This window comes from Schistocerca cancellata, chromosome 2 (genome assembly GCF_023864275.1).
Source record: "Schistocerca cancellata isolate TAMUIC-IGC-003103 chromosome 2, iqSchCanc2.1, whole genome shotgun sequence".
In the NCBI taxonomy this organism is placed as follows: Eukaryota; Metazoa; Arthropoda; class Insecta; order Orthoptera; family Acrididae; genus Schistocerca; species Schistocerca cancellata.
In genome coordinates, this window is record NC_064627.1 from 691945994 (window position 1) to 692234351 (window position 288358).

The window sequence follows — 288358 nt, forward strand, 5'->3', positions numbered from 1 at the left end:
TCGTTGGGAAAAAGTGGAATTAATTTATGACAATGGTCTCCTTCATAGAATGACAAAGCATGGTAACATCTTTTTTTTTATCACAAGATACATAGTGTACATAATTCTAAAAGTAATTTTTCTTTTGGAGGGTGTTTTAAGATAAAGTAATGTGTATATGTATAAATAAATCTTTAAATTGGTATACATAGGCATAAAAATTAACAACAATGCGAACTAAGAGACCGCTTCATGCGAAGAGAAAATATACACGGAATTAGCTTATGGCTCAGCTGTTGTGCGCTCAACAATAGGCGCTGACGTCAGTAGCAGGAGAGGAGGCATTGACCTGTGTGCGTACATGACAGACTGCAGAAGGCGCAACCAAATAGGAATGCGCTATATACAAGTACTCAGTAAACGGAAACAATACGCAAATTCATCTACTACCTAAGAACTAAGGAACCTATTGATATATGTACACAGAGATTTAATTAAACTTTAAGGTATACACAATGTATTCACCGACAGAAGGAACCATCGTGAAATACTATACAAGAAATGAAAGCTAAGGACTAAAACAACATGCCGTGAGAGATGTCAAATAATTTTCTTTGCAGAGTAACAGAATAAACGAATGTCTATGAATTTAAACAAGGTATGGAAATATTTGTGGACTTGTACAATGACCAAATGTATGGTCATTAATGAGCTATCTAATGCAAATAGTTTTAAGTTTTTTCTTTCGGTGACCAGTGCATCATCACGGCGCAGAAGAAGAGAATTACGTCGAGAGTAGCAGGTACCAAATGAAGAAGCATGCTGCACCTCGAGTAAACAATTTAGTTATAAGGATATTTATACAAATGTCATAAGGCAAATGAAAAATGAAATATGCATAGTCGCATTGTCTCTCTGTGACAATTATCGATACCTATTGTCTGCAGAGTACACATAAACATTTAAGCATGGGATTTTACAGAAACCAATTAATTTTTATCATGTCACAAGACAGCTTGAATAATCACACTACCAGGTATTTGAAAAAGATAAGTCTACAGTGGTTAAAACGTCAGATTTCACACAAAGCTACATGTTACAGGGTTTAGGTTAGCATCTCACTTTTGTAGTTCAGCAATGGAGAAAGGAGGGGTTGCCACATTCATCAGGAACTGTCACAAATTTAAGAACATAGATATTCATAAATTTTGCCTAGAACAGCATATGAAAGCATGTGCAAAAGAAGTAGAATTTCACATAAAATCCTTCATAATATTAAAAGTATACTGAGCACCTGTAGGTAACTTTAATCTGTTCATAAGCCACCTTGAAGTTGTACTGGCCCATTTAACAACCAAAAACAAAGAAATAGTTGTTGCTGGTGGTTTCAATGTAGATTTCCTTAAAGACTCACCCAATAAGAACTTATTTGAGTTAGTGACACTATCATTCCACTTAATTCCCACTGTAAAGTTCCCCACTAGGGTAGCCAATTGCTCACAAACAGCCATTGATAATATCTTTATGGAAAAGTCCAATCAACAAAATTATATTACAAAACCAATAGTCAATGGCCTCTCAGATCATGACTTGCAGTTCCATCTGTTAAATGTTAACACTGAACAGGATATAAAATCTATTAAATCTGAGCTCAAGAAGGTAATCAATAAGCCAAAAATTGATTATTTTAGGATACTCCTCAGAGACATCACTGGACTAATGTTTGCAGTGCTCATGGCATGTATGAAAAATATAACACTTTTGCTAATAGTGATTACCTTATTCGAACACTGTTTTCCACAAAAACTTACCAAGTTTAGAACAAAGTCTACAGAGAAGCCATGGATTACTCAAGGAATAGGGGTATCTTGTAAAACAAAAAAAAAACAAAAAAAACTGAATCTGTCAATCCGAAACAGCTCCAATGTTGATGTTATAGCACATTACAAGAAATACTGCAAAATATTAAAGACTATAATACGGACATCAAAGCAAATATATTACAAGGAAAAGATAGTTATATCAGATAACAAAATAAAGACAATGTGGGATATAGTGAAGGAGGAGACTGGTACATCAAGATATGAAGAGGGACAAATAGCATTAAGAGTAAATGATACATTGGTGACAGATGTGTATAGTGTTGCAGAACTTTTTAACAAATGTTTCATAACTGTTACTGAAAAGTTGTGGTTGTCAGGTTCTGTAGCTGCTGCTATGGAATACCTCAGGCCAGACATTTCAAGTAACCTCAACAATATGAATTTGACTCTCACTACCCCAGAATAAATAATGTCCATCATAAAATCTTTAAAATCAAAAACATCTAGTGGGTATGATGAAATATCAACAAAGATAATTACAGAATGTGATTCTGAGTTAAGTAACATATTAAGCTATCTGTGTAACCAGTCATTTGCCAGTGGAATATTTCCTGAATGGTTAAAATATGCTGAAGTTAAGCCACTGTTTAAGAAGGGAGATGAAGAAATAGCATCAAATTCCATCCACTTTCACTTTTGCCAGCATTCTCAAGAATTTTAGAAAAAGTAATGTATAATCGGCTTTACTAACATACTGTCAAAGTCACAGTTCGGATTTCTAAGGGGTTCTGATATTGAGAACGCCATCAACACTTACAGTGAAAATGTGCTTAATTCATTAGATAAAAAATTGCAGGCAACTGGTATATTTTGTGATCTGTCAAAGCCATTTCACTGTGTAAATCACAATATACTTTTAAGTAAATTAGAATATTATAGTGTAACAGGAAATGCTGCAAAATGGTTCAAATCTTATATCTCTTGCAAGAAACAAAGGGTGTTATTAGGAAAGAGACATGTATCAAGCTATCAGGCATCATCTAACTGGGAACTAATTACATGTGGGGTCCCATAAGGTTCCATTTTAGGGCCCTTACTTTTTCGTGTGTATATCAGTGACCTTTCATCACTAACATTAGCAGATGCCAAATTCGTTTTGTTTGCCGATGATACAAACATTGCAATAAATAGCAAATCTAGTGTAGTCTTAGAAAGATCAGCTAATAAAATATTTGTGGACATTAATCACTGGTTCCTAGCCAATCCCTTGTCACTAAACTTTGAAAAAACACACTACATGCAGTTCAGAACTTCTAAGGGGTATCCCACGAGTATATGCCTAACATATGATGACAAGCAGATAGAGGAAGTGGACAGTGTTAAATTCTTGGGATTACAAAAAAATGGCTCTGAGCACTATGGGACTTAACATCTCAGGTCATCAGTCCCCTAGAACTTAGAACTACTTGAACCTAACTAACCTAAGGACATCACACACATCCATGCCCAAGGCAGGATTCGAACCTGTGACAGTAGCGGTCGCATGGTACCAGACTGAAGCGCCTAGAACCGCTCGGTCACCAGAGCCCAGCAATCTTGGGATTACAGCTTGATAATAAATTCAACTGGGAAAAGCATACCACAGAACTGCTGAAGCGTCTTAACAAATCTCTATTTGCAATTAGAATTGTGTCAGACGTAGATGATATGAAAATGATAAAGCTGCATACTATGCTTACTTTCATTCCGTAATGTCATATGGGATTATTTTTTGGGGTAATTCATCAAGCCAAGCTAAAGTTTTCTGGGCACAAAAACGTGCAGTAAGAGTTACATGTGGTGTGAACTCAAGAACATCCTGCAGAATCCTGTTTTAGGGAACTAGGGATACTAACTACTGCTTCGCAATATATTTATTATTTAATGAAATTTGTCCTTAAAAATATATCACTTTTTCAAACCAACAGCTTAATTCATGGAATCAATACTAGAAATAAAAGTAATCTTCACAAGGATCTAAAGTCACTTAGTCTTGTACAAAAAGGTGTGCGTTATTCACGAACACACAATTTCAATAACTTGCCAGCAGCAATAAAAAGCTTAACAACCAATGAAATTCAGTGAGAAGCCTAAAGGATTTATTGGTGGCCAACTCCTTCTACTCCATTGATGAATTTCTCAGTAGAACCAACTGATTTGTGTGTGTATATATGTAAGTACAATATAGTTTCTACACAATTTCAGTGCAGTAATGTGTTCATTGTAAATAAGTGTGTATGTTTGTGTATGTGTGTAAGTACAATCTAACTTCTGCACCATTTCAGAACAGTAATGTGTTCATTGTAAATAAGTATTATAGTTGTATTACACGTCTATTACCTTATAAATAAATTTAAAAAAACTTTTTTATTTTAAATTCAGGGCATTAGTATTTGTAAAATGATTCTTTCATATAGCGTTCATTACAAAATGACGAGCATTCCACTTGGGACCTGTGGAATGGTACATTAGCTTGTTTCAGTTGTTTGAGTTGTAAATATTTATCTTGTATTGTTTTTATGACATGTTCTACATCCTGGAGGAACTCCTCACTATGGATCAATTGGAATGAAAGTAAATCTAATCTGATCTAATGTAATCTAAGTCAACAGAACTTACACATGAAGAAACAACATGATACTACAATAGTGATTAGTCGTTACACATTAATTCAATGAAGCAGAAGTTCCTTAGCAACTAGTCAATGATTGTACGACTAAGATTTTCCTCATAAATCCATGAACCAGTAGATGAGTATTTCCCTTCTTCCTTCCCAAACAAAGGAGATGGTGCCAAGTGTATTAGGCCAGCAACGAGCAATGTTTTAGACCTATTTCCAATTTTTTCTTCCTCTTCTACCTAAGGAAGAAATGAGGTCCCATAAGTGATAAAAGCCTATATATAAAATGAAGTATAAGTGTATCATATGCTTGTATTGTGTCATGAGAATGTGATACATAATTCATTTGTATATGTTATGTGAGTGAAGATAAGTTGAAGCTAACAGAACCCAGTTGATTAAAATTTTATGATGTTTTAGAACTTAAGAAATATAAATGGAAGACGGAGTGTCAGCCATAGGTATAAGCTATCATGTTATGTATATTATTGTAACTCAATACTCATACGTACTTTCATTGGAAACCAAACTCTATATCAAGAAATCAACTTTAAAGACAAGCAATTTATACAATGTTTTGGATGGCTATATGTGTCTTTCAACAAGTGGATGGTCGAGTGTGGTGTCATAGAATCAATCAATCAATGCACAAGTAGCACTGTGTAGAAGTCATCTGCTCAACCTCACCGTCTCCCACATTTACAAAGTTACAAGTGTGAGAAACTCACTTGGTACTATTCAAGAAGTAGTATCGTTCTTTACAGCGTCTAGCAAGAGGTTCGTAACATTGAAGAGTCACCTGAAACACTCGCTGCAGTCACATTGTCGACCGAGATGGGTTGAGTGGCATGATGCCATTATTCAGTTTGCAGCTGATCTCGGAACAGTTTGCAAAGTTCTTAAAGAAATATGTTGTTGAAGGGATAGAACAGCTGCCAAAGCCAATATTCTCCTTCGAGCTCTCTCTAATTGCGAGTTTATTATCACTCTGTTTACACTGAGTGACATTATGAGCATAACTTACCGAGTCAGCAAAATCTTACAAGACCATAGCTTCGACGTCACGATGGCAAAAACCAAATTAGATTTTATGCTCAAGGTGTACGACGGCGTGAGAGCTAATGCTGATAGCCACTGTGTTCATATTGTTAAAGAAGCGATGGCAGGTATGGTAGAGTTACACGTGGAGATGAGTGTTCATCATCTTACAGGCAGACAAAGACACAGGGAAAACTGCGGCCATAATGATGATGCTATGATATATTGGAAAAGACCTGTTTTGCTGAAGTAAATATTTATAATTTAAAATTCAACATACTTTTGCCCTCACAACTACTGAAACATGATGGTAATGATCTGACATCTAAGTTGAATCAGTGCTTAACTAAACTACCGTTCTTTGAAGAAGAATCACTCTTTCTGATTAAAAAGAGACTAATGGGAAAGATACTTCAACCAAGCAAACGATCATTAACGCCCGTAATGATTGTGATTCTGTTATGCAAGGTTTGTCTGTTTGTCCTGTATCTGACTGTCCTACTTTGCACATGCTATGCAAAATATTTGCTTGTCTACCTGCATCTATTGCTACAGTAGAAATAAATTTCCCAACATTGCGGCATAGAAAGACATGGCTCATATCGTCAATGAAGGAGGATTGACTTAATGGCTTAGCTCTGTTGAACACTCACTCTGACATTGATTGTCCTATTGTCGATGTAATTAACCAATTGGCCAGGAAGAATGGGCAAATGGAATTCATCATTTAAGAAAGAGAACCGCAACTGTAACTTTTTTATTTCATAAAATGGCATTGTCTCGTATATATGTATAATCGGTTCAAATAAATCTTCCTTAAATTGCATTGTCTTGATTATTTTTTATCACAGTAAAAGTAAAGGTAGCTCAAGATATCTTCAGCACAGCCTCCTTGAGGTTTTTCTGTATCTGCCATTGCACTCATCTATTAATTCATAATCAGTTGGCTACAATCAATTGTATAAGAAGCTAAAGACATAAAGAAAACTAATGCCATGAATTTTAGTTTGAAGAGGAAAAATGACAATGTTAAATTAAATGTAGATGGAACATCTATAGGCTGTGTAACAAATGCAAAATTTCTTGGAATGAATATTGATTCTCAGTTGAAGTGCTGTGATTACACAAAGGTACTTGCAAACAGAATGTCATCAGCATGTTATGTCCTTAGAATCCTATCATCAGTGTGTAACATGCAGTGTGTTTTAGTTACATATTATTCATATGTACACTCAATTCTTAGTTATGGCATTCTTTTTTGGGGAACAAAAGCACAAAATATGAACACAGTTTTCAAAGTCCAGAAATGAGCCATAAGAATAATAACCAAAAATACTAGTCATTGTAAAGATCTGTTCAAAACACTGGGGATTTTATTTGCTCCATGTGAATACATTTACCAGTCAGTTATACACATCAAAAATAACATTGGTAATTACTGCAAAAACAGCTCAGTCCCTGACCATGCAACAAGAGATAGACTCAACTTACATTTACTGACAAAAAATAAACATAAAACTTAAAACAGCATTTTCTACCAAGGAATAAAACTGTACAATAAATTACCAAAAAAGATTAAAGAAATTGCAATACATTTTATTTATTGAAGGGTTACATAGATAAAAGCAGTGTAGGGGTTTGATACAAAATTTTGTACAAATAAATAATAATAATAATAATAATAATGATTATAAAACATCCAACATTCCACATAACACCTTCACTTCATGTTTTTTCCCTTCTTTTTTCATTTCTAGAAATACTTACCCCCAAGCTATGCATAGCACAATACTAACACCTCTTCCTCTTTCTGAACTCAACATCTCACTCATTATGGAAGGATGCTGATTTAGTTTTTCAGGATATAAAAATTCGAAGCTGCGGTACAGAAAATGACCCAGAGATCACCAGTGTGTGTGTGTGTGTGTGTGTAGTGACTGAAGTGTATATGAAACAATGTGTGTTTAGTGTGTACAGGGACTAATAGTGAGATATGAGTGAACAGTGTGGCATTACATTATTTAATATGTTATTTTTTTAAAGTATTGTATACCAGGAGTAAATCTAATGATTATGTCTAACTATAAGTCTGTAAATACATCTGTATATGAATCAGTTTATTTTAAATTGGTCTAAACTTGTAAATACTTTGACATGTTCTATATCTTTGCAAAAAGAGATCTACAGATGAATAAAGCAACTACTACTACTACTATTCTGTATCTCTGACTGCACTACTGATAGTGTCACCATAATCGAGATTATTCGCATTCGAACCTTGTTTCTGCATTAAATTCAGATAACAGAAGTTTGTTTCAAACAATCTGTATTGACTTGACGAATTCGAAACTTTGATAGCTGAGAGCAGGTTTGTATAAAGGCTGTAGCCAGCAGATGACTAACGTCACTTATGTCAATAGAGCTGCTTACATGTCTAGTCACCAGATAGCCCTGTCACGCTTTTGGCCTTTCTGATGATGTCATGAAGCAATTTCTCAGAGGCTGTGAGAAGCACGTATGTATGTCTGTGATACAATGTATGTCTGTGGTAAGGAGGTTAGAAACCACCTTGGTCAGTGATGTGTGTGTTGCATGGACCGTAATGCATGTCTGTGGCTCTTTGTGAGACATCATTTTATACCTAGGATAGTTATTCCTGTAACATCGTTCCCATCCAGTTAAGTTTGCAACAACTGATGAGCGCACTGGGTATTTTCACATTCGTCATTTCATATGTATTTAGTCATCATATGCAAAAATAGCATTTTTAACATAAGCGATAAGCACTCCAGATCCCAAAACTACTAGCTTTAGGTTACTTTGAGGTGGGTCGATGATGAAAATGAGTTCAAGAGCATAGTAGAAAATACGAAAACCGGTGAATTCCGTTGTAACGAAAATGTTAGTACAAAATGAAACTTCCTGGCATATTAAAACTGTGTGCCCGACCGTGACTCGAACTCGGGACCTAGGCCTTTCATGGGCAAGTGCTCTACCAACTGAGCTACCCAAGCACGACTCACGCCCGGTACTCACAGCTTTACTTCTGCCTGTATCTCGTCTCCTACCTTCCAAACTTTACAGAAGCTCTCCTGCGAACCTTGCAGAACTAGCACTCCTGAAAGAAAGGATACTGCAGGGACATGGCTTAGCCACAGCCTGGGGGATGTTTCCAGAATGAGATTTTCACTCCGCAGCTGTGAGTACCGGGTGTGAGTCGTGCTTCGGTAACTCAGTTGGTAGAGCACTTGCCTGCGAAAGTCAAAGGTCCCGAGTTCGAGTCTCGGTCAGGCATAGCGTTTTAATCTGCCAGGATGTTTCATATCAGCGCACACTCCGCTGCAGAGTGAAAATCTCATTCTGTTAGTACAAAATGTTTAACTAAGCTTGTGTGGTAGTTATGGGTATAACATTACAACCTGTTTTGAAATTAGTTAAGGGATCAGGTGTCTAATTTTTGACCAGTAAAAGATCTATCTAATTTTCTGAACAAGAAAGGAGAAAAAATATGTGCGTTTCAGTTCACAAACAACTTAACACAGATCGACAAACCGCTACAGCACATCAAACTTACATTCTTTTTGTTTAAGAAAGAAACATCTAACATAATGCCCAGAAAAGGTACCAGAGGCCTGAGATTGATGGTGGCTCATACAAGCGTTGTTAGTTGCAAGTTATGCCCAATAAAATACAAGATTTGATAAAGTTGCCAACAGAAGGATGACGCATTTCTAGACAAGATAATTTTTTGTCAAATGTATGGTAGATGATGAACTGTAAGTAGTCACCTAATACAGTAACAACTGTAAAATATGGTTTGCTTTGTGAAATGGTTTGTCTTTTCAAAGTTTCAAACAGTGAAAACTCAGACATTGTGGAGACTGAAAATGACTGACAGGTATTATAGGTGTTACTGGCTATCTTGCTGTTGTATTTACATTTTAGAATGATTAAATCATTACAGCAGCAGTAGATGTTCTGAACTATTGAACACAATTTGCACATCCACTTTTGCTGTTCTAGGGCATGTACATATCCTATAATGTGATGATTATTAATAATTATTTTGGGGGAGGTGGGTGAAAAATAAGATGCCAATATTTATTATGAACTACCATAACCTGTTTTATAGTGGTGGGGTAGTGTGTAGATGCGTGATGAAAGGCTCCCAGGATACTGTAAAATTAAAATTTATTAAAAAACATAAAAAGAAACACTTAGCGACCAGAGAGTTGGCAAAGACATTAGTTATGAATGCTCTTCAAGGCGCAGACAAATTAAAGAAATAGCATTCAATTTTTGTACATTTTTTTGTTTTTTATTCTTACACTCTCTCTTATGTAGAAGGACTATGAAGATCTGCGATTTTAGATATGTGGTATTGTAAGCTATATTTATCAGATGTGTGCGTGAGTAATATTATGTTGAACAACAGTATCAGGTTTTTTTTTATTTGTTGAAGTGAAGAGAAAAACATACAAAGAGGATTTCCTTGATTACGACAAGCGCTGGTGTTCTTGGAGTCCAGTGCCTGCAGCTACAGTTAAAATGTGAGCGAAGTAAGATGGCCAAAAGGTACAAATAAGCACAGAACATTTTAATAACGCAATTGCATTATATTCTATAAAAATGTGTCTTCAAATGCATAGTCAATTTAATTTATTTATTCCGTTTTATTACAACTGTCGACCTGTGTACCAGGACATCAGGGCACCTGTAGTGAGTAGTGTTTGTTTACTACTGTAATAGTAAGAAATTTCTATGACATTGTTATGAATCACAAAAACTAATTGCCTGTATTTTCTTTTTGTGTAATCACGACAGGGAACAAGTATTACATAAAGGCAAAAATCGAGGAGAAAAATATTGAAAGGAATAAGAATTGGGCCTAGGTCACATAAAATTTTCTGTAATAAGCTGTTTGGTTCGGCTCAGCAAAGGTAGGATGGCTATACAAGTTGCTTGCGTGCTTACACTTGGTAGCACCTCTTTTGATGTAGATAGAAATCTTTTCCTCATTATTCCCGTCCTTAATCTTTATTTGCTAAAAACCTACAAAATTTTTCAGTGTGATACATATTGTCAGTGAAACATAAAGAATTGTGACACAATAGTTTGTGCATCATAATAAACGTAAAACAGGCTTTGACATCACGTGAATTGCATTTGTCAAGTGTAATGGTTAGCATATGATGTTTTAACATTTTTGTGAGAATTTTGTTTTTTGCATATTCATACACCATGGCAGAAAAATATATGCCCTTTGTTGATAAAAACAGAGAAAACGCAATCAGACAAGATGGCGTAAAATTTAAAGATCAAAGCCTACTGCAGGAAGTTTAAGTAGATCACAGATGAGTGTCGCAGGTGTGACAAATGATAGTGACGCTCCACAGCAGAACAGCCTTGACGACACAACTAAGTGCTTTCTGAAGTTAACATAACATGACGGAGTTAAAAAAGAAGGTAGGTTCTTTTAACAACCATAATGATCTAGTAGAACAACAGATAAATAAAATCACACATGCAAACACAAACATTGAAGCCACACAAAACAAGTTGTCGACATAAAAGTTTTCTGGGTTTGGTACCGCGTCATAATGTAAAAAACTACTGCTGCTATAGAAAAGCCAACGTTTCGGCCACGATTGCAGCGGCCTTCTTCTGGGTCTAATGGTGCGTTCTAGTTATGCAGTGTCCTTTATATTTTGTTGTTAGTGTTCACTGCGCATGCCATGCCATTACGTCATAATTTTAAAAAGGTAGTTGGTTTATTGGTCACTTAAGGAAGAAGGAGAGGGAACTTTATTTTAATAGGTTATTGCGGTGGAAGGAGAACGTGACCTCTGTTGTCCATTGGCTCTTGTGTTATGTGCCATGATTGGTGGCCACCGTCGAATGAAAAGTTTGCTGCTGTTTACCAACTGCTGGACGTCGGCCGCGCGGCGGCAGTTACTTGCCGGTAGTGCCTCGTGTTGACAGTCCGTTCTTTTCGGCTCTGATTGCTGGCAGCCAAGATGGGGCAAGCCTGAGTCGATCCTCCCTGTTCCCCTGTTCATGTTGTTAGGGTGTTTGAGTATTTCGATGGCCTCTCTGACTTTGCGTTTCGTCATAATTGGCTGCTTGGCTAACACACAGGCTTCGCTGAAATTTATTTCTTTTCCGCAGTCATGGTGATGTTCTGCCACTGCGGATTTGTTGTGTTGCTCTAGACGAATGTAACGCTCGTGCTCCCGAATGCGCGTTGCTATTGGCCTATCAGTCTCGCCGATGTATGCCTCTCCACATTCGCATTCCACCTTGTAAACGCCTGCAGTGTGTAATGTATCCACCTTGTCCTTGGTGGAGCCTAGCACGTCCTGGATCCTACGACCACTATAGAAGACAGGCTGCACTCCAACGCGGCGATGGTGTTTGCCTGTTCGGTCAGTGACGTTTTTCACATACGGTAAGCGTACTGTTGGCTGCAGTTTGTCTATTTCCTGCTTATCTTTCTTGCTTGTGTTGGTCGACAAGGCTGTGTTTATCGACTTACGGCTGTAGCCATTGGCTAAAAACGTTGTGCGTATCTTTTAAGCTCCGGTGTGATGTTTTGAGCATCACTTAAGTGCTGAGCACGGATTGCCGAAGAGCGGATGACAGAGTTCTTCTGCGCTGGATGGTGGTAGGATTGGGCGTGCAGATACCTGTCAGTATGTGTAGGCTTACGATATACTCTGTGCCCCAGTGTGGCCTCCATTCTCTTGTACACTTCGACGTCTAGAAACGGAATAGTACCATTCTTTTCTACTTCCAGCGTGAACTGTATCTTCCAGTGCATACTGTTCAGATATTCGTGGAACTTGTATAGCTCCGTTTCACCATGAGGCCGTATAGCGAACGTGTCGTACACGTATCTAAACCAGCATCGTGGTCGTAAAGGAGCTGAACCGAGGGCCGTTGCTTCAAAGGCTTCCATGAATATGTCGGCTGCCAGCGGAGATAGGGGAGACCCCATTGCTACGCCGTCTGTCTGCTCGCAGTATTTTCTGAAAATACCATTGCAGAGAAGTTATTAACAGACTGTAAGTTGTACATAGATTTAGTAGAAAAGGCTATTCAGAAAAAGAAAATGAAATAGTGAACAAGGTAAGCAATAATCTACAAGCTGCGGAAAACAGAATCTGCAATCTTTTAGAAGAAATTATTACCGAATCTCGAAATATACAGGCTACACTGAACAAACCACAACCTGTCAGTATTTATTCAAAAATTGTCGCGAGTCCCACAGCAGATATCAGTGACAGTGTAGAGTACAAAATGTAAACATACCTATGATTCCAATACTTGAACAATTAGCAGCCGGAATTACAGGTAACTACAATAACCACCTAAATATGACCGAAAATGCACTCTATCAACTATTTTTGCAGACGAAGGTTTGCTGAGACGTCGACAGTGCACGCTGTCTATCAATTATTTTTGCAGACAGTTTCCTACATTCATTACTGAAGATAAAAGAATGACTCCTGTAGTATTTATCAGTGCTTTTCCTCGTGTATTTCCACGAAACTGGACTGAAGCACAATAAATAAGATTTGTCATAGGATATACGGAAGGTGATGTGCTTTTATGGGCAGCTTAAGTGGCCTAACGTTGCAACACTTACATCCAGGCGTCCGAGGTGGCCGTGCCTTTCTAGGCACTTCAGTCCGGAACCGCGTGACTGCTATGGTCGCAAGTTCGAATCCTGCCTCGGGCATGGATGTGTGTGATGTCCTTAGGTTAGTTAGGTTTAAGTAGTTATAGGTTCTAGGGGACTGATGACCTCAGATGTTGAGTCCCATAGTGCTCAGAGCCATTTGAACCATTTGAACCAACTTATATCCAATTAGAACGAGCTTTCCTCGACAAATACTGGTCTGAGGTAGTGCAAGAAAGACTCAGACGCGAGATTTTCAACCCTGCACCATTCAGTGGCAAATACGGTAGTCTACGTCGATACTTTGAAAAATACCTGAACAAGACATGCTGCTGGACGAACGAAATATCACAGGTAGACGTGTTAACAGTTTACCATCGCACATTAGAGAAAAATTAGTCACAACACCAGAGTACGACACTGAATATTTTCTGTCAGTGCTTGATTCTACCGACTTAATTAATCTATGAGGAAAGACCTGTACCTAATAGGGCAACATTAAATCAGGCACACCAACAACATAGTTATGTAACTCACAGTAAAACGTGGTCTAAACACACAACAAGGATGATACATACGACAGTAAAATTACATACCCAGAGCTAATGAGTATGGTAACGGGAACAGAAAAAACAAACGATTTAAAAAAATTACAATACAACATAGGTAATTTCAACGCACGAGCGAATTACAGTTCACTATCACAAGGCCCTATTCTGTACGAGAATAGAAACAGTCAGCTGCAGCAGTGGCCGACACGCGCCAGTTATGCCATGCCTTACACGGTACCGAAGCCTACCTTTGGGCAGCAAAATAACTACACAGCAGCTAACGACACAAGTTGATGAAGTACCCACACAGTGCAACTAATTGAAATTTCTCCAGGTGAAGAATTAAGTCACACTATGCCATTGGGAAACACCAACTGGGCGTAGTTAAGCCAAACATGTTTTATACGGTTTGACAAAAAGGTGGCACAAGGACGATTTGTATCAGCATGAGTTAGATATAGTCAACAAAGTCAAGGAAGAACAAATACAAGCAATCATTAAGGTGAAATTTTTAACATCGACACGCAGCTAATTTAAGGTACAGGTTCAACCACTAACCTAATCTAAAATTCATTTCTTTGTGAATTGAAAAAGAGAGGCAAATTCCTAACATTTCCTGTACAGTATTGCAAGGTGCAAACTGCTACAGGCAGTAACACTAAATTGTTAAGCATCAAGCACTTATTACATTACAAATTGAACATTTTACAGTGAAGTGCAACGTTCTTATAATTGACAAACTTATAGTTAATTGTCTTATTGGCATGGACCATTTTAGAACGTACAAAACACAGATTGACATAGGCAAGGGTATGTTGTTGTTGTTGTGGTCTTCACTCCTGAGACAGGTTTGATGCAGCTCTCCATGCTACTCTATCCTGTGCAAGCTTCTTCATCTTTCAGTACCTACTGCAGCCTACATCCTTCTGAATCTGCTTAGTGTATTCATCTCTTGGTCACCCTCTACGATTTTTACCCTCCACGCTGCCCTCCAATACTAAATTCGTGATCCCTCGATGTCTCAGAACATGGCCTACCAACCGATCCCTTCTTCTACTCAAGTTGTGCCACAAACACCTCTTCTTCTCAATCCTATTCAATACCTCCTCATTAGTTACATGGTCTACCCATCTAATCTTCAGCATTCTTCTGTAGCACCACATTTCGAAAGCTTCTATTCTCTTCTTGTCCAAACTATTTATCATCCATGTTTCACTACCATACATGGCTACGCTCCATACAAATACTTCCAGAAACGACTTCCTGACACTTAAATCTATACTCGATGTTAACAAATTTCTCTTCTTCAGAAACGCTTTCCTTGCCATTGCCAGTCTACATTTTATATTCTCTCTACTTCGACCACCATCAGTTGTTTTGCTCCCCAAATAGCAAAACTCCTTTACTACTTTAAGTGTCTCATTTCCTAATCTAATTCCCTCAGCATCACCCGACTTAATTCGACTACATTCCATTATCCTCGTTTTGCTTTTGTTGATGTTCATCTTATATCCTCCTTTCAAGACACTGTCCATTCCGTTCAACCGCACTTCCAAGTCCTTTGCTGTCTCAGACAGAATAACAATGTCATCGGCGAACCTCAAAGTATTTATTTCTTCTCCATGGATTTTAATACCTACTCCGAACTCTTCCTTTGTTTCCTTTATTGCTTGCTCAATATACAGAATGAATAACATCGGGGAGAGGCTACAACCCTGTCTCACACCCTTCCCAACCACTGCTTCCCTTTCATACCCCTCGACTCTTATAACTACCATCTGGTTTCTGTACAAATTGTAAATAGCCTTTCGCTCCCTGTATTTTACCCCTGCCGCCATCAGAATTTGAAAGAGAGTATTCCAGTCAACATTGTCAAAAGCTTTCTCTAAGTCTACAAATGCTAGAAACGTAGGTTTGACTTTCCTTAATCTAGCTTCTAAGATAAGTCATATGGTCAGTATTGCCTCATGTGTTCCAACATTTCTACGGAATCCAAACTGATCTTCCCCGAGGTCAGCTTCTACCAGTTTTTCCATTCGTCTGTAAAGAATTCGCGTTAGTATTTTGCAGCTGTGACTTATTAAACTGATGGTTCGGTAATTTTCACATCTGTCAACACCTGCTTTCTTTGGGATTAGAATTATTATATTGTTCTTGAAGTCTGAGGGATTTTCGCCTGTCTCATACATCTTGCTCACCAGATGGTAGAGTTTTGTCAGGACTGGCTCTCCCAAGGCATCCAGTAGTTCTAAGGGAATGTTGTCTACTCCTGGGGCCTTGTTTCGACTTAGGTCTTTCAGTGCTCTGTCAAACTCTGCACGCAGTATCGTATCTCTCATTTCGTCTTCATCTACATCCTCTTCCATTTCCATAATATTGTCCTCAAGTACAACGCTCTATATACTCCTTCCACCTTTCTGCTTTCCCTTCTTTGCTTAGAACTGGGTTTCCATCTGAGCTCTTGATATTCATACGAGTGGTTCTCTTTTCTCCAAAGGTCTCTTTAATTTTCCTGTAGGCAGTATCTATCTTACCCCTAGTGAGATAAGCCTCTACATCCTTACATTTGTCCTCTAGCCATCCTTGCTTAGCCATTTTGCACTTCCTGTCGATATCATTTTTGAGATGTTTGTATTCCTTTTTGCCTGCTTCATTTACTTCATTTTTATATTTTCTCCCTTCATCAACTAAATTCAATATTTCTTCTATTACCCAAGGGTTTCTACTAGCCCTCGTCGTTTTACCTACTTGATCCTCTGCTGCCACTTTTTTTGTAAGGAATAAGATCTTTTCTATTGATTCAGTAAAAACATCTGATGAAAGTGTCAAAAAAAACAGAGTCAAATGTTCTAGTACAATAATTCTTTCCAGCTGTATATTTCACAAACAAATTTGATACTGAACAAGAAGCAAACACTGAGGTTAGTTACGAAATGGTAGAGCTGAAACAAAGGTAATCACAGGTACTAAATGAGATACAATGACAGAACTTTCTGACGTTTTATTTAAGATTGCCAATGTTTCAGTAAGGAGCCAGGCGTAGTCAAAGACTATGAATATCAATTTTGAAGTCTATCCGCATGAAACATTTTGTGTAATATCATATCCTATTCCATGTGCAAAACGAGAGGTAGTAAAAGAAGAGATCAATCATATGATTAAGTGGGGAATTATTCAACCTTCATTTTTACCCTATTGCAGTGCAATATTACCAGTAAGCAAACGAGATGTTTCGTAATATCAGTTCTCGATGCTAGAGATATCAATAAGATTTTAATACCAGTACGTTGAAAGATCAGACAAATGGACAAACAGATTTTAAAATTTTACAATATAAAGTAATTCAGTATACTCGATCTCAAGATGTCCTATTAGCAAAAAAAGGTGCATGTAGAAAGTCGAAAATGTACAGCATTTCTTTGTGGTGGCAGAATTTACGATTTCCATGTTTTACCTTTTGGACTGAACCTTAGCACAGGAGTCTTTATATCTCCATTGGACAAGGTTTTAGGACCAGAATAGCTTAGCAAAGTCACTCTTTATGTAGACGACATGCTAATAGCCACACCCACTTGGTTAGAACAAATCAGGCTCATTGAACAGGTGCTTCAATGATTTGCAATTACAGAGTAATGGCCAATTTAAAAAAGTCTAGTTTTGGTAAGGAGCAAGTGGAGCTTCTAGGACATGTGTCAGAACAAGGTATATTAGCTGATCTGAAGAAATGTGATGCCATAAGCAGTTGTTCAGCTCTAAGGAATAAAAAACAACTAAAGGCTTTTTAGAACTAGTTTCGTTTTTTCGTAGGTTCATACCACAATAACTGATGAACAGTGATGCATTGTTCAACTTGTTACGAAAAAATAGGCTTTGGTTATGGGCTGATAAATGTCAAGAGGACCTTAATAACATTAAGCAGGCGTTAGTCAATGCAAACATTCTTAGCCACCCTGACATGTCCAAGGATTTTTGTCTATGCACAGATGACTCATCTCAAGGGCTGGGGGCATGCTTGTTCCAGATGCGAGACGAAGAAAGTAAGGAAGTACACAAGGTCATCAGTTCTGCTAGTCGCACCTTATCAGAATCAGAAAGATCTTACTCTGTGTCAGAATTGGAAAGTTTACCTGTAATATGCGCATTTAAAAAGTTCGAATATTTTTTGTGCAGCAATAATACTTAAGTTTACTGTCACCATCAGTCACTGACATTTCTTTTAACATGTAAACTATTACACCGTCGATTAACGAGGTGGTGTCTATATTCACAAGAATTCAGTTTCGAGATCATTTGTATTAAAGGAAGTTAGAATATTATTACGGATGCCTTATCTAGATTACCACAAGGTTTAGAAGAATTTCGAGAATTAACAGAGGAGGATGCAGAAATCAGAATGTTATATATGCAAGGTACACCGCAACAGTCTGATTAACATAGGTTTGTAAGCAAATGAAAATTATACAACAGCAAGATCTCACGTGGAGAAAAGTTATGCAAAACCTTAAACAAGAAGAAGATGGACAGGTAAGTAAATGGTATCAAGAGTACAAGGGTGTTTTGTTTCATTGGAAACATGAAAAATCTGATCAATGGTGAGTGTGTATTCCTGAAGATTATACTGACGACTTTTTAAGACACACACATGAAGTATGAGGACACTATGGAGTAGGCAAATGAACTGAAAAAACTTCAACACTTTCTTATCTTCCTAATCTGAGAAGGTGAGTCGTACAGGTATTAAGAAAGTGTGAAATATGTCAAAAATCAAAGCAGTCCAATGTGTCAAAATATACTGCACCACACCCAATACTCACAAAACACACTCTAGATATAGTATCTGGACATAGCTGGTCCATATCTAAGAAGTAAAGGAGGAGTGACATACATAGTAGCACTACATGATATTTTCTCGAAACATATCAAAATGTATGCCATTAAAAATGCAACAGCCACAAATATGAGAAAAAGAATTGAGGGAGACTATTTGAGAAGAGTAGGTGAACCAAAGGTACTACTAACTGACAATTCTTCATATTTCGTGGGAAAAAAGTGGAAACAATTTATGACCTCACAGGGCATAAAGCACCCGAAGCAAGCCCAGTAGAACAAGTCTTTATAGAATTTAACCAGGCAAGTTGCCAATGAACTTCCACATTCTTCAACATTTTTCGCACCTCACGAATTGATGTTCTGGACAAAGCAAATCAATGAGTGGTAGTTGCCCATATGAAAGGTAACCACTACAGAAAAGAGCATACAACAACATCAAACAAGGCATAATTACACTAGAAAACCGTGCCATATATAGAAGGAAAATTTATAACAAGAAATTGAAACATGGTACACAATTTCTTGAAGGGCAATGTGTCCTCTTACAGACGCACCATAGATCGACAAAATTTGGCAAACTGAATAATAAATGGCAATTACTCTACTCAGGATCATATGTAATTTCCAAAATACCATATCCTGGGACGTACAGGTTTGTTTTTCAGAAGACAGAAGAGACAAGGGTCTCCACACTCACAAAGACATAAAAGCCTTTGTAGAATGACGAAGCGTGGTAACATTTTTTTAAATCACAAGACCATTGTAAATAATGTAATTTTTCTTCTGGAGTGTGTTTTGAGATAAAGTAATGTGTATATGCATAAATAAATCTTTAATTTGGTATACATAGGCTCAAAAATTAAAAACAATGAGGAGCAACACACCGATTCATGCGAAGACAAAATATATACGAAATCAGCTTATAGCTCAGCTGTCATATGCTCAACAATACACACTGATGTCAGTAGCAGAAGAGGAGGCCTTGACCTGTGTGCACGCACGACACACTGTAGAAGGCGCAACCAAACAGGAATGTGCTATATACAAGTACTTAGTAAACGGAAACAATACGCAAATACATCTACTACCTAAGAACTAAGGAACCTATTAATATATGTACACAGAGATTTAATTAAATACTAAGCTATATGTATCACAGGCAGAAAAAATGCCATGAGAGGTGTCAAATAATTTTCTTTGCATAGTAAATGATCATAATGTGAAACAGAATAAACGAATGTCTATGAATTTAAACAAAGTATGGGAATACTGCAGGTGTATGTAATGACAAAAGTATCAGTGGCCACCAAGCTACATAATACAACTAGTTTTAAGTTAGTTTTAAGTTTTTTCTTTCAGTGAGCAGTGCATCGCCATGGCACACAAGAAGAGAATTACGTTGAGAGTAGCAGGTACCAAATGAAGACGCGTACCACACCTTGAGTAAACAATTTAGTTGTAAGGATATTTATACAAATGTCATAAGGCAAATGAAAAATGAAATGTGCATAGTTGTATTGTGTATCCATGACAATTATCAGGTCCTATTCGCTGAGGAGTACACATAAACATAAGAGTACACATAAGTATGAGATTTTACAAAAACCAATTGATTTTTATCATGTCACATGAAAGTTTGAATAATGACATTCCCAGGTATTTGAGAAAAATAAGTCCACAATGGTTAAAAAGTCATGTTTAACACTAAGCTACAGGTGAATTGAAGTATACAGCACTAATACATGAAGAAACAACATGATACTACATGGGTGATTAGTCAGTACACTTTCTTTCAATGAAACAAAAGTTCCTTAGCAACTAGTCCATGATTGTACGACTAACATTTTCCTTATAAATCCTTGAACCAATATTTGAGTATTTCCCTTCTTCCCTCCCAAACAAAGGAGGCAGCGCCAAGTGTAGTAAGGCCAGCAATGCGTAATGTTTTAGTCCTATTTCCACTATTTTTCTCCTCTTCTGCCTAAGGAAGAAATGACCTCCCATAAGTGATAAAAGCCTATATATAAAATGAAGTATAAATGTGTCATATGCTTGTATTCTGTCATAATAATATGATATTAACTAATTTGTAGGTGTGATCTGAATGAAGAGAAGTTGAAACTAACAAACAAACTGTAGTAGCAGAACCCAGTTAATGAAAATTGTATGAAGTTTTAAAACTTAAGAAATTTATGTTCATAATATAAGCAATGGATGGAATGTCAGCCATAGGCATAAGCTATCATGTTATGTATATAGTTGTAACTCAAAACTTGTTTGAATTTTCAATGGAAACCAAACTTTATATGAAGAAATAAACCTTAAAGACAAGCAATTTATACAATGTTGTGGATGGCTATATGTGTATTATAATAAGTGGACAGTCAAGTGTGGTGACATGAACATGTGTGTACAATGAAGTATCGTGGCTCACAATGCTTGATACATTGACAAGTGATCTATAATTGTTTGAGCCCTTACTTAACTCATCAATGGATGCTGTTGGTCAGGGATCTCCCCACTGCAAATATGAGTATGGCTGGTAATCATGACGCCCAGACCGTAAAAATGGAGATCTTCAGCGACAGCGTCGGATCTCAACAATAACGTCACACCCACTGCACCCAGAATGAATACAAGGCAGTTCTTCAATATGTGGCACTCAGGTGAAAGTGTGACACTCAATGTGAAATGAACACTAAGAAAATGAATGCACGCATGTGCGACGGTAACATCTAGCATGTTGTCCGTTAGCATCTAGCTTAGCTAGTCGCCAAAATCGGCCAGTGCGCCAGTACAAAACCCAGCAGCGAGAATGAAGCAAACGGAACATTATTGTTAGCATGCTAAACTCAAATATGTAATAGACAATCATATTATATATATATATATATATATATATATATATATATATATATATATATATATATATAATCTCTTAATTTCTTGTAGAATAGTAACATACATGAGATAAACTGATGTAACCATTACATTAAATAAAAAAGAAGCTGACAATAAAGGGCATTGACCCCATCAGCAAATGTAAATATAAACAAACAAAAAGAAAACACTGTATGTCTCCATACCATGTCAACGTACAGAGTGGGGGCAATTGTGTAGGTACATGATGAAAGACCCCCAGGATATCATAAAGTTAATATTTATTAAAAAACAAAAAATGAAACTCCGATCGACCCAAAGAGTTGGCAAGGACGTTAATTATGAATGCGCGGTAAGGTGCAGACAAATAAAAGAAAAAAACACTCAAATTTTTGCACAGTTTTTTTGTTTTTCACTCTTACACTCACTTGTATGTAAAAGGATGATGAATATGTGTGACTTTAGATATGAAGTACTGCGAGCTCTATGTGTCATGTGTGCATGAATAACATTATATTGAACAACAGTATCAAGTATTTTTTTATATATTGAGGTGAAGATAAGAACATACAAGGAGGATATTCTAGATTACGACAAGTACTGGTGTTCTTGGAGTCTGCTGGCTGCAGCTACAATTAAAATGTAAGGAAAGTCCGATGCCAAAAGACACAAAGTAACTCAGAACATTTTAATAATGCAATTGTATTATATTCTACAAAAATGTGTCTTCATACACATAGTCAATATTATTTATTAATATTTATTAATTTATTTATTTTTTATTACAGTAGCAATGTACCTATGTCACATATCCAAACTGCAGGCTGTTGTTATCGTATTTCACCCTAAATGTTTGAGGGACAGTAACTGTTTCATACATCATTTTGGCTTGTGCAATCATCTCTAGCAGTTGTATGTGATCTGTGGGGATGTAGTAGTAATTAGAGACATGACACTCTCGCTGTGTTCTTCCTTATTATAAAATCTCAGCTTAAAACTGCCTATTCTCAAATGTGAGAGAATTAGCAGAATTGCAGACAGTGCTGCTTCAAAACTAGCATGACAAAAACCAATGAAGGGAGGAAGAACTGTATCAGTTAAAAAAAAGTGTAGAGCTTAAAATTAGGATTAGAAAATAGAACTGAAAAGAAGTGAATTCAGAATAAAAAAATATATGAATCCATATACATTTGTTTATTTTATATTCATTTAATTACAATAGAGAACTGAAATAATTAACTAAACTGCCTTTTGTGCAAGCTGTTCATTGTCATAACATCCTTTTAATACTCCTACTGGCTGTTATCTTGTCAATACCAATGAAGCCTTCAATTGACAGAAGGAAACCACGACAGACAAAGTATCTGAGGGTTTGCTGGAGGAGCAGAATCATTTCTGAAAGAAAGAAGCGAGTTACACGAGACAATTTCTGTTTCAATTCAAGACAAATTCGAAATCATAACTTGCCAGCCCTTCCTTCAAACGTTATTATTATGTGGATTTAATAAATAAAGACTACTTTAGCTGGCTGACAAGTACATATTCTCGTATAACATACAGAGAATTATTATTTTATAATAAATCTGGATGTGCATATGTGGGTAATACTTCTAACTGAGAAACACAAAAGTTATATTCTATAGGTGCACTGAGTTTCCTGCTAATAATACTGGTGTTAAATTTAGCTTGAGTAAACACATATAGTTAACGTTTTGTGTGAATAATGCTAGGCGAGAGACAATTTTGTTGTTCTGATACGTTAATGGCCCTGTGGTACTAATACTTAAACTAAGAGATGGTATGTTGTTATTCCAGTGAGATAGTGAACAGTATTTTCTGCTATAGACGTAATTCGGCTGAGTGACGTCGGAATATTAGTTTATTATCAAACTTTTTGTCACGTTAAAGATCAGAATGTTGCTGGCTAACATTGAAAAAAGTGTTAATACAAATAGCAGTCGACTGGCGGTACACAAGATCGAACTCACAACGACAACGGATCGTGCTGTACCAACGTCGCTATGCCGCTGATGTATGGCTTCCTGCCGCGCAAAATTGCATGAGCAAACCAATTGACTACTACAGTATGAATTTGGTTAAGTTTTAATTTTACAGTCGATGTTATGACTGTGGATCGCTATTAGTTTTCAGAAGATTCAAGTCGTAGTTCATACTGTAGTTGCACTCTTAAAACACAAATTGAAGACAGACCAACCCTTGGATAATTAATACTGGAGCAATCATAAGCGTTAACGAGCCGGCAGGCTCAAATGACGAATAATAATAAACAGCACCTTTACTAAGGTTTGTATGAGCAGTTGCCAGCGGGCTCATGCGCAGGCGCAGAGCTGAATTCACGTACGAGCAGTGCCTTCCTCCCACTTCTGGCTACTTGAAGCGTGGCTGTTTGCTGTATGAGCAGTAGCAGCAAGTAGCCAGATGCTACCCGGAAAAATTTTTCTGGCGCGCCCAAGCTGCCAGATTCGCGCATGCGCAGAGCAAGCTGAGTTATATAGTAGGAGAGTCCTTCTCCACGTGACCCGTGTATATGTTTCGTGATGTTGCTGGTCTCTTCGTTTACAGCTCCCATGTCAAATCAAAACAAAACAGATTTCTGTGGCCGGGAGCCATCAAGTGAATTAATATACATTCTCATAACCATGAAAGACCAAAATAACTTAGTAGTTACAATTATCTGATTTTATATTATCTCCACGTTATTAGCAATCAACCATTAATGTCTTAATGAAGCTATTTTTGTCAGTTTTGTAGAGAAATTTGCTTCTATTAATTTTTTCTGCTGAGATGGTTAGTTTATTTGAAACAAATTGTTCTATTCCGCACTGTTGTCTACTTTCAATTTCGTTCAATTTCAAGCGCAAATTTTAATTTTCTGGGACGAATGACTTTATACCATAATAAAGAACCAAACATGAGAATACAGTACCGTACCTCCAAGAAAATTGGTATCACGAAAACCAAATAGAAAAGCTGAATATCAGGTACTTCCGATTGCATTTGGACATAGAAATGTGTAATTAGAGCGGAATGAAGCATTTAAATATGGTTTACGAAATTCCGATGCTGCTGGAGTAGTCTCTGATGACCTGTTCCTTTTATGACACTGTAAGATCTCTTAATGCTATATACGTACGAACGTACTTAAACATTTACTTGAAGCTGACTAAGTAGGCAAATTTGGTCAGTAGTTTTGAACTATTTTGTTTCAAATATAATGACAGATGTAGCAGAATTTTACAAATCTGCCTTCTGTAAAAGTGTTTTTCGATCACAAAGCACTTGTCTAGTACTTCCTCTAGACCGGAAGTTATTTTTTAATTTGTGTTTACGTCTTAAATTTATAGAATGCCATTCTATGCTAAAATGTAGGCAGGCAGCATACTGTGTTTTACCGTTTTAACTCCCCACATGGCTTCATATTTATTCCTTGAGTAGAATGTAAACCGCCAGTTGTATAGTTTCCTTGCCTCACAGACAACCTTATTAATTTTTTACACATTTTGAAATAGCCATGAAATTTATCGTCCTTTATTCTGGTGTAAGCTACACAAGAAAGTGTTTCTTTTTCTTTTTTTTTTTTTGCAAGAAATTTGTATTCCATCCTACTAGCTTTTTGCAGTGCTGCATCGATGTAAACCTGTTGTAAATGCTACATAACAATATTGCAGAGTACGAATTAAAAAATCTGTCAAAGTCACCCCATAGCAAAATGTTATGGTACTTCGAGCTGTAGAGTCTAATTTTGAAATGATATTTTGCTAAGAACTGCTTCCTTATTTGCATCCTTTATCTGGGTGGGATATGATAAAACAATTGCTCTAAGTACATCTCTGTATGTCCTCTCAACAACATGCTGTAGGGCTGCACATGGTCACGTGATGCCCCACCACGCACGAAATTCCACCACAAATGCGACGAAAAGTGTATGAGTAGAGCAAGCGACTCGCACGTGCTGCCTACGTCATCGTAGCTGCGCATGCGCAGTACAACCTGTTGTCTGGCGCTGCTTGGTAACTGCTCAAACGAACCTTATACACAACGTCGTAATCGAACAGTGATACTATTACACAACGAATAGACACGCAAAAACATTCCTATGAAGCTGAAAAACAATATCGAACAGCAATTACGACACAGGCAGATTTCGATAACGACTCCCGTTATAGTACTATCACACAAAACAAAACACCAAACCACTTTAAATACAATATCTGTTTATATTATGCCAAGCTAAATGTTACCTTTAGCTTGCAATTGTTCTCCCATACCACAAAATTCTCACAACACAGCACACTATCTCTGGAAAAGTCTCGGAATCTTTTAATTACTTACAATATTTATATCCAAATTCACATTAAGTTTCTTTCACCGATATCTGTAAGGATTAGGATAATTGATGCTACCCTTAAATTTCTTACTGTTTAGTCCAGCGTTAATATGTAAATAATACGACGTATGTATTCCACAGATTTACTAATCTTTGTTATTGAGTATAATCGCTGACTTTTCCGTGATAACTTCCTACAACTTCAATTCTAATTGAAGTTACTTAGGACACTCTTTCCATAAATGAAATCGATTTAACTGCTTAGCATATCTACCCTCTGTATATTAAGTGTGTATCAGTTCAATTAATGAACTTTCTGATGAGCAAAACTTACAAATACCATCGTTAACTTGTGTCATGCCAAGCGTTATTAATATCTCTGAAACTAAACCTTTTCTTTTCTCACAAAATACAGCTACACATAACAGCTAATAATTGAACACACGTACAGGTTTCTTTTAACCCAAGAAAACTGGTATTTATTAGGTCTAGGTATCTCAATACAATTTAGTTCAGGTAAGTGAGCGAGTGCCAGCAAAGACAAACGCACCCAATAAAAACGGAAATTCAATAATAATAATAAAAAAATCCTATTCACCATCGCCTCTTTAACCATAACCTTAAATAACAATTTAACACAATTCTGACCCTCTTCAGGCTTTAGCAAAACGCGACCTGCTAAGTTCTCTAAATTGAAATATACCACCTGTCACTTTGACTAACAAAGTCTTCGTTTGGTTGTGTGTTGCTTGTATATGGTTTCTTTTATTCTCGTCGCTTATCAACTCAACGACTGGTGCGATATATCATGTTACAGTGAAACAGTTCGCACTATACATGCTAATTCTAGGTCTGCTGTATGATCGTGGTATTTGAACAACAAAAAAATGTGTCCAAGGCTTTCCCTTCTCGACACACACGAATCACTACCAAACCACTCCAACAAAGCAGCTAACAACCCAATTACCTCTGGGCGAGCCGTGACCACTAATTGTTCACCACAAACAGGATATTGGTTCCAACGATTCCTAAAAACTCATCAACTGCAAATCTTCTCTCTAAGCCGGCCGTGGTGGTCTCGCGGTTCTAGGCGCTCAGTCCGGAACCGCGTGACTGCTACGGTCGCAGGTTCGAATCCTGCCTCGGGCATGGATGTGTGTGATGTCCTTAGGTTAGTTAGGTTTAAGTAGTTCTAAGTTCTAGGGGACTGATGACCACAGATGTTAAGTCCCATAGTGCTCAGAGCCATTTGAACCATTTCTTCTCTCTAACATGGCTCACACTGTATCTATTACAGCAAACTATTCCTTACTTCCGAACTGTCCACAGGACGACAGTAAATCGATCGCCCTAGCACATAAATTCTCCAAAACCAGTGTCTCATTATAAAATCACACGGAGCCTATGTATATTCCATAGCTCAGCTTTGGGAGGAATCTACCATCACAGCCATGTATATGAATAGGGGCCTAAAAGACAAAGTATCCACGCTGCCTCCTTGAACTGCACCAATATAAGATATTGGTTCTACCAGCAAAACTTCTTTCCCTCTCCCAAGCCTTAAACACCAACTGCGGTGCGTCAATACACCACACAATGGGTCAGTATCCTTCCCAATATAGACATACCCTGATATATCGGTAAGAGGTCTACTCGGGAACTAACTACCTTCTTACGTCATACATTAGGAACCATTTACACGAACAAACAACCAGCGCCACGCCAACTTTTGACAATTAATTAATTATTCGTTGATGCTGTCGGTTCTCTACGACAGCGGCCGGCTGCTGAGCGTCGCTCAGGCAGCATCTCTGGACCCAGCGATGGCGAGTTGCTGCCATGGAGGTAGAATTTTTACCTCCATGTTTGCTGCATCGCTGAAGTTGCGCGCGCTCACCACCTATTTTTTTCGTCGACACTCTTGGATCTTCTATAACATGTTTTGTCGCCCTTAATACATCGTACACTTATATTTATAGTAACCCCAGGTGTTATTACTCATTTATTGTTTCAGATGCTCATCAATTGTAATGGCAAACGAAACGTATGCGTTTTGACACAGCACAAATTCGGCTGAGTGAAGCCGGAATATTAGTATATTATCAAACATTTTGTCATATTCAAGATCATAATGTTGCTGGTTAACACTGAAAAAAGTGTTAATACAAATAGCACCCAAGACTGGTGCAGTTTTTCGATTTGATAACATCTATTTTGGCACTGTTTGCTAAATAAAACGAATTAGTTCTTCATAATTATCATCCTTTATACTGCAAGACCGACACACGTGTTGCACAAATTCTGTTGCTTTGGTATAAATTAACTTGCCGCATGCAATATACGCCGTAAGATGTTGCCTGTTGTAGCATTCTACAAGAAGACGCACGCCACATTTCCATAGCATGCCACAATGTTGCAAGACGTCGCCCCAGCGTATACGAGGCTTTAGAGCCAGGTCTGTATTGTATGGTGGATGTGATGTGTTGCGTACGGAACTAAGACCTGCAATCAGACCCAAACGTCGTGAAAGACTGTGAAGAGGTGTCATCCTGCAGCAAGATAACGCTCGCCCAAATTCTGCCAAACGGACAGCCGACGCAATAAAGGAGTTGAGATTCGAGGTACTGGAACATCCGGCATACAGTACAGACCTGGCTCCAAGTGATATTCGCATGTTTGGAGCCTTGACGGAAGCACTACAGGGAAGAAGATTTGAAAGTGATGAAGACGTCATTGCTGCGGTGAAAAGTGGTCACAGATGCAACCGAAAAACGTATTTTCTGATGAAATAGAAAAAAAAACTCGTAAAACGTCGGGATAACTGCGTTGAAGTCCAGGGAGGTTGCGTAGAAAAATAACGCATGTTTCAGTTTTCTATCATCAGAATAAGTACAGCTTTTCACAAATGTGCCTTTACCTTTTGAATTCCCGTCGTATACCTGTATGTAGAAGATTTTGTAAATAAGCTTTACCCATAATGTACTTTTAAAGATATAACAAGGGATGGCTTTTCTGATAGTGCATACGCGTGAATAGCGAGTTTCGGCATTAATATATATTTATAAATAACTGTTTAACCATGGGTAACGCTACGGTCCGAGCTAGTAACATATGTAATTATACTAACCCCCTAAGACATCCCCCCCACTCGTAAAAGCACAAATCGCACACTGGCCTGGCCTCTCAGTCGGCTTTGTTCAGTCCTTTCTGATAGCACCCGAAACAGCGCGATATTTCATTTCGCATTGCGGTGCGCCATTTTTCGGTCGGCACAACTCTCTCGTCTTGTCAGTGCTGTTTGACCTTTGCTGTTTGTTCATGGTATGAAGGATGTTCACAGGTCCAGTGACTGTTTGCACAAAAAGAGGAAGTATAGCGATCTACCGTCGCAGTCCTTTAAAATGAATGGAAATGACAGAAGCGAGGGATGAGAATTCTCAATTCGTATAAGCGATGGGTACTGCATATTTGCTATGTAACGACATTACAATACGACGCAGAAGAATCTAAAGATTTACTTGATAATGAAAGAGCGAAATATTATAACGATCGACAGATGGGATTTATTGTTCTGCATGTCAAAAAGCACTTTGTGCTAAATTTACAGTCCTGGAACACGTGAATAAATTGGTGGTATGAATAGCAAAATCTCTGAAGTCGTACGCATTATTCCATTGTCAGTTGCAACAGTTTTCATTGGACCTGAATGAAGAATTTGGAGACTTCACATATTACTACAGGGTATGTTGATTAAGTCACCAGTCATACTTGTAACGATCTTTCGATTTAAAACTCTCTGTTGTTGATTTTATGAAAGAAAAAGGAGTGCAAGTACGAAAATTAGAACATTCAGAATGGATTACAGACTTCGTATTTTAAGAACACTTACCTGCACATTGTCCACATTGAGATATTGCAAGGTAACTTCTCTCTGATTTGATGGGGTTGCAGTTAAAAAGAAAATCGAGTTGTAGAAGGGACACATTTTGACGAAGACTATCTAGTTCCCTATGTTCACTGGCGTTAAAGAAAACTCGAGGGCTGAAGAATTCGTTGAGGCATTGAAACAATTAGAAGAATAGTTTTATAAATATTTTGATGGCATTGTCAATGTTACGTTTGTTTCTGTGCTGTTTTCGAGACCATTTACCGTTTCAGGTGAAAGTGCCTCAGTGCATGCACACATGTAACCGACTGACCTGCAACGAGGGGACTGATGACCGTAGATGTTAAGTCCCGTAGTGCTCAGAGCCATTTTTTGACCTGCAACTAATTGCAGTTTTAACGACAAACTTTTTCGGGTTAAAACTGTCTAGGGTGTCTAAATTGATTTACTCAGGTGGAGTTTACATGTCTCCAAATGAGATTTAAAAAGCGCTACACCATTCAGATCGGCATATTTGTGTGAAAGACCAAACTAAATAAGTCGCGATTACGTAGCAACTTGAGTGCGAAACATTGTGAAATTGTCTGTATCTGTCACTGCCGTCAGTTTGTACCAGATAAAAATTGTATACTGTCTTCAGAGCACCAAAAATAATTAAATAATACTGAAAATTTGTTCTCTTTGTGACCTATGTTGTTAGGAAATGTGAAACTCTAAAGCCAATTAGTATGCAGTGGGACTTCACTGCAATTTAAATGCGGTGCGTTCAAGTTTTGCCATCTTCTCTCTCCTCACACCCATATAGAGCGGCGTGGCAGTGTAGGAAATGTAAAGTGAGGTGGAGTGCTTTGGCACTTCTGCCTGAGCATGGCCTGTGAGCAGAAATCTTGGTTACCCCTGGGTCAAATTAAGTGAAAGTATGAAATTTTTGAGCGTATGTGAGCGAGTTATTCAGCTGCCTAAAATTGGTAGGACGCTAGGAAAACTTGTTTTGTATGGCTGAGCGCTAACTATAAGGTCAAGGGCGCCTTATAGCCTGTCCAGCAAAGCAACCAATGTGACACTGTGCGTCGAGTTACAAAGGTAAACAGCACTTAGTAGGAAAAGGGTTAAACACACTGTGGGCAATTTGGACGATGTTCGCTCATTTAGCAGGAGAGGTGACGCATCAGCAATGGCAAAATTCTATAATAAAGAAAAACCTGTGAGCTCAGAAAAATGAGGTTCATTCAATGAAACAATAATCTTTTCAATATCTAAACAACAACCGAATTAATATTTTACAGTGACTAAACATTTTCACCATGAACCTTACTGGTAACAACATTCAAACACTTAATGCGATTTCAACAAACGATATTTCAGATGATAGCAATGAACTACAGTTATCATCACTATAAGGCACAAATTTGTAACTATATTATTTATTCATTTATTACGTGTTTAGCTCTTTTACGTTATGTAGATGTATGTGAAGAAACAGCTTCATCTATGAAAGTGTGTATTACTTCAAGAACTGTGTTTAATTTTATGCTTTACTATATGAACTTACAATGTAGCATTTTTTAACATAACACTTTATACATAAATTACAGTCGCTCCACACTTGTTCTCTACAGAAAGACTGCAATGCCAGGCAATATCACCATCAATTAGTGGAATTCTCTCACTAGGTGGAATGTCAACAGTACATCAGTTCGCTTAGCCCAGTACAGAATGGTGAGAGTGACGTTAGTGTATACCATCTATGGCAAAAAAGGTCGCAGTATTGTGTAAAAATAAATTAAGAAGCTGTAATAAAGTTAATTTATGACCAAAGAAAGCTTCATAATGTATCAATTGAAACAGCAATTCAAAATGTCAATATTCATTTGCTAGTGAAAATTTATACATACATGCAAATTGAATAATATTAATGAGTAAATACATAGAACCCGTTTACCTCATCCATTTTTGTATATGTCCTATGGAACAAATAATGTAAGAAACAACTATATTTTTCTCCGTCAATTGAGCTGAATTTCACACTTAATAAAAGATAATATACTGAAAACTGCTTCATTAGTTTATGTTCTAATTTATAGACAATGTAACTATCAACTCTGTGCAGGTAAGGTAAAACATAAAAAATTATTCGCTGTTAGATACGTGGCATCTCTTGTGGAAGAATATACACTGCAAAAAATACCTAAGTCTTCATGGAAATTTAAAATGTGTCATAGAATCAAAACATGATAATAAAGACCAAGATGATGCAAATGCAGATCATCTGCTCCTACAACATGAGTGAGTGTGGAGAAAATAAATTAAATTCCGATGTGACAGCAATCAGGAAAAAAGCAGCTCAAGAGAGAAAAGTAAAAATATTTCCAAAATGTTCATGATAATGTGTCAGACTTTCTGTGCTTTAAGGACCATATGTTAAATTTAAAGTAGCTTTAAATAATTTTTGTTAGATCTCTTGTGTTTCTTTTACCAGAACACAGACGCAAGGATAGTGAATTAAGACTTATATGTACATGGCATGTCAATATTTGAAAGTTGCTTTCCTAGAAATTTATCCAGAAGATCCATTTAAGAGAAAGTGTGCTGTGTATAACTAAGGGAATAAAAAACTCAAGTAAGAGGAACTGGAAAATTTATGCAAGGGCCTGAGAAAGTCAATATCCATTACTTTCTCACTGAAAGTAATACAACTATAAAAAATTCTAAAAAACAGAAGTTCTTGATGGGTTGATGGAATTTTACACAGAAGCTTGGAAACTTAATAACTAATTTCCTTAGTGATATACGCAATGCATTACTGCCACAAGGAATTTTTCCAGACAGATTAAAATATAAAAATATTAAACCATTTCATAAGAAAGGTGACAAGACAGAGTTGAACAATTCTTGTCCAATTTCCTTGTTGGCATCTTTTTCCAAAATATTCTATTTCCAAAGTATTCTACTCAAAAGTAGTCGATACTTAAAGTGGAAACAATTTACTTAGCATATATCGTATTTTACAAACTATAAGACATACTTTTTTCTTCAAAAAAGTGCCTCTAAAATCAGGTGCATCTTATGCTCGGAATTAATATAAAAATGTTCAGTGTTTCATTTAAAATCTCCACCAGTCTTAAAAATAGCCACATATTCGATGCCACAGCTGAGCAGTATTTCAGCCATCCACCAACAGAGAAAAACCATTCCTGATTGATGGGCTGGTAAAGAAGAGCTGAAAAAAATGAGGAAGACTAAATGTGTGAAAAGAGGACTGAATGCAAAATGGCCAAAACTAGAAGATTATGTATTGAAATATATTCAAGGACAATGTCAGAATGGCACTGAAATTAATACAAAAACGATTCAAATACATGTCATAAGCTAGTGCTACAGTGGAACTTAACAGACTTTAAGGGTGGAGTTGGTTGGTGCTACAGATTTTTTAAGCGTCATGCACTTAGCATGTGAATCAATACCAGAACATCTCAGAAAATGCCACAGTAGTATGAAGAGAAAATATTATTTTTCCATCGTTTTATTGTTCAACACTGAAAGAAAACCAGTGTGGGACTATGCCAAATAGTGAATATGAACAAAACTCCTCTGACATTTGATGTTATCAGAAACAGAACTATTCCCATGTAAAGTGCTAATCATGTGAAACAGAAACTGACACAGGATGATACAGAACTTGCTGCTTTTCCAGGAGGACTGATTTCACAGCTCAGACCTTTTGATGAGTCGATAAATAAAGTATTTAAAGTGAATGTGAGAGAGAGCTGGAACAAATGGATCTCGGATGAACTCCAACATGAATTTAGGCCGAAAGGAGTTTTAAAAAGATCTATATTCAAACAAGTTTGTCAGTGGATACGAAAATCGTGGTCTAGAGAACGAGAAGACATTATTGTTAAATATTTCAAGAAGTGTGGCAGTGAAGACCATTTTATATATGAAGAGGACAAAGATGATGACGAGGAGGAAGAAGAAGTAGAAAGTTCACATGACGATTTTGAGGGAATTTAAAGGTCACTTCGATTTTATAAACTAAGATTTTTTTTTACTCTGGCTTTGCAATCTAATAATAAAAACGGTAAAAATGTTATTCTGTTTAAAAAAATTGCTTGAAAATTAAGATGTATCTTATCGTCTGTAGCATCTTTTACTCCATAAAACATGGTACAGTTTGGTTTCCAGAAGGATTGCTTGACTGAGAACGCTATTTGTTCATTCACTCGTCAAATATTACAGGCCTCAAATACTAATATCTCGCCAGTAGGTACTTTTTGTGATCTTTCCAAGTTGTTTGACTGTGCAGATCGTGTTACTCTCTTTCAAGTTTAATGGAACTGTTGGCATCACACACAGCTGATTTCAATCATACTAAGAAACAGAATACAAAAGATTGTCCTGAGTAATTCAGACAGTCTTGGAAAGGTATAAACTTCTAGCGACTAGGAAAAAATCACAAAGAGTGTTCGACAGGGTTCAATTTTGGATCCACTTTTATTCCTTATGCAGGGCAGGGCAAGTAAAAGTGGTCTGTATGAGTGGATATGATTGGAGAAGGGAAAGATCCACAGTTACTACCAACAGGATGGAGCAACTGCCCATGCAGCCAGCTGAACCTTGGAGCCCATTTACACAATCTTCACACCTTATGGAGTCGTTAGCAGAGTTCAGGTTGGTTGCAATCCTAGCTGGCTACCCAGTCACCTGATCTGTCAGTGTGCAATTAATTTTTGTGAGGAGTCCTTAACTCTAAGGTGCATCGCAACAACGCTCATAGTCTTCAAGAACTGCAGCTGAAAGTTTCGAAATTGCAGCAAGAACAGCAATCCAGCTTCAATCCGCTTTCAGCAACTTGCTGACCAGGACCCAGAAGTGCCAAGAGATGAATGGTGGTCACTTTCAACATCTGCTATTGTCGAGTTAGTCCTGTATTGCCTTCCCTCTGCTGTGTTTCTTTGTACCCTGGAACTCTGTTCTCCAGGTCACCTTTATTTGCCCCACCCAGAATATGTCAGTGACCTCCCACTTAACATTCAACAAGCCTAATTAATGCTGTTTCTGGCGATTTTAGTGTTATAGTATATCTCATTTGGTAGAAAGCAATAGAAGAATTGATATATGATATTTTCCACAGAATTGTTAATTGGTTCTCTGAAAATGAACTCCCCCTAAATTTTGAAAAAAAAGAAGAAACAAACCACAGTTAAGTTCAACTACTCTTGTTCTTCACATAATTGCTAGGCTAGGAAACAAACATACACACCTCAACAAAAGTTTGAAATATCATAGAGTTTACTACATGACTCCTTATAGTACCATCACTGAGGTCTGTACAATGCCTTATTAACAAAATAAACGTAATTCCTTCTGAAAACAAGAATAATTTTGTACAGTTACAAAAATCGTTACAAAACAAAGTAGGCTCTCTCCTAAGTGTACATCTTGGAAAAACAGTGAAAATCTTCATCTCATGATGATCATTATCAGTCTTTAGTAGTGAGTATGTATTTCCTGCACATGGATGGGTTTATTCACTCTGCAAGGCATACTTAGAAGAGATCATCAAGTTTGCCTTGAGGTATGAGATCCAATGGCAGCTCCAGTAAGGTCCTGAAGACTGTCGGGTGGATTTAGTCACTGTGCAACAGCAACCTTCAACAGGTCCCATATGTGCTCAATTGTGTTCATGTCTGGGCACTGTGCTGGCCAACGCATTCAGTTGATGTTGCATCTTTGAAGATGCTGAGACACTGCTAGAGTACCATATGGTCTTTGTTGTGGTTGGCAAGAGAGCCAACACCATTTTACTAAAGGAGGCCGAAATGCACGCGTTTTAGCTCACGCAGGCTGGCGTGGGGTCTGGAACATGACAAGGAAATTAGAATTTAGAAAAACGGACGTAGTTGGTGGAATACTTAACTTTAATCCATTAATGATGAACGTAAGTCTTGACGGTGCATGATTCACAATATCAATAGTAACTGATAATGGTGCCTTGCTAGGTCGTAGCAAATGACGTAGCTGAAGGCTATGCTAAACTATTGTCTCGGCAAATGAGAACGTAAGTAGGCAGTGAACCATCGCTAGCCAAGTCGGTTGTACAACTGGGGCGAGTGCTAGGAAGTCTCTCTAGACCTGCCGTGTGGCGGCTTTCGGTCTGCAATCCACTGATAGTGGCGACACGTGGGTCCGACGTATACTACCAGACCGCGGCCAATTTAAAGGCTACCACCTACCAACTGTGGTGTCTGGCGGTGACACCACATTCCTCCCCCACAAATCGGCATATGATTGTGGTATAAGGCTTCCGCCCGGCGTGGGGAGGACTCCATGTTGACGTATGCGACGAGGTGGGGAGCCTAACAACAGGCGAGGCTGTGCCACCCGCACCCTGCCATTCGGACCGCGGGGAGCTAGGAAACGCCTGAAAACCTGCTCCAGGGTGCACGCCAACATGCGGTGTATGCGCCCGTAGAGAGACAGGAGGGGCCGAAGGGTCGACCTCCATCGGGCCAGGACACCCGACGGGAGAAGTCGACAGACACATGGTCCGGAGCGGGCAAGAGTTCCATGTCGGAGGACAACTGGTCCCGGAAAGCGATCGGTGGCGCGTGACCTAGGGAGGCGCCCGGCGGCTGCAGCGAAGCGTCCACTGCGGGCGTCGCCGGCGGGAGAACAGACGGCGGCGCGTCGCCATGGGGCAAAATGGAAGGCAACGTCGGTAACACCTGGGGCTGAGGCAGGCCAGTAGATGGGCCCCAGGGCGCCAACTGGACGGCACCATCGCTGAAAGCAGACGGGGAGCGGCAGATCCCGTGCAACGACACAGGTGCAGCTGATTGAGATGCCGACGCACCTCACCAGAGGCCCCCAAAACCAGATACATAGCGCGGCCGAGGCAGCGAAGAATGTGCCCTCAAAGCCAACGCCATGAACCTCGATACTGGCGATAGTAGAAACGTCGCCTGGAGCAAAAGCAGGTGTCTGCCGCTGCACAGGAACCTGGTGCGGCGGATGTAGCAAAGACATCAAGGTTCGATGATGACGACCGTGGAGCAACTCAGCCGGCGAGCGACCATCTCGGGCCTGAGAGCGATACGAGGACAAAAAGAGCAATAACGCGTCCTCCCGAGAATGCGACTCTTTCAACTTCAACATCTGTGACTTGAAAGTCCTGACCAATCGTTCAGCGGCATCGGTTGACTGTGGCAAAAACGGCGCGGATGTCAGATGTTGAATACCATTGGCCTTGCAGAATGACTGAAATTCTGCGGACATGAATTGTGGGCCATTGTCGGAAACAATAGTCTGTGGAAGACCTTCAATGCAAAAGATAGCAGATAACGCTTGGATGGTGGCAGATGACGTCGTGGAAGACATCCGGACAACAAAAGGAAAATTACTGAATGAATCTACTACAACCAACCATCGAGCATTCCAGAATGGACCAGCAAAATCGATGTGTAAGCGTTGCCAAGGGGAAGTGCTTTTGGCCATGCAAAGAATTTCCGCGGTGGTGCTGATTGTTGTTCGGCACACACCATGCAAGAAGAGCACATATTCGTAATCGCGGCATCGATTCCGAACCAAGTACAGTGCTGACGAGCAAGTTGTTTCGTTCTCACTATACCCCAATGTCCTTGGTGGAGAAGCTGTAAGACAGAGGACCGTAACGAACGTGGGACCACGACCCTGGACTGGTCATTATCAGAACGCGACAGCAAAACACCACGTCGAACAAAAAGTCTCTCCGTGTGAACAAAAAATCGGCGAACCAACGGGTCCCCGATCCATGACTTTGACAACTGCCATTGCGTAGCAACAAAACGCAGAACGGTAGCAAGGACAGGGTCGGCAGCTGTGGCTGTAGCTACACGACCAAAATCAATCGGAAACGATTCGACCATGTCATCGGTTTCTGAATCAATGAACATGCAAGCAAGTTCGGAGGAATCGAATGCTCTATCCTCAGCAACAGGCAAACAGGACAACGCATCGGCGTTTCCGTGCTTAGCAGTGGACCGATACAAGATATCGTAGCCGTACTGCGAGAGGAAAATAGACCAGCGAATGAATTTCTGCGCTGTACATGGAGGTACAGGCTTGTTCGGATGAAAAAGCGATGTCAAAGGTCTGTGGTCTGTGATGATGGTAAAGTGATGACCATACAAGAAATCAAGAAACTTTGTAGCACCAAATACGAGAGCCAATGCTTCTTTCTCGATCTGTGAATAATTTCTTTGCACAGACGAGAGCAATTTGGATGCAAAGGCAATAGGGCGATCGTGCGATCCATCTTTGTGCGCAAGCACAGCACCGATCCCGAAATCCGATGCATCTACCATCAACAGAAGGGGCTTCTGGGGATCGAATGGCGTAAGGCAATTATTGGAAAGCAACGCCGATTTCAACTGGCGAAAGGCGCGTTCGCATTCCGTCGTCCAGACGAACGGAACACCTTTACAGTGTAAGCGATGAAGCGGAGCTGAAATGGAAGAGGCATGTGGCACATATCTGTTATAGTAATTTATTTTTCCCAGCACACTCTGTAGCGGCTTCAAATTCTGCGGCGAAGGCAAGTCTTGTATGGCATGAAGGTGTGTGGGACTGGGCATTGAGTACATGTCCCAGGTATGGCAAATCACGAGCAAAAAACACACATTTGTCCTTCCGCAAGTGAAGACCATTTTGTCGCAAGACCTGAAATAATGTTCTGAGATTAGCCAAATGTACTTCTTCCGTCTTTCCGGAGATCACAATATTGTCCAGATAATCTGCCGCAGTAGGGACCGACGCACAAACAGTTTGTAGATATTGCTGAAACAATGCAGGGGCGGATGCACACCCGAATGGCAGTTGTTTGAATTGATACAACCCAAGACGCGTGTTAACCACCAAAACGCGCTGGGATACTTCATCCACTGGTATTTGAAAGTACGCACCTTCTAGGTCCAACTTTGAAAAATATTTACCTGGGCACAGTTTGTCAAAAAGATCTTCCGGGCGGGGTAAAGGAAAAGTTGCAATCACTAGTTGTGTATTCACTGTTGCCTTGAAGTCCACACAAAGTCTCAATTTTCCAGAAGGTTGTGGCAAAATTAGTAAGGGTGACGCCCAGACAGAAGCCTGCACACGTTCAATTACACCTTGTGATTCCAAATCGTGTAATGTTTTTGCGACATCATCACACAATGCGTGGGGAACATTGCGCGCTCTGAAAAATTTCGGTTGCGCGTTTACTTTCAGTTCCAAATGTGCTTTACAGTACTTAGTGCAACCACGGCCCGATGCAAAAATGTCTGCAAACTCTTCACATAGACGAGAAACACTGTCGGAAGGCACAGTCTGGTTCACTGATAGAACCTGATTTATTAAAGACAAGTTAAACAACTGAAATAAATCGAAACGAAACAAGTTCACTGCAGAAGAAGAACGAAGGACGTAAAATGACACAAGTTTTGTTTGTCCTGAATAGCTAGTTAACTTAACATTTGCGGCATGCATCGGAGGTGTACCCAGCAGTTTGTAAGTGTCTTGACTGATCAGTGAAACTGCAGCGCCGGTATCAAGCTGGAATGGTATCACTTTGCCGTTAATGTCCAAGTCCACAAAAAGTTTATTGTCCTGCTGACGACAAGAGTGACTGTCTCGTGCAACATGAACTGACTCTGGTGCAAAATCACTTGCGACTTGACGGGAGTTCCAGTGATGTCGACGCACACTATTTGTGGGACGAACACAGTCACTGTTAGAGAGAGTGGCACTGAGCGGAGTGGAATCAACTACATGAATTTCCATGGGCGAAGTTTCACGAGCCTGAGTATCCTTGGTTCGAATCCGGCGTGAAGCAAAGGGCCTGGAATAGCTTTGAGCTTCCGATCTGAGCTTTTTCTGGCGAACACTCTGAACATGTCCTGTATTATTACAATAAAAGCAAATAGCTTGGCGTGACGGGCAATTCTCACGTGAATGTCTAGTAGCGCACCGCGGGCAGGATTTGAGCACTGCATTTGCTTGCCAGCGCAGCACACGTGGCTGATAGCCTGGCGGCAGCAGTGCGGGCGTGCAGCTCGCCCGGGGGCCAATTAACCTGACACACGGCTGGTGAAGTTTCAAATGATTCCTGAGCAAAGTCAAGTGTGTCCTGCCGATCCAATATGTCCATCACTTGTTGAAGGGAGGGATTGACTAGTTTCAAAATCTGTTCCCTTAAAAGAACATCAGAAACGTTCTGTGCAATTGCATCACGTACCATAGTATCTGAATAAGGGAGTCCACATTGACACTCAAAAGCACAATCCCTAGTAAGGCCTTGCAAGGTTGCAACCCACTCCCAATTAGTCTGATCTGACGTACGTTTTGTACGAAAGAAGGTATACCATTCCGCAACTACATTGACTGATTCTTTCAAATATGCATCTAATGCAGACAGCATTTCTTCATAGGACAGAATTGCTACGTCGCGTCGGGGAAATAATTTGACTATCACATGGTACGTGTTCACCTCGACTGATGATAACAAAAACTGCTGCCGCTCGTGACCTTGAATTCTGTAGGAAGCGAGATGGAATCCAAATTGGCGTGACCACTCCGTCCAGCTTTCCAATGCAGCATCAAAAGGTCGAAAAGTCGGTGCAACAGCGTGTTGTGGCTGCGTTAGCGGTGGAGCGGCGGCTGCCGCATCATTTTGCGTTGCACGTTGACCCTGGACGAGCTGTCCAAGAGCATCCAGTAATGCCTGCGTCTGCTGATTCTGTAAGCGATAAAATTCGAACAGTATATCTGGAGATTGTGGCGAAGCCATTACACAAGTAAATCAGGGCAGTTTGGAGAAGAACGCGGTTTTGCCTCGTCGCCAATGTTGTGGTTGGCAAGAGAGCCAACACCGTTTTACTAAAGGAGGCCGAAATGCACGCGTTTTAGCTCACGCAGGCTGGCGTGAGGTCTGGAACATGACAAGGAAATTAGAATTTAGAAAAATGGACGTAGTTGGTGGAATACTTAACTTTAATCCATTAATGATGAACGTTGGTCTTGACGGTACATGATTCACAATATCAATAGTAACTGATAAAGGCGCCTTGCTAGGTCGTAGCAAATGACGTAGCTGAAGGCAATGCTAAACTATCGTCTCGGCAAATGAGAACGTAAGTAGACAGTGAACCATCGCTAGCCAAGTCGGTTGTACAACTGGGGCGAGTGCTAGGAAGTCTATCTAGACCTGCCGTGTGGCGGCGCTCGGTCTGCAATCCACTGATAGTGGTGACACGCAGGTCCAAAGTATACCACCGGACCGCGGCCGATTTAAAGGCTACCACCTAGCAAGTGTGGTATCTGGCGGTGACACCACAGTCTGCTACTGTCATCGACTAGGATGAAGTTGTCATCCTTCCCGAGTTCATGTGTCTCCCCCGTCCTCCCCCCACCTACCCATGCAGTCTGAGAGAGAGAGAGAAAGAGAGAGCAACAAAGAGCTAAAGAAAGAGAAAAAAGAGAGAAAGATACAGAAAGAGAAGAGAAGAGAGAGAGAGAGAGAGGCAAGAGACAGGCAGTGAATCTTTGCATAGTTTCTATTTACAGGGAACATGTGATTATGAGTTTTAAAAATTCAGAAATTCGGGAATTAATGGAACAGAAGTGTGACTTGTAGTGTTATGCCTTTTTGTTTCCTTTTTTGTCACAATTTACAATAAAAGTACGATACAACATGACATCGTGCATCGTTTCGTCATTCTGTAACAGATAAATGAGCTATTGTGTAGGTTTTGCTCACTATGCAACTTAAGTTAAATCTTCTACTTTGTGCAAAAATTTTAAATTTCTGAGGCTGCATTCAGGCTCAGATATTTTCGGTAAATATTTGATCTCTCTTTATTCTTTTCCTAGCTAGTAAGATATAGTAGTGCCACAAGTTACTACTACAAACATCTTTATTAGAAACTATAGGTTTCGTTTTACCATCATTGTCATTCTTCTTACAATCAGTACATTTGTTGTTCTATGCTCCTTGACATTTCACCAAAGTCCGTTTTTTGTGAATAGTACCTTCTGTGCAGTTTGGAGTTTTTATTATGAACAAGCGTATTTCAGTCGTGATATAGACCTTCACTTCTTGTTGAAAAACTCAGTGAGTAATCCACAAGGTGCCTTTATTATAAACATGAAAATAACTCTGTCTGTCTGCACTTTTTCATTGCAGAACCATTGATTCGTATTTTATGAAGTTTGGTATAGGGATAGCTTGATTCCAAAGAAAGAAAATAGGCTACTTAAACAAATTAAATTGGTAGGCAGAGGTGATAATAGTTGATGATAGTGAATCAAGACAGAAAAAATCTTTTTTCGCAATAAGAGCTATGTCAGACTGGAAAGTACAAAACTATAGATCTCAAACAGATCTGCACAAAAGTCTATGAGAGGATATGCTTAGCTTTTACGGTTCAGCCATAATAATTTTCGACTTTTAATTAGAGCTGATGCAGTGTGTAGAGATTTTTGAGACCTATGTTACAATATGACATCAAATTATGTATTACATACTGATTAGGCAGTTTGTTGCTGTAGGCAAACTCATTACTTTATATAACAGATTACCTTCAAAAGACTCAACCTTTCATCAAACCCATGTCATGACAACTCTGATTAAAGTAGACTTGAAATAAATAAAACAATCTGCATTGAAATCTATGCATTCGTGTTGGTACTATGATTCCATAGACACACAAAGATGTATAACACCTGATTTCAGGCAATGGGGCATGCTGTATTTCACCATTATTTACCATCATAACAATACTTGTGATATACAAACGAAGCTTTGAGTATAAACTAAACGAATATATAAACAGACACTATTAATAATTGACAGACATAGCTAGTTGAATACATAAATAAATAGACACTATTAATAAACGATAGAGGAATTTCATAAATGTTTACAGGAGACATAAGATTTATGTAACTGTGTACAGTTGTGCTTTGAGCAGACCAATAGATACAATTTTCAGACGCAGTCTGTAGAAGAGTATTACTGTCTGTCAATGTTCATACCTCCTGTAAATTATGAAGTCTGTTTGGTTGGTACTTAGGCGTACCCTCCAATGCTATAAGGTACAAAATCCATCGGCATCACGAACTGTACCTGGCGATTAAGTGAAGCGGAGGGCATTTGCGGTGTGGGCGTTTCAAAAGATGGCGGAAGATGACGACTGGTTGAGTAACGTGTTGTGGACTGACGAAGCTCATTTCATGCTCCGAGGGTCTGTCAACGCCCACAACTGCAGAATTTGGGCTAGCGAAAATCCCAGAACTGTCGTGGAAACTTCATTGCACGACGAGAAAGTCATGCTATGGGTTGGATTTAGCACATCTACCGGTATCGGGCCTTTTTTCTTCGAGGAAATGCGTGATTCTAGTTTTGTAACTGCTACCGTGACGTTTGAGAGGTATGCCGATATGTTACAGAATCGCATCATCCCCAGCCTGGCTGAAAAACACCTGCTGGAACATACGGTGTTTATGCAAGATGGCGGTCCACCCCATATTGCTAGATGCATGAAAGATCTCTTACACACGTCGTTTGCTGATGATCGTGTGCTCAGCTGCCACTTTCGTCATGCTTGGCCTCCCAGGTCCCCAGACCTCAGTCCATGCGATTATTGGCTTTGGGGTTACCTGAAGTCGCAAGAGTATCGTGATCGACCGCCATCTCTAGGGATGCTGAAAGACAACATCCGACATCAGTGCCTCACCATAACTCTGGACAAGCTTTACAGTGCTGTTCACAACATTATTCCTCGACTACAGCTATTGTTGAGGAATGATGCTGGACATATTGAGCATATCCTGTAAAGAACATCATCTTTGTTTTGTCTTTCTTTGTTATGCTAAATATTGCTATTCTGATCAGATGAAGCGCCATCCGTTGGGCATCTTTTGCACTTTAGTATATTTTTTTGTTCTAATAAAACCCCATGTCATTCCAAGCATGTGTGTCAATTTGTACCTCTCTATCTACATTATTCCGTGATTTATTTAGTTTTCAAATTTATACTAACTTTCTGATCACCCAATATATTACACACGCAATTTATCATTGACTTACATAATGCAGAAGAACCTGCTTCAATCAAAAGAAATAGATCACAACACTCCTCTAATACTTGTATGGGTAAATTGCAATCTAGAATGTCCACTTTATAATTGATTAACCTGAATATTTATTTATGCCAATTTTATGCTGCATGAATTCTCTAATCGAGTAAAAACTATTTTTTAGTAAATATTCTTTAAGGAATGCTTTAAATTTACGGAGTTCCTTAAGGTTTTTGATTTCTTTTGGCAATTTACTGTATATCTTGACAGCTTGGTAAAACATAGTGGTTTGGGTTTTAATTTTATTCATTCTGTCTAGGTACAAGCAATTACTGTTTCTGGTTTGGTGATCATGTATGCAGCTGTTTGCTAGATATTGCTCAATATTTTTGTGAACAAAAACTGTAGTTTGCAAGATATACACTCCTGGAAATTGAAATAAGAACACCGTGAATTCATTGTCCCAGGAATGGGAAACTTTATTGACACATTCCTGGGGTCAGATACATCACATGATCACACTGACAAAACCACAGGCACATAGACACAGGCAACAGAGCATGCACAATGTCGGCACTAGTACAGTGTATATCCACCTTTCGCAGCAATGCAGGCTGCTATTCTCCCATGGAGACGATCGTAGACATGCTGGATGTAGTCCTGTGGAACGGCTTGCCATGCCATTTCCACCTGGCGCCTCAGTTGGACCAGCGTTCGTGCTGGACGTGCAGACCGCGTGAGACGACGCTTCATCCACTCCCAAACATGCTCAATGGGGGACAGATCCGGAGATCTTGCTGGCCAGGGTAGTTGACTTACACCTTCTAGAGCACGTTGGGTGGCACGGGATACATGCGGACGTGCATTGTCCTGTTGGAAAAGCAAGTTCCCTTGCCGGTCTACGAATGGTAGAACAATGGGTTCGATGACGGTTTGGATGTACCGTGCACTATTCAGTGTCCCCTCGACGATCACCAGTGGTGTACGGCCAGTGTAGGAGATCGCTCCCCACACCATGATGCCGGGTGTTGGCCCTGTGTGCCTCGGTCGTATGCAGTCCTGATTGTAGCGCTCACCTGCACGGCGCCAAACACGCATACGACCATCATTGGCACCAAGGCAGAAGCGACTCTCATCGCTGAAGACGACACGTCTCCATTCGTCCCTCCATTCACGCCTGTCGCGACACCACTGGAGGCAGGCTGCACGATGTTGGGGCGTGAGCGGAAGACGGCACAACGGTGTGCGGGACCGTAGCCCAGCTTCATGGAGACGGTTGAAAATGGTCCTCGCCGATACCCCAGGAGTAACAGTGTCCCTAATTTGCTGGGAAGTGGCGGTGCGGTCCCCTACAGCACTGCGTAGGATCCTACGGTCTTGGCGTGCATCCGTGCGTCGCTGCGGTCCGGTCCCAGGTCGACGGGCACGTGCACCTTCCGCCGACCACTGGCGACAACATCAGTGTACTGTGGAGACCTCACGCCCCACGTGTTGAGCAATTCGGCGGTACGTCCACCCGGCCTCCCGCATGCCCACTATACGCCCTCGCTCAAAGTCCGTCAACTGCACATACGGTTCATGTCCACGCTGTCACGGCATGCTACCAGTGTTAAAGACTGCGATGGAGCTCCGTATGCCACGGCAAACTGGCTGACACTGACGGCGGCGGTGCACAAATGCTGCGCAGCTAGCGCCATTCGACAGCCAACACCGCGGTTCCTGGTGTGTCCGCTGTGCCGTGCGTGTGATCATTGCTTGTACAGCCCTCTTGCAGTGTCCGGAGCAAGTAAGGTGGGTCTGACACACCGGTGTCAATGTGTTCTTTTTTCCATTTCCAGGAGTGTATTCACTTGGGATTGTCAGAATACACCATTTTTGAAATAGCTCACGGCAGTGTGCTCTTTCGTGAATCTTGCTCATTATTCTGATAGCTCGTTTTTGCAGTCTCAACACATATTTCACATTTTGGGCATTTGCACCCCAGAATGTTATGCTGTAACTTATTATAGAATGTATGTGTGCAAAGTATGTCATTCTCTGGCATGAACTATTGCACACAGTGACTAATATTCGTAAGGCATAGCATGCTGTGTTAATTTTTTTCCCAAGCACCCTAATATGTTCATTCCATTTTAATTGTTGATCAACATACATTCCCAAAAATTTTGTGCTGGCTACACACTCTGTGGTTTCATTTTGAAACTCAACCTGTTTAAATTTGGCTCCCGAGACCGGATTTCGTAAACCGATTTCTCAGTACCGCTGCTTGGTGGGAACGTTAATACTACAAAATCGATTCTGGAAATTCGCTTCTAGTTGCTTGTTTTCTAGTTCCTCAATCGATTTTCGCTCCCGTATCAACGCAACCGGTTTTGAAGCCTATTTGTATTGCGAAGTTTCGCCTTGTTTTCAGAATATTCGGTTAATATAGACTTATCGTGCAGTGAAGGAGATGCGGAAATATTAAACTGAGCGTCAAGCCGACTACCTATAACATTTAAGGGATGACGATTCTGTTAACTAAACTGGATCAACTGTTTTCTAGACGCCATATTTAACGGGACTAGAATATCAGCTTCAGACCTTAACATGTAAGCTCTGCAGCAAAAAGCTGTTTACGAAATTCGGTTTTTCTCCTTTGGAAGACATGTCGCATGTAGGCGTAGTGTCTGAAATTGAATAGAGCACAGCACCAACTACTCCACAGTAACTGCAACAGAATGTTCATGCTTCGAAGTATAGCCACCAGGGAGCAGTGATGGAAAGAAAGTAACAAACTACAACCAAGTTGAACATTTTGTGGCATGACAAAAGTTGCGCCACTGAATCTGAGAGTTCATATATGCGACTGCATTATACCATAACGTGTGGTGACACATTTGTTGCGTGTATGAACCCAACTTAAAGGTCTATCCGTACGCAGCAGTCTTTCTGTGCAAATTTTAGTGTATACAGTACACCGCTTCAAATGTGCTATGTTCACATGACACAAGTTCCAATCTACTGCTCATTCACCATCGGTCGATACAGAAAAAAAGTTTCAATGGAAAATGACTACCCGCGTACAATAACCTCAATGTTTATTTCATTATTCAGAATTGGGGGAAATTCTATTACGGCCTGTTTTCGCAACTTGTGGCGCAAAAAACAAAAACCAAACAAAACGCCCAAAACAGGGAGACAGATCATAATGGTCTACATAATGGCTGCTTAAGCATAGGTAATTTTCGAACATAAATTTACGTCATGAGCTGTTTGGTGAACTCGACGACTGGCGTAATTATTTGAGGATGGATTTAGAAACATAGAATTATATTTTGACTCTCATAGCTCCTAGTATAATACGGAAAAAAACTTGTACTCGGAGAGCAATTTCTCCGCATGAGCTGCTAAGAGTGACGTTAAGATTCCTGGCGGTAAGAACTACAATGATTTGGTATTTTCTTTTGCAGTTTCGAAATTAGCATGGAATGAAATCGTACCAATCACACGTGAGTTGTTTATGTTGTCCTAAGGGTTGATTTCAAGAAGGCGAGTAAAATAGTGTACCTAAATTCATTTAAGGTACATATCATATTTTTACAATTTTAGACGAGTTTGAGAATGAATAATGTTAAAGTTATATACGTAGCCAATGAGCTACAATTCAGTTTGTTTCTAAGTCAAGGTTCCCAATTTCCTGCCTGACATTTACCAGAACTCTCGATGGGGATTCATAACATATCTGGAATGTTTTACTCGTAGTATTGTGGTAATGAATTCTACAGTTCATCTCAAAATCACTCTTAGACTCTATTCTCACGGTGGGCTACGTCATGTCAACGTCAGTGACGTCACACACCCTCAAAAATCCACTTGCATTCAAAATGGACGGAACGTCAAGTGATGGCAAAAACTTCAACCACGTTTTGGCGCGTTATTGGAAACTCGCAGAAGTGTTCATGAGGGAGGATGGCGGACATTATATTTAGTCTTGATGAACTTGCTACGATTGCAATTGCTTTAGATGATGAGGAAAGAGAGCGGAAACTGGCAAGGCAATCAAAACGAACGTGAGTGAAGAAAATGATTTTGAAGAGAATGTGTGAAGGCGAATATCACACATTATATAGAGAGCTGAAAGAAGAGGAGACGTCATTTTATAAATATTTACGAATGTCGGGACAGCAATTTTTTAATTTGCTGTCTTTGATAAGCAGCAGCATCAAGAAAGCAGACACAAACATACGCCATGCAATTTCTCCACGAGAAAAGCCAATGCTTTGTTTGAGATGAGTCTGATGCTTCAACTTTACCAATTCCTTTGAGGGTTCCTATTCTGTACCTTTACGTATTTTATAGAACAGAATATTTATTGTAATACTGCACACTATCAACAAATTGATCTATAGGCTAAACATTCCCAATTTATTGCCCCTTGTTATGTAGATCTAAATCTGCTACAGTTCGTCCTGCATAAACTTTGGCACTTCAGAGAACCAACTGCACACTGTATATGAATGTGGAACATCGAACTTTTACTGTAGTTGTACTTAAATAAGCTGTATCCATCGAAATGTTGAGTGAGACTCAGTACCAAAAAGTATGTAAATAAATATTATACATAAGTAAACTACTAGCCAAAATGAATATGTGGTGTAGAATACTCATATTTGCTTCGGAATAATACGTATTATATATAAACATGGTCGAAATAAACTTTCACGACTCGCGAATAATTGTGAAATTGGAAAGCAGGAAGGCTCTAATCTCTGCTAAGTGTTTTCACCTCCTAATTGTGAGTACACACATAGATAAATAGATGCAGGTGCGATGTTATACATCTAAATACATTACATACAAAATAAATATAATCTGCAGTAGGCCTACAATATTCATAAAGTTATTTACCTGGGCGACCGATAACCAAGCCAATTTTCTTCCATATTTCTTCTTTAAACAAAGTGTCGCTGTATTTTTTGCAGCTCATCTCATACAATTTCACATTTTGGCGAACAACTTCGATTAACTTCTCGTCGTTCATGTTTCTATAAAAACACTTTATAACTAAAATGTCAGTAGATATTTTCGATGTGGAGAAAGCAGAATCAAACTCGTGCCATGCGAGCAGCCACAGAACAGACAGAAAAGTAACAGCCAATCGTAAGCAGTTCGCCAACCACGTGACCCCCACCGTCAACGTCAAACTATTCTTTCGAAGTATACCGGCTGACAGGCAAACTGACGTGGACGTGACGTTGCCCACTGTGTAAACCTCGCCATTTGAAAGCATTGGACGAATATTTTGACTTCACGTGACCCGCGTTGACGTTGACGTGACGTTGCCCACAGTGTGAATCGAGCCTTAATATCATGCTTAATATGGACTACTCGTTATAGTAGGAATTAAAAGAAATGTAGAAATAACTATGTTTCTGAAGGCACTGTTCCAAAATCTTCCATTATCAGCTCAACACAATATTCTGACTGCACTTTCTTTAGAACAAATAGGGCCTACCTTTTTTGCCTACGATATCACAACTCACATTAGATTACGGCACAGGACAGTACTGAGTGAAAGTGTGCCAAGTGTTCTCTGGCACCAAATCGATTAGATTTCATTGCTTTGCTTTTTTTGTCCACAATGACTTTTTTTAATGTACCATTTGCCACTTTGTCAGCCGATCCTAATTTCTCTGTTAAAGACTTACAAGCAGCAGCATTCTTATCCCTAATGCTGTAATCCCTGCTTTTAATTTTCCTCAAACATGTATGAGTCCTATATATTTCGATAAACCCGGCGGTGAACTATCTTGAACGCTGACTTGTATCTGCCACTGTAAAATTCACTCTTCACACAGACGATGAACACCTGACAACAAACAACTGACTCAAACATATTGTAACGTCAGATCCGCGATGATCTCCTGTCCATACGTTCCAACATGTCTGCGCGTATGTGATTTGAACTCACATCTCTCATCTGCGCAAATCTCCTGTTCACCCACAAATGCTGACGTGTGCAGACAGAGCTTTGCATCTCTCGGGCTTCCGCCTTAGCTCAAACAAAACGCCCGAAACAGCTCAATTTGATTACTTCGTTAATATTTTCTTAAAATACGTATGACAAATGACATTTCAGTGGCGTATTCACACTATTTTGCCATGCTAAGAATACATGTACATTTCGTGAGTAATTTCAGAACGAGTCCTCAAATATTGATAGTTATCTTCTTGGTATGGCAGTTACCAGTATATCCCGATAAACGGTCTGCACAATTTTGCAGTGATTGCCGCTGACTTGGCTAACTGCCCAGTAAGAATGGGGAGTCAGTTACGTATTGCTTAGAAACTCACAGTCCTGTCAATTGGAGGTGTATTACGGCGTAAGATACGTGGGTACACATTACTCAGCAGCCTTCCAGAGTACATTCAAAGACAAGTAGATAATGTAGTGGAGTTTAAGACTGGATTAAAGAACTTTCTTCTGAGTAACTTCTTCCACTCCAATGAGGAGTACCCTCACAGAAACTTAAATGTAATGTTGCTGGTTAACGTGTACCATTGAAATTCAGTAATATAATGTAATATCACCGGATTGCACAATTAAATTAAATGTTCATCCCTGAATTGTTTCCATATCCCAGAGAGCACTCTCCGTTGGTTTCAAAAATTACGAGTAATGTAATATAATTTAATCATTTTTTGTGAGAAGCATCTCTCGGGCTTCCGCGTTAGCTCAAACAAAACGCCCGAAACAGCTCAATTTGATTACTTCGTTAATATTTTCTTAAAATACGTATGACAAATTACATTTCAGTGGCGTATTCACACTATTTTGCCATGCTAAGAATACATGTACATTTCGTGAGTAATTTCAGAACGAGATTTCTGACAATGTATTTGCAGTGCAAGTCTGATTCGATTGCAGACGATTTGCATCTGAGGGATGGTTGAGGTATTGTGTCAAATATAGTTCTGCAATGTATGATTTCAGCCGTATAAGCACTGGCTACGGTCAGTCAGTCTTTCTTTGTTTAGAATTTAAATCTTTTATGTATTTCACAAGATAGCTTGAAATTAACGAGCTCGATTAATCATACTGCTGAGTATCCAGGCGTCCATAATTAAATAACCGTCCGCAAACTACGCAGACATGCACTGCCTGCTGTGTTGTCTGTTTTGACAGGTGACAGGCGAATGGTTGCTGGGAAGTTCATATGATATAATCGACGAGGAAGCGAGTGAGTGGTATTTGTTTGCGGAAATTATGGTTTTTATTAGGCTATGTGACTAGAACTACTACTGTATGTCAACCAAAGAGAGTCTTGATTTCGTTATCCGAGGTAGCTACGGAATTGAAATGTACGATTTGTTAAAAACGTCAAGTGATAAATGCCAATAAAGGTTTTCGGATACTTATTAAATGATATTCGTAAATAAATTGTGCTTCTGTGTCGCCAATATTGCTTTCGGTCTTTTATCGTGTTTGAAACAGCTTTAACCTTTAGGCATTTTGTTAACTTTAGGAAGCTGCGGTAATTGTTTTGTAAAATACGATGTGCAATAATGTTGCAGTTTCTTCGTGTAGGTGACGAACGAATTAAAAAAAAAAGTCTCCTACAAGGAATGTACCGTTTACCTTTACCTACACTTTTCATTTAAACTTTACTGTGGGAACGGTCATCAGACTTCTTCCGTACCGTAATAAGGTACTGTAGCGATAATGAAAGTGTTATTTTGCAGCAAGGCAGCCTTGTACGGAAAGTCTATACATACCGTGGTACAGATAACAATTTAAAGATAATCTACACGTAAATGAATAAACTAATTACTGTTACTATTGCTATTATCTAAGGCACTGTTAGAATTTTACTTTGCCAGGAAAATAATACGTTACAGAGTCGCAGGAATGGATAGTCGAAATGTATGGCTACACTATGATTCACTTTTAACACTTTCGGGAAGTATTTGTTTTCTTGAGTTTGGTCAAGTAACTTGTTAGCATTAAGTAAGAAGAAATTACCGATACGGCCAAGGTGGATAAATCACAGTGATCTGCAATGCCCCTGGACGAACTGGTTCAGAATTTACAGCCAGAAGAAATTTCAATAAATGAACTATCTATTAAGGGCGATTAGAGCAGTGCACACATTATGCTCTATGTATTTGGCTAAGTTTGTTTCGGTACCCTATAGCGTTCTCTGAAGAAATAGCATTCCATTTTTGTGATGTGGATCTTGAATTTTGATAGTCCATGTTGAGAGGATAGGCGTAATGGTAATAGGTTTATCATTCCATTTTGACTGATTTTCATATTCATCTGTAGCAGTATGAAATATTGTTCAAAAACGTGCATTACTTTCATTCAAATTGTATGTTGTTGTTACCAAGAAAGGTGGCAGTGATTAATTCTGCTAGACTCGCATACAAGGAGAGCCAGGTTCAACTCCCCATCTGGTCATCCAAATTTAGGTTTTGTGTGGTTTTCCTAAAGCAGCTGTGGTTCCTTTGAAATGTACGGGACTGATTCCTATCCCCAAATTCGTGCAATGTGACCTTGTACTCCATCAAGTGACCCTGTTGTTGACAGAAAAATAACTCAAGTCATCCTTCCTTTCTTTAAAAGTTCTCTTCAATGTACAATTCATACCTTGGAAAACAGTCACAGATAATTTCCATTGACATAGCCCCGTGGAAAGATGGTATATTATCTCAATATTGTGTCTTTAGGGTTATGCATGTGTGTCTTGTGTAATACAGTATTAGTAGCATCGTTATTAGCAGTATTTTTCCTCTTTGTCAGCCTCTGAGTTTTCATAAATCAAGCCAAAAATATCTTTTAGTGCATACCATTGCAGATCATAAGTCAGCTGCCTAAATTTTTTGCTGACATGTTGAAACTCAACTGGCATCTACAACGTTTATTACATTTTTCAGAAGGCCTTGAAACATTTTGTGACTTATTAATTCAGTGAAGGTGAACTTCAAGTAGAACTCATTCAAAATGACTACATGAATTCTCTCTGAGCCATATTTGTAACTTCGAAATAATTTTAATATGTGCTTATCTGTTGTGGTGTGTATTTGGTACACATTTATCAACTGTCATTGCATAAGGCAAAATATTATACAACACATGGAAGCTGTTGACTATAGAATAAAAAGAAGTAACAGATAGTCCAGGATACTGAAAAATGAAATGAGGCAATGGCATTTCCTGCCTTCACAGGCAGTGTTGTGACAACAATAGCTATAAGATTCCGTATTGAATACACGCTCACTGAATATACTCCAACATTACCATTTAATGTATATTAACATGTTTGCTTTACTCGACTGTAATAGCTTTAGCACTTTTCCATGTTGTTTTTGCTCTTTAGTCATTGTTGAGTAAAATAAACATATGACATAGGTTCCAAGGTAACCTGACAGTTAAAGTAATTACTCTGTATTTGATTGCAGCCGATTGTGCTAACTAACAGCTGAGGTAGCAGGGTAATATGAGAAAATGAAGCAGAAGGTGTGAGGAAACTACTTTTTTGATAAGTTGTTGCCATGATATATACCCTATGAATAGGCGGTGATCACATTAATATGACTGGACTGTGTGCAATCATGAAAAATAGTAAACCAAGAATGGAATTACGTGCTGCCTTTCACTTTACACTATCACCATGCAGTTGAAGTTAGTCTTGTGCTTCTTAACACTGAAGAACACCTTCTTGCTTTCTATTTTGTTTGTTACAGAAGAGATTTTCCTGCTATTTCAAATTAACCAGGCTTGTGAAAGACTGTGGAATAATACCCCAATTAACAGGGAACTGCAGTGTTCAGTTACAAAAATGTTGGAAGCAAACACAGGACTTACTAAAAGTTGACAAGTGAACACCATAATCTTCAGCCATTGTCACACCAAACATGGTTACCTCTCAAAATTGAACTTTCATTATCAATGGATTTGATATTATTCATTATCTAGTAATGAAACTTTCCTTACCTGGATTTGAAAAACCACAACCCCTTTCTGAAAATGGACACTGCATTCTGGAGGCTTTGCCTGCTGTGAATCATTCTCATTGCAGTGGGAGATTGGAGAGGGTGTGCTCTTTTAAAAAATTCTCATTTTCTGCACTTTACAATGGAGCTTATCACTTGTGGACTTTCTCTTGTAGCTTAGTGTAACGGTCTGTCTCTCTTCTTTTTGATTTAGTGCTCTCTTATCTTCATCAGTTTTAGCATTCAAATTAGTAATAGTAGTGTTGGTGTACTGAATTTGTAGAAATGTGGAAACTTTGGGCCTCAAGCAATTTGACTTTGATCCCTTCCAATCTCAGTGAATGAATAATTCTGTGCACAGCATCAGCGAGATTGCCTTTGTATTGGTGTGTTGTGCTGTACAATCTTTCCTTCTTTGCAGTGAAGTCATAAAGCTACTTTCAGTATTATTATTTTCTTCATATTACTATCATTATTGTCATCAACACTGATATCATGTTCCTCATTGGCAAGTTGTGCCCTTGTCATTATCTTCTTGCATGAGTCCTTACTTGCTTTTTATTTTGCATCACATGCAGTTGACTATATTATCCATTATATCCAAGCACCATCCCCCATCATTCTGAGAACTTTGCAAGTAATGGGGAAGTCTCTGATGCATTTCTATTGTGCATACTGCACATCTCACCACTCCAAACTTATGTAGGTTATCCTTAAAATACCCAAATTAAGGTGAATGCCAGATATATTTTTTAAAGCAAAGTATGTGACTGGTTTATTTCCCCATCCTTGGCTAATCAAAACTTTTGCTCCACCACTGTTGACCATGAAGTTGACAGGACCAGAGTGCGAAATCCTACTCAGTTAGTTACTTGTACTGTAAATCAGTAGCACAATTTCTATCAAAATGTTGTGAAAAGGGTCAGTTTACAGGCTATGTATGCATGATTTGTTTGTGTGTAAGGCTGTATACCAGGCATTTGCATATTCTAAAATATCATAATGGCGCAAACTTTAAAAATTAACCCATTTCTATTTTTACCCAGATCACAAACAAAACCCAAATTTAACAACAAACTAAACTTCTTTCTCTATTGTGCTAGTGTTTAATTATTATTTACGTATGGAGTAGATGATGTCCAGAAGATATGATTTCAGATTAGAATATTTGCCTTGTTAGTCATTTTTTGTTATCAGATGTATCTGTGGCTACATTCTGAGACCCTGACAGCTTTAATACCAACTATCAGAGACAATTTTTTCTCCAAACTGGTGATACTACTATTTCTGTAAAATTGCCTACTTCCTTTCTTCACTGCTCCAATTCATGAAAACTGTGGCAACAAATTTTCTTTCTGTCACACACTAATTTATGGCCCCTACTTCATTAAAGGCCATTAACTTAGTGTTGTGTGAGTGAACCAGTTATGAATGGTGAAATTATAGACGCACAGGTCTCAACAGTCATTACCATGAATTGTGTTCATTATCAATTATTACAGCTTCCAATCCTTCCTTCTTTCACATTGAAATCTTACTGAATGCTGTTATCGATTTTAAGAACACTATCATTACAAAATTGAAATGGTTGCAGGTCAATAATGAAAAATACAGCCAAATTTAAAACAACAGAGACTAATTATTTTAATGTTCTGTATTAGCTATAACACAATTTAAAACCCGTGGCTTTAACTACTATTACTCCACCTGTAAATGTGAGACAGCCCTGCATTTTTCCAAAAGACAAACTTGAGAGAGAAGTGTCATATATATTCAGTGATATTTTGTGCAGATTAGACACTTGTGGGACAGGCATTGACCCAGCTTCTCCTGAATGACAGTCCAATACCTGGACCAATATGCTGCCTCATTCTTTATTTTGTTCGCATATAGTAATAACAATATATACCACACATATATCTAAAAGACTATGAATAACTTACATCGTAAACAAATTACATACACCTGCTTTAAAGAGTTGCTGCTTATAGAATTTAATACGAAAAAGGAAAAGAAACAAAAGCAACAGAAACTTTCTTGTATAAAAACACAAGTAAAAGCAGTATATTCACTGTCTTGATATAAATAAACTCAACAAATTCCATAAGATGATAGAATTGCTGTAAGCCAACATACTCTATTAAAGTAAAAATACAATTTTTTTTGTAAAAAGTTTAGTTTCATTTCTAAATTACTTTTCCTGTAGTAAATCATATCTGAAATGTATGCGTTGTAGTGGATCTTCCTCGTGGTGTAAAACAGCAGCCTACAATACAGTGTGGAGAGAATACATGATGTACAAGCATCTGTGTGTATGTCCTTGCAAACCAACCACTTGACTAATATATTATATGAGTGAGTGTTCTGAGTAGTAATGGGATCAGACATCAGCTCACTAAGGAACAGTCTACCACAGGGATCAGCTATTTCTCTTCAGCTTGTACATAGCAGGCATGTTAAAAACATCAGGAAAGTTGGGTGATGCCAATGACTGCATCAACATGCAGCGCGGTGTAGTTCAATCGAACAGTCAGAAGAAATTCTAGTGACAGGTGTAGACATAGTGAAAAAGTACTTTCACAAATGGAGACACCAAACAAATGCAACTGAATTGGGGGTGTCCTGTTTCTGCTTGAAAAATAAACTTGCAGAAGAAAAACAACAATCAGTATACTTATTCATAATAAAACACCAAAGTCTCTTGATAGAACTCTTTATCTTTCAGAGAGCAACTAATAGGAAGAGCCAGAGAATGGAAAATAAGAAACAGCAGCAAAAAGCCATGAGAGAACATGTGAAGTATAGGCTTCCATCCTGTGCTTTTCTATGCTGGGTCTTGTCTCCTCAAACACTGAACATTGTGCCCCAGTTTGGATAATCCGCCTACATCCATGGAAATAGGTGTCCAGCTAAATAACGCCACAAGAATGATTGCTGGATTCATCAAATTGTCCTTCATACAATGGCTACATTTTACCTTCTCAACAACAACATGTATTTTCTCTTGTGAACAAGCACAAAAACATCATGGATAATAGAAATCTACCAATCCATTGAGATATCAATCCTGCCATTCTCAACCTACAATGCTCTAGACAACCTTCAGCAAATCAGCAAGAGTTGCTGTAGATGATGTGTTCAACCATACCACCTCATGGACTGTATTGTAAAATAACAAATGCCATGTATAACCCAAGAACCACCAGGTTTTGACCTGCACTTGATGTGTTAGAAACCAACATGGCATCTGTGCATGTGTTTTTGTTATACAAATGAGATCAGCAACGATTCCAACTATGTGTGGAGAACCACAAATCCCAGAACAATGCCCCACAAGATTGTATGATGGTAGATCAGGAGAGTTCCTGTTGGCGAACCCGAAGTTGGTAGATTACATATATGAATACCTTAGATGTTAGTTTATAATATTTTATTGTGTGCTAACTGTACCTGACCATGCATTGCTGTGGCTCAGTCTGCTTCAGTGGAAAAGAAAGAAAGAAAGAGAAAGCACACATTTATAATATGTATAGGAATTGGATATAAGTCCTTATATATATATATAATCTCCATTTCTTCTTGTCCACCCTCTCATTCAACCACCTTTTCCCCCTTTCTCTGTCTGTATACTCCTCCCTCCTCTCTCTCCATCTCCTCGTTCCCATTTTCTATGTCCATTTCCTCCCACCCCACTGACCATCTCCGCTTCCTCCTCCCTCTGACCTTGATTCTTTTTTACTGTTGTTACAAATTTGTTACCCCTTTTATTACATATATACCAGATTACATTCCAGTAGGTATATAAAAACAAAAAAAGTATTCAAATGCAATGTTGCATCAAAATTTCAAAGCCATCCTTTCGTCTTTCCCTCTCCTTCCCTCTTTCCTGGCGGGGCGGCCGTTGGTTGCGAGGGCTGGAATTTTGTGTGTGTGTTTGTGTTTGTTTGTGTGTCTGTTGACCTGCCAGCGCTTTTGTTTGGTGGGTCTCACCATCTTTGTTTTTAGATATATTTTTCCTATGTGGAATGTTTCCCTCTATTATATATGAATTTAACAGTTGGAACATGTTGATACAAAAAAATCTCAAAGCCACACACACACACACACACACACACACACACACACACACACACACACACACACACACACACACAGAGGGAAACATTCCACATGGGAAAAATATATCTAAAAACAAAGATTCTGTAACTTACCAAACGAAAGCATTGGTATGTTGATAGGAGACAATAAATTCCCTCTTTCCTGATGAAGCAACCTTGGGTTGCGAAAGCTTGAAATTTGTGTGTGTGTTTTTTATTGTCTCCTATCAACATACCAACGCTTTCGTTTGGTGGTACCTAAAAACAGAATTCAACATTGTGTCAAAATTGCTAAGTAGTTGGTCAAGAACTTTTGGAGATACATACACTTGACATTATGTTGCAACTTTCGTATACGTATATTTTTAATGTGTAAAAAAAGCTATATGGTAAATAAATAAAATTTTCAACACCATGTTGGCTCTCATGCAATATTTGCCTGTTGTGAGCAATGCAGTGTCAACTGAGCCATGTAAATGTGCCTTGTCATCTGACACTGTTACCCGCCAGTCTATTTTAAACTGCCCATCCATCAATTGATTTTAATATTTTGGAAAATCTTGGTTTGTTTCAGCCCTTCAGTTTATAATTTATTTTGATTCTTAAATTTTGTCAGTATTGTTTATGAACTCATGATCATTGATTGCATGTCATCATTACATCCAACTGGGAAACTTGTTCTTACTATTCATTAACAATTTGTTTTATGTGCAACGGACATTCATGCCACCAAAGTAAACATCTCACCTTACCCAGTATAGAAGCTGACGTGAAGTAATGAAGTCTTTAAACACACTTGAAATTAATTATGTGGGACAAAGGTTAACAAATGACTGGAAATCTTATGTGCTTATTTCGCGTAATGTCTGTTTCAAGTGACATTTATAAATGTCCTAAAATAATTATGTAATTTTTCATCTGGTTTCAGATATCTTACAACTTTGTTGAGTTAATTGCGACCCATGTATAAATCACTCCACCAGCAGAAAGGAAGATAATACGTATAACTGGTTGGAAGATAAGCATTTCTGTTGAAACTTATGACTGTGTTACCAGCCATCTGACTGTTTATGTCGCCATGCGATTATTCATTTTTCCACTGGTGGTGGCTCTGATAATTGCTCTGAATAGTACATATGCAGATGTCATTGTTTACTCAGTGGATTTGCCCCCTCCGATTGCTGAATTCCGGGATCTACCTGCGCGGTTTGGAGATGGAATTCCTTCTGATGGTCTGAAGGTACTGTATTAGAGTAGATTCCTTTTTGATACATAAATCTCAGCTTGTTCCTTTTGATATAATATTTGGTTGTGTTGTTAGTCTGTAAATTTATTTCTTCTTTAAAGTGTTTCTCTCTCATTTGAGTAGCAGTTGCTTGTGTTTGTCATTTCACTGTCCTTGATGTTTAAGGGACATAACAATATAAGATAACCACTTTTACAAGGACTTATTTTAACAGGTAAATTGTAAAGCAAGTGCAAGCATTTACACAATTCTGCATGAGAAAAGTCGCTTATGGAAAGTCGATTGTTAAGTATTGTGCACAAGGTATTCTTGGAAGACATAATTGTATACTTTTCATTAGATCTACCATCTGTTAAATGCACTGGAAAAAGTATATAATATGTGATATGGCTTGCTCTTATGGGGACATTCTTCTCAAATCAGAAACATTTTAAAAGTAAAATATCGGGGAAACAATTCGCGTACTTGACACTAGAAATAACAAACATTGACATCCCATGGCACAAGCTTGCAAATGCAGGAAAGTGAGTGCTCTCAAAATTTTAGAAAGTTTTCTCTCACTTTTCAATCCTTGCCATTTAAAAAATCGAAATAAAATTATATGTGCGGCTAACAAAAAAACCCATATTCTATGATATGGACAATGTTGATTTTAATATTTAAGATTATTCATGTGATGTGAATATCAATTTTAATACTTTGATTGCAGCTGTAACTTGCTATTACTGAGAAAGTCTGTTCTACTGTATGTGGTCAGTGGGAAATAAAGCATCGGGATCCCCTCGTCCCATAAAATTGTAAAGTTTGGATTTTAGCATGAGAAATATTACGTTAAAATTAAAATCTTTAAAAATGTAAAGTTTGATAATAAATTAATGTATAAATAAGTAATAGGTAAAATACTACAACACTGACATTGACGTATAAATGCATTTCATGAATAAAAACAAACAAAATACAGTTTATTAATAAGACTTTTCCAATGTGAACATAGACTAAAAGTCATAAAAATACGTTTTTACTTCATTTGTGCAATCCATACAGAACTAAGGAAACAAAGCAATGAAATATGTGAAATTTGCAGGAGAGAATTGCAAGAATATTTACTATTTACTGAAGGAATTTTACTGACCCTACACAAAGTAGTAAGTATGAATGTGGAGTAATGATCATTTACGTATTCCTTGAAGACCAAGATAAAAACATACAAAGTGAAACAATGCTGTAAAAATTAAAAAATATAAATTAATTCTTCATGGCACACTTTTCACTATGGTCTCATCCATCAGTGGTCTAGTGTTACAGCACTTTTATTGTTTTCTGTACAATAGGCCACAAATTGAGTTCTACCATCAAAGTTTTCTCCTCACATTATCTTCTCTCTTTGTCAGTAGCTTAAATTCAAGTACCAAGTACACATCTTCAGTATGCCTGCAAAGTACTAGAATTAACTTTTAAATTAGCATATTGATTAATTCCTTCTCCTTAAGCAGATCATCAGCGTTAGAATTTGTCTCAGAGCTTCTGAATAAATTATTTGATAGTACCAACATTCTATATGCAGTTAACTGGGATTAATAAAGTAGATTCAACAGTAAACTTTTTTTTTCCCTCCCCTGGACCAATGTTTGTTCACTTCAGAAATCTTTTGTCTGTTCTGTAATATTTTGACATGGTGATACCCCAGTACACGCACCTTCTTTCATGTGACTTATCCATGTGCATAATATAATTTGTGTGTGTCCATTCCTGTATGTGAGAAAACATTTGTAAATTTCTTAACAAATTTATCTGGTTGGAATACTGTTGATGAGTTCGAAGTCTTGAAATGGCTGCAGTTCATACTGTTGCCTGTTGTTGTGCTAGGTACCATAACAAAAAGTTATTTATTTTTGTTACACTTTTAGCTGTAGTTGAATTTGTGGGAATGTGGGAGTAGCCAGTGATGCAGGCTCCATTTACTCCATGCAATGGCGGTAAATGTTGGATATAAGATTTTTACTCTTTGACTGTTAGTTGAGTTAGTTTTTTTTTCTGAGTTGGCAAAATAAAGTATTTTGTGCAAAGCTGGATGTGGGCTTAATTTGTTGCCTACATAAATTGTAACCCCGGAAAAAAACAAGAAAAGCTCTTGCAACTTAATATTGTGTGGCTAACAAAATTCTGCAAGCATCAAATGACAAGATACAACGGCTAAAGCAAGAGATCGGGCTTTTGGAGTTTGCAACGCCAAAGAATGATAGCAACAAAGAATCCATGAATTTGCAGACTCTGGTAGTAGCAGCCAATCCATGAGCATACTCACATGCTGAAGATTTTTCATGCAGGAATGCACTGTTATCAACTCTGCCACTATTGCAGTTAATAGCACCTCTTTTCATACCTACACAACCAGACATATGGTTTTCAATCATGGAGAACATCTTCGAGCTACCATGCATAACCAAAGACTGCGAAAAATTCACTCTTGCAATTAGCAACCTGGATCAGAGGGCAACAGCGATAGCATACGATATGCATCCACTGCTCCAAAAATCGTACACCACACTTAAAACAGCGTTGATCACTCGCTGCATGAAATTACCTGGACAGCGATATTCTTGGATGATGTATCAGGAGATACGTGGGGACAGAAGTCCATCTGAATTTTGGAGACATTTACCCACTGTAGTCAACGCAAGCATGATATCCAGTGAACTGTTACTGCGCGTCTGGCGACAGCAGCTTCCTCTTCAAGTTCAACTGACATTGATTGCATATGAAGGACAGTCTCTTGACAAGCAACTGCAAATAGCTGACAGTGCTTTCACTACTCTACAGTCAATGCTCATAGTGTCCGTAGCAACATCATCTGCCACCTCTGCAATGGAAGCCAATGATGACTCGTTGGAATAGTTAGAAGAATCAAAATTAAGCTGTGCAGTCACAGGTTACAGACAAAAATCAGTTATCGCTGATGGGACCAGAAAACTGCAAAACATGATGGAAAATGTGGCAACTTGGCTACATAACTTGGAACCGCAGGTGTTCACCAGTTCCACCAGTAACAAGAAGAGATCACACTCCAAATAGGATCAAGCTCACACCGTCAATTTTTGCTGGCATCACAGACGATTTGGGCCACAAGCTGCGAGATGCACAAAACCTTGTGGATACCCAAATGATGAGGGCAGCCCACTCTAGGCACCACAGGCTGTGGCACTCACGAATGGCGCCATATACGAATCAGGAGCCAGGTGACAGTTGCAAGCAGCAACACACACAGTCAAGGTAAGGCACTTGAAGGCTTCCTGTATGCTATACCTTTATGCCACTCTGCAACACCCTGGGAGTGTAAGCTAACATCGCACAGATTACAAGTGGATGATAGACTCTCAGGCCTCAAATTCCTGAGATACACTGGCTCGGAAGTGAGTACCTTGCCGGCCCCAAGTTTTGTTGAGAGGGACATGTGTGAGCCTTTGAAATTGATAGCAGTCAACAATTCAAGTATAAACACATATGGTTATAAAGAGTGCACAATAGATATTGGTTTATCTACCCGTTACAAGTGGAATTTTGTAGTGGCAGATATTTTACAGCCGATCTTAAGGCACAGATTTCTTGTCACATTTTGCACTCGCTGTGGACTTAACTCCCTTACTACCAGATCAAAAAGGGGCATGATAAAAGGTTTTTCGGTGCTGTGTGGCAGAGGCTGTTTCCGGAGTAGTCAGTAGCTCAGCTATACAGTCTCCCCAACAAGAAGCCATAAACACTCCAGTAGTTAAGCGTAATTCAGTGCTTTATATACACGCTCTAACACTTTCTTGGATGACAAGAGACAGTGCTATGTTGGGTTGCATGACTCGCATGTCTCTTCCAGTTGACTCGTACGTTGTGCGTACAGCTGATCCTCTTCTTTGGGTCATCAGCTACGTCACCCTCACCGTTTAATTCTTCTCCGAAGACTGTATCAAGTTAAAGGGAGTAATATTAACCAACCCTCTATTCTTGAAATAATGTACTCGGAGAATCTTGTCAGTTGAACAACATTATATTTTCAACTCTCATCCCAAAATAACAATTATTCTGTACAAACTCCAGCAAGCCAACTGGTTCCAAGATAAATGTCAGAATCGACTAAACGCGCCAACACTCTTTGACTTTTTGATATAAATTTCAAGGCGCTGCTGGCAACCACTTGTCAGGGCTGCTCTTCTGATGCAGCTCCTGGCTTCTCATGACAGCTGTCCCTCCTGCACGAACAGATATGTGTGGTGCAGTAAAAAGGCTCTCTCATCCTCGTCATTAAAATATCAGGTGTCCGAGACGGTAGAGAGCCAAGTGTTTCTAGTATTTACCCCGAAATTCTCAAAGCACTACATATTCCTCCACTTAGCTTGAACACGCGATATTTTACACATATTCATCATGTACATTAATATCTATCACAACACTAATTTATGTTTCAATGAATATATAAAATATTTCTTTTAGTCCTTATGTACTTAATACATAGATTTTCCTTTTCTTGTTTTTGTTCATTTCGACAATAACTATACGAGCATTTCACCCGGAGTTAGCACTTTTATATCTAGGAATCGTGTGGACAACATTTTTGATTTCCAATCACAAACTCCAGGTGACATAGACTTTTGATTGCCTCATTCTTTAGTATAACTTTCTAAACTATCTTTTCTGTAGTACTTAACTGTCTCATTTCCTACAGTAACTTGCAGTCTGGAGGAGACTCTGGAGAAAAAAAATGAATCTGTTCTTTCCGACACTCATAACTCCTAATAGTGCTGTCGATGTAAGGAATCCAAACTTACCAGAATAATCTCTATAAAATTGTGTGACTTCTGTCACAATACTGCTGTTCCCTTTACGCACAGTACCTATACTTTACCTCCAGGTTGATGTTATGGATGCACAACCTCGTTCCATTTTGGTAGGCACGCCCCTTCCTTATTCCTATGTTGTATGGTACAGGTCAATTCCCTTCTTGGTGCCCCTGCCCGCACAGTATACATCAGCCTCTCTTTGGTATGCCTATCTGCCTTGTTCTTCATTCAGTAAAAGCTGGGTGCACCCCCCCCCCCCCCCCAACCGCGTGCTTTCAGCAGACCTCATATTTATATATAATTCAATATGTCATACCTTTCTTTATTCTATACTTGTCCCACTATCCTACAAATCATCAGAACAAATATTCGACTGATATCCCTAAATAATTATCACCATTAGTTCCTCCCTGGCTTATGCTCATTAATTCTTCCTTAGTTTCTACTCTCCTTCATTTCTCACACTTCCTTGTGCGATAGAGAAAAGTCTCTGTTCTTACACCTATGTATGAATATATAAGAAGCGACAAAAAAGAAAAATGGGATGATGCAGAACAGTCATATATCAACCATACATATGTGCATCTACCCAGAGGTACATATGTCTTTATTCCCTTTCATCCCTTGGCAGTTCTGACATTACTTTAGGTTTCTAGCTTGTAATTTTCATGTTTGTGTCTAAGTGTAATTTTGTGTGTATGTTGCTGTATGTTCATGCAGCCTGATTCTTCAGCCTACTTATTTGAAATAAGTTGAAGGTTATAGGAAACCACGGAGAATGAGATGGACTTCAGCAATAGAAGTATATGCATATGGTAAGAGGGAAAGATAGACCGGTACTCAGATGAGAAGTAAGAAAGGAAAAAATAGAGATGGTTGCTAAGATCGAAGGAGAAAAAGAAGACAGGAAAACCCTTCCCATCCCCCTTCCCCAGGATCCCTACTTCGCTGGTACTTGAGTGAGAAGCTGGAGGAGGTATGATGTTAAGTGTCTCCTGCAGAATGGACATCCTCACCTTCACTTCTGAATCCCCTGAAGAAAAATCTTAGCAACACCTATGGAACGGCAAATGGTGAACTGAAAGGTGTGGTGTGTGTGTGTGTGTGTGTGTGTGTGTGTGTGTGTGTGTGTGTGTAGTGTTAGTCATGTCTTTATCTACACTACCCACCCCTTTAAAGATCAATACAAACCCTCCCATCTGCATCACATCTCATAAAAGGTATAAATGTTCTATAAAAATAGAAAATTATACACTATGATAAGGTAGTTATTTCATTAGTCACCTTACATTATATTATTCTTAAATATAATATTCTATGCTGTTCATTCCATCTTAGCCACTCTGTTTACATAATACCATCATATTATACCTTCTACCAGAATATTATTCTGTTCGTTCCATTTTATTTTTAGAGATCACTGTTTGTTTTTGATTCTCTTAAATTATTCACAATCTTGTAGTCATATTCAGTCACTTAAATACTAACATGATAGGATAGTTTAAGAGGTTATGAATAGATTACAGAATAGTTGAAGATTTGAAGGGGATTCGGTGTAGGAAAAGTAATGTGGAAGTAACACTGAAAACAACTTGGGAACTGATGGTCGTCACTCCACCCATTAACACAGAATGTTAACATCCCTGAGGAATGTACAAGTTTAGGCCCTTGATGTTGTATTATCTCTTTTCTGATCCAGTTATAGGATCTACTAAAAATAGTGTCTATTGATGGATTCCTGTTAATACCCAGAAAGGTCCGTCATATTTCCGAAAAAATTTGTCTTTCTCTTTCTTCAGGGCTGAGCTAGAAGATGCTGCTTTACAAGAACTAGATACTCAACTTTATATTGTGGTTTGATAGCCTTCTCGTTATGTTTGCTCACTCATTGTTGTTCTCAAAGTATGTTCTTACAGACTATTTCCTGTTTAAGTTGAAAGTTGTGTACAGGTTGCTCCGGCCACACGAAACATCTAATAAGGGGTTCTCCTACAAAGGGTTTACCTATTACTTCCAAAGGTGGTAGTCCAGTTGATAGATGTGATAATTCATGTAAAATAAGTTCTAAGTCTGTAACTTTCATCGTCCATGACGTATGTTTTTCGTGGCAGTAGGTGCGGCAAAGTTTTCCCATTTCTTTCATAACCCTCTCACACGGATTCGAAGTTGTGTTATAGTTGGATATTAATATTTGATGAATATCTTCCCAAACTAAAAATTCCTTAAACTCTTTACTAATAAACTGAGGACCATTATCAGTGAGAAACCGCGTTGGTTTTCCTACCTCCACAAAATATTGTTGTGTACAGTGAATTACAGTTGGTGTATTTGCTTTCTTAATAGGGTATAACTTAACATACTTAGACCAACACTCTATGAGGACAAAAATATAAGCAAGTCCTCCTTTTCCTTTTGGAATTGGTCCAAAGATATTTGTAGCTGTTAGGTCATGTACCACTTTTGGGAATAATTGGATACATTTTGTATTTAATGTGATTGATACTGTTGTGACTCACCGATTATTCAAAGTGCCGCCGCGCAATTACGCACGTCCTCTATGTGCGGTGCTGTCTGCCAGCCGTGCAGCAGCTGCGCCACCTAAGCGGCCAGCCAAGCAGTGGCCGCTAGACTGAGACTCAGTGTGTATTTGAATGCCGACTTGTACACAGGTCAACTTACTCAGTGACTTATATGTGTTGTTGTGTTGTCTGAAATATGTGTTAAATTTGAAGATTTAACAATTGGTGACAAGGTAGTGGATTTTTCCTTTTCACCGTTGACTCACAGGGTTCCATGGCTACTGTCGAGCAGCTCTTGCAAAATCTCCTTGAACAGCAAATGCTTCTAACAGCGGCGATTCACGATTTCGTAGCGGCGTCAAATGCGGGGCATTTCTCGTCGTTGGCTGTACCTCCTTTTCCACCTTACGACGAGACGGCGGAAGACTGGTCTGATTATGAAAAACGTCTTCGACAGCACTTCTTGGCATTTCATGTCACAGACGAACAACCATGTAAGTCTCTGTTCCTTTCCTGGATTTCACCTCAAATGTATCAGTTGTTGTCGCAATTGGCTCCTTTGAAGGATCCTGCATCTTTGTCCTTTGCTGAAATGTGCTCCCTTCTGTCTGTCTATTTTCAAAAGCAAATGCATGTGGTAGCCTCTCGTGTTGCCTTTTATCGTTGACAAAAACAACCAAATCAGTCCTATCGCGCTTGGGCTGCTGAACTTCACGGCCTCAGTCGAAAGTGTCAATTTGTTACTGACGTTCACAAAGAATCCTATGCCGATTCCATGGTACGGGATGCTATTATCCGGTCGGCGCCCGACAAAGAAGTTCGGCAACATGTCCTTCAGTTGGCGAATCCGATTCTAGATGAAGTTCTCTCCATTGCGCAGTCTTTTGAAATTTCTCGCGCCGCTGGGGCGCAAATAGAAGCGTGGGGTGACGTCGGGGAAATACAACCTCTGTGCGCTGTTGACGACGCGTGCGGCGCGTCGCCGCCGGCCGACGTGGCCGCAGTACGCTCCCCCGCGCAGCCTCGGCCTAGCCGTAGACAACCCACTAAGAAACTGCAGCAAAATCCCCAGCAACTTCCTTCATGTCCGCAGTGTTTTACGAAACATTCACGCGAGGATTGTCCCCAACATTGGACTGTGTGTCACAATTGCAAAAAGAAAGGTCATGTGTCTTCCGTTTGTAAATCCGACTGCATACATGATGTTCATGAACATGACGCTGATTCTGATTCTGTGTTGTCTGTCAATTGCACTTCTTTCCTTTCAGGGAAGTTATTCCTCACTGTCCAAATCCTTGGTCGAGATGTTCGCATGCAAGTGGATACCGGTTCTGCTGCCACTATAATTAATTCTTAGACGTATCTTCAGCTGGGTTCTCCACTCCTGTCCCCTGTCACTCGGCAATTACATATGTACAATAAATAGAAGATTTCTCTCTTGGGACAGTTTAATGCTGAGGTATCTTACAAATCCGCCGTTTGCACTGTTCCCACATTTGTGGTCGACCAGAGCAACGCAGAAAATCTTTTTGGTTTCGATGCCTTTCACGTTTTTGGGTTCTCCATAGATGACTCTGTCAATATTGTTTCTGACACTATTCCTTATGCTCAACTGGATTCCTTATCGACGACATTTTCATCCCTTTTTTTCCCTGGGCTAGGCCGTGCAAATGACTTTGAAGCTCACATCACGCTCAAACCCACTGCTCGGCCTAAGTTTTTTCGGGCTCGGCCCATTCCTGTGGCCTTCGTGATCGGGTAAAACGGGAGTTGGATCGTCTCACTGCTTCAGGGGTCTTGCTTCTTGTCGCTTCCAGTGAGTGGTCCTCTCCTGTCGTTGTAGTTGCTAAGCCCAATGGTGATATTCGTCTCTGTGGCAATTTCAAAGCCACTGTAAATGCTCAATGCCTCATCGACACTTACCCTATGCCCCGTCCTGAAGAACTGTTCACTAAACTCGCTGGAGGACGGTATTTTTCTAAAATTGACCTGTCGGAAGCTTATCATCAACTTCCTCTCGACGCTGCTTCCTGGCAGTTTCTGGTCCTTAACACACCTTTCGGCCTCTATCAATACCAACGCTTGCCATTCGGGGTTGCTAGCGCCCCTGCTCTCTTTCAGCGATTCTTCGAACAATTATTGCTCCCTGTCCCGGGGTGTATCAATTACATGGACGACATTGTTGTCACTGGCTCCACCAATGAAGAACATCTTCAAAATCTCTGCACACTTTTTAATGTCTTACAGACTGCCGGTCTTAAGTGTAATCTTCAGAAATCACAATTTTTTCAGGCATCTATCACGTACTTGGGGTTTCAACTCTCTCGGGATGGTATTCGTCCACTTCAACACACTGTTGCTGCGATCGATGCCCTTCCTCGCCCTACATCTGTTAAGGAACTGCAGGCTTTCTTGGGGAAAATAGCATACTATCACAAGTTTTTACCGCCTGCGGCGTCGGTGGCTCAGCCGTTGCATCGCCTGTTGCATAAAAACGTGCCTTTTCACTGGTCCGCGTCATGTGACGCGGCTTTCCGGAAATTAAAGACTATGCTGAAACAGGCCCCGTGCCTGGCTACTTATCGCCCTGGCCGACATCTTGTTCTTGCCACAGACGCCTCTCAATACGGGGTCGGTGCCGTCCTTGCGCACCGTTTTTCTGACGGTTCGGAACAACCCATCGCTTATGCCTCCAAAACGCTCACGGATGCCCAACAGAAGTATTCTCAAATTGAGAAAGAAGCTTTGGCCATCATTTATGCTCTTCATAAGTTTGGTGTTTTTCTCTATGGCTCAAAATTTCATCTTGTTAGGATCACAAACCGCTTGTTTCCTTGTTTCATCCATCAACGTCACTTCCCGACAAGGCTGCACACCGCCTCCAGCGTTGGGCTCTTTACTTGTCCCGTTTCAATTATGAGATTCATTTCCAGCCAACGGCTCCACATGCGAATGCTGATGCTTTGTCTCGCCTTCCCATGGGTCCTGATTAGGCATTCGATAGGGACGAACTTTTGTTTTTCCACCTGGATGTTGCTGAGCAGCGGGTTGTGGACGGGTTCCCCATCACCGGGGACAGGCTGGCGGCTGCTACGGGTTCTGACCCTACCCTCTCCCGGGTTTTACGCTGTATTCAAAAGGGTTGGCCAGATCGCCTGTCCGCTAAGACTTCTGATCCATTGCGGAACTACCACACTTTGCGCTACCGCCTCACGGCTAGGGATGGTGTTATCCTCCTTTCCACTGACAATGCTTCGCCGCGTGTTGTGGTACCTGCGTCTTTGCGTGCTTCGGTCTTGCGCCTCCTTCACCAGGGGCACTGGGGTGTGTCTCGCACAAAATCTCTGGCACGCCGTCATGTGTACTGGCCTGGCATCGACTCAGAAATCGCACACATGGTTGCTGCCTGCGGCCCTTGTGCGTCACAGGCCGCTGCCCCGAAGTCATCTTTGTCACCGTGGCCTTCGCCTGAGAAGCCCTGGGAGCGCATTCATGCTGACTTTGCGGGACCCTTTTTAGGTACTTATTGGCTCCTCGTAATTGACGCCTATGCTAACTTTCCTTTCATTGTCCGTTGCACGTCACCTACCACCGCGGCAACCACCAGTGCTCTCGCCCGCATTTTTTCTTTGGAAGGCCTCCCCTCTACTCTTGTTACTGGTAATGGTCAGCAATTCGCCTCTTCCGACTTTGCGGATTTTTGTGCTCGTCATGGCGTTATGCATGTCACGGCCCCGCCGTTCCATCCACAATCCAACAGTGAGGCTGAACGACTGGTCCGCACATTTAAGGCTCAGATGCGGAAACTTCTGACTTCTTCTGCTGCTGATGGCGCGCTTCTCCAGTTCCTGGCGTCTTACCGTTTCACCCCCATGGGCGATCACAGCCCGGCTGAGCTCTTACATGGCCGACAGCCTCGCACACTACTTCATCTTCTGCGGCCTCCCACCTCACGGCCGCGGGTGCCTTCACTTGGCCGGTTCACCGCCGACGACCTCGTCTGGGTACGGGGATATGGCAGGTGGCCAAAATGGAGCCTGGGCCGCATCTTACGACACCGTGGCAGACGCCTGTATGAAATCCAGACGGACACGGGTGTTGCAGTGCGTCATTCGGACCAGCTTCAGCCTCGGGTGCCAGCAACGCCTGTTCCGAATGCCGCAACGCCACCTTTGGCTCTACCTGATGCTCGGGATCTTGGCATCTCTCAATACTCACAACGCAGCCCTCTCACCGTCATCGCGATGCCAGCACCAGAACGGACGCCACCAGGAGACGTGCCCATGCAGGAACCGGAGGACCATCCTCTGTCAGAGTACATCTACTCGCCTCCTCCTCCTCCTCCTCCTCCAACGGACGCCGACACATCGCCCATGTCTCCTGTCATATCAACTGGACTTGCCGCAACGGGCAGATTGGTGCAGGGGGCCCCAGCAGATTCGACCCCTACGTCTCCTGTCATCTCGACCCGTTATCATCGGGGACACTTCCGTCCGTACGGGAAGCCGCCTCCTCGAGACTTTACGGCGAGTCAAACAACGCCTATGGACGTTAGCCATCTCCAGGACACCTCCATCAAGACCAGTGCAACAATTCCAAAGGGGGGGAAAGTGTTGTGACTCGCTGATTATTCAAAGTGCCGCCGCGCAATTACACACGTCCTCTACGTGCGGCGCTGTCTGCCAGCCGTGCAGCAGCTGCGCCACCTAAGCGGCCAGCCGAGCAGCGGCCGCTAGACTGAGACTCAGTGTGTATTCGAATGCCGACTTGTACACAGGTCAACTTACTCAGTGACTTATATGTGTTGTTGTGTTGTCCGAAATATGTGTTAAATTTGAAGATTTAACAGATACACTCTTTCACCTTTTGACAAATTTCACAAGTTTTAATGACAAATGCTATTCTATGTTCTAGCTTTTTAAAGTAATAGAACTTATTTGTATTACCAATATGTTTGTTTATACCAGTGTGTCAATACCCCATATGAAGGTACCACACTAACTTGTCTTCTGCTAAATTCGGTATGCATAAACACCAATGTTGGGTTGTCTTACTGTCTCTCCAAAACAAATTATGTCCTATAATCTTCCATTTTCCATCTTGATTAGGAGGCAATGATTTCCTAACACACGTAGCAAACATATCTGTAAAATAAGGATCACTTTGGATGTTATTTGTTATTTTCTGAGCCAATTCTTGCACCTTGTTAAGTGAATATTTCAGCATTAAAAAGTTAATCGCAAAAATTATGCCAGGTCCTTCCGTAAGCTTTACTTCTTTCATGCCTGCTGGTAGTCGAGACAGTGTCGGGTATAATATTCTCGGAACCCTTTATATACTGTATTTTAATGCCATATGCTGGAAGAAACAAGATCCACCACATCAATCTACTATGTAGTAATCGACTATTCATTAAAAATGACAGAGCTTGGTGATCCGTATAGACGTATATTTCAGACACCCATACCAGTGTTTGGAATTTTTGTATACTCCATACTATGGCCAACAATTCTTTTTCTGTCGCTGTATAATTCAATTCATGCTTGTTGAGACTCTGGCTGGCAGAAGCTATTGACCTATGGTCTATACTTTCCAAACCCCATTCGCCTTGGAAAATTTCTGTGGCTATACCATAGTCTGATGCATCGGTTGAAATCTTTAATGGTTCACTCTTCACCGGATGCTGCAATATTGATGATTCTGATAGTGCCTGCTTTACACTTTCAAATGCATTATGTGCCTCTTATCCCAACTCCATGGTATTCCCTTCTGTAATAAACGCAAAAGTCGAGGGTCGTTTAACTCTTGACTTTGTATATAGTGTTTATAATGCCCTGCCATTCCAAGAAATCCCTTCAATTGTCTTACTTTTCTAGGTGGGGGACACTCCTTAATGGCCTCTATATGTTCTGGCTCAGGCTTAATTCCTTATAAACCTACGATATGTCTCAAGAATTTTAGCTCTTGCCTCGCAAAGTGTGATTTAGACAGTTTGATTGTAATACCTTTTTCGTTAAATCTTATTAGGGTCTTCCTCAAGGTCAAGCAATGCTCATCCCAAGTGGGTGAGATTATCAGTATATCATCTACATATATGATTAAATCCTTCTCCTTCCTCCAGTGGGTGTATAAATACTGATACCGAGATATTTAGTCCAAATGGTAACACATTAAAGTGATAGGATTTCCCATCAAATAGAAATGCAGTATATTTCTGTGAATCTGGATGTAACGGATTTGCCAATACCCAGCAGTCAGGTCCATCGAGCTAAAGTACTGAGCTTTCTCAAACTTGGACAATAACTCATCAATATTAATAGGTCTATCTCTTTCAGTTTTTATATGTTTGTTTAGGGTGCGCGTGTCCAGTAATAACCACACACCTCCTGTAGCCTTTTTCACTACTACTAAAGGATTATGTATTACACTCATACTGCGTTCTATTATTTTATTTTCTATCATTTTATGTATCTCCTCCCTAACTGCTTCCTTTAAGCTTATCGGTATTGGGTAAGGTTTACAAAAGAACGGAGAATTATCTTTGATCTTAAATTTACATACATAATCAATAATACTACCTAGGCTATTGGAAAACACTATTTCATATTCTCGTAGAATCCTGGGTAAATCTGACTTTTGGTCATTTGTTAATGTTTGGGATTTGCAAACTTTGTTTTGTATGTCCACCCAGTGCAATGTATGACTTCTGTTTTCAACCTCTGGTGACAGTTGTGCGGTCACTGTTAATTTCAAATATTGAGCCTCTGTTGTTTGTTTACTCATATTGTTGTCTGTCACAAACGGTACACAACACGAATAATCTACTTTTTCACAATAAAGCAAATTTTCCTCAAAATTTAACATGACATTAAAGTCTGATAGCCAGTCCAGGCCAAATAACACATCCCTGTTAATATTTTCTACTACCAGAAGTGTTTGATGGAATGTAATACTGCCAATGTTACAAATTACTTGGGTTTCATATCTGACAACCTTACTTTTAGTTCCAGTTATACCGACTATATATACTCCTGTTACTTGTAGTATAGGTAAGTCATGCTTAGTTTTTAATGTGTTAAAGAAACCCTGAGAAATAAGTGACACTTTAGTACCCGAATCTATAAAGATGTTAACTTCAATATCTTCTATTCTTCCAATTATAATTGGCCATGGATTAATGTTGTTATCGGTATGTTCTTCCAGTAACACCCTCATCAAATGCCAATCAAAATATTTTCTCATTGCACCCCAGGAACTATTTTAATATTTTGGGTCCCACAGATCCAATAGAAGTTTCTCCTGGGCAGTGGCTGACCAATACTTTTCGTTGAACTTTCTTCTGAAAGTCTGCCCAAGAAGAAAAGTATTCAATGTTTACGGTACCCCACTCTGAGGCTTCTCCCAAAAGATACCCCACGGCAAATTCAATCTTTTTTGTGTCTTCCCAAGACTTGGGTAATGCCTGGTTAAATCACTTCAGGAAGTGAGTTGGGTGTACCTCCCCATCTGGTTTAAACTTAGGGAATTGCCTTGATAACCAGGAACTCGCTCCTCATTGTAGATCGGTCGTGACTTCACTGGTTAACACTACATTAGTAAAAGTCCTTCTGTTCCCTACTCCTTCCTGCATAAATTTGAATTCTTTCCATAACAACATTTCTCTTAGGGTCATAAAGTTCACAGGATAGCTTTGTACACATGTTGTTAGAGTTTACTTTCGCGGCAACTTTTTTATTATCTCCTCTGCCTGTTCCTCCAGACCGCTTATATTTATAGTGTATGAAGTTGTTAGTTTTCCCTTAAAATTTCTTTCCACATCATCAGCTCAAGTGTTGATGCCTGTAATTTGCGACTGAACAATAGGGATCAGCTGTTTGTCCACCCTATCTTTTAAAGTATGTAGCCTCTGTTTTACCGTGTCAAATGTAACATTACACATGGTCTGAAATGATCCAGATTTTTCACTGAATTCAGACTCTATATTGTTACAATTGTCTTCAATGTCAAATTCTAATTTCTGAATCAACTTCTGAAATTGATCATCCTGATTTTGGCTCAGGTCATTAAACATTTGATTTGTCTGGACAATTAAGGAATTACTTAATTCATCCTCTAAATCTAATCACAAATTCTCCACTTTATCATTTAATACATCAAACTTAGAATCTAAAGCTTCGCCCTGTGCTTCTAATCTTTCACTTAAAGTAGTACTTATTTCATTTCTCAAAGAGGCAATTTAAGCAGTTTAAGTTACACTCTGTGCTTCTAACTTTTCACTTAAAGTAGCACTCTGTGCTTCTAACTTAGCATCTAATCTAGTTAGTGCTTGACTCTGGGCTTTAATTAAATTTACTAATTCAGACAAATCAGGCCCTCCATTAGCAATTCTCATAGCCATGGCAGGTTCTGACATCTCTCCAACTGCTTGTATACTGTCCATGCTTCTATAGACTTTAGTCCTTGTGAGCATCTAATACAAATTTCATTTATACCAATTACACAGTGAAAGTTCACCCCACAGTATTTTGTAACATTTCTTACTAGAGTAATAAAGTTTTTATTTTACACTCACCCGGCATAGAATTCAAGGCTGTGTCAGTGAGCAGGTGTAGAATCAACACCGGTGAATAGCACAGGTGCCGGCAGTGTTGAACATTGATTATGGTGTCGGTGAGTGGACACTAAGTCAGCAACGGTGAACGGCAGCCATTGCAGTCCGCAACGGTGGCGGGTTACTGTGTCGGCGTCGTTGGCTGGTTACTGTGTCGATGTCGGTTGGTTACTGCTTCGATGTCAGAGGCTGGTTACTGTGTCGGCATCGGCTGGTTACTGTGTTTTATTTATTTATATACTTGTTCCATAGATCTGTACATGTGAGCAAATCACTCAGATGTGGAACGTGTCAATGTACATAATAAAATACATAGAATAAAGACATTGTTATAGTATTAATAACAGTGCACAAAAATCATACTTATTAGCTTAAAAACTAGTCAACATAAATGTGAAGATAGCAGTTTCATATTTAGGGCATTATTGCATCTATTTTAACCTTGAACAGTAATCAAAACTTCCCACTTTGGGTTTAAAAGTGACCCAAAAATGGAAATGAGAAAAACAGGAATTTTTACATTAGGGCATTATTACATTAGTTTAACAGTAAACAGTGTCAAAAAATTTAAAGACATCTTTCCAATCTGAGTTTTACTTATTTCTCTGAAAGAATTCCTCTAGTGAATAAAGTGAGGTCTCAAGTAAATAATTTTTCAAGCTACGTTTAAATACTGATGTACTATTCCTTATACTTTTGATGCTGTTGGGTAGGGAATTGAAAATTTTCATTCCAGCGAACTTTACCCCTTTCTGAATAAGTGTCAAGTTCTTTAACTCACAGTGGAAATCCTCTTTTCTTCTGGTGTTATGTTTATGATGTAGGCAATTCGTTTCATACAGAGTGGGGTTATTTATTATGAAGCACATCAGTGAATATATGTACTGAGATGTTGCTGTCAGTATTTCAAGTCGTTTAAAAAGATTTCGACATGAGGTTCGTGGGGGTACACCACAAATGATTCTTATTGCTCTTTTTTGTGCTGTGAGGATTCTCTTTGCGGCAGGTGTATTGCCCCAGAAGATGATGCCATAACACATGACTGAATGAAAATAGCCAAAGTAAGCTGACTTTGAGATGGTAATGTCATTGAAGCGTGACAAAATTCATAAAGCAAATGTTGCCGACGTCAGCCGTTTTAGTGTTTGTAGAACGTGATGTTCCCAGTTCAGCCTACTGTCCATGTATACGCCTAGGAATTTTGATAAGTACACTTGCTTTATCATCTGATCATTCTGTGTGATAACTATTTCTTTTGGGTTTTTGTGGGTTGTCTGGAACTGGATAAAATTGGTTTTTTTTTCCAGGTTTATTGAAAGGGAGTTAATACTAAACCAACACAGAACTTCTTTAAGTTTATCATTGACCTTGGATTCTAAGTCAGTAGTTGACACATTATCCACCACAATGCTCGTATCATCAGCGAACATTGTAAATTTACACTGCTTATTGATGGATAAAGGCAGGTCATTAACATATATGAGGAACAGCAAGGGCCCAAGCACTGATCCCTGTGGCACTCCTTGCTGCACAATTCCCCACCCAGTCCACTATATATTGTGATACACTATCTGAAACATCTAGAATAATCTTCTGCTTCCTATTTTCGAGGTACGATTTTAACCAGTTCCCTACAGGTCCTGTAATTCCATAATGACAGGCCTTCTTGAAGAGTATCTGGCGATCTACACAGTTGAACGCCTTTGATAGGTCGCATAAGACACCAATTGGCAGCCTCTTGCTGTTTATAGACTCTAGAACATCATTCGTGAATGAGAAAATTGCGTTATCTATTGAAACTCCCTTTTGAAAACCAAACTGCTGACTGTTAATGATGTTCAGGTCACCAAGGTGTGCCACAATCCTGTTGTACAGAGCTTTTTCTAGGACTTTTGAAAATGTTGTTAATAGAGAGATAGGGCGATAGTTTGACACATTTGTAGCATCCCCTGATTTGTACAGGGGCCTGACAACAGAGTATTTCATTCTGTCTGGAAACACTCCTTGTTGCATGGATGTGTTGCAGATGTGAGACAAAACTTCGGTCACTTCACTACAGCAAGCCTTCAACAGCTTGCTTGAAATATCGTCGATACCAGCAGAATGTTTATTTTTCAAAGACTGTAGGATTTTTTTTTAATTTCATTGGCAGTAATGGGAAGCACACTTATTTGACTGAAAGGTTCTGGAAAATTATTTTTCATTATACATGCAGCTTTATCAACAGAACCATGGCAACCTATGTGTGTTGGGACAGTTAAAAAACGTTGGTTAAAGAGTTCAGCAATTTCCTCACTATTGGTTATCTCTGAGTTGTCAACAGTTAAAACAATATTTTTGTCTTTGGTGTAGTTTACAGTCCCTGTTTCTCTCTTTATCAAATTCCAGATTGTTTTAATTTTATTTTCAGAATTAGTAATTTCAGATGCTATACACATACTTTTAGAGTTTTTAATTACTTTGGAAATAATTTTACAGTAGAGTTTATAATGTTTTAGCTGAGCAGGGTTGTTAGAAGTCTTTGATGCTATGTAGAGTTGTCTTTTTCTCTGACAGGAAGCTATGATGCCCTTAGTGAGCCATGGTTTTTTTGCAGACCTAGCAGGTTGGACTCTGTATGACTTTTTTGGAAATACACTTTCAAAGGTACCTGCTATCTCATTTGTGAATAAATTGTATTTTGAATTAGCAGTTTCTGCTAGATAAACAGGTGTCCAGTCAGTATGCTGAAGACATGATCTGAACGTTTGAATAGCTTCCTCACTTATTTTCCTTACTGTTTTCCATCTGAGTGAGGTGTCACTCAGAGGAATTCCCAAGCTGTTGAAAGTAACTCATTGTCCGTCATGGTCAGACAGACCATTTATAACCATTTCAATATTAATATGGTTGACTTTACTCTGATCAACAAAAACGTTATCAATGAGAGTACTGGAAGAGGTTGTGGTTCTGGTGGGCGAGCTAACCACGGGAACAAGGTTGTACGTGCACATGAGATTTTCAAACTCCACCTTGCAGGGAGAATTAACCAAGAAATCTATGTTAAAATCCCCAACAACTACCATGCCCCTATTTTTTCTACTTAAGTACAACAAAAGAGTATCTAATTGTTTAACAAACACTTTAAAATTACCAGATGGTGCCCTGTAAACTGCCACAACTGTTAATCTGGAGACAGTGTCTGGCACCTCTATAGCACATACTTCAAAATGTAGCTCAAAGCAGAATCTTTGTACACCTATTGCCGTGAACAAGACATTGTTTTTTACATATACAGCTACTCCTCCTTTGTCCATATAGTTCCTGCAATAAGACGTTGCCAAAACATAGTTGGGAATAGGGACTACTTCAATACCAGCAGTGATGTGGTGTTCTGTTAGACACAGAATGTGGGCACTGTTTATACCTTTTGTGTCTTCTATATTTGCTGTGAACTGATCCAGCTTGCAGTATAGGCCTCTTATGTTCTGATGAAACACTGTTAACTTTTGTTTGTCTTTAATTGTATTGCTGTTTGAGTGAACTTTTGTTTGTGTATCAATTACTTGTTGCAGATTTTTGTTACTGGACCAAATCCTGTTAGAGTTGGCCCAGCTCACAAGTTTCCCTCGTTAGTTAGGGCTATGACTGGTCTGCTTTCATGATCGTTATTGTTTAGGCCTATTATTTCATGAAAAGCTTTTCCAATGTCTGCTGCTAGTTTATTTTTGCCAAACTGATTTAGATGTAGTCCATGCTTTGTGAAGCAGTGTCTCTCATACCTGTCTGTATCCAGTAGTGTCACATTCGTAAACTTTGTGCAAAAGTGTTTCAGTTTACTATTCGTTAGGCGAATTTCTCTGTTCACACAAGACCAGTCTGCCAGGTCATATCTCGTGGGCACAGTTGTTAGTATTATGTTTGTATGCTGTAATAACTGCAGCAATACGGGTAGCTTTTTAATGAAAGTGCTGGCCTCGTTGCAATAAACATCGTTTGCTCCTGCGATTACCGCAACACAGTCTTTTTCCATTAATTTAGCACATTCTGTGTGTATGTCTTCTACCACATTCACGAATTTTGCTCCTGGTTTAACAATTGCTGATATACACGAACCATCTTGAGCAGAGTTCGACATGATTGTTGAAATATTGCGAGCATGACTGTCTCCAAATATTTTTATGTTATTTTTCCGTTGTGTTTGTTTACGTACGCGATCGAAACTTTTTCTTACGCAACCACGCGTGTTTTGTGTACACGTGTTGCCGTCTACTACAATTTTAGATGCACTGTTTTTGTTATTTGAATTATCACTGTTTATCAAGCACTGAACTTTGTCCACTGTTGAGGCTTCTTTATTCATTTGTGGGTTTCCTTTCTTGTATATAAATGTGGCGTCGTCGACGGTTACGTTTTCACGACGTACATAACACCGATCTACACACACTGTCGAAGCACTACTGTTTTGTAGAGCTGTATATCGGTCTTGGCAGACAGCGTATTTCACTTCTAGCACTTCAATATCGGTTTGTAGCATTCTGATTATTTCGTCCTTATTTTTGATAATGTTTGAAAATTTACTTTCACCCGCGGCTGCTATGCACGGCTCACAGGTCCACAAATAGTCATCAGTTACGAGTTTTAAGTTGATCTTGCAGCAATTTTCATGAAACCAGTACTTGCAGGTTCTACACTGAATTCCTTTACGAACTTTTCTGATACATAATTTACAATTACTATTACTTTTATCTTCATAACTGGGAGCTGAACCTACACGTACTTGTGAGAATTGCTTCCTCCTCACACCCAAATCTATGTAATCGAACTATTCTCTGTGCCTTCCTTTGTTTGGTGCTTATTAACTTTTCACCCTTTTTTCCTTTTAGGCAGAATCCAGTTCTGCGTAACAGTTTCTTTGTCTTGTCTTGTTATGCCAGGTTGCTGTGGCAACTCGAACATCTTCTTCCTGTTTTTGGCTTACAATTTCCCTTTTTCTTCAAGTCCTGGCACTTGGTCGCCACATTCTAATGCTTTCTCGGATAACAAGAGACAGTGCTGCATTGGGTTGCATGACTCGCATGTCTCTTCCAGTTGACTCATATGTTGTGCATGCAGCCAATCCTCTTCTTTGGGTCATCAGCTATGTCACTCTCACTCTTTAATTCTTCTCCAAAGACTGTGTCAAGTTAAAGGGAGTGATATTAATCAACTCTCTATTCTTGAAATAAATCATTTACTCATAGACTTTTGTCAGTAAAACAACAATATGGTTTCAACTCTCATCCCAAAGTAACAATTATTCTGTACAAACTCCAGCACGCCAACTGGTTCCAAGATAAATGTCAGAATCGACTAAACACTCGTACAGTTACATACGTTCTACCTCATGTAGAGCCAAGACATGAAGTAAGAGTCTCTATGCAATACACGCTTCATCTGTCTGTCTGTCTGTCTCTGTAACAATCCTCATGACACCACAGGCCATAGAAAATTATATAAACACTCTTTGACTTTTTGATATAAATTCCAAGGCACTGCTGGTAACCACTTGTCTGGGCCACTCGTCTGACGTAGCTCCTGGCTTATCATGACAGCTGTCCCTCCTGCACACACACAGATATGTGTGGCACAGTAAAAGGCTTTCTCACTCTCATCATTAAAATATCGGGTGTTCGAGACGGTGGAGAGCCAAGTGTTCCTAGAATTTATCCTGAAATTCTCGAAGCATTACAACACCATCCCAGGTCCACCAGTATCAAGATGCATCCGCAGATTAATCCCAGAGTGGAGACAAAAGCGATATTTGAGGAGATGCTCCAGGCTGGAGTAATTAGGAGGTCTTGACAGTTCTTAGGTGTCCCCTCTCCACCTATTACGCAAGAAAGACGGCGCATGGTGTTCCTGTGGTGACTACTGCCAATTGAATACGAGAACAATCATGGACAAGTACCCCATACCAAACACCCGAGAGTTTACCTACGCTCTAGCAGGTGCAAAAGTATACTCACTACTGGATTGTTGTAAGGCATACAATCAGATTCCTGTGGCACTGGCTGATGTGGCAAAGACGGCAGTGATCACACCCTTTGGGCTTTTCAGATTCCTGTTTATGCCATTTCCACTCAGAAATGCAGCCCAATCCTGGCAAAGATTCATTGATGAAGCGCTCCTTTCTGTTATGCATATCTGGATGGTATTTTGGTATTCTCATAGGATATGCAGTCACATGATAAATATATTCAGGAGGTAAGGCAGAGGCTCGATACATCTGGAGTAGTGTTAAATGAACGCAAATGCGTCACGGGCAAAGTTTTCTCGGCTATATAGTCTCAGCCAATTTATACAACCATTACCGAAGAAGATCGACATGTTGCGCAACCTACCCAAACCTACAGACTACAAAAAACTTAGGCGTCATCTTTGTATGGTAAATTTTTACCAGGGTCATGTACCAATTACCAGCGAAATGCAGGCACCGCTTACGAATGCACTGGCTGGCAAGAATACCACAGGAAAGCGAAAGCTGCAATAGATACCAGAAATGACCAAAGCTTTTTGGCAACTTACAAAGAAGCGTAGAGGATGCAGTGTTACTCGTGTGCCCATATCTGCAGCACCATTGAGTATTGTAGTAGATGCCAGGCAGGTTGCAATTGGTGCAGCCTTGCAACAACATGTCAATGGACATTGGTAACCCGTTAGTTTCTTCTCAAAGAAGCTGCAATTCCAACAGACAAAATGGAGTGCATATGCAGAGAGTTGTTGGCAATATATGAAAGCATCAGATATTTCCATCTGTATATTGAAGCCAGGCCAGTAACAATTTTCACTGATCATAAACCTATAGTGTCAGCCTTCAGCAACATCAGTGACAAATGCTCACTGAGGCAATTCTGGCACTTAGAGTTTGTCAGTCAGGTCACCATGGATATAAGGCACATCAGAGGTGCGGAGAATCTGGTTGCAGGTTACTTTTCTTGTGTTTGTGGTGTGACCAGCACAGTAAACTATGAAGAACTTGTGACATCGCAGGAAGCAGATCTGGATCTACAGAAGTTATTGATGGACCACACAACAGGTTTACACTTACAGATGATACTCATGCCAGGAAGAAGGCTTAAGTTGTGGTGCAATATACACTCCTGGAAATGGAAAAAAGAACACATTGACACCGGTGTGTCAGACCCACCATACTTGCTCCGGACACTGCGAGTGGGCTGTACAAGCAATGATCACACGCACGGCACAGCGGACACACCAGGAACCGCGGTGTTGGGGAGCGATCTCCTACACAGGCCGTACACCACTGGTGATCGTCGAGGGGACACTGATTAGTGCACGGTACATCCAAACCGTCATCGAACCCATTGTTCTACCATTCCTAGACCGGCAAGGGAACTTGCTGTCCCAACAGGACAATGCACGTCCGCATGTATCCCGTGCCACCCAACGTGCTCTACAACGTGTAAGTCAACTACCCTGGCCAGCAAGATCTCCGGATCTGTCCCCCATTGAGCATGTTTGGGACTGGATGAAGCGTCGTCTCACGCGGTCTGCACGTCCAGCACGAACGCTGGTCCAACTGAGGCGCCAGGTGGAAATGGCATGGCAAGCTGTTCCACAGGACTACATCCAGCATCTCTACGATCGTCTCCATGGGAGAATAGCAGCCTGCATTGCTGCGAAAGGTGGATATACACTGTACTAGTGCCAACATTGTGCATGCTCTGTTGCCTGTTTCTATGTGCCTGTGGTTCTGTCAGTGTGATCATGTGATGTATCTGACCCCAGGAATGTGTCAATAAAGTTTCCCCTTCCTGGGACAATGAATTCACGGTGTTCTTATTTCAATTTCCAGGAGTGTATCATGGCAGAAGCCGCGCCCATACATTCCACAACAGTTTTGTAAGGCGGCATGTGACAGTGTTCATGGCCTGGCACACCCAAGGGCAAAGGCCACGATCAAGTTCTGACAGCACATTTCATCTGGCCATTAGTTAAAAAGAATGCGAGGGAATGGACTCATGGATGCCTACAATGTCAGCACTGCAAAGTAGGACGACACATTCAGGCGGAAATTGGGAATTTCACAGGATCACCACCAAGATTTTGCCAATGTCCATCTGGACTTAGTGGGTCCATTCCCAGTTTTGGGTGGCTATAAATACTTGTTAACACTGGTAGACAGATGCACGAGATGGGCGGAGGCCATTACAATCACTGACATAGAGGCAGAAATGGTTGCAGAGGCTTTTGTCTCTCAATGGCTAGCTCGCTTTGGGTGCACCCTTCATATCACAACAGATCGAGGCCACCAGTTTGAGGTCTAGTCTGTTCAACAAGCTTGCTAAATTGTGTGTGTTCCTGCACCACCAATACAACAAGCTACCATCCAGCGAGTAATGGTATGATGGAGAGGTGACACAGGACATTGGAGGCAGCTCTCGTGCCATCAGAGAAGCTAGACAGAAGCATTACCATTGGTTCTCCTTGGATTACGGAACGCATACAAGGTGGACATCGGTGCCTCACTGGTGGAATTGGTGTATGGGGAACCACTGAGAATCCCTGCAGATTGCCTAATGACTGCCGCATCACCAATACCAGCAAACCTCTCATCACTGGTACATGAGATCCGTGAGCATGAGGAAACAATGAGAAGGCCTACGGTATCTAGAAATGGTGAGCGACCAGTTTTTGTGCATAAGGCAATGGCAGAATGTATACATGTCATGCTCTGCATAGATTCAGAGTGCCACTACAACCTCCATATACCGGACCTTATCAAATAGTACAACACAACACCCATACTATGGACATTTCACAGAACGACAAAGCAGTTAGTGTCCACAGAGAGGGTAAAACCAGCGTGGATCTTACCAGGACTGGAGTATAATAACACTCAACAGGATGAGAAGGACCAAAGTTTGGAACTCACTATGCATGATATGGCAGAAGAACCCACAGCAAGAGCACATGAAACCACAATGCAACAGCCCACATCAGCTCCCTCGTCCTTGCAGCAGCAAGTTGTCCATACGAGAGCAGAGAGACAAGTCAAGTTTAAGTACCCATTTAACCCGGGTGCTCTGCGATTTAAAGGGGGGGGGGGGGGCTGTGTGGGAACGTGGGAGTAGCCACTGATGCATGCTTCATTTACTCCTGACTGTTAGTTGAGTTAGATTTTCTTTTCCGAATTGGAAAATAAAGTATTTTGTGAAAAGCTGTATGTGGGTTTAATTTGTTGCCTACAACTTGATTTAAATACTGCAACAGCATTTTTTACCAGCCCCTGATGCCTAGGTACTTGTGCCTTCATTATTTTCGAGCTTACCATGTCTAATGTGAAACTCTTGTATAAGCACTCCATGTCTTTTTCCTTTTCACTTTTGTAGTTTGCAATCTGTTTCTGATTAATTTCTCAATTATTTTGTTATAGTTTTTCATTAATTACCCTGAGAATTCAAAATGATGAACCATTATTTGAACTATCCATTACCAGATCACAGCTGCTTACTGGATTGTTGAACTTTCTGGACTACTAGAGCAGTTTTGTTGATCCCATTACCTTGAGTATTTTTTTTTTTATTGCAGCAGTTACCATTGCATTTTCCACACACTAATAGTAAGACAGTATGTTACTAACAGTTTCATTCAAGTTTATTACATTGAAGTTCATGTGTTGATGTTTCTTCTCACTATAGCCGTGTTTTGCTGTTCAGTTCTGTTTATTTCTTGTCAGTGATGGATTTGAAACTAACTTATTTGCATTTTTCCACCACACTCGCTGTATTAATGCTGCAATTGTGAATCAGATATCTCCAGAGATTGCGCTCGATCTCAGAGTCCTTTTATGGTCACCTCATTGTGAGTTGCTATCTCTTTGTAAGTAGCTGCTTCATGTTTTGTGATGAGGATAATGATTCCTATTAACGAATTTGTGATGTAACAGATTTGGGTTTATTATTTCTGCACATCATATTTATTTTCATGAAGACTATAGACCATGTAAAATGGTCATGTGACGTAAATTTTACTTGACTTTTACCCTAAAAATGATAAATTTAGCACAGTAGCACAAATTGTTTGCACTTTTTCAGTCATCAGTGTTCCTGCTCCATTTGTCATCTCTATTCATTAAACCAACGACATCTGCACACATGACAGTCACGTGTTTGGTGGAGAAAGTATTCAGTGCTGATTTCGTGAACAATAGATGGGTATTTTGACAGAATCATGAAGAAAATGTCACAGTTGAAATCATGAGGTGAGAATTTATTCCTTAGAGTCTGATAACTGCAGTTCTCAGATTAGCTCATTTAGTTTATGTTGAGCTAGTTTACACGAGATTCTCAGATGTTTACTAAACACAAAGTAGTTGTTTGATGATCTGGGTTGTGCAGTGCCTACATCTGTACTCATTACAGTATCTGCATTGTAACCACTGGAATTGTGGTTGTGTGAGAAGATAAGAATGATGGGTTCAGGTCAGTTGTGGAGCATAGGTTGAACAGGAGATGGAAACTAATATTTTTCTTGCTGGCAAGTAGCATTTGTGAGGTATTATGGGGATCAAGTTATGGGCTGTAACTAAACCAACTACATCACTAATGATCTTTCACCTTGACATTGTTCTTGAGCACTTTTACCTTATTAAAGGTTTACAGTCACCTTCTTGTGTTTTCTTTGTGCAGTGAACCTGCTGTGGCATGGCACTAATTGTGTTGTGGGACTTCTTCGCCATCTGCAGAGGGTTGAACATTCTAAGAAAGCTCACATCTATGCCACCTCACTATGAAATGACATAACTGCCTTCTTAGGGAACTCTTCTGTATTTAGTTATATATGAGAATATCATTTACAATGTTAGGTGACAAATAATTAATTATACATAATAATGTATTTGGAGTGAGTGCCATAACACAAAATAAGAGAATGACATGTCTCCTCAACTTCTTTCAACTGTGTGTGTTTATTTTTCCCTTTCCCCAGCTTTTCCATGACAGGAGAGGTGCTTGTTCTGTGTATTCCAAAACACCGTCAAGCTGTGACGCCAAAGTATAAACGCAACCCCCACAGCAGGTGGAGACTCTTGACAGCATTGTGCCTTGCCGATGTCCTATGCTCAAGCTTTTCCCATTGTCTCAAGCTTTTCCCACTGTCTCTGCACAAACCAAAATCAAAGCATGCTCGATGGGAAATTTCTACATGCTAAGCACCCAAACAATGGTTTTTCGTGAACATCTTTCATCTGATTTCAAGGAAGAGGTGGAACAGCCCTGTTACACCACAGATCCCTTCCACCACCACCCTCTCCCCCTTCCACCACCACGAAGATCAAATGTTGTACAAAATAACTTACTTGACTAATTGGAGACTATTTATAATCTTCAGCTAATGATAAATTGTTAAAGTTATTAAATTAATGTCTCTTGAGGCTGAATTCAGTGTAATCTCTTCATACAGCAGAACACGTATGATCATTCATCTTAAGTCAATCAGGTTTATGATTATTAGTTCCAACAACAGATTCATCTCCCTTTTGATTATGTCTTTAGTACTTATCTGTGCTTAAAGTGTCTTTTTACAAAGTTCATTTTTCTGCCCTCTCTCATTTTCTTAAACTACTGTAGCCATCTAACTACTTCATAATTTCATTGTTAGATTTTCACAGCAGAAAGTACACACATAAGAGATTTGTTCTAACTAGGCTCAATCATTAGTTCATTACTTTTGCTCAAAGCCCATTGGCTGTATGCTGTTTTTAAGCCATCTTATACAGGGTGTTACAAAAAGGTACGGCCAAACTTTCAGGAAACATTCCTCATGCACAAATAAAGAAAAGATGTTATGTGGACATGTGTCCGGAAACGCTTAATTTCCATGTTAGAGCTCATTTTAGTTTCATCAGTATGTACTGTACTTCCTCGATTCACCGCCAGTTGGTCCAATTGAGGGAAGGTAATGTTGACTTCGGTGCTTGTGTTGACATGCGACTCATTGCTCTACAGTACTATCATCAAGCACATCAGTACGTAGCATCAACAGGTTAGTGTTCATCACGAACGTGGTTTTGCAGTCAGTGCAATGTTTACAAATGTGGAGTTGGCAGATGCCCATTTGATGTATGGATTAGCACGGGGCAATAGCCGTGGCACGGTACATTTGTATCGAGACAGATTTCCAGAACGAAAGTGTCCCGACAGGAAGACGTTCGAAGCAATTTATCGGCGTCTTAGGGAGCACGGAACATTCCAGCCTATGACTCGCAACTGGGGAAGACCTAGAACGACGGGACACCTGCAATGGACGAGGCAATTCTTCGTGCAGTTGATGATAACCCTAATGTCAGCGTCAGAAAAGTTGCTGCTGTACAAGGTAACGTTCACCACATCACTGTATGGAGAGTGCTACGGGAGAACCAGTTGTTTCCATACCATGTACAGCGTGTGCAGGCACTATCAGCAGCTGATTGGCCTCCATGGGTACACTTCTGCGAATGGTTCATCCAGCAATGTGTCAATCCTCATTTCAGTGCAAATGTTCTCTTTACGGATGAGGCTTCATTCCAATGTGATCAAATTGCAAATTTTCACAATCAACATGTGTGGGCTGACGAGAATCCGCACGCAATTGTGCAATCACGTCATCAACACAGATTTTCTGTGAACGTTTGGGCAGCCATTGTTGATGTCTTGATTGGTCCCCCATGTTCTTTCACCTACGCTCAATGGAGCACGTTATCATGATTTCATACGGGATACTCTACCTGTGCTGCTAGAACATGTGCCTTTACAAGTACGACACAACATGTGGTTCATGCATCCTGGAGCTCCTGTACATTTCAGTCGAAGTGTTCGTACGCTTCTCAACAACAGATTTGGTGACCGATGGATTGGTAGAGGCGGACCAATTCCATGGCCTCCACACTCTCCTGACCTCAACCCTCTTGACTTTCATTTATGGGGGCATTTGAAAGCTCTTGTCTATGCAACCCCAGTACCAAATATAGACTCTCTTCGTGCTCGTATTGTGGACGGCTGTGATACAATACCGGTATGCCATTCTCCAGGGCTGCATCTGCGCATCAGGGACTCCATGCGACGGAGGTGGATGCATGTATCCTCGCTAACGGAGGACATTTTGAACATTTCCTGTAACAAAGTGTTTGAAGTCACGCTGGTACGTTCTGTTGCTGTGTGTTTCCATTCCATGATTAATGTGATTTGAAGAGAAGTAATAAAATGAGCTCTAACATGGAAAGCAAGTGTTTCCGGACACATGTCCACATATTTTCTTTCTTTGTGTGTGAGGAATGTTTCCTGAAAGTTTGGCCTTACCTTTTTGTAACACCGTGTATAACTGCACCAGGTTCTCAAATTTATTGAGATCTACAATGTTTAAGTATTTATTTACTATAAGGAATTATGCACTGACATTTCACTCTATGCTACTGTCCACAACTTTAAATCTCCATTTGCTGTAATTCAACATGTAAGGGATTGAAAATTCAAAGAATCATTCATTGCCCAGGTAAGTCGATTTGCTTTTGATTGCTTTGGATAATACATCATGAGTGTGAATAACAGTCACATTACAGCTTCTTACCTCTGCAAGAACTGCACTCTCACCTTGTCCTTTGGGCAGATATTGTGACCATACATTATCACCTTAGTGCTGTGGGTGTCCCTTTCCCTTACCCCTATACACAAAAGAAATGGTACAGGTCATTCCTTCTATGTAATCACCTGACCTAGGCATAGGCCAGCCCTTCTTTGGATCCACCTATCCTTTACTCTCCAATATATACATAATAGGTGCAGGTTGTTCCTTGTATGGAGACATGTAGGCATAAATTAGACCATCCCTTCTCTGGGTTCATCCATCCTTTTACTCTCTCATACATACATAAAATTGAGCCTACCTCATCTTAAAAATTTGAAATAGTATGGACAGCTTATGACCCTTGCTTCTATAACTTTCAGTGAAGAAGTTTCAACCTCATCCTAATGACTTTACCCAGCTGTTTCAAATGGATATTTCCTGACTCCTTGATAATATTCTTTTACAATGTTGTGTGTTATCATAATTTAAATGATCCCCACATTTATGTTGCATTTCAAAACAAAAAAGTTATCTTTGTTGTTATGTCTTATGTGTGTTGGCTCTGCCTGTAAAGACTGTAATTACCACTATTTGGCACAAATAAAAGAACGATTTTAGCGATAGAAGCATATGAATCTGGAAAGAGGCAAGATAGAATCTGTACTCCAGCTGGAGAAGAAAGAAAGAAAATATAAGATTAAGTGTGTTAGGACCAAAGAAATAAAGGCTATAGATCCCCAAAGACAAATTCTCATACCATCAACCACCCCTTCCCTGATCAGTTCTTCATCAAAATGTTAGAGTATGAAGTGTGGTTGGCATGCCCCAGAGAATGGACTTGTCCCAATTTCACCTGTACATGCACTGAAAATTTATCCTAGCAACACCCTCGTGAGTAGCTAGTAGAGATTGGCTTCCCACATGTCAGTCATCAGTAGTAATTAGTCTTTTAATTGTCAGCCTGTAAGTCTGGTTGTTCACAGCACTTCGTCACTGTGAAACGTATGTTTTGGATCATGTGTAACTCTGTACATAACAGCTTACAGCACCTACCTAACAGATTATCTAACATCCCCTATAAAAGATATAACAACAAATGAAAGCTAGAAAATCCTAATTACAAAACATGCAGATTACTTTTCACATACTCACATATAGCTCATACTCATTATTTAATAACGTATATTCTTAATACTTTAATAACAGGCTTCTCCTGTTGCTTTAATTCTGCAAGATAGTGTAGTAAGAGAGGTGTAAATTATAGACACTAGGGTAGTAGAAGAGGAAGATGTTGCTCCATGGAAAACTAAATTTGAAATAATGAAGCAATTAACTCAGAACCTGATGGTCATCAACCTGTCCAATCAGCCGAGGTAGCAGATTATCCTGAGGACTTAAATTTCTTTATCACTCAACATTATACAATCATCTTTTTTGCCCAGTTTTGGGATCCATCAAAAACACTGCTTTAGGATGTGGAACACCCACTCTTTTATTTGGTCCACAATATCTTGGAAAAATTTACTCGACTCCTTCTTTATGTTTATACTTTGATGATAGTTCTGAACTAGTAGTAATTCATTTATATTAAATAAAGATGTATTCATCTTTTGTTGTATTTTTTTACCTCTAATTTTGTCTGTGTAAGTAGACTGCCATCTACCATCTTCTGCAGTTCGTCTAATTCTACCTTTTTTATAGGTGGCCATTTGCATAATTTTAATACGGGATCTCCAACAAAATTCTTATCTGCAACTTCAACAGGCTATAGTGCTGCAGACACATGTGTTTGTTGATGACCACTTGAAACTTGGAAATCATTTAAGCCCAAGTTGTATTTTTCAGAACAATATTTACTATACAGTTGTGCTATTTCTTCATTATCCATTCACAGGGGTTTGACCGAGGATGATATTTTGAAATAGTCACATGTTTAATGCCTTCCTGTGCTAGAAATTTTTTGCAACTGTTACTGGTGAATTCCAAAATAAAGCACCTTCACCTACCACCCACATAGACTTTTCTTCTGGTGGTAGTACAGTCTGCCCATACTGTTGTTGCTTTTCTTCAAATTATGCATATATCTTTACATCTTATTGTATTTGAACAGGTAACCTTCTTACTTCGTCATTAGTATTATTTAAAGCTAAGAAGTTGATGGAAAAAATAACTCCTGGTCCTCCAGTTCTCATTGTTCCATTCATGCTTAATGGTAGCATGACAAAGCATCTGGTTCTTATCTTCTGGACCTTTTACATAGTTAATGTCTGTTTAATATTCCTGAGGGAATAATACCCATTGTATTAGTTGGCTATGTAGTAACCTACTTTCCATAACGAAAGCTGTAACCTGATGATCTGTATGTATGATGATTTTAAGCATCCCAAATTAGCATGTGAAGCTTTTGTATGCTCCGTAGAATAGCTAACAACTCTGTCTGTACCTATATAATTGAGCTCATATTTATTTAAACTTCTGCTAACAAAGGCTATGGTATTATGTTCCCCTGTCTCTGGATTCCATTCACTATTGAACAGTTCACAAGCAACACCATATTTGGAAGCATCTGTTGCTAATTTAAATGCTTTGTTAAGTACAGGGTGTTTTAATATGGGTGCTCCTGCTAAAGTATGCTTAATGTTTTGAAAAGCCTCCAGTGTCCCTTCATTCCATATTCTTTTGGCTTTAAGTTTTAAAAACAGTAGTCTGGGATTGTTCATAGGCTATACATAGTGATGGTAATACCAGGCTAACCCTAGGAAAGATCATAATTATTTTACAGTTTTTGTTCTGGACAGTATTTAAATCATTCTTATTCCCACTGGATCTGGTATTATTTCATGAATCTTCAATAAATGTCCTAAAAAAGTGAGTTCTTCACTTCCAAAATGTGATTTTGATAAATTAATTGTAATGCCTTTTTCATAAAACTTACGTTAAGTTTTCGTTAACAAAATACAGTGTTCTTCACATGTCTTGGACACTAGTAAAATATCATCTAAGTGAATAATTAACTCTTTGTAATAACTCTTCGCCTAAAGCTTCATCTAGTGCTCGTACAGATACTTAGACTGAAACCATAGCCCACATAGAATGGGAACAATTTTCTTCAATGCACTACCCTGTGTACTCAAGAAAGCGAATCTAAATTTGCTAAAGAGTAGACTGAAGCAATTATTAATAGAGAAGTGTTGTTCCTCTATAGAGGACTTTAAGTTGTAATGCCATCTTGGAAAACAGTGTATATAGACAGTGTCTCCGATCTATCAGTGGTATACAAGAATGTAATTATACCAGTGGCGTAGCATGGTTGGAAAGGTTGGGGAGACTCTGCAGTTATTATAGGGAGACAAAATAATACAATAAACAATAATTTAAACAAATGAAACAAAACACATCAAATAAAACAACAGCTGCTACTACTACTACTACTACTACTACTACTACTACCACTACTACCACCACTACCACTACCACGAATAATAATAATAATAATAATAACTAACTTGTTCAAGAAACAATGAAAAACTTGTAGAACTCCACTAGCAAGAGAAGAAGCACTTACATATTCTTGTACACAAGTGCAATGCGCCTGTCTTTTCTTTCCACAAATAAGTCTATAACTCGGTCTACAAAGATCTGATCACTGAATAGCTCTCCAAGTAGTGACTTTTTTATTGCTAACATGCTCAAGCATGACAGCTGGGTGTTGGCCATTGAATTCCTTAAATAATTCTTCACTCGTTTAAGAGTACTCATGCTTCGTTCACTGCTTGCTGTAGTTGTGGGTAGGGTCAAAACCAAAATCAGGAACTTCGTTGTTTCTTCATAAACGGAATCTAAATCATTGTTGACAATGTACTTTAAAAGGATTCTTGGAGATAAGTGTTTTTCTCATCAGCGTATGTGGTATGCATTTCATTTTCAACTTGTTCTTGTTTGAAAAAAAGGTACTGTTCTAATAATTGAAGCAGTTTCAACTTTGGGAATTATTTTTGAAAGTTCGGGAAACACTTTTCATTCAAAAGTTCAACAAACTGAATTTGGGGAAAGTCTTGAAACCTCCTTTCCATCTGAACAATTGGCAAATCCAGTATCTTGTAAGTTAGTGACTTGAGAGATGTCTTTTGACTGTCACAGAATGATAAGTTGCCATTCAAACAGAAGCTGCATTTAATGCATTCATCAACGAATGTTCCCGTTCTTAATTGTCGTAAGTTTCTCAAAACAGTTCTTATTTCGTCGTGGCAAGCAGTTATACTGACAAATTTTGACTGAATAACATTAAAGAGATGATCAACATAAATTAAACACCCTCTGTAGAAGCAAAGCAAGTAGACAAACGTAGTAGGATCATCTATCCATCGTTTCATTCCCAAAGCACAGCTCAAAGATTCTGGGTCAAACTGAGAGTCTGTATCATCAAATATATAATTAAAAAAAACTAGATAGTCTGAGAAATGACTAGATGTTGAAACTGCCCTGGAACAAAAGTTCCAGCGAGTGTTGCTTGCATGTGGCAGTTTAAATCCTGTCTCAGTTAGCAATACAGTTCGTTTTGATTATTTGCTGAAAAACCAATGGAATGCAGTAAGATCACTTACAAACATGCGTACTTGTTGTATGATTTTGGAGGCGTGTAACAGTACCACATTCAGTTGGTGTGCGTAACAATGAAGAAACAGCGCATAGGGACAGAACTGCTTCACCAATTGTTGTAGTCCTCTTTCTCTGCCCGCCATTACTGAAGTGCCATCATATGGTTGACTAACCACTTTTCCTTCCACATTCCATTCTTTCAATGCTGCATGAACAATGTTTGACAAACCTTCAGCAGTTTTATCTCCAGAAACATCGTAAAATCCAACAAATCTTTCCTCAATTTTGTCTGCAATACAGTACTTGAATATTATACTCATTTGACTCTTACATGATACATCAAATGTTTCATCAGACTGAACCAAAATGAAATTGCAGTTCTGAATTTCAGATTTTATTTTCTCATTAACTGCCAGAGTTATCATTTCTGTTACATCATTCTGTATATCTGGAGACGTTCCTTTAAAGGTTGAGGATGATGACAGATGGTCTCAGATTAACTGCTCTCCTTGAGCTAGTAAATCCAACAATTCCAGATAGTTACCTTTGTTGCTGGAGGATTAGTCTTCTCGATGGCCGTGAAAGGCTAGTTCTTGTTTACAAAGAAATATAATTGCCTGACTAAGACAAGCCAATACTCACCTACTGTATGCAACTTGTTCGTTGTATTTTATTGCTGTCAGACCAGTGATTTCAGAAAGGGCGTGCTCAATGCTACTTTTTCCAATAACTGAAATGATTCTTTGTTCTGCAGGTGACGTTTTGATGTCTGAAGTTTTTTTGCTTTCCTGTCAAAGTTCTTTATTGTCAAACAGAAGACGTACACTCCTGGAAATTGAAATAAGAACACCGTGAATTCATTGTCCCAGGAAGGGGAAACTTTATTGACACATTCCTGGGGTCAGATACATCACATGATCACACTGACAGAACCACAGGCACATAGACACAGGCAACAGAGCATGCACAATGTCGGCACTAGTACAGTGTATATCCACCTTTCGCAGCAATGCAGGCTGCTATTCTCCCATGGAGACGATTGTAGAGATGCTGGATGTAGTCCTGTGGAACGGCTTGCCATGCCATTTCCACCTGGCGCCTCAGTTGGACCAGCGTTCGTGCTGGACGTGCAGACCGCGTGAGACGACGCTTCATCCAGTCCCAAACATGCTCAATGGGGGACAGATCCGGAGATCTTGCTGGCCAGGGTAGTTGACTTACACCTTCTAGAGCACGTTGGGTGGCACGGGATACATGCGGACGTGCATTGTCCTGTTGGAACAGCAAGTTCCCTTGCCGGTCTAGGAATGGTAGAACGATGGGTTCGATGACGGTTTGGATGTACCGTGCACTATTCAGTGTCCCCTCGACGATCACCAGTGGTGTACGGCCAGTGTAGGAGATCGCTCCCCACACCATGATGCCGGGTGTTGGCCCTGTGTGCCTCGGTCGTATGCAGTCCTGATTGTGGCGCTCACCTGCACGGCGCCAAACACGCATACGACCATCATTGGCACCAAGGCAGAAGCGACTCTCATCACTGAAGACGACACGTCTCCATTCGTCCCTCCATTCACGCCTGTCGCGACACCACTGGAGGCGGGCTGCACGATGTTGGGGCGTGAGCGGAAGACAGCCTAACGGTGTGCGGGACCGTAGCCCAGCTTCATGGAGACGGTTGCGAATGGTCCTCGCCGATACCCCAGGAGCAACAGTGTCCCTAATTTGCTGGGAAGTGGCGGTGCGGTCCCCTACGGCACTGCGTAGGATCCTACGGTCTTGGCGTGCATCCGTGCGTCGCTGCGGTCCGGTCCCAGGTCGACGGGCACGTGCACCTTCCGCCGACCACTGGCGACAACATCGATGTACTGTGGAGACCTCACGCCCCACGTGTTGAGCAATTCAGCGGTACGTCCACCCGGCCCCCCGCATGCCCACTATACGCCCTCGCTCAAAGTCCGTCAACTGCACATACGGTTCACGTCCACGCTGTCGCGGCATGCTACCAGTGTTAAAGACTGCGATGGAGCTCCGTATGCCACGGCAAACTGGCTGACACTGACGGCGGCGGTGCACAAATGCTGCGCAGCTAGCGCCATTCGACGGCCAACACCGCGGTTCCTGGTGTGTCCGCTGTGCCGTGCGTGTGATCATTGCTTGTACAGCCCTCTCGCAGTGTCCGGAGCAAGTATGGTGGGTCTGACACACCGGTGACAATGTATTCTTTTTTCCATTTCCAGGAGTGTATATAACAATATAATCTGTTATTAACTGCATTTGCAGTCAGCCAAGCATACTTTTCGTACCAGGCTGTCTGAAAAGTGCATTTTTGTTTGGCTTCACTTAAAACTATACTGAGTATAGGAGTAGGTCGTTTGTCCTTCAATTCGCACTTTTTTTCATATGTTAATGTAGAAATGACTTTTTTTAATAAAAATTCTATAAGGTGTACAGTTTCTGGTTCACTCATGTTGGCGACACAACAAAAATATGCACTAAAATCACCCAAGAATGACTAAGAACACAAACCACATGACTGTTCACTTCCATGTTAAAAGCCAGCATAGAAGCGGCAGAGACTAGTCTTGATACCTACTAGCAAGTGCAGCGCACCAGCCTTCGTGGAAGAGGAGAAGTGGAGGGGAGCCGAGAACGCTCAGGTGCACACAGCCAGGTAAGGGAAGGGAGGCAGATACACCAATACTCAGGGTGTGGCACTGCGGGCTACAATGATGTCTTCGCACATTTAATGCTCTTAGTCAAAAGTTGTTTATATTTTTGTTATGAATTACTATTGCATCTTTTTTGAGCACGAATACAGGGGAGACTAAGTCTCAAAGTCCCCCCTCACGCTACGCCACTGAATTATACATTGTATTATGTGTACTGTACTATTATAAATATAAGGTAAATTGTGTTACACTATAGAGGAATCTACTTGTAGTGCCCTTTTGAAAAATAGTGTGTACAGACATGTCATGATGTCATGAAAGAATGTAAATGTTTTACTGTATATGTGTAATGTAAGCTAAATCTTCCTGACAATGTCCAAAAACTTTTTGTTATATGGACAGAAAATAAATAAATTCAATCAAAAGGGCAATAATGAAAATTGATATGACTTGCTATCAAACAAAAATTCTGTAAACTTCCATGAATTCTCATGTAGTTTTGCATGCCAGTAACTGGCAGTCAAATCCATTGACCTAAAATACTTCCCTTGCTCAAACGTAGCTAGTAATTCATCTATACATATAGATCTGTCTCTGAGTTTATGCTTCTAATACCAAGAACACACTATCTATAGCTTCCTTTACCACAAGTAAGCAATTGTTATGTATGCCCAAACTTCTTTCTGTTTCACTATTTTCTGCCATTTTGTTTATTTTCTCATTTACAGTAGGTCTTAAACTTAATGGAATAGGATACTGATTGCAAAAGAACAATTCACTCTCCTTTATTTAAAATTGACAGCCTGATCACTCCTGGTTTGTTGGAAAACTTACCAATACTTCAGAAAGATATTATACAAATTGTACCTTTTTCCTTCAGTTAGTAGAGTGGATTAGATAGATACATAAGCCTTAATCTGACTAATTTTTTGACTTAATTCATCAAAATCCATTACTGTATCCTCATTGCTCATTACCTGTGCAGTAGCAACAAAATTCATTTTATCTGATAATGTTGTTGTTGTGGTCTTCAGTCCTGAGACTGGTTTGATGCAGCTCTCCATGCTACTCTATCCTGTACAAGCTTCATCATCTCCCAGTACCTACTGCAACCTACATCCTTCTGAATCTGCTTAGTGTATTCATCTCTTGGTCTCCCTCTACGATTTTTACCCTCCACGCTGCCCTCCAATACTAAATTGGTGATCCCTTGATGCCTCCGAACATGTCCTACCAACCGATCCCTTCTTCTGGTCAAGTTGTGCCACAAACTTCTTCTCCCTAATCCTATTCAATACTTCATTAGTTATGTGATCTACCCATCTAATCTTCAGCATTCTTCTGTAGCACCACATTTCGAAAGCTTCTATTCTCTTCTTGTCCAAACTATTTATCGTCCATGTTTCACTTCCATACATGGCTAAACTCCATGCAAATACTTTCAGAAATGACTTCCTGACACTTAAATCTATACTCGATGTTAACAAATTTCTCTTCTTCAGAAACGCTTTCCTTGCCATTGCCAGTCTACATTTTATATCCTCTCTACTTCGACCATCATCAGTTATTTTGCTCCCCAAATAGCAAAACTCCTTTACTACTTTAAGTGTCTCATTTCCTAATCTAATACCCTCAGCATCACCCGACTAATTCGACTACATTCCATTATCCTCGTTTTGCTTTTGTTGATGTTCATCTTATATCCTCCTTTCAAGATGCTGTCCATTCCATTCAACTGCTCTTCCAAGTCCTTTGCTGTCTCTGACAGAATTACAATGTCATCAGCGAACCTCAAAGTTTTTATTTCTTCTCCATGGATTTTAATACCTACTCCGAACTTTTCTTTTGTTTCCTTTACTGCTTGCTCAATATACAGATTGAATAACATCGGGGAGAGGCTACAACCCTGTCTTACTCCCTTCCCAACCACTGCTTCCCTTTCATGCCCCTCGACTCTTATAACTGCCATCTGGTTTCTGTACAAATTGTAAATAGCCTTTCGCTCCCTGTATTTTACCCCTGCCACTTTTAGAATTTGAAAGAGAGTATTCCAGTCAGCATTGTCAAAAGCTTTCTCTAAGTCTACAAATGCTAGAAACGTAGGTTTGCCTTTCCTTAATCTTTCTTCTAAGATAAGTCGTAAGGTCAGTATTGCCTCATGTGTTCCAGTGTTTCTACGGAATCCAAACTGATCTTCCCCGAGGTCGGCTTCTACTAGTTTTTCCATTCGTCTGTAAAGAATTCGTGTTAGTATTTTGCAGCTGTGTTTATTAAACTGATTGTTCGGTAATTTTCACATCTGTCAACACCTGCTTTCTTTGGGATTAGAATTATTATATTCTTCTTGAAGTCTGAGGGTACTTCGCTTGTTTCATACATCTTGCTCACCAGATGGTAGAGTTTTGATAGGACTGGCTCTCCCAAGGCCGTCAGTAGTTCTAATGGAATGTTGTCTACTCCGGGGACCTTGTTCTGACTCAGGTCTTTCAGTACTCTGTCGAATTCTTCACGCAGTATCATATCTCCCATTTCATCTTCATCTAAATCCTCCCCCATTTCCATAATATTGTCCTCAAGTACATCGCCCTTGTATAGACTCTCTATATACTCCTTCCACCTTTCTGCTTTCCCTTCTTTGCTTAGAACTGGGTTTCCATCTGAGCTCTTGATGTTCATACAAGTGGTTCTCTTATCTGCAAAGGTCTCTTTAATTTTCCTGTAGGCAGTATCTATCATACCCCTAGTGAGATAAGCCTCTACATACTTACATTTGTCCTCTAGCCATCCCTGCTTAGCCATTTTGCACTTTCTGTCGATCTCATTTTTGAGACGTTTGTGTTCCTTTTTGCCTGCTTCATTTACTGCATTTTTATATTTTCTCCTTTCATCAATTAAATTAAATATTTCTTCTGTTACCCAAGGATTTCTACTAGCCCTCGTCTTTTTACCTACTTGATCCTCTGCTGCCTTCACTACTTCATCCCTCAAAGCTACCCATTCTTCTTCTACTGTATTTCTTTCCCCCATTCCTGTCAATTGTTCCCTTATGCTCTCCCTGAAACTCTGTACAACCTCTGGTTCTTTCAGTTTATCCAGATCCCATCTCCTTAAATTCCCACCTTTTTGCAATTTCTTCAGTTTTAATCTACAGGTCATAACCAATAGATTGTGGTCAGAGTCCACATCTGCCCCTGGAAATGTCTTACAATTTAATAGCTGGTTCCTAAATCTCTGTCTTACCATTATATAATCTATCTGATACCTTTTAGTATCTCCAGGGTTCTTCCATGTATACAACCTTCTTTCATGGTTATTAAACCAAGTGTTAGCTATGATTATGTTGTGCTCTGTGCAAAATTCTACCAGGCGGCTTCCTCTTTCATTTCTTAGCCCCAATCCATATTTACCTACTACGTTTCCTTCTCGCCCTTTTCCTACACTCGAATTCCAGTCACCCATGACTATTAAATTTTCATCACCCTTCACTATCTGAATTTCATCATACATTTCTTCAATTTCTTCGTCATCTGCAGAGCTAGTTGGCATATAAACTTGTATTACTGCAGTAGGTGTGGGCTTTGTATCTATCTTGACCACAACAGTGCGTTCGCTGTGCTGTTTGTAGTAGCTTACCCGCATTCCTATTTTCCTATTCATTATTAAACCTACTCCTGCATTACCCCTATTTGATTTTGTGTTTATAACGCTGTAGTCTCCTGACCAGAAGTCTTGTTCCTCCTGCCACCGAACTTCACTAATTCCCACTATATCTAACTTTAACCTATCCATTTCCCTTTTTAAATTTTCTAACCTACCTGCCCGATTAAGGGATCTGACATTCCACGCTCCGATCCATAGAACGCCAGTTTTCTTTCTCCTGATAACGACATCGTCTTGAGTAGTCCCCACCCGGAGATCCGAATGGGGGACTATTTTACCTCTGGAATATTTTACCCAAGAGGACGCCATCATCATTTAATCATACAGTAAAGCTGCATGCCCTCGGGAAAAATTACGGCTGTAGTTTCCCCTTGCTTCAGCCGTTCGCAGTACCAGCACAGCAAGGCCATTTTGGTTATTGTTACAAGGCCAGATCAGTCAATCATCCAGACTGTTGTCCCTGCAACTACTGAAAAGGCTGCTGCCCCTCTTCAGGCACCACCCGTCTGTCTGGCCTCTCAACAGATACCCCTCCGTTGAGGTTGTACCTACGGTACGGCTATCTGTATCGCTGAAGCACACAATCCTCCCCACCAACGGCAAGGTCCATGGTTCATGGGGGGGTATCTGATAATATGCTTGTGTAATGTCTTACATGAAACTACATAGCTGGAATCTTCATTTTTTTAACCAAAGCGTCTTCTGCCAGCAGGCCAAAAAGCCATATATTGAAGATCATATCCTTTCTTGATTTGCACATGTGAAAGACCTCCTTTGTGATTTCAGTCACATTTTCCCACGTGTATCGCAAACATATACATATCATAAACACATTTGTGTAGCATCTTGCTCAAAAAGATGGGGAGAATTATCACAGTGTAATGCTTAAGCAACCATTGTAGTAAATTTATGTATCACACTAACAACAGTTTGTAAATAATACGAAGAAATTCTGGTGAAAGAGACCACTGTGACAGTACATGAAATAACACATCACCGTAGAAATCTACTACAAAAAGCAATAAAATTGTAATGAAAATTGTTAACCATATATTTTGCTTCTGAAATACCTCTGAAACATACTACAGGCTGAAAACTATATTATAGTGGATAGTCACAATACTGATATTGCTGCTTATTTGACTGAAGGTGACTGCTTCTTTAGAAATGTGATGCTGTATTCTGTTGCATTTTAGATGTCCATTTTGGATGTCCACTGAACAGACTTGAACAGAGAATAATTAATGCGTTTTTTTTTTCATTCTTATCAACATTTTGGTTTAATTGAACAAATTATGATATTTTACAGACTGGACACTACATTGAACGTAACCCTACACAGCAAAAACTGAACTCAACTTATGGCAACCAGTGCCACAGCAGCATTGATATATTTATAACAGTAAATATTTTATGCACTGTCCAGTCACATTAATGTGACCACCTGTCAAAAGCCTGAATAACCACCTTTTGCAGTGCGGACCTCTGTGAGACATGCAGGAAGAGAGTCAAGTGAGGTTCTGGAAGGTATTGGTAGGAATGTTGAGCCATGCTGTCAAGGCCAGTGTGGTAGGTTTCTCAGTTGAGGATCTGTGGCTCAAACAGCCTGATCGAGATGGTCCCACATACTCTCGATTGGGTTCAAATCTGGGGAGTTTTGTGGCCAGGGGAGACCAATAAACTCATTCTGATGCTCTTCAAACCACGCGTGTACACTGCAAACTGTGTGACACGTTGCATTGCCCTTTTTGTAGATGCCATCATGCCAAGGAAATCAAACTGCATGTACGGGTGGACATGTTTCCAAAGGATAAATGCGTACTTGTGTTGATCCACTTGTGCATTCCATAATGATGATATCACCCATGAAATGCCGTAAAAATATTCCCCAGACCATAATGCACCCTCCTCCAGAGTGGATCCTTCCAAAGATTGCTGCAGGGTGTTTGCTTTCAGACATTTCTTTCCAGTGTAGCACAAAATGTGAAGTAGCTGAAAAATGTGAATTAACCTGTCATGGTTCAGTGGAGATTCAGTTGCGGTATTGGTCTGCAAATTCTGACCTTCATCATCAACGAACCACAGTCATTGTGGGTGCATGAAACAGGCCACTGCTGTGGAGGCCCATGCGCAGCAACGTTTGCTGAACAGTCATTGAGGGGACACTGTTGGTAACATGTCTGTTCGCCCATACACATCCCTGTGGCTGTCATTCAACCCTGGCGCACCACAGTCACCTCGGTGCCGGTTTTGGATAGTGTCATTTTGCCATGCCTGCTATACTTTAACCACGGCGGCACACGAACAGCTACCAGACTTGCTGTTTCAGAAATGCTTCCATCCTTTGCCCAAAAGCAAATGATTGTGCCCTTTTGAATATCAGACAATCACTCCATTTTTGCATTACAACAGTGACTGCACTGTTACCTGCATCTCTCCACTGTTACCACTGCCACCTGTCTTCTCTGAGAGGATATTGCACATTGCCAGTGAACACAGGTGGTCACATTAATGTGACTGGACCATGTAGAACATAGATTAAATTAATACATAATTAAATTAAAATGAAAATTTATCGTGGAACGAGAAACTGAGTACATTATTTTGTTTTACGGAACGACGCAAAATAGTTGAATTTATAAATATTTTGATAAAACTTGATATTTTAATACAAACTTCAACAAATATGATTTTCTAAACAATTTTAAATAATACTGAATATCATACTAATTATAGAATTACAAATATTATTTTCATGTTTTGTAGATATCAGATAGCAGTTATGTTTCAAACAACAGGAAATCCAGGATGGAATAACAACAGTATTATGGAAAGTAAATATTACTACTCACCATATAGAGGAGATGTTGAGTTGCAGACAGACACAACAAAAAGACTGCCACAGATGTTGAACTTTTGGCCTAAAGGCCTCTTTCTAAAGTGGAGAACACACACACATTCGGGCAAGCACAACTGTCACATACATGACCACTGTCTGTGGCACTGAGGCCAGACCACAAACAACTGCACCTGATGGATGGTGGGGTAAAAGGGCAGTTGGAGCATGCAGAGGGAGGGATAGCAGGGTAGGAATAGGAAAAGGCAAAGTGCTGCTTGTGGTAACTTGTGTGAGCATGCAGGGACATGGTGGAGACAGGTAGGGCTGCTAGGTGTGGTTGGAAGGTTTGAGGAGGGTTGGGGAAAGGGGGGGGGGGATGGGAGCAGAAAAGTAGGGAAGAAGATGAGGGAAAAAATAAAAACACTAATGGGTGCATTGGTGGAATAGAAGCTGTGTAGCACTAGAGCAGGAGCAGAGACTAACAAAGATTGAGATCTTGGGGTGGGGTTTATGGGAATGTAGGGTATTTTGCAGGGAGAGTTCCCACCTATGCAATTCCAAAAAGTTGGTGTTCATAGGAAGGATCCAGATGCCACAGGCTCTGAAGCAGTCATTAAAATGAGGAACATTGTTTTGGGCTGCGTGCTCAGTGACTGGGTGGTCCAGCTGTCTCCTGGCCACAGTTTGTCAGCAGCCATTCATGTGGACAGACATTCTGTTGGCATGACGCCAACGTAGAGTGCAGCACAGTGGTTGCAGTTTAGTTTGTAGATCATGTGACTGTTTTCACATGTACTCTGCCTATCATAGGATAGGTGATGCTTGTGACCAGACTGAACTAGGAGGTTGTGGGAGTGTATATAGAGCAGGTCTTGCTTCTAGGCATATTGCAGGGATATGGGCCACGAGGCAAGGGGTTGGGAGTGCAGGGGTGGAGAAGGTGTGTCTGTCTATGACTACAACTCTTCTGTATGGTGAGTAGCAGTAATTGCTTTTCATAGTTACACACCTCTGAGTGACTAGCTTTTTCTAATATACTGAAATATACTGTCTTTTTTGAGACATTCATTTTACATGATATTAGTTCTGCAGAAACAGTGGAAAAAGCATTCTTTTCTTAAACACATGTAACAACGTGCAATAACAACGTACAACAGATGACAAAAATCTAAACTGTATTAGTGAAGCACTCTCTAGTACAGAGAGCATCACTGTTGGTAGTTAGTCAGTTTCATGTTCCATGGATCATTTTCTTAATAAATAATGATGATTTTGTGTCAGTCATTTCATTTTCACATCACAAATTACCTTACAATGGCTACATGCTGATCATTTGTAAGTGATTTTTTACATGAGTTAGTAATTCCTATGCACACCCTAGCACACATTTGCGAACAGCTGAAGATGCTTTTGGCTACATTCAGCAGTTTTGAGAAGGCAGCCTTGGGGTGTAGCGATGACAGAGCCTGTGGCATGCCACATGGGACACCTGAGGTGTCACTTATATTGCCCACGGTTTCTGCTGCCAAGGCACTTTGCGGTGTACCCAATCAAGTGGGACTGCCCTCGCTGCAAGTCAAGTGACGGGTGGTAACGCATTTGTGTCATTCGAGGCAGAGTGTCAATGTGGAGACCAGCCAACTGGCCTTGCTTATTCACTGTGTGAGTAGACAGGTAGCTGCTCCTCCAGCAGGGTCCGAGCAGGCTCAGGGGAGAGGAAGAGTTTTCTAGTTATCTGGACCTCCAACATTACGTGCATTACGGGGCATCATAGGGAAACAGCGTCCAAGGCAAGAAAGAAATCCAATGTGCACTTGGTATGTCTGCCTAGGGGCTTCATCTGAGATGTGAAGGAGGTCCTTCCTGTGGCTACTGAGCGTGCTGGGTGGAATCTGCAAGTTGTGGCTCATGTTGTCACCGATGATGTCTGTGCTTGGGTTGTGATACCAGCCTTAGTTTATATGGGCAGCTGGCAGTAGTGGTGAAGACTGCTGGCCTCATGCACGTTTTGTAAGCAGAGCTCACACTTTGCAGCATCATTCTCCTTTGGATTAGAGCTGAGTGGAGGATCTCAACCAAAGCCTTCGTCAACTCTTTGAGTCAGGGCTGCATATTTCTGGACCTACTGTGTGGGATGGAGAATTGTAGGACTCCACTTGATATGCCAGTCATACACAAAGGAAGTAGCTACTTGTGTCGCAGAGTAGTTGTGGAGTGCTCATGGGGGTTTCTTAGGCTACATAGTAGTTCAAGATCCTCTGATGAAAAGACAGAGTAGACACAATAAAAGGATGTGTGTTAATTACAAAAACAAAAATATTGTGTCTATCAAAGTCGAAACAGTCTGACTGTGAAGTTTTGTGGATGGGTGTAATGGATCTAGGTGAACCAAAGTTAATTATCGTATGTTTTGAATGACCACTTGATTGTGCCATGATAGTTTCAGAATCATTCAAAGAAATTCTATGTACAGTAGTGCAAAAATATCCTGAACGTGCAATATTATTTGACAGCTTGACCTACCAAGTATAACTGAGACGCCTATGGATTTGTTGCACATGTTATGGACAGGCAGTCTTGTGAAGTAGCATTGAACACATTTTCCAAATACTGTCTTGTGCAGGTAATTTGACAGCCTGCTTGCAATGGAAATATTTTCAGCCTTGTAGTTACAAATGGGCCTGTTCTTATTGACAGTGTCAGTATAGAGATGGGAATTAGTGATCACGATGTCATTATAGCATCAATGGTTATTAAAATTAATACGCCCATCAATGAAAGCTAGGAGACCATATTTGTTAGAAAAGGAAGATAAGCATTTAGTAGCATCCCAGTTCAAAAATGAATGGATACCATTTAATACCAGTATGATGGACATAGAGGAATTATGGACAGAGATGGTTCCACCTCTTCCTCACAACCAGGTGAAAGATGTTTGTGCAAAAATATTTTCTTTAGGTAGTTAGCATGTAACGAATATCCACCGTGCCTGCTTCAATTTATGTTTGTGCAGAGATGATGCGAGAAGTGCGAGCACTGGACATCAGCAAGGTGTGACGGTAGCAAGAGACTACCCACTCTGGAGATGGCATTTATATTTTGGTGTTGAGGCTTGATGGTGTTTTGGAAGGTGGGAAGAAGTGCTTCTGCTGACAACGTAAACACCCAGAAACAGTTGGTAGAAGCTGTGGAGAAATGTCATTCTCTTAAGCACTGTTCTGAAATTCACTTTAGCTATTTTGCTCTACATAATGAGAGTTTTGTCACCGAATGTTGTAAATATTGAACATGAGAACAACAAACACAAAAGAGTTCTCTAAAAAGTATTTATATAATTTTGTAGTGAGTTGGTGTAAATGTGAGCTCTCCTACAGCCCTCAACTCTCTGAAGATGGAAACAAAGTCCCACTGCACAATTGATAGCAGTTCCACTGAATCAGCAACACACTAGAATGTGACCATAAATCTTCAATAAGGGTTTAGTGCTTGTGAACAACATTGAGTTAACAGGTGAATCGAGAAGTGTGAACTTAGTTACAGTCCATAACTAGGCACCCTTTTGTATTGTTTCAAAGAGTATTTTTGCTAGATGGGACAGATAAGCAGTTTTGAGAATTCCAGTTAGGAAATTTCTGGACATATGTAATACTAGTATGATGGATGTAGAATAATTATGGGCAAAGTTTAAATGAATTGTAAATCACACCCTGGTGAAGTATATGTCAAGTAAGTGGATTAGGGACAGGAAAGAACCACTATGATTTAATAACAAAATTAGAAAATTGCTGTGGAGGCAGAGAAGTTGTACTTTCAGTTCAAAAAAGAATGTGGAGATGACAACAGAAAAGTTAGTAGAAATTAGTGCATCTGTAAAAAGCATGCAACAACTACAACCATCATACCTTAGCAAAAGATCTTACTGAGAAACTGAGAAAAGTCTGGTCCTAAGTAGAATGGCTAAGCATATCAAAGACATCTATCCTGTCTCTCATTGACCATTCAACTGTGGCAGTAGAATACAGAAACAGGAAATCTGGGGGTTTTGAATGTCATCTAACAAATTATTGATGCAGGAGGATCGTACAAACATACTGTCACTTGACCCTCAAACAGGCTGTTATATGGTGGACATAGTAATAAGCACCCCTGTTGTAACTGTGAAAACGTTTTTTTCAAAAAACTTTCTTCCACCACTTTGCTTCCTCTCAAGAGGGAAGTAGTCGATTAGCTGGTTGCTATCATCCACACCAGCCTTATTTTTTCATTACGGTCCAGTATACAGGCATGTTTCATCTTCTCTGTCGTTTCCCGTTTTTTTTCTGGCGTTTACTTTGGACACAGTCATTTTCTGTCTTGCTGTCAAAGTAAATATAATCCTAGTGTTTTTTCATGTAACAAGCAGCAAATGGTCTCATCTGCGAAACAAAAGTTGTTTTTTTCCAGCTTGTGGACAATTAGATCTTACCAATTTTTCAGTACTATACTCTTTAAGGTTGTTTCGAAAACAAATACAAAGGATGTGGCAGACAACAATTGATGCCCTTTGCAGTGCATGTGATCCCTTGAGGCATGGTAGGCAGCAGCAAGGGAAATGTGAATGCTGCAAAGCAAGTAACATAGAATGTTGTCTGAATTCTATTCCTGCCAGTAAGTGTGTTAGGTGCTCCCATCTGTGTCTTTTAATAAAGTACCTTTATATAGATGCCAGATGGAAGACAAACATTGCAACACATTTACACAGCTGAGAAATGCCCGATGAAGGTCATAAATTGCTCGTGTTTTTGTAGTATAATCCATGCAGTGTAGGAGCCACAAAGTGTTAACGTGGGTATGTGCATCTTGAAAGAAGATATAGGTATTTGGAGAATATTTATACTTCATTTATAGGATGTAATAGGAGTTCTTCACTATGGTCAGACCTAGGCAACAAAAAATTTACAATTACACTTAGAGGAGCATCATTTAATAATAAGAATTGCTTTGACCCTATATGCGGCAACTAATTGGTGAGGAATGCGCCCACCTGTACAACATCGCATAGTCTGTCTCTGTTTGGGACACTGTGAAAGAGGCGGTTCTGTAGTTCTGTATGTATCTTGTCCCATCCTTCTTTGAATATGATTTGTACACATGGAATCTTCCAGAATGTCCCCAAGACATCACTGCTGAGTGTTCCCAGTATTTTTATGGCATTTGGGTTTGGCAGATATTGTGCTACTATTATCCTGATTCTTCAGTTGCAGCATCAGAGGCTTTTGTAGAAGGGACATTGTTATCAGTGAAAATTAATCCTGCCTCCAGTACACAATGTAAAAGTGTTATTCATCCTTCTTTTTATTTAGTGCTAGCTGAAAAGAATGATTAGCATGGTCCTTATTTTCATTTGTTTCTTGCAAACATTCCAGATCACTCGAGAACATTCAAGAACATAATAAAAATGAACACTCAAAAAATCATAAACATGTTAGTACGCAACAATAAAAAGTACTCTCAAATGCTCAGAATTAATCTCCAGTACTCTCAAACCCACTGAAGAATTCAATAATACCCTAATTTGCAATGAAGGACTGTGCCAATCACCTCTTTATAGAGCACCGAGAACATTCCAAAACATTCAAGAACATTAAAAAAATTCAGAAAATTTCTAGAACATTCTAAAAATCTAGAACAGGCTGACTCACATCTTTAAAATTTTCTCTCAAACATTTTATTACTGTAAATGTGTTGGCCTGTTTTAATTAATAAAGTTTTAGGTATTTAGACCATCATTCTGTCAGTACAAAGGTGTAAATGACCCTCTCTGCAACCTGTAGGTAATTGCCCAAAAAAATTCAGCAGTGGTTAAATCATGCAATCCTATGGTTGTATTTGATAAAACTTATTTTTTAGATGGCTGTTGTCATCTTTAACCTTCTGGCATACTTCACAAGGTTGTGGTAGATTTACTATTATCTGACTGAAATTCTTAAACTAATAAAATTTATTCATGTGTTTTATGCACTTACATATACCAAAATGTCCATATCCGTCATGGATAAAACATGTTCGATCTTTCAACATTCTGTGTTATGCATGATTTCCAACTAGATGCAGTAGAATTTAATCTCCAGAACATGGAATCGTCAATTATTGTCGATAATATTGTCGCAGCTGGTAAACAACAAAGCCTGTTCTCATTGCTAAAACTTAATGCTAAAATATATATCTGTTTTTATTTCCTGCTTTATTCTTAATGCTAAGATACTAACTTTCTTATTAGTGTAACTTAAGGTCAGGAAATTGATTGCAAAAGTGACACCAGGTCTCAGTCCATCTCATTTCATTCATAGCTAAAGGTAATCTTAACAGTGCATCGGAAACTTGGTTCTTAGAGCTCTTTATGTAATTAATTTCTGTTTGGAATTTTTTTAAAAACTAGGCCCACCTCTTTAAAAGGTTGTGTAGTAACCTGCTCTCCATCAAGAATGTTAATGCTTGAGGGTCACTGTAAATAACTCTTTGTGATCCCCAACTCAGCATTTGGAATTTGCAAATATTCCAAACAATAACTAGTAGCTCCTTTTCCGTATCAGTGTAATTTAACTTGTTCTTATTAAGCCTTCTGCTTATGAAACCAATAATCTTATGTTCCTCAGCTTCAGGTTTCCATTCCTCTTGAAAGAGTTTTGAAGCGATTCCATATCCTGAAGTGTTGGTTACTAATTTAAATGATTCGTGCACTGCGTGACAATACAGTATAGGAGCATTCACTAATGCTTCTTTGCTATTCTTAAAATTTTCTGATGCTCCTTTGTCCCATCTGGATTTAGATCTTTGTTTTAATAGTGTTAATAGTCCTGGATTATTCATTACTTGGCCATGCTCTGTCTAGAATGAAATCCTGCCATTCTGAGGAAAGAGTATAATAGTTTAACATTTTGGGGTTCTGGGTAATCTTTTATAGCCCTTATCCTTTCAAGATCAGGTTTGATTCCCTGTACCCGTGTGAGATGTTCTAAAAAGTTTAATTCCTCTCTGCCATAGCGAGATGTGGGCAGTTTAGTCCTAATACCTTTCTTGTAAAACTTGTGCAAAGGTTTTGTTAATAGAGTACAGTGCTCTTTGCATGCCTTTGACACTATTAAAACATCATGTACATAAATAATCAGTTCATGTAACAACTATTTCCTCAAAGCTTCATCTAAAGCATAAATAAATACTGAAACTGAAATATTTAAGCCAAAAGGCAGTACTTTGAATTGATATGACTTTCAGTCAAACAAGAAGGCTGTGTACTGTTTTGAATGTTCATGTAATTTTACATTCCAGTATCTGTCTGTCAGATCTATTGAAATGAAATATCTGACTTGTTAAAGCGTAGCTAGCAATTCATCAATAACATACGTCTATCTCTTTCAGTTTAAGTATCTTTGCTGAGAGTGCGCCCGTCTAAAACCAGGTGTACTTTGTGTGTAGCTTTCTTAACAACCAACAAGGCATTGTAAACACTTACTAATACATTCATTGATTTGATTTTCTATCATCGTATTTTCTCTTGTCCTGCAGATATTAAATTTAACAGTATAGGACAGGATTTACAAAAGAATGGTTTTTCATATTTTATTTTAAATTTGGAAATGTAATCCCCTGTTACTACTGGTTTATCTGAGAGTACTGATTATATTTCCATAGAGTATTGTACAATTCTTTCTTCTGATCATCCTCTAAGAGGACGCATTCATAATCTTTACTATATATTTGATCTTATAGATTAGTTATAAATTCTTCTCTGCTTAGCTATTTGCGGATTAGTTACTAATACTATTCACCAACATTTAGTTTGTCTATTGCTGGACACATTTTGAAAGCTACTACTACCCAGTAACCGTCAATTTTCCAAGATAGTAATTCTACATCAAAATCTAAAATCACTTTATATTTCAACAACCAATCTGTACCAAATAATACTTGTAAATTAACATTAGGCACTATTTCTAAAGTTTGTATAAATTAAAAATTTGCTATACTTTTAGGTGCAAGTGTTTCTTGTTTGATTAATTTACATTTGCTTCCTGTATCACCTTGTAGTGTATACACCAGTAACAAGTAGTATGGGACACAGGTATTTATTTTTCACTGTTTGCAATAAATCTTGTAAGATCAGTGAAATTTCACTACCATATTCTCTATAAACATACACTTTTCTTCCGTACATTTTGTTTGACTTTTTCCTACTTCTCCAACCACCACTTTCACATATGTATCTTGACTGCAAAAGCAATAAACTTTTCTGTATAGGGGCCGGTGATCCTGTTTTCACTTCCTGGGTCTTATCACTGTCCCAGGATGTTCTACATTTTCTATTATGATTACTGGATAATTCTCCTTAATTGCCCTGTAATTTGACACAGATCCATATATGGGTATTGGACTTTCTGTATGATTGTTAATCGTGTTTGGCACAAACACTTGTGACTGTATCATTCTTTCTCCTGTCTTTCAAATTCCTTTGACGTTTCAGTTATGAACACAACATAAGTTATGTTTTTCTTTTTTTTTCAAATTTGTTTGGAAAATGCTGACGTTCCTTGTTGTTAATTCCCTGGTTTTCTCTGTCTACAGTCTCACATTGTTCCTTATTTAAAGTATCTAGTGCTTCAGCGTAGGTCAGCAAATCGCTTATCACCTGCTATACCAAATTTCCTTCATTACATAGTGTGCTAAACTATGTACAAATACTTTCAAAAGATGTGAGTCTTCTAATGGGTTATCTAAATACGTAGATCGAGTTAGATGCCACTCATTGTAATTCTTTTAACTTCCCCAAGAACTTAGGTAATATTTCGGGTCTAGTAATTCTAAAGCTACTTTTCCTGTGTGTTGGATGACCAGTATTTTCTCTTGAATTTTTCCTGAAAATAGTTAAAATCTTCCGAATGAGCAGTCCCTCATTCTGTCGCATCCCCTCCCAATTACCTAAGTGTAAAATCTATTTTCTTATAATTTTCTCATTTCTTGGGTAATGATCCAAAAAATACTCACAAAAAATAAGTAGGGTGTACATCCCAATTAGGTTTGAACTTTGGAAATTGTTGTGATAAATTCACATCATTTCCTAGTTGAAGTACTTTCATCAACCCACATCTCACCCCATTATTGCTGACAGTCATTTTCTTAACTTCTTGCTGGCTATTTCCTAATGCTGCCCACAACTTATGAAATTCCTAGTGCTGTCCTACAGTGTCGCCTGAAGAATTGGTGGTAGTGCTAGTAGAATCAACTTTCTCTTGTACTTTTTCTCTGTCTAGCTGCTGCAGACACTCTTCTAAAACAGTCTAAGCATTTGGGGCACTAATTACTTCACCAAATTCTTTACTTTCTACTGATGCCTCTACTTGGCCATACGTATCTGAGATTTGATTATGTATACTTTCAAATTCATGGGTTGGCAATTCCTGTATTTGTTGCATCTTACAATTTACCTCTCCAAAGTGTCCTTGAACTTCATTCCTGACTAAGTCACACTGTTTAATTATCTCCTTCTGTAACTTAGGTAACTTTAATAAGGTCACTTCTGTATTAGATATTTTATCTACTTTTGCAGATACCTTCTCTCCTTGTCTTTTTAAATTTGAGAAACCCATGTTTAAGTCCTTTAATTCATCCCCTTGGATTGTAATACTGTTAGACAATTCTTAGGTTTGACACCATTGCACAAAGCCATCGAAACATGTTTTTACAACTTTTAACAGAACAAATTAGTAATTTAAAAAAATTTCAGATTGGTACTTTTTACAGCTCATCTAATTAGGCATAGAGCTAGCTATAACTAACCCCTGCAGTTCCAAAACAAAACCTTCTTCGTGGATTACTACACCAGGTAACCTCTATGAAGGCTATGAAATTCACTTGCAAGTTTTGGCGGCATGCGCGTGTGCGCGCACAAGCACAAACACAAGCACAAGCACATGCATAGGCACACATACATACGATTATACCATTTTGTCTCATTTGATCATCTGTAAAATATTCAGTGACATTATTACAATGATTGTGATGCTCACCAGATCACAGCCTCACATCCAACACCGTTGTCATTTTAAAGGTTTTTTTGGGCATGGTATTGCGTCCCACAGTAACTGGTATTCAGAATTACTCATTACCCCAAACTGGCTTCATTTGAGAACACATTACTGGTCCACTACTGTTGTTCCCAATTGCTGCTGCAGTCAATCAGTGGTGCGCAGTTTGGGAATCAGTGGAACACGCTCAGTGTAATTCTAAGCTCTCCCTCTAAGAAATGATTCTGGGAAATGTGGGTGCTTCATGCAGTAGCAATGTTTGAAGCAGTTTGTACAGAACTTGTGGACCTTTGATGATCTCTGTCTGTTGTCCCATATGTGACATCCACGAGGTGTGTTAAAAAGTATTCGGAATTTTGTAATTTTGTGTGTTGTACTAGTGCAGTTTGCACGTTGTTTTGTTGTTGTTTTTGGTAAACATCTCTGAAAAGTATCACATGTCTGAAAAGTATCTGTACAGTGTTAGCCATATAAAGTTCATAGTGTTTTGTCAGTTGTAAACAAGGGTTGTGTGTGTTTTGGCAGCGTAGGTGATTATTTATTTTTTACTAGCTGTTCTTGGCCACGCGTTACTGTGGCTCAGTCTGGTTAAATAGAAGAGAAAGAAAACAGAAAGCACACTTTTCTAAAATATATGGGAAGTGGAAGTACACCCTAATCTCCACCCCCTCCCCCTTCTCTCTTGTCATCTCCTCCTCTTCCTCTCTTTGTCCATCACCTCCTCCTCCCCCCTTTTTCTGTCCGTCTTCTCTTCTGTCCTCCCTCTCCATCTCCTCCTGCCCTCATCTGTCTTTTCATTTCCTCCAGTCTGCTTTCTATATCCATTTCCTCCTATCCTCTGTCCATCTCCTCCCCTCCCCCCTCCCCTTTTCACCTTCCTCTGACCTTGAGCCTTATCTATTGTTCTTGCATTTTCAGATTCTGTAGTAGTATTCTAACTGTAAGCAGATAAGCCAGGGGCGGGCAAACATTGCACGCGGCTCATGAGCGCACAGCGCTGCACGTGTGCTGCTCGCGTGCAATCGTCGACTGGAGCAGTGGCGACAGCCGGCAGGTTGCGGCAGTGTAGTACCAGGCTAAGCTGCGGTCGTTGATGCGTAGCGACCACTACGTAGTCAACGTTGTATTTCAAGAACCGGAAAATGCAGAGTGAAACAAGGAAACGGAGAAGTGGAGATTTGCTATGTTTTAAAAAGTAATGGGAGAATCACTTTTTCTTTGTGCAAAAACGTGAAAATTCAAAATGTTTAATATGTGGCAGTATTCTCGCTGGTCAGCGGAAGTTTAGTATTGAAGGCCATTATAACAAATTTCACAAGGACGAGTACAATTTATTGTGGGATTCTGAGCGGATGGGGAAATTGACTGAGCTTAAGAAGAGCGATCTGACGATACTAGATGAATCTGTCGTAGTTGCTGTAGTCACGAGAGATCTGCGACTTCCTTAAGTCGTGTCTCTCATGTAACTGATTTAACATTTTATGGAGCACCGTTTTCAATTTTTCAGGATGACAACAATAATAGCCCAGCAGTACGAGCTTAATATAGCGAGAGCTGGAAAACCATTTGCTGAATTAGTAAGTGTCGGTTAAGAGCAAACATCAGTGATGAAAATTTAAGTAAATGCTTGCGTTTGTCTGTATGCAGAAATTTTGTTCCACTCCACCTGTGATAATTAAATAAAACATATCTTAGGTAATAGGTACTCTTTCAAACCATGATATCTTTCAAGCAGTACTATTACTAATCTTATTCCTACATTCAATAAAGCAAGCTAGGAAACAAAACGCATTGCAGAGGAAGGAGCAGACAGAAGGTATGGTGCGGAGGGGAGATAAGCGGGTGGCCAGCTTGCCCCTGTGTACACGCAGAACACCTGTTAACTGCACGCGTGCAGGATTCCTGCCCGCCCCTGAGATAAGCCATAAATACAACTTTCCTGTTTGCTATTAATGTTTCATTATTATATATTTTTATGTATGTATGTTTACATATTATAAATATTAAAAATATAAAGCCTATGCATGTTCAAATGTAATTAGAGTATTGTGTAAAAAATACTTTTTGAGATATTTGGTAATAATGTTTCTCCTTTATATATTACATATTTGTATACAAATTATATATATGAAATTACAGTGAAATGAACACCCTTAGCTGCTTACAGGTGTTCACGTACGTTAACGGGGACCGATGAAAATGTGTGCCCCGACCGGGACTCGAACCCGGGATCTCCTGCTTACATGGCAGATGCTCTATCCATCTGAGCCACCGAGGACACAGGTTTTCGCGGGAGGCGTGCCAGAGATAAATCCCTGCAGTCTCGCTATCCTCTGTGTCCTCGGTGGCTCAGATGGATAAAGTGTGTGCCATGTAAGCAGGAGTTCCCGGGTTCGAGTCCCGGTCGAGACACACATTTTCATCGGTCCCTGTTGACGTATGTCAATGCCTGTAAGCAGCTAAGGGTGTTCATTTCACTGTAATTTCATTCTAACGAGATGCTTGGTCATCGATGGTATCTGTTCTTTCAGACATGTCTGAAAGAACAGATACCATCTTAATAAAATTATATATATATTAAAAAATAGGCATATAAAAATGCGCATATTCGAATGCATCGTTGTGTCATAATTTTGAAGCAAACAATGAAGAAGTTGCAGAGATCTAAGATTTTGAACAGACGAAATTTGCGTATTTATATACAGTTCCCCTCCATTTATTACATATATATTTATGCATTGTATGAGGCATGCTAATAGGTGCATAAATCACACGTATAATCGATTGCAATGTTGTCAAGATGTCAAAGCTATTGGTAAAGAACTTTCAGAGATTTAAGATTTTTGAACGCATGAACATTTACATTTTTATTTATATAGATGATAAATGTTCATTTGTACAAAATTGTAAATCTCTGAAAGTTCTTCACCATTTGCTTTGAAATTCTGACGCCACAATGCATTTCAAATAGGCACGTGTTTTTATATACATGCTGGAGCCCCGTGTGTGTGTGTGTGTGTGTGTGTGTGTGTGTGTGTGTGTGTGTGTGTGTGTGTGTTTTATGAACTAGATGAAGTCGACAGTGATGCAGAACTCCTGATAAGTATAATAACAGTTGACGAAATGTGCGATTATGGATACAATGTTGAAACTGTTCAGTTGTTCCTACGGAAGAATTCTGGATCACTAAGACCAGAGGAAAACATTAACGAGTGCTATCAAATGTGAAAGTTATGCTCACTGTGTTCTGTGATTGTAAAGGCATGGTGCATCATGAGTTCTTGCCACAAGGCTGAACAGTCAATAAGGAATAATACTTAAAAATACAAAGTGGTTTGCATGAAGAACTGTGAAGAGAGAGAAAAAAAAGTTCCAAATATGTGACAAAAGAATTCACGGATTTTGCAGACTAATAATGCATCTGTGTCACACTTTGTTGCTTGTGTACTCTTTTCTGTCCACAAAAAAAGGGCCTTGATTCACAACCATAGATGAGATTAAAAAATGTGTTTCTGAGAGTGAAAAGGTATCTGAAAGATTGGGTTTTAGAAGCCTTTATAGGACTGGAAAAAACACCAACAACAATGTAGAATATCTAATCAGCAGTAGTTTGAGAGGGGTAACATTGATATAAATGAATGAATATTTTTGCAAAAAAACAAATATTCCTGTTATTTTTTGAACACACCTTGTGCAATGTACATACACAGCAATAGCACCTCAAGCCTTCCACAGTTGTTGTAGCAGTCATCAAACAGGATTATTCACTGTATTCCGAATGTCACATGATTTGCTGTTTCTGCCTTCTATTTCTGGAGTCACAGCGTAAAGATTGCCTGCAGTAGATGATGCCTTATAAGTGAGATGCAATGCACTGTTGCTTATACCACAATAACAGTTCACATCTTTATTATCTCTGTCATTAACTTCATACAGATGTAGTGCTGTTACGCCGCAATGAATGTTGCTTTTCCTTAGAAATTGTCAAATGTTTCATATTCATGGAAAAACTGCTTTTCTTTGAGTTTCTTGTCAGATATCTGAGATTTTGGTGTAGGCTGTGGATAGTAATGTGATTATAAGAATATAGTTTACTCTCTTTGTTCCATTGCTTTTTTATTTTAAGCTGTGTTTCTGTACAGAGGTTTCTGTTATGCTGTCATCAGCCTTTATTTTCTGGTTTGGCATGTGTAGTTTTGCATCACTGGTATTGGGTGGTAATGGTTAAAGAAAACCACATCATGCTCAAATTTTACACATTTATTATGTTACAGCTGGTTTTGTTTCTTTGAATGTCTTCAGGTTGTTGAGTTGTGGTGAAGCTTCAACATTACATATGACAAACCAGACCAGCTATGCTGTGACTTCAGCACAACTTGGAAACCTGAAGGTGTTCAAAGAAATGAAACAGCTCGTATCACAATAAATGTGTAAAATTACAGCTGAGATGGTTTTAAGTAATCAGTAACATTAATGTCAACTGTGGGTTCAACATGATCAAGAGTATTGAATTTATTGCACCACTTGGTGTTATTGTGTATCAGAAGCTGTTCTGTGTTAAAAATACTTAAACTGGGAGAGTATCTCTGGATAAGAAAAGTAAATGTAACAACAAATCAGTTTCTCTGTGGCAAGTGAAAATTTTTTCTGATGCAGGGAATGTTGGTCCTTGCTAATCCACTAAATGCATGCTCTCCCATTGAGCCACCGCCACAGGATTCCGATGGAGATCTCCTGGCTGTATGGATGGTACTGATCAAAAGGGGTGATTGCACCTTTGAAAGCAAAGTTAGGAATGCACAGAATGCCAACTACAGTGCTGCAATAGTCCACAATGTAAATTCTAGTATTCTCGGTGAGTATTTCACTTTGATTCTATAAGAAATGAGAGAAGTGGAAGGTGAGTAATACGGAATTTGGTGAATTATTCTACTGGCAGAAAATGTTTTACACAATTTCTTTATTTAGTAAAACACAAACATTTAAGAATATTAAATGCAATAAATGAAGAATTTTACTCCTACCACACACTCCATCTGTGGCATTGAGTCCTGTTCTACACTACAGTAAATCCCAATTATTGTTGAATATTTGTACAATATTATGTTGCATAAGTGTTCATTGCACAGATGTTCCTTCAGTGATAGGAGCATCACTTGCTTTTAAAATGAGACATCTAAAGAACTTACTAAATTTTTCATAATAGACCAACTTTGGTTACCTGCAATCCACTTCTTTATATATACTTCTCAACAGTTCTCCGATTCTCAGTAATTTGCTCACTGAGAGGTGGAAATAAGGACTTTTCTGTTTAATAAGAAATTTTGGTTGCAACACAGCCTGGAACATAGTGTGATATTCCTCAGTGCATGGCATGGCAGTGGATACAACAGTATTAGGACCTTGGAGAATCCAGATTGAGCATGAAAACTGATCTTTGATTTGTCTCTGTACCAGCCTAGGATAGTGAAGTGGTGTGCGTATTATACCAAAATCCATTTTTAATGCAGTATGATTGAAAAGAGGCACAAAATTTCCAGAGCCAGTGGCTACAGTTTGTTACTAGTTTTTTTTTTTTTTTGGGGGGGGGGGCTTGGCTGCAAAATAAATGTGCAGCAGTCAAGAAGGTGCTCCATTATGAACAAGGACATGACAGTTATCTGCATAACTAAGGTAGAGGAGAAACTTGAAAACGAAGCAATCTTGCATACTGAAATTGCAGAATCATCTATCCAAAACAATGCATGTAGTGTTTCAAACCAGTGTGAAATGTATAATGTACATATTAAATAAATATTATCTCAATTAAAAAATAAGTTTGATGATGGGAAGAGCTAATATATAGAGTAAGTAAAAAAATAAGCTCACAGCTCTTCCTGATGTGAAAAATATCAAATGTTGTGAATGATAAAGTTCTCAAGACACTATTTATAAAACATATTCACAAACCTGAAAAGAACAGTGAGGGTGTGTAGCAAAAATACCACCTAGACAGTAATGTTACAAAACATTGTCATAATACAATGTCTTAATTTTCCGAGTGGTATTTTTGCTGTACTTTCACCACTACAGCCAGCAAGGAGTTGAGGATTGTGTCAGATGGAATGAGACGAGTAAGGTAATGTAGAGGGAAAGAACAGTGTGGAGGGAAACGAGGCAGACAGCTGGGAAGAAAAAATAGCAAGGGAAGTGGGTAGGAGTGTGGTACCAATGAGACCACCTTAGTTCAGGCAGGGAAAGTTGTGGCACATCCCGTGATGGAGGAATCTGTTGTAAGAGGGGTGGGGGTGGGGGTTGGAGGTAGGGTAAAAAGAAATAGAGAAGGATTGTGCAGAAAATAGATTAAAAGAATGAAGTAGAAGGAATAGAGAGAGAGGTGGAGCTGGGTTACATGAGAGTAAGGTCAGGATGATTAAAAGATGGTAGGATGTATTGCAAGGACAATTCCCATCTGTATAATTCAAAGAAGCTTGTATTGGGAGGGAGGCAGTTGTGAAACAGGTATTGAATTCAGACCTGTTGAGGTATGCTTGGCAACAAGTTATGCTATTGAGTGATCAACTTTGCTCTTGCCCAATGTCGATATTGGCCATTCATTTGAGTGAATACCGAGCGAGGTGGCGCAGTGGTTAGCACACTGGACTCGCATTCGGGAGGACGACGGTTCAATCCAGTCTCCAGCCATCCTGATTTAGGTTGTCCGTGATTTCCCTAAATCGTTTCAGGCAAATGCCGGGATGGTTCCTTTGAAAGGGCACGGCCGATTTCCTTCCCTAATCCGAGCTTGCACTCCGTCTTTGTTGACGGGACGTTAAACACTAACCAACCCCCCCCCCCCCTCCCCCCATTTGAGTGAATAACTAATTGGAGCTCGTGCCTACATAAAGTTTTGTGCAGAAGTTGTGGCAAAGATTCTCCTTGTTTGCCAACACCCAGCGAACTGGTGTCAGTGACACTCTCAGTCCAGTAGCTTCCATTTGTGATTTTAAGAAGTTTAGTAGTACAAGTTGTTTTAATTTGAATTTTAGTATTAGGGTGGATAGGGAGTATGCTTACTGTGTGTGGATGCAGAGGGAACTGGCTGCAGTTCACAAACAGCTGAAGACACTGTTGGCCACAGTCAGCAGTCTGCTGGGTGCTGCCTGGGATTGTAGCAGTAGCAGTACTAAAGAAACTGGAGTCTCACATGACACACTTAAAGTGTTGCTTGTTTTGCCCATTAGCTGTGCTGAGGGGGTACTTTGCAGTATACACACCACACAGTAACTGCTGTAAGTGGATAAGTAGCTGCTCCTTCAGCATGGTCCTAACAGGCATGGAGGAGGGGGGGGGGGGGGGGGGAGGTTACTAGTTGTCAGGACCGCCAGTGTTAGCCTTTAGTGAAATACTGCCCGCGTCTGAAAAGAAGTCCAAGCAGTATCATACCTAGAACTGATAGGGGTACTTTGGTTTGGAACTGAATGGAGTGCCTCAAGGTCAGTGTTCCACTACACAGTGGAAGCAGCTACTCAAAAAGCAGGGTGCATGTGAAGTGCACTATTTTTATTTTTAGGCTAAGCAAAAGTCTAGTGTCCTTTGATGCACACTCAGCAGTCAATATGAATAGAGAAGAAAAATCAGATTGCCTACAAAGACACTTAAAATGTCACTGCAAATTGCTGAAACATTCATGACAAAGTCCTTGAATTTACCATCCTCCAAGAAAGCAGCCGTGTTCAAATTATACAAGGAACTGATGGAACCAAGAGCTTGATGCAATTTTAAGTAGAAAGCTCCAAAATATATAAAGAATGTATATGAAAAGAAATGTTAGATATCATAGAAGGGGATGTGCTCATTGAAACAGCAAAAATATTATGTCTATCAAGGTTGAAATTGAGTCTGTGGGGAAATTTATCGGTATGTAATTAACCGGTTTAGGTGAACACAAATTAATTGTTGGATATTTTCACTGATAATCTGATTCCACTGTAGCAGTTGTAGAATCGTTCAAAGGAAGTGTACACCCAGTAGTGTGGAAGTACCCCAAGCATGCAGTATTATTTGAATGAAACTTTAGCTTACTGTGTGCAGACTGGAATGTCTGTGGATTCATTGCAGGTGGTTTGGACAATCTTGCGAAGTACTTTTGTACACATTTTCCAAAAACTTTCTTGAGCAGTTAGTTTGACAACCTACAAACAATGTAAATATTTTAGATCTTGTAGCCGTGAACAGGACTGACCTCAGCAATAGTGTCGGTTCCTTGCTTAGTAGCTAAGTAGCTTAACTTGACTGTCACACAAAATTCTGTACGGAGGTCATATAGGCATCCCTAGCTTTGATAAGCACCAGAAGAGTTGAAAACAAATGAGCCACAAGGTCCAGAGGACTCCTAATTTGAATTTTACGGCTTAAGCCACTTACTTAGCTTGTAGACAGAGATTAATTATCGTGAGGTCACCACAGGAACAATGTTTATGGAAGTTCATAAGTATGTCAAGAAGCCCAGGAGAATCTGAAAAGAGCAGGTAAGTAGATGTTAGTATCCTACTTAGCCAATGAAACAATGGAAACTTCACATAGACACATACGCAATGTAGGAAAACATAAATTGCTACTTACCACAAATAAGACATGTTAAGTTGCAGACAGGCACAATTAAAAGACAGTTACAAAAAGCTTTTGGCCACACACATAATCAGAAAAAGAGAAACAGAGAAACACACACGCAAGCATACCTCACGCATAGATGACTGCCAACTCCAGCAGCTCAGGCCAGAATTCAAATTTGGAGGGGGTGGTGAAGGGTAAGAGACAGTAGTTTACGTGTGGGGGACAGAGGAATGCTGTCCAGTGGAATGTGCAGAGAGTAGAATGAAAACAGGTGCAGCATCAGGAGGTTGTGGGGCAGGGAGGTGGGAAAAAAAGGAGTGAAAAGTAGAGGAGTGGGAAAAGGTTTGTGACTGCATTGTCAGAGTGTAGCAAACAAAGAAGCTGGGAGATGAGAATGGGATGATAAGATGGAGGGGGTTGGAAACTTGGATGTAGGGTGTAGGGACAGTATGTTGTATCACAGGGCGGTCACTTTTGCTCTTGGCGTTGCCTGTTCATTCTGGTGAACAGCTGGTTGGTAGTCATAACAATATCAAAAGCTGTATAGTTGTTGCAGCAGAGCTGGTAAATGACATGGGTCCTTTTGTAGGTGGCCCAGCCCCTAATGGGGTTGGGTTTCCTGTGCCATTTCCCCTCATACCCCCAATCCTTCCACCATCCGCAAGGACCAGCTGTGAAGGAGTGCTCCCTTCATCACCCAGTACCATTCTAGACTGGAAAAACTGAACTACACCCTTCGCCAGGGCTTTGATTACTTATTGTCATGCCCTGAAATGAGGGTCATCCTACCCAAGATCCTTCCCACCCCTCCTAAAGTGGTGTACCATCACTCACCTGACCTCTACAACATTCTAGTCCATCCCTATGCCATCCCCAATCCCAACCCCTTGCCACTAGGATTATATCTCTCTGGAAGACTCAGGTGCAAGAACTGCCCAATCCACATGCCCAGCATTTCCTATTCCAGTCCTGTCACAGGTTCATCCTACCCCATCAGGGACCAGACCACCTGTGAGAGGAGCTATGTCATTTACCACCTCTGCTACATCCATTGCACAGCTTTTTATATTGGCATGACTACCAACCAGTTGTCTACCACGATGAATGGCCACTGCCAAACTGTGGCCAAGAGCAAAGTAGACCACCCTATGGCACATCATGCAGCTGAGCATAACTTGCTTGATTTCCATGTCTGCTTCACTACCCGGGCTATCTGAATATTCCCCTCCACAAACAGCTTTTCTGAACTGTGCAGATGGGTGTTATCCTTTCAACACATTCTCCACTCCCATACTTATCCTGGCCTCAACCTTTGATAACATACTGCCGCCACACCCTCCACCCAGTAGTTTCCACCCCCTCTGTTCTATTGCCTCCTCCCCATTCTTGTCTCTCAGCCTCCTTGCTTGCCACCCTCTGACAACACACTCGTTCATCTTTCCCTGGTCCTCTCCTTTTCACTCCTTTTCTCCCCACCTCCCTGCCCCACAACTGCCTGATGCCGCATCTGTTGGCACACTATGCCAGATGGTGTTCCTCTGTCTTCCCGCCCCCACCCATACCCTCTTATTCTCTCCCCGTCTGTGCTTTCTCCAGATTGTTGCTGCCATACCACTTAATGTTTCCCTTTGTTACTCTTCTCTATAGCATTAATTTTCTCATAGTCCATTCGTCTTCTTCTTTCCTTTGTTTATTCACTGACTTCCAAACTGTACGTACTTCCGAGCTACACTGAATACGTGATCGTTTGTGCACAACACTGGCTTTATGGTGGCACAGGTTGTTGCAGCATCTGGTGCCCCAGATTCTTTCCTCTAGTAATTATAAATATACTTATCCTTATTGTTCCCACTTCATCCCTCATCCTGACTTACCTTAGCATTTTATTTTCCACGCCTCCCTGTGCTACACCAATTTTTGATCCTCTTGCTAACCCTATTCCCCATCCCCTTGTCATTTCTTATCACCACACACACACACACACACACACACACACACACACACACACACACTCTTACATACTTCATCTGTTCCTTTTCCACCACATTACTGTACATTTTTAACATATTTGTGCATATTTTTATGTAGTTTCACATAGTTTTTTACTATTTGTGTGTATTTTTGAAAATCTGTGCATTCTTTTGCATACCTGTGCGTATTTATACATGTCTTTATATATCTGTTGCATGTCTTTCCTCTTATCCAGTTTCTCTCACAACCATCAACACCTATTTTGCTCCACAGTGGACCCCTGCTCCACCTTCCTGCACCAGTTTAGAAAACTATCCCTTTCCCTGGCTAAAACACAGTCCCACATCCTATTTCTTAAATGCTGCCTAAACCATGGAATCCTCCCAAAAAGCCTAACCATAAAAATTTCTTTTTGTGGGTCCCATGCCTCCTTTCAAAATGACCTTTACCTTTTCAGATTCCACCAATCCCTGGCCCTCACAAGCCTGGAATTGCAAAAACACATCTCAATGACTCAGGTACCCTAGAACCATCTATCCTTCCACTGCAAGAGGATACTTCTGTGGAATCCCTGCTCCCTACATCACATCTCTGGAATTAAGTCATTTGCTCTCCAGTGCCTGGAGAAGCATTCCAGACACCAGCTCCAATAATTATTGAACCTGCTAACATCTTACTGCCCTCTTGGGGCACCACTATCCAACCCTTATTCTACCCACAGTGTTACTCCTTGTCCATCCCTCATAGCACCTAAACTCTGCCTATCTGAACTTTTAAACTTGCCACATCCTCCAAAACTGATTGCTAACACACTACCAAATCCAGAGCCGAAACATTCGCACAGCACTGTTGTTAATGTTTTCATCAAAACCCTCAGCTCCACAGAAAAAGTTTAAGTCCTATCCGAAGTTGCCTTCAGTCCTGTGCGAAGGCACTGCCTTTAGCTGTACACATAATTTAACCATGCTAGACTACTCTCCTTCTCCTGATCCTTGCAATGGAAGCACTTCTTTGTTGCCAGTCCCTCCAACCAAAACCTACCTAATTCCTACATTGAAACCTCCTTCTCCCAGTTCATACCACCATCCAACCATGATCCTTCCCCCCCTCCAACCTAACCACCCACTGGTCACCTTCAAGGAATTCCTTGCCTCTAGCTCAACCTCACCATCCTTCCCCAGGTCTCTTCCTCAGAATACCAACCTTTTGGCAGAAGAAAGAATACCCATGCACAACCTCAAAGCAAGTCCTGACCTAGTCATCCTACCTGAAGACAAAGGTTGTTATGAACTGCAGTGAATACATGGCAGAAGGCCTTGTAACGCCATTGTCTGAGGATGTTCGTGTAACCTAAACAGACTCAGAGCCTCCACAAATTATCTGATTCCTCCACATATAAACTCTGCCACAGTGATCCCAACCCAGAAGTCCAACACAACCTCCAGTCCCCTGCTTAAAGCCCTAGGCCCTTCCCATAACCTCTCTCCTGAATCCATTTCAGTCCCCACCCCTATAACGTACCACACACCTGCTTTCTACATGCTCCCCAAAATCCACAAACCCAGCATCCTGGATTCCTCAGTGTCTGATTATTGTGCCCTGTGAAAGAATTTTGGTCCTTATGGACAAAAACCTCCAACCAGTTGCCCACAATCTAGTCTCCCACATCAATGATACCAACCATTCCTTCACCAACTCCCCACCATCCCCGCCCCTTTACTTTCTGGATCACTATTCATCATTGTTGATGTCAGCTCCCTGTACACTAACATCTGGATGCCCATGATCTTGCCGCTATTGAACACTATTTTTCCCCAACATTCTTCAGACTCCAGACCCACTACCTCATTCCTCATAAACCTTACCAACTTTATGCTAACCCACAACTACTTCTCCTTTGAGTGGAAGGTGTAAAAACAAATCTACAGCTCATCCATGGACACCCGCATGTCACCCTCCTATGCCAACCTGTATGTGGTCCATCTAGAGGCGGCCTCCCTAGCCTCTCAAAATGTCAAACCCTTAGTCTGGATCAGGTTCATTGAGGATATCTTCATGATCGGGACTCAGGTTCAAGACAACCTATCTTAATTCCTTCATAGTCTCAACACATTTTCTCCCATCCGTTTCACTTGGTCCAACTCAACCCAGTGTGCCACCTTCCTAGATGTTTGCTTCATTCTCTCTGATGGCTTCATCCACACCTCTATTCATATTAAACCCACCAACCACAAACAGTGCCTGCATTTTGACAGTTATCATCTCTGCACAACAAAAAATCCCTCCCATACAGCCTGGTCACACAGGGACAATGTCTCTCCAGTGACAAGAAGTGCCTTGGTCGGTACACTGAGGGTCTCACCAAGTCCTTCACAGACAGGCACTGGCCCCCAGACCTAATCCACAAACAGATCTCCTGTGCAATTTCCCCTCACATCACCAAATCCTCCCACCACCCCCAAGAACAGACCACAAAAGAATGCTGTCTTCATCACCCAGTACAGACCCTTACTGGAACAACTGAACCACATCCTTCACCAGAACTTTGGTTACCTATCATTGTGCTTTGAAATGAGGGGCATCCTACTTCAGATCCTCTCCACCCCTCCTAAAATGGTCCACCCAACCTCCACAACATCATAGCCCATCTCTATGCCACTACCAGCCCTTTGTCACAAGGATCATATCCCTGTGGAAGACCCAGGTGCAAGACCTGACCAATCAAACTACCCAGCACTACGTACTACAGTCCTGTCACAGTTTTATTCTACCCCATCATGTCCAGCCTACCTGTGAAATGGTCATGTCGTTTACCAGTTCTGCTGCAACCATTAGCACAGCTTTTTATGTTAGTATGACTACCAACCAGCTGTCCACCAAGATGGAGGGCCACCGCCAAACTATGGCCAAGAGCGACGTAGACTACCCTGTGGTACAACATGCAGCTGAGCATAACTTGTTGGATTTCAGTGGCTATTTCAGTACCTGAGCTATCTTGATCCTCCCCTCCACCATCAGATTTTCTGAACCATGCCAGTAGGATTTTCCTTAAAACACATTCTCGTCTCCAACCAATGGCAACATACTGTCCCCACACTCTCCATCCAATAGTTTCTGCCCCCTCTGCCATATCATCTCCTCTTCATTCTCACCTCCTAGTCTCTTTGTTGCCAGTGCAATCACCCATCTTTCTCTGCTCGTCTCCTTTTCATTTCTTTTTTCTCCACTTCCCTGCCCTGCAACCTCCTGACACCATGCCTGTTGGCATTCTAGTCCCTGCACTCTCTGACAGACAGTGCTCCTTTGTTCCCTCACTGATGCACTACTATCGCTTACCCTTCCCTGGCCACTCCAGACTGCTGCTGCCATCCCACATTATAGTTGCATTCTGACCTGAGTTACTGGAGTTGGCAGTCATGTGTGCATGAGGTCTGCTTGCTTGTGAGTATCAATGGTGTGTGCTTCTCTGTTTCTCTTTTGCTGATGAAGGCTGTGGCCGAAATATTTGCTTAAGTTTCTTTTAAGTCTGCCTGTTGGTTGCTTAATTTAGCTTCTTCACGGTAAGTAGCAATCTGTCTTTTTCCTACATTGTTGTTATTCCTACTTAGCCAATGAATGGACGTAATTTAGTCCAATACGATGTACATAGAGGAATTATGGGCGGAGTTTAAACTGACTGTGAATCATTCTGTGGAGAAGAATGTGCCAAGGAAAGGGATTAATAATGAAAAAGACAAACTGTAGGTTAATATCAGAATTCAGAAAATGCTGAGGAGGCAGGGATTGTTGCACTCTCAGTTCACAAATGAACACAGAAATGTTGACAGTCAAAGTTAGTAGAAATATCTGCATCTATAAAAACATTGGTGCTCAAAGTGTACAGCAACTTCCACTGCTATGCAGAAGCCAAAGATCTTGCTCATAATCCTAGAAAATCCTAGTGCTACATAAAATCAGTAAGTGGTTTGAAGACTTCTGTATGTCACTCATCGACCATTGTGGTGTAGCAATAGAAGACAGTGAAAGGTAAGCTTAAGTTTGAAATTCCATGCTTGAAAGAACCATTCACACAAGAGGGTTGTACAAATGTACCATCTTATGACTGTCACACAAAGTCCTGTATGGAGATTGTAGAAATAGGCATCCCTAGCTTTGGCAAGTATCTGAAAGAGTTGGAAACAAGCAGGTCACCAGTTCCAGATGGACTCCCAATTCGATTTCAGAGCATTATCCCCTTACTTAGGGACTGGAAAAAAGTGCAGGTGACTCCCATGTATAAGAAGGGTAAAATAACAGGCCCACAAAATTACAGACCAATATTCTTCATGTAGAATTCTTAAGAATGTTCTGGGTTCAAATATGATGCATTTTCTTGACAGAGAAAAGCTTCTGGCCACAAAATGCACAGATTTAGAAAGTATAACTTGTGCAAAACTTAGATTACCCTTTTATAGCATGATAATATTGTCACATAAAAGAAGGTGTAAGTAGATGAATGATGAACACTTAACTTCACTTGACGAAGGTTTATTCAGCACTTGCACATACAAGAGTGCAGAGTGAACTGCCTCCGGCCAGAACACATACAGTATATATACAGCTACATAACATTCCAGTACAATGATTCTTCACGTTTGTGGATGCTTCCAGAATGTACTCGAACCGAATATAGAAATTAAAATTGTACAGTCCAGGTGAGTTTTGAACTCGCGACCTTCCATGCAACAGTTTAGTATCATCACCACTACACCACGGTGCTACTTAGCTTCTTCTGCAACATTGCTCCCTCCTTAAGAGAACAGCATCTCGATGTTACATCGTCCTAGTCCGGGGACGAGTCATCGGTCCTGCATACTCCAACTCCCGATGACTGACTCTCGCCCTGGTGGTGATCTTCTTAGAACTTCTTTTGCTGCTATGCTCTTCATCACCTTTCAGATTGTTGCCTGTCACTGGAGCTTCGAATTTACCCTGGGTTGAAGGATCCTTATAGAGCTTCATTCGAAGGACATGGACCGTATCTCTGATCTTTCATCATCTTGTGTCGGGGTCGAAATCTTCAACTTCATAAGTAACATCAGACAACTGTCTTACAACCTTATAAGGTCCGAAGTAGCGCCTGAGTAGCTTCTCAGAGAGACCAACCTTCCGAAGAGGAGTGAAAATCTAGACGAGGTCACCAGGCTGGTAGACAACAGGGCGGTGGCTCATGTCATATCTTCGGTGATGGTTTTCTTGAGCGTGCAGAGTCGAGCTAACTGCTGAGCTTCCTCAGCTCTGGTTAACACCTGGCCGATGTAGTCATCATCCACGTCATCAGGACGTAACGGAAACACAGTGTCCATCATCATAGTCGCCTCATGCCCATGCACCAGGAAAAATGGCGTAAATCCTGTGGTGTCTTGTTTGGCAGTGTTGTAGGCAAACGTCACGAAAGGTAGCACCTCATCCCTGTTGCTCTGCTCAACATTGGCGAACATTGATAGCATGTTGGCCAAGGTCTTATTAAGGCGTTCAGTAAGCCTGTTTGTTTGCGGATGGTAGGCAGTCGTAATGTGATGAGAAATGTTGCACCAATGGTTTATCTCTTTCACAAGATTCAATTGAAAAAATTCCCCTCGATCTGTAATTAATGACCTTGGGGCACTGTGTTTTAATACAATGTCTTCCATGATGAATTTGGCTATCTCGGATGTTTTGGCTGTTTTCACGGCTTTTATAATGGCATAAGATGTCAGATAAACAGTGCAAACAATAATCCATTTGTTGCCACTCACAGACATTGGAAATCGTCCAAGGAGGTCAATCCCAACATGCTGGAAGGGCGTTTCTGCTGGTGGAATTGGTATGAGTCGGCCAGGTGGTTTCTGAGGAACTTCCTTTCTCCTCTATCACTCTCGACAGTGTGACACATAGTGATGGCCAGAAAAATCTCTTGCAGATTCTGTCGTATATCCTAAATGTCCAGCCTCAGGTGTGTGTCAGAATTTCTGTAAAACATCTAAGCGCATGTGTTTAGGAATCACTGGTAGCCACCTCTTTCCAAACAGATCAAAGTTTTTCTTGCAAAGTAATCCATTAACTACCTTAAATTGTCCTTTCACATCCTCTGACCAGATATCTTGACATCCTTCTTCTGCTCAGCAGAGAGATCCTGTGGAGTGCAGCGAGACAGTCACTACCTTCATCAAAGTCTTGATGGTCTTGCACAGGGTTTCTTGAGACACAGTTGGCATCTTGGTGTTTTATTCCACTTTTGTATGCTATGGTAATATCATACTCTTATAGATGTAGTGCCCACCTGGTGAGTCGTCCTGTTGGAACCTTAAGACCTGTCAACCAACAAAGTGAATGATGGTCTGTAACAACTGTGAATGTCCTGCCATAGAGATGCTGTCGAAATTTGCACATATGCCCAGATCACAGCAAGACATTCTGTTTCTGTAGTTGCGTAGTTTCTCTCGACTTTTGTAAGTGTCCTGGAAGCTTAGGCTATAACCTTCTCTTTTCCATCTGAAATTTGCACCAGAACAGCACTGATCGCATACCCATTGGCATCTGTGTGTAGTTCTGTAGGTGCTCTCTCATCATACAGACCAAGTACAGGGTCAGTCATCAGAGCTTTTTGCAGCACATCAAAAGAATCTTGTTGAGCACCACTCCAGATAAATTTAGCATCACTTTTAACAACTCTTGAAGTGACCTGGCTTTGATACAAGTCTTTGATGAAACAACGGTAATAAGAACATAATCCAAGGAAGCTTCTCACTTCCCTAATACTTTCAGGGATAGGAAATTCTGTTATAGATCTCACCTTTTCTGGGTCTGGCCACACACCTTCGTTTGACACAAGGTGTCCAAGTATTGTGATTTATTTTCCTCCAAAGAGAGAATTTCTTGGATTAAGTTTCAGTCCGCCTTGTTGGAGACACTTAAGAACGGCCCTCAGTCTTGTTATATGTGCATCAAATGTCTCTGAGAACACTATAATGTCATCTAAATAACAAAGACACATCGTCCACTTCAGGTGCCTTAGAAGATTATCCATCATCCGTTCAAAACTTGCTGGTGCATTACACAAACCAAACGGCATTACCTTAAACTCATATAGGCCCTCAGGAGTGATGAATGCAGTTTTCTCACGATCAGCCTCATCAACTTTGATTTGCCAGCATCCCGAGTACATGTCCATGGTTGAGAAAAACTTAGCCCCCTTCAGACAATCTAGTGTATTGTCAGTTCTTGGAAGAGGGTAAACATCCTTTTTGGTTATCTTATTTAGCTTCCTGTGATCAGCACAAAAGTGCCAACTGCCATCATTCTTCCTGACGAGGACCACTGGTGACGACCATGGGCTTTGCAAAGGCTGAAGGATGTCATTCTTCATCACTTTTTCTACTTCGTCACAAATTATTTGACGTTCCATTGCTGACACATGGTATGCTCTCTGGCTTATTGGTTGATGGTCTCCAGTGCTAATCTGATGCTTCACCCTCGATTTGTCCGATTTGCTCTTCACCTTGGATTGAAGCATTCAGAGAACACTTGAAGAATGGCAAGTAGCTTCTCCTGTTGTTCCTTAGTGAGATATGGTGATTGTCGAGCCAGAAGATCTTGTCTCGTAGTGGTAGTGCCAGTTGTGCCCACAGACTTGGCATCGGAGGTTTCTAAGACGCTCAGCTGTTCTGCATTTAATGGCTGAGTGTTTGCTGTGCACATGCATCTTGGAAGGATCTGGGGTTCTCGGTGATAGTTAACTACCCACAATTCACCGAATCTGTTCTTAAATGAGACGATAGAGGCTGGGATGACCAAGTTATACTTCAGTGGTATGCTTCTCTTACATTCCACTACAAGATCCATGGGTTGATGCATGGAATGACACGTGACAGTTACCTTTCTAGCACTGACTGCAGGAATGATCACTTCATCCAGCACACAGTCTCTACAAGCTCGGATGCGCATCTTCCTGTCCACAGTATCTCATCTCGTCTAGCATAATCTTTCGAGTGACCACAATCTGTAACTGCCTGAGAAGCTTTCAAAAAGTCCCATCCGAGAATGATGTCATGACTACACTCTTGTAAGAAGATCAATTCGAAGGGCTGTTATAACCCCTTATACTCTCACACCTTAGCCACCTTCAGCAGAGATGTTTTTCTGTCGACGAATATGGTTTTCTGCAACTGGCGACAGTACTTCTCCGAAATGTCTGAATATGATGCTCCAGAGTCCACAAGAGCTTGGGCTGGTCAGCCATCCATGAGGATATAAACGTAGTTTCCTATCATTTTTGTAGTGATTGATGGCCGGGGATTTTTTTCTTCGGTCGCCTCACCTCCAAGGAAGGTCACACCCTTTAGTTTTCCAGATTGCAGCGGCTAGGTGATCGGCCGGAGCTTCTAAACAGCGATGGAGACATTGATCAGTGTGTTGGGGAGCGTCCTCTCCAGTGGCTAGCTTGCGGCGATGGTGACCTACATCATCCTGCACCCACATCACCTTGTTCATCTTCATCGGCCCGGAGTTGGCGTCTGCTAAGATCGGACTGCTGTCTTCTGGTGCAGGCGTCGTCATATATCCGCCACCTTTCTTGACAATAGTGCACCACATGTCCCGGTCGGCCACAGTGGAAACATACTGGTTGGTTATCCTGGGTCCTCCAGATGTCAGTCTTGCTTGGTGCCCAAACAGGTTCCTCATGCGGCATTGTAGGAACGTAACTCCACCTGGGTCTCGACTCTCTCTCTGTTTTAAAGGGAAATGAAGGATGAGAGATTGGGTTCAATGTGTGTTCCAACTCCTTCCTTATGACCTCTTGAAGTGTCTCAGTTTTTTGCTCACTGTGCAATCCAAGCGCCTTCTGAACTTCCTCTCTCACTATCTGACGAACACTTGCGAAATCAGTTGCGTCCTCCATCACAGACATCGATACAATGTTTGGATGCTGCTCAAACTTCTTGTGTGTAATTCTGTTTTGATGCATTGTCTCGATACACTAGCACCATTTTATGAAGTTTTCTGTTGTCTAAACCTCTTTCGGTAGTAGGGCTCAGCAAAACCCTTCATGAGATGTGCGACCTTATCTTCCTCCTTCATTCTAGGATCCACTATTTTGCACAGCTCCAGGACGTCTTGAATGTAGGATGCTGTAGTTTCTCCTGGACTCTCCATGCACTTTAATTTATCTTCAGGCTTGCACTTCTGTCATTGTGCGTCGCCGAAATACTTGCGCAGTTCCACCTGGAATACTTCCCAGCTTGTGAACTTCTCCTCGTTGTTCTCATACCATTGCTCGGCAGTGCCCTCCAAGTAGAAAAATACATTAGCCAAACACATGGTGTCATCCCATTTGTTAAATTTGTCCATACGCCCATATACCTTCAGTCACATGTTTGGACCCTTGCCGTCATCACCAGAGAACCCAGAAGGATGTCTCATGTGATGGCATACAGTTGCTGTCATCGTAATGTCCTCTTCTCCTTCTGTCTCCGATCATTTGCGATCGGTTGAATATGGCTCAAACTCGTGTTTCTTGCCACGTAAACGGCGGCTCTGTCATGGCCTGATGGGAGCCAATGTGTTGTCGATAAGGGGCGCTGTTACTAGGTCCAATACCCAGCGTCTCCACCAGAATAATGTCGCATACAAATAGGTGTAAGTAGTGAATGATGAACACTAACTTCACTTAACAAAGGTTTATGCAGCACTTGCACATACAAGAGCGCGGAGCGAACTACCTCCGCCCAGAACACATACAGTATATATATATACAGCTACAGAACATTCCAGTACAATGATTTTTCACATTTTTCGATACTTCTAGAATGTCCTCAAACTGAACATAGATATTAAAATTGTACAGTCCAGGTGAGTTTTGTACTCACGACCCTCCATGGTGCTACTCAGCTTCTTCTGCGACAATATTGTGAACTATGAATGAAGAGATTCTATATTCTTAGATTTCCAGAAAGTGTTTGACATAGAGCCTACCACCACAAAATGTTAAAAAAAAAAAGGCCAAAAGTATGGAATAAGTCCTCAGGCTTCTGACATTTGTTGGTGATTTGAAGACCTTTTAAATAATAGATACCAGTACTTTGTCCTCGCGCGATATCCAGTGAGTGTTCATTAGACACAAAATTTACATCAAAAGTACCCCAGGAAAGTGTAATAGGACCATTCTTGTTCTCTAAATGCATAAACAGTCTCATGTATCGGGTGAGCAGCAGTCTTCAAGTGACAGGAAAGTGCCATCATTGAATAACTCTAAGAGGATGTAGGATGACTTATACAGAATTTATATTTAGTCTGATGACGGCGTGCTCTATGCGCAGAAAAATGTAAGTGCAGATGAGTAGTAAAAATAGTGTTATGTTTGAATAGGGTATAAGTGGTATACTGCCTCACACAGCCATATCTATTAAATATTTGTGCATAACGTTCACAACTGGTATGGAATGGAACAAGCACATGAGATCAGATGTAGGGAAGGCAAATGGTCATCTTTGGTTTATTGGGAGAATTCTAGGAAAGTGCAGATCACCTATAAAGGAGACTGCATACAGAATACTTCTATGATCCATTCTTGTGTACTTTTTTTGTCCTCATGAGATCGAACTAAAGGAAGATGTGAAGCATTTCAGAAGCATGTTGCTAGATTTGTTACCAGTAGGTTCCATCAAAATGTGTTACAGAAATACCGTGTCAACTCCAGTGGGATTCCCTGAGGAAAGATTATTTCCTTTTCACTAAACACTTTTGAGAAAGGTTAGAGAACCGGCATATGTGACAGACTGCAGAATGCTTCTGCTGTTAACCATGAAGATTAGATAAGATAAATCGGGTCCTGTGAAGAAGCATACACACAGATGTGTTTCCATGCCTCCATTTGTGAGTGGAACAGGAAAGGGAATTACGGGCAGTGATATGAGGAGTCATCTGTCATGCAATGTACAGTGACTTGTGGATCGCGTATGTAGATAAGGAGTTGGTATATGATATGACTACTGCCACAGGTGGTTGGTTAGGGTGTCTTGCACATGGTTCTTGTACTGTACTGTTGTTGAATAACTACTGTCTAGAATGTTTCATAGATTGCATAGGCAGTGGAATACAAATTTGGGAAAGGTGGAATGAATTGTTGGAAGCATGTTGCTCATTTCAGGATGAGGTGAAAAGTAGATGAAGGCCTAGCATTCTTGGATGATATTAGTTAATGTGGGGAGGGGGAGAAGATTTCTTAACAGCTGTGTCCATGGGGCAGTTGGAAAATTCAGAGTTGTGTTGAAATAGCATGGAAAACCTGTATGTGGACTAGGTTGGAAGATAATGCCTCTCTGTGAATTCCTTATTATGACTTTACCTTCTCATCTCGTCCAGTAAGTCTCCCCTGACCCAGGGTTCTGGGTGACTTTTCTGAACAGTACCCCTTTCCCGAAACCTCTCCAGCCCTTTTCCTTCACACCTCTTCCTTCCCCTTCAAATTTTCTGCCAGGAGGAGGACCCACTGGCTCTGAAAGCTTGTAAAAGTTAAATCCTTTTGTGTGTTTATTCCCCTGCTGCTACTTAGTGAGTAGATCTTTTATCTATTCCTTTACATTTTATTATGACCTTCAGTACATTGGGAATCTGCACTGCAGATGTGCCATGTCAAGGTGATGGCACAACTGAAAGACTATTTTGTGTGGAATGTGTGGCACCTATCAAAGTGGAGACCCATTTCAGTTTTCCTCAGCCCAGTGCGCCATCTTCCTGGAGGCTGGCCTTCACCTTTCCAGTGGCTCCATAAAAACCTTTGTCCAAATGAAGCTCACAAATCATCAACAGTGCAACTTATGTTCCGTAGGCCAACAGTGTAGTACAACTCAGCAAGTGACATATTTATAAGGAATGTCCAGACTTACTGCTTTGTGATATTTTTATTTATTAATTTGCCTTTCACTACAGATCTGTTTTGGTTAAATTTGCATTATCAAGTGACCTGTGGTATAATGCAGGTGACGTTATTTTCATTATACATTTTTAAGTTATAGAAGAACATTGCGCATGGATTGCTACTTAAGTATATACAGGGTGTGGCGTGGGAACTTCCTCATTTGAAACGCGTAGCACACAGAGACTGATACTCATTGTTGCATGGGTTTGAGTGCAGTCAGAAGTGTGAGACTTAACATGTTGTTTTAAGAAAAGGTTAGTTTAGTAGTAGCAATCATGAAGTGGGCAACAGAGGAGCATGCATTCCCTGTTGCAGCCTACTTTTTGAATGGACGTTATGTCATCAGAACCTAGCGTGCATTCAGGAAACAGTTCAACATCGTGCCTGTAGGTCATGTTCCTGATGGGAAATCAATTGTTATGTCGGTAGACACCTTTATGAACACTAGAAGTGTGTAAAAAAAGAAACCTGGACCTTCAAGAATGACCAGAATGCCTGTAAAAATCGAGAGGATAAGGATGTCGATTTTAAATTCCTCCAAACATACAGCTACCCTTGCAATTTATGAATGCACAGTGAGACGAATTCTTCATGAAGAGTTGAAATTTCATATGTATAAACTGTCATGGTGCACACACTTTATCCATGATTTTGTTTCCCGAAAAAATGTGTGTGAAGCCTTGATTGATGAGCTGCCTCATAATGCCTTAGTGTTCTTCAGTGACGAGGCACATTTTCATTTGTCAGGCTGCATGAATAAACAAAATATGTGGAATTGGAGTGGCACGAAATCCCGAATACTTATTGAGCAGCCCCAGTGTACAGAACATGTGACTGTTTGGTGTGCACTATCTAAAGTTTGCATTATTGGCCCATGGTTTTTCAAAGAGAATGATAAGGCTGTGACGGTCACTTTTGAGCATTATGTTTACATGATTGAATGGTTTTTTCTTCCAGAAATTGAAGAAATGAGTGTGGGTGATGTCTGGTTCCAACAAGATGGTACCACAGCTCACATGGCACGAACATCGACAATCGTGTTGCGCGAACACTTCCCCGATCGTCTTATCTCTTTAAGGGGCAATCCCCAGTGGCCAGCAAGCTCACCATATTTAGCGCCATGTGACATTTTCATATGGGACTATCTCAAGTCCTTGGTGTATAACAATCATCTGCAGACCCTGGCTGAGCTATGGGACAGTATTTGTGTTACTATTGCCAACATCGACAGAGATAGGTTGGAAAAAGTGGACCAAAACTTCAGATTTCGACTCTCCAAAAGCATTGACCAGAAGGGAGGCCACCTTTCTGATATCATTTTCAAAACTTTAGATGTTACTTTTTGTAAAGAAAAAAGAATTAAATTTATGTCTCTTATACTTTCTGATTTATGAGTTTTTAAATAAGGAAGTTCCCGTGCCACACTCTGTATTATCTAGACAGGCTGATATACAGATAACATTGTTGGTAACTGTATTTTGACTGTTGTTCTATATTTGCTGAATTAAGTTGCTAATTAATAAATTGTGACAGTAATTTGACAGTTCTGCAACTATGGTGTCATTTGTTTACAAATTACAAGCCATTATACAGATTATATATACATTATTTGGCTGAGTGTATATCTGTATTTGCTATATGTCGCAGTAGTCTATGTTTATAGCAGTCGTAGCTGCTATTAATTTATAGGTGTTTATTGGCTAGATGTTTTTTATTTCATGTGAGTGCTTTTGTTTCTTCTGCTTAAAAAAAAATTTGTACATTATAATATTCCCGTACATATTTTGTTGACTCTCTTACATAATGTTTCCAGAGTTTGTATATGAGCAGGAGTGTTAAGGTTTTCCAGTAGTGTGTATCCAGTTTGGCAGTACACAGTGCTTTGAATTTATAGCTTTTCTTTTTTGAGTATCTCAGTAACATTTTTTAAATGGCAGTGATGTTTAAGATCCATCAGTTTGTTCAGTATGTCTTTTAGTTGGTTTCTTATGTGTGTATAAACTTAAAGTTCCTCGAGAACGTTCATGAGAGGACCCTTTGATTCATGAAATTGAAATTTTATGAAATACTTGCGTATGTCAGAGTGTCAACACAATATGTATGAGACTTGTAATTTATGAATTTTTTTTTTCGAAAAGTTAACAAAAGTATACACATTAAAACAAAAAATGCCTACCCCATAAAAACCCATAAAAACCCATAAATTTGTAGCACTTAAAATCACTATAAACATAAACTACTATGAACATACAGCAACCATAGATACACATGCAACCAAATAATGTATATAACATGTGTACAATAGTGGTTATACTTTGTAAACATATGACATTGCAGCTGCAAAACTATCAAATTACTTCATAACAAATTAATCAGCACCTTAATTCAACAAATATTGAGTGACAGTCAAAATACAGTTGCCAACAATGTTATGTGTATGTCAGTCCACCTAGACACTATATATGTAAGTACTGCATGTCACTTGATAATGACAGTTTAGCCGAACCAGATCTATAGTGAAAGGGAAAGAAATAAAAAATAGTATCACACAGCAACAAGGCTGGAATCTCCATATAAAACGTCAACAGTGCCTCCATGTTGATAGCTGTTATCCTTGGCCACTAGAAGTCTCTCTCATATAGTCTGGCCAACCATGACTGGTCCACCTACACTATCATGGCTGCCTTACTAATACCTTCCATAGGCAATCATCATCAGGTGAAAAGCAGTCTGCATGCTGATCTCCTATGCCACATCCTCACATGCCACTAATTCTCCAACTTCCCCCATCAACCAACTGGGAATGGTTGCCTCCTCTCACCACCATCACCAGTTACCTGCTGTACACTAACAGTTTAACAACATACATTTCCACTGCTTCAGCTACCTCTTATCATGCTGTAAATCCTTCCCACCTCCCATGAGATGGTATTCTGTCATCCATTCAGTATACAAAATATTTTTATCCATCATTACACTGTATGTGTCCCCAACCACTTGCCACATAGACTGTGCCCCTGTGGAATATCCAGGTACAAAATCTGTTCTTTGCACCCACCTAGCACATCACATTCCAGTCGTGCCACATATATATCCTACCCTATTATAGTGTGTCATCTGAGAAATCAGCTGTGTTATAACTGGCTCTCCTGTATATTTTGCATGCACAGCTATTTATATGGCCGCAATTACCAACACTCAAATGAATGAGCATCGCCAAAAATTGTGGGCAAGAGGAAAGGTAACCACCAATAGCAGAACTAGCTGCTGAGCACAACATGCTTATTTTCAATAGTTGCTTCGCAGCCTGTGTCATCTCTATCTTTTTTTTTCCAGTATCAGATTATGTAGTGGGTACTTGTCTTGCGTGCCATCCTTTGATTCCCCACTCCCATCGCTGCAACCTCTGCTAACCCTGCACACATGCCTCCCACTATACTCCATTCATTTACACTCTCATTTTTCTTCCTCTGTTTAGTCTCATGCCTCCTGGAACCAGTTAACAGCTTTCTGAACATCAGCACCAATCCTGAAGTGGTGGCCATCCAGGTGATTGTTTAGCGGTTGAAATAGATGAAAATCGCTAGTGAGAGATCACAGCTGATGCAAGGTGCTGTGGCACAGTCCGTCGGAATTGCTGGACCAAATTAAGAGTAACCAAGGCTGCATGAAGTTGTGTGTTGCTGTGCAACAGTGTGGCACCATTTGAAAATAGTTCTGGTTGTCTCCTTTAAGCCAACTTTTGCAAACATTCCAGCATCACAAAGTTCTCTGCTTTATTTGTAACCTTCTTAATGAAAAATGCTTTTGTTTTGCTGAAGAATCTGCAGTGCATTTTATGTAGAATGTTCAGTGATTCATTTTTTCTGTTATCATATTGCACTTCATTTATTTCTTGCATGAATTACCTCTCCGGTCACAATTCCTCCCCCCCCCCCTCCTTCCCTCCCCCTCCCCCTTCCCCTTATCATTTGTTTTATTAAAATTGTTTCTCAAGTTGGCTTGTATAATGTCCTCCCATATTTTCTTTTTGCATCCACCAGCCTTTGTTACTATGCATAGTAGTAGTAGTAGTAGTAGTAGTAGTAGTAGTAAACTGATCTGTCAGTGTGGAGTTTACTTCCCAGGTGTACAGTAGAAGGTATGTTTGATATACTACATATACTCTTTCACTTTGATGGGTTTATATATGTTTATTACTAGGTGGTACGTATGCTGCAGTTCAATGTCATATTACTGTTGGCTGTGTTGTCCCTTGTGTCTGTAGTCAAATCCCCAACAATATTTAAACTAACAATCTGTAAGTTCATGACCTGTAAGTTTAAACTGCTAGAGGACATTTTTATTTTACATAGTTACAAATCTAATGCACAGCAACTCTTGTGTGCATATATTGTTTCCCCTTCTGTAGTATCGAAACTCATTGCTCTGGCACATTTTGTGATATACAGCATTTTTTCGGTTGATACTTAGCTAGAAGATTTGGTAGCACCACCTTCTTTATGTATTATTGTACAATAGGTACTTACTTACAATTATGTGATTTTCAGTTACAAACTTCCATATGGTTTTCTTTTACTCCATATGTACTACTAAAACTTTTGGCTTATACTCCTGTAGTATTACCTCTAGTTTATCTTTTTTTATTATTTATGTACTGAATGTACTGTTAAAGTATTCTAATTGTAGTCTTTAACTTGAATGCTCTCCCATTATTCTGTTACAGTGCAATGAATATCATTTGTCTGCAGCACTAAAGCCGATCATTTCTTTTTTATGTATACTTGAATTACCAGAAAGATCTTTGGACCAGTAACTACAGTAACTAGGAGTATACTGTGATTCATCAGTGTCTCCTGCCATAATTCGTGACCAAAGATTTCATGGATGAGTGACCGGATGTCATTATCCAATGGGCATAATATTTCAGCAAGTGACCATGTTGCCATCATCAGGTGCACAGAAGCTGATTGCCAAGGCATTGATGCAGGGACTACATCTCCTTCACCCCCTCCTTCTGATCTGGCATTCTCTACTCAGTCAGTGCTCAGACATGGGCGTGTGTCCAGCATCTCATGTCCTCCTCCTTCCACTGCCGACTCACTCTGTCCGGGATTTATGTGCAAGGATGGGTGCTGCCAGCATCTCTGCTGTTGCTCTGCCTGCCAATGAAGTATACTTGTGTACTTTTTTCGTATGTATGGTGCTCCAGGGTCTTTGTATACTGACAGGATGCCTTAAAAATTCTAACTTAAAGCTCCAGGTCTCTTTGGTCTCAGGATGCCACCACTAGCAGTATCTGTATTCTCTCTCGTAGGTGCTGTAGATGTCAATCCATACTTATATTCCTTATCAGCAAGCAGGCTATTTGCTCTTCTGTTTAAGTTGTGAGGCACATAAAAGGACAGAGGGTTGGGGCTGCAGTCCACTGTTTCACATTTTGAGGCCTTGTGAGTATTTTGACTTAAGGGCCTGGAAACTGCACACACAGAAATGGAGTGTTCTTTATTGATTATATGCACATACTTGGGTTGTGTGAGATTGTCTCTTTCCATTTAATTGCTTGCAGTGCTTTGTGTGTCCACCCCCGGTAGCTGAGTGGTCAGCGCGACAGACTGTCAATCCTACGGGCCCGGGTTCGATTCCCGGCTGGGTCGGAGATTTTCTCTGCTCAGGGACTGGCCGACGGGAGGCCTTCATCACAAGCCATTATTAGTGCTTTGTGTAGTGTTGTCTGGCTGTGTTATTTGTAGGAAGGCTGGGCAGATTTGTTATAGAATCTATGTGCTTTCTTAATTTCTTCACTTAAACAGAAAACCTTGCAAAGTCCTGTTTTGGGGACAATTAATTGATGCTTAACTAGAACATAGGGTATTTCACATAAACAGTGAGCATCTTTATCGAGTGCATTTAGTAGGTATCATTTGATTCAGTTATTACAAGAACACACTTGATACCAGGATCAATGCTAGTTCAACTTGAGGTCTCTCTGTTTCACAAAACTTACTGCCTCAACATACTGTCTCATAACACATAGTTTCAGCAGTACTACTGTTATCGCTATTTGCCAGTATAACTGTGTTGTGATTATGTTTTCTTGTTTTCCTGGAAGTTGCTTCTGCAGTGTTGTTGAATTTTTCAAGATGTGACATACTGTCTTGTTGCTATTGATTTGATAAGATATTTGTTTACCATTGCTATCAACGTATACAAATACTTTGTTCTTCTTTAATGAGCTTTCTTTTGCCTCAGTGTCTAGACTTGGTGCACTTTTTGTTTGTGGAGTCTCAACACAGAGTTTTTGCAGTTATACATTTTCTTTGTAGGACTAACATTTATTTTATGAACTCAAAACTTACGTTTTCTCTCTTAGCTCAAACAATATTCCTTGTAAGTTATTGACTTCTTCAACTAAACAACTGTTATTCTTCATTGTAGTATAATGTTTATGTTTTGAGTTCTGTACCTTGTCCAGTAACTAAGAAGTAAGTTCTTTTCTGTCAAATTTGAGGCTCGGTTCATTTTCACAGCACCCATGACACAGCCATGTTTTCTTTTGCTAACATCTGTCCATCTATAGTGATGTTCCATTTTGCTTTTTAATTCTAATAGATCTTTTGCAGCTTGTTCTCTGCGGTAGCTATAGTTCAGATTTATCATTCCTGTTGCATTTACTATACAATGTGGATGTCGCACATCTGACCTCTTGATTATAATTTATCATTATTACACTGATAACTTATCAACTTTTTTAATCATTAAAATGAGAAAATGCATTTTTTATCATACTGTTCATTGAAATTTGTGCTCATTTCTCACTTGTAATAGTTTTTAGGTTTATCAACAGAATTACCATGGTAGGTGAATATGAATAAGAGAATTACGATGTCAACAATATTAGGAAAAGAATGGATTGCTGCTTATGTAAAGCTGACATGTTGAGTTGCCAAAGCCTTTTGCAAAAAAGTACACACACACACACACACACACACACACACACACACACACACACACACACACACACAAACAAAAGCAAGCACACTTCACGCACACATGTCGGTTACCACTGGCAGTTCTGACCGGAATGTGGCTGTCACATGAATAGCAAACTGGAGGGGGCAGGAAAGGGGAGGGGAAGGGAAAGTGATAGAAGGGGAGGGGGGGCAGAGCATGCAGGGACTAGATGGGGGCATGACAAGACTGTCAGGGGCAGCATCAGGAGGCTGTGGGGCACTGAGGTGGGGAAGACAGAGTGAAAAATGAGAGGAGTAAGGGAAGATCGGTGGGTGTGTTGGCAGGGGGTGGCATACACACAGTGTGGACGATAGGAATAGAGAAGAAAGGATAGGAAGGCGGGGTTGGAAACTGTTGGATGGAGAGTGTGGGGACAGTATGTTATTGTAGGTTGAGGCTGGGATAATTATGGGAGTGGAGAATGTGTTGTAAGGATAACTCCAATCTGTGCAGTTGAGAAAATGTTGTGATGGAGGGAAAGATCCGGATGGCTCAGGAAGTGAAGCAGCCATTGAAATCAAGCCTGTTATGCTCAGCTGCATGATGTGCCACAGGGCGATCTAATTTGCTCTTGGCCACAGTTTGACAGTGGTCCCACATCCTGGATGATAGCTAGTTGGTACTCATACCAATATGAAAAGCTGATTGCAGCAGAGGTGGTAAATGACGTAGCTGCTTTGGCAGGTGGCCTGGCCTCTGTTGGTGTAGGATAAGCCTGTGAGAGGACTGGAATAAGAGGTGTTGGGTGTATGGATTGGATAGGTCTTGCACCTGGGTCTTCCACAGGGATGTTATCCTGTGGCGAGGGGCGGGGATTGGGAGTGGCAAAGCGATGGACTAGGATGCTGTTGAGATTAGGTGTTTTAGGAGGGATGGCAAGGATCTCTGGTAGGATGCTCCTCATTTCAGGGCATGAAGATAGTTAATCTAACCATGGTTAAGGATGTGGGTCAGTTGTTCCAGTCAGGAATGGTTTTGGGTGACGAAGGGGGCACTCCTTTGTGGCTGATACTTGGGAGCAGTGCAAGTGTTGGGGGGTGTGAGGGGAAGTGTAACAGGAGACCTGTTTGTGGACTAAGTCTAGGGTATAGTGCCTGTCTGTGAAGGACTTGGTGAGACTCTCAGTTTATGGGCAAGGGAGTCTCTGTCATAGCAGACACACCATCCCCAGGTGGATAGGCTGCATGGGAGGGTTTTTTTGGTGTCAACTGTTGAAATGCAGGTACTTTTGGTGATTGATGGGTTTAATGTGAACAGAAGTGTGGATGAGGCTATCAGAGAGGAGGTGGTCAACATCCAGGAAGGTGGCATGCTTGTTTGAGGAAGACGAGGTGAAGCAGATGGAAGAGATGATGATGTGGTTGTGTGGAGGAATGAGGATAAGATGTCTTGACCCTGAGTTCAGACCATGAAGATATCATCAGTGAACCAAAACCAGACCACACGTTTTGGATTCTGGGAGACTGGAAGGTGTGCTCTAGATGGCCCATAAATAGGTTGGTGCAGGAGGGTGCCATGCAGCTACCCCTGGCAGTGCCTCAGATTTGTTTGTATAACTTTGCTTCAAAGGAGAACTAGTTGTGTGTTAGAATAAAGTTAGTAAGGTGTATAAGGAGTCTGAAGGACATTGGAAAGGTAGTGCTTAAAAGTGACAAGACGGCTTTGTTGGCATATAGGTAAGTGATGTCAATAGTGATGAATAGGGGTCCTGAAAGTAAAGGAGTGGAGATGGGGGAGAGTCGGTGAAGGAAGTGGTTGCTATCTTCGATGTGGGAGGCTAGATTTCGTGCAGTTGGTTAGGGGGTGTTGGTCAGTGATGACCAAAATTCATTCAATGGCAGCACAATAATCAGCTACAGTGGGACATCCAGGACTGTTGGGTTTGTCATTTTGGGGGAATATGTAGAAGATGTGTGTTGGTGGGGGGGAGTGTCATAGGAGTGAGAGAAGAAATGGGTTCAGGGGAGATGTTCTGTGAAGGCCTAAGGCTTTAAGCAAGGATTGGAGGTTATGATGGACTTCTGGGATGGGATCACTCTAGCAGAGTGTATTGGTGAAGGAATTGGATAATTGCCAAGGGGACTTTTGCCAGGTGCCCCCTGTGATTCCTAACAACAGTGGTGGAATCTTTGTCTGCAGGTAGGATGATTAGGTCAGGATTTGTTCTGAGGCTATGTATGGCCACCCTTTTGTTCTGCTCAAAAGTTGGAGTTCGTAGGAAGGGATCTGGGGAGGGATTATGAGGCCACGTTGGAAGTAAGTAATTCCTGTAAGGTGGACAGGGGAGGGAGGATGATCCCATTTTGATGGTGATTTGAACTGGTAGAGGTAAGGTTCAATGTTGGAAATAGCTTGGGTTTGGTTGGAGGGATGCTATGCCTGGCAGTCTTGTCATGCCACCTTTAGTCCCTGCACACTCCACCAGACAGTGCTCGTCTCTTCCCCCCCCAACTGCACCTGCTATTCCTTACCTTTCGCCACCCCGCTCGAAATTGCTGCTTCAATTTAGTGTGACAGTTACATACAGGACTGAGCCGAGTTGCTGGAAATGGTGGTCATGTGTGCCTAAGGTGTGTGTGTGTGTGTGTGTGTGTGTGTGTGTGTGTGTGTGTGTGTGTGTGTGTGTTTACTTTTACGAAGAAGGCTTTGGCTAAAAGTTAAATGTCTTTTTGTTGTGCCTGTCTGCAACTCATTGTGTCATCTTTAGGGTGAGAAGGAATCCAGCCTTTTCGTAATACCTTTGATAGTAGACTTTCCATTATTAGCGAGTTAGAGTGGCTTTTTAACTTATTGAAATTATTGATAATACCGCCTTTTTTCATTTAAGGCGGGTTGGTCAGTACATTAGGAAATCTAGGCATCATAATATTTTTGCTACGAAACTTTATATATCACAATGTAAGTGTTAAGTAGGTGATAATTTAAGGTTCTGTGTGGTAATGTGATATGCTGTTTGTGACAAAGTGTTGAAATGTCTTTTAATGTTTTCAGAGACAATGACTGCAAATCATCCTCAGGGAATCCACATTCCATCAATTTTTGTTAGTGATGCAACTGGCACATCACTGAAAAACAGATATCTTTTTAAATATGGTTACTATATTGTCATTACTGATGACATTCCTTTCAACATAAGTGCCACTCTGCTGTTGCCTTTTGCCATTATTGTGGGGCTCTGCTTCTTGATTATGCTCATCATCATGGTAAGTGAAAACACATAAATTAGTAATTATAGTGAGAGTAAAAGATCATAATGGCTTGAAAAAGACGACCGCATAAACAAAGCATCAATGACTGCTAAAGTGCATCTCTCTTTAGATTACCTACACATGTAACTCCCCATCCTTTCTCCCCCCCCCCCCCCCCCCCCACACACACACACACACTCACTCACTCTTATTCTCATGCTGCCCTTCCTTCTGCCACACCCACTGCCCCCTACAATTATCAGATGTATAGGAAAACAAATAAACAGAAGAGTAGAGTTGGACTGAAATGCTTTTTGTATACATTTTCAAAACCAAGCTTAAAATTGTCTTAAAAGGAAATTTTACTATTAGTGTGTGTTAGCAGTTATGACTTACAGCAGTCAAACTTGGATTTTTATATGCAAGCCATTTGAAACTAAGGGTTACACAGGAAGTGACAGAGGGGCAAGGGTGAAGGGGGGTACATTGTAGAAATTTGCTAGACGGTGAAGAATAACAAAAGACTCAGGGAACATAATTCGGTGGAAGTGGGTGGGACAAATAGTTGATTGGTGAACCACAGAGGTTCTTTTTTGGATTCCAAGAGAAAGGAAAGTTAACAACCTAATGGAAGGTGAATTGATAATGTAGGAAAATCTATAGGAACAGCACTGAAGTCTGTACGTGAACATTATCCTATTGTGTTAATAGCTGCTGTTGATAATGTTGGTCTGTAGTGTTTGGAATGTGGTATCTTGGATTACATCTGTTATTTCAATGTAAAATTACTTTGCTGCTATCTGCTGTCCATGAATCATTCAGTTTTCCAGTCATGGTGTGCTTTGTACTTGATTTGCTCAAGAACAATGAGTCTATTAGGAATTTGAATAAAGCTTTTTGAATCATGATAGACATATGTCTTTGCAGTTTTAATTATGCCTCAAATCTTATTACATTTGAAATAAACCATAATTTTCAGATTGTGTGCAATGAAAGACCTAAGAATAGGCTCAGCTCAACTGCAATACTCCCCAATTTTGTCTTCAATATTTGTCTTTCATATATAATTATTGACTTTGTCATTGAACTCCGCACAGTCCTGAGGATGCTGAAGCAGGAAAGGGGGTACTTAAGTGATGGAATTCCTCATCTATATTTATTCCTTTAATGTTGTGCATTTCATCTGACACTTGAAACCTGCGAGACAGCTTAGTCCCTAAAATTCAAGATATTCTTTTTTAATTATGTCAACAAGAAGTGACAGGCCATTATCTTGGTACCTGGTCATGTGAGCGTGCAAGAGAGTGATGCACAGGTGAAGCAGGCTATTGTGGAGCAGACTGTGACACAGTGAGACTTGGATGGAATTACTTTTTGTTTAGCCTGTGTTAGTGGATTAACACATCTTCGAGGGCAATGAATGAATGCTGCAATTTGCATTGCATGAAAATGCTATGAGACAAGGCAGCCATTTGGATGCACATTTGATAATTTTTCTTATGTCTTGACCACACTTTTATTTTTCCACCTACCTTATGTATTTGACTTTACATCATTTTCAAAGGCTACAAAATACAACATAAAACTGGTATCAGAAGATATGAAAATATGATACAATTTCAACATTAACAAGAGACATATTACAACAACAAGAATGTGGCTTCCTAGGTTACCAGTGTCACACCAGTTATAAGTTATACAAAATTGTTCATAGATACATTGTATCACATCAACATTCTTGATTACGAGACAAGTGCAAACTTCTACCAAGGGAAGATTTTGGAAGCCAAGTGGACTAAACTGCTAGGTAGAACTGGGTACGTGTACACATTGCAATTTTCTTTCTGTTTACAACAACAATTTTCATAGTTACATTGTATAAAACAATTTAATCAGAAAGCATGGAAACCATTTTACAATATCTTACAAAAAGGTATTACTTTATAAAACAATGTGTGTCTTTTTTTTGTAATTAATACATTGTAAGAACAAACTGACTGGTGCTGGGGCCAACTGTCTGTTAACTAAAAAGTCTCTTGTTTTTTCATACAACTTACAGCACATATCCCTAGCATCAGTAAAAATTCATAAATATCTGATAAACACTAAAATTATAGGGATTACTAGAGGATTGTTAGGGAACTGGTTAAAGTTGGCACACTCAAGATAACTTACATAAGAACTTCTGTGGTTGTATGACCATAAACTGTTTTCTGTGAATAACAAACATTGTAGATCGCCATGACACAGGTAAAGAAGGGGGAGGGGGTAAAGGGGTACACAATATTAATCTTAACATATTAAAAAGCCTGTAAAACTGTTTGTAATACTGTGACTACAAAAGATTGTAAAATAAGAACTGAAATAAAATAATACAAGAACATTGTGAATCTGCTATGGTAGCTAAATTGTATCATATTTTCATATCTTCTGATAACAGTTTTATGTTGTATTTTGTAGCCTTTGAAAATGACGTAAAGCCGAAACACGGATTGCTGGAAAAATAAAAGTGTGGTCAAGACCTAAGAAACATTACCGAAAATCAATGAATGAATGGTTAAGGTTCTGTAGCCTATGAAAACACATTTTGCTTTCTTTCAACTGAGAATATGGAGTGAAGTTCATTTGGCTTGCTTCCATACAGGAGTCACACTTTTGTGTTAAGTTATATTTTATTGATCCTGTTTTCTACAAAAGCAGCTTAGCTGTGTAAGATATTGGACAAGTCAGTTTGCAAGTATAGAGGTGAAAGTGATTTTGATGCACATTTATTTAAAATTATAAATAATACATTTCATACATTGAGTATTTGAAGAGTACATTTCATGAATTTCTTCACTGGAGTAAAAGCAGTGATGCTGTAAACATGACTTTAAAGATTTTGGCATCTGTAATTGCTTTTATGTTTTTGGGAAGTTTGTTATAAAGTTTGACACCCATGTGGAAAGTACTGTTTTGCTACAGGGATGTGCTGATTTGGTTCATGAGTAAGTTTCTGTTTGTCTGATAAAGTGATTATGAATATCACAGTCTTCAGCAATCTACTGCCCATACCTATTACATTTATTTCAAAGAATATAAGGGTTTTCATCTGATGTGCAAGATGTATGAGACAAAAGAAATACCCTAACTTCAAGAAGAATGTAGTAATTCTAGTTCCAAAAAATTAGTCGCTGATGGTGTGAAAATTACTGAATTATCATTTCGGTAAGCCATGGTTGCCAAATACTAGTACAAATTCTTCGCAGAAGAATGGCAAGCCAATGTACATTTATAGCATTTGCAGACTTTGAGAAAGCTTTTGACAATGTAACACAAGTCGAGGAGCATGAAAGAGAAACAGTGGTTAAGAAGGGAATGAGGGAGGGTTGTAGCCTATCCCTGATTTTATTCAATCTGTATAATGAGCAATCAATAGAGGAAACCAAAGAAAAATTAGGAATAGGAAGTAAAGTTCAGGGAAAAGAAGGGAAAAAAAAAGTTGAGTTTTTGCTGATGACATTGTAATTCTGTCACATACAGCAAACGACTTGGAAGAGCAGTGTCTTAAAAGCAGGATATAAGATGAACCTCAGCAAAAGCAAAACAAGGATAATGGAAAGTAATCGAATTAAGTTGGGTGATGCTAAGGGAATCAGATTAGGGAACAAGACACTAAAAGTAGTAGATAAGTTTTGCTATTTGTGCAGCAAAATAACTGAAGATGGTCGAAGTAGAGAAGATATAAAATGTAGGCTGGCGATGGCAAGAAAAGCATTTCTGAAGAAGAGAAATTGTTAATGCTGAATATAGATTTAAGTGTTAGGAAGTGTTTTCTGAAGTTATTTGTCTGGAGTGTAGCCATGTATGGAAGTGAAACATGGACGATAAACAATTTAGATAAAAAGAGAATAGAAGCTTCTGACATGTGGTGCTTCAGAAGAATTCTGAAGATTAGATGGGTGTTTCACATAACTAATGAGAAAGCACTGAATAGAATTGTGGGGGACAAGAAATTTGTGGCATAACTTGACCAAAATAAGGGATCAGGTGATAGGACACATTCTGAGACATCAAGGTATCACCAATTCAGTTTTGGAGGGAAGAGTAGGGGGTACAAATCGTAGAGAGACCGAGAGATGAATGCAGTAAGCAGAATTAGAAGGAAATAGGTTGCAGTAGTTATTCGGAGATGAAGAGGCTCGAATAGGATAGTGTAGCATGGAGAGTTGCATCAAACCAAACTTTGGACTGAAGGAACAACAAGATCAACAATGGTTTCCATAAATGCTTCAGAGCAAAGGAGACAACTCACCGAATAGTAGAGGCATTGAGTAGTTGAGTAGCTCGCCTGTGCACATACCTACATGCCCCCCCCCCCCTTACACACACACACACACACACACACACACACACACGTATGCCTACATGGCACTGGCGGGACACAACATGCCTGTGTTGCATTTTGACAGGTGAATTAGGCTGGAGTGGGAGTTGTGTTGGTTGGTATGGGTAGAGGGAGAGGGGGCAGGGGAGGGCTTGGAGGATGTCAGCCAGTTTGACAGCAAGGAATACAGGAGGGAGGGGAGCCAAGTGCTTGGGCTAGGTATTTGATGCACGGTTATCGTAGAGGTGGAGGGGACTGTCACACGCTTAAACTGACATGGGGACGTGAATTTGGAGGGGATGGCAGGGTGAAGAAAGGGAAAACTTGGGTGGGTGGTGTGGGGACAGTGCGGTACCGCAGATGGAGGCTAGGATGACTATGGGATCAGTCGATCATCACCACCAGCAGGTAGGGATCCCCCCTATCTGCTGGTGGTGGAGGGTAGGATCCAGAGGGCTTGGATGGTGAAGCAGCCATTGAATTCAGGCATGTTATGTTGAGCTACATGTTGTACCACTGGGTGGTCAGCTATGTTCTTGGTCAGCTATGTTCTTGGCAGCGGTTTGGTCATAGCCATTCATCATGTTGGACAGCCGTTTAGTAGTCACAACAACAAAAAAAAAGCTTTGCAGAATTTGTAGTTGACATAGCTGCTTTCACAGATGGTATGGCCTCAGATGGGTAAGATAAGTGTGTGGTGAGGTGGGAAGGACCTTGGGTGGGTTGTATCTTGTTTAAGCCATGGTGAGAAATGATCAAAGCTCTGATGAAGGATATGGTTCTGTTGTTCCAGTCCAGGGTGATATTGAGTGATGAGGAGGGTGCTCTTTTGTTGCGGATCCTTGGGGGAGGTGGGAGGATTGAGGTGTGAGCATATGGAATGGGAAATCTGTAGACTAGGTCTGGGGGGGGGGGGTGAGGGAGGGTAGTGTCTGTCTTGAAGGCTTTTGTGAGCCCTTCAGCATAGTGGGCAATGGAGTTCTTATCACTGCAGATGACCCATCCACGGGTGGCTGTTTTGGGGAGGGATTTTTTGGTGTGGAAGGAATGGCAGCTGTCAAAATGCAGGGACTGTTGGCAGTTAGTAGGTTTAATGTAGACAGAAGTGTGGTTGGAGCATCAAAGAGATGGGGGTCCATATCCACAAAGGTTGATGAGGGCCAGGTGAAGCAGATGGAAGAGAGGGTCTTGAGGTTGTGATGGAATGAGGATAGGGTAACAGTGATACATGGTTAAGGAGGAATGCCAGAGATTCTAAGTAGAGGTTATCATAAGTCTCTAGGGTTGCATCCAGACATGATTCTGATGGCTCTCTTTTGAAAGTGCTGGTAGGTGCTATAAAGTTTCCCTAAAAAGTGACCCAGCATTTAAGACAAGAATTAAAGTGGGCACGATATGCACTCTATACTCTTTTTCTCACTACCGCAAGATTTTAGTGAACAAAGGAGATTGTAGAGCTTGATCAATTTTGTGTTAAGGTATTCTACATGTTTGTTCCATTTTACATTGCTTTGCAGATGTAGTCCTAAGAATTTGTTTTCCATACTGCTACCAACTCGTTTATAGTTGATAGAGAGTTTAGTGATTGCTGTAGTTCTTCCCTACTTTCCTGTTTTAATAAAATTGTTGTGTCATCCTCAAATATGATCATTTTATGAGCATCCACTTTTAAGCTTAAATCATTGATGTACAGATGAACAGAAAAGTTCGCATTACTGTTCTTTGATGTACCCCATATGTAAGTAGTTTATAATCTGACATGTGTTCAGAAATAGTTTTTAGGCTAAAATTATTGTGATTGATGCTCACTGCATTCACTTTACTTGTAACAACAGTAGTTAAATTCATCACATGCTCATTGACACTGTATATTTTTTGAACTAACCAAAGAACAGCTAATGGGATTGAAGGTTCTTTTACACCTCCACAATTCTTTTTGCAACTCTATCATATCTCTGTAATCTGTAAGCAAAATTCTTTTCCTTCAGTAAAGCAGCAATTTTATTATACTGATTGTGTAAGGACTGTAACATAGAGTACAAAGTTTTCTAGCATGTGATGACTTCTTGTTTTAGAGATGTGCCTTTTTCCAGTATTTATTGCTGCTGTGATGTTTGGAGCACAATTAACCAATAAGCAATATTCACCAAAAGTGTAGATAAGTGCTCTGTATACACAATGAGCAGCACAAGGAAGTAGATTGTGATTTTCCAAAGCTTTTATCGTCTTGGCGCACTGGTGTGGGACAAAAACAAAATTATGCAACATGTCTGGTGATATGTTCTACTCGGCCATCCGTTCTTCTGTTTGTTTCATAACATTTAGTCCTGCCTACCAGACACGCAGGAATTTAGCTGGATATAAAATATTATTGACAAGAGACTAATCTGTGTTTATGTAATGTCCTGTTAGCGTCAAGCAGTGCACCCATTTGTGCGAATCAGTTGACAAATCAACTGTCACAGCACATGTTTTATTAATATTTTGTGTAATCACATAAGGCATTTTGCAGTTCCCAGTTGCGTTTGCCTGTTCTTTGACATATCTGCTTATTGTAGAGGAATGTGGCATAACACATGAAACAATGATTTCTCCATATTAATTCTTGGCCTATTTCTCTGGAATCTTCATCAGAAACAGCATTAAAAGGCCTCACATCTTTGAAACACATTGCAACTCACTTTGCTATTATGCCATTCTATATTACTGCTGGCTTTCCTGGAGGAACTGCATTTGTTTGCAGTTGCTTATAATTGTGTTTCTTTAAATCTTTCTTTCCCAGCTGGAAACAATACAGTGTAGGACCGTTTATGCATGGTACATACCCAGTAGGCTTGCTGTTGTCATCTGCAACTGACAGAAATTTATCAAACATTGGAGACTCCAGGTCAGAATGTCAAAAATGTTAGGAAAAGGATAGATTGCTACTCACTGTAAAGATGACACATTAAGTTGCAGACAGGCACAACAAAAAGACAGTTACATGTTATAGCTTCCAGTCAAAACCTTCTTCAGCAAAGAAAAAGAAGGAAGCTTTGGCCAAAAGCTGTAATGTCTAACAGTCTTTTCAGTGTGCCTGTCCACAGCTCAACGGGTCACCTTGACAATGAGTAGCAATCTGTTCTTTTCCCAGTATTGTTGACAGAAATTTATTCTATATTTTGTTTTTTTAGGCCCTTGCTTTTCTTCAGTGGGTACGCATTGGTTTTAGTCTTGCTTCTTACTGTATCAGCTTCCTTGCACTGCATTATTACAGACAGACATACCTTGAATTAGAAACCTGAGCAGAATGTAGTTGTGCATGGATAGAATCATTTAATATTTTTGGAGTCAAACATTGCCTGTGATTTGGTCATGACTTCTATTCTTGGCTACAAAAACTGTTGCACACAGCCTATCCAGTTAGGCTGTGCTCACCCAGTCTTGCATTCTGTGCTCACTTACTGAGTCATGTAGAACTCTATTACACTTGTAATTCATGTGAAGAGTTATTCAAGCTACAGATTTTGTGGAGTAGCCTCTTCTCCTGGCATGAAGCTCTTATTCCCCTTGTGATCCAGTAGTTTATTCCAGGATTGCCCCTATGCAATGTGAAAGAAATGGGTTAGTGTATTGAGGAAGGTGGTAAATTTTTTGTGTAGGTCATTAATTTCAAAAACCTATGACCATTTTTCTTTGTTTAATACGTTGTTGAAGTAGTTTATATTATCCATACTGTAGTTTCTACATATGGCTCTTAAAGACATGTTGTTAACAATATTGCCCTTTATTTTCAATCTTGATATTTGGTCAAGATGATCAATCACTGAAGCCTGCATTGAACTTTTTTTTAAGTGGTCTCAGATTGCAGCATTTATTTCAGCCTGTAAATTGAGGGATGTGGTAAGGTTTCAAACGGCTTCTCTCTTTCTACATTGTGTGAGAAAATCAAAGTTGAAGTCACCTCAGATTATGAAATCACTGTCTGTTTTAATTTTTGTTTAGCAATGACTCGAATTTATTTAAGAAAAGTTCAAAATATCCAGGTGGTGATTGGTAAATTGCAACAATAATGAAGATGAACTTTTTATTTCGTACTCCTTTTCGTAATGTAAATTGCTACCCCGCCCTGCTTGCAGTAGTAGGAAAACAAAAAGAATGTAATTATTTTTGTATGTTGAATGAATTCAGGTCTAATCTATTGGTCATAAATGCATAATTCTGAGATATCCTTTAGTTCCTCTGATAAGAATATGTTATTTACATCAATCTTACTACACGGGGATTGTACATCACGATGATAAATTTTTACATTGGGTTTCTTAATAACTCGGTAGTTGGGTGTCTTATTTACAGCCATTGATATATCACTTTGGGTTCCTGGAAGACAACTTCTGTGTGTATGGTGCGTATGATGTATCATTTTCAGTTGTAAAATTAATTTGTATGCCAACAGGAGTGGAATCCTTGGTCTAAAGGGGGACCCGTCTTAGCTCTCGTAATGGTTTATAACTGAGGAGCCTTCATGGTCAATACCTGTTTACATAAGATTTGCTTCGACTTGAGGAGAGACTGGATCTGTCTCCATGGAGATTTTACAATAGAGACTTGTTGCCTATGTAAATGCACCATGTAGTCAGTAATAAAGTCTCTTGATCTTGTACACACGACACATACCTATGCTTTTCAGTACTTGCGTGTTGTCAGGAAGCACCTCTAAATTAACATTTGTGGACTTAAGCAAAGTGTGTCAAACATTTTCCAGTGTTGGGAAACAAAACAACTGGAGAAATAAACGGGATGAAAATCAAACGTGGCCGCATAGTTATTTAACGATAAGTTATTATCTACCAAACAGCCAGCTATATACTGTTGCAGGTGATGTTTTGCAATATATAAAACCCAAGGACAATCATAACAGAACATACATTACACAGATAATTAAATAGCACCCTTTAATAATGGCACAACTTGACTGAAATACTGAGGTTGGACAAAACTATTGAAACACTGCAAGAAGTGTGTGCTTGAACATATATGCAGATACTAGCTGTGACAACTAGTTGTGCTGTTGTATTTGACCATGAATGGCAGCTGTCCTCAACACATTGCAAGTGTCAGTCGTCGTCAGAACAGTGTTCTGTGTAGTTGTGAGTGTGTTATGTCAGAGATAAGTGAGAACAGATGCAAATTGGTGATGCTAATATGGTGGGTGCTTCCATCATGAAGGTAGCTGACATTGCCAGTCTGGGGACAATCTGTAGTGTATGGTAATTGAAGAAAACTTCACAAGCCAAGATCGTTGAAAGAGAATTTTTATTGGATATCTGGTTTTGATAGAGCTATGCTGTCATCATCGGATCTGCAAGAGGATGAACAGGAGTTGATAGGAAAATGTTTTACAATCATGATATTACAATTTGTTTGACTGTGATGTTATATAACCTATGGAATTATAACATAACTTATACTTTAAAATCTTTACAGTGTATTGTCCATCAGTGTTGCAAGTGGCTTCACATTGCATATGTGCTTCCCACTACCATGAAGATTACTGTACATCTGCATGTCAAATAGAGAACTATTATGCACAAACACTAGCATAACTATATTGCACCAATTACAAGCATCAGCTGGCAGTTTGCATATAGTGCAGAGGTGCTGAATTGTTTGTTCCTCATCTCTCCTGTGATTGTTTGTCACTGAGGGTTCTTAAAGGCCAATACCTGTTTTCATAAGACTTGCTTCAACGTGAGGTTAGATTGGATATGTCTACTTGGAGGTCTTACAGTAGGGACTTTATGCCTATATGTATAATGCACCACCTAATCGGTAATACGTTCTCTCAATCTTGTACACATGACACATGCCTATGCTTTTCAATACTTGTAATCCGTTAATTTCACTTGAACATCAAGTGACATGTTCATATAATAAGTTTACTGCAGTATGATAAGCACAAGTGTTCTAAATAAATCATTAACACCCTTCTTTGTACATGCTGTTTTATTTGTGTATAAGATGTAAGTGAAGAGAATAATCATGTTTCTCTTGATTTAAATCATGTCATTGGATGACAAAGAATGCTTATAATGACCCAATAAATTTTGAAAATATAATGTGTAATTCTCGGTTATTGATTTAGATGTATAAAATGTATTAAACAGTTTTTGAGATCTTGTCAGGAAGGACAATATACTCCTTTTTCAACAAGAAATTGTTAATAAAAATTGTTCTGTATTTTGGTGTATTGCTTAGATTTATATTATTTCCTGCATAAATTTTAGGTACAAGTCAACATCATTTTAATTCCATTTGATGAGATAGAACATGATGATCAGTGTTCTGCCCATCTCCCCACCGAGTACCTAGAAACCGGATGATGTACTCAACGTAGATGAACATCATAATTCCATGGTTAAAATTATATAAAGTTGTTACTTTTTTAACAGTGAACTGTTTTTGTATAGCATTTTTTAAAAATATTGTCTAGCCATTATGGTAAGAAATTTGAAATACAACTGTGGGCATTCGGATGTAAATTATAAACATGACACACAAAAATACTGACATCCTACCTGGAGATTTTTTTTAAATTCTTATCTACTTTTCACATATTGTGAGCCTACTTCTTGTTCTCAAAGGTACATTATACATATTTTATCCTACAAAATTATCGAAGGTACATGCATTAATTATACATAAAATTTATGCTTTTCTTTGAGTAGGGTTGTACAATAATGTAAATAAAAACAGTCCTTAAAAATGTCATACCAATTACATGAAATTATTTCTATGTTTTATGCTACATATAAGACGATAAACCAGTCAACCGCTAAAGTGCCACCTGGTGGACGTGCTTGGTGATCATTATGTTTACACCACAGGTCTGTCAGTTGCCAGCTGGTTGTGAATATGACCACGTGTCACTGGCATATTATAGTTACGTTTACATGTAGTACTTTTATATTTGGCATACTGATGTATAGTGATCTTTGTGGTAGTGGGAAGTCATATGCAATGCAAAGCCATTTGCAATACTGGTGGGCAGTATGTTGTAAAAAATTTGTAGCATAAAGTGTGTTATCATTCTATATGTTATGTAACTAGATAGTGTATCAGGCTGCAATATCATGGTCGTAAAATATTTTCCTTTCAACTTCTCTTCATCCTCTTGCAGATTATATGATGACAGCATGAAACAGGTCATCCAATAAAATACATTTTAGCAATCTTGGCTTTTGAATTTTTCTTCAGTTATGATTGAAGATGTATACCACTTATAGGAAAAGCAGAAAAATATCAACTGCTAAGTCAAAATGTGGACGAATGTGCGTGTTGAATGATAATGACAGATGTTCATTGAAGAGGATTGTGATGAAAAATAACAGGACAACAGCTGCAAAAGTCACTGGAGAACTGAATGTTGCACTTGAGAACTCTACCAGCACTAAAATAATGCGAAGGGAGCTCCATAAGCGGGGAATTGTGGGGCAACCTGGAATTCGAAAGCGACACATCAGTGATGCAAATGCCTGTAACAGGAAAATGTGGTGCCAAATTCGTAAAGCCTGGACTATGAGCAATGGAAGGAAGTAATTTGGTCGGATGAGTCTTGTTTCACAATACTTCCAACTTTTGGCCCAGTTTACATCCCAGGAGTGAAACACAGCAAGGGTTTGGTTGTTATTTGGGCAGGCATATTGTGTTATTCTACAGGCTCCATGGTTACTCTGCAAATTTGCATTACTACCCAGGATTTGTGGCTGATCAGGTCCATCGCATGGTATCATGTTTGTTCCCCAAAGGTGATGCTGTGTTCCAAGATGACAAAGCCGCTATTCACACAGCTCACATTATCCAGGACTGGTTTCGAGAGACACGGATGAGTTGTCACTCTCCCCTGGCCACCACACTCACCAGATCAAAATATTATTAACTCTTTGTGGTCTACTTTGGAGAGAAGGGTGCATGATTGCTATTCACCTCCATCATTGTTACCTTAACTTGCCGTTGTTTTGCAGGAAGAATGGTATAAGATTCCTTTAAAAACCATACAGGATCAGTATTTATCCCTTCTGCGATGATTGGAAGCTGATTTGAATACCAAAGTGGTTGTTACACCATATTAAGTGTGATAGTGTGTTGAGTTTTTGGTGTTTCTATATTTTTGTTCACCCTGTGTATATTTGTGGTGTAAAAAGTAAAAGCAATTATGTTTTGCAAAGATGGGCCTCCAGCAGTACATTTTTATTCAGTTGGCACATTATCGGGGCAACAAGCTAATTACTTGCAACAATCTGATTTCATTACTTATACAAAACATACTTGTAACTACACTTATCTGAAAGTGTTAAAGTTCAAGCACTCTAATATTAATAATAATACTAATAATAATAATAATATAGGGATCTTGAAATAATTCATTCAGGGTAACAAGAAGCTGTTCACTTGCCAGCTCATTGGTTATCATTATTTACTATGTGACCATACTGCTTAAATTCAACAGCATCATTTGATTTAGTTAATTATGTGCCAAAACTATTCTCTTTTACTACGTTTGAATTTGGAGGCAATGGAACTGTTTTGATGCAAACACTCCTCTCATATATATACCAATGGCACTGAGTGGTTTTCTGTTCAGATCCTTGTGTGCAAGTATAACTGTCTGACTACCGTGACTCAGCCGAAGTGTAGTTCTGCGAAAGTACTTGCTCTCCTTCTACCAGCAATTTCTCATTGATCACTGGAGCAATGAAGCATTCCAAGAAATTGGAAGAAATACAAATTATCCCAACTTTATAGAATGGTCATAGGACAGGTGTGTCAAGTGTAAGTTAACTTACTAATATAGAATGTGGAACATGCCTATGCTCATCTTTTATGATCTTTTATGAGATGAAAGTTTTCTTTGTAGGAATCAAGATGGATTTTGCAAACAGTTATTTTGTGAAACTCAGCTTCCTCTGTTTGTTCATGACTTCCAGATGGTAGTAGATATTGGAGGCCATGTTGATATTATGTTCCTCAACTTCTTTGAGCATTAAGCACACTTTTAAACTTCCACCTAATGAATGTAATACCAGAAAACTTGTTGACCAATGCCGCTGAGTTGACTGAATAAGTTGACACTTGTCGCAGTGTAAAATAAGTTGACACTTGTCACAGTGTAAAAGCAAAATTAAAGGTTACAATACAATCACACAGTGATATGGTATGACAAATGGTTTCTCTGTACTGTTAGAAGTCTTGTCTGATCTCTCCACACCATTAATCCTATTCCATAAAATATTTTATATTACTATTGTACTTATAAATTGTCAATCTTGCGTAATTTTTAATTTATTTCTCTCCTTTTTCCGCTACTTTTCCCCACCCCTCCCCTCCTCTCCCCTGCCCTCCGCCTAACCTGCAGCACTTCACTGTCCACCATTCCACCATCCCCACCATACTGTCCCTCCCTCTCCCTGCCCCAGTCTCCTCCTTACGCCCACCCAGTTGCCACTCCCATCATGCACTGGTGCTGTTGCTTGCAGTGTGGTTTCAGTTGCCTGAGACTGCAGTCGTGTGCGTGAGTTGCGTTTGCGTGAGTGTGCGTGTGTGCGTATGTGTGTCTATTGTTGCCGAAGGCCATGGTCCAAAAGCTTTAAGTGTGAAAATCTTTTTGTTGCGCTTATCTGTGACTCAGCATCTCCGCTATATGGTGAGTAGCAACTTTCCTTGTCATAATATTGTTACACTCCATTCTACATTTTCCAATGTAATTTTACTTCCTTAATTTTTTTCTTAGTAATTTGTAGACAATAGTGTATGTTAATATGCTGCTCTCTCTTAAGAGAACAGAAATAGTTTTCACTTTTACCTGAACCCTGTAACAGTGTGGTAGTTTCTGCTTTTCTTTACAGGTTGTTAGGTGTATACGAAACAGACGTCGTGAGAGACGTCACAGGCTACCAGCATCATCTCTTCGTAAAATACCCACTGCAAAGTTTCAGAAAGGTGATCCATATGAAACCTGTGCCATCTGCCTGGAGGATTACATAGAGGGTGATAAGCTTCGCATTCTGCCCTGTTCGCATGGTAATTTGGTATATTCTTTTACTTTGATATTTCTAATGATCTGGTGCTCCTCCAGGATAACATTTGTGAGGATAATGACCCTATCACATGCATTATGCTAGAATGATGGAATGCTAACACAAGCTGTAGAGTGAAAGAACATAACTGCAGGAAATGCTTCTTGCATGAAAATAATAGTAAATTTTTTAAGGTTTTTATAGTATTTCACATTCTTATAACATAATCAAGCTTGTAAGAGCATTATTTACTGTGGTCTGCTGTAGTGGCAGAAAAGTAGCTACAAAGATGCTTCCTGACTTGTGGTTGCAATAGCCTGCAGAAAAGAAGAAATTAAGTACAGAAGTAGAAGAAGAAAGTAGATAGCTGACAAATGGATCAAAACATATCATTCATGTGCGTTCACAGGCCTAAGTAGGTATCTTCACTGCCAAACAAGAAAGCATAGAAGTACTGGTGATAACCAGTGTGTAGTTTGATAAGAGTGAAATAATATAGGAAACAAGATCTGTGGAATGAATCGTGTCAATCTTTCTGAGGCCATTACGACAAAATGAGATGAGGTATTGGCCTATATCTCCAACAATGCTTGGCATCTAATTAAAAAAAAATGTGTTTGTACTGGAATAATGTTTTTCTTTCACAGTGAACCACGGACCTTCCCACGGTGGGGTGGGTCGCATGCTTCAATGAATGCATATAATCATGCCATCGGTGCAAACACATCAGAGGGGTACATGCATAGATGCCAGATAGCTGATATGGTTCTCTGAGAGAGGCAGAACTTCCTAAATGGCCAGATCTGGCTTTGTAATTTTTTACACAGGACACTATGTAATCATTGGTTTAAGAACCATGGTTTTTTTACATGGAAAAATCTGGAGACATGCGAAAGTGTCAGATAGCTTATATAATGAGAAGACACTAATTTACACAGAGCACAATGTAATCATTGGTTTAAAAAGCACTCTTGTCTTCACCGGCCACACGTGGCCCATTGGGACCATACGACCACCGTGACATCCTCAGCTGAGGATGCGGATAGGAGGGGCATGTGGTCAGCACATGGCTCTCCCAGTCATTATGATGGCTTTCTTTGACCAGAGCCACTATTAGTAGCTCCTCAGTTGGCATCACAAGGCTGAGAGCACCCCGAAAAATGGCACCAGCACATGGTGGCCCGGACAGTTACCCATCCATGTGCCGCCCATGTCCAACAGTGCTTCACTTCAGTGATCTGATAGGAACCGGTGTACCCTCTGCAGCAAGGCCGTTGCATCGGTTTAAGAAGCATGTTTTTTTTACATGGGAAAAGCTGGAGATATTTGAAAGTTTCAGATAGATTATATAATGAAAAGACACTAACCATGAAATCAGATTTTAAACTACCAAAAATTTCCGGTGCCAGAAGTGGACTTTGGCCATAAGTTATATAAAGTGCAGATTAAAACTGCAGAAAGGTAGAATGATGAAATGGGACCTGGATTTATGAAAAGAAATGGTGGTTTTGGGAGTTTCAAAGGGGATGCGAGGCAACTGTAGATTGAAACAGGAAAAGGGAACACAATAGAAGGCAAGTGGGTAGGTTTGAGAGATGATGAAGTGGAGGCAGTGTAGGATGAAATAGGCAAAGAGAGAAGACCAAAAAAAAAACTTTGAATAACCAATCAGATATTGCAGGTGAGACTCACCAAAAGGCAGAAGCACTGCATCATTGATAGCTACACAAATAGCAGGTACAGAGCTTTGCTAGCTTTCGGAATACTTTTCCGTTTCCAAGCTTGTAGGGAAAACATTTACACATACTCACTCAAATGCACATGCCTGTGTCCCTACTTTGTGCTCAGTCGACTGCCAGGTGTGTGTGTGTGTGTGTGTGTGTGTGTGTGTGTGTGTGTGTGTGTGTGTGTGTGTGTGTGTGTGTGTGTGTGTTTTCCCTACAAGCTTGAAAAAGTAAGTGCATTCCGATAGATAACAAAGCTCTGTACAATCTGTGTGTGTACCTATAGATGACGCAGCACTTATGCCTTTCGGTGAGTCATCTCCCGTATTCCTAAATAATTCATAATTCTCAACCAAAACCTTCTGTGCATTGTAGATATTGAATGTAATTGATGAAAAAACGTAAAAATACAATAATTGAATCAGCCAAAAAGGAATACCCTCAGTCTTCTAGGACCTTATAATAATCCCAGTTCCAAAGGAACAGCTGTGAATATTACAGATAATGACTTTAATAAGTTATGGTTGCAATATATTGATGTGAATTATTCACTGAAGAATGGAAAAACTGATCTCGGGATTTATCAGTTTGCGTTCTGGAGAAATGTAGGAATGTGGGAGACAATACCCCTATGACCTACCTTGGAAGGTAGACAGACAAAATCCAATCTTACATTTATAACATTTTTAGATTTAGAGAAAGATTTTGACAATGTTGACTGGACTGCACCCTTTGAAATTCTGAAGGTAGCATGGGTAAAACACAGTGAGCAAAATGTTGTATACACCTTGTACAAAACGTAGACTGAAGTTATAATAGTTGCAGAATGTTAAAGGGAAGCAGTAATTCAGAGGGAAGTGAGACAGGGTTGCAGCCCATCCCCAGTGTTGTTCAATGTGTTCAGTAAGCAAGCAGTAAAGGAAACTGGAGAAATTTGGGATGGAAATTAAAGTTAAAACTATTTAATCTGCTGGTGATATTGCAATTCTTCCAGAGACACCAAAGATTATAAGATGATTATCGACAAAAAATAGGGTTAATGGAATATACCGGAATTAAATAAGGCGATTTTAGGGGTAGATAAACTTTGCTTTTTTGGCAGGAAAGTAACTGCTGATGGCCAAAGCAGAAAGGATATAAAATGCAAACTTGCAGAAGATACAGAAGTGACACATGGATGATGAACACTGCAGAAAGAAGAGAACAAAAGCTTTTAAATTTTGGTGCCACAGAAGAATGCTGAAGATTATGTGGGTAGATTGGATATATAATGAAGGGGTGCTGAACTGAATTGTAGAGAAAGAAGCGTGTGGCATAACATGACTAAGTGAAGGAATCGATTCATGAGACACATCCCAGGGCATCAAAGACTTGTTAGTTTGATAATGGAGGGAAATGTAGAGAGTAAATTTTGGAAGAGGATTAAGACTTGACTAGAGTAAGTAGGTTTAAATAGATGTGGATTTGCTATAGATATACAGAGATGGAGAGGCTTATACACAGTGAGCTAGTGTGGAAAGCTGCATAAAACTAGATGTCACACTTATTGGATTCGATTCAGCACATCTAGATCAAAAGCTGTGGTCCAAATCCATATATTCTTCTCTTTTCGCAGCTATAAGCTGTGGTGAATGAAATCAGTCTTCTTAAGGCTTCCTCGTGTGAAAATGGATAGTTACCATGAACCTTTTGTCAAAATGTTGTCAGTTTCATTTTTACGAAAATGTATGTTCAGTACACTGCCTTCAAATCGTCCACAAAGTTATACTGTTATAAAATAGTTGCGAATAGATTTTTTTGTTGTGACAGGTGCTAACTTAGATGTTGATTAGTAAGTGGTAAATTTCATTGCTGTTTCTGCGGACATTGAAATGTTTTCACCTGCAGCTATGCATCAGAAAAGAAAGTCATTTCACTTAGTGTTCCTTACCCCATACTTTCTACTTTTTCCCATAAAAAGATCCAAAATATGTTGAGAATGTATTGAAATTGAAGATATTAACTGTTCAAACTCTTCACATCTTGGCATCTTCTGTCTGTTGATTGTTTTGCTGGTCAGTTGTTTGCTCATTGTCAAATGAATAATGAGAATGAGAAGAGTGATAACGTGACAGAACACTTACGTGTCGCCCAAGCAAGGGATTGGAAGCAGTAGGTTTTGTGGGTATCACTGACTACATGCAATTTTCACATAATCTGTTCATACTTTTGTTTCACAACTTATGACTTTCTTCATGATGCGGCATGTGTTGATGATGGTATTTTAATCAGACTTTTGTGTGTGTGTGTGTGTGTGTGTGTGTGTGTGTGTGTACCCACACACATTTTTAAATGGTTGAAATGAATTCACTTATGTTTCATTATAATTTTTTTACGGTGACAGTATTTCTGCACCTATATGGCTACTAGTGATGAACTATATTACAGCACAAATCGTACTATTAAAAGTACCTGAAAATGCCTTCCTTGCAACAAAATAGCTTACAATAAAGTGATTAAATTAGTATTTGTGAAAGCCTTTATTAGACTACCCCATCGAGAAGCTCTTATAATAACAGTACCACTTGCAAGAATACTATTTTGAAATATTTTAGATAAAAATGAAAATTGTTACTGAAAAGAAATTTGAATGATTTTCTTGACGTCAACAATTTTAGCACCTAATGATAAAAAAAATACTGTCTTGGAAACTATGCTTCAGGAAGCATGTGAACTGCAAAGTAAAAGCTGACAAGTACATTTTTGTGAAAAATCTAAACAAAACAGATCAGGGTTGTTAAATAAGAGAGAAATGGCTACATACCTAGCGTCGCAACAGAAACCACCTGACTAAGACTGATGTGAAATGGAAAAAAAAAATCTTTCAGAATTTTGGAAAGTGAGATGGAGTAAATAAGGAAAAATGGAGGTGGAAAAGTAACTCTGAAGCCTGGGTTACCAAATGCATAAAATTGCTCTGTGACAACAATGATTCAAGTTTTAAGCCATTAGTGTTTTCATTCAACATAATGAATTCGTTCCAGAAAGCTAAAAGAAAGATGACTTAGCAATAACACCAAAAGCTTTGTCTTGTATCTTATAAAACAAAGCCAAGTGGAATGTGACATGGCATCAGTGAAACCTGAAATAGTTAATGACAAAGAACTTAAGTTTTAATTTGGAACATATTTCATATTTTTAAGATTAAATGTGTGTGTTTGGTCAAGTGCAAGGAATTTCAGTGTTGTTTGTGAATATCCTGAACAGCAGTACATCATGTACAACAATAATGTAAGATTTTTAATTACTGCCACTATGAGCTGTGTACAAAGTAAATGGCCTGCTCTCTGTGTAGCAAAGGGCTGAGAGATAAGCAGTGAGCAGCACCGTGTCTCTTGAAAACACTACAAACGTACTCTGGAGATAGAGATCAAGGGGAACTGGCCAAACCATGTGATGCTTTTATTTGCTATTCAGTACTTTTGTGTACGTGATGAGTCCATGTGGCTGAGTATTATCAAAAAAGGTAAAGCAGTCATAAACCCAAAGACTTGTTTGAACACCACAGTGCTGTACTATGCATGGAGATTTTTTGGCTAAGACTCACTATCAGGGGTGAGCACAGACATACAATCTAGTGAAGCTGAGACTTACTTTCGGATGTTACAGAAAACTTGAGATTGAATCATAACTTTATAATACATACATTTCACAATCATAGCATAATCATTGAAGGAGACATTAATTACCCAACAATTAATGTGGACACTTACAGTTTTGCAGTTTTGTTAGTGCTGGGCATGACAAAACAATCTTCAAAATATTACTCAGTACACTTACTGAAAGCTACTTTGAACAGATAGTTCAGACTCTCACATATGATGGAAATATATTAAATTGAATAGCAACATATAGACCCAAGCCCTTCGAGGATATCCACCCTGAAACTGGCATCAGTGACCATGACGCATGTGTGGCAACAATGATTACACATGGTTAAAATTTCTTTTGGTTCTGTGTGAGTTATTTTGATAAGGTTATCCTATGGTAATTGTTGATAATTTCAAACATTGTGCTTTTGACAGCCAAATGCCTGTCATTTATCATCGTTCTTTCTTTCTACAGCCCTATGCTTTGCTTTATTCCTGTTGTGTGGCACTCATATTGATTTGTTTGACCCATAGGAAAGTATTACAGAAATCCTGAAAAACATGAACTGGTAGGTGCCTGAAATAGACATCAACTGTCCCCTGAAAACTTACTTACAAAACTTCAAGAACCATTATTAAATTTGAATGTGGAAATGTACTAGAGCATCCTATTTCTCACTCTCATAGAGGCCACAGGCCACAATGTGAAGATTAGCCCAATTATTTTGCAAACTGAGGCATTTAAGCAATCATTCTTCCTGTGCCCCATACTTTAATGGAATGAGAAGCAGTCCTTATATGTGGTGCAATGACAAGATCATCCTGCCAGTCAGTTACCAGTGCTTTGCAAGTATAGATGTAGGTGGTCTTGTTGCCAGTAGTATGACCTTGCCTTTTTTGGACTGAAAATTGATTTCCACAGCCAGTTGTTGGGTGTACCTACAGTTCATGGTGACCTCTAAACCATGGTGCTACTTTACATTTTTCACATTAACAAATCATTGCCAGAGGTGCATGATGAATGGCAGATGAAATCATAAAACAGACTAGGGACTGAAATCGTAGACACTTACATTTGTAGTTCAACATTGTGATGGACATAGAGCTCTGTGCATGTACCTAAAGATATGACACCCAGCAAAGAGACATTGCCTTGTCTAAAGGCATCTCTTTCACATGTATTTGGTGAATTATAATTGTTAATCAAGATACAAATGTCACTTTTCTTGCATTTGGGCTCGCCTGTGAATTAGATATTCGTGCACTTATTAGTATTCTTGTGTACATGTTGGTCTTAGGTGTGAGCACCATTTAATATAACTATTAATTTAATAACACTGTTACTGAGTCATACTTACTGAGCAAATAATACATTCCATTCAGCAACCAAAAAGCAGGTTTTTTTCTGTTCAGTACCGTGTTTTTGGATAGCAGTGACAAAACTACACAATTTACATTAGGCTGATAAGCAAATTATACATTCCATTCACCAATCAAAAACCAGGTTTTTTTTCTATTCACATTGTTTTTGTATAGCAGTGACAAAACTACACAGTTTACATTAGGATAATTTTCTTGATGTTAAAATTTCAGTATCTCAAACGAAGCAGTGTGCCTTGGCTCTGTAATAGGCAACATCATAGTTCCATCTAACAAGATGTTACTCACGGGTAGCTCCTTGAAGTCAAGGTGTTATTTGTGAGCCTGTAGTGTATTTGTTTATGTGGACTATTCCATCGCTCGCAGCCTTCCCTGAGGCAGCCTTGAATCATTAATAGTTCCACCTGTGCAAGGTGTAACTCACAGCTGGCATGTGGAATGTATTTGTTGCTATGGAAACAGTTGATGGGGACTAGTGGGGTCAGGAGCTGTTGATTACATAGTTGTTCTGTTGCGCAATCATTGCAAATGTGATGTGCTAAGGGAAAGTAAAGTGTAGAAATTTTACTTTCAGTTTTGTGTGTAGTGGCATGTGGTTTTTGAATAAAAGACAGAAATTAGTTATTTGTTGGGAATTTTTCTTGTTGGTGATAAAAGAAATAAAATTACTGTGAGTAAGGCATCTAGAATATGCAATCCTTATATCTTAGATTGCACTAATTGTGTTGTGGAAAGAGGCATTTTAAGAAACCAATCTTCCTGCTCTCCATACATGAGTTGAACAAGAAGACAGGAAGAGACTACAACATGGTACAACCGGAAGTACCCTCTACCACTCACTTTTCAATGATTTGCAGATTATAGAAATAGATGTAGATTTTGCAGTAAAATAAACTTGGCTTCTATCTGATGGCGTAAGAAATGTTGTACAGAACTTATATATTTTTCAGCATACCACAGCAAGTGCATAGACCCATGGTTAACACGGAACAGAAGAGTGTGCCCAGTTTGTAAAAGACGTGTATTTGCTCATGATGAGCATTTGTCTGAGACAGAAAGTGACACAGACACCGATGATACCACACCTCTTCTTCGCCAGCCCTCTCATGTCACTCAAGGTGGAACCTTCACACCAGCATCATCTGATGTTGGGGTATGTGCTGTAACCGTCATATAATAATATAGTTAAACAAATGACAGTGAATGAAATAGTTTTACCATGTGATTTGACAAGGATATATGGCATAAAACATAATAAGTTGCTGAATATTAGAAACTTACTCAAAATAAATTATAACATATGTTAAACCCAATAACTTCTTAGCTTTTAAAGTAAGATTTTTTTTCTTTGCCTGTCTGAATTGATATGGATGACGCCATTTCCACAGAGCATTTTTTTTTTTTTTTCCAGTAAATGCTGTTTATAAAACAGATGCACTCAAGTAATAAAGATTCTATGCATCTAGTACGAAGCTGCTTGCAACTCGCTGCTCTTATTCAAGAAATCAAAGTAAAGTTCAGTAATAGTTGGGCAAATAACTTCAGTTAATGAATGCACTCACATGCACCAGATCTCGGGATCCCTTTTTACATCTCGTTTCTTGGATCAGAAATAAACAAACTTCAAATGGCAAAAATCAAATGTAAATTCATAAATCAAGAAAATAAGATTAATTTTATATGTAAGATTAAGAGCAGTACAAAATTAAACTTAATAAACATGACTGAAGTGATGTAGATGGAATATGAGACATCTTTCCTAATGAGTTTGTCATTTTGCACACTGAAAGAAACTGATATATATGAATTCTGAAGAGAAAATGTTTCATAAACCATTCAAATATACTATCAAAAAGAAATCATATAAATAAAATTATATTCAAATTTCATATTATATCTTCACCATCTTAATGAAGACGTGTACTAAAATTTTTCTTGAAGTTAAGTTTTAGATATCATTATAATACAAGATCCCACAATTGATTCACCACTCATAGTGCCAGTTTCACTTCTGGAAACAGTGTGGATCACGCAAAGTGTTTTTTGCGAATTTTTTCTTATCGTGTCTATTGTTGCAAATCTTTGTCCTTTCAATCTGGTTTTCAGCTTTGGAAATTTATTTATTATTTATTGTATCCAAGACATCACCATTTTACAAAACAAAAAAAAATTATATTACAATCCAAGAGAAGCAGTTATAATACAATAATACATGGTTACAAGGTAAATTAACAACAATAATATAGGAAAGTATGTAACATATAATGATAAGCACTAAGGATGCGAAACAGAGCGATTTTCATATCCCACGTGAAGCTCAATACACTGCAGCTTGAATAGCCTTGTCATTTGCTTCAAATAGGTCTTGAGTTGAACACGGGTTGTTTAGTTTCCTGCAGACCTGTGGGTCTTGCTGTTCTCCACACTCGCAGGGCTCGTCTACACTGATGTAGCCCCATTTTTCCAAGTTTGCTCTGCATCTTGATACGCCTGTTCGTAGTCTATTCAGTTCCACATCAACATGGATGAATGTGTGGGTACATTACCGTGATGCAAGTACCGTGAATTGTCTTGCCTCATTTCAAGACGTTTCCTTCTAACATTTTCTCACAGGCGTCGCAACACATTCTGATAGTACCATTTATTAACAGTGTGTCCTGTGGCAGGGATTCATGTTGAGCTAATCCCTCAAAGTCAGAGAAAACTATCAGCATGGCTTTGACATTTGACCTGACCGCATGAGGTTGATTTGGTCTTGGAGAACCTTTTCCAACCCATTGTGAAGATTGAACCTTGGTGTCAACATCATAATCATAGAACCATGTGTCTCACCAGTTACGATTCTCTTAAGGAACATCTCATTCTCATTTGCGCAATCTTAAAGCTCTTCTCAGATTGTGAGGCGAAGGTCTTTCTGGTCTTGACTTATGAGCTGTGGGATGCTGTATCAGGACTTCACGAAATGATCCAACTGAAATGTTACACTCTTCTGCGGTCTCTTGAACTATCAGTTCTCGATTGGGATGCACAATTTTGTTGACATTCCTGACATGAGTGTCATCGGTAGATATCGAAGGGTGTAATTGTATCTCTGTACAGGATGCCTGGAAGTGCTGTAACAAAATTCTTTTTATCCAAATTTCATCTTTTATTAGAAAGACTTCAGAAAGACAGAAAGGAAAAAAAGTGTAATTGCAGCAGACATTTAAATATAAATGTATTAAAGAATAATGGTGGCACTGTAAATTTTTGAGACTTAATTCAGAAATATGCTTCTAATTTAAATTTCACTGAATGTACGAGAAGAAATAGCCACTCTGAAACATGTATTGGCAATATTCTGACAAATTATCAGATTGTGGATGGAAGTAAGTTCTGTTTGGATTTAGGCATATCAGATCGTTCAGCACTGCTCTCAGAGGGAAACCAGAATATGTGAAAACATGTTTTAAAAGGAACTTTAGCAGAGAGAATTTAAATATGTTTTCTAACAAACTGAGAACTATAAACTGGCCTGTAGATAATGGTGTGTCAAGTGAAAAAAAAATTCAAAACATTCCTAGAAGTTTTCAACGAAACTTTTCCCCCCTCGAGCTTGGCGACAAAGAGTGGCCAATAAAATAAATTGGATTACACCAGGAATAAAATTTTCTAGTGCCAGGAAAATACTGCTTCACAATGAGTCAAAGCTGACTTTGTGGAGTATGTAAAGAGATATAAGAAGACATTCAAAAAAGTTGTACAGGCAGTAAAAAGGAGGCTAACAACCTGTATATTAGGAAACACGAAAATAAATCAAAGGCAATTTTGAGTGTTGTCAAATCTGAGTTGAGAGTAAAGAACAAGTGTCAAGAAATTGTCCAAATTAAAATTGAAAATGATATAATTATAGATTCTTTTCAAATGTCAAACTGTTTCATAAATTTAGTAAAATCAGAAGTAGATATCACAGCCCATCAGGACAAGGTAGATATCGACTATGTAAATATAAAACAAAATGCAAGCCTTAAAACATTCAAAAGAATTATCCCAAAAGATGTAAAAGATGCTATAGTGTCTTTAAAAAACAAGAAATCAGCTGGGTAGGATGGAATTCCAACCACTGTAGTAAAGGCTGTTCATAACATCATTTCTCATCCATTGGCTAAAATTACACTACTGGTCATTAAAATTGCTACACTAAGAAGAAATGCAGATGATAAACGGGTATTCATTGGTATTATACTAGAACTGACATGTGATTACATTTTCACGCAATTTGGGTGCATAGATCCTGAGAAATTGGTACGCAGAACAACCACCTCTGGCTGTAATAACGGCCTTGATACGCCTGGGCATTGAGTCAAACAGTGCTTGGATGGTGTGTACAGGTACAGCTGCCCATGCAGCTTCAACACGATACCACAGTTTATCAAGAGTAGTGACTGGCGTATTATGATGAGCCAGTTGCTCGGCCACCATTACCAGACATTTTCAATTGGTGAGAGATATGGAGAATGTGCTGGCCAGGGCAGCAGTCGAACATTTTCTGTATGCAGAAAGGCCCGCACAGGATCTGCAACATGTGGTTGTGCATTATCCTGCTGAAATGTAGGATTTTGCAAGGATCGAATGAAGGGTCGAGCCACAGGTCGTAACACATCTGAAATGTAACGTCCACTGTTTAAAGTGCCGTCAATGCGAACAAGAGGTGACTGAGACATGTAACTAATGGCACCCCATACCATCACGCTGGGTGATATGCCAGTATGGTGGTGATGAATACACACTTCCAATGTGCGTTCACCGTGATGTCGCCAAACACAGATGCGACCATCATGATGTTGCAAACAGAACCTGGATTCATCCGAAAAAATGACGTTTTGCCATTCGTGCACCCAGGTTCATCATTGAGTACACCATCGCAGGCGCTCCTGTCTGTGATGCAGCATCAAGGGTAACCGCAGCCATGGTCTCCGAGCTTGATAGTCTCTGCTGCTGTAAACGTCGTCAAACTGTTTGTGCAGATGGTTGTTGTCTTGCAAACGTCCCCATCTGTTGACTCAGGGATCGAGACGTGGCTGCCCGATCTGTTACAGTCATGTGGATAAGATGCCTGTCATCTTGACTGCTAGTGATACAAGGCCGTTGGGATCCAGCATGGCGTTCTGTATTACCCTCCTGAACCCACCGATTACATATTCTGCTAACAGTCATTGGATCTTGACCAACATGAGCAGCAATGTCGTGATACGATAAACTGCAACTGCAATTGCGATAGGCTACAATCCGACCTTTATCAAAGTCGGAAATATTGCATTTCTCCTCCTTACACGAGGCATCACAACAACGTTTCACCAGACAACGCCGGTCAACTGCTGTTTGTGTATGATAAATCGGTTGGAAACTTTCCTCATGTCAGCACGTTGTAGGTGTCGTCACCGGTGCCAACCTTGTGTGAATGCTCTGAAAAGCTAATCATTTGCATATCACAGCATCTTCTTCCTGTCAGTTAAATTTAACGTCTATAGCATGTAATCTTCGTGGTGTAGCAATTTTAATGCCCAGTAGTGTATTAATCAGTCATTTGAGGAAGGATATTTACCGGATGTGTTAAAATATACTGAAATAAGACCATTGTTCAAGAAACGCTCACCAGATGACATGGGAAATTACCATCCTATTTCCCTGCTGCCAGTTTTTGGTAAGGTGAACAATTGTTGCAAAACATCTTGAAAACATTCTTATAGAAAAAGATATTTTAGTTAAAAATCAATTTGGATTTCTAAAGGGGGAAAATACAATAAATGATACCATGGAATTCACTGAAAAGATAAGCTCTGCTTTAGACAAGTGTAGAAAGGTCACAGGTATTTTTTGTGATTTGACCAAAGCTTTTGACTCTGTCAATCACTTACTACTTCTACACATGTTAGAGAGATATGGGCTCATGGACAGGGCATTACAGTGGTTGAAATCTTATTTGCCAGAAAGAAAACAGGGAGTTATTCTAAATTAAAATGGAAAAAAAATCATTCTCGGACTGGTAAAAGGTTTGTACAGGGGTCCGACAAGGCTCAATTTTAGGACCTTATCTTTTTCTGCTGTACTTAAATGATTTACCTTTAAGCATTGAAGTTCACTACGTTTTATTTGCAGATGACACCTCGGTTTTAATTGAAAATGACAATTAAGAGCAAATTCATGATACTGTGGAAAATATAATGGGAAACCTAGAATTATGGTTTCAGCAAAATTGATTAAAACTCAGTGTCACAAAAACACAAGCAGTGCATTTCGTTGCTGAAACATCATCAGAATCTCCCATAAAAACAGTGCACAGCAATCAGGAAATGACTGAAGCAAGTTATGTGAAATTTTTAGGTCTAAATCTTGACAAAGATTTAAATTGGAAGGCACATATAGACTTCTTAGCAAACAAACTAAACAGCCTAGTTTGTGCGATGAATGTCTTATCTGGTTCCACACTCATGGAAACCAGGAAGATAGTCTACCACTGATACTTTGAGACTATAATTTGATACAGAATAATTTTCTGTGGAAACTCTATGAACAGCACAAGATTACTTATACTTCAAAAGAGAATCATAAGAAACGTGTTTAGTCGAAAAAAGAACATCATGTCGCCCATTATTTAAAAAATTAAAAGTACTAACCATTCCTTCTCTGTACATATATGAATTTTTTATTTTCATTTATAAAAATCAAAACTCACTTGACAATTTTCATTTCAACTACAATTCAGTACTCATCACAGACACAGTTTCAAACTTCCCTCTCATAATTTGAAACTTTATGCTCAAACATCATTGTACATGGGATTAAAAATTTACAGTAAATTAAATCACACAAATCTTTTAAATATGGGGTTTGACCCAATAAAAAGATTGTTATTTAATACACTAGTGGAAAAAATGTTATTCAATTGAAGAATTTATGCAGGACAGTTAGGCAATTTGAAAAGAAAGGGAACTATAAAGATTGTGTATTATATAATTAATTTTTAATATATTGTATAAATTGTATTGCAAGCTGCAAAATGATGATACGTGTTGTATATGTTCTTGTTAAATTGTTCATCTCTAAAAATTCAGAAATGCCTGCTTAAATATGTTAATTATTATAACCTTATTTTTTTTTTAAGTAATTTGATGTGTCTCTAGTACAAAAATCTTTGATTTGTAACTTATGTTATGAGACGAATAAACTACATTCTACACATGACCTGAATGAGGGTCATCTTAACTTCTGTCTGACTAAGCATTATAGTAGTAGCAAAAGAAATCCGACACACAATTACATTACTGTTGTCTCTGGAATAAAAAGAGGATGTACAGAAACTATTTTTGCTGTTTTGCTTACCCCCTTCCCCCCCTCCTCCCCCTCCTCCCTCCTGACACACACACACACACACACACACACACACACACACACACACACACACACACTCTCACTTGGGGGGGGGGGGGGGCAAGACAGAGCAATTAATGATGTAATGATGTCAAACATGAATGTATTTATATGATAATTTTATTAATTTCAGGGGAGCAGCATCACAGGTGGAAGTACAAATCGTGTTGAACAGAATGATTCGGCTGCAGATCTGTCACGTTCTGCACCAGCAGCTTCTTTACCCCGAGGAATTGCACGTCACATTGGTAGACGACGCAGACTCTTTCATTCAGTGCAGCCTGAAGTGGCACATCAGCGGCTCCAGCCACAGCAAGATTCAGAATCTGTAACCTCAGAGTCCTCTTCTGCTTCAACAGAAACCTCATCTGATTACTGGGACAGTTTGTATGCATCAGCTGAAGCTCCAGATGAGCCACAGCAGCAAGGTAATGTGATGTTTTGTGAGAGAGGTAAGTAAACATTGGATTCTAATCTGATGCTCTATTTGTTCCTGTCAAAACTGTTTTATAGCCCCTTTTAAAAAAAGATGACAGACTAATAATTTGAAAATGAATGGGCTAAAATTTTATAAATTTCTGCATATACTAGAATAATTAACTCCAGGTTAAAGACAATAAGACAGGTGATCTTAAGATGAGGACATGGGTGTCTTTGGAAAAATTTGAAAAATGAAGATAACATTTTTGCATCAACAAATATCACAGCATAACATCAAGAATACAATTTAGAAACACACATCTTATACTGAAGCTTTAAAAAGGCTTCCGACAAATTTAACAGGCATAATCTGTGGGATATAATAAATGCTGTGGGATATCCCCACCATCTCATTACAGTTCTAACAAGAATTTCAGAATGTTAAAACCATTTTAAACGTACTCCGTAGGCCATCAAGTGCTTTCACAGATGAAATTTATTGCATTATGTATAACATTACTTTACTAATCAGTTTCAGTCCATGGCCATTTTAAGATACCTGCAGTAATAATATTAACAAAGTAATGTATTGGTTCAGAGGTGCAATGACCACTCAGAGAGGTTGAAGAACCAAAATTTCCTGGCAGATTAAAACTGTGTGCCGGGCCGAGACTCGAACTGGGGTACAGCACTTGCCCGCGAAAGGCAAAGGTCCCGAGTTCGAGTCTCGGCCCGGCACACAGTTTTAATCTGCCAGGAAGTTTCATATCAGCGCACACTCCGCTGCAGAGTGAAAATCTCATTCTAGGTTGAAGAACCGTTCTAGTGCTCAGGAAGGCAATGGCTTCCTCACCTAGGCATTATCAGTTTGTAGGTTGTTTGAGAGACGGGAGTGACATTGTGGCCAATTGCAGAGAAACAAACGGTGAACATAAACAGTTCTTTATTAATTAATTCAACTTTGACAGTCATATGAGTATGCCATCATATCTGACACAGTTTAGGGTCAGCATGTAATATTCCAAATAATAAATAAGTGACTAGGATTTACAAACATGAATGATAGAAAACTTAATGCCACGTTGTTGTTATTATTGAAGTTGGTTTCAATGTAGAAAACAGTGAGTATCTCTTGTGATACCGTGGTAGTTATACCAAAACAGCGAGTATCTCCTTGTGATATCATGGTAGTTATACCATATTGTAGTAACCAGTTGAATGGTATTTATTGGGCATACTTTCATAATGACCAGTTGTTTTATGCCTCCAAGAAATGACATTATGCCATCAAGACCACTTTGATCTCTTACACTTCACTCCAGTACGTTTTGACCTTCCTTCCGAAGAAGGAACTGCAGCTCATGATGGAGTCATTTCACTCATTTGTGATGACATCCATAGTCATACCATTTCCTTGAACACCCAGCTACAAGCTGTTGCTGCCAGCTTTCTCTCCCCAGTTTTACCTTTTCTCTCTGTAATATCTACATATCCTACCATCTGATCTACCAGGGCAGACATACTGCAGCCTACTGTACAGCTCTCTCAACCTTTTTGTTACTCGGTGACTTCAACACCCATCATCCTATTCGGGACTCTTTCAGAACCTGCCTGAGAGGCTCTCTCGTGGCAGATATTCTCAACCAGCTTACTCTCATTTCTGTCAGCACTGTAAACTTTCTTGCACATAACTCTTTCTTTCTCTAATGCACAGCTTGCTCACCATCTAGAGTGTTCTGTCCTCAAGTGCACGCACACGCACGCGTGCGCGCGCGCGCGCACACACACACACACACACACACACACACACACACACACACACACACTTGAGCAACCATTTCCCATGTGTAATTCATCTGTATGCCCCATCTGTGTGCAAAACCAATTGGCAGCTTTCTAAAGCCAAATGGAGGCTCCACTCTTCATTGGCAACCTTTGATGAACAACATTACTGCAGCAGTGATGATCAGATAGAGTACCTTATAAATGTTATTCCTACTGGCGTAGAATGTCCCATCCCTCAAACTTCTTAGTACTGTGACATGGCCCAGTCCCCTGGTGGACTAAGGAATGCCACGATGCAGACTCGCGCGTGGAGACTTGCACTCTGTCTTTGAATGCCATCCCACAAAGGAGAACTGTATTTGTGTTATAAACAGTTGCCCTCAGTGTTGTTGCTTTATCAGAGATAGCAAAAAATCTAGCTGGATCTCTTTTACTAATTCTTTTAACAGTTTTACTCCCTCTTCTGTTGTTGGAGGTACTCTGTGTCCTTCTGGAAACAAAGTATTTCTTCTGATTCCTGGCTTGACTATAACAAATGGTGTGATCATGCACCCTATCGATATTTCCAGCACCTTGGGTCGATACTTTGAAGAGATAGCGAGCCCCACCACCCATTACCATCTTGCCTTCCTCCTTCATAAACGAGAGGAGGCGGCTCAGGAGAAATCTCTAAGAATTGCAAATGCTTCAAAACCATTTTTACAGTGAGAGAGCTCAAACATGCTCTCACCCCGTCGTAGTCCTTCTCTCCAGGGCTGAACGATATTCACATTGAGATATTGCAGCACTTGACAGGAAGCACTTTCTCCTTCATACATATAATTGCATTTGAATGGATGGCATGTTTCCCAGACGTTGGCTTGAGGCCACTGTAATCCCTGTATCCAAGCCTGTTAAGGTCAGACATCTTCCATCCAGCTAGTACCCAATTTCCCTCAACAGCTGTGTCTGCAAGGTGATCAAACACGTGATAAATGATCAACTGATATGGTGGCTTGAGTCTCAGAATTTGCTATCAAATGCACAGTGTGGATTTCGTAAGCACCACTCTCCAGTTGATAATCTCATCACCCTGTCAACACATAATATGAACAATTTTCTGCAGAAATACCAAGCTGTAGCCGTGGTTTTTAATTCACCTTTCTACATTCACAAAAATTTACAGCTAATTGCTGGCAATTTAAAATCTGTCAAACAATTGCACAGTGGAATGTTGTTGGTAAAGATGCTGCTGGTAAGCAACCTCCAGAAAGTTCAGTGCCTCAGAGAATATGCAATTGTAACTGAGCTACACAGCACCTTAAACTTCAGCAGAGGTGTTGGGACATACAGAGATCTGGTGGACATACCCAAAGAACAACTGACGGTTGAGTGGACGCAAGAAGGCATTGTTGGTGCACAGAATATCACAAAAATGGTGGATGGGGATTAGTAAAATCTGAATCCTTTATCCTCGCATTAAATAGTATGGAACTTCCAGAGCATATCAAGGCAGGTTTCCCTCATTTAAGTGTGTGGCCCTACGTCCCCAACTGAACTGTTTTAAATGCCAGCACTTCGAGCACAGCAGTTTAGGATCTAAGGGAGAAGCCACTTGCAGTAAATGTGATAAGACCACCCGTGAATGAGTCGTTTGTTCATCTCCTTTGAAGTGCGTGAATTGCTCTGGGCATCACCCTGTCTGTAGTTGAATCTCAGCATGTACCTTAAAGAACGGAAGATACGAGTACTTAAAACTATGAAGCACATCCCATGTGGTGAGGCCAAAAAGATGTATAAGGCCATGCAGCTCCCCACATTAACTACCTCCTTTGCTCCAGCTCTTAAAAAGCCTGTTCTGAAAGTCGATGCTTGATACACAAATGGAGGTTGCTGGTGTCAGCACTACTACTTGTATTTGTCAACACACTTGTGCTGCTGCATTTATTTAAAAGCTTGTACCTCCCCAAAACATCAGAAAAGTCCGTGGCTGCTGGTACTGCAGGGTTCCCTACCCTTCAATTGATTCAGTCTGTTCCACTGTCAAATACTGCTACTACCACTGCTATGGTTGTGGCTCTGAAGACTCCCCAGGCCAAAATATCAAAGACCAAGTGTCAACTGCTGATGGAGACAGAAAACAGTCTTATGATGTCAGTGTCCCTCTCTGTGAGGTCTCTCTTGATTCATCTTCACAACTGATGGACCTTGATGTCAACCTGGGCACTCATCTCACCCCAAGACTATCTCTTCATCCATTTCAGGATCCATTATGGGGTGGAAAGATAGGGTGAAAGTGCTACCCTCATAATAAATGGCTCCCACACTACAGTGGAACATTAATCACCAATGGGTTCAGGACCACATGGAAGAATTGAAACTCCTAGCACAGGAGCTTCCCCTCTGCCTGTGTTTGCAGGAAATGTATTTTTAAAGCATCTGAGGCCTCTGTGCTAAGAGGCTATGTCCTCCATTGCAAGCATGATCTGACTGGGGACAGGGCCAAGGGAGGGGTCACTTTGTTTTTCAATAGTGCACACCACTCCTATGCTGTCCCTGTAGGTACTGAGATGCAAGCAGTTTCAGTTCAAATTCTTGTGTGTCAGAGGATCACTGTTTGCCCACTTTATTTACTTCCATAAGTTGCGACAGATTCTGAGGCTCTCACAGATGTTACAGGACAGCTCCCCAACCATTTCTCCTACTTGGAGACTTCAATTATCATCATGTATTGTAGTGTTCAACCTCTGCTTGCCCTTGGGGTTAGATTTTGGAGAGCAAATGATGTCTCTCGAGCTGTGTATCCCCAGCATGAGCGTTCACATGTCTTTGTGCCGCTACTGGAACATCCTCAGCCATTGAGCTCTTTTCCTGCTCACCAGCCCTCATGGACACTGTTCAGGGGAAAGTCGCTGATAACCTTCATTCTGGTGACCACTTCCCACTCTGGATTCACCTACTAGTGAAGCTCTCCCTAAACATATGCAGCCATGGATGGATGATCAGCAGAGCCAGCTGGTCATTTTTCAGCCAGCTGGCAGTGTTCAGATGTCACAACAGCATCCAGGAGTAGGTGGACCACATCACATGAATGATCCACTATACCACTGACATCTCCATCCTGAAGCCCTCCTGTCATTTTCAAAGGCAAGCTGTCCCTTGGTGGACTAATAAGTGCCATTCAGTAATCTGGGTCAGGCATGTGGCTCTGCAATTGTTCAAGTGCCACACAATCACAGAAAACCTTGCAGCCTTTCAATTGGCGAGGGACAAGGCTCACCATAAAGGTGAGCAAGCAAAGGTTATGGCAAGTGTTCCTGGGTCCTGTCAACTTGTTCTACACCTGAGTGATTCCCGGTAAAGGCAGTTGATTACCTCTTGTCTCCAAACAACACCTGGAGAAATGGCACAGACAATGACAGAGCATTTGGCACTGACTACCGCCACTGCCAGCAAGATCCAGTGCTCCGTTGTTACCGTACCACTGAGGAGAGGGTTGAGTTGAACTTCTGTTCTACCAATTCAGAGTCCTGGAACTGCCCATTCTCCATGTGGACTCTGGATTTGGCACTGTCTTCCACTCATTTTACAGTATCCAGTCATGACCAGATGTGTTAAGTCTTACTGTAGAATTTGCAAAGAGTGTCAAAGGAAATCCTCTTACAAAGTTTTAATTTGCTGACAGGCCAATTTCCCGAGTCATGGCGAGAGGCAATCTTGGTACCTCTTGTCAAATCAAGAAAGGACCAAATGTTTCCCAACAGTTACTGGAGTGTCACCTAAATGAGCTGTATAGGAAAGACTTTAGAGTGCATTGTCAGTTGTCGTCCCGTCTGGATATTAAAGGAGAGGCAGCTACTTAGCCACTCCCCGTGTGGATTCAGGAAATATTGGTCAACTGTTGACAACCTGACCATGCTAGAGGTGGAAATCACCAGGCTTTCCTGCATAAAAAGCATTGTCTAGGGGTATTTTTTGACATCAGTATGGTGTACGACACTACTTGGAGGCGCAATATTCTCAGTCATCTACGCAAATGGGGCTTTCTTGGTCAACTCCCCATCTTCATTTGATCCTTCCTCTGAAAACATCTTTTAGGTACAGAGTCTATGATATGTGGTAAGATCGTTTTGTCCATGAAAATGGTGTTAATCCAGAGCAGTGTTTTAAGTGTCACACTTTTTTCTATAGCCATTAGCTGTGTAACGTCCACAATATGGAGCCCTGTCCAATGCTCCTTATTTGTGGATGATTTTGCATTATTCTGCTTTTCCTCCAATACTGCAGCAGCAAGTCATCAGCTGCAACTTACGTTGAATAGGTTGGAGGAATGGACTACAAACACCAATTTTATATTTTCTTCAGAGAAGTATGTTCATTTTAATCTTGTCATTGTTGTTTTAATTCACCTGACTTGCATATGTGGAACACCATTGACGCTTTTAAAAACTGTGAGGTTTCTGGGCTCATTTTTTACTCCAGACTATGTTAATATGAGACAAAGTGTACTTTTCATATAATTGTTACACTCCTCGCCTGGTCCTACTCAACCCAACAAGCCATTTTTGAAGATGTTTACCTCCACCTCTGTCCATATCAAACCTACTAACCACCCTCAATACATCTCCTTAGACAGCTGCCACCTGTTCCATACCAACAAGTCCCTTTCGTACAGCCTAGCCAGCCATGGTCGTCACATCTGCAGTGACGAGCAGTCTCTCTCTCATATACCATGGGTCTTATTGAAGCCTTTCTCAGACTGTAATTATCCTCCCACCCTTGTACAAAAACAAGTCTCCCGTGCCTTATCTTTCCAATCTCCCACCCACTTCTCACCGTCCGGCTACAGAAGAGCATTCCCCTCGTAATCACTCAGGACTGGAGCAATTGAATTACATTCTCCGCTAGGGTTTTGACTACTTCTCATTGTGCCCTGAAATGAGAAGTGTCCTGCCCACTATGCTTCCCACCCCTCCCACAGTGGTATTCTGCCGTCCACCGAATGTACACAATATACTTGTCTATCCCTACACAACCTCTGCTCTCAACCCCCTACCTCATGACTCATATCCCTGTAATGGACGTAGATGCAAGACCTGTCGCATACATCCTCTCATCACCAATCCAGTCCAGTCACAAACATCACCTATCCCATCAATGGCAGGGCTACCTGTGAAATGAGCCATGTGATCTACAAACTCAGCTGCAACCACTGTGGAGCATTCTCTGTGGGTAGGACAACCAACAAGCTGCCTGTCAGCATGAATGGCCACCAACAAACTGTGGCCGAGAAACAAATGGACCATCCTGTTGCTGAACACACTGCCAAACAAGACATCCTTCATTTCAATGACTGCCTCACAGACTGTGCCATGTGGACCCTTCCCACCAACACCAGCTTTTCTGAATTGCACAGGTAGAGACTTTCCGTGCAATATATCCCATGTTCCCGTAACCCACCTGGCCTCAACCTTCATTAGTCATTGTCCTCACCCATCCAGCCTCTTCCCTGTTTCCATTCCAATACTACACATCTCTCATTCCACAATCGCACCCAGTCTTTTTACTTCTCACCTTTTTCAGTCAATTTATGCACATTGCATCATATTGATTTATATGAGGGTGTGTTGCGCTACAAATATTGTTGATCCTCTACAGATCTTCAAGCATTTCACTTCAGTTTTCTGGCTTTGCAACTTTCTTTCATACAACAGCGTCATCTGCAAACAGTCTCACAGAGTTTCTGCAATATCCACCAGATTATTTATGTATATCATGAACAGTATGGCCCTATGAGACTCCCTTGGGTTACTCAAGTATGATATTTCATTCCCTGAATTATTATGTGGAACTAGACTGAATACCTTTTGGAAGGTGAGGAACACAGCATCAAGCTGTTATCTAACATTCTGATGACTTAAAGTGTGAGTGTGGGTCTGGGTTATACTGATTTATTTCCCCAAACCAGATTCCACTTCTTTATGAGATGTCTTGGGGTTTGCAGCCTGTCTTCTTTACTGGATAGCCGGCTGCTGGAAACTGTCTTGACTTCTTCTCCGTCGAAAAACTCTAGGTACAGGAACTTTCAAGCCTCTTTCTACTATTGAAATAAGTAGCCATACAAACTTTACGTTTTGTCAGTCAATTATGTATTTGACTTTCAAGCACAATAAAAATTCTCACTTTCAACATATGTGTAACTTCAGTAAGTTTCTTGTACAGTTGTATGTTAGAAACAAATTGATTTACATTCGAAAGAAAGTCTGCTTAGACACCATATCTTTCTTAAAATGAATCAGAAAATACGTCTTGCCTGTACCAAGGCTGAGTCAAGAGTCTTTAAGGGTACCTTTTTTTTTTTTTTTTTTTTTTTTTTTTTTTTTTTTTTTTTTTTTTTTTTTTTTTTTTTTTTTACTGTTCTTGTTTCACATAACAATAGTCAGTGACGCAATAAGCTCAAAGCTGCATATAGACTCCATAGTTCTTCCGTACACTCATTAACACATCTATGGATTGCCCAACAAGTACTTGTTGGTGCTGTTCGACCGCCGCAGCTACTTTCTTCCTGCGACTGATTTTAAACCTGCACACACAAATGTGATGCAGGTTCGAATCCTGCCTCGGGCATGGATGTGAGTGATGTCCTTAGGTTAGTTAGGTTTAATTAGTTCTAAGTTCTAGGGGACTGATGACCTCAGAAGTTAAGTCGCATAGTGCTCAGAGCCAGCCACAAATGTGATGCACAGTAGGTAGGACTTTACCATCCCACAATCATATCAAGAATATCGTGTGTTCGAGACAGTAGAAGGCTGAGTGGTTCTAGAATTTACACAGAAATTCTCGAATCACTACAGTTATCTACAGCCCCCTTGCTCTCTCAAAAGAATCGTGTTAGAGTTTTACTAGAGCTATATTTTTGGAATCCAAGTTGATTCTTACAAAGGAGATATTTGTTCTCCAAAAACATAATACATTATCATAAAATGTTTATCATAATTCGTTTTTATGTAGCTGTCTGCTGTACTTCAGTGATCTGACTGTCATGCCTTGCAAAACCTCATATATGAACCATGCTGAGTTGTGCATTATTTGGGGAGTTCAGTGTCGACCTGTTAGCTTCTGCACTATGAGCTGGGTGAGTTCATCAGCTCTGAGGAATAAAAAGTCACAATATTTATCATCACCTCTTGTATAGTGAAACATTGTGGCCTTTAAATCAGTGTTTGGGTTAATGACTCATTTACTTTCCTTTTTTTCCCCCCCCCCCCCCCCCCCCCCTTCAAAATTAATATTGGGGGTAGTATTCCTTTCAGTATTTTAACTGATTTTTTTTTTTGTAGGGGGGGTGGGGAGTTAAGTAGAGATTGGCAGTCGTATTTCTTTCAATATTTTGAGTAGTCATGTTTTAGCCATTTCTTCTGGAAAGAACATTTAATACTATGAATGAATGGTTGCTGACAAGTGTATTCTGATATGGTTACAAGAGGCTGCTGTTCCAGCAAAATCTCAGTTAGTGATTTGTGTTCTTCTGTTCCTTCACGTACGAGAAATGACACACACCTAAAGCTAGTTTGTCACATGTTCATGTGAGTCAACAGATTTCAGTGATTGGCAAATAGAATTTGTACCTTTCACATACAGTGATGAATTGTTTAATGCAGAACGGAAGTTTGAATATTTTTATTGCTTGTTATCGGAAGACTTCGAATACTTGGTCAGTTTGGTTGAATGATTGATAATGAAATAAGACACTATTTATAAAAATGCAAAATATTCTGACAAGGAATGACCATAACACTGCATTTCTTGGATTTGGTTACAAGTTCAATGCACCCAAGCAAACCATCTCGGTGATTGTCCCTGAAGTCTGCAGGGACATGTAATAATGCTTTTAATATAATATATGAGCACTAGCCCGCAAAAGGCAAAGGTCTCGAGTTTGAGTCTTGGTCCAGCACACAGTTTTAATCTGCAAGGAAGTTTCATATCAGCGCACACTCCACTGCAGAGGGAAAATTTCATTCTAGAGGCATCCCCCATGCTGTTGCTAGCCATGTCTCTGCAATACCCTTCCTTCCAAGAGTGCTAGTTCTGCAAGGTTCGCAGGAGAGCTTCTGTGAATTTTGGAAGGTAGGAGACAAGATACTGGCTGAATTTAAAGCTGTGAGGATGGGTCGCGAGTCATGCTTGGGTAGCTCAATGGTAAAGCACTTGCCCGCGAAAGGGAAAGGTCCCGAGTTCAAGTGTTGGTACAGCACACAGTCTTAATCTGCCAGGAAATTTCAACTTTATATTATCTATAAAATTTTGCTTGCTTACTAAAATTCACATCACATCGTGTTAATAGGTATATGGAGTTATTTTCATGTATTCTGGTTTTTTTTTTCTTTTTTTTTCCCCAAACTTGTCTGGAAAAATCCAAATTCAATAAAATCGGTTTTTGAGGTTACATTTTTTGGATTCATTGGGTGAAGTGTAACCTAGGCCAAAATTTGAAGAGATAAATGTGGGAAACTTGCAATAACAATCTCAAACTGACTAGTACAACCAATTTCTAACAGCCTAGGACTAAACCAAGGTGGTCCACGTATTTCTATTTTGACACACCATTGTACGACCATGAAAACTGATCTATTGCAACCATAATTCTGTAACTGAATCTTGAGCCGTATCACACTCGTATCACACTCTATGGAGTTTGAGGTGGTCCCAATTAATAGTGTGTGGGACTTGAAAATTCTCATATTTCCCTCTCTTCTAGCGCAGAGAGTGATATTTTCTCCTTTCAGTTGACACATTTTGATGTACAGATGAACCATACAGTAATGCAAAACTTCCTTTTCACTGTCTACTACAACTACTCTGCAACAGTAAAACAGAATAGGTAATAATCTCCTTGACCAGCCAAACAACCATACAAACCCAAGCTACACAATCTTTGCTAATGACACGATATTTCCCATCACACTCAGCAGTGCTAGGTCTAAGAAGTAGCAAAATCAAAGATAATCATATCTAGAAATGTTTGAGACTTCTGTAAAGAATAAAAATCCTGTGTCCCAGATTACAGGAGGGGGCAGATATCATCCTCTTGTAGACACCTATGCTGTGCACTATTTTGCTTGGAGTGGTATGATCACCAGCCCTAAAGTGGCAGTCTCTCTGTATGACTATCATGTTTCAGAAATTGAAATAGACTGTAAGTCTGGCCATTTAATTCCAGAAAGACAGTTTATTAGATATCGGTTTATTCAGCGACCCATTTCCTCCTTTGCTATGTGTGCAAAATATGCAGTTTTGCAACAGCTGCTATAAACAATGATACTATCTGTACTGTACAACAATGTGTTTTCAGTATTGAGAAATACATGTTGGAAATCTTTGCAGAACTTTCTGTACTAACAGTGTGGTGTAATTTTTAGAACATTGCACCCTTATCCTCAAGGTGTGTGGGACCAAAATCTTTGGGGCCAAACACTTTGCTGCCCATTTAAGTAACTTCAGATATCTCAAGCTGATTTCTTTCCCTATCACTATCAGGCTTTTCTAAAAAAAAAAAAAAAACTATAGTGTTTCATCCATAATGATCTAGTTGCTATCAGTGTGAAACTATAACCCTGCAAGGGCCTAAGTCTGGCTTGTATAGCTCACCTGTATATAAATAGTTTATATTTTTCTTTAAAACAGTAATTTTGCCATTACTGTGAAGGGTTGACTAAATTTTAAAAATATTATGTACAGGATAGATGGCTACTCACCATATAGAGGAGATGTTGAGTCGCAGGCTGGCACAGTGAAATGACTGCTATACATTTTAGCTTTGAGCTGAAAGACCTTCTTCTAAAGTAAAAAAACACACACACACACACACACACACACACACACACACTGAAAAAAGCACGACTCACACACCAATGACCACTGGCTCTGGCTGCTGTGTCTGAACTAATTGCAGCTGATGCGAGCAGCAGCTTGATAGTGAGGGGAGGGGGAGGAGGGGGCATAGCAAGATGAGGTGGGGGATGGTGTAGTACTGCTTGTGGGAGCATGCATGGAGAGATGGAGGGAACAGTGTGGTGCTGCTAGGTGGAGTTGGAGATTTGGACAGCTGAGTCCAAACCTACAATCTTGTTCGTGTTCACCATGACAAACTATACCTTCACCCACAATTACTTCCTTTGAAGAAGGCATCACTTTCAAACAAATCCATGGTATAGCAATGGGCACTCACATGGCATCATCCTTTGCCTACCTGTTCATAGACCATCAAGAGGAATCCTTCCTAACCATCCAGAATCCCAAACCCCTCACCTGGTTCAAATTCATTGATAATTTCTCCATGGCTGTGTTCAAGGGTGAGGACACCATATCCACATTCCTCCAGAACCTCAACACCTTGTTCCCCACCCACTTCACCTGGTCCTTCTCAACCTGACAAGCAACCTTAATGTTCAGCTCTATCTCATGGATGGCTACATCAATACCTCCATGTATATCAAACCTACCAACCACCAACAATGCCTCCAATTTGACAACTGCCACTCATTCCATACTAAGAAGTTCCTTCTGTACAGCTTTGCCATTCGTGGTTGTCACATCTGTTGTGACAAGTAGACTCTCTGTAAATATGCCAAGATCTCACTGAGGCCTTCACAGACAGAAATTACTTATCCAAACGTGTAAGAAACAGATATCTCATGTCTTGTCCCTCCAGTCACCCACCACCTACAGCTTATCTACCATCTGGCCACAAAGGAGCACTTCCCTTGTGACTTCAGTACCACCCACGGCTGGAACAACTGATTCACTTCTCTGCCAAGGTTTTGACTCCCTTTTGTTGTGCCCTAAAATGAGGAATGCCCTACCCAGTACGTTTCCCATCTGCACAGTAGTATTCTTTCACCTACTGATACTGTGTGGTATCGTTATCCATACCTGCCCCCAACCCTTTGGCTCACAACTTATATCCGTGCAATAGACGCAGGTAGAAGACTGGTCCCACCACCACCACCACCACCAAACCCAGTCTGGTGAGAGGCATCTCCTTGCCTGTCAAAGGCAGGATTATCCATGAAAGCAGTCATGTAATCTACAAAGTGAGCTGCAACCATTGTGCTGCTTTCTACATGGACATGAGGACTAGCGAGCTGTGTGTCCACAGGAATGACCACCGACAAGAGATAGATAGACCACCCAGTCTCTGAATAGGCTGCCCAGCACAATGTGGTTCACTTCAGTGACTGCTTCACAGGCTATGCCATCTGGACTCTTCCCACCAACACAAGCCCATCTGGAATGCACAGACAGGAATTTTCCCTACCATATATCTTGTGTTCCCCTAATGCCCCTGGCCTCAACCTTTGGTAGTCCATGTCCTCCACTTACCTGTCCCCTTCCCTGCTCTCACTCCAACACAATACAGGCTCCTATTCCACCAACATTCCCACTTCTTTTCCCTTCTTTACATCTCTGCTTTTCTAGTTCTCTTCTCTCCCCAATCCCACTTCCAAACCTCCCAATCGTACGGAGCAGCGGTATCCTGCCCCGCCATGTGTCTTCATGCTCTCACAAGCAGCAGTGCACCTTCCCCACCCCATCCTACTACTCCCTCTCCCTTTGGCCAAAATCGAAAGTATGTAGCAGTCATTTTGTTGTGGTCGTCTGCAACTCAATGCCTCCTCAACATGATGAGTAGCAATCTGTCCTTTTCATAATATTCTTGTTATTCCATCTTGAACTTTCCATTATTTTAACTAAATTTTAATATTGTTTAGTTTCTTACACAGAGCTCTTACTGAGACTGAAGTTGGGCTGACAAATGTTTTCTATAAGTAATTATATTTGGTGCAGAAGCACATGATGGATTTACCTGTATTATTAACATTTTTAGCCTTCCAAAGTATTACATGAATGAGACTGAGAGGGAAATGATGTGGTTGTCTTGGTTGGATTGTAGCAATGGCTACAAAAGTGAAAGTTCTTTGGTGGGAACGGCTTGGAAATTACTAATGCACCTCATTTTGGGAGATCAGCAAAAGGTGCAGTTACTGAATTGCATAGGTACAGCAGGAAATTATGGACCAACAATGACTCCATCTCTGTTATCAGGGAGCTTGATAACAGGTAGGTCACTCTTAACCTATGGGCTGAGCAACCTTCCTATCCTTTCCACTTTTTTCTGTCATTACATTGCCAGTTCATCTTGAAGGTATGTATTAGCCAGACATTCTGTCGCATTGTAATTTTACAATTTCTCAAGTAAATTTTCCTTTTGGTGTCATAAAGGATTTTATCATCTCATTTCACAGTACGGTCTAAACTGGTCTACACATTTCATTTCCCTGTAGAAGGTCTGTTCAAAAAATTCCGGAACATTCATAATTTTGTGCCAATGGTGTGTTGGAGCAAATTGCAGTTGGCATCCCTGCGCACGCCTGTGTTTAATCTACATCTACATCTACACTCTGCAAACCACTCGGGAGGACGACGGTTCAATCCCGTCTCCGGCCATTCTGATTTAGGTTTTCCGTGATTTCCCTAAATCGTTTCAGGCAAATGCCGGGATGGTTCCTTTGAAAGGGCACGGCCGATTTCCTTCCCCATCCTTCCCTAACCCGAGCTTGCGCTCCGTCTCTAATGACCTCGTTGTCGACGGGACGTTAAACACCACTAACCTAACCTGCAAACCACTGTGAACTGCATGGCGGAGGGTATGTCCCATTGTTGGTATTAGGGTTTCTTCCTTTTCTATTCACATATGAAGTGTGGGAAGAATGATTGTCTGAATGCCTCTGTGCATGCAGTAATTATTCTAATCTTATCCTCACTATCCCTGTGTGAGCAATACATTGGGGTTTGCAGTGTAGCCCTAGAGTAATCATTTAAAGTCGGTTCTTGAAACATTCTTAATAGACTTTCTCTGGGTAATTTACATCTGTCTTCAGTAGACTGCCATTTCAGTTCCTTCAGTATCTCTGTGACACTCCATGGATTAACCTGTGACCATTCATGCTGCCCTTCTCTGTATATGTTCAATATTGCCTATTAGTCCTTTCTGATATGGGTCCCACACACTTGAGCAGTATTCTAGGATGGGTTGCACGAGTGATCTGTAAGCAATCCCTTTTGTAGATTGATTGCACGTCCCCAGTGTTCTACCAATAAACCATATTCTAATGTGTAACTGTCAGAAGTTTCATTGTTGTATGCCTGTTAGTTATTCTTCAGTGCTGTATTGAGAACATTGTGCCTCACAGTTTGCAAATTTCGAGATGGCAGAGTTACAGGAGCAATGCGTCTGCTTTAAATTTTGCATGAAATTCGAGAAAACCTGTACAGAGACACACCAAATGATGCAGAAAGCCTACGGTGACGAGTGCTTAAGCCGTACTCGGTGTTACGAATAGTTCACATGGTTTAAAAATGGTGAGATGGAAGTTAAAGATGACCTCTGTTCAGGATGCTCTTCAATGTCTACCAACGGTACTCGTGTCAGAAACTTAAACAGAATTGTGCATGCCAATTGAAGACTGACTGACTGAGAGATTGCAGAAGAATGTAACATTTCAGTCAGATCATGTCACAAAATCCTGACACAGCATCTTGGAATGCATCATGTTGCTACAAAGTTTGTCTCACGGCTCATGAGTCAAGACCAGAAAGTCTCTGAAGAGCTTTTGCATCATGGCAAATGAGAATGAGATGTTCCTTAAGAGAATCATAAGTGGTGATGAGACGTGGGTCTGTGGTTATGGTGGTGAGACCAATGTTCAACCTTCACAATGGGTCTGGAAAGGTTCTCAAAGACCAGAAAAAGCTCTTCAGGTCAGGTCAAATGTCAAAGCCATGCTGACAGTTGTCTTTGACTTTGAAGGATTTGTTCATCATGAATTCATGCCACAGGGATAAGCTGTTAACTGATGGTACTATCAGGACTTGTTTTGATGTCTGCAAGAAAATTTGAGAAGGAAACAGCCTGAAATGTGGTGAGACAATTCATGGCTCTTACATCACGACAACACACCCACACATTCATTCCTGTTGGAACATGACTATTGCACGAAAAAACGAAATCACGTTGCTGCCTCATCCTCCATAGTCTCCAGACCTGGCCCCTGTGGACTTTTTTTCATTTCCAAAGTTGAAAACCCCATTGAAAGGATGAAGATTTGCAACAATAGACAAGATAAAAGAAAATTTGCAGACAGTGCTTCACACTATCCAGCAAGAGGCATACCAAGACTGCTTCTGGAAGTGGAAATGGTGTTGGGAGTGGTGTATCAATTGTGGAGGAGAGTATTTCAGAGGAGAGCATGCACAATTAGTAAAAGATAAGTGCAGAAAAAATTTTGTGGACAAAGTTACAGAATTTTGTGAACAGACCTTGTGTTATCTACTTGAATTGACAATCCTGAAACAATTTCATGCATTGTATCACATATTGACACCAACCTCTTTTGAAACCACAAGACTTGAAGAGAACTGCATTTGAGATGATACTCCTCTGGTGAGTTCACTCTATATTAATTATATGTGACAAAAGAAAACTGTATGTTGGGGACACAAACCCTGACACCTGCCTTTCAGTGACATTGGTCTGCCAATTACATAAACACACCTCGTGGACCAACTAAAATTGGCTTCTCTCCATATAGTTTTAACTTGAAACAAGTAATAAATACAGTGTATACTAAGAAAAAGAAGAAGAAACATACCATTTAACAATTTCAAGGGTGTGGAGAAGCCAAATTCCTTGCTGAAGCCATTCTGCTAGATAGATTACTCAGAGAATCTCCATAATGTTAATAAATAATGGGGAGAAGTCTGTGGCTAATTGAAATTTTGAGGAAGTCAGTAAGGCTGGCATGGGCACTGCAATTGGACGTGCACTATCCCTGAAAAGCTGGTGTCAAAAGTTGAGGTGCTCATCAGACTCATAATTTTAACTTCGCACATCAGAATGATGTTTACCTGAAAGATGGATTTTTTCATTTGATCCCATTTCCGAAGTACTAGTTTGTAGACTGTAGAGAATCCAAGACACTTACAGTCCAACGAGAGCAGAAGCTCAGTTGAAATAAGTTTACACAGACACAGTTTCATCATTCATTGCTGGCAATTAAAATTGAAACACCACAGAGAGAGAATGTGACAAATGTCAAATAGGCATGAAGGGTAGTAAATGCAAATGATTGGCAGTTGAGCATAACCAAACAAAAGAAGTTAGGAGCAAACTCGTATACATTCTTTATATAAGGAAAGATAGCACACTGACTTTTTCATTCAAGCAGTGCATTTGAATATTGGTTATATGTGACAAGTTCTTGTGTAATAAGGAGAAATGCCTACCAGCATGTCCGAATTCAAGAGCAGCAGGACAGTGTCCTGTAGAGACCAAGGTGTATCGTTCCATGATATTGGAGTTCGTGTTGGCTGAGATTCCATCACTGTCATTCAAATATGAAATTGATGGGTGCAGGAGGATCATATTCAATATCATGCAGGATCTCAGTGGCCCCAATGAGTAGCATCTGAGGACAGACAAATTGTTCACTCGGCTGTACAATATTGTACTGCAACATCGTGTACCTCAATTCAGGCAGTGGGCTTGTTTACTACAAGAAAAGAATTCACAGGGACAGTGTGATGATATACGGAGCACCACGGACTGTCAGCACTGTGTGCGTTCGTGCAACTTCCCTTGACATGACAGCAGAGAGAGGTGCACCCAACAATAACACAGGAGTGGCACCAGGTAACCTTTGCAGGCAACTCTCAGTTATGCATACAACATCACGGCAACTGTATCCTTGTGTAGGGGCTGTGAGGAGAAAGAATATTGTCACATTGCATTTGTCGCTGTCATATGGCCCAGTGCCTGTTGTGATGGTACAGTACGCCATTTGGTACACGACACAGTCACCTCTGGTTTGCATAGCTAGTAACTCAAACAGCAAGCATTACATTTCTGACATGTTAAGGCTGTTGGCTGTGAACTATCTTCGAGGTTTCCATGACGTTATTTTTCAACAAGACAATGCAAGATCATATGTTGCCCATGCTGTCATCACTTACCTCAATACAGTGTTCAGCTGTTGCACTGGCCAGCATGTTTTCCAGGCCACAATGCACTAGCCCCTAAGAATTTTGAATGCTGGCATAGAGTTGAAGCAGCATGTAATGATGTACCCGTATCTTGCTGAGCAAACTCAGTTCAACTTTATGTTCAGCCAGGTTAGACCTGCATACCAAATTTTACACACTGTGCAACCCAAATCACCAACAAATTTAATCACGTGTTCTTCCTACTTACTGTACACTCACGATAAGTAAATTTTTTGTTAGCTGCTGTTTGTAGTGCTGAAATTTTAATGGCCAGTAATGAAAACATTGTTGAGTAACATGTGACTGCCTGCACTGACTAGATGAAGCCCTATAACTTAATTGAGAAGCCACATGCCATCTATACTAAATAATAGTGGGATGAATATGTCCCATCCCATTAACTAGCAGAGGTTTGCATCAACTAGTTAGGGGACAGCAACAGCAGAAATCTATTTCTTCCACATGTAATTCTTGTAACTAAAAAGGGCAGAGTGAGCAGTATTTGTAAACTGTTATTCCTATTCCAGTAATGATACAGTCTGTATTGCCACAAAGATTGAGGCAGCATGATGAAATTGTTTTGGCGTGAACAATCAGTATCTCATCTGCAGCTCGTGGTCTAGTGGCTAGCGTTGCTGCCTGTGGATCACGGGGTCCCAGTTTCGACTCCTGGCTGGGTTGGGAATTTTCTGTGTCCAGGAACTGGGTGTTTGTGTTGTCCTCATCAATTCATGAATGTGGTGATATTGGACTGTGTAAAGATTGAGACTTTGTACGGGTGCTGATAACCATGCAGTTGAGCGCCCCACAAACCAAACCAAACAAACAAACCAACAATCAGTATCTCTCTCATTCTACTATACAGTACGGGTATTTTGCCTCTGTTACACCAATCATATTCAAAACACCGCGTGTATATTAAGGATTTATTCTTTTTCCTAGGCAAGCTGTAAAACATATACAACAACTAACAATGAATCCATATTTTTTAAAAATCGTATTTACTTCTGTAATGTACTGGATAGATAAAAAAATCTACTTGCCAAGTGATAGCAGAACAACATACATATAAAAGGTATTACAAATGTGAGCACTCGGAGCCAGTGGCTACTTCGTCTGGCAGAAGGATTGAAAGGGAGGAAGAGGTGACAGAAAAGAACTGGTCTTTCCTTCTCATGGTATCTGGTAAGTCTTCCCTGACCCAGGCTTCAGGGTGAGTTTTCCAAACGCTAGCCCTTTTCCTAAACCTCACCAGCCCTTTTCATTTCTGCTAGAAGAAGCAGCCCCTGGCTCCAGAAGCTTTCATTCACAATACCGCTTATATGAGTGTGCTCCTGTCGCCACTTGGTGAGTCAATTTTTTATCCATCTAATGCAGTATATTTTCAAAAATTGATTATTTTTGTTGATATATTTACTACTGTGTAACATATGCAACTTGTAAGCAATGTGAATACAAGGAAAGAGATAAGCTGATTATTACAAATTTCCTTCAGTTGCACTCATCTTCTCTCTGGATTGCAAATGCAGTTAATTTCATTCAGTGTTGGAAAATAAAGGATGCAATGTAATTTGTATATGAGAATGTGGGAGGCATATCTTCGGAATGTGCTCTCTGAGATGTCCAACGAGCATAGAAGGATCCACTTCTTGTCTTGGAACTGCTTCTATGAAATCATAGGGTAGTCTCAGAATTTCCGTGTATACTAGCTAAGCCAAGAAACCACTCAGGTCGGGTCTGTATGTGTTTCGGAGTCCAAGTAGGATGATTGTGAAAGCCTCAGTCGACCCAGTTGCATGGAATATCAGGGCTGCTTTTAGGGTGCGATGCCATCGTTCCACCATTCCATTGCTTGCCGGGTGGTAGCTGGTTGTCAGAAGATGGTTCATGCTGCAAAGTGCCGATAGTTTTGCAAACAATTTGAACTCAAATTGTCTGTTTCTGTTGGCAGTGATTTGGAGCGGGCAGCCAAACCGCGATATCCAATGTGACATAAAAGCATGTGCCAAGGTTTTGACTGAGATATTGTCTGTTGGTACTGCTTCCAGCCAACGAGTGAATCTGTCAGTGATGGTGAGCAGGTAGTGTTGGCCATTTGAAAGTGGCAGCATCCAATGACGTTAATGTGAACATGTGTGAATTGCACTGTGATGTCAGGTAAATTACCTACTGGCGCATGTACGTTTCTGCTGACATTACTGGGTTGCCACTGGAGACAACACTTCGTCCACTCCCTACAATCCTCCTGACCACACAAAGCAATCTAGAACCAGACGGAGCATAGATCTTGTACGCGGGGGGCTCCAGCTGTGTAGGGATTTGAATGCTTGCTGTTGGAAGTTTGGAGGCAGGTATGGACATGTCTTGGCTGTGGACACATCGCAATGCAGTTGCACACTAACACCAGAACTGTCTAAGAGCTGTAGTTGCAATGAAGTCCGAGCATCTTGTAACAGGTCTTGCAGCTCTTGGTCTGACGTCTGTGCTTTTGCGAGTGCCGTGTAGTTCAGTGTAAAGATGCTGCCGACGCAAGTGAGACAGTCCGCGACAATGTTGTCAATCCCAGAAATGTGTTGAACGTCCGTGATGATTTGGGTGACTTATAGCAGTTGATTGTGTTGCCTAGGTGACCAGTTCATATTATTTTGCCGGAAGGCGAATGTCAACTGCTTGTGGTCTGTAAATTTTGTGAAGGTGTGAGCCTCAACATGAGGACAAAAGTGTTTGAAAGCCTCATACATTGCCAGCAGTTTGCGATCATATGCAGTCCATTTCTTTTGCGAGGTGGTCAGTTTTTTAGAGAAGAAAGCTAGCAGCTGCCAGGCCTCATCAATGTGTTGTTGAAGCACGCCGCCTATTGCTGTCTGGCTTGCATCTACAACCACAGCCAACGGTGCACTCAGCTCGGGATGCGCCAACGATGCCGCGTGCACTGTTGCTTGTTTTGTTTTCTCAAATGCCACTATCATGTCATCCATCCAGGTAATTGTCAAATTGCCTTTAGCGTTCAGGCCCAGCTGCTCTTGAACTTCAGCTGCATGTGGCAGATGCTGCCGATAATAGTTCGGCATGCGTAGGTAGCATCTTAATTCCTTGCATGTGGCCATCTGGGGCAACTGGCGGATAGCCTCTATTTTGTCCGGCAATGGTAATGAGCCTGAAGGAGTAATGCGGTGGCCTAGGAAATTGCGAGTGTCTGAAGATATGCTTTGCCACTCTCAGCACAATTGCGTACTCAATTAGTCGTTCAAAAACCTCGGTGAGATGCTGGCAATGTTCTTCTGGTGAGGTTGAGAAGACCAAAACATTGTACAGGTAAGTAAAACAGAATGACAGGCCTTGCAACACTGAATTGATGAACCTTTGCCATGTTTGCGCTGCATTCCGGAGACCAAAAGTCATAAATTTACTTTCAAATAAGCCAAACGGCATAATAATGGCTGTATTCAATATATCTGTACTCGCGCACTGCGCAGCTGATACCATAATAGATACGGGTGACATGACATCCAACACCTTGTCGGCCAATTCTGCCACGGCATTTAATGACATCTGTGACTGCTTAGCGGTAATCACCGTGATAGATACGGGTAAGCAACTGCTAGAGATTGTACGCAGCAGATGATCGGGTACAGTACCAGTGTTAATTTTGCTTCTCAGATGCAGCAGATACTGTGACTGTCTTCAGTCTCCAATATCTTCTTCAGTTAGTACCTGACAGATACGCTCTTCTTGTGTTGCAGATATGTTGTGGATCAGTTCCGTCTTCAAGTGTTCGTATGAATTCCCTACATGTGATGCAATGACAATATCTTGCACATCTGCCGCATATTGCTACTCCAATTGGCTCACCACCAATGCAAATTTAGATGCGTCTGTGGTAACGTCTGAATAAAAAAAATTTGCTTCTACCTGAGCAAACCACAGCACCGGGTTTTGTGGCTAGAATGGTGGTAGCCTCTCGGCTAGTCTAGATACTGCCGAGTTAGCAGCCGCTTGATTCTCATCCATTCTTTATTGGTGTTATGCACGTGGAGGCAGAGCAGATCACGTCGGGGTCACCACTTAAGCCACAGTGTAAATTAATTAGGTCCTGTGACTCAGCCATGCCAACTACAGAAATGATGCATACATCAGAGTATGTTAAACTAAACGATGGAACTTTATTTTTGTGTGCGGCACGAAAATACGGAGCTCATGATTCTAGTTATGTGTAATAGTATAGTCGAGGCCAGTGAGCTACTTGTTGCTAGCGTTACTAAACATGCATGAAAGGAACACACACTAGAGAAAGAAAGATAAAAAATTAATAATTAACATACAAAAGGTAGCAAACACAAGGGATAAATGATCTGCACTTCACGCAAATAAACCCAGTGTTTTTGGCGGCAGACACAGAACTAGCGATGCATGTGCGAAAATTTTACACTAGTGCACTCACACACACACAGTGCACGCGCATACACGCACGTTCATTCACAGTGATTTATGCTTTGTTTGTAGTTTAGTTACTTAAAAATAGGTAGTGATAATAGAGGTAAGGAAAGTATTTTCATACTATTTCTACATTTCACTAGATATTTAGAGGCAATGATTATTAAAAGAAAACCACATAAAGTTTCTGTGGGTAACATACAGTAATTTTTTTCTCCCCTGGTATTGCAACTGGAATGTTGAAATTTCACAACAATGTAGTTTGAAGTTTGCAGTACAGAGGGTATTTTGTTTTCATGTGCAGCTGTAGTGATAGAAGCATAAATTATGAAAGAAACATGGCACAATGTTACTGTCGTCAGCTTGTGAAGAGCAGTGTAGTTTAAAGTCCAATATTTGTGGACCACAGGGCACAAACTGAGTAAAATTCACAGGGACCTGTGGTGTGTATGGGGATGACTCTGTGGACTCTAGCAATGTCTCCAGGTGGCGTGTATTCTTCTAAGAGGACCATGTGAACCTTAGTGATTTGCCACACTCCAGGCAACCAGTAACAGTTGCAACCCCACAGAATTTCTGAGAGATTGAGGCAGCAATTTTGAATGAACGGCATGTGGAACTGCGAACCTTATTGCAGCAGTTCACCATTTCCTGTGGTATGATGTATGATATTGTTCATGACACATTGAAATTTCGTAAAGCTAGTACTCACTGGGTGCCTAAGAACCTGACAGACAACAAGGTCCAGTAAATGACAAGCTTGTTTCACTACTTAACAAGTTATGCCAGAAGGGCACGATTTCTGAAAGGAATCGTCACTTGTGATGAGTCTTGGGTGTACCACTATATGCCTGAAACCAAGTAGGTCTCTATGGAATGGAAACATGTTTGTTCCCCAATATGGGAAAAAAAAATATTGACTCAGTTCATTAGGAAAGTGCTTGTGACTGTTCTGGGATATGCATGGCGTGTTGTTCATGGACTTTACTGGACACATGACCAATCTGAATGCTGCAGCAGTCAACAGGACTGATAGAAACAGTGTAAGGATGTATATAGCAAGCCCTGTAAGGATTATTTATCTTCATATATCTGTTGATAAGATTTTTGTAATGTCAGAAAAAGAGCATGGAAGGTTGCAATTACCAGTGTAGGATCTGTATATGTTGTGTGAAATACATTTACTGTTTAGCTGTCTGCTGAGATTTCTAGTGGCAAAATAATGTGATCTTAAGGAGATTAAATAGAACATTGAAGATCATAACCCTTAACAAAACATTCTATATGCATCATTCCCAAGCAAAGTTGAGAACAAGAACTTTTTTATGGCACTAATGTCCATTGTGAAAGTAAAGTGGCTGGCCACATGTACTCCATGATTGCAATCATAAGAAAATTACACGAATTAGTTGACAAGCCTCACTTTAATTCAAAATAACTACTTAATTCAATAACTTAACAGATATATATCTGACAGAATACTTTATTAACTTTTGTGGGATGTAAAGCAGAAGAATGGCAAGAATGTGTGTGTTAATGCTGTTGTGCAGGAACCACATTAAACCTAAGAATGAGTAATCAGTTATTGAACTAAAATAGATTGAAATCTGCAGTTGCAGTCTGTTTGAAATAATACCTCCTGTATGTCAGCTAAGCACAGTGTCCATAAATGATTATTCTGTTCCAGTATGATGGTTTAAATTCCATCTAATCTTTGACTCTGGTTGATTTCTTTTGTTAAAGATAATCTTTCTCAGACGTACCCATTGTAAATTTTTCTTTCTTCCCAGTGACTGCATGTTTTCCTCACTACTACTGTGGTATCTTACCCAGGTTTAATACTTAGATCTTGCAGCTCTTGTTCCTGAACCTCCTTCAAACGCTAGTTAAATCAATGAGCATTACAAATAATGAACTTGTCCTCATCTTTCTCGAACAAATAGGCCGTTTGTGGGACATGGTGAAATGATCTGGTCTTTTGAAAAAGTCATTGTTTTCAAATCCTAGGTACTGACGAACAGTATGTCTGAATTCCCTTCACAGTTTTGATCTAGTTCTATATCTAACGAATAGTGGCCTTATGTGGGTTTCAAAATCATGGTTCGTTGCGTTGGCTGGATGCAAGAGTATTTCAGTCCATTTGTCATTTACATTATGAATTTCCTATAAATATTCTGTGCCTGTGGTATTATATTGTTTGACGTGAGACAATATGGTACTTCCTCATCTGTTTACTATAAATTCCAGTTTGTTATTTTCAATAAGACCATGGCATCTAACAGTTATGGAAGGTGTGCTAAATATAATCATCCTCAGTAGTTGTAATTGTAGGCTACTCATTGTTTCCATTTTTCAATGCGCAAAACACACTTCTGTTTCCTTTTGCCTCTAAATATTGCCCTCCTGCTGTAGCTTGAGACATTCACTATTTATTCTGAAATTAATGTTAATACAACTTGGAGAGACTTGAGATATTATTATTAGTATTATTATTATTGCTATTCTTTAGACATTATCCCATTTTTCTGCTCCATTACATTATAGTGTGGCATTTAAAGCCCATTACTATTTTGTAACTTATTACGCTATTATTACAGTATACATAAGAAAGTATTTTGTTAAATACTTGCAAAATTTCTGACACATACACAATTGTATCGTCTTGTCTATATAGGAGCTTTACTGGTTTGTGGGTGGTTCTACACTGTACAGCTAAAAAGATAACTTCCACAATGTATACACTGAAGCGCCAAAGAAACTGGTATAGGCATGCATATTCAAATACAGAGATATGTAAATAGGCAGAATACAGTGCTGTGGTTGGCAAAGCCTATACAAGACAACAAGTGTCTGGCACAGTTGTTAGATTGGTTACTGCTGCTACAGTGTCAGGTTATTGAGATTTAAATGAGTTTGAAAGTGGTGTTATAGTCTGTGCAGGAGTGATGGCACACGGCATCTCTGAGGTAGTGATGAAGTGGGGATTTTCCCATACGACCATTTCACAAGTGTGCTGTGGATATAAAGAATCCTGTAAAACATCAAATCTCTGACATCACTGTGGCTAGAAAAAGATCGTGCAAAAACAGAACCAACAATGACTGAAGAGATTGTTCATCATGACAGAAGTGCAAGCCTTCCGCAAATTGCTGCAGGTTTCAGTGCTGGCCATCAACAAGCATCAGCATGTGAACCGTTCAACAAAACATCATCAAAATGGGCTTTCAGAGCCGAAGGCCCATTCATGTACCCTTGATGATTAGACGACACAAATCATTACGCCTCTCCTGGGCCCGTCAACCCTGACATTGGAATGTTGATGACTGGAAATAAATTGCCTAATTGGACGAGTCTCATTTCAAATTGTATCAAGTGGATGGACATGTATGGGTATGGAGGCAGCCTCATGAATCCATGGATGCTGCATGTCAGCAGGGGACTGTTCAAGCTGGTGCAGGCTCTGTAATGTTGTGGGGTGGGTGCAGTTGGAGTGATATGGGACCCCTCATACATCTAGATACGACTCTGATAGGTGACGTGTGTAAGCATCCTGTCTGGTGATCTGCATCCATTCATGCCAATTGTGCATTCCAACAGACATGGGCAATTCCAGCAGGAAAATGCGACACTCCAAACATTCAGAATTGCTACAGAGTGGCTCCAAGAACACTCTTGTGAGTTTAAGCACTTTCGTTGGCCACCAAACTCCCCAGACATGACCATTATGAAGCATATCTGGGATGCCTTGCAACATGCTGTTCAGAAGAGATCTCCATCCCCTTGTACTCTTACAGATTTACAGACAGCCCTGCAGGATTCATGGTGTCAGTTCCCTCCAGCACTACTTTCAGATATTAGTTGAGCCCAGGCATGTCGTGTTGTGGCAATTCTACGTGCTCGTGGTGTCCTACACGATATTAGGCAGGCAGGTGTACCAGTTTCTTTGGTTCTTCAGTGTAATATGGCATACATGAAAAATCTCAGAAAACTGAAATTCTTTGACGGAAAGTGTATTGTTGTAACAAGTATTTTAATAAGTCATGACAGTGTAACATGTCTTCTGCAGTGTGAAATACAACAGGTAAGGAAAATTTGCACAATGTTCAAACAAAAACGTTCTTCTTGACTCAGATCAACATGAATTTCAGAATAAATAATGTACACAATGATAAAGCCAAAGCATTTAGCAAAAAATATTTCAGTAAAAAGATAAAAAAACTTTGTTTTTGGTAACATATGAGACCCACTCAAAAATTATGTGACAAGTATTTGCTAATCAAACATTTGTCAAATTGTAATTTGTTTCTTAATTCATAATTTGGTTTCTAAGTGACTGCTTATTCAGTTTAATGTATTGAGTTTATGAAACAATGATTCAAAATAATTAGTACAGAGTCTCATTGTGCTTAAGTAACCTAACACTCTTCCTATTTACTAATCATTGTATTTTGAAGTACAATACCCACATTATAATTCTCTCCATTGTCTTTGCAATTATCTTTGCATTACTTTTACCTTCCATATACTTACTTGTGTGTTGCAGGACCAACTGCAGTGCCAGCAGTTTCAGGAGAACATTCCATAAATGGTGATGGCCAAGTCCACAGCCCTGCAAGTGGTAACAGCAGGACACACGATGTTGTTGTGTGAGAATTGTTGTTCAGTAAGGGTTGATGCGTATGTAACAACGGCACTTCCCAAGTGCATTGTAGCAGGTGCTTAGCAGAGCTGCATGCTCCTAGAAATATTCTTGTATTGTTCTCTCAGATTCTGTATTATCAACATATTTCTTCCCTGTACCACTTCTCCTACCCCTGTGATGTTACAAAGATTTCAAGCTTTTGTAGGTTCTGCGTGAAATTAAAAGTTCACACACAAACTACTTCCACTTTTGTGGTCTTTGCAGGGTCTGCTGTTCCTTGTGAGCATGAATATTTTCTATCAAGGAGCTGTTGCGTTCTCATAGATCACATGAATGATATATTATTACGTTGATAAGCTGCTGAAAATGTGTTTAAAATGTGGCTCATGTTGGGGAGAAAAACTTAGTGTTTCACACTATGGTTAAAAAAATCACTTTACAGCCACAATCACTGTTGTGGGCTACAAACAAAGTATTTTATATTACATCCATAACTAATTTATAGCTTTTGTAGTAGTGTCTCAACCTTGACAAGCAAGGTGTTATTTGTTCGGAGTATTTCTTGGGAATAATGCATTTTCATCTAGGGGTAAAGTGAAAAATGTACATATTAATGTGTTAATTTACTTATTTCTTTGGTCATATAAAACTTACGTGATGATGTTTGGTAGTGATCTGACAATGCCTCATGGAAGCAAGATAATTTTTAAATGTAAAAATGTATTTAACTTAATATATGGCCTATAATTAGTATAAAAAAGCTAAATATTCTAAGTATATTATCAGTAGGTGGGAAGGCAAAAATGAATGTGTGCTTGAAGCTGCTTTTATTGTTCTCACTATTGAAAGAGAATTTTTTTTTAAATTTTAGATGCGCACTCATAACATTTTCCTTAATATTACCATTTATGCAGCCATCAGTTTCTGTGGTCCATTAGAAGCATTATCATCAAACTTTTTTTCAAAGCATTGTTATTGTTAATTGATGGATGTAGCATAGTGACAACATTTGCACTTGTAATTAAGTAACTGCGTAGTACTGGTTCACTTTCAGCACCAGATTTTATTTCGTATTATGAGTCCATCGCTCCTCTCACAGTGGAGTCCATGCTACAAATATACTTTTGTTACTAAGTAACTAAATTATGAATGATTTGGCAGTGATAGCTATGATCACACTTTTAAGGGTTTTTCCCCTCCCTTAATGCCCTCTGATGAGAGGAGGACTTAAATTTTAAAAGCTGTATTTTAATTAGCTGTGAACAATTTGTAGATGATGTAATTTAGGTTCAGTTCTTCCATCTTCAAGATGTGTTGCATTTTCAGCTAAAAATATCAGTTAACTGAGATAGTGGATCATTTCTGAGTTATGAAAAAAATGATTGAATATTCATCGCTTTATTGAAACTGTATATCGTGTGTAAAGAGCCCGTGTAACCACTGGTGTTTATTTTACACATGGTGCTACTACATTTGTCTGTCTTTGTATAACCCATGTTACATCTATACGTGTGTGTGTGTGTGTGTGTGTGTGTGTGTGTGTGTGTGTGTGAGAGAGAGAGAGAGAGAGAGAGAGAGAGAGAGAGAGAGAGAGAGTGAGAGTGAGTCATCATTCGTACCTTTTTATAATTGTAAACCATAAATTGTGGGAACTGCTTTTAATGGTGTCTGTAGTTTCCTTGCAAACTGAGCTGTGTAATCACCTAATTGCAGCTATGGTCAGTATACAAAATATATGCAGGATTATGTACCTTTAAGGAATTCATTTTTAAAATGAGCAGTAAAACTTCAGTACACTAAATCTGAATGAGACTGTGATATTATTGTTGCCATAACATATAAGAAATATGTAAAGTGTTGTTATTTATTGTAAAAAGATTTTATAGTTCTGCAAAATAAAATATTTTTGTTTCACCAACATTTTTGCAATCTGCATTGCATTTTTTCTGATTTAATTCATCAGGTTTGATGGGACAGTATGAGCCTAAACTATGTGACTGTGGATTGAGTCACTATATAGTTCACAGGAAGGTGACAGAAAAATTTAAAACCACAAGTGAAGATTATAAAAATTAATAGTCCACTAAGAAAATTTACAATAAAACTCTAAACTACTACAAGGAATTCCTGTATCAGGTGTATACTCCCTGGTACAACTGGGGAAAAACCCCGGAATTTTTAAGAATTCTGGGAATTTTTCATTGTTTCAGTTTTCAGTTTTTTTTAAGACCAGTAAGAACTGACACTCTAACATAGAATATTACTGTGGTACTTAAATCGGACAAAGGTAATGCTACTGTTTTAATGCTACAGGAGGACTACATTAATAAGATTAATGTTTTCTTAAGCAACTCAACAGATCTCAAAATAGGTAAGGATCCCACTACCCGAGTGGTGAGGTAAACAGCAGAACTTCTGACTCACAGTTCCTTACCAAAGGAGGTAATTAAGAAACTAAAACCAAGTAGTTTAGTTCCACCTAGGCTATACGGATTGCCGAAGATCCACAAGGATAATGTGCCACTATGTCCAATTGTGAGTAATACTGGAGCAGCCACTTACGACTTAGCAAAGTATTTGGTGTCTTTGCTCAAACCAATGGTAGGAAAGTATCCACATCACATAAAGAATTCTAGTGATTTTATCAGCAGACTTAAGTTATTGTAGCTGCAAAGTTATGACTTTGTTGGTCAGTTTTGACGTAGTTTTACTTTTTACAAATGTACCTCTTGGGGACTCACTACACCTTATTGGCAATAGTTTTGGAGCTGACTTTACAGCTCTGTTAGAGCACACACTCTCCTCTATATTTTTTATTTAACAAAGAGTTTCATGAGCAATCAGACGGTGTCGCCATGGGGAGTCCTTTTGTCTCTCCTGGTGGCCAATATTTTTATGGAAGATTTTGAGGAGCGAGCATTCACCTCAGCCACTTTTAAACCAACAATATTTTGGCAATATGTTGTCGATACTTTTATAGTTTGTCATCATGGTTTGGATCGTCTGTGAGAGTCCCTACAACGTCCATACACAAAAACATAAAATTTACTATTGAGTTGGAGGAGGGGGGTTGCCTGCCATTCTTAGACATATTGGTGTGACGTAAGAGTGATGGCACACTTGGTCATTCGGTATATAGAAAGCCCACTCTCATAGACTTTTACTTGTAAGCCGCTAGTTGCCACCATCCGGCACAAACGATGGGTCTTTTGAAGACATTGATTCAGCAAGCCCACTTCATTTCTGACACCGATAGTTTGCAAATGGAACTGGAGCACCTCCAGACTGTATTTCTGAAGAATGGGTATTTGTCCCAGCAAGTGGAGAGAGTACTGCAGAACTGTAAATGACAGAGCAAAGAGGAGGAAGAGGCCTTTGAAATGACTGCCTATTTACCATATATTGGTAATATTTCAGCGCAAAGAGGCAGAATACTAAGAAAATATAAAGTGAAAGCAATCTTTTGCCCTCCTGCAAAAATTTCGTTGCTGTTGGGATCTGTCAAATACGACCTAGAGCTGCGCAAGGCAGTTGTTTACAGGATTCCATGTGAGTGCGGCAAATCTTATGTAGGGCAAACGATGCATACTGTGCAGGATCACATTGTAGAACATCAGCGGCATCCTTGCCTTCTTCAGCCTTATAAGTCTGCCATCACCAAACACTGTATTTCCACAGGTCAAGCCATGAATTACAATGAGAGAAAAATTGTGGCCCATACGTCTAACTTTTGGAGTTCTATTATTAATGAATCCATGGAAATACAGCTGTCTGACAATGAGTCTCTTATTAATTGTTACAGCGGTTACCAGTTGAATTCGGCACAGAATCCAGTCATCAAAAAACTTTGTGTCCTCCGTAGCCAGCATAGTTCTGTGATGGAACCGCGGGAAGGCAGTTGAATTGATATCGATGCAGCGAGTAGTGCACTCTCAACACTAAGTGAATCCACGACGCATGTGCCGCCAGAGGGGCCTTAAATACCAGAGCTCAGGTAGTTTTCACCAGTATCATCTGAAGATGGCCAGAAGACTGTGCGCTGAAATATTGTGGAAGGAAGTTGCAAACATCCGACAGTTCACCCGAAATTTCGTGGACCAAGAATATTACTGTACCCCCTACTGCAGGATAATACTGCAGCAGTAAATCATAAACGAGAGAAAAATCAAAATAAAACTTAAGTTGCAAAGGAAATGTGCCATGTACAACAACAAAACACGGTGCACACACAAATATCTGGAAACAGCAAATTATGTCAAAGGCTTTAGGATGAAGATTATGCAATACGTTATAACAACAAACTGCTCCTGATGAGTGTGGCATCACAACTGTTTACATTAGTTTTGTTTGAGCAGTTCCCAGCTGGCTGATGTGCATGCGCAGTTGAGTACCGTATGAGTGGTACCTTCTTCTGCTTCTGGCTGGTTAAGTGTGGCTGTAAGCTATATCAGCTGTAGCAACAGGCCATCATATGCCAACAGGAAAAATTTTTCTGGCGCTCCTTAGCTGCCAGATTGGCGCATAGGCAGAGCAGTCCAAGTTGTACAGGGGAGGGGGTAGTCTCCACGTGATCCGTATTAAAGTTAAGTGATATTGCTGTTTCCTCTTCGTTTGCAGTGTATTGTGTCAATGCACACAAAACGGATTTCTGTGGCTGGTGTCATGTACCTTTTGCATTTCTTGTTTTTATGTTTTCGACTTCTTCAAAGGCAAACAGAAAATTGTGAACCCCCAGGGGGCTGTCTGTCCTTTTGTGGGTACGTGTGTGGCGCACACGGGGCCCCAAGCTATTGCAGTCTCCTTTCCTTTCCAGGCTGCAATACCATCCCTGTTCCTCTCCCTCCCTATCCTTACTCCTTTGTCCCTGCCCCCTTTTTTCCCCTCTTAGTGGCCTGGCTGTCCTCCTGGCTTTGTTTTGGTCTGTGTTATTGTTTAGTTTGCTGTTTCCATCTCCATTTCGGCGTTTTTGGTCCCCTTGGGGTTTGACCTCCATTCCCAAAATTTTCTGTTCAGTGTGAGCCATTTGGGGATGAACTCTGTACCTAGCTTCCATGGTGCAGGTTCCTATCCCCTTTCCTCCCCTTTCCCTTTGCACCCTGGCCCCCCTCCTGCTAGGTCACCAGCATGGTAGCCAGTCCATGTGGTGGGACTGTTAAGTACCCACTTGGCTGAGCCCCCTGAAACCACAGGGATCACACTGCTAGTACATGAGCTGTTAACGCCTCATGTACGCCCAGGAGTCGATGCTCATAACTTTGGGGCACCAGAACTCCCGGCAATGGCCACCGTGCCAGACGGCCCTTGCTGTGGCTTGGTGGCGCCAACAGGGAGAGCCCCTGATTGGAGTGGGTGGTACTAGGGCGGACACCTTGCACATGAAGTGACAAAAGCTTCACCATCCTGGCCATTCTGTGGCTGTTTCTAAGAGTGGTAGCAGACGTGACATTCCTTCTTCTGATCCTTTGGCCTTCCCCTTCCTGGCCACCCCCTGGGAGGAGGGTCAAGCTAACTGGCTTGGGTTGAAACCTTTCCCTCGGTACCTGGTTTGTACCAGGACAGATGGCGGAAGTTTTGCCATGACCAAGCCTTTGTTTTTCGTGGAGACGATTGAAGATAAGTATGGCAAAGTGGAATCGATGAGTAAAATGTGCTCCGGTGCTTTGCTCATAAAGACATCTTCTGCTGCCCAATCTGACGCCCTGCGTGCTTGTGACTGTCTCGGTGATGTCCCAGTGTCTGTCACGCCCCACCAATCTTTGAACTCGGTACAGGGCATTATTTTCCACCGAGATCTTCTTCTCCAAACTGACTAGGAGCTCCGTGCTAACCTCGAGCGGTGAGGGGTTCGTTTTAACCACCGTGTGCAGCGAGGCCCTCCAAACGATCGCACTGCTACGGGTGTCCGCCGCTCGTGGTCTCGTGGTAGCGTTCTCGCTTCCCGAGCACGGGGTCCCGGGTTCGATTCCCGGCGGGGTCAGGGATTTTCACCTGCCTCGAGATGACTGGGTGTTTGTGTTGTCCTCATCATTTCATCATCATCCAGGAAAGTGGCGAAATTGGACTGAGCAATGATTGGGTAATTGTACGGGCGCTGATAACCACGCTGTTGAGCGCCCCACAAACCAAACATCATCATCATCACTGCTACGGGTGCCTTTATCCTGGCCTTCGAGGGGGATGTCCTCCCTGAGAAGGTCAAGGTAATGGTGTATCAGTGTGATTTAAACCTTATATTCCACCACTGATGAGATGCTTTAAATGCTTGCGGTTTGGACACATGTCTTCCCGCTGCACCACTGATCCCCTCTGCAGTGACTGTGGGTGCCCCCTCCATGAGGGGAGTGCCTGTGCTTCCCCACCAGTGTGTGTAAATTGTCATGGACAGCATTCTACATACTCGCCTGTATGACTGGTGTTTGTGAAAGAAAGAAGGATTCAAGAGTACAGAACCTTAGATCGGCTCACGTACACTGAGAGGCTCGTCAAAATTATGACTGGCTCCATCCCGTGTCTATGTATTCTACTTTTGCTTCCATTACATCCATTCCCCCTCCTACCCCCTCCTCTTCCCAGCCCCACCCCATTCGTTCCATGCCTTCAGCCTCCTCCTCTCTCTCCCACTCCCCCTCCCTGTCAGTACCTGTACCCACCCCTTCGGGTGCTGCTCCCCCTCCGCCACCGAAGAAGTGCTCTGCTATTTCAGCAGCCGCCGGTACTGCAGCTCCTCTTCTCAGCACCCCCTTGAAAAGCTATCTACGACTCCACATCAGAAGTGCGATCCACGGCCGGTGGGCGCCAAGATTGCCCGGTGTAATTCCGTGCCTGCCCTTGCTGAAGTCTGCCCTTCTCTTCCTTCCCAAGAGAAGAAGCAGAAATGCAAGAACAAGGGCCAGGCCCCTCCAGTACCCCCTGAGGTGCAGCCTTATCCTCCTCCAGTCAATGAACCAACAGAGTTTGACCCCACCTATATGGATATTACCCCATCCTTATCGGTGAAGGATGGCGACTCGGCGGCATGACCGACTTCGATCCCTTCGCTTCCCCTTTGGACTCTGGCTTGAAAATCCTCCAGTAGAATTGTAACGAGTATTTGCGTCACCTTCCAGAGCTGCAGGCCCTTCTTTCCTTCTACTCCGCCGCTTGTATTGCACTCCAGGAGACCCATTTTGTCAATTCTTACTCACCAGCCCTTCGTGGGATCCACGCTTTCTGTCGGAACCAAATTGGCCCTTTGCGGGCTTCTGGTGGTGTTTACACCTTGGTCCGCAAGGACATTGTTAGTAAATGGGTTCCCCTCCATACCACTCTGAAAGCCATTGCAGTCAGGGTCCATCTGGCCACTCCAGTCACAATCTGTAATCTGTACCTCCCACCTGACAGGCTGCCCAAATCCCATGCCCTCACTACCCTTCTTCAACAACTCCTTTCTCCTTTCCTGCTATTTGGGGACTAATGCCCACAACCCTCTTTGGGTTAGTCATACGACTACTGCCCTGGGCAGGACAGTTGAAGCTATTCTGGCAGGGCTTGAACTCTGTTTACTAAACACAGGTGCTCCCACACACTTTAGTGTGGCGCACCACACTTTCTCTACCATTGACCTCTCCATCTGCAGTCCCGGCCTCCTTCCTTCCATTCAGTGGGGAGTCCATGATGACTTATGTGGCAGTGACCATTATCCGATTGTTTTGACCTTACTTTAGTGTCTCTCACTCCATCACCCTCCCAGGTGGGCCATGTCTGAGGCGATTGGGGTGCCTTCTCCTCTGCTCCCATCCCCCCTGTATTGCCACACGACAGTGTTCATGAATCTACTCAGACTTTGACTGCTGCCATCCTTTCAGCAGCTGTTTCAGCAATCCCTTCTTCCTCAGGTTCCTCACGCCAGAAGATGGTCGCTTGGTGGACTCCAGAAATTGCTGCAGCCATAAAAGACCACTGCCATGCTCTTCAACCCTTCAAGCGGCACCCTTCTACTGCTCTTCTTCTGGTCTTTAAATGACTCCGCACATGGGCCCGCTACCTAATCAAAATTCAGAAACAGATTTGCTGGGAACGATATGTAGCTGCCATTGTAATTCACACCCCCTCTTCACAAGTCTGGATGAAACTCGGGCGAATTTCTGGCTACCGTCCTCCCACTGGGGTTGCAGGAATTTCTGTGCATGGTGTTGTCCTTACCAATGCGGACTTTGTAGCAGAAACTTTCACTCAACACTTTGCTCAAGCTTCAGCATGAGCTCAGTATCCACTCAAATTCCTTCTCCTGAAAGAGCGCTCAGAACGACTGCCTTTGTCTTTTGTTTCTCGCTGCTCGGCGCCGTATAATGCTCCATTCAGCAAGTGGGAATTTGCCAGCACCCTCGCCCTTTGTCCTGACACGGCTCCATGACCGGATCAGATACGTAACCAAATGCTCCAACACTTATCGGCGGCTGGCCACCATCGTATACTGACCCTCTTCAACCATCTGTGGAATTAGGGAGTCTTTCCTACCCAGTGGCAGCATTGTTGTTCCAGTGTTGAAGCCAAGTAAGCCACCTCTTCAGTTGGATAGATACCATCCAATTAGCGTTACTAACACCCTCTGCAAGCTGCTTGAATGCATGGCGAGTCGGCGGCTGTTTTGGATCCTTGAATCCTGCGACCTTTTGTCATCAACTCAAAGTTTTCGCCGTGACCACTCTACGGTGGATAACTTGGTGCACCTGGAGTTTGCTATCCAGTCAGCTTTTGCCCATTGGCAACACCACCTTGCAGTCTTCTTTGATCTGCATAGAGCCTATGACACCACCTGGCGTCACCACATCCTCACCACCCTTCACGAATGGAGCCTTCGTGACGCTCTGGCCATTTTTATCCACAACTTCCTTTCTTGTCGCTCTTTTCGGGTCCAAGGGGGCTGCTCCTACAGCACTCCCCATCGGCAAGAAAATGGGGTTCCACAGTGTTCCGTGCTGAGCTTCCCTCTCTTGCTCATTGCCATTAATGGTCTGGTGACAATTGTTGAGCCGACAGTCTCCCTCTTTGAATGCTGACGATTTTTGTATCTACCTCGCTTCCTCCGTAATGGATGCTGCAGAACGCCACCTACAGGGGGCAATCTGCCGGGTGCACTCATGGCTTTCAGTTTTCGGCGGCCAAGACGTGTCATGCATTTCTGCCATTGCCGTACAGTCCATCCCCATGCGGAACTTTTCCTCGCTGGCCAGCCCCTCGAGGTATTGGACACCCATTGCTTCCTGCGTCGTCTTTGATGCCCAGTTGACATGGCTCCCACATCTTCGCTAGCTGAAGAGGATGTGCTGGCCCCATTTCAATGTTCTTAGGTTTCTGTGCAATACCCCCTAGGATGCAGACTGCTCTGCTCTCCTGCGATTGTATCAAGTGTTGGACCAGTCTCGTTTAGACTATGTAATTCCTGTCTATGGTTCTGTGTCACCTTCAACGCTGCAGATCCTAGACCCCGACTTGTGACTGGTGCCTTCTGGACTAGCCCCTTACTTAGCCTTCTCGCAGAGGCAAGGATTCCACCACTGCATGATTTGCGCCAACAACAGCTGATATCTTACGCGCTCCACATTCGCTGCACCCCAAAGCACCCTAATTATGGTCTCCTTTATCCAGACACGGAGATAACCCTGCCGCAGCGGCGGCCATGAGGTGGGCTCACCATGGCTGTCCGCATTCAGTTGCTCTTTTCTGAACTCCAGCAATTCCCTTTACCCCCTTTCTTCTCTGCTCACGCATGTACCCCTCCTTGGTGCATCTCTCGGCCACAGCTCTGTCTTCATCTCTCAGTTGATTCAAAGGATTCTGTCCCTCCGATGGCTCTTTGCCACCAATTCTACTGTCTCCTCAGTTCATTCCAGGGTTCATAAGTGATTTATACTGATGGCTCCATGGTAACACACACAGTGGTTACAGTTACTACGAGCCACACCACAAGTTGGGAAACAGGGCCAAATTTCCAGTAGTTTACTGTCAAGTTGAGATTTTCACAAATGTTTTGTTCGTATCTTACAGAAACTAGCAGTACGGCAATAAACAGCCTTTTAAACACGCTGCTATGGCAATCCAGTAATTTATAGCAATACAACAAATTAAAAAAAAAAATTTTTTAAAAAAACACAAAAGCTAGCAGTACGCAATAAACAGTCTTTTAAAACACGCCGCTAACAGCAATCAAGTAATTTATTGCAACACAACAGCTTAAAAAAAAAATTTAAAAAGCACAGAAGCTATCAGTACGGCAATAAACTACCTTTTAAAACTTGCTGCTAACGGCAATGAAAGTAATTTATAGCAATACAACAATTTTTAAAAATTTAAAGAACATTAGTAAACAGGCTACTAAAGTAAATACAGAACTTTGTTAATAAAGTACAGTGAGATACTGAAGCTACCAACACCGCCATTAAAAAAATTAAACAGGTCTCAGCAAACATACGATTAATGGCAATAAAAGGAATTTACAAACTTGGAGGAATTTTAAAAAATGTAAACAAAAGTGTCCTGGAATATCATTAGAACATAACAGATATGACGGACCCGTGTAAGGCGGCCACAAATCACCCACTCAGGGATGCTCAGGCTAGACAGAATACTGACCAATTTAAATATGACGGTAAATACAATTGCCACTCTCAGGCTGGTCACTGCACCGACTTTTATCCAGCGAAAACTTTTTATAAGATGGCTTAACTTGCTGAAAGAATTAGAGCTAACCTCGTGCAAGGAAACATTACACCACACAGTCCTGAATTGAGCGACCACATGATCAACCAACAAGAAGCATGAATTTACTCATAACCCACGACAGAATAGTGAAACAATTAAACTGCCAAAACTACACCTCCCATCGGACAGTAACGAGAGGAGGAGGAAAGATCACTGTCTTCAATTACACCAGTGCCAGGGTCAGGAAACCCGGTCGCCGGAGGCCACAAGGCAGAAGAGATGCTGGTTACACAAAAGTATTACTTAATGATTAAACCTTCCACGAACTTAACTTGCAATTATGCTTGAACAGGCAGTACTCGACCTCCGATGGCAAGGATCCACACATCCGACCGCGTACGCGTCGCCAGCGTACCCAACACACCACGGTCACGCGACAACACGCTCTGTCACCGGAGTTCACGTCTTCTCTGCAATGTTGATGGGTAGTGACTGCTCCTTCATGTTAGGTGCCTCCTTTTAACCTCCAGTGTTGAAACAGAGGGTTTAAAGAAGCTTGTTATCGTCCCACCAAGACGAAATGAACAGCAACGACTCGTGGGGTGATTCTGTATACAACCAACACGCGGGGAGCTCTTCCGACAACTTGACTCGCTCATTACACACAACCGACATACATCACGTGGTGACTCTGTACAACCGACCACACCACCTTCACGCTGGAGAGCCACACTGCCCTCCCATGTCCACCACACTCTCTGTGCGCAACGCCCCTACTTGCGCGCCAGCACATGAGGTTACAACCGGTCAAAGATCTCACGTTCTCCATAGCAGTTTCCCGGAAGCAAAAAGGCAGATATCGATAGCAGAGGGAAAAGACAACCAAGCAGCCACTTAATGACAGACAACATATCAAACAAACATGTCAGGGGAATAAAAGGAATACCAATGCGATCTAAACACAAGGTTTAGCACGAGTCGATACATGGCTCAACCTCCCCCTCTTAAACTGAAAGCATAGCTTCCCAAACCCTACAAGAGAAATGTTCATCTCAACTTAACCTGACTCAGATGAACTCGATAGTGCTTTCTCACTTGATTGTCCCGAACTAAGAGATTCACTGTACCCAATCGTGTCTCAGTGGTACACGACCCAATAAAACGAGGAGTCAATTTTCCCAGCCTGTTGACTCATGCGTCTCTCCCCAAGTAATTACGAATATAAACTTGATCACCAGGTTTGGCCTGAATCTGACACCGACCCCTGTTATAACGAACGGCTTGTCTGTTATGAGCAGCAAGAATATTACGCCTGGCCCTTCCCCAGTTTTCTTTAATAAGCTGGGGAGTAATAACTGCTGGAATTAGGTCTTGAATCTTCCACAAATTAGTAAGGGGAGAATTAACAGAAAAGGTAAACATCAGAGAAGCAGGAGTTGCCTTGATGGATTCATGACACATGGTGTTAAAGGTGAAACTAATCCACCGGAGGTTTGAATCTCAATTCCTAGGAGAATCCTGATGGTAAATAATAAGAGCGGTTTTCAAACTGCCATTCACTCTTTCCGCAAAAGATCCCTGAGGATAATATGGAGTTGTGGTAATATGCTTTATCCCGTTCTTGAAGGTAAACGTTCTAAACTGAGCCGAACGAAAAGCGGGATGGTTATCACTAACCAATTGTTTAGGCTGTCCGAATACACTGAAGATGAAGATGTTGAGTAAATGAGCAATGGTAGTGACAGCATTTACATTTCGACTCAGTATAAGCCAAATAAACCTAGAAAAGGCATCGATCACTACCAGAATATATTGATTACCCTGCTTAGTCCGGGGTAACAGACCCACATAATCAATGTACAATTTGTCCATAGGGTAAGCCTGACGCTCTGAACTGAGCAACCCTTTCCCCAATGCATTACTAGGCTTAGCAATACAGCATTCCCGATACTGTGCTACCATCTGTCTTATATCTCGCTCCATACGAGGCCAAGTGAGAAAATACTTCACTTTCTGTAATGTCTTATAGGTGCCTAAATGTCCCCTGAGAACAGATTGATGAAAATACTGAAACACCGGTCGTACTAAGGATGCTGGTAAACAATTTCTAAGTTTCTGACAGTCTCCCCCTTTTTTACACAGAACCCCTTTGTTCACAACATAGGGGCCTACCTCCTCGCCTGCTTTCAGCCTCCTCCTAATGTCACCGAGGTTAGGGTCCTGTTCCTGTTGTGTACGTAGATCGACGAAAAGCTGGGAATCTCCCAACACCATACAACTAAAATCCTCTTCCCCGCTCTCCTGATTGTGATCAGTGCTGGGTGAACTATCAAACATCTGACTTAGCACATCAGCCACGACATTGTCAGTTCCCCTGATATGTTTAACAGTAAACTGAAAGGCGGAAATTCGCACAGCCCACCTCGCGATTCTCCCTGTTTTACGTGGGCGAGCCAAAACCCAACTCGGGGCCTGATTATCAGTTTCAGGATCAAAGGGTCGATGCTCCAAATAGAATCGATACTTTTCTAAAGCAAAGAGGACCGCCAACGCCTCGCACTCATACACTGAATACTTGAGTTCAGCATTCGTCAACTGGCGCAACGCATATGCTAGCAGCTGCCTCTGCCCGTCCTCTTCTTGGAGAAGAACCACAGAAACCCCGGAGTTAGAAGCGTCAGTTTGCACAATAAACCTCTTACTAAAATCAGGAATGCCCAGTACCGGAGGATGGGCAATCGCTTCTTTGATCTGGTCGAAGGCCGCCTGCTGTGCGGTTCCCCATTCAAACTTAACTCCCTTCTGACGAAGTTCATTAAGGGGTGCCGCCAATTGAGCAAAGCAGGGGACAAAGCACCTAAAATAATTAGCCATGCCAATAAATTTGGCAATTCCCCTTTTATCTCTAGAGGGCGGTAGTGTTCTTAAGGCCTTTGTACGGTCCTGGTCAATACGTATACTTCGGCCCGATACCAGGTGTCCCCAAAACGAGACCTGCGGATGAGCGAAGGTGACCTTTTCGGGTTTGACTGTCAAACCGGCACTCTGCAGCCTAATGAATACCTGCCGGATATGCTCAAGATGTTCTTCAAATGACTTACTATAGATGACCAAGTCGTCTAAATAGTTATACACACAAACCAACTCCAAACCACCTAATACATTGTCCAACAATCGCGTCAATACAGCTGCCCTGATAGCAAGACCAAAGGGAACCCTATTAAATTCGAACAGATTCCAATCTGTGCAAATGGGGGTAACATGCTTACAGTCCTCCGTTAGAGGAATTTGGTAATATGCCTGATTAAGATCAAGGACCGTGAACCAATTTGCACCCACAAACCAAGTAAACGAATTATGAAGGTCTGGAAGAGGAACTGACTTCAGCACCACCTTGTTACTCAGGCGACGGTAATCAACAACTACTCTGAAGTCCCGCACTTGATCCTTGGGCACGAGGAACATCGGAGACGCGTAGGACGAAGTTGAGGGTCTAATGACTCCCTCTTCGAGCATTTTAGATATTTTAGACCTCAAAACCTTGACCTTAGGTGGTGACAAACGATAAGGAGACTGACTAACAGGAATCGGGTCACTAAGGCAAATCTTATACTGAAGAACTTTGGTAACTCCTAGTCGATCAGAGAGAAGCCGGGGAAAATTAGCTGACGACCTACCAAGATGAGAAGCCTGCTTCACCGAGAGATGCCCCAGATCAAACTTGTCTGCTTCGACCACCAAAGCCTTAGGACCCACACATTGCACCCGCTGCTTACATTCACAAAAACCAAACTTCAGTTCAGAAAGAAAAAGGTATGCCCTGCACAATCCAAAACCAAACGAGTTTTATTAATAAAGTCACACCCAAGAATCAAGTTAGCCAACAATCCTTTCACCAAGGCAAAACATATGGGCCAAGAAAATTGTCCCACGGGCAAACCTCCACGAACCCATCCTTACAGAGGTAACAGCTGCCCATCAGCGAAACCACATCTCTGAACCATGGATGGAATCGATCTAAGGTGAGTAATATGTGCAAACTCCCAAGTACCAATCTAAATTCAACAAGGAAATAGAACTTCTGGAATCCAATATCCCACAGACAGGTTCACCTCCCACACTACAGCAAATACATGGCAACGAGGAGATCAGGGCAGGAATCCCTCGGGCACACCTGGCTCGATAACTCTGAGTTCCTCTTTTACCAACAACCTGGCATCCTCTGTTAGCTCTCGATGTTCGAGGAGCACTACATTCCCTAAAAAAATGCCCTACGCTTCCACATCTGAAACATCGTCGATCCACCTGCTTATTCACATCGCTGGAAATTCCCCGTCTCTCCTTAACCTGTAGATCAGTTTGAGATAACTGCTTCCTACCCTCATCGGGCAGCCGGTTCTCAAGAGACAATGCTAAGATACTACCCACTGCCTAATCCAACTCCTGCCAATTGACAGGACGCTGCCTGAAGACGAAATCAGATTTATCCACCGCTCGCATGCCTCTTAAAACTGTCGAAACCAGTTCTTCCTCCGGATGACGCTAACCTGACTATCAACATACTGTCGCAACCTCTCATCCTTCCGTTGCATACGTCAAATATAATTACAGTCCAGCTGTTGCCAGAGTCCTCTGGTTAATTTTTTATCAATGACCCTCTGCCGTAACTGAGTTAAAGACAAACCTCCTTCCATTGCTTGCAAGATAAATTGCCTTAACTCATCTCCCGCTAACGGATACAAGAGCCCCAAGATCAGCTGATGAGAAACTCTAAATGCTTGTGCATGCTGTTCGAGCTGAACCAACAACCACAAGAAATCATCTACATACAGGTATTCGAGGGTAATTCAAAAAGTAGAGGCACATTTGTGAAAAGCTGTACTTATTATGATGATAGAAAACTGAAACATATTAATACTAAGACTTATTAAAAACTTTCAGTGTTCGGCTCCACAAATTTAAATTATATGTAAAGTTTTACTCCAGTGCGTGGGAAATAAACATCCCAGGTTGGGATGCATAAACTAAAACCAAAGGAGGGGATGGTCTGATGCAGAGGGGGGAAAATCTCCCCCACCCCCCCATCAAATCGCACACTGTTCTGTATACAACCAACACGCGGGGAGCTCTTCCGTCAACTTGACCCGCTCATTACACACAACTGACATACATCACGTGGTGACTCGGTACAACCGACCACACGTCCTTCACGCTGGAGAGCCACACTGCCCTCCCGTGTCCACCACACTCTCTGTGCGCAACGCCCCTACTTGCGCGCCAGCACACGAAGTTACAACCGGTCAAAGATCTCACTTCCTCCATAGCAGTTTCCCGGAAGCAAAAAGGCAGATACCGATAGCAGAGGGAAAAGACAACCAAGCAGCCACTTAATGACAGACAACATATCAAACAAACATGTCAGGGGAATAAAAGGAATACCAATGCGATCCAAACACAAGGTTTAGCACTAGTCGATACACGGCTCACATGGTTTCTAGCCACACTGGTTTTGCTTACACCTATGCATGATGCACAGAACTTCGTTCCTTGCCCGATGGCTGTAGTGTTTTAACTGCAAAATTGGTAGCCATCTTGCATGCACTGGACCATATCCGCTCCTGCTCAGGACTATTCTTAACTATCTGTAGTGACCCATTGAGCAGTTTGCATGCTATCGCCACCCATTGGTCATCGCTGTCCAGGACTCCCTTTCTCTCCTTGCTCAACATGGATGCTCGGTGGTTTTCATTTGGATCCCAGGCCTTGTTGGGTTTCATGGCATTGAACTAGCCGATCAACTGGCTAAGTTAGCTACTACCAGGCCATCTCTTGCTATTGGCATTTTGGAAATAGACCTTCAATCGGCATTATGTCGTCAGGTTTTGGGCCTTTGGGATGCAAAATGGCACACTCTTTCTTCACCGAACAAGCTCAGGGCGATTAAGGATTCTACAACTCAGTGGCAGTCCTCCTCCTGGGGCTCTCGTAAGCCCTCTGTCATCCTATGCCGACTCCGCATCGACTATACTTGGTTGACTCACATTTATCTCCTCTGTCGTGAAGACCCCCCTCTTTGTCGTCGTGGATCGATGTTGACTGTGGCTCACATCTTTTAGGACTGCCCCAGCTTAGCCATCCTGCAACAGACTTCTAGCTTTCCAGACTCGCTACCCCTGGTGTTGGCTCACAATGCCTCAACGACGGATCATGTTTTACATTTTATTCATGATGGGGGCTTTTACCGCTTTATTTAAGGGAGGGACCTACCACCTTATCATTGAGTGGAGGGGCTGGCAGGCCCTCTTGCTCCTCCTTTACCCCGACTGTATTGGCTTCGACTGGGCGTGGTTGTTCACCCCAGCCCTCTGCCTTCCCACTCCTTTCCTTATAGAGTCTGTTATGTCTTAAGCATCTCTCTTGTCTCCTGTGCTTTTTCCTTCATGCCCCTGTCATTAGTCACTTTCTTTCCCTCACCTCTTCTTCTGTCCTTTTTCTTCCTCCCCTGTCAATAGTTTATCATTTTATGTGGGATTTTATTGGTTTTAGTTAATCTAAGGTCAGAGGGACTGATGACCGAGTAGTTTGGTCCCTTCTCCACCCAACCAACCAACCAACCAACCAACCAGAAAAGGTGAAGCGGTTGCCCAGCATAGAGCCTGTGCCTACCGTCATGTATTTTTTATTTTCAAGTGTTAAAAAACACAAGATATTTTTCCTGTTCCTCGGTAAGAGGAAGGACTCTCTCTCTGTTAATGAACGAAGGTCGATGCATCTTACTTTAGAGCATAATCAGCAGTGTTGGTACTGGTTTGAATTACCACAATGGACAGTTTAACATCTGCATGCTCTTGTAGGCTGAATAAGGAAAGTAGGCTTGACTCAACTTGATGTAACTATTTATTAATGAAGCCCTGCAGAAAGGACAGACAGTAATACACTGCACTCAATAACTTGTGTGAAGGCGTGAGAAAAGTTCAATACGGTAAATTATTCCGTATCTAACACTTGGAATGACGCTTCTTGTCAAGGAGTAGGACGTGGAACATAAATCAACAACCGAAGAGTAAATCACAGAAGAAATGTCGCCTTTGTATAGCATCTCTGGCGTCCAGCGGTAAAGTTTCACGGAACTGTAATTGCAAACACCCACGCATGTCAAGGCACTGGATGATGACAGAAGACGCCACATCAGCCCCCATGGTGGAAGCGGAGCATCATTCCAAATAGCGTGCTGGAAAATTGACATGTTGCCCATATCTTGAGGTGTGGGTGGTGGGTCAACTGTGGTCCCCGGCCGTGTCTGTGTTGGCGATGATGTTATTGGAGTGACTGCTGAGTGAGACAGAAGTCATGGTAAGTCAGGCATCATTTCTTCCAGAAAGACGTATGCCAGTTTCATGTGGTCAATAGAGACTGTAGTCAGTTTCCCATTGATCAAGATGTCTACGGTATTGCTTCCTCTGGTTACGACACGATGTGGGCTGGAATATGGTGATTGGAGCAAGGGTTTAATACCTTCTGTTTATAACATGACGTGTGCAGGAGGATAGGTCACGATGGACAAACATGGCAGGAGTCCCATGTTGGGAGGTTGCTGCAGATGGAGGTGAGCCACATGTTGTCGCAGTTGGCGGAGAAATTCCAGCTGGTCGCCCGTAGGATTCAGCAGACCATTGGTAGCCACGAATTCTCCCAGCAGGCATAATGCTTCACCGTAAACCATTTTGGCTGAAGAAGCATCCAGATCTGGCTTGAATGTTCTTCGGAGTCCAAGTAATAACCACAGAAACTTTTTTCGTCCATTCCGGTTTCATGACACATTAGGGTAGCTTTTAGGGTATGTTTCCATCGCTCTATTAAACCATTGCTGGTGGAGTGATAGCTCGTCGTCCGGTGGTGAATTGTGCCACAAAATTTTGTCAACTCTTTAAATAAATCAGACTCGAATTGATGTCCCCTGCCCATCGTAATGTGCAGTGGGCAACCAAAACGTGACACCCAATGTGTGACGAAGGTGAAAGCGATAGTTTCTGCCGTAACATTGTCCACTGGTGCAGCTTCCGGCCATCGAGTGTACCAATCAATCATTGTAAGTACGTAACGGTGACCATCCGATGATGACAGTGGGCCAACAATGTCAAGGTGGACATGTGTGAATCATGCTGTCGTGATTGGGAAGCTTCCTACCGGTGAGTGCACGCAGTAATTTATCTTGCTATGCTGACGTTTCAAGCACCATCTCGCCCATTCGCAGCAGTCCATTTGCATTCCAGGCCATACGTAATGCATTATTACTAGGCGTGTTGTAACTCGTATGCCTGGGTGACATAAGTTGTGCAGCGAATGGGAAACGTCCTTCAGAAATTCCAGAGGTATGAAGGGTCTCGGCTTCGATGTGGACATGTCATAATAAAGCTTTACGTCTCTTCCAGGAATGTCTACAAGCTGCAGGTCCAGCACTCATTCACCATTTAACAGAATCGCTTGTAATTCTGCATCAGCTTGCTGTGCTACAGCAAGGTTGGCGTAATTAATCGTATTGGCGATGCTGCTGACTATGGACAAACAATCGGCCACTACACTGTCGCTCCCAGACACATAATGTATGTCAGTGGTAAACTGAGAAATAAACAAGCTGGTTGTGTTGACTGGGGGAACAATTCATGCTGCTCTGACAGAATGCATATGTTAGTGGCTTGTGATACATAAAGATAACAAAGTCACGTGCTTCTAGTTGCAGTCTGAAGTACTTCACAGATTCGTAAATGGCCAAAGTACTCTGTCGTACATGCTCCAAAGTCTTTGTGAGGTTGTCAACTTGCATGGAAAAAATGCAAGTAGCTGCCGCATGTCACTACACTGTTGTTGCAACACAGTGCCAATTGTCGTCTGGCTAGCATCGATTACCAGTGCTAATGTGGCGGTAGGATCTGGATGTCCCCGACTACGTTGATGATGCTTTTCTTGGCCACTTGAAATGGGACAGTCATTTCGTGAGTCCAAGTTATGGGCGCATTACCCTTGGCTTTCAAACCAGGTAGCGCTGCGACTAAAGGTTCCTGCAGCTCTGCAGAGTGCGGTAAATGGCAGCGGAAAAAGTTTAGCATCCTGAGGAAACGTTGTAGCGGGCCTCAGCTAATGCGTGAAATGGCTACCACCTTCTCAGGTAGTGGTAGCGATCCTGCCACAGAAATTCTATGTCCAAGAAAGTCTACTCCAGGCTGGCCAAATACACATTTTGAAGTATTGAGCACTATTCTGTAGTATTCCAATAGCTTCAATACTTCGGTTAGATGGTAGCAATGTTCCTCAGGTGACGACAAAAAAAAATTCAAAATGTCGTGCAGGTATGCATACACAAAAGGTAAACCCTGTAGCATGGAATCTGTGAAGTGCTGCCATGTCTGTGCGGCATTACTCAGTCCAAAAGTCATGAACATGCTCTCGAATAAACCAAAAAGAGTGATGATGGCTGTCTTTGAAATGTCACGTCCGGCTACAGGTATCTGTGCGTAGGCCTTTGCACAGTCTAACACATTGAACGCTACTGAACCACTCAGTGCATAATTGTAATCACGCAACAAGGGTACGGGATAACGTTTGGGTATTGTCCAGGTGTTCAGGGCTCTATAATCGCCGCACAGCTTCCGTGCACCTTCCTGCTTTGGCACTAGATGTAATGGTGAGGACCAAGGGCTGTTAGAAGGCCAGATTACACCTTCACGCAACAGTCAAATTCTGCCTTTGCTATTTTGAGGCGATCTGGGGCTAAACGTCGCAGCCTACAAGAGGTAGGGGGTCCATCAGTACTCTCAATATAATGGACGGTATCATGTCTTACCTCCTTAGGTACCCTGGACGGTCGCATCAGGTCTGGAAATCCTTGAAGCAGCTCCGCATACTCGCCATCCACTAGAACAGACAATAATAAACTGCAATCAATAACTCGTGCAAAGATGTGAGAAAAGTTCAATACGGTAAATTATTCCATATCTAACACTTGGATTCACTCGTCTTGTCAAGGAGTAGGGCGTGGAACAGAAATCGACAATCAAAGAGTAATTCACAGAACAAATGTCCCTTGTGTATAGTGTCTCTGACATCCATATCAGAGATCTTTCAAAAACGTGTTTTTAACCTTTCAAAGGTTTGATAGGTTTTACACATGTATAAAACCTTAAAAATTCAAATGGCTGATAAGTTTTCTACATCTACATATATATTCCGCTAGCCACCAAGCAGTGTGTGGGACACACTTGCAGATAGACGACGCGCTATACGGAAGGGGCTGCTCACTAAATTCCAAAATTCGAACTTCACCGAGGATGTAGAGCATGTATTATTAGCACCTACTTTCATATCTGAATGCCTCAGTATGAGCTCTAATTTCCCTTATATTTGAATGGTGATCATTGCGTGATTTGAAAGTTGGTGGTAATAATACATGCACTACATCCTTGGCAGAGATCATATTTTGGAATTTAGTGAGCAGCCCCTTCAGTTTAGTGCGTTGTCTATCTGCAAGTGTGTCCCACTTCAAACTTTATATGATATTTGTAATGCTCTCATGATGGCTAAATGTACCAGTCACAAATCTTGCCACTCTTCTTTGGACCTTCTCTATCTCTTGAATCAGACTCAATACTCTAAGACTGGATGAACTAAAGTATTGTATGCAATTTCCTTTGTTGAAGGCTTGCGTCGCTTCAGGATTCTACCAATAAACTGCAATCTAGATTTCACCTTACCCAATACTTGTGTAATCTGTTCCATTTGAGATCATTTCGAATAATCACTCCCAGATACTTGATGGATGTTACTGCTTCCAAAGACTGGGCATTTATTTTGTACTCGTACATTAATGGGAATTTTTGCTTTGTTGTATGCAGTAGATTACACTTAATAATATTGAGAGATAACTGCCAGTCATTACACCGCGCATTTATTTTCTGCGAATCCTCATTGATTTGTTCACAGCTTTCGTGTGATACTACTTTCCTGTAGACTACAGCATCATTGGCAAACAGTCTAATGCTGCTGTCAATACTATCAACCAGATCGTTTATGTAAATCGTAAAAAGCAGCGGACCTATTACGCTGCCCCGGGGCACACCTGATGTTATGCTTGTTTCTGTTGAAGTCTCCCCATTCAGGATGACATACTGCTCTCTGTCTGTTAGAAAACTTTCTATCCAATCGCATGAGTCAAACACCTTTTGAAAGTCGAGGAATATAGCATCAACCTGGGGGCCAGTATTTAGAGCCTGTGTATATCATGCACAGAGAGGGCCAGCTGTGTCTCACATGACTGCTGTTTCCTAAAACCATGCTGGTTTCTGCAGATGAGCTTCTCAGAGTCTAGAAACATCATTATGTCTGAACACAAAATATGTTCCATGATTCTACAACAAATCGATGTCAGTGAAATTGGCTGGTAATTATGTTCCTCTGATTTTCTACCCTTTTTATAGATTGCTATGACCTGGGCCTTCTTCCAGTCCCACAGAACTTTCTGCTGTTCTTATGATCTCTTATAGATGATGGATAAGAATGGTGCTATATTTGTAGCACAGTCAGCATAAAATCTTAACAGGGATACCATCTGGGCCAGGTGCCTTCCTGGCATACACTAAACAGTAAGTCAGCCATCCTTGCATTTGTTCGATAATTGAAAGGGGGAATGGTGCTGCAGTCCTCTTCCATAAACGAGTTTTGGAAAGCTACGTTTAGAATTTCGGCCTTCTGTTTATCATCATCCATCACATTACCCATACTGTCAGCAAGAGAAAGTATTGAATTAGTTGTAGCCTTCATAGATTTTACGTACGGCCAAAATTGACCTTTTGGCAGCTGCTTTCATTTTGCATAATTTCTGTTTGTCATTGGGGCAGTGACTATGTTAAAAACTACTGCAAAATTCTCTGCTTTCTCATCAACTTCCTTTCCCTCCCCTATATTTTTGCTAGGCACATATTTCTCTAGCACGTGGTTGACAACACCTTTAAATTCCGACCAAAGATGCTCAATATCTTTGTGTGCCGTGGTGAATGCTTGGAGCTGACTATGAAGATAATCATTAATGACACTTTTATTTGCCTTCCCAAACAAGAAAACTCTATGCTATTTCTTGGGTTGTTTTGCAACTTCCAGTGACATAGAAGCCACAATGATATTATGGTCGCTAATACCTTCTTCTAGATTAACTTCCTCAAAAAGATCAGGTCTGTTTGTCCCCAAGATATCTAATATGTTCCCATCTCAAGTTGGTTTTCCAACCAATTGCTCAAGGATGTACATTGCGAGTGCCCCTAGAATAACTTCACAGGAGTCTTTGCTTCTGCCCCCTGTGATAAACATGTAATTTTCCCAGTCAATGGACGCCAGATTAAAGTCTCCACGTATAACTAATGGATACTTTGGATATTTATTTCCTATGTACTCAAGACCTTCCCTGAAATGTTCAGCAGCATTTGTTGCAGATGCTGGTTGTCTATAAAAACATCTTAATACAATGGTCACTCCTTGTCTGATTGACAGCTTTATCCAGACGATTTCACAGTCTGACCCAGTATCTATCTCAACTGTGTTTGAACAGCTTTTAACTGCAATGAACACACCACCTCCCATAGCATCAGTCCTGTCCTTCCTAAACATTGTCCAATCCAAGTTCAAAATTTCACTGCTATTTTTGTCTGGTTTCAACCAGCTTTTGGTACCTAATACAATATTGGCATTTCTACTGTTTATTTTGGAGAGTAACTCAGGGATCTTGCTACAGACACCTTGACAATTTACTAACATGAGATTTAGCATATTTAAATCCTTTGGAATGACCTGTTTAGGCGAACCAACAATTTTTACAGTTGGCACACCCACATCAGTGTCATGAACTGGTAATTTTTCAGGCCAATGGTTTGTTTCTCATGGGGAGGAAGCTAATCTAAAAAAAAACTCATGTGCACGCCACAAGTACTGTGCTGCCCATGTAGCTGCTTCCTGTGTGTCGTGCACCCCGATCTATCAAGGGGCATCCTACAACCTTCCACACCATAGCATAGGTCGAGGAATCTACAACCATTTTCGTCACAGAGTTGACGTAGCCTCTGGTTTAGATTCTCCACTCGACTGCAAACCAGAGGACCCTGGTCTATGCTGGGTACAATGTTGCAGATCATCAGCTTGGCTTCCACTCCTCGAGAGATGGAGGCCGCCTTCACCAACTTAGCCATCCATCGAAAGGACCCAAGCATTTCCTCGGAACCCCGACAACTGCCATTGTTCGTGCCGACATGTGCAACAATCTGCATCTGGCTGCATCCCGCACATTCGATAGCAGCCGGAAGAGACTCTTCCACATCCCAGACAAGGCCCCCCAGCAACCACACCGAGTGAATGTTGGACTTCTTCCCTGCCCTAGCCGCTATGCTCCTGAGGGGCTCCATGACCTGCCTAACATTGGAGCTCCCAAAAACTAACAATCCCCTATCCCCACATGCCTATCCAGACCATTCAGAAGGAGCGGCCACTATCCTGGCAGAAGGTGCATTCTAATCCAGCTCACCCCGCCAGCCCACCCCCCCACCCCTCACCCCACCCCAGCATCAGATAGCACACTGAATCTATTAACAAAGTGCTTGGGATTTGGCAGGAGCCTGTGTCCCCCATGCAGCCTTCGCCTTGACGCTCGAGACCTCGGCACAGTCCGCCACCCACACTGAGGTATGCAAATTTTCATTAATGCAGGATCCCCATTGGAAATGGAACCTGCAGAGTAGTGAATACCTTTCTGTATTGTGGTTAAGAAGCATTATCCAAATAAAAATCTTTTTCTATTTATTGTTCCTTTTAAATAATTCTATATTATTAACCACACTGCAGATCATCCTGATTACATTTTTCTGGGGTAGGAAAATTCTTTGTGAATGTACAGAACTGCCCCAGAATAAGCTACTGTATGATATTACACCTAGGTGATAAAAAGTCATGGGATCTCTCATAATATTGTGTTGGACTTCCTTTTGCCAAGCATAGTACAGCAACTCAGCACGGCATGGACTCAATAAGTTGTTGGTAGTCTCCTGCAGAAATACTAAACCATGCTACTTCTGTAACCATCCATAATTGCGAAAGTGTTGCTGGTGCAGGATTTTGTGCACTAACTGACCTGTCGATTATGTCCCATAAATGTTTGATGGGATTCTTGTCAGATGATTTGGGCGACCAGATCATTCTCTTGAACTGTGCAAAATTTTCTTAAAACCAGTTGCGAACAGTTGTGGCACAGTGACATGGCGCATTGTCATCCATAAAAATTCAATTCCAAATTGGGAACATGAATGGCTGCAAATGGTCTCCGGGTAGTTGAACAGACCAGAAGACCCAGTCCAGACTATGTAAACACAGGCCACTCCATTATGGAGCCACGACCAGCTTGCACAGTGCCTCGTTGACAGCTGGGGTCCACGGCTTTGTGGGGTCTGTGCCATACTCGGATCCTGGCATCAGCTCTTAGCAACCGAAATCATGTCTCATCTGACCAGACTACTGTTTTCAAGTTGTCTATCATCCAACCGATATGGTTACGAGCCCAGGAGAGGCATTGCAGACAATGTTCTGCAGTTAGCAAAGAATTGGTCACCACAATTCGCCGCACTGTCCTAATGGATACATTTGTCGTACATCCCACATTGATCTCTGCAGTTATTGTATGCAGCATTTCTCGTCTCTTAGCACTGACAGTGCTAAGCAAACTCTGCTGGTCTCGATTGTTAAGTGAAGGCTGTCGCCCACTGCATTGTCCGTGGTGAGAGGTAATGCCTGAAATTTGGTATTATTGGCACACTCTTGACACTGTGGTCTCAGAATATTGAATTCCCTAATGATTTCTGAAATGGGAAATCCTGTGTGTCTAGCTTCATGTACCATTCCACATTCAAAGTCTGTTAATTCCTGATGTGCAGCCGTAATTACGTCAGAAACCTTTTCACAAGAACCACCTGAGTGCAAATGACAGCTCCGCCAATGTACTGCCCTGTTGTGCTTTGTGTATGCAATACTAACGCCATTTATGTATGTCCATATTGCTATTCCATGATTTTTGTCAACTCGTTATATTGAATGACACTATGAAAAGTTAATAATCTCTTGCCTTTCACCGTTGGAGACAGTGAGTATTTTCATATACTTAAGACAGCATAATTTAGTTTTGCACAAGATCCGGAATGTGATACTTCAGTACTTTTCGTCTATCAGTCCTAAGAACTTCAATTGTTTCACTTAACTGATTATTTGATCATTTTGTGACAATGAAATTTCACTACTACCATACCGTTCTTTATCTGAAACTGTATACACTGTTTTTGGTTGCAGTTATGTATCAGTTTTCTGCAAACCACAAGCTAATATTACCCACATCATATTTGCCTATCGTACACATTACATTTTACTACTTTCACAGTAACACTTTGGTCAGCTGCAGATAGAAACCAGATATTCTGTATTTTGCTGGTGCAACATAATTGAGGTCCGTTTGTGCACAAAATTAGTATACCAGAAGGAAATCACGCATTCCAAATAGTATTCTGTATTAGGGTAACAATATAAGCAGCACAAATTACTACTCTGGTGATGGGTCATTGTTTTGCTGATTTGGGAGTATTGCTGTTAGGGTGTTTGATATAGATCAGCTGACTCAAATATCAGGGGTTATGCAGGATGCAGCACCAGACTTTTTCGCTTCAAATAACCTTGGAATCCTTAAAATTATATGTAATCTCTCTTCTCTAATGATGTCACGAAACAAAGCCTATTGCATTTTAAATACTTTATTAATCACTGAGATGTAGATATTAAGTTTGTATTTTTAAATGGAACCATTATATTTTTGATAACAAGAAAGCATATCTCTATGAGACAAATTCAGCGATATAAATATTTACCAAATAAAATACATTGGCTTTGGGGATTTTTGTGCTGCTGTTGTGGCTATTTGAATGGCCATCAGGAAATTTATGACAATCTTCACGGAAAAATTGTGCCACTGATATGAGAAGCAGAGTCTTAACGTGAGCATTGAACATTGCAAACACTCCCAATTTTTTTTAGAAAAAAGTGTTGTATTACTGAAAGCCATTTGACATGATTTATAACCTAGTAACAATTTGCTAATGCTGTTTTCCATCAAAAGGGGTGTAAACGTCACCTGTTGCTTGTCTTTAATAGTATTGAAACATCTGGGTACCATGCAAGTTGTTGTTCACATCTGAAAGATAAACTGGAAGTGTCATCCACTCAACCCCTCCCCTCCCCCTCCCTGTCGTCCTTATGGGGGATCATCTGCATCAATAGCCACTAAAGGTCATCATCTGGAATAAATACAACATTGACTCTGATGCTAATACAAAACTAACTTCTGCTAACACATGATAACACTATTTCATTCTGGAATAAATTGGTGGATTCTTTATATCAGTAATTGAAATCAGGGAGATACAGAAGGTTTTTAATAGGAAGAAAAGCATTAAGATGTTCAAAGTTGTGCTGCAATGAAGTGTTTCTATTAGTAGTTAACAGGATATCTGCTTCAATCTACTTGTTACAAAAATTACTGCATTATATTCTGTTTACATAAGATCAATCAATGCACATGCATGATAGAAAGTCCTCTATTTAAATTTGATTTCCCCTTAAATATGTTAGTTCATATGTTGCTGAACATCTTCCTTTATGAATAAAGCGTAGAAACAGACATTTGGTAAATTTTCTTATTTTTTTCAGAATAATTAGTATCGTAATTACATTTGTTTTTACATTCTCAAAGTGTCTCAAAACTCACAATTCCAATAGACGAAAACTTACACATTTCAAGTAGTACAGCAGAATAGCACTAATTTTGTTTACATGTCCTTGAAGGACACACCGAGCGAGGTGGTGCAGTGGTTAGCACACTGGACTCGCATTCGGGAGGACGACGGTTCAATCCCGTCTCCGGCCATCCTGATTTAGGTTTTCCATGATTTCCCTAAATCCTTTCAGGCAAATACCGGGATGGTTCCTTTGAAAGGGCACAGCCGATTTCCTTCCCCGTCCTTCCCTAACCCGAGCTTTCGCTTCGTCTCTAATGACCTCGTTGTCGACGGGGCGTTAAACACCAATCTCCTCCTCCTGCTTGAAGGACATCATTTTCTCTGAAATGATATACCCTCTATACCCCCCCCCCCTCCCCAGTAAATAGCAGTTATAGTAGCAGTGTAGCGGGGCACCCACTACACCCATCTGCCACCAGCTGTGCTCTGATGCTCAGTTTTCCAAATACTCGAACAGAACAGAACAAGAAACAGAATTAGAACCAAATTGTATAATATTTAAAAACATTATTACAAGGATGACTGCTTATTTGTTTACATTAAATGTTGGGATGTTGTGTACAGAAATAAGAAAAGATCACCCCATCGCATCTATAAAACTGTGCATCGAAATATTAAATTGTGTATGAATAAATTGCTTTTACACAACTTGTCCAATTAGCCACACTGACTAAGGGTCTACACTAATACTTAATATTCCAATACTTGAATGAAACAAAATATCAAATGTAGTTTCAGATCATTTAGTATCAAAAAAGTGCCTGATCTCGGTTCAAATATAGCTTATATAGGAAGCACTTCACCTTATATCAAGATATTGAGAGGATGATATTAGGAAACAGAACAACTGTAGAAACATTTAAACTAAGAAGTAGCACAAAAGTGTACAACTGTACTTTTACAGTAATGAAATGTACCAACACAATTATGTGCAGTTCACAATAATTTGGACAGAAAAGATTGGTGTCAAATTTTGATAGACAATCTGTACTAGCCACACTGTCAGAAAGTTCAGTATTCCTGACAGCATCAGGTAAGAAATAGTTCTTGACATCACAAAAGGCATCTCAACTGGATGCAAATTCAGTCCTAACTCTGTCCTTTTTACAGATGCAATAGAAAAGAAGGAAAAAAGAAATATTCTAGGGATGGGAAATGAGGGTGACTTTTGTAAAACTGTGGACTGTAAACACACTTCTGACCTTACGATTTTGTGCCACTAGGAATGTGAGGACAACAGGCTTTGAACATCTTGCAGAATGGGGGAGTATGTGAGATTGTCAACAGAATGTCACAGAAAATAAAGCATAATGTGATATCTGTTCCAGATATATTAGTTTGACAGCCAAAATGAAATGTGTATAATTTACCATTTGACAATTCAGGGAATATGTCTAGACAGTCAGGCATCAGCAAGTAGTCCTTTGCAGGTTGCTAGTGCACATACGGGTAATGATTAATTGATTGATTGCCGTGGTGACCTCCAAACACACCCTCACTCCCAAACCCAGCCATTACTGGATGTGATTTCCAAGTATGTTGTACATGGCACTCCCTCCTACCACTATACAAAAATTTGCAGCTACACAAATCATTTCCAAAATTCAACCTTTTTAATCTTCATTGATTGGTCTTATTATGCCACTGGCTTAAGCTGCGGTCACAATGTCACTGTTATTGGTGGATTCTGCCAATGATCAGCATCATCCGAAGACAGCCGATATTTTCAAATCAATACACCACTACGTGTGCTGTCATAGTGTAGACGATCTCATCACCCGAGCATACAGATTTTGGACAACAATCAGTAAAATTCAAATTACTTTGTTTTCTTCATCCTAATAACCGACATGACAAAAATGTGGACACTGGGAAACTGATAAGTTTAGTCAAACAAGTAGTTTCTGGCATCCTGAGGATGAAAAATATAATCGGGATATACCTCAGAATCTATGGGCTGAAATAGCAGGTTTATTGGAAACTACAGTGTTCAATCTTTGTCGCCATTGTAACTCCTTGGTGCCACTGTAGAGTCTTATGCCATAGGAATCAAGGGAGAGGATATTGTTTGGGGTTGGTGTCCTTTTTCTGAAACACAACTGCACACATCTATTAACAGGGTTCTTCATTTACATTAACAGGAAGCTACTTATCTTTAAGAGAGTCCACATGTTGTGGTACAAATCCATGTTAGTCTCACTGGTAGTGAAGTACAAGTCCCACTATGTGATTAATGACAGGCGCAAAACTGGAGTGTGAGTTGTTGCGTCAGTGACTGAACTATTGACAGAGGCTGAAGCTCAGCTAGTGACTGAGGCTGGCTGACTGGGACCGAGGACTCCAGTCTGCGGCGGCAATCTAAGCGTATCGCTTGTGAGTCTGTCTTTGGCCTGTCTCCTAGTAGCCTTTGATCCAGCACCTACTATCGATCTTCTCGCTACATCTTTGCCGATCAGTGTGCTGCCGACAGTTTACGCCAGGTAGGCAAAACCTGTATAGGAAATTTTAAGTGTAGATTACAATCTCAAAAAATAGTTTGTTCAAGTGACAAGTATGGTGTATCTTATGATGTAAGTTTCAAAGTGGATCTTTTTGGGTTATGGTAGGTGGACGTTAGCTGTCTACAAATGATTGTTACAGCTTACTGACATTTTTATGCCAATAGGCTGGTTCTTGTGTTCCATCAAGTAGTTTGCAAATGTGGTGCATGTATGTTTTTCCACTTTATAGTGCTTTAGGTGTTCAGAGTATCTTATTCCAGACTTTGTGTTTGTCATGCTGAATGACACTCATTGAAGTTTAACTAACACATATGCATAACACCAAATAAATTCAGTAAAACTGGTTTTTAGTGCTTGCCTAGAGGTGTGATTTGAGCTCTATCAATAGTCTGATGCAGTTCTGGCTGCTGTAAAACTAGAAGTGACACTTCAATATTTGACATCTGGCAATTAAATCTTTCCAACGATTAGGCCTGTACTGTGTTCTGAAAAGTACAGTTTCACAGTTTATGTGCAGTATGTTAGATGTTATCTACTGTGCCCCAAATACTAATTTAAAAACTAATATTTTCACTCTCATGTTAACGGCCCCATCTGATACCAGTATAAACAGGCTGTGTTAGCAGACACAGGACTCCACTGCCCTTCACCAGATTCCAATGTGGATTCTCTGCTAGGCGTGAGGAAGAGGACAGTGAGGGTGTGCCCACTGATGGCAGAATTACAACGTTTGTTGATCAGTTGCAATACATTGGTTGTGGGCGCTCTGGGTGAGATTTGCTTCCACTTGCAATATTGTTGGCGGTGACAGAGTTGACCAGTGGACATTCATACATGCACCCGCTGCTGCGTCTGAAGCTGAACAGGCGTAACTCAAACCTGCTGCCTCGACAGCTGTGCTCTGGCCTCTGTTGTGCTGGCGGCTGGGGGGCACGGCAGCAGGACAGGTCAGTGCCCTATCTCAGTGGACACCCCCAGCGATGGCTGTCTGGCATCTGCGGGCCAGGATCCCCGGCCCTCGTCCCGGCATTTATGGTGGCAATGTCCTAGGACAAAAGCAACAGTGTGTTACAACAAAGCACCCCAAGTGATGACTCCAATGACAAGCAGCTGCCCGTTGACAGGATCCGACGATATTTGGTGGCGGCATCACTCTGGCAGTGACCTGCTTTACAGCAGTGACTATTATGATGATTGCAAGGGCAGTGACAACTCTAAACTGGTGGCGGTGCTGAGTGACACAGCCTCTGTATCACTCCAACACCTTACAACGGACGATGTTGATAAGCTGGCTGCCAGTCCTTAATTAAAGCTTTCTGCTGTTGATGTCTGCTTTTCTTCTTCCCCACTAGGTTGGTGGAATAGTCTGGTGTTGCTCGGCTGTCTTAGCTGGCCCAATTACCGCCGTCGATGTCGACACCCAGGTGTGCTGCAAGCTGCTGCTTTTCACATATTCTGCTGTGCCACGAGCTGGCTGTCGGCACAGTATTCTCCTTTATGTTGGCGAACTTGGCACTCCGCCGACCCAATTACGCCACGGTATTGTAGCACTGAACTGTGCAACTGAATGTAAGACACATACGAATTCTAGTTTCCAATATTCCTTCACATTTTAACACTTTCGCTGTGGCATCGGTGCAGGCGCGCTACTCTCCAGTGCGGCCCGGCAACGTGCGAGTGCGGGCCGGTAACACTCTGGAAGGGCAGGTAACCGCTCGGAGCCAACGCTCCTAAGCACACCTGAGCTACAGGCTGACGTCAAGACCTTGTAAGATCTGTAGGATCATGTTCTCTACAGACTTAATGATGTCACCTTAGATGCATTACTTCAAATAATCTTTGACTGTATTGTAATCATGTTTTAAAGTCTGCTTGCTGCCTGACACCTATAGGGGTCACAGGGGTCATTCAGATGTTCGTGATTTGTTGATAATATAACAAAAAATACGATTCAAACAAGCAACAAATCCACTGCATTCAGGAAAAATTTGGATCCCAAAACGCAAATTCTTAAGAAGGAAATAAAGGAAACTGGATTCATTTGAAATTATATTTACTTCAAACTTTTTAAGATTGACTCTAATAGAGGTCGTTAATTTAGTAGCATGTTTGCTTCTGGTATGAGAGAATTAGCAGTCTATATTTATCATAGACTCCCAGGGGACGCCCGGATGTGTAGAAATTTGTAGGCGAAACACACCCTACGTGGAGGCTTCTCTCGTGTCCCCCATCACTTCAATTGCGATGCTATTAAAACAAATTCAGCACAACAAATCCTTTCGCAAAAAACTGAAGTAAACGCTTTACAACGCAATAAGAAATAAGTCGACTTAACACAAAAGAAAACCTCATTTTCTGAGTACTCGTGAAAAAAGTTCTAATCTTCCAGTCATAAAAAGAAATCTTGCAAGTCAAAAGAAATAAAAGAAGTTGTCTTTGATAATCTGAATTACCCCGATATTATCGCGTTTTTGCTGCTTACGGGAATTATACAGCAGTTCAAGCAGTGTCCAGGTTTGTCTGGGCAGGTTGTACACTCATATGGTGTATCAGTGCGCTTGCCTTCTTCCCCGCACTTCTTACATCGCTTCCTCATAACTTGCTTCTTCCCTGCAGTAGCTTCCCGCTTTTGCACAACGTATGTTTGTATGTTTCTTGCTCACATTTCGTGGAACGTCCATTGGTGGAAGGAAGCCCTTTATAAAATTCATTCTGTAATCGTACAACGTCATTTTATTTCCTGAATATTTGTTGTACAGATATAGAGAATTGAAAACTAGCATGTCAATGACATGAAAGTCTTTTGTGGTGTCACCGCCAGACACCACACTTGCTAGGTGGTAGCCTTTAAATCGGCCGCGGTCCGTTAGTATACGTCGGACCCGCGTGTCGCCACGATCAGTGAGTGATTGCAGACCGAGCGCCGCCACACGGCTGGTCTAGTCTAGGTAGACTCCCTAGCACTCGCCCCAGTTGTACAGCCGACTTTGCTAGCGATGGTTCAGTGTCTACATACGTTCTCATTTGCAGAGACGACAGTTTAGCATAGCCTTCAGATACGTCATTTGTTACGACCTAGCAAGGCGCCGTATTCAGTTACTATAATTACTATCTTCAAGAATGTATTCTGAACAGATAATATTGTGAATCATGCACCGTCAAGAGCGACGTTCATCATTAATGGATTAAAGTTAAGTATCAAACTAATTACGTCCGCTTTCTGAATTCTCCATCCTTGTCATGTTCTAGACCTCACGTCAGTATAGTTCTTCCCTCCTCACGCCAGCCTGCGTGAGCTAAAACACGTGCATTTCGGCCCTCCACTCGTAACACGGTGTTGGCTCTTCTGCTAGCACAAAATCTTTCGTTCACATATATAATACGTTAACATCTGATCTTGTTTATCAGTCCCAGACATACATGCATTGTACGTAATAATAGGGAAAGGTTTTCTGTGACTATTTGCTGGCGCGCAGCCATCACTTGCTCCATAACATTTAGATGTTCTGTGGAAATGTAGGAAACCTCTCGTCAATTCTTCCATTTTCCAATCATAACTCGATAAGAATACCAAGCAATTGTCTCTCCTCTCCCATGTTTTGCCGATACAACGTCTTCAGGAGTATATTTCCTATTTAATTTCAGAGTACCTGTGGAAAGTGTTTTTAGGTTCAACAGACTCGTAGCTAAATGAAAATTGTTATAATAAGTGTCCAAGTAAATGTGATGACCAACATGCAGCTTTTCAGCCATCAAATGCAAAACGACCTTTTCAGCGTGACCTTTTCCCCCATATCTCCGCTACTTCCCATGTACACAGCGCACTTATGTATGAAACTGTCTGGATTGTTGAGCATGTACATGTTAATGCCATATTTATTACGTTTGCTTTTTATGTATTGTCTAAATGACAATCTTCCCCTCCAAAGAATCATCGATTCATCAATTGATAAATCTCTTCCCGCGTAATACATTTGAGACATTCTCGTGTTAAAATAATCCAATATAGGTCGTATCTTATATAAACTATCGTCTGGTTTCGGGTTTCGTGGAAGTGGATTTTTTGCAAAATGCAGAGAGTGTAATATGATCAAATACCGGTCTCAGCTTATACTCATCGCTATTCCTCTATTGTCAAACAGCGGTTCTTTCTTCCAGTAGTCTTGTAATCGCGGATATTTAACGTTACCCATGTGTAACGAAACAACCAGAAAAACTAGTAATTCGCCTATACTTAGAGGTTTCCATTTACAGATCCTAGATCCCTCTTTTGTATTTTCGCTCAGTAATATGTTGACTGCGTTATAGATCGTTTCAACTACAAGTTGCAACAATTCGTCTGTTACCAATAATCTGAAGAAATCCATAGGAGAATTGCCAGCGGGATGAATTTGCAAAACTTCTTCCTTCGTAAATGGGTGATAGTGCATATTATGTGGTTCTTTATGCCAGGACAGGTCGGGCTCTTTTTCGTCGTCGATTTCCACACAATTGTCATGATCCGTATTGTCAGATTCGGAAGTGTCACAAAACAGATCCGAAAGCTGTGCTTCCACGCTATTATCACTCTGCAATTCTTCTGCAGCCTCTAAATGACAATCTCCGTGGTATGCCTCGTCCTCACCACTCAGAAAATCACTGTCGTCTAGTACACTAAGTGACTGTTCCTCTGTCAATTTAACACTTTTCCTGCTCATTTCGCATTGGAAGGTCCAGGCGTCTGTTCATTAGCCGCCATTACGAACAATATACGTTCGATAACTGACCACACAAAACAAAAGTTTACACGCTTTGACGCTAGCGACGCTGCAACTAGACTGAGTAACTCGACAGTGAGCGCGGACGCTTATAAGCGTCAGCCGCACTGACTCATGGCTTGTTGTGACGCTTATAAGCGTCATCTGCAGCGAAAGTGTCAACTAATTTTATTACTGCAGAACTCCTACCTTTAACTAAGGTAATCACGTTCATCTTTCGACCATCTACACTTCCCCCTTCTACAGAAAGAATGCACCTTCACACACATATATTTACATCTGACTCTATTTACATGAATCCTCTACCAATACTGGGCTTGTACCATATTTACACAGTTCACTTCATTTGGGACTGTGGCTTGGCACTATTAATTACACTACAGTTCTTCTTATACACAATTGTTCCTCATGATGCTTTGAGCACACTTAGTCTTCGCCATCATGACTATCCACTCAGACACTGTCTTGTCAGGGGGCGTGCTGTCCTAATCAGTTTTGAACCCATATACTGAAGGTTGGGAGCAGTGGAATTTGGGCAGCTCTTCTCTTAAACAGGAAATACATTACTCTGATCACCACAAGAAATACACAAGTGGCTGACGTTGATGAGCCAATGACTACCAATTGCTGCTGCTTACTTCAGTAGCTTTTAATGTTGGGTGGCAATCATCTGATCCAGAGAAGTGAGCAGGTCCTCATCTGAGATACCATTAAGAAACGGAAGGTGTTCGAGGGACAAAATCGAGGAAGGTAGGCCAGGTACATAAATTAAGGAATGGACCATATGGATGGCTATGCTTCCCATTATCATAGGTGGCAAGTGGAAAGAAAATCCAAATGTCAGTCCCGCATCCCAACTATGCTGATGATTCGCCATATTATCCTGTTTCCTTCGCTTTGCTGTTTTGTTTTTCTTTCCCTCATCCGACGTTTCTCTCCTCCCTTCTTTGGAGACTAGGGTCCCATGAGGCAGATTGTCCATACCCCCTTAAACAGCCAAATCCGGCTTATGTGTACTATCAAAGGGCGGGTGGGGAGCTGCAATTTAATGTTAACTGGTGACGTCATCTCTAGTACCTGGTAAAGGTAATTATACTGTGACACGAATTTCTTTGTTTTCCCCTTCGGCACATGAGGATTCGTTAACATAACCCACTGACCAACATGGTACTTAGGTAACTAACACTGCTTTTGCATCATGTGCCCTTCTTGTTTCTCTAAGGCCTTCATATTCATTTTTTGTACTTGTCTCCAGATAAGTTTCACTCTCTTAGCGAAATACTTCACTGACAAAAAGTGCTGGGAATTTATGTAAAAATTCAACATTTTCGCAATTTCCTGTGGACTTGTTCTTAGCTTGAGGATGCAGAGCGCTCGAATGTAATTTTTTAATGTGCAACAGTCTGCATAGCTGCTGCAATAATTCTGAGCTAAAATTTGAGCCCTGATCCATGATTATGGTTTCAGGTGTCCGGAACCAAAGTAGCCACTGGCTGGCTAGTTCCTGAGCTGCCATCATGACTTGCTGGTCCGGTAAAGCTATCATGGAAATGTACTGAGAAAAATGGTCAGTAATGTTTAATACATAATGATTCCCTGTTGGTGTTTGTGCTAGGGCTAGGGGTCCTAGGATATCCAGTCCTACCATATGGAAGAACTTATCAACTTCCAGTAACCTCTGTAGTTTAATTTTCTGGTGGTTAAACTCTGCTCTTTGAGCACTTGGAACACAGTCTTTCACAAACGGTCCACGTCTTGCCTACACATCAACCACCAATAATCCTGCGCTACCCTTCTCTCCCTTGCTCTTCGATACAAATGCCCGACTAAAGTCGAATCATGTGCTTGTCTCAACACTTCCATCACTTCAGGTATGTGGTGCTACCAACTGCGGCCCATTTTGCATCATGTAATACAATACTTCCTTCTCCGCGCAGAGCTGCTGCTGTTTAGAAAATCGCTGACAGTCCGTACCAGCACACTGTGCTGCTCTCCATTCACTTACGTCAATAGTTAAGTCCTAAAAACCACTTAAGCGCTTTGTGATCAGTCACCACTTTAACTCATCTATCAAAGAGGTAACAACAAAAGTACTGAATTCCAAAACGCACAATGAGCAATTTCTTCTCTACAGTGGAATAACTTCGTTCAGCATTATTAAGTTGCTGTGAAGCATACGCAATAGGGTGCTCCTGTCCATCTACTTCCTGACTCAAAATAACTCCTAGCACAAAATCGCTCGAATCACAAGAAAGAATAAACGGTTTTTCAAACTCCGGATAGACCAAGATGGGATTAGATATCAAGAGATCTTTTGAATTTCTGCAATGCTACCCCGCACTCAGGTGTCTAATGAAACTTCACTCCTTTCCATGACAACTGCCTGAGAGCTCTCGCTATTTCTTCAAATCTCGGAACGTACCCCTGATAAAAATTTGCAAACCCCAAATAAGACTGCAATTCCTTTACTTTGATGGGTGTTGGAAAATTTTGAACAGCCTCAATTAGCTTCGGATCGGTACGAATTCCACTCTACCCTATAATGTGACACAAATACTGAACTTCTTCCAATACAAAATGATTTTTCTCTAAACTCAGTGTTAACTGTATGGTGTGCAGACGACAGAAAACTTCGTGCAACCATGCCAGGGGTTCAGGAATATTCTTTGAATACACAATTATATCATACAGGTATATTAAGCACTGTTCTGGTTTTACCCTGCTTTACACATTATCCAACAAACGATGAAATGTTGCCAGCACGTTTCTCAAGCCTAGAAGGCAAGCAGCGAAACTGGAAACGCCGAGTCGGCATTGGCAATGCAGTTTTCGGTCGGTCCGAAGGAGTTACTTCCAATTGGTGGTAACCACTACACAAATCCATTGTTATGAAGTACTGATATCGACCCACACTGTTGACCGTCACTGTCGTATTAGGCATAGGATACGTGTGGGACACCATTTTCTGGTTGAGGAACCAGTAGTCACAACAGAAACGATATGCCTTGCCACCATCTGCTAATTTTTTGCCTACAATTACAATGGAAGCAGACCAGGGACTACAACTAGGTTCTATGATGCCATCTCTAAATTGCTTTGATAATTGGCTGTCAATGCCTTGGAACTTGCTACGGTTGTTCGTAGATGGCTGTTTCACTTCCAGTAGGAATTTGGTGCTGAGCAAATGGTGTTGAGAGTAATGGACCCGATGGATTAAATAATTCTACGTACTCACTCAACAGTTTTTCCACTAATGCTCAGTCCTGTGCTTCCAGGTGTGCTACCTTACTCCTTGGTGTTGACCAGTTGACAGATCCTCCCAGCAGTTTGTAGTTTGCTGCAAAATCACGGTCTAGTTCATCTTCATCTAACACTTCTAAAATCGCAATCAGGATACCCTGCAACAACTTTACTTCCTCGGGGCCAAAATTATCAATACTGTCAGGTACTACCCTCATGCCATCTACCTCAGAATATAAGACACACTGTGCCACGTAAAACAACTAAATGCACCTAATACTTTGATATCTGCCATAGGTTCAACGATACACAAGAAGTCACTGGGAGGTCAGTACCAACATCAATCCAGACTATCTTTCCTGTACCTTTCAGTATGTGATCCCGTGAATTGACCTTGTACACAGTTGAATTGGTTTCCCCTGGCCATGGAACGGATCTTGCAACGGTGAAAGTATTCTGGCTGCAGAGCTTAGCTGAAAAAAAGTTCCATCCAATCTGACCATAAGCCATTCCAGGTCAATTATAGTGCAATGTTCAACCAGAAAAACAAGCCCAAGAATAACCCATTAAGCAAGGGAAGAATTCTGCATCCAGTTGGAAGTCAACCTCTCCCACACGCAACTTCAATACTCCATTTTCAAAATCGCTCTGAGCACTATGGGACTTAACTGCTGAGGCCATCAGTCCCCTATAACTTAGAACTACTTAAACCTAACTAACCTAAGGACATCGCACACATCCATGTTCGAGGCAGGATTCGAACCTGCGACCATAGCAGTCCAGACTGTAGCGCCTAGAACCGCTCAGCCACTCCGGCCGGCAGTACTCCAGTACTGAGTGAATTTATACGTCCTCCACCTATACCACTTACCATCCAGAATAGTGCAGTTAACCTGTTTGCCCCAAATACTTGCTTACTTTCAACCGATACCTGAGAACCGGTATGCAACAACATTTTACGTAATTTATCCTCCACGTAACCGCCCGGAAAAAAGTCTGCCATTGCTTTCTTACATGCGCCAACTCTTACTGGTAGCATGGCATGGTGGACACCCTGCCACCTGCGCAGTTTAAGTGCTACCCGTAAGATCCACCCTGTGACTGAAACTTCTGTTGCTGCTGATTCCTGGTATGACAGTGACGATTCAAGTGACCAATTTTCCTACAATACCTACAACATTGCTCTCTGTAATTTCTTTGTACATGATCCTTTTGCCCATACCGAAAACAATTTATTTCCATACTCCACATTGTCTGGCGTCCATGTGACCTAACCAATGATTCAGTTTCCTCTAACGATAATGCAATATCCATTGCTTCACTCAAATACTTAAGAAATTCCAAACAAACCTTTCTTGACATTGCTGGTTGTAACCTCCTTAAAAATGCATCAAAAACCTTTTGCTCTGCTCCCCACAAAATTACCAAGTTAACCCTGTCGTCATGCGTGAGCTCATAGGATCCAAATATGGTCGTTGAAACTTTCAATAGATTCATCCTGCTTGCGAAAAACCCTTGAAGTTGCCCCCGGCAATATCTTGCAGTGTTCTTCTTCTGATATCTCTCTCTTAACCCTTCCTGCAAATCCCCAAACGTTTTAGCCTCCCTCAGATTCTTGATACACATAACATGTGCTCTAGCATCTCACGTTAACTTCAAACTAGCAGCACTTAATAAATGCTCCTTACTCTATCACCCCAATTTGGTAGCTGTAGCCATATTGTCAAAAGAGATAAAAAATCTTCCCCATTTCGCTGAAAACGGGTTAAGCAATGCCACAGCAGTGCCATCAAGGATGGATGGGTTGGGATGTGACTGCTACCTCTCCACCACTTTGAGCTCATTTACCTCTATCTGTAATTTCTCTACTTGATCCTTAAGTTGCTCGATAACCTCAGTGGCTGAAAGTTCCTTTGCCATGACTATAATTTAATTAACAGAAAAATACGCCCAAAGAATACAAAAGATGATTCAGACAAAAGACAGAAAAGGGACAACGCAACAGGCTTGCAACCAAAATACAGTAGAGCGTCGATTATCCGAAGTAATTGTGGGACATGGGTGTTCGGAAAACTGGCTTGTTCGGATAATCGAACTGCACATGTTTATTTGCCAAAAAGAAGTACTGTACAGTAAATTTATTCATAAAAACAGGCATCTCTTTTAATATTACAAAGTAACATACAAAGCCAACTTCAGTAGGAATATATATATGTGGCACCGTTTATTAAACAAAAATATATACATATTACATACGCATTTTGCATGAACACACACAGTATATAAAATTAACGTTTAAAAAATCCTTTATTTTGGTCTGTCTAAGCAAGCCTACACGCTTACGAGCAGCTAAGTCACGTACTTTTTTCATTACAGATATCTGAAACTGATCACTTTCATCTTGGGCTTCAAACCATCGCAAGGCAGTATCCAAACAAGTGAACGCCTCAGAAGTGACGACGTTTACAATCTCGCTGTCCTGCATGATTTGGTGTTCTGGATCTGCATCATCGATATTCATCCATTCATGAACGTCTTCTTCATCACATTCGTGGCAATCTATTTCTTTTAGCATACCGAGAATTTCGGACATATCATTCTGTTCGTCATTTTCAATCATACATTGTGAATTTTCTTCTGTGTCCAAAATTTTATTCCAGGCTTTCTTCAAATTCTCTTCCTTTACACTATTCCATGCTGCGCTGATCATGTAGGACACGTCTTTCAAGTCAATATTCTTATGGTTTCTTAATAGACTTTCTGCTCCATCCTCTTCTCTTTCTACCAATAACTTACGCAACAATTCTTTCCTATAATATCGTTTGAAAGTGTCAATAACGCTTGATCCATGGGCTGTAATAAGAGGTTACGTTAGGTGGAAGAAATATTACCTTTATGAACTCGTCTTTTTCGTTTAAAATATCACATGACGGATGAGTTGGTGCATTGTGAAGGAGAAGTAGTGTTTTCTCCCTCTTCCCATTCTTTAGCTGATGAGCTTCTACAGAGGGTACGAAAACGTCCAGAAACCACTTCATAAAAATCGTACTATCCATCCAGGCACTCTTTCGTGAGGTGTACACAACAGGCAAGGCTGACATATTAACGTGCTTGAAACAACCAGTTTTTTACTTTTACCAATGACGAACATAGGCAGTCCGTGTCTTCCAGTAGCATTAGCACAAGCCAAAGCTTTAATACGATCCTTGCTTGTTTTAGGACCAGGTGCTGCTAATTCATGACGTCAAACAAGAGTTTTTCTCGGTAAAGCTTTCCAGTTAACTCCAGTTTCGTCAGCATTGTAAACGTTTTCGAGAGCATAATCTTCTTCCCTTAATACGTTCCTTAGTTTGACTTTGAAAGAATCAGCTGCTGAAGAATGAGCCGACAGTTTTTATCCCTGTATTGTAAGCTCACGAATGCCGTGTCTTGACTTGAAACGTTTTAACCAGCCCGTGCTCGCTTTGAAGTTCGAAGGCCCTCCAAGTTTTTCGTTGAACTGCATTGCCTTCTCACACAGAATGGGACCTGAGATAGGTTCTCCTTCCGATCTCTTTTGTGTAAACCACTTTTAAACGGCATAATCTAGATCTGTGTTAGTTTTACGGCTTGTTGATTCATCAGAAGAATCAAGCATAGCAATAAAATTTGCTATGCTCGTCTTTTGTTTTTTTATACCCGCCTAATTGTCGACTTCCCTACCTTGTACTCATTGGATAAAGTGTTGCAGATTCACCTTCTTCTAATATTTTAATAATCTCGTACTTGTCCCACATAGAAAGGACAACACGTTTACGTTTAAGCATTTTGTATCGTCAAGTTCACTTCTTCACGCAGCAGCACACAAGTGGTCGTAACAGAGAACAGAAGGCGACTGTTTGCACCGTGAGAAGCTCTTCTTGGGGACGCGCAATCCTTCAAACTGCGCGGAGCGGCACGCGTCAACTCCAAGCTGGCGCAGCTGTTGCTGTGAACAGCTTTGATACCGATGCTACTTCTACTGCCAGTGCCAAGCCGACAGAAGTGTGCTGATTGTTGAAACACAGCGACTGGCGGCTTGGCCGGTCAGCAGCGCCTTGTGAAGGCCCCATTAGAAGCAAGGTTCCACCAGCGGTGGACCAGTGCGACGACTACTGTGAGAAACCTGGTTTGGGAGTGAGGGGGATGATGGACGGTAGGGTGGGAGAGTAACAGGTGCGAGCGAACACACAGTTCGGTTAAGCGGTCGTTCGGTTGACCGGCGTTCGGATAATGGACGCTCTACTGTAACTGAAATCGACACTTGCCTCCTTCACTGTGTTGTACACTTTCGCTGTAGATACTCCATACTGCAAACTCTTAACTTTGCATGGGGCTCCACTGCCCGTCATCTGATTCAAATTTAGTTTCTCTGCTAGGCATGATGAAAATGATGGTGGGGTGTGTCCACAGATGGCTCCCGATGACAGAATAACGACGTTTATTGATTAATTGCAATACATTTATTGTGAACCTTCTGGGCAATGTTTGCTTTCAATCGTCATACTCTTGGCAGCGACAGAGGTAACCAGCGGACATTCATACGTGCACCCACTGCTGTATCTGAAGCTGCACAAGCGTAACTCCAATCTGCTGCCTTGATAGTGTCGCTCCGGCCTTGCAGGGACTTACTGCGGCAGCGCAGCTGCAACCATGTGCCATGGGCCTATGTTGTGCTGGTCGCGGTAAGGAGGGGGGGGAGGGGGGCATGGCAGTGGAACAGGTTAGTGTCCTGTCTCAGCGGACATCCCCAGCGGCGACTGTCTGGCATCGGCAGGTCAGGGTCCCTGGCTGTCGCCCCTGTCATGGTATTTGAGGCAGAAGCACCCAGGATGATGGCGACAGTGCGTTACCACATAGCACCCCAAGTAATGACTACCATGACAGACGGCTAACTGTTGATGGTGCCCAACAATATTTACAGTGGCAGGCGTCACTTTGGCGCCTCCTAGGTGACGACCTGCATTACGACAGTGCCTATTACGATGATTGCAATGACAGTGATGACTCTGAACTGCTGGTGGCGCTAAGTGACACAGGCTCTGTGTCACTCCAACAGCTCATGATGGATGTTGACGAGCTGTCTGCCAGTCATTAAATACGGCCTTCTACCACTGATGTCTGCTTTTCTTCTTCCCCACTATGTTGGTGGAATATTCTGGTGCTACTTGGCTGTCGTAACTGACCCCATTATCGCCCTCGATGTCGACACCATGGCGTGCAGAGAGCTGCTTCTTGTCATGTCTTCTGCTTTTCAGTAAGGTGGCCATTGACACTGCGTTCTCCATCGTGTTGCTGAAATTGGCACTCTGCTGACGCAATTTCGCCACTGCATTGTAGCATTGGACTGCATAGCTGAATGTAACATACATGCGACTTCTGGGTCTCAATATCGCTTAACATTTTAACTAACTTCATTACTGCAAAAACTCCTACCTTTAACTAACGTAGTCACTCTCATCTTTTGACCCCATCCCATATACATGAAACTTTTAATTTATCCTAATTTAAATTTTACAGTTGTGCTTCATGCAAGTGCCGTAAAAGGCACTGTAATAATGTTGATTTTCTTTAATAAGAGCTATACTGGACAAGCTTTCAAAGAGCAGTGAAGTTTCCAATACTAGAATGCGATTACCTGAATATACCTACTGCCAGTGTTGCATTAACATATGCCATTTTCGGAATAATGTGAGCTACTGTGAAACAAAAAATCTACTTTTCATCAATTAAATACAACCTCTGACAAAGTTCGGCGAATAGTCCTGTAACATTAACGTAGATGAACTATGAACTACAGTTACTGTCCTTGGAAATAGTCACCCCCATAACTATGCACTGCTGAGGTCTACAGTGTCCTGGAAACTTCACACAAAGTCCTTCTTTGGAATGGTATTCAAAAATCGTGTCAAGCATTTGTTGGGTGTCAGGAATATCAGAAAATCTTTTTCCTTTTTAAAGCGAGTTTGAGTCGAGGGAATAGGAAGAAGTCTGGAGGATTGAGATCTGGCGAGTAAGGTGGATGTTTGTGTTGCAGCACCTCCTTTTTTGCCAGGAACTGTTTGATGATACTGGCTGTGTGCGGGCGAGCGTTGTTGTGAACACAAACCAGGAACCTTGATGTGTGTACTGGGGTTGTACCCTGTGTGGACATTGCATGAAACGGGTCAAAATTTCAATGTACCATGCAGCGCTCAAAGTCATTCCCTCAGGTAGAAATACTTTGTGGATAATGCCTTGACTATCGAAAAAGGGGACGAGCATAGTTTTGATGCGTGATTTTGCAGCTCTGACCTTTTTCTGGTGAGGTGATGGCGGAGAACGCCATTCCATGCTTTGCTGTTTCGTTTCAGGGTCGCACCGGAGACGTTAGGGTCGCACTGGTTTCATCCTCAGTGACAATACAGCTCAAGACATTGGGTGTCACATCCACCGCTTTGAGAAAATCCTGTGAAGCCTCTAAACATGCCTGCTTCTGATCATCAGTCAAGTGATGTGGCACAAGACGACATGTTTTCCTCTTCCTTAACTTCTGGGTAAAGTTTTGTCGCACGGATTCTTAATTCTTCTCGAGTTCATCCGCTATCATGCACACAGTTAATCAACAGTCGTTTGTGATTAATGTCCCGACTTTCTCAGTATTTTCGTCACTGACATCGGTCGCCAGTCGTCCACTATGGGGATTGCCAGAAACACTTTCCCCGCATCCTTAAAAACGGGCAAACCACTCGTTCACACTCTTCACGGACAGCGCTTGATCCCCATAAACGTGTACCAGCATTGCATACGTTTCTTTCGGTGTCTTGCCAAGCTTAAAACAAAACTTTAAACTGATTCTTTGCTCGTTCATTGTCTTGTTCTCAGTTCGGAACCAGCACACTAAACAAGCACTTCACACAACAGGTCTAACACGGAGCACACACGATGCTCAACTGAACTACGGTGGGGACAGGTTGTCAACACCAGCTGCTACACAGGTGCAGCATTGTGAGTCGCCTGATTGACTATTCTGACATCCACCTAACTTTGTCAGAGTTTGTAATACTTGCTTACTCATACACAAATTTTATCCATTCATTATATAATAGAAACATCCACTTTCAGCACATAATTAGCCAACCTCATTGACAAAATCTTTACACAGCAAAGTCGCCATTAAAGCATAACAAACTAATCTCTGAAAAACGTGTTTCGGAGAGATCCTTAGTGCTCTGCATCACTGAAACTACATATTTTCGTAACACAATGGTATTTCGTAAAACTTGTCTGCCGACTCCAATAACTGAAGACACAGCGTACAGTACTACAAATGTTCTTTTTGAGACAGGTGTAGCTCATTCGGCATCTTTCTAATAGCAAAGGCCATGCTGCAGCACTTGTCTCCAAGAACAGAAGCATCGAGCGAGGTGGCGCAGTGGTTAGCACACTGGACTCGCATTCGGAAGGACGACTGTTCAATCCCGCGTCCGGCCATCCTGATTTAGGTTTTCCGTGATTTCCCTAAATCGCTCCTGGCAAATTCCGGGATGGTTCCTTTGAAAGGGCACAGCCAACTTCCTTCCCCATCCTTCCCTAATCCTATGAGACCGATAACCTCGCTGTTTGGTCTCTTCCCCCAAAACAACCAACCAACCAAGAACAGAAGCGTCCTAGTTTCCATCTGACCTATGGAGGTTAAAATCTAACCTACTTCACATGTAGACTAGGTTCTTACCGTAGCTAACCTAACCTGCTCAACCCCACAAGAAACTGACGAATGAGATCAGGTGCACTGTGACCAAGCTGTCATCCGATGTTATCAGGCAAGCTCTACTGATGGAATTTGATGACCGTTGTCAGTGCCACTGTGAACGCAGCCCCAGTTGTACAATCTCAGGACAAATTCAGAGAGAGCTATCCGAGGAATAGGCTAACCACAGGTTAACTTCGAGTGTGCATTGTACAGCGCCACATTATTTCCCAGTTAGTTATTACCGGAATAGCGTTCATGTTTGGTTAAGGTGGCAATGACTGAAGAGCACCCTGGGTGTTTTCACGTATGTCATTTCATATTTACTTGTTATTTGCAGAAATAGCCTCTCAAACAAGAGTGATAAATGTTCCTACTGCAAGAGTATATGCTGAGGATACTTGGGAGGTTGGTAGATACTGTAAAAGAGTTCAAGAGTGTAGTAGAAAGCGCAAAAACTGCTGTAGTCTTATTCAATGAAAATGTTCTCAAATGTGAAAGAATTACAGTTGCAGATGCTGCTGCTTCAAAGTAGCTTGACAAGAATCAGAGAATAGCGGAAGAACTGTATTGGTTAAAAAAGAGTTTAAAGTTCAAAATCAGAAAATAAGAATTTAAACAAGTAATTTCAGAATAGGAATATATTAATCCATATACATGTTTTAATTTATTTTCGTTTAATTACATCACTGGACTGAAATAATGGAACTGTCTCTTATGAATGTTGTTCAGTGTTATACACATCTTCTTAATAGTCCTGCTGGCTGTCCCCATGCCAATACCAATGAAGCTTCCAATTGAAAGATTGTAATCACCAGAGGCAAAATATCTGAGTGTCTGGTTCATTGCTGAAACAGAACCATTTCTGAAAGAAAGAAATGAATGTCATGAGACAGTTCAAGAGAAATTTAAAAGCAAAACGTGCCAGCTACTCTTTCCACTGTTACATAGATTTGATAACTAATGATTTCTGTTAGCTGAATGACAAGTACCTATGTTCTGATAACACAAAGATAACAATTACTTTATGATAAATATGGATATGGTTTGTGGATAACACTAATAACTCAGAAATACAACTGCTATCTGCTATAGCTTTCTTTTAAAAAAACAGACTTTCATTGTTAATTTTACTATAAAGATTGAAATTTGTTAGCCCAGTGGGAGATAAGAGTGAACAATATTTGCTGCTACAGATGTGGCTGAGTGAACTCAGAACATGTACTATCAAGCTTTTTGTTACACTAAACAATCAAAATAAGCCATCAATTTCAGAAATAGTACTTCACAAAGTACAATATATTTCAATTTAAGTTACCTTCAACTACCTACGATTTGGCATAAAGGAGGACACTGAAAATAGCTTAATATTTTAGGAAAATTAAAAACATGCCATAGCACGCACTCCTACTACATGCTACAACTATGTAGATTCAATAATTAGATCCCTTTTCTGCTCTTGTAACACACATATAATGCTATTAATTATCATAAATACGGTTGGCTTATGTGGATAATACTGATAACTGAAAAATACAGCAGCTGTGTTCTGTAAACTTAGCAAGAGTAAGCACAAACAGTTCACAGGCTTCAGTGAATAAAGGTAGATGGAAGGCAATGCTGTTGCTCTGAAGCATTAATGGGCCCGTAATCTCAATATTTTTTATCAACAGGCAGGAAGCTATTATGACGGTGCTGTGGTGTATACAAAAAGGGGCATTCCTAACAGAAAACAGAGTGGAACAATATTGTCTGCAATTGATGTAGTGTTGCTGAGTGAAATTGGGACACCGCTGTTTTATCAAAACGTTTGCAGCACGGAAAATCGATGTTTAGATAAAACATTTCTGTTTAAGACAACAGAAAAATCTGTTGAAACAGACAGTACACGTAACTGGTGTGGTTTTTCGATTTAGTTGAGTCTGTTATAGTACTGTCTGCTAAATAAAACTAAATGTCTTTTCCATTAGTGTAGCAATTTTAACACACACCAGATAAACAGGTCCGTTTTTGCACGAATCGTCATTTTAAAGTGCTTGATTTACATAAAAAAACAAGACGGTATTCACAAAGCCCTGATATCAAATGCATATTACTACAAATAAACAGCATTATTTAAGAAAACAGAGATATAGTCTCACCTGTCCGACATATGCTCCAGTTTCTCGTTTACAAGACTGAAAAGATGCACAGCTTCCTCTGATAAGCGAAATCTAGACATAAATTCGGAATTTGCATCGTCTCATTTTCTTTTTCGTCCTCATTCTCATGGACTCTTCAGCCAAAGTATTGTCATCTTTATCTGCAACTGTCACTATTCCTGCCATATTGAAAACTTCTCCCCGGTTAAGCTTGCTAACCGGCCGGAAATCACCGGTTAAGGGGACCATGGACACCCTGTACCACCGTAGGTAAACATATAACCAGGTTCACAAATGCATCTAATGTGGTACCATGGATACAACCAGACCATATACAACATAGACGACAGATGTCTCTATCTCTGCCATGTTTAAGCTTGAAACAAACATCTAACGACTAGGGACAGGAAGCCCACTTCCTGTCATTGTGCGCTGTGTCAAATGGAGCTGACAGTTACAGTTTTTCTCATTTAGAGATGAAATCAAGCACTGATTTTGACAATTCAACAAACTTCAATATTACTGATACACATGTAGCAGCACAGTTAACCTCGTTTCTCCAAAATTACTGATAATAAAGCAATGGTTATAATATTGTGTCCTGCCCGCGACGTAATGATGTTCTATTTTCCTTTCCTATCGAAATATCAAAAGTTAAAGATATAATTTAATCTTTGTGCCAATTAACTGCGCTGCAAGTCAGCCGATATGTACGCCCAGGATAATGAGAACGGCGTAAAATTATCTTCTGTATTTTGTCCTCTATAAGAAGGCGCGCTCGTCTTTTCTTTCTTTCTCTTCGGTCGCGCGCCTTTCCGACAGCATCTTACGCAGTCAGACTCCTATATTCTTCCATTTTGTTTCAAAGGAACTGAAATTGTATTCCTGTTAGGAATTTGTTTAGTTGTATCATTATTATCGGCAATTGCGATTACCGAAATGACTTTACTATGAATATTTTTCTTTCGCACCAGAATCGAGCTGAGATTACTGTAATTTCTACGTGATTCACCGAAATACGGCACAATTCTTTATTTTGTTCAAAACTGTGAGATTAGTGTTCGAGATGTCAGATGTCTGCATAAAAAACTTACTTTGTGAAATAATAATTGCTTAATTTGGCTTTTCCGCTTTCATTTCATAGTAACGGTTATCAATCTCCAATTTATAAAATGTTACAGATTTTGCTTTACTACATTTTTTCTTACGTTGTCAACGCGATACCCAGGAAATTAATTTAGAGCTGAACTGAATTATCTCGCGAGGCAAGAAGACAACTTTCCATTCCCCTGAGATTTTAAGATCGCAAAATAAACGTTTTTCCTGCACGCTAAGAGTCTACTGATCTTCACTTCGAACAACAAAAAAAGTAAAAAAGATTAAGAAAGTGATTTGTGTATGCGAATGAGATATTTAAATTCATTTTACTTTTTCATTTATTAGTTTTCCTCCTGACTAATCAATTATTTATTACACATTCAAAAAATTAACTTATTAATTGTATATTATTATTATATTTGGCGCTCAAAACGAGTGGCCACAACGTAAGAATAAGTGTATGTAAACATTTAATTTCCATTTTCTAATATAAAATTTGTATTTCTGTTTCATATAACCATCGGATGTACTGTACTACGACCTGGAAAAAGCCAACCAATCCAGTTCATGGCAAATTGTACATCTGTAAGGTAAAAACTCATTTAAATGAATTTTTTTGCTCTGTGAAGACAGTAGTTTTCTTCAATAGCATTTTTTTTTCTTTGATTCTCTACAAAAGTAAAATCGTAGTTAGTAGTAGTTTAGTTCAGTGATTTTGGAAGGGTGTGTTAAGAAAAATCCAACCTTGCAGAAAAAAGATTGTTTTTGCGTGTGAAGATAGAGAACACAAAATGGCCGGTTTGGCCGCTCAATGATAAAAGACAATCGTAGTCAGGAAATTATTTATTGTATTAGTATTATTTGCTGTTATATATGTATGTATGTTACTGTCAAAGATTAACATTCGTGTGACGAATTTTTGCCAATTTTTTAAAATTTCATATTATGGTCAAAGTCGGTAAAAAGGAAAATTTACCAATTGAAATCATGGCTTCACCATCAGATTTCGGAAATGATGCGGTAAATCTAAATGAATCACTCACAGATTATACCACAAATGAGTTGGAAAATCAAACCCCGGACTTGAATATGTCCGCCGCGAATTCGGAGATCGCGCAAAACATCGAAAATGGTCATCCGACCACTGCAATTAATAAAACTGCAGAGGGTACGGATCAATTTACCGGAACGACGGAAGACAGTATTGCGCTCGATCCGCTTACCGCTTTCCTCAAAAAGTTGGAACTACGCGATCGTGAACGCGAGCAGCGGGGAAGAGAGAGGGAAGCTTTGCGCGATCAGCGAGAAAAAGAGAGAGAATAACGTGTTCGCGAACGGGAACAAACGGATAAAGAATTTAGAGATGAAATAAAAACCAAATTAACCAGCATCAGGTCCGAATTAATGGAAATGAAAGAACCTATGCCCCAATTTTGGACCAAGTCGATAAACTGGACAGTGATGTTACAAAATTAAAAACTTCACATTCAGCAATAAAATCGGATGTGGAAGAATTAACATCTGACGTTGCAAATCTGAAATTAAACAATCAAAAGATTTTAGACGAACAGTTAGAATCTCACAAAAGGCAAATAAATATTGGAATATCCAATTGGATAACCACTAAAGAGACGAAACTTGATACAAAAATTAATATTGCCGTCGACAACGCCGTGCAGCGCTTACGGGAAGAAATATGTTCTGCCGTACAAGCAATTCAGACGCCGTGCCCAACCCGCGAGACGGACAAAAAGAACCAAACGAAGAAATGCCTATGTGGACACGGGAAATAAACGCTCGCGTCCGTAATTTGGAGAAAGCTGTTTCGACGGACGGCAGAACGGAAATGAATTTTCCTATCCAACCGTCGAACGTCAATAATACACGAATACGACGTTCGAGGATGAAAAAATATTCCAAACACCTAATTTGTCCCCAACAAAATGCAATCACGAATATGAACATATAGTGAGTTCAGCGAAGATTGAGCAAAGTTTGATCAAGAACCGCCAGTTTCATACATTTTCCGAGGACAAGAAGTCCGTCCATCCGATTGTTTTTATACTCGCTTTCAAGAATATCTTACCCAGATACTGGTCAGAACATCAAAAAATTCAGTTCGTGATGTCACACACCACCAGTGACGCAGCCGTATGGGCTAGCGAAACCGCTGAACTATGCAATACGCTTGCCGAATTCGAGAAAGCTTTCCTTGCAAAATATTGGTCTGCAGGAATCCAGACGTTTATACCCCGGAACTGTATTATCCAAAAAAGGAGAGCCTGCGCACATATTTTGAACGATACATTGCGAAAACGGGATATTCGTCTGAGCCCATCTCGCACAAAGAAGTACTAAGAATATTGAAGACAAAATTACGGATCCACCTTAGGGAAAAATTAGTAAATGTACCAGACGAAGATTTGGAGCATTTCCTTTCGGTGATCGACTCCTTAGATCTAATTCAAGAAGATGCAAAGTCTTACCAAGCATTCACGAATAACTGTAACGGTTGTCACAGTATTGATAATCCGGTCAGTAATGAACAGAGTAAACGTAACCAACACAGAAAAGGTCAATACGAAAAAGTGAATATGCCTGGTTACAACCATAACACGAACCATGCTTCGAATGACCCGAATACCGGTTATGTAGCCAGTAAATGGAATTGTGGCCACGGTAACACGGGAAACGGCACGAGCCATAAGCGCAAATTCGGAGATGGAAATCATTACCATGACGCTCACCTCGATAATAAGACACCGTGGAAAAAGACGAATGGCAATCAATGGGGTAACAACAACAGTCCTCCGAATCAGCTAAACACAAGTAATCGTAACAAGAACCAATTCTATGGTTCGGTAACCAGACACCGAATGTAATGCAAGCAGTACCCGCAATTCCAGACGCGAACGGTCAGTCATATTGACAGTAACCGTCCTACTATAGCGCGAATTTGTGAAGTACGAGGTGCATTAAAGTTCTAAGGCCTCCGATTTTTTTTCTAATTAACTACTCACCCGAAATTGATGAAACTGGCGTTACTTCTCGCCGTAATCGCCCTGCAGACGTACACATTTTTCACAACGCTGACGCCATGATTCCATGGCAGCGGCGAAGGCTTCTTTAGGAGTCTGTTTTGACCACTGGAAAATCGCTGAGGCAACAGCAGCACGGCTGGTTAATGTGCGGCCACGAAGAGTGTCTTTCATTGTTGGAAAAAGCCAAAAGTCACTAGGAGCCTGGTCAGGTGAGTAGGGAGCATGAGGAATCACTTCAAAGTTGTTATCACGAAAAACTTTTGAGTAACGTTAGCTAGATGTGCGGGTACATTGTCTTGGTGATACAGCACACGCGCAGCCCTTCCTGGACGTTTTTGTTGCAGTGCAGGAAGGAATTTGTTCTTCAAAACATTTTCGTAGGATGCACCTGTTACCGTAGTGCCCTTTGGAACGCAATGCGTAAGGATTATGCCCTCGCTGTCCCAGAACATAGACACCATCATTTTTTCAGCACTGGCGGTTACCCGCAATTTTTTTGGTGGCGGTGAATCTGTGTGCTTCCATTGAGCTGACTGGCGCTTAGTTTCTGGATTGAAAAATGGCATCCACGTCTCATCCATTGCCACAACCGATGAAAAGAAAGTCCCATTCGTGCTGTCGTTGCGTGTCAACATTGCTTGGCAACATGCCACACGGGCAGCCATGTCGTCGTCCGTTAGCATTCTTGGCACCCACCTGGATGACACTTTTCGCATTTTCAGGTCGTCATGCAGGATTGTGTGCACAGAACCCACAGAAATGCCAACTCTGGAGGCGATCTGTTCAACAGTCATTCGACGATCCCCCAAAACAATTCTCTCCACTTTCTCGATCATGTCGTCAGACTGGCTTGTGCGAGCCCAAGGTTGTTTCGGTTTGTTGTCACACGATGTTCTGCCTTCATTAAACTGTCGCACCCACGAACGGACTTTCGACACATCCATAACTCCATCACTACATGTCTCCTTCAACTGTCGATGAATTTCAATTGGTTTCACACCACGCAAATTCAGAAAACGAATGATTGCACGCTGTTCAAGTAAGGAAAACGACGCCATTTTAAGTATTTAAAACAGTTCTCATTCTCGCCGCTGGCGGTAAAATTCCATCTGCCGTACGGTGCTGCCATCTCTAGGACGTATTGACAATGACCGCAGCCTCAATTTAAAACAATGCGCATGTTTCTATCTCTTTCCAGTCCGGAGAAAAAAGGTCGGAGGCCTTAGAACTTGAATGCACCTTGTAGCAGAACAGTCCGGCCAGCGGCAACAGCCAAATTAAAGCCGACCGTTCTGAACGGCCTCCTGACCACAGTCGGATCCGTAAGTGGAGGCAACCCCACAATCAACCTGAAAGCACTACGTTACAACGACGGTGCCGACCTCAGGGACGAATTATTAGAAGAAGCTAATGTCTATAAGCATGACAATGAATACATGGTGCACGCTGCAATTATAGTCACCATTAACGGTGGTAGTGTGGAAGCAATCATTGATATGGGTGCCACTACAAGTGTCATAAATCAGACCTTGATCGACCAAATTAATCGCATAATGAGATTACCTATATTGCCCATGAAAAATTGCCGAGTTTCTGGTGCATTAGGCACTGCCCCACAGATAGTTAAGCAATAGGTGCAGGCCGATCTCTGTGTAGAAGACGAGCAACTTACTTCTTACTAATTAAAAATTGATCGGTTCCTTGCATCCTGGGATGGGATTTTCTACGCGGTAGAAATACGAAGATTGATCTACCTGCGGGAAAATGCGTGGTTACTGTAGCGGGGCTTTAAATTTCGCCGCGCTACACTCGTTCCCTCAGATAAAAATATCCTGTCGCAGCGGTATGAGCGCTCGACGGCAGAGAAAATACCAAAATTGTAACCTTTTTTGTTTTCTATCCGTTTTCAATTGTCTCTTGTTAGTCGTAGCTTAAGGCAGACGTGATCGGATGCTGATGTAAAAACTTAATGGCTAATCTTGATCTGATTGTAATGTGTAGACATTGTGGAAGTTATTAAGAAAGTCGGTGGATGGAAGTAGCAAAGTGAATTAAATTGCATACAGTATCAAGATGATTTTCATTGGTATAAATTAGTGATCCCTGGACTATTGCAAGATTTCGGAGCAGATTTTTTCACGCTGAAATGAAGGAGATTTTTGAAGACGTGGACGCCGCCCGAAAGAAGATAAGTTAATCTGGTAAAGGATGATCTCTCTTCTACGCCACTTTCCCCTGTCAGTTACATTCTGTTATTCTCTGTTTCTTTTCAATACTTTTTGTAGTGGAAATTGGTTTAACTTTTGCTCAAAAACGCCACAAGGACCACCCCAACAATAGCTTTTCCGAATAACAAAGTCCGATACCTTTTCTGTTATACAAAGTCCGATTTGCATTTCTTTCATTCTTTCCCTTTTTCACGGTCTCTCTTCTCCCATTTTTTTTTTTTAATTAACCACTACAACTGGCTCCCGCGACAGGACGCAATTTTCGGATGTGTCGTTTTTGAGCAAATTTGAAACTTTAATTTGTATTTTTCCCAACAGAGAATAAAATCCTGAAGTTTAAAGGGTAACTAAAACACCAACTTTATTGTACCTAAGCAAATGATACCACAATATTGTAAAGAATTTTTGTAACTAATTCAATCTGTTTTTCTTTTCATGGCATACACTGATGCAAAACTGTTATTTTGAGACCTTTTGGTGATTATCCGATGGAGATGTATTAAGAAAATCCATATTTTAACGAATACGATTTATGCAGAAGTGATTGACCAGCCGCTGCAGGACAGAAAATTTAATGGTGAGTCACACAATTATGTTTCATTCAAACATTCAATAGCCAACTGCAGAATCCATTTTTCCCTTTCCACACATCCTGTAGTTCTCTTCTAGATTTTTCCAAAATTATCTATTTCTATTGTAGTTTGTGGTAATTATAGTATTGTTGTAGCTGCATATGAAGATCATGAATTTGACCGCCAAACAGTCATTTGTTACGAAAAATTTTGTCCGCCCTGCTGCATCTTTCTCAACCATTGTTTGCAATAGAGCAATCATTTACATTGACGAGAAAATATTTCAACCTAAATTTGAGTCAAATCTTTATTAATCAGACTTATATTATTCCCTTTTTGACTTACTATTATACATCCTATTACAATGGAACGTGGTAAGGTAGAGATAGTTTCGGCAGATGAGTTAAGTGAAGTAGATTCATCTTTCAACAAACAAGAAAGTCTGCGTTTCCCTCCATGGACGAGTTCACAGATCAATGCAATGATTTTGCCTCAAACTCGCGACATTTGTGATAATATACAGATGGCGACTTTAAATGACGAAATGTGGAATGGACGCGAGATTAGACCGTCAGCGCCATTGCTAACATCAATGTCAGAACTGAATATGAGACAAATTCAGCAATGTGACACAAATCGGACACAGGAAACTGACAAACTGGACCGACTATTAGAGTTATTTGCAGACATGAAACGAGACGTTAGTCAGAAAATTGACATATTAAACCATACTATGACCGAAAATTTTGAACGGACGACAAAACAGATGACAGAATTAAATAACACCACTCAACAGCTCAGCCAGCGATTTGAGACATTGTCCGATCGAGTCACTAAACAGGAAGAAACTTTAGTTACATTCACACACGAAACAAAAAACAATATCAACCGATGTGAGAGTCAGTTAACTCAAATAGTTAATGTGCAGCAGGAAGTGAGCACTCGTGTGGAAGAGTTAGCTCAGGCCCACACTTCAGCTACCTCCACTCAAGAAAAGCTGACCGAAGAAGTGGGAAATATTACCCAACAACTCACAATAGTAGTTCTTGAACAGACCCACCTCAAAGAAAAGATAGGAAAATTAGAAGACCGAGCGGACCTCGCGTCACTAAACAACGACACCAACATGGCCGAAAGAATTGTACATGAATGTAAATTGTGTGACGACTATCTGGACAAAAAACTTGAAACAATTACACAGGACATACTTTCAAAAGCAAAGACATATGTTAAAGACGAGACAAAACACACAGAAGACGAAGTGACAAAATTACGAGACAATGTTGTGCCGGGTTTGGCGATTGGCGCAAACGCATCGGTAGGAAACGACAAAACAGCTAAAACCATGGCTAACGACACATACAGAACACCTATTGTGGAATCACCTATTTCCAATCAAAATTACGATGTGCCGCCTTCTTTTCCACCAAACGAGCAATATTACGATACGGCACCTAGAGTAGCAAGTGACACAAACTACGTCAATACAGTTATGCCAACCGGCATGGCCGATGACACGTTTGTAAGACATGGGCATTTCCAGACATTTTCCAGTGAGGACAAGCACAAAGTCCACCCTATTGTGTTTATTAGATCATTTGACGGTGTTTTTCCACGTGGTTGGTCAGAAGTCGATAAAATCAGATACGTCACCAATCTCATGAGAGGACGAGCAGCTAAGTGGGGTGCCGCTATGAAGCGGCGGTGCCTTACGTTTGAACAGTTCGAACAAGCCTTCTTGGACGAATTCTGGTCCGAGAATGAGCAACAGAGTCTAAGGAGAGAAGTGTGCAACCCCGAGACCTATGACCCTAAAAAATAGACGTTAAGACAATACTTTGAGAGGTACCTAGACAAGACACTGTACTGGTCCAAACCAGCCGACTTGACAGCGATAATTGACACTTTAAAGAGCCACTTACCCTTTCCATACCGAGACAGATTAATAGGAGTACCGGAGAATGACGTTAAGACTTTCTTAAATTTCTTAGATCAAATGGACGTAGTTTACAGAGGCGATTCACGCCATTCAAATTTTATTCATATTAGTAACCAAAACCAACACCCACCCCAAAGGAACCGTAGTGACGGTGGTTGGTGGAACCATCCGTCCGCGCCGCGACACAATACGATGCCTGCGCGCGAAACATATTCAAATGGAAACGTGTATGACAGTAGGAACAACCGCAGAAATTCGTGGAATTATAATAATAATAACAATTATCACCCATATCAAAATGGTAACTACAAGCAAAATGAAAATTACAGACAGTACAACAACAACAACAATAGGAGACGTGAGAATAACCGGTACAACCCGGGCTACTTTGACAGGAACATGACCTATAACAGACATAATTACCACCAAAACAATACCAATCCCAACAATCACCGACAGAATATGTGGAACACACAAAATTCACGCATGACAAATCATAACCCTCCACGGAATCCGCCCCCGTTCCCCAGTACAGTTTTGCACTCCCCGCCACGAAGTAGCAATAACAATTGCGGCGCGCCATCAGCTGACGCGTGGGCGCCAACCGGCCGGAATGTAAACATAGTGGAGCTGGTCAATGAACCCGGCCAAACACAGCAGACGACGGAAAACAGTCGACGACCGAGCTAAGCGCTCGTGCTACGGTCGTGAGGTGTTGTAAGAGCGCAACGGCTGAGACGGTTTGTTTCCTCAGGTACGATGACAAAACGACAGCAGAACAGGAATTAACCAACGAGATAAACATTAAATCAGGCAGTTGTGTAAAAGAATTCATACAAGCTACGGCATGGGTTAAGTTTAACGATTATGATGTACAAATTTTATTCGATACTGGTGCCGCTGCAAGTGTGATGTCAACCGCATTCTATAATGAATTGAAACAAATTATAAACATACCCACATTACCTGTACAGAATTGCCACGTGGTTAGTGCCACAGGTACTAAATCTAAGAACATACGCATGCAAGCTCTTGTTAACTTCACATTTTCCAATACACAGTTCAAGTGTAATTTTCTGATTGTAGACAAGCTTATCGTACACTGCATCCTAGGGATGGATTTTTTGAATGAACACAAAGCAATCATAGATTTAAGTAATGGCATATGTCAATTATCCGTAGGAGAACAACTAATTAATGTTGAACTTAACAAGACGATTGAACCACGACAAAAACATTACGAAGTAAGTCAATTTCAATTGGTATATCCTACCATAGTTAGTGTATGTAATTTAACACCTGAAGATTCCGACTATCAGGAGATTGAGCAGGATTTATTGTATCAGAAATGTGTCGAATCTGACTACTTAACGAAACCACAGCAAGAAGAATTGTACAAATTATTGTGTGATTATGCAAAAGTTTTCAGTGAGAGGCCTGGTGTAATCAGAGGTTATAGCTACAAAATGGATGTTAAGCCACATAAGACTTATTGTAGGACACATTATAATATTCCATGGGCGAAGAAACCTGCAGTTTTACGTGAAATCGAGCGTATGTTGATCTGGGGTGTTATAGAAAAATCACATTCTCCTTATTGCAGTCCTATCCTGGCGGTAGGCAAGCAAGATGGAAATGTCAGATTGGTGCTAGACGCACGTGAAATCAACAAAATTGTTATACCCGTTAACACAAGACCCGTCAACTTGGATGAACAGTTGCTAAAATTTTATAATGTACAATACCTAACTAATATTGACCTCCGCTTATCGTACTGGCAGGTGTCCCTTCACAATGACAGTCGTAAATACACTGCTTTCCTTTGTGAAGGACGCAGTTATCAGTTTTGTGTGTTGCCTTTTGGTTTGCGCGTAAGCGCGGGCGTGTTCATCGAGGCGCTTGACGCCGTTCTCGGCCCGTGTTTGTTGTCACGCGTCACGGCGTATGTCGATGACATCGTCGTGGCAACAAATACGTGGGAGGAACATATTGATCTGTTACAGCAAATTTTATTTAAATTTTCACAAGCTGGAGTCACAGTAAATCTTTCGAAGTTCAAAGTAGGAAGACGTGAAATCAAGTTTTTGGGCCATATTGTCTCGCCGGAAGGTATTCGTCCCGATTCTAAGAAGATTGATGCTATTCGTAATTTCCCTCCTCCACAAAACCGCAAACAGTTGAAAGCATTCTTAGGTTTATCTTCTTTCTTTCGGAAGTTTGTTTCAAAACAGCTTCTGAACAGCTCTCACCTGCTAACTTTACTGAAAAAGAACGCAATTTGGAGATGGACAGAGTTTTGCCAAGCTGATTTTCAGGCTATTAAAGATGCATTGGTGAACGCACCCCTCCTCTGCCACCCTGACATGACGTCAGATTTTTGCCTAGCCACGGATTCGTCATCATACGGCCTTGGAGCTTTTCTATTTCAAATTCAATCCGAATCAAGACAATCTGTCATCAAACCGATAAGTTTTGCGAGCCGCACGCTCACTGAGTGCGAGAGGTCGTATTCGGTGACGGAACGGGAGGCTCTTGCCATTATTTGGGCATTCCGTAAGTTTCGCTACTTTCTTTGGGGTAAACATACTCGCATATACACAGACCACCAAGCCCTTTCTTTCTTGCTATCATGCAAATTGCTTCATTCACGGCTCACCCGGTGGTGCCTTTCACTGCAAGAATACAGCTTCGAAATTATTTACATTAAAGGTGAATCAAACGTAGTAGCCGATGCCCTGTCCCGTTTGCCCCAAGGCACACAGGATTTTTCGGAACTTTCTGAACAAACATCAGACTTTAACATCTTACTTATGTATGATGGTACATACGCCCCATACTACCGCAATATGTGCAAGAACTTTGCTTCACTTCAGGACAGCGACCCCAGGTGGTCGAATATCAAAAAGAAATTACGTACAGATCCTTCTTCACATTTACAAGAATATTACACAATACACAAAAATGTACTTTTTCATAGGCGTACCCCAGACTCGCACCATTGGTGTGTCTGTCTACCCGACGCGCATGTTGATGATTTTATTCTGTTCACACACAAAACTTGGGGACACTACGGAGTCACCAAATGCACTGATAAAATAGTACAGTACTGTTATTTTCCCGATCTGCGTCGGAGAGTGTTGCAAATTGTTCGTAAATGTATCATCTGCCAAAAAGCAAAATTTTCCAACCGATCATCTTTGAATGAATTACATCCTATTATACCAACCCGACCTTTGGAGTTAGTATCGTTGGATATCGCAGGACCTTATCCCAGAGCTCGTGGAGGTGTGAAATACATCGTTGCTGTACTTGATGTCTTCTCAAAATACTTAAAATTGTATGCTATCCGCACTGTCAACGCATCTGCTATTGCTAGACGTTTGACTAACAGTTACTTTACAAGGTTTGGCAAGCCCCATAGCATTATCACGGATAACGCACCCTATTTTACGGGAAGAAAATGGAAATCTTTTGTTGTCACACATAACATCAAACATATTCTTACATCAGCATTTCACCCAGAAGGGAACCCCGTAGAAAGGATTTTTAGAGAATTTGGTCAATTCATGAGAATACATTCACCTCGCAAACACACCAAGTGGATCGAATTTTTAGCACCCTTTGAGCAGATAGTAAACAACTTGCCTCATGCCTCAACAGGATACCCACCACAGGAATTATTATTAAACAAACCTGAACAGAACAAGTGGGCTATGCCCATTCCAAAGCTAACCCCATCCACAACACATATACCTTTGGAAGAGAAAGTAAGACAGGCATACACTACGTTGTGCAATAAAGCCAAGATCAGGAAAGAGAAGTATGACAAACGTGTTACAAATACACAAATCTATCAGGTTGATGACCTTGTTCTGTTGCGTTCACATCCCAAGTCTACAAAGTTAAAACAACTGAACAGAAAATGGCAGCTATTATATTCAGGTCCTTTTAGAATAGCAAGCATACCTCACCCAGGTTGTTACTCCCTAGAATACCCGTTATCTCACAAGCCGAGGGGGCTGCATCCCCACAGACATTTGAAACCCTTTGTGCACTAAAACAACATAATATAATGATAACTAAGTTGAACATGAGCAAGTTGCTGTGAAACGAGTTCATAAATATTTGTATTGAATACACGAACATTAAGTTATACAGCCTAAGAACACAAACATTCATTTATGGAAATTATATACTGCAGTTACACTTGTACACATAATTATGAAGAGAAGGTAAACCCAGGCGAGTACACTTACTAAATGAGAAAAGATATTCATATAGGAATGAGATCTACCTAGGTTACATTTGTTGTTAATTGTAAATTATAAGGTGAATCAACAATTAGTTATTTCAAGGCACTCTAATGACAGGAGATAATAGCTGTTGAAATCAGTAATGACATAGGTATGTAGCAGAATGAATGAGGATGTAAGGATGAATGATCAGTATGAATGAGTTAATATTTAAGTTAATATAAGAAGATAAGTTACTGTGAAGTAGTTGATGGAGAGAGATTATTTGAGGAAAATATTATTGGAAGTTTATGAGAATGGAAGTGCCCCAGGTATGTGATACATTAATGTTTGATGAGGAATCTGTTTAATGTATAAGGATATATATATTATGATGAATATGTGAGTAAGGAATGAGTGAGAATGTTTGGTAATATTGTGCTACATAGAGAAGTGAATAAACAGTCTACATCTTTAAGATTACATAAGAATTTCAGTTTGAGAGAAAACATTTGTGATGAGTTAGAACACGTGAGTACAAGACGTTAAAAGTGAATCTGTTTACAGTGCCCTTGAAAATGAATGAATGCAAGAAAAGCAGAGTGAACATAATGGTGAAAGAAGTGTAATAAGAATGTAACTTGGAAACACATAAGCTTTAATTTATTTCAGAAGTGTAACATAGTAACCCTTCGTTAAGTTTTGTTAAGCCACTGTGTGGAAGAGAACATTTGTAGTTTGTGTTCAGACAGGAGAATGATATTTTAAGGAACTTAAGTTGGAAGAAATATAGTTTATAGTTTTTTTTTTACACAGCCCTCATGTGAATACATTTGTATAAAAATTTTCTTTTTACGAAAGTGAAATTATTTATTATACTTGCACACCACAAAAAACCATGAGGAAACAAAAGATAGGAGAGTTATTAAGGCCGTTTTGCGACTTGTACAACACCTCCACTTAAGCGAACAGATGACAAAATTACATCTACGTTGAAGACATTTGACTTTTTAGGCTATGCAAGGTAAGTGCAAAGGAGCAGTGACCATCCGTGCAGCCGGCGTCGAGCAACGGACAGTGAGAAAGAGACATTTTACTGTCAATTATAATAATATGTTCTTTATTTATAATTTATAGATAGAAATGATATATATATATATATATATATACACTACATACATGATGTTTAACCTTCACTAAAGTAGAAGAAAGTTCATGGTTGAACTCTTGAGAGGAAATTTGATATGTTATCATATAATACACATTATGAGTGAGAGAATCTCTGAGATACATTTTCCATTTGTATAGACGGTATCCACAAGAAGTGGAGATATTGAGGATGTACTGAGCAGATATGTGATTAACTCATGCAAGGATTTGTTAAGGTATAATACACTAAGTCATATGAACAGTCAGAACACAAACAGAGAATCTGTCATGATGTTACACTACACAGACGTGACGTAAGGACACTTACATTTACCCATGATTTGGTAAACTGTAAGCACCTCCTTTCACACACCCCTTGAAGGTGATGCAAACGTTATAATGTATTATGTTCTCTTTCTTTTTTGTATTAGCAGTAGGATTTGGCAGTTTTTAGGTAGTGAATAGTTTCTTCCAGTCTATCTTTCTTTCTCCATTATCCTACCACATACTGCAGCTGGGTATTGTTTGTTTATGGAATGTAAGAATATAATGTGTGACAGTAAACTTTCAGGTATGAATAAAAAGACATGAATATTAATGGCATTACAAGCCTGGTTAACCACTAGCCAGCCAAGATATGGAACCAAAAGAAAGAAAGAAATAATAAATGAAGGAAAGCCTGTGCTTTAAACATTAAGTCTTATATCCCTTGGCACGTCAAAACCTTAATAAAGAAAATCAAAATGACCATAAACCCCAATAAAAGAAAGCCAATGGGACTTAGTATAATTTTTTTTTTGGTGTAAATATTTCACGTGTATATTCTTGTAAATTTATATGTATTTGTATATGTATAAAACTTTGCATACGGTCAACATATTTTGAAATGTGACCACGAAATGTAAGCTTTCAGAATTAACGATGTAAACATGCTTGGACAAAGTGAACTTTGTTAAAATGTAAATGTGGCAAAAAGTGTTGCAAACTGTGTTAAACTGTGAACGTTATAAACGACGAATTTTGTGTTGTTTGTGAAACTTATGGCGCATAAACCAAATAACTGTTTGTAAATCGATATAAACTGCAATTTACTTCGACGATAATGAGGATTTTCACACTGCAAATGAACGTTTGTTGGCAAGTGTAAACAATGTGGTGAAACACCTACCTTTGCGAACATCGACGCCGTTGTTCCTGGCCGGCCTTCAGATGCTTGGAGACTATAAACTCAGCACCTGTCGTAGGCGATGTGGAGGCTAAAAACTACATCGACCATATATGCCCCGGGAACAATAGTCATGAAAACGCACAAGGACCTGGAGTGTTGTGTCGTAACAGAAGACATGGACGTTGCTTCAGATCACGCACACGCTCAATCTTATGGTGTCACCGGACTCAACACGCCATTTATGCTGGAATAACAACTTGTAATGAACACTATGTGAGAGCGAATACTGTTGAAGACTGTCATAACGCAGCGATTTTGAAACTGCCGCCCGCGAAATTCAGTGATGCTACTGCGCGTGCGCAAAGACTACGTGCTGCCAGAGATGCATTGGGAAACCAACGCTGGGAGTACACAACATTAACTGCGCTGGTGAGCAGCTTGCTCAAACACACACTATGTAAACATATATATATTAATTGTCTAAAAAGGATCAAAACTGTAACAAGTGTATGTAGTATATAGATTTAGAAACCAAGTATTGGCAAAGATAATCCTCTAAGTATGCACGTGGCGTTTCCTGGGAAAATATGTATAATAGACATTTAGGTATATCTATTCTATTGTTTGCTAGCCTGCCACGCTAAATGTTTTAGCGTGACAGTCTAGGGGGCGATGTAGCGGGGCTTTAAATTTCGCCGCGCTACACTCGTTCCCTCAGATAAAAATATCCTGTCGCAGCGGTATGAGCGCTCGACGGCAGAGAAAATACCAAAATTGTAACCTTTTTTGTTTTCTATCCGTTTTCAATTGTCTCTTGTTAGTCGTAGCTTAAGGCAGACGTGATCGGATGCTGATGTAAAAACTTAATGGCTAATCTTGATCTGATTGTAATGTGTAGACATTGTGGAAGTTATTAAGAAAGTTGGTGGATGGAAGTAGCAAAGTGAATTAAATTGCATACAGTATCAAGATGATTTTCATTGGTATAAATTAGTGATCCCTGGACTATTGCAAGATTTTGGAGCAGATTTTTTCACGCTGAAATGAAGGAGATTTTTGAAGACGTGGACGCCGCCCGAAAGAAGATAAGTTAATCTGGTAAAGGATGATCTCTCTTCTACGCCACTTTCCCCTGTCAGTTACATTCTGTTATTCTCTGTTTCTTTTCAATACTTTTTGTAGTGGAAATTGGTTTAACTTTTGCTCAAAAACGCCACAAGGACCACCCCAACAATAGCTTTTCCGAATAACAAAGTCCGATACCTTTTCTGTTATACAAAGTCCGATTTGCATTTCTTTCATTCTTTCCCTTTTTCACGGTCTCTCTTCTCCCATTATTTTTTTTTTAAATTAACCACTACAACTGTTTCTGGTGCATTAGGCACTGCCACACAGATAGTTAAGCAATAGGTGCAGGCCGATCTCTGTGTAGAAGACGAGCAACTTACTTCTTACTAATTAAAAATTGATAGGTTCCTTGCATCCTGGGATGGGATTTTCTACACGGTAGAAATGCAAAGATTGATCTACCTGCGGGAAAATGCGTGGTTACAAACAAAGGCAAAAGAATTGCACTACGGTTGATTAGGACTCCAAATGCACATAACAGATACTGTCGTAATGTTATTGTGAAACTGGTAGGCCCAAGAAAACTTCACATTTCTAAAGATTTCGAGACGTCAGAGTTTCTGCACTCAAATGTTAATGATGCAGCAGTATCTAACAATTCAGCATCAACTGTAGCAAAAGTATCAGAGTCGACCTATCTGAACCGAACACAGAAGGAAGAACTCGCAAATCTCATTGAATATTATATGCCTATATTTGATAGTAAACCTGGCATCATAAAGAACTTTGTGTATAACATGGAGGTTGCCCCCACACGAAAATTTTTGTAGGACATCATATGCCGTGGAGTAAAAAAGAATCTGTAAAGGCAGAAATACGTAAGATGCTAGGCTGGGGAATAATCGAACCATCGGACTCCCCATATTCTAGTCCCCTTTTGGCGGTATCAAAAGCGGGGGAAAGATAAGATTAGTGCTTGATGCTTGGAACATAAACAAAATTATCATACCAGTCCAAACTAGACCGGAAAACTTAGAAGGACTTCTGCAACGTTTTCATGGTGCTCGTTTCCTTTAAAGCCTAGACCTCCGATATACGTACTGGCAAATCCTACTAAGTGAAAAATCCATAAAATACACTGCATTCATTTTTGCCGGACGCAGTTATCAATTTCGCGTACCACCATTTGGTTTGAACGTGAGCGCGGGAGTTTTCATTGCAGCGTTGGACAAAGTTCTGGGCCCCGCTCTACTCGACAAAGCCACGGCATACGTAGACGATTTGTTAATAGCCACTGCTACGTGGGATGAACACGTTGAGATACTGCAGACAATTTTCCGAAAAGTCAAAGAAGCATGAATAACTGTCAATCTAGCCAAATCCAATTTGGGAGGCCGGAGATAAAATTTCTCGGGCACATTATCTCGTCCGAAGGAATCAAGCCTAAACCAGAAAAATTAGAAGCTACTGAACACTTCGCTGTACCAACAACCAAAAAACAGCTGAAGTCTTTTCTCGGAGCCGTTTCGCTTTTCCGAGGTTTCGTGCCCAATCAATTATTGAATGACGAAAATCTTTTATCACTTCTGTGAAAGAATAATCCTTGGATCTGGAATGATCAATGTCAAACTGCATTCGACAAGATAAAAGCAGCACTTGTAAATGCAAAGTTATAGTATCATCCGGACAAGCTGCAGGATATTTGCATTGTAACTGATGCTTCCTTTGGCGGTTTGGGAGCGTGTCTGTTCCAAACCGTTAAAACCGAAGAAAAAACTGAGATAAAAATAATCGCTTTTGCGAGCAGAACTTTGTCAACATGTGAAAGGGCATACACGGTAACTGAACTCGAAATTCTTGCTGTTGTATGGGCCTTAAAGAAGTTTAGTCGTGTATACTGTGACTATCAAGCTCTCAGCTTTCTGCTATCATGTAAACTGTTACACGCGCGACTCACCCGGTGGGCACTAGTGTTACAAGAGTATCGTCTGGAAATAATGCATGTTAAAGGAAACGACAACGTGATTGTAGATGCTTTATAAAGACTCCCACAAGGCCTCACTGAATTTTCGAACTGGATTGAAAAAGCTGAGCAATTTAGAATTTAAAAATAGGCATGAAACATTATCGCAGCCGGTTTCTCCATCTCTGTAAAAAGACACTACGAACTTTACAACAAACTCCAAATAATGGTTTTAATAAAAATTGATCTGTAAAAAATGACCTACTTTATCACTGCAATGATGAAAATTCTCAAAACTGATGTATCTGTGTACCGGACAGTCATATTGTAGATCTAATTTGGTATACTCACAGCATCTGAGGACACTGTGGAGCTTAAAAGTGTGCCAGAAAGCTCCGAACTTATTATTACTACCCAAATTTACATAGTGTTGCCTTGGACGTTTTGAAAAACTGTACATGTCAAAAGAGCAAACCAAGCAACATTAGCAATCAGATGTTATTGCAACCTATCCTGCCAACTAAACCATTGCAGACTGTCTCACTGGACGTCACAGCCCCTCTACCTACCAACAGAGGAGGTGTTAAATATCTCATTGCTTTATATGATATTTTTTCAAAATATTTAAAACTATATCCTGTTCAAACTTCAACCTCGAAGACTATCATCAAAAAGCTAGCAAATGATTACATTCCTAGTGTTGCCAAACCCGACACCATAGTTTCTGATAATACCATATATTTTACGTCTTTCTACTGGAAAAATTTCTTACAGGAAAACGGAATTAACCATACCCTAACATCCTTTTATCACCCACAATTCCACGCGGTAGAACGAATTTTTCGAGAATTCAACAGGTATATAAGAACATACATCCCACAACAACAGAGAATGTGGATAGATTACGTAAAACCATTTGAGCAAATATATAATCACTTACCACACTCATCGACACGTTTTGCGCCACATGAATTAATGTTTACTGAACCTTCGGATGAGAATTGGATAAAACAGTTACCGGTAATTCACCATCCGAGGGTATCTCATGAAGACAAAATTACTGAAGCTTTGAAAAACTTACAAAAGCATGCCATATAACGTAAGAAGTATCACGATTCGTGTGTGCACAGTGTTGTCGAATTTCGAATTGGTGAGAAAGTCCTTGTTAAGAATCATCGTATATCATCACTCCTCAAGAAACTAAATAAAAAATGGCAGAGGCTGTACATCGGACCTTTTGTAATAGCAGAAATTCCTCGTGAAGGAAGCTATTTATTGAAGATACCATTCAGTGACAAAGTCAAGGGACTTTACAACCAGATAGATTAAAAAAAAAAATATTATGAATGATCAAATATTAGTAGACAAGGTGCTACTTTCCCACTTGAAGTAAGGACCTTTATTACATGTGTACCAATATTTGTATGTAAATGACTGTACTGTGTGTCTAAACTGTATATAGATTTCGTGGTGTATGTATAGCTAATGTGAATCTCTTTCTCTCAGTATTTAGCTCTTAAGTTTTTTCTTTTTGAAATAGTTAGGTAAATAACTTCATTTAATAATTAAAGATAACATTTTCAAAAAGAACTTTTTCAGATGTTATTGCTTTAATGGTTCAAATGGCTCTGAGCACTATGGGACTTAACTGCTGAGTTCATCAGTCCCCTAGAACTACTGAAACCTAATTAACCTAAGGACATCGCATACATCTATGCCCTAGGCAGGATTCGAACCTACGATCGTAGCGGTCGCGCGGTTTCAGACTGTAGCGCCTAGAACCGCTCGGCCACTCCGGCCGGCTATTGCTTTAATGGATAATAATAATTAGTCATGATAGGTAAAGTTAAAGAAACCTTTTAAACTTTCTTTGCAACTCAAACTTTGAATCACTTGATGAACAGTAAATTTCATTTTTTCAATTATTTATGAAATAATTTCGATTTTTGTGCTGAAGTGTTATTTACAATGTATGTACATAAAACCATAAAATAGTCAACCTCTAGAGAATCAAAGGTGTTACCTTGCTTAGACCATTAGATTATACATCCTTCTCATGTATACGTGGTAGCCTCTTGGCTAATTTTCGTTGCCATTTTAATTTCGTAAGTAGGAAGTAAAATCGCGAGATTTTCTCCACTTGACCGAGCTACGAATATCATTTGAATGAGAAAGGATGTTATGCTTTCTTTCCTATGAATATCTAAATGGTTACGAGTAACTGAATTTTGAGTAGTCTGTATTTCTAATTTCATTGTAATTCTGTATGGGCAGTAATGATGATCTTCTGATCTGTGACTGTTACTGTGGAATTCAATATAATTATGAACCTGTCACGCGAGTATAGATAATGTACACACCAGTGAACTCTCACAGATCTCTGTCTCAGAGAATACTTATATATTGTAACAATAAAATTTGCCCAAAGTGAATGCGTTGATTGAGACTTTTAAAATAAAGCGTCAGCGTATTTTTCACTGAACAGTGTTGTGATTTACTGGACAATATATAAAAGCAAAGGTTGTCACAACGAACTGTGTATAAAAATGATGCTATTTAATGAACAGTGATACCACGTCAAGTATAGTGTGGCGTTTTTTCTCCAACGTGCGAACTGTGTGAAGTGCTTCATTTAGTGACCATAAACTGCAACCAGACAGAAAGTGGTCTCTGAATTTGGTGCTTTACTGCCACAAACCCGGAACCAAGTGTGATCAATAGGGCAGAATCCGCCAGGGAACTGCAAATTTGATCGGCTTGATAAAGACTATGTTTCGTGTGTGTTGTTGGAACATTGAGTCAACGTTCTTTCTTTGGCATGAACATTTTCTCACCAGCGGCCGCCAGCGTTACCTGAATTATTATTGTTGGGAAGGTTTAGGATGAATGTCCCAGCCACCAGACGCAGCTCCATCTGGACCTAATACTTACTTACGGGGGGCGAGAACTGTACCTAGCAGTACCCAACGTCCGCCGTTCCATTGCGACGAAATTTTTTCGTCACCTCAACCAACGCTTCTATCAAGTCATTCGTCATCCCACCACGTGAAGATTTAAATAAAAAGCTGTTACGAAACATAATCACAAAACACACAGTAAAGTTGTAAAATATCCTGTGATTGAAATCTGTTTAATTACACAAATTTTAATGCAACTGTATTGTAAAATATTTAAGAAATTTTCCTGTTACCATTTATGATGTGTTATGCAATGATAATCCAGAATAATATCCTAAGGTATATTTATTGTTTTATGATCATGTAACTAATTAAGATCTGAGTTGAAATCTTTAGGGTGTCGTAAGATATCAGCATATTCGAACACAAGGTCAATGAATTAACTTTAAATATTTACTACCTGGCAATATTTCATAAAAGCATAACTTCCAAATAGTGCAAACTAAAAGTTAGTGAATGCCAATGTGAAAGAAATTTTATAGAAAACATCAATAATTAACTACTATTTTGAAAATACCATAAAGACGTGATTGTAATGTAAATTGTAGCCATGCGCAAACCTCGGCCCACAGAGTGTTTTTTTGTTTTGTTTTTTCCGGACCCTCCTCTGCCGAATGGGTGAGTCTGTCGAAATTTAACAAAACCGTAGTCAAAATTTGAGGGTGCATATGTCAATGATAGAAAGCCACTGGAAACTAAATAATGAACATTGTAAAGGGAATGTAAACCCTATGACCAACTGAAATAACTTTTACCTATCTATGAAAAATAAGAGAATCTATTTTGGACGATAATTTCTTTCTTTCTCTTTAGTCGTGCGCCTTTCCGACAGCATCTTACGCAGTCAGACTCCTATATTCTTCCAGATTGTTTAAACATAAACTTGTAAACTTTTACCTACTTTATGTACTTGCATCACCAAGTGGCAAAAGTCATAAAATGTTAACTCTTATGTTACCGGTACATAAAAACCGGACCTTGTGGTTATAAATGAATTTCATTTCTTATAAAAGGATAACAAATCATTTCCCACATATGTTGAGGAATCGTCAGAAAAGTAATGCCTGTCAAACTGATATATTGTGTTCCACTCTTGTGGAAACGGTGCGCTAAAAGACTCGCAGTGCAACAAAAATAAGTATTCACTGAAGAACTGTAATTCTGTTGCTTGTAAGGAGCACTGTCGGTAGGATTCAACTCGCCACATGTAAAAACGATAATTGTAGCATTAATATTAGCAATTTCGGAGAAATCAGATTAAGTGCACTACTAAATGTGTAATGCAAATTGTTTTGTTGTTAAAATTTACGCTTGATTTCAACTGTAAATTAGGAAATCTGTATGTGTCAAATCCGCTCCACACAGCGCGTAATAGTAGAAACTCGGCGTCCTGTCCCGAGTCACCTGACTTTGGTTTCAGAGTAATGACATCACGCGCAGTCTATGTTACTTATGGTCTATGTCTATGTTGAAACTGATGTCCGCCATCTTAACTAGCGCGAAGGTTCATCGCAGTCATACCACCACCACCAACACCACCTAGAGAGGTGGTGGTGTGCATACCCCCCATAGTTCACAGCGGTGACACTTCAACGTGGCGTCACTCTGACTGCGTCGTATTACTGGAGCAAATACGCTCTCAAGAACAGAAAAACGTTCGGAATTGCCTTCCTTACACTGTTATTCATGTAAGGTCTTCAACTTTTTATATTTAAAACAGCTGTGCGCACACAACAGAAATAATGAACAAAAAACACTCGTAAACAGTAATCTGATAATGTAAATACATAACACTACAACCAGTCATTCTTCTGAATAGTTATTTATTATTCCATGAACCGGTTTTCGGGGTTAATTCTAGTGTCCGATTCCATTCGTCAGCTTTGAGCAATGACGTCACAGTAGGCAGAGACGCTACATATAGAGGCCTTTTAATTAGCAGAGGATCATGGTCGTAAACAAAGAATTTAGGATACGATAAAATTACAACTGTTCACGTGATTAATTTATTAGCCACAAATTACGTCAAAAAGATCTGAAGGTAAGGAAAATAAATAAGAAGAGAAAAAGAGAAGTATACATGACTGAAGTAAATTATTATCTAGAAAAGCACAGAGAACCTTGAAAAGCGTTACAGCCTAGCGCATGATGAAGTCATAACATTGTGAAATAAAAATAATTTTTAATAATAATTACTGAATATAACGGCACTATACTAAATCGTGTCCAAGACGGCTGCCAAGTGAGATCACAGGTATTTTCTTTGTCCACTAAAAGAACTTATTTAAGAGAGGAAATAGTGTCAAATTTAAATTTTCTTTGTTTTGTGTACTTGCTGTAGTGTCCTTTCTTGTCACACAGCTGAATATCGTCGTCCCAGCAGAGCTTGTTCTTGAAAAAACTTGTTCTTTAGCTGAAGTCCCGATAATCACGACATAACCCGAAATTTTGCGTGACATAAACACAAAAAATTCTATTCAAGTGTTTTTGACAGTGCAGAATTCGTTTAAAAAGACAGCTACTAGTTTCATCAGTGTCTATTGTCACAATAAAAGTGTAATTAAACGTTTCTAAATCGTATTTAACTAGCACATTTCGTATTATGTACTAGTTAGATAGACGTGATGCAGGCCTAATTAGACGTTTAAAAACCTGACCAAACACGCCTGATAACGTAAGTTCTCTAAAAGCAATGTAATTACAAATTCATTCTCCTGTCATTGTACCTCCAAATCAGTACAAAAACAACCATCGCACACAAGACCTTTGGTCGTTTTTTGTTCACACACAGCCAATCTCGCGTCCTTGACAAATTTAAAACATTCATTAAACTTAATTACTCTTTCGAAACTGTGCATGAGTGAGAAATGTGGGCGTTGTTATAGCGTAGTGAGTAGAGGGATTTGTTGCCAATCCTGTAGTATGGAAAACAATTTTCACGGAGTCGAGCACACTGCAGAAATGCTGCATTTTTTACAGTTGTCACCTTAACACTGCAGTCTGTACCCAGTAGAATTGACCTGGAGCCAAGTTAAGGGACATGTCACCAGAAATAACAAGACATTTAAGCTGCCAAACTTACTGGTACTAAAGCACGAAGCTTTTTCTGGCTTGAGAGTGTATTGCTGATCGCCTCGTTATCAACGCAGCAGCACAGAAATTTCTCGGAGTCTGATGGAAGAAGTTCGGAGGTTACTAGAGGACTGACTAATACCTACAGTGGTTGGTTGGTTTAAGGGGCAGGGAGGAGGGGGTGGGGACCAAACTGCTTGGTCATTGGTCCCTTGTTCCTACAAAATAAATGCACGAGGGAAAGAATAAAACAAACAAGACTTACTTCACTAAACATGGAGAAAAGAAAACACACAGACGGGCAGCAAACACTACATCGGACAAAATAAGACAACTAAAACCAGAGAGAGACGCAAGAAACAGGTAGAAACGATTGAAACAAGAGAGTAGATGATCGTGGTTGGCTGATCACGAGAATAAGTGTGGCTTCAATATTTAACTATATGGTGAAATCCCGGCAGTGCGCTTTTACGCCGCACATAGCTCAAGCAGAAAAATTGCCCTTGTTAAAGTCAGGAATTTTCCTCACTGTCGTTTTCAGTTACAGTACTATGTTAGCTAAAATCCGCATGATGTTATGTTTTCCAGCAGATCACCTAAGAAGCGTGTCGCCTGAGTTTTACCATTATTTCCTTCTGTTCAAAAATTAAATGACATTCAAGGCTACATTGTTCTCTGCTCGTCTCTTTTTGCGTCCTTACTGCAACTGTTCACATCAGTGCAGGTTAGTTGGACCAGGTGCAAGCCAGTGCTTTCCGAATTAAGATGCGCCTGTAAAGCCGTTGTCCCCTATTATCGCTGAGTCCATACACGTGTAACGCACAGCATAAAACGTATTCTCATTATCGTACTTGGCTGTATTCCGGACACCTTAGCTTCTGCTCCACGTGATACGAAATCCAACGAGGTTACAGCAAACGCGGAAGAATACTTAATGTAATGTTTACACGAGGTTTATTCTTATGATGAACGGAGTCTAGTATATTAGAAAAGAAAATTCACAAAAAGGAGGGTCTGACTGATACAGGAATCGGTAACTAGAATTAAGCTATATAGGTCAATCCTAGTTACCGATTGCAGCCATTCCATGGCACATAATTTAGGTCGCTTTTCCAGGAGTCGTATCCACTGAAACTTAATAGGGTTTCTGCATTTGTAATAGCTCTCTGATCCTCTGCAGAAAAATGACTAACATTGGAACCTGTATAGGTTAATTCTAGTTATCGATTCCAATCAGGCGACTGTTCGATATTTAGACCGTTTTAACAACAAGTCTGTGTACTAGGGTGTTACAGAATTTCTACATTTGGTATTACTCTCTTCACTACTATGAAAAAGAGAAAAATTTGAAAGCTCTACCCTGCAATATTTATTACTTTTTCGTGGCAGTTCTGAGATCGATAAGAAATCTAGAAATCTTACAAAAACATATTCCGCAGATTTACTGCAAAAAATGTCCAAAATTATGAAGCATCGTAGAGTTTCAATCGGTAACTAGAATTGACCTCCTATATATGTCAGTTCCAGTTAATGATTCCAACTGTTCGATGGTTCATTAATTAGATCGTTCATTTCAACGGATGTGTGCACTAAAATGTTGGCTAATGGGATTTCTGAACTTGTAAGTGCTCTCTACACTACTGCAAAAAAGTTACTAATACTGTAATTGATTGGCCTGTATAGAAGGTCAGTTCTAGTTATCGATTACAATTTTTTGTTATTTCACTGCAGTAGTTTTAGAGAGCATTTACGAACATAGAAATGCTATTATGTTTCAGTGCATAGAACTCTTGCAAAAATAATTTACAAATGTATCATGGAAAGGTTGGACTCGGTGACTGGAATTTACCTATACATCAGCCCCCATGGTGGAAGCGGAGCGTCATTCCAAATAGCGTGTGTGGCGAAATAAATAAAAAAACAATTGTCAAATTATTGTGTTTTTTAACTTTAGAATTTTTGAAAGGCTTTTTTACGGAGTGTCGCACTGCCTGTTGCTTGACGTAGGCAAGTCATTTGAAACATTCAGTCTACCAGCAATTTCCTTGCGTATTCTGTCCTCGGCTACTTTGATTTCATTACCTAATTTTTCAAAAAGTTTTGTTTCCCGGTCAGTTATTGATTCATTTACATTACCGTTTTCTAAAGTTTCATTTATTTTGATAATGTCCGCCTTGATACGTCGAGTCTCCTGTTTCAGAAAACCGACTTCTTCGTTAACTTTATTAACTTGGTCAGGTATTTCTTCACATGCGGACTGTACTCTTGTTAAATTTAATTGAATAGCCTGTACGTTTTCATGTATTTCTTTTTGCACGGTTTGTGTTTGATTGTGTGTTTCTACTATTTCTGACAGTTCCTGTTCCTGTTTGTTTGTAAGATCTGACAATTTCTTTTCTAAGTCATTTGCCAATACATTGTATACACTATTGACGGTTTTGATGACTTTGTCTTCGATCTTTTGATCGATTTCATTGGTGAGCTTATTTAAGCGTTGATCGAAATGTCTGTGTATGTTTTCAAATTGCGTGTTTACACTTGAAAACTGCTGTTGGAACCCAATTTCCATGTTTGATAATTCTGTGTTTGTCATGTTGTGGCTGATTTCTAGATTCGACAATTTTGTGTTGGTTGTGTTGTAGCTGACTTCTAGATTCGCCAGTTTTGTGTTCGTTGTGTTGTGGCTGATTTCTGGATTCGCCAGTTTTGTGTTCGTTGTGTTGTGACTCATCTTTAAATCAGATAATTGCTCGCTCACGTTTGACATCAGACTATATAATTCCCTCTGGGAGCGTAGGTTCGAGTCCTGCCGACTGCGCAAATTTTCTCGCTCTCAAAAGGCGGGCCTCAAGCGTAACTGACGAAGCTTGTGTGTTTGTATTTATGCCATTATTTGTAGCCATTGTTTCTCTACCACGGTCTGATAGAATCGAAACCGGGCTAGGTTCACTGATTGCGCGTGAAATATTTTCATCTGATCTGGTAATCGATGCTTCATCGACTGTGCACAAGGTTTCATTTGCAAGTGGTTCGTTATTGATAATCCCTGTGGAGTGCAATTGAATTGTATTTACTTCTACATTATGTTGTGCTGAAAAACTAATTGCGTCATCATTTACGTCACTATTGTCAGAATCGGTGACGTGTCCATGAACATTTGTCAAATTAAAGTTCTCCGATTCCATTGTGGAGATATTATTTTTATCTGTACTTTACTGTTAATCTAAATCTTTAAATTCTCTCGCAGTTGAATTAATAAAAATATCTCGCGATTGTTATTTGTTGCGCGTCGGAAGTTTACAAGATGGCGCACTACGTCTTCTAATTCTGCGATTGTTGAACATAAAAAAGTAATAATCAAAGTGTAATTGTGTGTTGCCACAAACACTACCAGGATTTTAATATGGAAAGGAAAATGTTCTGCTTTAAGTGGAGCTAAGCCAAGGTGCAGCCACTGCATGCGTTTGCGCTTTCCTACCTTAATTCCGGCTGAGCTGCGTCACTCACGATTACGTTAGTTTTGTAAATCCTTGTCCTTGTTCCTTCTGGTTATTGTGCCATCCGTTTATACAGTTAATATTGTTTCACATTATTCGTCATTTTCCATGTGCGTCATGTAACAGAGAAACAGTAATTAGTACAAGTACATTTGTAGCCCAACAATGAAGTACTTACTCTTTGTTCCACCAGCACTGTCCTGTCACGGTCGCCAGTGTGGCGAAATAAATAAAAAAACAATTGTCAAATTATTGTGTTTTTTAACTTTAGAATTTTTGAAAGGCTTTTTTACGGATTGTATTGACCGGCTTGAATGCGGACAAATACAGTGCTGCGTAAAATATGCCTGTAATATAATTTACCATTCCGATTAATTACATTTTGAATTCTACATCATTGTTGATTTAATCAGAGTTCTCACCTTAGACGTAGAATTAGGCCTTCTGCCACAATATTAATTCATCAGTCGCCATCGAAGTTCTTCTCTTTGTTGACCGTGTGTATCTTCCTAAGTCGGCATCGGTTCACTTCGCGAAGACGGTGGAAACCAAGGAATACAATGCTACGTTGCTTTAAATAATTTTCGTAACACTTCGATACTTCTCACTATTTTTTATTCACAAGACAATAAGACTTGCTCTGCTCGTCGCACAAACCATAATTACTAACAATATGGCTGCCTTTCCGCAGACACCAAAAATTACGTCCATCCTCCACGAGGCAACAATCGAAAGTGTCCCTTAGCTCCTTCTTGGAATATGAAACAAAAGAGAATCCAATGTGAACATTACAAAGATTATAACCTACATGCCTCTCAATTTAATCTTTGGCGCAGCCTATAAGGTATTGTATGTCTCTGCGTCGGAATGTGTCATTACACGTGCTGGAAGATTGACATGTCACCCTTATCTTGAAATGCGTGGTGGTGGGTCAACTGCGGCCCCCGGCTGCGTCTGTGTCGGCGATGACGTTGACTGAGTGATTGCTGAATGGGGCGGAAGTCGTGGTAGGACGGGCGTCGTTGCTTCCGGAAAGACGTACACCGGTTTCACGCGGTCAATGGAGACTGTAGTCGGTTCCCCATTGATCAAGATGTCTACGGTTTTGCTTCTTCTGGTTACGACACAGTGTGGGCCGGAATATGGTGGCTGGAGCGAGGGTTTAATACCTCCCGTTCATAACATGACGTTTGTGCAGGAGGATAGGTCACAATGGACAAATATGGCAGGAGTCCCACGTTGGTGAGGTTGCTGCGGACGAAGGCGAGCCACATGTTGTCGCAGTTGGCGGAGAAATTCTGGATGGTCACCCTTAGGGTTCGGCAGAGCGTAGGTTGCCATAAATTCTCCCGGCAGGCATAATGCTTCGCCATAAACCAATCTGGCTGAAGAAGCATCCAGGTCTGGCTTGAATGTGCTTCGGAGTCCAAGTAATACCATAGCAAGTGCTTTGGTCCATTCGGTGTCATGACACATTAGGGCAGCATTTAGGGTACGGTACCATTGCTCTATTAAAAAATTGCTGGCAGGGTGATAGCTCATTGTCCAGTGGCTCATTGTCCAGTGGTGAAGTGTGCCACAAAATTTTGTCAACTCTCGAAACAAATCGGACTCGAAACCACGTCCCCTGACCATCGTAATGTGCAGCAGGTAACCAAAACGTGACACCCAATGCGTGATGAAGGTGAAAGCGATAGTTTCTGCAGTAATATTGTCCACTGGTGCAGCTTCCGGTCATCGAGTGTACCGATCAATCATTGTAGGTACGTATGGTGACCATCGGATGATGACAGTGGGCCAACAATGTCAAGTTGGACATGCGTGAATCGTGCTGTCGTGATTGGGAAGCTTCCTACCAGTGGGTGGACGTGGCGATTTATCTTGCTACGCTGGCATTTCAAGCAGCATCTCGCCCATCTGCGGCAGTCTGTTTGCATTCCAGGCCACACGTAATGCGTTGTTACTAGGCGTGTCGTAGCTCGTATGCCGGGTGACGTAAGTTGTGCAGCGAATGGAAAATGTCCTTCAGAAATTCCAGAGGTAGGAAGGGTCTCGGCTTCGATGTGGACATGTCACAATATACTGTAGTGTGTTTCAGTGCGCGATGCGCCAGCCTCACGGGAGACGGCGGACAAAGGCTGGCCAGCGCGTTATGCAGGTGACACAGTTTTGCAACGAGCGTCGGTATTTGTGTACGTGTGTAGCAGCCATCAACAGCCAGAATGCAGCATTAGCAGAATTACGCAGGCGCGGGCCACGTGTGGCATGGTTGCATTAGCCAACTCGTCGAGAATGTTATAATAAACACGGCGCCGCGTAACCGGCGGATTCAACAGCAGTCTCCACTATTTAAGGGCATCAGAGGTGGGCGTCGGCATGGGTTCGACCGATTGGGCGTTCGGTCCGCCCCGCGTCCATCCGACAGCTTATGTCACACACCCTCAATCGCTCTCTCCATACACGTGACGGACATAGTCTTCTGTAAATATGCTAACACCCACATCATCCATCTAACCTATCAATTATCTAAGTACTTAATTCCATTTCAGTTTTAATCGTATTAAATAATTCAATTTACAATTTCATATTCGTATGCAAAGGTTTTCAACTACCTACTTTCAACTACTTTTCGAGGACCTGACCGCCACCTCCTCCTAGGAACCCACGGCGAGTTTGAATTCTGTTAGTAAAGAATGGCCACTTGCGCTTTTGGTTCAAATGGCTCTGAGCACTATGGGACTTAACTTCTAAGGTCATCAGTCCCCTAGAACTTAGAACTACTTAAACCTAACTAACCTAAGGACATCACACACATCCATGCCCGAGGCAGCATTCGAACCTGCGACCGTAGCGGTCACGCGGTTCCAGACTGTAGCGCCTTTAACCGCTTGGCCACATCGGCCGGCACTTGCGCTTTTGCTACCAACCTAAGAAAATTGCGCGTTAAGAAAGGACACTTGCACTAACCTCATCCACCCGACCACCACTTCCTCCTAGGATCAGGCGCCAAGTGTGAAATCTGCCAGAAAACAAACCTCACTTGCGTCTTTGCTACCAACGTAAGAAACCTGCTGAAAACGAAGCGTGCCACCACCATCACTTCCTAGGGGGTGGCTGGTAAAAGGACTCAGCCTGCACTAGGCTGATGGAAGGAGGAAGGAGCGTACTTGATTTATTTGGGAGCAGTTTATTTAGGGATGGAGTATATGTATCACAGAACACACGCTCTGACATGCCCCCACAGCATACAGACACACACGATTAACGCCGCCGCGAAAACACTTACTACTCACTTGCAACCGAGATGGAGACGGAAAACCAATCAAACTGATCTGCGTTGCAGGGGCGTGTAATGATTGACAGCACACTATTTATTTTTTCAAACAACTTATTTAACCATACAGTATATCTATCACACTATCACAAAACACCCACCCAGATGTGCCCAGGGCCATGTTGCACAGGCCTCAAACAAGCACCCAAATCATAATTTCAGTACACACACAATAGCAATCTGCTACTAAATAATTCTTCACACTGATGTGTAGATATGCTCAAGTACTCGTAAACAATCCAAATAACGCATAGCAGAGCCTGCAGATCTGCTCGCATATTAACTCACCAGACGTGCGCATGTACCACCCCCCGCACCATGTCAACAGGATCGTGAAGTCACGCATCCGTTTGATTTCAGACCGCCCACAGCCCCTTCTCGGCTTCCGCTAGCGTGAGTTGGCGCAGTCGACGCGCGCTACAACCCCGAGCCGCAACCACCGAACGCGGGTGAAAGTCAACTTTATATCAACGCAGCATAATTCCAAAGCGCAGACCCCATACGCTAGACACATCATAGCAGCACATGTCTTTACCTCCTTTTATACAATAGCACACTGCGCATTGCTCCTGACATGACATTACACGGCCCTTTAACTAAACATAACTACACATCCCTGCTCTCACATCGTCGCGTGACTAGCCATCTAAAACCTTCTCAATATTATTCTTACTTTACATCATATTTAAAAAATAACATCTAATTTACTCCTCCCATCGCACCTAACCTCACACCCGTCCCACGATCAACATACGCAAACGTCCTTAACCCTGTCTTGAAGCTCATATATCACCCCACAAACCATGTCCATCAATCAGTTTACCATTCTCATCCCCTCTTTTCGAATTACAAACGTAGCCTCTATCTAAACACCATTCAACTCATCTTTCTCGCACTTTCAACAGTAAAATTAATTTTACACACACCCCGAAACACCAAACGCAATTAACGAGTCAAACTTTTATACAGACCATCAAGCACATACCACACTCACACCAATATTCAAAGCCTGGTCCATATTAACCACCTCCAACTTGAATTAAATATTATTACCATTGCCGCAACATTCTGCCAGCGCTCGATTTGGACCTATTTTTCCGCTCTTAACTGTTGTCACTAGCAGTCGAATATCACTATATATAGATTTCATATTTTTCCACATAAAAAACTCTTCCATTTATCTATGTCCTCAAGCTGCACCCTCTCACGATAGCATATAAACTCACCTTTTTCTAGTCATTATACAACTTTTATCAGCGACACGCCTCAGTCACTATCCCCGATAATGAATACCTGACCAGCGTGCGTAAGGCCTGTGAAGACATCGACGACGCGGGTTTGTGTACTGTAATGATCATCATATTTAATTGAACAACAAGGAAAGACGCCAATTCTCTCGTCCTCGATGTTCTAATGTCTCACTACTGCCATCATGCATTACACTTCATCCATTCAACATACACATACATTCGCGCCGCCGTTTAGAGACTCCTATGTCCGAACACACAGCATAATTCAAAATCTATCACTTGCTCTTATCTAATAACTTATCCATCAGGTCTGGGGGCAAGGTCACCCCTTTCTTTCTTTCTTTCTTTCTTTCCTTCAGCAGCAGGTAGCTATTTTTTACAGTGGTAGCTAAATTGCGTCATCAACTTAACATCACCAATCGTGAAACATATCTTCAAATACCTAAACACTCTTACTCAATTACACAGCGTTCCCACTGAGGACAGTACCTTCAATATTACAGTTCTTAATCCAATAACCACCAAAACAAGTACTAAATGCTCAAACTAATCCCATTGCACCTTACAAAGCGAGCGCCCGAACGCCGCCGGTAGCATGTCAAATCCTCAAATCTGTCCATCTAAACAGCCATCCACTCAGCCCCAGGACCAGCATGCTGAAGTGGGCTCTCTCTATACCTGCTCTCCAGCTATTGTCTAACGACATACAGTGCACAAATGGATTCCTGAATAGCGCAGATCTCTATCCTCCCCTGCATCTCCAACTGGACATGTAAACAGTGTCTCCCCCAGCCAGCGAACCCAACGTCATTCACGCTTCGTTGACAATTTCCACTCGCAAATCTTAAAGACTCCCGTGTATAAAAGCCTATTCATTCTTGCCAAAACTCACTTAATAATAAAAAAGCATTCTCCCTTTCTAAGCATAGATGAGTATGCATTTGGAACAAATAGACAAACAAAATTCCAAGCAGAAGTCATACATATGATTAAAAAAAAGACTTCAATTTAGGTTATCCAACATTTATGTAGATGTCCTAATGATACAGTTGTAGAACAGTCGTGTCATCCACTCGCTCATTCTTTCTACACACGCTTTCACAGAGCTTGTTCTACTTATTTGCCACCCACCCTGTTATAATAATTTTGTACAAACATTTACGTTCCCACACACAACCCAGCTCAATAGAACATAATAATTCCTTTTTCCACAGTTAGTCATATTCGGTGAACAATGAAACGTACTAAATTACGCATACATGTAGTCAAATAAGCAAATACTTTTACCGACATAAACGCCCCTTCACTGATGATAGTGCATTTAATAGTTTATACTTACTCACAGACCAATGATAACAATATGCTGACGTGCACCTTGTCCTTGTAGTAAAGATACAATTCACTTTCCTATACGGTACAAAATGGCCATTTTACATCAGAACACCCTCAGCCTACCGTGCATGTACACAGACATACAGAAAACAGAGCAAGCACTCCCCGAATGTGGAGGTGACTGGGTACGCCTGCGTTACATTTACAGGCAATTTCAGAACACAGAACGATAGGTTATGTCGCGGTCGTATGGATGGATCTGAAATAAAATCGAAAGAAATGGGAAAACTGATTAGGGCATCGGTATAAACTAACGTAATATACACCGAAATGCGGTGATAATGAGGATGTACTTGCTTATCTTCTGGTTCGGACGGAGCAATTTGTACATGGAGTCAAGTATGCGGCAACAAGAGGAATGTAGGAAAACGATGACATCGAAGCGAGCGGAATCAGGAAGGTAGTCAATTTTTTCTTGTTGAGTTCGTACTATAGTGTATGTCTACTGAGGTAGCAGTGATACACACAAGTTGACTACTGTATTTGATGCTTTTCAGGAGGACAGAGAATTATTCACGTCTAAACTTACTCACACCTGTGTTAAAGGATAACAGAGAGTGTACGGGATGATCGATTGAGATAGAGCTGTGACTAGGTACGATTTAAAAGTTGACTGATTTATTCTAGAGAAGGACAAGTTGCTGAAGGTAATTTTTTTCCAGTGTTCTGTCTGGATGCTTTAGTCACGTGATATAGCCTGTGTTCTAGTCGTATGCAGCTGTGTGTTCCGTATGTGGTTTAAAGCACTGTGTACTTGCGATCGTTAACGGTGAACCCGTCGGTCATCAAAGGACTTCCATCTCATGTGTGATGAAAGTTGTCACATTCCTATAAACGCACTTTCATTTACGCGATCCCCACCCTGTCGCATCCTTGATGTAAAATCGAGACTTCAGCTGTGGGTACTTGTTAGTCACTGTAATTATTGCGTACACATTTACCCGACAGATGGGCTGTTTACTGAGTTGGTGACGGAATGACTTGTAATTTTCACATGTTGGATGCTGCTGTTATGCGCATCTGTTTCCTTGTAGGATGTACCGCCCGCTACTAACTATCATTTTTATTTAGAACTGATGAAGTAATAGTATTATTTCTGACTCGTGATCGGATGTGATCAGTGGGACCTACACGTGCCGCAGGCCTATATTGCACTCGTATCATACAAAGGAAAAGTTTTACGATTGGGAGAAAGATAGCTCAGCGTAGGGGAACCAGGGAGGTCTGACAGGATGGTAGATGTCTGACAGGACGGAAAAGTAGGCGATCTAAGATCGCCCGTTTTTAAGTGCTGAACATTCTAGTCTTAGGAGTGAGTGTGTTTATGTTCTCTCTCTCTCTCTCTTACCAGAACCTTCGATGCACCGATCCTAGACTCTAGAACAATACTTTACACATGATATAATGAATAGATTGGATGATTTACTTAAAAATGTGTCGAACTGCGTTGCGTATAAATATCACTCGGTTCTTGTTTTTCTTAACTGAATGCTATTAAATTAAGGCACTTTGAGATCTGTTACTATGGTGTGCTAAGCTCCAAGACTTGGTTACATCTCGAGAAATGTGGTGCACTTGGAGGGGTTAGGACTAGGAAGGCTCTATTCAGTCAACGGAGGTGGAGTGTAGCTGTATTCGTCTGCTCGGTTGAGGATTAATTGGGGAGCGTTGTTTCGGGGAAGGTTGGTCAATGCCGAGGTGAGGATGGCCTTTTAATGTAAGAGGGCGAGATTGCTCTGTGACCGCCATACGCAGAGAGATTGATCGAGTACTATGCGCAAGGTCTTAGAAATATGTATAGTGTTGCTTGGTATACTTTGATCGTTTTTATGTGTTCGAGAATTAAGTGTGGATGGACGTACTGAGCAGTCATCTATCAATGCTCGCAATGATACTTGCAAAGTTACTTACCGTAAAATTTTTCGCGATATCAGCTGTGATGGATAATATTACAGTAGATCGGTGGTGTCTTATCCATCCGATCCGTGCACTGGGTACCACATAATGATTGAGTGACAATGCTTGTTTGAGTTGGGGAACAAATTTTGGTTGATGGACCGCAACTTCTGGGGTTGCTAGCACCGAAACCGGTGATCCCGTATTGTGTGCAAAATGAACAATCACTAGAAATGGAGCGCAGAGTTATCAACTATTGGGTCATTGCGACATATGAGTTTAAATGTAGAGGCCGTCATTCACTTTCGGAGGGTAGTTTGGAAAGTCGCCACATCGCCACCAGGCTCTTCTAGTTTCCTTGTGTTGTGGCTGTCCTTTATTTAAAATCATTCAATGTTGTGCTATCGACTGTAAGAATATGATTTACAAGGTGCAAGATACAGTTTCCTGTGAGAGGCCATGCATCAGTCTGTATTAATGTCTGTGCAGGGCAGGAATTCTAGTTAGTCAGAGGTCTATGGCACGCTAAAGTACTAGGACTGTGCTTAATATCGACGAGTACAAGGTGAATTTTATAATATTATATTAAAATTATTTTTGTTCTTCTAATACACGAGTTTAGAGATGTCTGTAGAACAGGGAGCAGGATCTGATCAGAAAGACTGACGCGTTTCTGGTAATGGAAAATGGCTCTCGAATTAGCTGAACTGTTCTGAGAGCGACTTGGGTCGACTGAGGGTGTTCTGATGTAAAATGGTCATTTTGTACCATATAGGAAAATGAATTGTATCTTTACTACAAGGACAAGGTGCACATCAGAATATTGTTATCATTGGTCTGTGTTTAAGTATATAATATTAAATGCACTGTCCTCAGTAAGAGGGGTTTTTATGTCGGTAAGAGTATTTACTTACTTGACTACATGTATGCGTAATTTAGTACGTTTAATTGTTCACCGAACATGGTTCAAATGGTTCTGAGCACTATGGGACTCAACTTCTGAGGTCATTAGTCCCCTAGAACCTAGAACTAGTTAAACCTAACTAACCTAAGGACATCACACACATCCATGCCCGAGGCAGGTTTCGGACCTGCGACCGTAGCGGTCTCGCGGTTCCAGACTGCAGCACCTAGAACCGCACGGCCACTTCGGCCGGCTCACCGAACATGACTAACTGTGGAAAAAGGAATTATTATGTTCTATTGAGCTGGGTTGTGTGTGGGGGCGTAAATGCTTGTACAAAACTATTATAACAGGGTGGGTGGCAAATAAGTAGAACAAGCTCTGTGAAAGCATGTGTTGAAGGAATGAGCGAGTGGATGACACGTATCTACGACTGCATCATTAGGACATCTACATAAATGTTGGATAACCTAAATTGCGGTTATTTTTTTTTAATTATATGTATGATTTCTGCTTGGAATTATGTTTGTCTATTTGTTCCAAATGCATACTCATATTTGCTTAGAAAGGGAGAATGCTTTTTTATTATTAAGTGAGTTTTGGCAAGAGTGAATAGGCTTTTATATACGTAAGTCTTTAAGATTCGTGAGTGGAAATTGTCAGCGATGCGTGAATGAAGTTGGGTTCGCTGGCTGGGGGAGACACTGTTTACATGTCCAGTTGGAGATGCAGGGGAGGTTAGAGATCTGCGCTATTCAGGAATCCATTTGTGCACTGTATGTCGTTAGACAATAGCTGGAGAGCAGGTATAGAGAGAGCATGCTGGTCCTGGGGCTGAGTGGACGGCTGTTTAGATGGACAGATTTAAGGCTTTGACATGCCGCCGACGGCACTCGGACGCTCGCTTTGTAAAGTGCAATGTGATTAGTTTGAGCATTTAGTACTTGTGAGAGGCACCCACATGCCTTGCTCATACTGTGGCATCAAGCAGTCAGGCCTGCAAGATGAGTGGTCTGCCAAGTGAGTGGATTCATTCTTATCTGTCGAGTAACATGAACTCTAGTACTCACAATAAAGTTACAAATTATCCTCCTGTATGAATAATACGCAACGGAAACGCACATCTGACTATCAGTAATTTACAGAACTCTGACTGTTCACTACGCACTGGCAATGCCACATTTTTTTTTTTTTATTTAACGGCTTTTATCAACATGTGGCCATCGCACTGAATATGAGTGGCGCACACATTATAAATTCTGGATATCATGACAACATACAATTCGAAGGAAAAGGCCACCAATCTTATTCTTTTCACTATCTTATTTATTCCGACAAATTCTATAACCTCAACACACAAATTCTATAACCTACAACAATAACACATGAGAAATTCCGCCCAGTGGGCACGGCTTTACATTGGTGAATCTCTGTCTTATGGTCTCGTAATTATTTAACGCTACAGTGCACTTTCTGGATAGGATGGTGGATCTTTTTATTATACCTCACACTTCGACTCTCACAATCATCATCACGAAACTTTCCTCCAGACCGAGCGGTACCGAACGAACAAGCATAACCCACTAATCTTTTGAAACTACCTTGCTACTCTCCCATGCAAACCACACATACCCAAATTACATGACATACACCACACTACAATATGAAATACTACACAGGGAATAGTCACAACATTATCACTTTCAGCTTTCCCACTTCAATTAATATTTATCCCAGTTTCACACGACACTGCCCCACTTCGTAATTCTACTATCCTACTATGAACTCTGGAGATATATGCACGTCTTCCTGTGCAATGCAAGCCAAGTGGCGTTGCTGGATAGACGGCCGACTCACCTTGCTTCTCTCTCAGAGTTTGAATCTAGCGACACACTGAATCATATCACGCAAAGTAATATTAAGAACGTATTCATCACACACGGGAGTCCTCAACTGATACCATGGACGAGTACTTCTCTTTATCTTTTGTCTCATACGCAGTTTGAGACTCACACAGTACTCACCACGTGGAAGTACTCGTCTCTAATTTCAAGTCCTGCACACGCAATTTCTTAAATATTTCAACTTATGGTACACACGCTATTTCTTAAATATTTCAACTTATTGTACACACGCTAGTAATTCAGCTTAACTTAAGCACACGGAAGTATTTCAACTTATTGCTACACGTGGTTTCATTGTGACCGTTGGTCACATCCGAAGATTACTACAATCCCATTAATATTACCTGCCTGACATTTAATTCTCCTCACAAAAGTTCCTGAAATAGAGAAATTATTAATTCAAACTACTCTTAAATATTCCACATGCATACCATGTCTCCACTCTTTTGTCTTTACGGAGCACAACTAAGACAGGTCTTAACAGCACAAGATCCAGCGGCAGAGTGCTGAAACATGGCCGTTCTTCAGGTCATCTCGCACCTCTGTCGCAGTGGGGGAAGACCATGCTACCGTATTGGTCAGCCACATTTCAGGCGCTCAAAGCTCTGGTAAATTTCATCTCTTTGGTTCCACCAAAGGTGGCCAAAGGATCGTCTCAAAGACGATCA

At 40.5% G+C, this 288358-nt stretch overlaps 1 protein-coding gene and 2 non-coding genes across 10 annotated transcripts; 2 read left to right on the forward strand and 1 right to left on the reverse strand.

The window, feature by feature from the left end:
- The first annotated feature begins 50121 nt into the window (after positions 1–50121).
- LOC126162451 (E3 ubiquitin-protein ligase RNF13) lies at positions 50122–202697 on the forward strand. 8 transcript variants are annotated; one of them, XM_049918973.1, is made up of 8 exons: positions 50122–50143; positions 58773–59084; positions 117118–117316; positions 144971–145182; positions 159418–159592; positions 167272–167474; positions 173865–174183; positions 200997–202697. In XM_049918973.1, the coding sequence occupies exons 2-8, from the start codon at positions 58923–58925 to the stop codon at positions 201101–201103; spliced, it is 1377 nt and encodes a 458-aa protein (XP_049774930.1). In that variant the 5' UTR covers positions 50122–50143; positions 58773–58922; the 3' UTR covers positions 201104–202697. The 8 variants fall into 8 exon arrangements, with proteins under 8 accessions (XP_049774930.1, XP_049774927.1, XP_049774926.1 ...); XM_049918970.1 differs by lacking the exon at positions 50122–50143 and adding an exon at positions 50582–50706; XM_049918969.1 differs by lacking the exon at positions 50122–50143 and adding an exon at positions 50780–51094.
- Trnat-ugu (transfer RNA threonine (anticodon UGU)) lies at positions 114666–114739 on the reverse strand. The gene has a single exon. It is a non-coding gene; the product is annotated as a tRNA-Thr (tRNA).
- A 25998-nt stretch (positions 202698–228695) lies between the features above and the next one.
- On the forward strand, positions 228696–228768 carry Trnaa-cgc (transfer RNA alanine (anticodon CGC)). Its single transcript has one exon. It is a non-coding gene; the product is annotated as a tRNA-Ala (tRNA).
- Positions 228769–288358: the final 59590 nt, after the last annotated feature.

Bases quoted from the DNA above. Each gene is read 5' to 3' on its own strand.
- LOC126162451 (XM_049918973.1), top strand. From the start codon at position 58,923: ATGCGATTATTCATTTTTCCACTGGTGGTGGCTCTGATAATTGCTCTG. The intron at 59,085-117,117 runs GTACTGTATTAG...TTTCTGATGCAG, and splicing joins TTCCTTCTGATGGTCTGAAG to GGAATGTTGGTCCTTGCTAA. The intron at 117,317-144,970 runs GTGAGTATTTCA...TAATGTTTTCAG, and splicing joins TGTAAATTCTAGTATTCTCG to AGACAATGACTGCAAATCAT.